This window comes from Styela clava, chromosome 10, assembly GCF_964204865.1.
Source record: "Styela clava chromosome 10, kaStyClav1.hap1.2, whole genome shotgun sequence".
NCBI classification, from domain to species: domain Eukaryota; kingdom Metazoa; phylum Chordata; class Ascidiacea; order Stolidobranchia; family Styelidae; genus Styela; species Styela clava.
Genome location: NC_135259.1, coordinates 18,052,608 through 18,307,653, shown reverse-complemented (window position 1 = coordinate 18,307,653; position 255,046 = coordinate 18,052,608). Strand labels below are relative to the sequence as shown.

The following is a 255,046-nucleotide window of genomic DNA, read 5'->3' as shown; positions in this document are numbered from 1 at the left end:
TATTCGCGTGCGAAGGAGTGTTGATTGATCTTTTATTTTAAACTCTAAAAATTAAGTTAAATTTTTGGGTGCGTTACCTCAGTTTTCGATTAAATCTTACGCATCATTTGTACCAGAGGTGGGCAAGATACGGCCGCGGGCCGGGTCCGACCCGCGACGAGATTTTGACCGGCCCGCTGACTGTATCCAACCACACTCTGTAATGTGGTCCGATGCATCATTCATGAAAGTTGCCGATCGCTCTACTCTCACCGCACTGTCAGTGCGAGCTGGTGAAATAAACAATTGCCTTAGTGAACAAACAATTGCGTTAGCACAGTTGTTAAACAAACTATATAAGGTAAGAGCAGAGAGCGTTGTAAACATTCCCCACTACTGGTGTCAGTTATATTTGAAATCTAAATATAAAAAGATTTTAGAAATTAGATTTTATAATAAGTTTTATTTACCATGAAATATCCCAAGAAACGTAAAGTTGACAGAGAGTGTCAAGCATTTAACAAAGATTGGATACCGAAGTATTTTTGGTAATAATCTGGCCCGCCGAGGGCTTTATTTTTTCACATCTGGCCCGCCGACTAGAGAAGTTGCCCACCCCTGATTTAGACAGATTCATGTTAGCCTGAGGAGTAAGATATATGTGATCTTCCCAATTTTCCAACACTATTTAGCTGATTCCTGTTGTAGATTGCTTATGGGAAATTGGGGATCACTATTTCGTATCTGTTCAATATGTATTAAAAGATACATTTGAAATAAATAAGCTTAAATTTAACCGAGATATATGGGCGCGGATTGCTCAACCAACGTTTAACTGAAATTCTTCCACTAAGTATGTATTGAAAACCGAGGCTGTATTTAAACAATGCATTGCTTACCAGTGATATGCTCAGAATAATTCCCAAGTAGTCACAGTATATTAAGCTAGGCCTGGGAGGTTCATTTTTTAACTTCAAAATATGCTTAAGAAAGATACGTTTCCTATGACGTATTTAATTTATCACCCTCCGCTTCGAACAAGGTTCTAATCTACACAGTCAGCCACTGTAACGAGATACTTTTTTTGGAGAAATCGGAATCTTTCCGGATCGGCATTGACTCTTCAATTTGCCCTGTGTGCTGTGGCGGGCATGGGAGTTTAACCAAGATTTTAACCGACGATGCCACCGTATAGTTAAGTCTAACGCTTTAACACTTCGCCACCGCGACTATCCTAAGATATGCAAACAATTATACACAGCGTGAGATCACGACCATAGCCTCACAGACCAGTACCCCCGAAGTATGTGAACCAATATGGCTGACACCGGATCGTAATATGTGTACCAGGTTAGGGTTAGGCCAGAATTTTATTCCAATTTTCGTTATCTTAGTTCTCTTATGAGTTCGAGGCCTAGCCAAGTGACTCCCGTAGTGTTTGTACCTGAAATTATGGCCTAACCCTAACCTAGTACACATACTTCGTTCCGGTGTCCGCCATCTTGGTTCACATACTTCGCGAGTGCCCACATGCCAGTACTGGACAATAACCTTTTCATAGAAAAGGCACCAAAAAATAAGATGGATCAGAAATGAGACAAGGTTTGTTTAAACGATTCTTATTTTTGATATGTACAGCATTGGGACTCGGTTTAAAATTGGGACAATTTAAATTATACAAAAACAAGAGAAGTAATCTGGGTGCATTCGGATAGTTCGCAATGGTTATCTGTGTCTGAGTTTTTAGTAAACTGAGTCTAAACGTTGCAGTCTATCTATATTGCAGCACTGTATCCCCAGCCCCCATTTGAACAGTTATTGGGGCCATATGTCCACTATAAGCCAACAAAGAGTGCTTCACATAATTCTTCTTTTTCAAATCGGTGTAAAGAGCCTTGGTTGTTGCGATGAAATTGAAAAAATGGTAGAATTTATTGAATGAAAGAATATGATAGACTTGTATTTGTGAAACTGCCTGCAGTGTGTTTTTTTATATAATCCATCGTGCTAAAATAATTCATTTCTACCTAATATTGATATCAAAGTTCATGATTTAAATAGATTCCATTTTGATTCTCCACAACCGACGAATCACAGCACGAAATATAAATAAGAGACCCTCATGATCAAAAATAATCTTCGTTCTAGGAACCTTTCCACTTGTAATAAAACTTGAATAAGAAAACAGCAGAATTTAACAGGCAAAAACGAGAATTTCGATCTATAATTAATAGCGTTTGGAAATCCCGCGACTGATATGATCTGAATCTAAACAATTTACATTAAAAAATTTGAAATTCACTCAATTGAAGTTTATCGCGATGTTCAATCATAAATAGTCAAGATAAATATACAATATATATTACTTGACTGAAAATTGATTTTTTTCTGGTGTTCCCGAAGTATTCGTACTTAAGATGGCGCACAACCTGAACATAGTATGTGTACCAGTTTAGGGTTATTCAGGTTGTGCGTCATCTTGATACGAATACTTCCGGGGCGCCCATTTTCTTAAAATCATTGTATGTGTGTTGGAACACAGAGAAGATCCCCCGCATGTGTGGTCTATTTTCTCCATATTCAGCCTACATTTATCATAGCTTTGATTTGTCGAATTGAGTGTAATGTTTTCAAGGATCGTAGAAGCAGTGAAGACATTGGGTAGCTAGCATAACAATCTTCTTAAGGCCAAATGAGCGCTCAATAGATCCCCTTAGAAAAGGGGAGGTCATTTACTAGACAACTGGATACCATATTTTTAACCGTGTTTTTAATATGTCGATATTGCTCAGCTTCAGAATTCGACTTAATTATCGTTTATTAAGAATGTACTAATAATATTATTCTGATATTATGTGTTTTGCTTTACTTTTCTTTCGGCTCCATGTTTTGCATATATGTGGTACTGCGTCTTTAAATCGCCGAGAACTGGTCCAACATGCTCGAATCCCGAACGCATTTTTGATAATGGGATCATACCAACCCCAAATCAAATTTGTCTTTGATAATTCATAATTTATTTTGATAGACTGTGTTGGAGTTTTAGAGATTTAATTCATCGAAAACCCCGAATAGGCGAAGAAACGTTATAGAATGAATTCAAGTGTTTATTAAAACGTTCACACTACATCAGCGGTTCCCAACCGGGTATCATTGGCCACCCAATGGGACACATGGCAGTTTGAAGAAGGTTGAAATTCTGCAAAACTGTTTTTAATTTCCACTACAAAAAACTCCCGTTCTTTCTACCATCATTGCTTGATAACGGTTATTTCACAGGGTGTTTTACTTCGTTGAGCATGGATTGTCTTAACATAATGGGATTTGTAATCAAATGGAATTACCAATCCAATTAACACTATAAATACCACTGGAATGGTATACAGGGGCCATGAGTGCTAAAATCCTCCGGAAAGGGGCCACGGACCATAATAGGTTGGTGAACACTGCACTATTTCTTGAAAATGAATATTATACATTTGAGTAGGAGATTTGTTATATGAAAGAAGGTATTTGAGATAACTGTCTTACATATCGTCTAACTCTAAGGCTATGCCGATAGACAAGCGATCCCACAGTGTTCTGAAGCAAATAATAAACAAAACATAATTGTTAAAAATGCATGGTTTATCAATGAGGAATTGCCAAATGTGCAGAATTGAAAAGATGCGAGCTAAAAATATATCACAGAATGATAGCAATTCCTCGACTGAATAAATCCTCAACAGATTTTTGCTCAATTTTTTTTTTCTTCCTTGAATTCATTTCCCAGTTGGAAGTGACGTCACCCTCACTCTGTAAATTATATTAGTGTACCATCAACCGTTTTTTTGAAAATATAGGTAATTTCAGCAAGATGATATTTCCACAGCTTTTTTATTGTGAAGATGTTTTCTGAAATTTTCGTGTGGAACCGTTATTCGCGCTGTAAAATATGCAAAAATTCAGTGTTGTTCAGTTCTATTTTTTCAAGAATATATGGTGGCTTAAAACAATTTGTTTTTAAAGAAGTAAGCCCTATCATGCATACAAAATATATATGCATGCTATGATTATAGGTTTTGTTTTTATTTGATAACCAGGTCACGCACTTTACTGATTTACGTCTGTAACTTATATTAAAAAATCACGTAATTCAATTTACAACCCGAGTATAGATACAAGCCGACCGATTTTATTATATTTTCTCCCTAGTGTACAACCAGGTCGATTATGGCGCCAGAATTGTTTAACGACAATCCAATTACTGCGTCATAACAATTTTTCTTCCATAAATTCATCTTCTTTTGTGACGTTTTGAAACGAAACAAAATCATTATGTGCCAATTTTACAACTTACAGCTTAATGGAGACAATCTTTCTTGTCTTTATCGCAGCCAAAAATATTAGTGTTAGCCAGTAAGACGTGTCAAAGGGTTAAGTGTCTCGATCGATAGTAATATTTTCTCAATTCCGTAGGTCATATATTGTCGTATGACGTAACTATCAATATTTTATGAAAATTGTGACGTTACACATTAAAATTCGCGCGTCAGTCGAGCGATTTTGCACCAAATCTCAACACAAACTCATTAGAGAGATTTCCTTCATTTGGGCAGTTACAGAAATATCGATTTTATATTCGTGCGAAATAATTTGTTCACGTTTGTAATATTTTATACGCCACTAGGCGGCGATAACGCACCGTTTACCAATTACGTGAAAGCGATTACAGTGATGACGGACCATTTGAGAGCTGAAACGGAAAAGTATCAAAATGGGGGACAGATATATTTAATCATCATAGCCCCGTTTATGCAAATAATTAAATTCTACTGTGTTTTTCAATAAGAAAAATTATTGTAATATTTGGCATTGATTCATTCACACAGGTGCGACCATTAGCCAATACACAAAATTTAATTTCTGTAAGTGGGCGAGACTAATGAGTTAGGCCATATCAGTTTTTGTGGGTTTTTTTCTTTTGCTAATAAGTATATTTCACTGAAATTATTTCAGATATATGCTATGTTTATGTATTCGCAAGAATTCGGCAATTGCTTGATATAAAATTTTGCGTTTGTTAATTTTTTCAACACGAAGAATGCAAGTTTGGTCATGTCAGCATTAGAACGTTTTACTTACTACTCTTACAATGTACTGATAATATTTTACCTAATAGTGACGATGTCTAGATGAATCTTTGCTGTAATAAATTGTGAGTTGAAGATCTGGATTGTAATTCTGAGATTTTGTCCTGAGATAGTTAGAAAACTTAGCGATATTAGCTCAAATAATAGTATACTGAATTCATTGATTGGCAATTTTTGTACAAAAATGTACTAGCAAAAAATGAAAACAAGTTTGCATTGTGTAGGCACTGGTGGCAATTTTCAAAAGCGCTTCTTCTAACATTTGCAAATAAAATAATGTGTGTAATGAATTATATTGAGCGCCGGTCACGTCATAAGTGTTGCTATTCTTACTTCCCGGCTCACAGCTTTAACAAGATTTTCCCGCCAAAGTATTAATTTTTTTGAATTAATTTAAATTATTTGCGTTTTTTTAATGAAGTATAATGTGAGAGTGTATGCTATATATATATAATTTTTTTATTCCCATGTGCAATCTTATTCAAGTTTTTATCACTGATTTTGGAAAGATTTTTAGCAGTCTTTTAAATAATGTAGTAAAAGTAATAATAATATCAATTGATGGATTTTTGCATCATTTGACGTTTCTGGCAATCCCAAATTACAGCGAACTTAAAACTGTGAAGCTGTAAAGTGATTTCAAAATATCTATTTGGTATAACGTATTTGTTTAAAATTACCAAACACTCATTGCACGAAATTCATTTTTAATTTACTTTTCGAGATCCTGACCTTTCGTTTTAAATCATCAACCACGCGCCATAATACTCTAAAATACCAAACCTCAGATTGTTTAGATAATACAGAGCATTTAAATGAAACTTGTAAGACAAGTAATTCGAAATATATTCTTATTAAAATAATGTACAGAGTGTCAATAAAGTCCCTTTACAATTTCAATTTCGTTATGAAGTCAGTTCTCAATATATCCTGAACAAGTTTCTTCTTTTTTAATCGATAATTGCGGTAATTGTTCAAGTATATTAACTTCATTTAATACATCTGCAAGTGCTAAAACTATATATGGTATCGATAAATTCCTTTTGCAATTTTGAAAAACTTTAACACTTTATGGACACCTTATATTTTGATGAACTCTAACACAAGGATTAATAAAATGCCGATGAATTATCGTGACTACATGAACCACACGGAAAATAATTTTTTTACACTTTTTATCAGCACCCAAGACCACCGCTACCTTTTCGAAAGATATTAGTGCAAGTGCGTGCATTGTACTACATTAGAATTAGTCTGGTGCCATCTAATTTGGTGAGTTAGGCAGTATTACTGGTATCGACACTTGACATTGTGAAGAGAAATATTTTGAAATCAAAATAGTGTTATAGTGTCAAAATATTCCAAATTAAAATAGTTTAATGGTATAAAAACTTTTGGAAATTACAACTGAATTATTTAGTGTAAAGAAAAAAAAATGTATATAAATATTCTAGAATTGAACCAGTTAAAATGGTCAAATATTCATGTACGTATTTGTGTGCAATTATCCCCTACGTGTCCGGGGTCTCGTTCTAGTAAAACAAATCAAAATGTAGAACCGAATAAAAAAACTGAGGATGCAATTTAAAATATTTTACGACCTATTTATTGTTTGTGTCATATTTAATATAAACTTAACGTTTTCTTGATAGAGTTAACGCCAGATTATATTAAATATAAAAATAAACTTGGGAAATCACCGAATTAACGCTGACTTTGCACTTAAATTTAATCTGTACCTTTTCGTACCTTTCTCCACTTATCTGAATTTTGAATAACTCCATTTATTCAATCAAAAGATTTAGGAGAAGATATTTCTTCATTCTATTTTTACTGTGTAGTATTACATGCTCACATGTATAGATTTCTTGTTTCTTGCAACGATTGAACTTGTACTGGCCAGAGGGTGGTCTGTGGCTAACCAATTACTGTTATTTTCAACTTATTATTGGATGTCATTGTCTGATTTAGATCTTATTCAACACATTATATCTATGCGAAGTACTTAATGCGATTAATATTAAAATATCAATACTTTTGCTTTAATAAAAAAACGCTTTAAATTAAATTTATTCCAAGGAAAGATTGCTATAAAATTGGGTTGAATATGGCAAAAGATAGGTGGATAAAATTGTATCTTGAAATCACCACATTTTTGCGCTTAATGCGAATATTAATATTATATCATCACTTTTTTTGCAAAGTTTGAACTCATTCACTAAGTTAGAATGTCTCAGTGAACTTATTGCGGTTACTATAATAAATCCCTGGCAGTTTCATTATCTTCATTTATTCCATCAAAAAAAATTTACAGCAAATTTTTTTTTCTTATTATTTTCTTACTATATAGTATTACATGCTTATAGGTATAGGTGTCTTGTTTCTTACAAGTACAGAACTTGTTCTGACCAGAGGGTGATCTATATCTAACCAATCACTGTTATTTTCAGCTCATTATTGAATGCTATTGTCTGATTTGTATATTATTTAACACTCGCATTATACTCATGTAAGGCGCTTAATGCGAATAATATTAAAATAACCGTACTTTTGCTTCATAACGAATCACTTTAAATTAAATCTATTCCAAGGAAAGATCGATATAAGAGGGGTGTAAAAAAGCCAAACGATTCGGTGGATATGATCGTATATTGGCCTGGAATTGTTTTCTTAAAATCACCATATTTTTTGTAAACTCAAATATTTAGTCAAAAAGTTCCAGTGAACTTGTTGCGGTTACTAATGAATCACTAATAGTTTCATTATCTCTATCTATTCAATCAAAGGATTTAACAGCAGATTATTCTCTCTTATTATCTTCTCACCGTATAGCTTTACATGCTTACATGTATAGGTTACGTGTTTTCTTGCAACGACTAACTTTGTTCTGACCAGAGGGTTGTCTGATTTATATCTTATTTGACACTCACATTATACTTATGCAAGGCGCTTATTGCGTATAATAATAAAATAAAGACACTTTTGCTTCAATATAACAAAACACTTTGAATCAAAAATATTCTAAGGAAAGATCGATATAAAAGGGAGGGGGGGGATAATCCAAAACGTTTCGATAGCTTGTCTTACGCCTAAAATTGTATCTTGAAATCACCACATTTTTTGCAAAGCGCGAACTCGTTTATTTAGTCAAAAAGCTTCAGTGAACTTATTGTGGTTACTAATGAATCACCAAAGGTTTCATTAATCAATGTTTATTTATTGTATTCAGCGTTAATATCATTGATTTGCCGTTTCAGAAGTGAATGAGCTTATTCATCACCCACGAGTGTTTACCTATACTTTCGTTTTGAAACAAGGCTGTAGATAATTCTTCCTCTAACCTAATGAATATGTCATTGTGCAAAGTCAAAATCAATTTGGACTTCACTCATTATAATGGGGGTGTGAAAATCTGCGGTCTGGAAAAAACCTCAAGCAAATACTGAAAAAAATAATAATATTCGATAATATTCAAACGTCTGCAGTACTGTAAGGTCATATTCATGACGCCAAACTGCTGATAGAATTTAAAATGTACATGCGCTAGTATTTTAGATTGAATAAACTACGTTGATTTATTTGACTGAGACAAATATAGGTTTTTTGAATTTTATAATAACTCCAAAATAGAAACTGCGCTCATAAAAAAGTGTGGCCTTCAGTTAACTTCTGTAGTCACAACGTGGCCCATGAGCCAAAACCATTGCCAGTTCCTGATGTATAAGATAAATTGCGGTATCGATCAAAAATGTCAATGATTAAACTAGCATTTTTGCGCTCATTTGTGAAAATGAAAAATATAAGGAAATCATAATGAGCAGGCGATCCCAGATTTTTGCTTTTCAGCATTTCCAATGACTAAGTTGATGGTTCGATTTTCGACTTATAAATTAATGTTATTGGTCAAACCCACGTTAACGCCTTGTTGTTGAAATCATGCGATGACTGAATTTCATGTTTTACAAAAGAAACAAGATCACAAATAAGTCTGCTGTCAATAACAAGCGATGGCAACAAATTTACAAGTAATTAGTTTGCGATTTTGCAGAATCATGTTCAAACGTCAACAATTACACATTACATATCGTTAAAATTACGACCAGGGGTTGACAAAGTATAATATTATGAAATCAATGGAACGGATGGTAAATTAGTCTTCATTCATCTAGATTTTTAAAATGATATCCAGGGGGTGCAACGTTCAAAACACTTGGGCCAGATATGCGTTACTGGGATAAACCTAACTTTGTTTTTCTGTTAGTTAGAGGCACAAAAAAGATATTAATCTAAATCAAAATTTCGTTTCGCTGCCCGCACGATATTTTGCTTGGGGACCGCATTTGGCCCGCGGGCCACAGGTTGCACACCCCTGATATATACCGCTCATTCTAAAACAGTCATTAGTTTGGTTTTATATCTCTGTGATTACTATGCAGTAAATCATTTACTAATAAACATTACAAAAAATACAAAATAATATTATAAAACAGAGTTGTATTCTAAACTCTGGCATTTATTTAAATATTGAAGTTTTATATAATAATTCGATTTCCTTTGGTATGGTTATATGCCACATTTCTTTCATAACCCTTTGATATTTAAATATTATTACATGGCATACCTTTGTCACACGACAGGTATTTTCTATGAATTTTATCGCTAGTATCATTATCAAAATATTGGTTTATGAATGTTTAACGCAATAAATAAATAAAAAGGCGAGATTCGAATAAAAATTTAGATTGATAGCTGAATACGTACACGCAATAGAATTTGTTATCAACCTAATTAATCGTGTCATAATCCCTGACTATATCTCGAAAACAGAAATTAATTATTGCAGCGAATAAATCATCCACAAAGTGAAGAATGTCAACCATTTTGTTTACGTATTCAATTAGATATCTCAAAAATGATGATTCATATTTGTGACACGGCGATTTTTAAACTTGTCTGGTGGTCTATTTATTTCCATATTTCTGGAGGCGATTTCGTGGTGTTCGTCGCAAATCTTACAATAACATTAAATAAAACCATGACGACAGTATGAGGTGAGGTCATCTCGGTTAAAGAGATAATCTTTAAATAAAATAAAAACTTAAGAAAAAATACTTCCAGACTTTTTAACGAGAAATTAATTAAATAGGTTTACTCAGGAGATTTCATAACTTAAGGAACGAATAAAATCGGAAAATAGGCTGCTAGTATCGTAGTTCCAATTGACGTAGTCGGATCCTTCATATAAGCACATTTATATTTATTTAATACATTTTCTGTTTCACGTACTCGTACTAATAATATTTATATACAGGATGTACAGAAAAAAATTAAAAAATTTGATTAAAAATTACTTTGTCCTTGTTTATTAATAGTTTTCATTGTGCTTATAGTTCTCAAGTATCACGCAATACAATTTATTTAAACTTGCAATTGTTATTATTATGAAATCGGGGGAAATTTTTTGGACAACCCGTATGTTATCGCTATATTAATAATATATCGAAATGGCCCATAATGAACAGAACAATTTGTATTTAAGTATTCTTTGAGAACGATTACTCAATTCGATTTTATAAACAATAATTTTATCATGAGATGACTAGGCCATGCGTGGTCTTTTCACGAAGTCGATCCAACTTATCCAAAAGGAGAAATAATTTTTCAACGGCAAATAAACGTGGCTGCGTCATTCACAGTTACAATAGGAATATAGTCATATATAAATTAAATTGGTCTTTCAATCAAACTTATAAATCAAATTTAGTGTCAACGGTAAAACAAAATAACGGGGCCATTAGATTTGGGTCCAGCTCATATATTGCTGTTTATATTTTTCATTTTTCCACGGTATATTTTAAATTTTTTGACGAAATCGTAAAATGTCAATAATAATAGGGCTAAGAATAAAGCCTGTAAGTCAAAACAAGGGTTTAATAGGAAACAATTTCAATTTTTACTCTCGAGTTTCAACTTTTTTTTTCTAGGTTCCAACTCTTGACTATGACGAGTTCCAAAAAACAACTACGAATTCAATATCAACTAACAAATTTGAAATTTATGTCCATCATATTCAAATATTCAAATCTAATCGTAAACTAATGGTATGCTAGCATCTTCTCATCAATAGCGATTCCTGCAACGTCAATTAACTCCCCCGATTGCCGATGTTCGCACTTTTAAATGTACATTTCAGACAGCCACGTCGGCTGGTGAGGTGTGAAGTAATTCGAGTTAGGCGGAACAATTTGCTGGGTCGTGCACGTTTCATTAATATACATTATACAGCAATAGTGTTATCAAGAAACCATACCGAATCAGCACATTTGCATTGTCTCAGATATAGACAGCAACTAACTAGTAAGGTACACAAAGGTTACATTTTTGCTTTGATTTGAGATGTAAAAATGCATTATCAGATTGGCTAGTTATCTTTGCTGAAATGTTAATACAAGGCAGAAAGTTAGATATTAGAACGAGTGTATGGGGTAACATTGCGAGAAGAGGTTACTTTGTATAGGTCATAAGAGTTGGAATCGAATTGAAATTAAGGTAAAATCGAAAACAAACTCTTGAATGTGTGTAATCTTGTATAATTAAATGTATTAATCTGTAGTGTTCTTATCAAATTAAACAGTATTAAATGTCACAAATTGCGTAGCAGTTGAAAACATAATTAGTGGATTCAACATAATAAACTCTTGAGATCCGATTGTTAAATTACCGGTCTATAGCGTTGTAATCTTTTATGCCATTTTGTTTGTCTGTGAATATTGTACCCACTTTGGCGACTTTTGAAAGGCAAGTGGCGTATGTAGCAGTTTTCAAAACAAATACAAAATCTTACGTATAAGTTGTGTATCGGCTTATCATCTCCTGAAATCGGTTTACCTTTACAGAATTAAAACATACGCGAAAGCGCCTTAGATAGTGAAATAAAACGAAGAATAAACATTCAACGTGTAATCGGATTTATGTTTCATGTGCCAAGAGTTACGCCTTTATCTTAATTTATCATAGCGATATCCACAACAATATTAGAAGTCAAACTCCTAATACTTCAACGTTTGATTGCAATGAATCATACATGAATGACTTTAAAATCATTTTTACATTCTAAGACATGCGTTATATTTGCAATATTTAATGATATCTTCTGAGATCTGTCAAGATTAGCAACATAATCTCGATATGAAGGAAACGCTTGTACTTCTGTATTTGACTGCGTAATACTTGGTTTGACCCAAACCTGGTACACATACTACGTTCCGGTGTCCGCCATATTGGTTCACATACTACGGGAGTACCGATTCGTATGCTACTAACTCATTCAAACATTTTTTGAAGTTTGAAATTTTGTATTAACGAACGATTTTTTATTTGTCATTAAAACCATTCATATTACGATCATAACAACAGGAAATGTATAATTTGTTTTCTAACATGACGGAAAATACCTGTTTCGATTTCGTGTTATTACCAGCTTTGCTTCTTATTAAAATAATATTTTATTTCTCAAATCTGCTTCAATAGCACTTTGGAATGTTCCTATTTACAAACCTAAAACAGATATCGGCAAATTGTGTATCAAACGCGAAACTAAATTTTTATTTGTGGTATTTATTTCAACAGTTTGCATTTCACAAATGTTGAAAACAATTTTTTCTGAAAATAGAAAGACATTTGAATTTCATTTTCAATGAAGGAATTTTAAATATCTGCATTTCACAAGATGTTGCATGTACATGTCTGCTTCGGTTGAAAACAACACTTATTTTCCCGAAAAGAAAAATACATTTGAATTTCATTTTCAATAAAGTTAAAGTAGTATAGTAAAATCGATATTTTCTATTTTTGCAATTTGTTGATGTGCGCATTCGCAAAGTCCATGCCATTTAGCATGTCCAATGTGAACGTGCGGAGCAACACGACACAATGTCGTTACAATGTTTTGACGATTCTTTGACGCGCAAAACTGCTAGAATAATTAAGAATGATTTATTGTACTATATTTGTAGCATTTTCTATACACACACATCAAAAGAATTGGTCATTGTAAATACCTCAGACGGAATTAGATAAAGTAAGGGAGTCTATAACAAATACTAGGGGAACTTGTATATTGTGTATTATAACTGTTATTAAGTTTTATCTTGTATTGTTTGAAAAGGTTGGACCATGATATGATCTAACGAAAGTTCACAAATATACCTAATATTTCGTTGAAAAAGATCATGTTATTTTTACCTACAACAAATAGTTTGTTCGTTTTCGTCTATTTTAAACCTAGCACATCTCAAGCCGTATTCCGATCGACTCTTTAAAATTGAGAGGATTATGCCCCCAATTTTAGTTTCAATTCAGCAATGATCTCAAGCATAATCTTACCTTGGAAACTATTTTTCAGTCACTATTAGATTCTAGTCTAAATGGAGAATTATCGCTATGAGTGTTTACGAATTTGTCGCCAATTTCATATTATTTGCTGACTGACGTAGAAATTTGCGCAAACGTGCTAAACTCACGAAGAGATACTTAAAATATTTGTGCCTCGAGTTGTTTATGGCCATTCACATTTATTTTAAGTGATAAAATGCGAAGATGTTGTTGAGGATGATTCCCGTGGTTTGCCAAACATTGGTGATTGGCGGACATACACCGTGTGGTGAAATAATGTAGTGTACTCAATATAGGGAATAAACTACTGTAGTTACCAAACGGTGGGGTGCGCCCAACAAGGGGGGCGTAAAAATTTATTTCAGGGGGCGTGAAGCTAATTAAAAACAAGAGAGTTATGCTCAAATATATGGACACGTAGCGTCACATAATTTTGATGACGTCATAGCGAGAAAAAAAAAAGTAATAGTCTTCTGGAGAAAATTGAAAATTTCAAAGAAATTGGTCCAGTATTCGAAGAGAAAAGCGATTTTTTTCAAAACGTGTTGACGGAGACAAATAATAACAATGAGGACAAAATTTTGAAACGATCGTTATGTCCACTACGTGTCCAATAAATATATTTGTTAGATTAAATCTTGCCCGCCTAATTTGGAATATTTACATGTCAAATTTTTCCTTTATTTTATTATTTCCTTTTCATTCACGTATTTTCAACGTGTTTTTTAAATAAAACATACTCTAGCCTTACTATCTGTTATATTTGGAACCTATTGTTAGCTAACTATTTTCTTAGGTGGGGCGCGAGACTTAACAAATTCTAAATAGTAGGCGCGGCCGAAAAAATTGAGAACCACTGGCAGAGGCGTAGCCAGAAATTTTCAAAGGGGGGGGGGCAGCTAGCGGGTCCGATCAAAAGCTGGATTACGCGTGTTTTTATTAGTCTTGAAGGTCTAAAAAGCATTTCAAGTTACGGAAAATTGCTATCTATGATGCAGAAAAAATATTTTATTTTTTTTACTTTTCAAAAAGGGGGGGGGGGGGGGTTCGACCCGCAAAACCGCCCCCCTGGCTACGCCACTGACCGCTGCTATAGAGCAGATATATATATATAGCATACTATATCACTGCACTATTGTAGTATTTAAAATATGTTATATGTAGGACTGAGTATTTCGATTCGAATAGTAAATTATTTTTCGAGTTTCCTATTGTGTGTGAACATTCAGCGAACTGCCTGAGTGATGGATTCTATGATTTCAAGTATTCGAGATTCGATTCGATCCGAAAAAAAAATTCGATTCGATTCTGAAATCATCAGGTATTTGAAATTACGAAACCCAAGTTATACTTCGTATTACGACTATTAGATATAGCGATTCTCCGTTAGTAACATTCATATTTTTTACATGTAATGTCTGAAAAGTTATATGCAAGATAAGTTCGATTCGAGAAAAGTTATCAGTTAGAATTTGTTTTGACTAATATTAACTGGAAATAAATTTTTAACCAAATTTGGGAATAAGTCTGAAAAAGATTTTGACGAAATTCAAAATTTAAAGGTTGCCAATTTCAGATAATACAGACATGGCTTGATTTTTTTAGCGCAATTCAAAAATATTCAATATCGAAGTGTTTTAATGTCAATTACATACTATGGGAGTATTTAATTAATTCCATGAAAACAACATCTGGAAAGCTTATCAAATATAATAATAATTGATAACTATCCAACAATTTATTAATTAAAATATTTAATAACTCGTCAATTTTAAAATTTCATAATTAATTCGAATTATCGATTTTATCAAAAATGTTTCATTGAGTTTCACAGTATTACTGTAATGTATTATCAGTAAAATTAATTGCTCTGTATGCTTTTTAGCCCCATGTAAAACAATATATCTGAATCGAAATTTCCGAATGATGGGAAAAGTCGGAAGAGAATTTTACGAGCTAATAGAGTGAAGGCTTAAGTTGTAAACTGAGTATCCCATTTCAAACATATCAAGTGCTGGTCCCAACTTTTTCAATAAATTTATACTTTCACAATCTTGTTCGTCATACGTAAAAATTTAACGCTTTGTCTCTATTAGCTTGATGGCTTAGTTATTTTTACATTAGAATATTAGCATCAAATTTACTTTCAGTTTATCGTTTTTCAATTTGGGCAATATGGGGATTCAAATAAATAAATCTCTTGTTTTTGAAAGATGTTTTGTGTTGTTGTTTAGCCTCTTCGGTTACACGAGACCCCAGATCAGAATGTATATTCTTTGAATTGTGTTTGAGAAAATTAGTAATGCGATAAAAAGTCCATCTAAGAGTCTCTTTTTTTAAATAAATCACGTATATCATATATATTATTATTTTTTTCGAATAATCCCGACTTTATCAAGCTTGTGTGTCATACGTAAAGATTTAAACGATTTATATTTTACATTATTATATATGATATTTATTTTTTACATTATTTACATTATTTACAAAAATTGAATTTATTTGTTGAATTTCGCATTGTATTTTTCGACACTTAATTTAATCGTCAAGTTTCAAATTGTTAGTTAATTGAAGTAGAACAAAGAAAATATTCAATTTAATTTTGAGTGATTACACCAATTAAATAATTTGCTTATTAAACACTATACACATTGTAATTTTATTTCTCCAAATTATTTTGACCTTTTTCATTGATATTGTTTTGCAAAAATATTCCGTGAAAATGTAGCTAAGTCTAAACACACTATTGACTGATTTGTTGCCAATACGTGTTTTATATCTGGTATTTCATTTTCAACTCTCCTATTGCTCCACCCGCAAAATGCTTGATTATATGTTTTTATATAATTTTGAGTTTCGAAAACTTAGAGTTCGAAAATGGCTTCATTTCGGTGTACCTAAAATATCTTGAGTGCTGAAACTTCTTCCTTGTAGATTTTTTCTAGTTTTCAATATACAACGTAACACTTTTTATATTTTGCTTCGAACGATCGCTCATAATAAGACTTTGTACACATAGACTCATAGACCTGAGATACTGCTGAGAAAGATCGGTGCAACTATAGCGTGATGTCTATCGCCATATGTACCTTACCCATATGCAGTCTCAGATTCCCTTTGTGTATGGACTAGTTCGATTAAAGGCAATTCAAAATGTTTTTTTATCCCAACCCTTACATCAAAAATCTCACGCTTTAGTACTATCTTGAGATAGATCTCGATCTCATATCTTATGTGTATAATTACAATTTTTACGATGGTCATTATACACTTGTGCTATCGATTGGGTTTCTACAAGACCAACTACTTTTCCGTTTTCTATGCTTTTGCGTCGGTGGATCCGTATGCATATAATGCAAGGATGCTGTAGCAAGAGTGAAGATAACTATCCTGAGTAATTCAATAAATAGTCTTGCTGCACACTAATGTTAGTGTGCAGCAAGACTATTTATTGAATTACTCAGGATAGTCATTATACACGTTTGACAATTTTTCGTGCTTTAATTTTTGTATTGATTCTTGCATGATAGAAATAAATTATCTGAATCTGAGATATCCCGCTATAGTGCGGTAGACCTCAACGCTACATCTGCGTCGGAAGATTTAAGGCCTCGCATTCTCCATCTCAACGAGGCCTAATTTAAACAGAATCATAAAATTACTGGTTGAACAATAACTGAATAGTACTCAGTGTTTAATATCAGTTGAACTGGATTGAAAAGTAAATCCCTCATTTAGTGTTATTTAATCATATAATTTTGTAGCAAGTCGTGTCGAATTATCGCATTTTCCAATTTATTGAATTTTTTATATTTTACACAGTATGAACCCGCGTTCTTATCAAGAAGATTTATCTGTAATCTAACAAGGCACACGACAGTATTTGGAACATCGCCACATTGAGCTGTAAATACGTTAACAAACAATGCGATAGAATTTGTCATGAGATTAAAAAAATGTTACACAGTAATGATGATTGTTAAAATTGAATCATTTTTGGTGTTATTGGGGAAAAAAAACTGTTCGATATGTGTGTGTGATATCGTTAGCATACTCTATTTATGTGTAATCCCGTAGTATGTGTACCAGGTTAGGGTTAGGCCATAACTTTATTCCGATTTTCCTTATTTTAGTTTTATTACGAGTTTGGATACTGTCTGTGTTAGTCAAGTGAATATACCCTCTGTCCATAGGTTTTAGTCCCTTTGTACAATTTGATGTAAAGTAGGTGAACAAAATTAGTTACCTTTATATTGATAAGCACACTCCTGGAGCGCCTATTTATGTGGATATTGGAAATTTGTCTGTAGGCCCTCACTTTTATTTTGATTTGCATTCGACATCAAACATGGTCTTCCACGCAGAAAAGCAAAACACTCGAGTAAGAAGAACCCTATAACTATTACCCACGCAAATTTACTAAGTTATGCTGAATTCGGTGATTCAATATTCAATATTTCAGTTCAAGATTCAATATTCAGTGACTGCTTACTCTAATAGTCTGTTGACTACTTGGGCCTTGCTTGAAATGAGGTGTGAAGCATCCCAATTGAATACTCGTTTACATGGTCGTTACTAAATGCATAGCAATACGTGGCTATGAAAATAGCAACTATTTTAGATATGATGTGTGGCTATTTTGAGAAATCTGCTATGCCCGCTCATAAGGTTTTAGATTTAATCAGTTTTGAGTGATCTGACCGGAGGCAAAATCGTGTATTCCATTTATATTTAACAATATATCGGATTTATATGTCATGTTGGATTTATAGAACTTTTTGTGTATCACTGCCATAAATGAAATTTATTGAAGGCCCATTGTGCCGCGGCATACAGTTTCCCGACCACTGCTATACACATTTCAAATCCAATTTATTTGTTTGATGAGATCTTGTGCAGGGGCGTAGCCAGAAATTTCAAGGGGGGGGGGGGGGGGATTCTGAAATTTTTATTTGCCAAGTTAGATCGAAACAGCTGGCGGGTCCGATCGAACGCTGGTATACGCGTGTTTTTATTAGTCTTGAAGGTCTAAAAAGCATTCCAAGCTACGGAAAAATGCTATCTATGATACAGAAAAATGATTTTAATTTTTTTACATTTCAAAAGGGGGGGGGGGGGGGCCGCAAAACCACCCGCCTGGCTAAGGAGGTTCTAGTTAACTATCTTGGACAAAATTTTGCAAACTTTTGAAGTTTCTGCAATCCAAGATGTCCAACTGTAGTAGTAAATCTAGCTTCGTGCATTAACGCCCTTGTACTGTCATGTATGTAAAATTAAAATATGCTGTGTAAAAGATTGCCCAAGCCCGATACCTTTGACATTTAAACTTTGTGTTAGCGCCAATTGTTTATGACACGTTGTAACACTCTCAGTCCAAATAAGGCACAGTAGGAGCAATCACTTTGACGTAAAATCAAACTATTTTTTTCTTGAGGGCGAAAACTTTACTTTTGATATATTGGCTACTCAATTTATTACACCCTGGTTCCAATGTTATGATTTGCTGATATGGCAATCGAAACACAGTTTGACCGCATCTTGTTATTTCAAATTTTCAGTCCAAATTATAATCTTTCGAAATGAGTTAATTAATAAAACTAACAGAGCGGTTAGACCGCAAATTATAAAATAATTATGACAATAAATACCATCTGCTCCAGGCAGTTTTGTTGAGATAGAGGTTATTTTGAGCATGTACCTGATCACGTATATTCAGTTGGTGTTGATTATTCCAAGTTTATTTATATAATTAATTTTATTGTGGTTTTGAGTGTAATTACGTAAATTATAATATCCTGTTCAAAAGCCAAATGATGGGAACAGAACCCATTTGAATGTTTGCAGACTTTCGTGTATAGTAGTAATAAGCACGTATGGTTGCAATGCCTATTTATTTATATATACCTATACTTACATAGATAATTTGATCGGGGTCAAGTGTATTAATCTGAATGGTAATATTCTGTCCGACAGCCAAGTGCTGGAAACAGGAACCATTTACATGTTTGCAGAGTATCATACAGTAATAGTTATGATTGAAATGCTTATGGCCATGTTTCCCAACCGGAATATTGCCTTGTATTTACTGTGGCATTACTAATATTCTTTAGTTCTTTCTTTACAAATTATAAACTACCTATACTGTATGGAATCGATAGTGCGACTTATACTACCTAAATAACTATTCGTGGTTCAATAAATAAAGGAATTTTGGGGCTCCCGAAGTATGCGAACCAAGATGGCGGACATCGGAATGTTATATGTGTACTAGGTTAGGGTTAGGCCATAATTTTAGGTATAAATACTACAGGAGGCTCTTGGCTAGTCTTCGAACTGATAATAGGACTAAAATAAGGAAAATTGGAAAAAAATTATGGCCTAACCCTAACCTGTTACCCATGTTACGTTCCGATGTCCGCCATCTTGGTTCGCATACTTCGGGAGCACCGGAATTTTTGTGCATAGTGAGGGGTAAATAAAAAAAAATCCAAAATAGGCGAAAGAAGGAATTTTACGATACAGGTTGGGAACCACTGGACCTATACAAGTCTAACGACCTGTTGCTCACTACGAGCGAAGGAATCAAGCTTTCTGTATTAGAGTGGCCAGTTGTACAGCTTGTCCGGGAGCGGCGCGCGGAATACTTTATAAATAAATCCATATCGAAGACTGAAATTCCGGTTTGAGGTCCGCTGACGTGGACAAAACGATCGAGTTAAATCGGGTCCAAGTCGAACTTCACTTCACCGAGACGATTTCATTTTACTGATATCGAGAAATAGCGCGAACTATTCAAAAAATGAATTGGGCCCATTCATTTTTAGGGTTATGATTATAAATACTCTAACTAACAAAATTATTTTGTTTATTTGTCCCATTCATCTTTATTAATGCTTTCACCCTTTAGTGTGGGGAGCGAGGCGATAACAGGAAAATGTCCCAAAATATAATTCTAGTACTACGTTATTTTTTAATAAAGCGAGACAATAAGGCAATCAATTAATTAAAATAATTCTATTTTGAAGCAATAAACAACATTAAAATTTGAGTAAACAGTATGTTACCATGAAGAAAAAACTTGAGATGAAAGAGTCATAAGCTGATTTATGGCGAGAGTTCTGGGTTACACAGCTGTGTTGTTGTCTGCGGGACAAATTGAATTAACTAAGTTTTTGAAAGTCTATTTTAATGAGTTTAATGAATCGGTAAAAAAGCTTGTTGCAGCATTTGAGTAGATAGTCCTTCACGCATTAAATATGATTTCTATTTTCAATAATTCCAGTCACGTGACTAGCTAGAATCACGGAACAAGCAGGTAATTTATTGAAAAAAATAAGTGACATTTAGAATATGGTATAATTTATATCGAGCATGGAGGCATATGTATATAGACCAAGATATAGTCCAAAGTATAAAATAATGTTACAATCTTACTGGCAACTTTGCTGTGGATAAACTGATATTTTTACTCGATTTTTTTGCACATGTTAATGATTACATTTTTAATTTGATATATTCGTAAAGTTTTCCAAAAGAATTTTGTTTCTGCTGTATATTGGTATATATATAATCCTATTCATAGACGAAACTATGTTGCGGCACTATATGTCTCATATCAGCAACACTAATGTACTAAAAGCGTTGCGATGTGTCATTACCATAAATAAATATACGGTAATTTAAAAAGTATATGACGTCACTCGCCTTCTTTGAGTCAATTTTAGATGACCGTGACTTCTGAAGAATTGAAGAAATAATGTTAGTATCTTATAGAAAAATGTATATTTAGGTTCTTATCGTTTTTTTGTTATTTATATTTGTTAATATTTAATAATTTAAAACACTTTCGCTTTTCTGAGAATATTCTTATTAAGAATCATTTTGCGCTCGCTCATCGAAACATACCAAACTATTTCAGCATGGCTGAAGTTATTCGACAGTTATTCGTTTGATTCTTTTGAAGTGTTTTGATAAATAACAAATATTTATTTCTGGATGATCAATTGTAAAATCGCCTATTTCTTATGAACAAACATTTTTGTAATGGAATTTTAGACCAGAGTTCCGAAAATTGGTCATAGCCCTCCCCACCGCAAGTGTCAAAAGTCTTCGGAAGAAAGTCCATTTTGATCATGAAAGTCTGAAATTAAACATAAATTCTTCGACCAACTATTTGTTCAAACGTACGTAAACGCATTTTCTGTTTGGAAGAGCAAAAATGTTCGTTGTTCGGCAGGCAACTCAACATTTTACAGGTGCTCCCGAAGTATGCGAACCAAGATGGCGGACATCGGAACGTAACATGGGTAACAGGTTAGGGTTAAGCGATAATTTTTTTCCAATTTTCCTTATTTTAGTCCTATTATCAGTTCGAAGACTAGTCAAGAGCCTCCCGTAATATTCATACCTAAAATTATGGCCTAACCCTAACCTAGTACACATGTTACATTCCGATGTCCGCCATCTTGGTTCGCATACTCCGGGAGCCCCATTTTACACTATATACGCGAGGTGGTGGAAACGCAAAGTCATGAACCAGCGGTTCCAGCATACGACTCATTAAGCTATTATGAGCTGATCGCTTCATACCAGTGGTCCTCAAACGGAGGGGCGCGCCCTACTAGGGGGCCATAGACAATATTTTGAGGGGGCGTGGAGCCAATTGAAAACAAAATTATTTGTTAGATTTGAGCTTGTCCGCCTCAAATTGATATTTACATTTCAAAACTTTTTCATTATTTATGTTTCAACGTGTTTTTTGATTAAAACATACTTTCGCTTTATTATCGGTTATCTGTAGCTTATTGTTGACTAGGTATCTTTGGGGTGGGGCGCGAGACTTGACAAATTCTAAAAACGGGCCGCGGCTTAAAACGTTTGGGAACTACTGCTTTATACAGTCAATACTTATACTTTAAAAAACTTTTTGCAGTCAAAATAACATTCTATTGATTATATGTATTATCAATAATGTCGATAGTGAAAACAAGCCGTATCATGAACTTTGATAAAATACAACGTAAGCAACAAGCGTTATTTATGTTCTGCACTAGGAGCTAGAATCAGGGCCATGACGTCACCTAACATTTTGAATTTTGTTTACTATAAGCATTGAACGCATTTGCAAATTGATATCTCAGGTCAGGGACCGTTGCCAGCTTTAGTGGGCTGCTCTTAGTCAGCTATTAAGCATATATGGAACGAGCTTCTATACTCTTAAAATTTAAATGAAATATTGTAGAACTGGTTGTGGTAATAACAGTAAATAACGCGAAGAAACCTAATTGCGCCAAGAATTGTCAGAGGTCGAGGAAATAGGTCTTTTAATCGATATCACATATATGTTTCGGCGTTCCAGAAGTATGTGTACCAATATGGAGGAGACTGATTTTGTTTAAGATTTGCGTAAAACCATCCATATGCATATTATAGCATTGTGTTTGTTGCCATACGTTAGTCTCATTCTTACATTTGAAATGCGATGCAAACTTGCGCAGCAGTAGTTGAAGTATTTGTGAACTTTATTCTTATTGACTGTGAGATTTGCTCCTGAATGTGTGAGATAAGCAGCCGTAAGGATGGACATAGTCATTGCAGCTAGCAAAGCGCACCTGGTACAGTCAACCCAAAAATTCTACCACAAGACGTGTATAACACCGCAAACTTGACGCAGTTGGTGAAGTAATTGCTTTAAAAATGTACAATATAAGCATTCGCAAGAATTAGCAGAGCCATTGCAGTTAGCAAAACGATACGAGTTTCGTCTACCCGCCAATTTCACAGCATGACTGCGCAAGTGCGATGTAGTTTCCATAATACAATAAATGGTAATAGAATAGGTCTTGTACTAAAATAGGTTTTGCAAATTTGCCATCGTGACTGGGCGAAAAGTTGTACATTAGATTTTCTTTTTATACTAACATGTACACGCGCTGTAGGTGTCGCTCTGGCATGATTATCTCGTTTTCTTTTTGAATTTTATACACGATTGTTTCTTTACTGGTTAAAAGAAATGAACTTGACTAGATCCTTCGCGACTCCGGTCGCACAAATAATATTATCAGTGTATTTATTTGATGCAAGAATTTCTGAACGCCTATTTTTTTTATTATTTATGATAAAAAATAAACGATTGGCTGACCGACGAAAAAGGCGTTCGCAGGCCAAATTGAAGAGTCATTATCTTTGCATTCCTCTCCGTTTATGCTCATTTAAACCCTACGTTTATTGTCTATCTATGTACTTTTGCAACATAATGCAATTTACAATACGAATTTTACAATCTAGGTCTCATGATGCCGAGTCTCGTGATTTTGTATTTACTTGCCTTGTTGTTGCTCTGATTATACGTGCGCTTTTAGTTAGTCATAGTTGCAAATATTATAATATTAGGTTTCTGCATTCAGGTGGGATATTTGCAAAGGTGGTCAGCCAAAGATATGTACAGGATCTTCGGTACTCCAGAGGTATGTGAACCAAGATCGCGGACACCGGTACGTAGTATGTGTACCAGGTTGGAGTTAGGCCACAATGTCAGGTACAAATACTACCGGAGTCACTCGGATAGTCCCCGAACTCGTAATAGAACTAAAATAAAAAAAACTGGAATAAAATTATGACCTAACCCTAACCTGGTACACATACTACGTTCCAGTGTCCGCCATCTTGGTTCACATACTTCGAGATTACCGGATATTCAAGGTGGGGAGGGGAAATTTTTTTAAATATGTTTGCCCGACACAATTAAAAGCAGTAAAGATGATTACAAGAAATATTAGAACACTTTTTATTCCCCTGTAAGATTGGCTCATAAGTTTCGTGGTTTCATGATTGCGAAGACTGGTCGGCGTCAAAAAGGAGAGAAGGGCAAATAACTGAAGTCTCTATAATTCAAGATAATTCAAATCACGATTGCATAGCCCAAGATTTATTCTTTTGAACCCCGTCTCTTCTACTTTTGAAGTTAGGTATTAAGTTTCGCCCCTGCTCTAATATGCAATATTATGCGTTTCAGAATGTTAGTAGGATAACAGTAATGCTTACATTATTTCAATGGTATGATCCATCTCACGTAACTTCAAAAAGTGGGAATGTGAAAAATGGCGAGTAAAGGTATGGAGGTATAGTGGTATCTCTTATTTTCTCAGATATATTCCGACCAAAACTCTGAGAACCGGGGTAAGCATCACGCTCAGGTCTTTTTCTAACTTTAGTTCTAAGCATTATGCTTACCTGAATTACCAGGAAAAGTTTTTCAAATTCCACGAAAATAGTCTGGTGAATAAAATCAGTACAGTCCAGGGGCTCTGCGAGTTTACATTTAGACCCAATAGGATAGACTATATTGTTAAGTATATTGTTTACGCATAATCAAATACCTATCAAGGTTATGACAATCCTTAAACTAACAAAACTCTAAGATCACTAAGTTCATATGCAGACAATAAACACAATTAGGCGCGCCCGTAGTATTCGTACCTAGATGGCGCACAACCTGAACGCAGTATGTGTATTAGGTTAGGGTTAGCAGGTTGTGCGTCATCTTGGTACGAATACTATGGGCGAATACTATTGTGTTTATTGTCTGCATACGAGCTTAATGATCTTAGAGTTCAACTAGTTTAAGGAATGTGACAACCTTTATAGGTATTTGATGATGAATAAACAATATACCTTGGTACGAATATTACGTGAGCACCCACAATTATACTATTGCACAAGGGTTCGTTGAACCTCTGGAATGTGTCATTGGCCACTGTACCACCACTGTATTACAGCATTCAAAACGAAAATAACGTGCCAAGGAATTTCTCATCTATATTCTATTTTTGTAATTCAAAATATTCAAAAATTTATGTTTTGAAAATATAATGTTTGTCGCTCGGGAGCAAACGACGTTAATCCGCGACCTATATTTAGTTGCAGTAATATAATTTAAAACCCCAATGTATTTACATTCACAAATATGCGGTCAATGTCGTCGTATTTTGCTGGTATTTATAGTTTTCAAATCAAAATTCCCACGCAAACGATTAATTATTCAATAGTGCTATATCAAGTGTGACTCACTCATATTCGTCAGAATTTTTATTTCGTGCCATCTGGACTCTTGTGGAAAATCAAGAGCTATTTATTACAAAAATCGGTCATTAGGTATACTGTTAAAAATAAGATTTGGTCCTCTAAGGATTTGCGAGTCAACCTTGTTAAATTTTTATTCCCCTTGTGTTGCCAAGGTATATGTCTATATGTCAATCTTAAAGTATGACTTGCTTCAAGAATTAGCGTAACTATAGAATATGGCACTACAACGTATGTCATTTTAAATCTTTTACAACTAATTTTTTAACAGTCCTCTATTTTCGACGTGATATCGATCGCTCCGGTTACGTCGGTGCGCGCCTAAATTTGCTGTGCGTCAAATCGTACGCATTGCGTCAAAATAGTACGCAAACAAGCGTAAGAAAATCTGTCTCTTTGCGTTCCTCAGGTGCTAAGTACCGGATGCGCCGTTTAGAATTTACCTATAGAATGGTATACGACCAAGCATGGCTAATGAGAATATAAGGGAAATAGTAATTTGGCCTAGCATGACATATATATGACTTTTCATTAGTTCATACATAATTTATTGCGCTATGCGTGAATCACGCTGTACCGCGAAATAACGTAATTTTATTCTCATTCAAACATAAACACATACTAAAATACATCGTTCCGTATTATTTGGTCCAATGTTATATTGGAATGGAGATAAAATTTGACCTGGTACAAGTCGCATTAAGACTTCTATTTCGGAATGTTTATTTAAACCTCATGACGTCACGTCTTTGACGTCATCAACCGTTGGAGAGAATGGTTTACAGTTGTTTATGCCAAGTTTCAAATATTGACTTAATTATTCCTCGAAGGGGTTATATTCCCTTGGCTAACACAGACAGTCCCCGAACTCGTAATAGAACTAAAATAATGAAAAAGTACCCTAAATTGAATCCCATGAAAAACTAGTTTCGAGAACTTAAAACGAGATTTTGAAAATTTATTCAGCGTTTTATATGACTTCAATATTCTCCGTTCAGGAACACTACTGCCGACTTTTATGCTGTGTTCATAATTTTGATTTTTGTTTCTGATATTTCGCTATCGTAAAGCATATCAACCAATCATAAAACAGAATAATCGAAATTAGAAATGGGATATATCCATGTATGTATTCTCCATTATGGAATGGTATTCGGTATAGAGATATGATGTCATGTCTAGGGTTGCGCACATTTCCGCAATAATAGTATCTCTGTTATAACGAGACAGGAATTTTTAAAACAGACAATTTTCCAAGAATTTGTTGAAAGGACCTGAAATGCAGTAGTGAGGTATAGAGATATGATGGATATACCGGTATATATTTATATCATATATTTCCTAATATATTCCTAATCATACACGGTGTCCATAAAGTCCCTTTACAATTTCAATTTTGTTATGAAGTCAGTTCTCAATACATCTTAACCATGTTTGTTGTTTTTTTAATCAGTAATTATTCAAGTATTTTAACTTCATTCAATACATCTGCGAGAGCAAAACAATATATGATATCGATAAATTCCCTTTTGCAATTTTAAAAAATGTTCAAGACTTTATGGACACCCTATACATCAAATCAGCAGATACAGATTCTTTAGCACAAATTTAGATATTGAGGACTAATCCTGATGTCATTATGAACATCTAAACGTCCAGTTAATTAGATACACCATATCATTAATTCTAAAATTAGGTTAAAACCAAAGTTTTTTAGGTGAGTCCCAAATAGTAAAGTGGAATCTTGTAATAAACTTGTTGAGGGACGTTTAATTGGTTTAGTTGAAATGGTATGATCGTTTAATATATAAAAAAAAAACATTTGGCAAAATAATTATATGTAATAATGGATTTATAGAATTTTTTGGGTACTCCCATAGTATGTGTATCAGGTCGGGGTTAGGTCATAATTTCATTCCGATTTTCTTTATTTTAGTTTAGCACGAGTTCGGGGACTGTCTGTGTTAACCAAATGAAACCCCCTGCCCATAGGCTTCAGTCCCCTTACACAACTTGATGTAAAATATGAGAACAAAATTAGTTACCTCCAGATTGCAAATGAGATTGCCCTGATATTGAAAGAGCGTCAGTAAACGTCATAATAGGGTAATTATAATGAGAAACATCCATTAGCTAATTGATTTAACAAGAAAAGTGGCTATTTCGGCCAGGTTTAGCCCTATTTTCTCAAAAAATGATATTTCCAAGAATTAAAATATATATACGCAAAATATACTCTCAAATTTTCTACGGTTTACCATTCATTCCTGGCTACTGCAAAGTTACCACGTTAGTGATGTTTTACCGATGCGGTTAGAGCAGTGGTCAGCAAACTTTATGTACATGCGGACCAAATATACACATTTCCGGTAGCATGCGGGCCAAATATGCACATTTCCGTTAGCGTGCGGTCCGCATCCATTTCCGACTGCAAACAATCGCCACATTTAACTTCAAATTTTGGCGCACTCGCACATTCTGTGTGGGCTGGCTGTGTTAAAAACTTGCCACAATGACCCGTGTATGTGGTCCTATTAATAATATAATATTATCAAAAACAACATTGTTTTTATTTTCTCATTATCAATGAGATCTGTGTCATATTAACTTCGTTCCCCCGCGATTCTTCTCCAAATGACGATCTGAAAAGCGAGTGCGAAGTTTATTCTTAGTGTAATTCTATAAAGCGGCTCACAGCAATATGTGCTTCCGTGCACATTACACGTATTTCTCTGTCGCAGAGACGAGCAAAGACGGGTCTTTCATCAAGTAAACGACATACAACTGACGCTACTTGCTATAAAAAAAAACGCCGTACAGCAGCACTTGTTACCACATAAATACATGCGGAGACAATATTAAATTTAGGATCAGATTTGATTTGTGCAATAAAAGTTGGGTTGTTTGAGAGCCGCAAAAAATTAGCTCGCGGGCCGCATTTGGCCCGCGGACCGCAGTCTGCCGACCCCTTGGTTAGAGCAATACAACAGAAATGATTATAAAAAAGATAATTAAAGACAAAAAGAGTGAGAAAAGCACTCATGCATGAAGAAAGTGGGCAGGAAGGATCTGAGCGCTTGATCAGAATCATGTTTCACAACACAAGATATCAATCAATCCAAGCACTCTAGCAGACAATTGTGTAGGGGAGGCTCTAATTTTTTTGCAAGTGAAATTTGCCGTATGGATATTGTAAGACAGGTGTAAGTAGAGTCAGGTAGGATTCTATGCACCCAGACAGTAGGGTATTTGGCGGGTCTCTCCCTTCGCTCTTTATAATCATAAAACTATGCTATTTTATTGAAGAGTCATAAATCAAATACAATAGTCATTTTTGGATCCATTACATTTGAACCCACGTACATTTGAACCCATGACAATTGCACCTGTATGCTATTGCACCTATGGAATTTTTTTGGTTTCACGGATAGTTAAACCTATACTAACTCTAACCCATGGGTTTTAGCACCCGCATATAGATTGAACCCGTGGATGTACGGTCACCGTCATTTTTATCCTTGTTACAGCATTCTTGCGTTGTACGCGTGCGGTATAGTAACTATAATACTATGTCGTATTTTTGTGTTAAGTTGTCACATTTTGCACGAAGACGACGTGCTTTACCCCAATGCCTCCGTCTTTCAAATTACATTAGCGTCAACAGCGGTTGTTATTGAAGCAGAGATATCGGGCAAAACGTCGTATCGCGGTAATAGAAAAAAAACTTCGGAATTTGCGTACATTACGACTATACGCTCGTGTACAGGGATGGGCAAGCTTTTCGAGCGAGAGCCAAAAAATATGCCCACCCATACTGGGGCCGTGTAAGTCTGACGTAAAAGTTACATTTACTGAACAATATTTACAGTGTTGCAAAAGTGGAAAACAATGAGCCTTGTGCCAAAACTAAATTTAATCGCAATCTCATCAAATTCCTTGAGCTATTTTTAGTTCAGTTTGGGTAGCATCAGGCGGGCCAGATTGAATTACCTAACAGACCGTATTTGGCCCGCGGGCCGTACTTCGCTCATGTCAGTTCGTATATTTAAGAGGCCTAAATGACGGTTGGCTATCACGTTCTACTCAAGAAAAGGTTTTTCTGCACAGTCACGCTTCAATGTTTCACGGGGTGAATTTTATGTCAAATATAATTGGTTCTCTAAGTCCAGGCTTGTGTTGCGCATATTTTCGCAATAGTAGTGTTCTCTCTGTTATAACGAGACAGGAATTATTAAAACAAAAAATTTTCTAAGAATTTGTTGAAAGGATAATAGCGACCTGACTGTAGTAATCTGGTCTTCGATTAGACGAGATAATTCAAGTAAGGGCCAAAACAGCGGTCAGTTTCTTCACTTCGTTAATAGATTATCGCTTGAGCAAACAACCTTTGTTGCGCGCAGACGTCACTACCTGGACTGGAGCTATTTTCACTGCCGGAATATTTGAATAAAAGCTCACGTAGACGAAACTATTCTTGTATGCGTAACAATGAGGACAGGCTGAAGCGTTGGGTTTATCCGTTTCGGAATTACTTCTTTATGACTGCTTCATGCATGACTTAGAAATTCGCCAACTTTGTTTTTTATGGTCAGTTGGCATGAATAGTGGAAAGAGCTCGATTGCATAATAATCAGATTAGGAAAATATTGTCTCCGTCGAGCAAACGCCTTGCTCTTGGACCTAAATTTGCATATAGAAAGAGTAGTTCGCTACATTTACAAGTCTCTACTGAGATCTATATGTGAACAAATATAGATTTTACATGCCTTTTATGTACATGATACTGGTGCATTGTTCGCTGTTGTATATGTAATTTTGCATATAGGTAACGCTCTATCATGGCTTTCTTTTGTATAACCAGATATTGTTTAAAACCGGGCATGTGTCAAACACAACAGGTAGGCGGTCTTCCATGTAGCGAAGGTTCATATGAGGATGTTTGAATTAAATGAGCAAGCATTCCTAGAGATTTGTTATCTTTTGAATTCAATGTGGAATTGATGTTGATTAATTAGAAATCAAATCTTTAGTTGTGGCTATAGCGTGAACGTTCTGTGAAAGTATTGCTATTTTAAAGTCCGATTACGATAAAATAATTTTAGTCTTGTCTACAATATTGGCATAATTTCGGCATCAATTTAACCTAGAAATTGCTTTGGCGTAACCCAAAATTTTAAACCTCCCTGATAAGAATATTGCAAACATTCATTTCTCTGAAGTAAATTCGTATTCTTTCCATACTTAACTGGGTAGGCCAAAGGTTTGTAGCGGGTGGTGTGTTATTGCGCGCGATCTTCTTTGCATAAAGTCTGCTGAAGATTCACGTTTTTGTGATAAAACATCTCTAACGCTCTTAATTCTTACAATTGCATGCCCGTTCTACACGGAAATTGCCACAATGTAGAAACTTAACTTACCATGCAAATCTGCATGCTGAAGATTTGAATATCTCAATTTATAACAACTGGCAGTTTATTATTTTCATTAATATTATTCAATGGTGCTTATAACTGGCGTAGTTTTGTGCACCAGAACTATTATATTACGCGTTTGGTGTTCAAATGCTTTTACCCGTTATGAGTACGTATTTAATAACAAAAGTCATAATTCGAGAATTTGTTAGCAAATTTATGTAATTTACGGGGATATTTTAAATTCTTTGCATTGATTAATTAAAAATGATCTTGGGACGTCATAGCGGGGACAATGTGTTATAAAATGTTCGACGGTTTCGTTCTCCAAGCGTTGCAAAATCCATTGGTAGTCAATTTAAGGGGCGGTAGTGGGCCTGGTAGTAAGTTCTCTGTGCCAATCTCTTTGTCATCGTAGGATGTATTCAAGGTGTCCATCTCTATGTACACCACCTCAATCAGAGTATGATCAGTCGCTTAATACTAATTGCTTAATTTGTTAGAAATAGAATATCGTTACGTAACAATGACTGCTTGTCGAGAGTATCTTTCGAAATATTGTAAATGCGCCGAATGAAAATAGTCCTCTGCGTATTCGCTTTAGTTTTTTTTTTTTTTTTGAACTTACACCGCCAATTACTATCAATGTGTTATCTCTTTTAGTTACAGTTTTTCGAATCGAACGCAGATTGTTTTAATATCGAATATATGACTGAGTGTATATTAAAAATTCGTTATTCGGGTCCTAACTGAACTTCCGCCGATTGAATGACCACTTATCTCATCTCAGTGACTATTTGAATAATAGTGTAAACCAGGGGTGGGCAAACTTTAATACAGAAGGGCCAGATACAAATAACTGGGTGAAACAGCAGGCCGCAAATTTATTCCACAAAAGCTTTCTAGTAGATGCAGGCACAAAAATTTTGGTTATCGATCCTATGACATGCGATGTTTGCTTCGCACATGCTCAGATATAGGCTTTGCAACGCAAAGGAATTGAAATTACTCACACGTGGTAGATTGAACTAAATTAAAAATTCGTTTCCGCGGGCCGCAAACCTTTTTAAAAATGACACTTTTCCACAAGCCGCACAAATTTTTCTTGGGGGCCGCGATTGGCCCGCGGGTCGCAGGCTGCACAACAGCTCATAAACCAAGAAAATAGTCGTCACGTTTCTCGTAAATTAGGATTACAAGTAAATTCTGTCATATCTAGGATCAAGTCAATTTTTTTCCAGGCAAACAATAGAAATAAAATTCTCATAAATATACTTCGACACAATGACGCTTTATTCAAGTATGACTACATTAAAACCTTTCCGGTCGTTAAATTGTTAAAAATTGCTCTGTCGGTAACTTTTTATGACGTAGTAAAATTTATTTTGAAATCGGCTGATAAACAATGGAATATGTATTGCTCAAGCTATCTGCGCGTACTCTGTGTTTTACCCCCTCTGCTATTTGTTTAATATATTTCAATGCACCTGCTTGAACTTATTTCAAATTCAAATTTTGCAAACGTCGAAATCTGGTCGTTTTTCGTATCGATATGCATTCAAACGTACACGCTATGAACGTCTCAGTATACTTGATATTCTCTTTTGGAGCATTGACTTCCAACAGCTTCATAATAGCATATTTTGGGTTGTTTACATCTGTTGCTAGGGAACATAATATTATATTTTTTAAATTGCCTGTCATTTTCATGCATCGGTTTTTAATGTTCTCAATCATTTATGCCATGTGAAAATGTCAAAAGATCATATTAGATTAAAATATTCTTACTAGTTGCCTTTTAAAATAGGTCATATGATTTTGCCATGCGGAGTACTCTAATAACTTGGCTCCATACTTTTTCATTGTCATATGACAAAAATTACAAACGCTATTTAGGCAAGGTTTTTAATACGTTAGGAAACTTTATAAAGGCTTCATTAAAATGCAATTTCTAGCTTGCATTCTCAACGGTAGTCTTTAAAAGGTAACTTTGCTTGCAAATATACCAGGCAAATTATAAAATTAAATTGTCAAAGTTTATTGGAGGTTGCTACCATGTACGACTTTGATTTATAAGCCATGCAATTTTCGAAAGATTTTATTAGAATTTTGAATTCTCGCTAGCAGTCTATATTGAATCATAAGCTGTACGAACAATGTTTCCATTATGCTTTGTATCATTATTAGTCTCGGCGACATTTCCCGACGTCAGCGGGTCAATCCTAAAATACCCATGCGCAGCAAACTGGGAATCCGTGAACGTTGAGTCTAATATATAACACATCAAAGTTACTTTCTTCATTTTAAATCTCACCGCGTTTCTGTGGATCTGAAATGCGCGTTATAGTTGTAATTCACCGATAAAACCCTGTATTTTGTGGCGTTAATTAACCCCGTTAAAACAGGATTAGAGACGAACTTGCCACGAGTTTGAAGATAACGTTACTTTGTTGGTATTGCTATTCTAACGCGACCATCAACCGCGATGTACTTTTGGATGCGCATGTGAGACTGCGGAAAAAAGGGGTCTTTGTTCCGACATAATATAAGATAAAAACGGCCGAAATATGTTGTCTGCGGTCGCTCGTTCGAAGATCATATTTCAAACGACATTAAAATTACCGATGTATATTGCTATCGTACATTTTACATCAAAAATAAAAACGGCAGAAAATGATAAAATTTTTATACATAGCGGTGATTCTTACTTTGGTCGCTCAAAGAAAAACCTGTTTTAGACGACATTTGATATTACGTTCCGATATCAATGCAATGCATTGTGGTGACCAATTTTCAGTTAAATTGCATGAATTTTAATATTATTCATTTTTTACCTCAGACCATTGGGTTCTATATCAAAATCACAAAATATAAGGGAAAAAATACAAATAAAAACTGGCGGCACAGTTGATATAAAAAAAAATTGTACACGCTGTCATGGAAATGTGTTCACGAGAATAGGATGAAAAACAGCAACATTTTCAATCAAATACTCAAGTACTGGAAGTGTTGAAAGCAATAGTTCTCTTAGATTACAATAATTATATCCACAACAACGACAATTCAGCACAGTGATCCACAGGTTCAGTTTGTGTCCGACAATTTATGATGCCATAGAAATTGAGATGGCACGGTCACAAAAAGTATCTGGGAATCTAGATATCTCAAGATGAAATTTGAATATCTATTTTTGACGGTTTCCTCAGCTCAATAAAAAAAAATACTTACTCCCGTAGTATATGTATTAGGTTAGGGTTAGGCCAGAATTTTGTTACGATTATCCTTCTTTTAGTTCTATTACGAGTTCTGGACTGTCTGTGCTAGCCAAGTGAATATACCCCCGACCATAGATTTCAGTCCCTTTACACAACTTGATGTAGAATAGGCGAACAAAATTAGTTACCTCCATATCGATACACACACTTTTGGATCGCCAAATACTTTGGTTATGAATTTGGCATATTAAACAATGATATTTACAAAATGTAGCGCACCAGTCAATTTCGACGTGATTTTGAGGAATGACTCATTTATTTTTCTCCAATATCGATTATCAAATAGCAAGTAATATGAATTATTATGTGTCCCCGATTCGCATTTTGATTAACCTTTTTTGTATTGGACTATATGGCTATCTTTTCTTTAAAAAGCGGGTTTGATAGTTGAGGCAAAAAAAAAAAGATGCCAACTGCCAGTCAAGTGCAATACAGGGTGTTCCCAAAGTCTCTTCACAATTTCAATTTTGTTATGAAGTCAGTTCTCAATATATCTTAACCTGGTTTATGGTTTATTAAGTTAGTAATTGTGCAAATATTTTTACTTCATTTAAAACATATGTGAAGACCAAAACAATATATCATATCGATAAATTCCCTTTGTTCTTTTGAAAAATTCTAAGACGTTATGGACATCCTATAATCACCTATATTATATATAAAAATATGTTCATTAAATTTTCTCAAGTGTCGTAACTGGAAAATGTTAATATTCGTACCTTGATCCCTTTCCACAACACCTTTCCCTTAAAAATTTCCCAACAAAAATGACCTAATTGGTATTTCCTGTTGCACACATCGGTATGTTTGTAAAATTTGACAAATTTGAATCGTTAAATCTTAAGTAATTAAGTAAATAGATTTGCTACCACGCTTGGCCGTATTTAATGTGATAATAATAAATATTTAATTGCTTTGTCCACATGGTTGTGTATTTGCCAAACAACTGACCGTATATGTGTACTATCGTAATATAATCGTTCATCGTTGGATTGAAGATAATTCAACCTTTTGCTGATCAAGATCTAAGTGCAGACCGCTGAGCTCGTAACATCTAATTTCACACAATATTTACTCTCATTAAATTGAGCTTACGTTTTTATCACCTCGTGACGGATTTAAATGTTTACTAGACGGGTAACTCCAATACAACGGGAAATAGTTATTTACATACGAATAAATATGGGACTGCGTTGACTAGAGCCTTTTAAGTGACGTTCGTGTGTGGCACGTATTTCAGGAAAGGTGATTTATGTCGCTTGTTGCAATATTATGTTGCAACTTGTCATTAAATTTACTCAACTTATGAATTCAAGATGAATTTTTATCGTCGTCGTTGATGGGCTTGTTGTACATCATGTAGGAACTAGTAAATAAGAAGTTGTAGTATGTTGGAAGGTATTTTTATAGTTGCCACTGCATGTCCAGTCGATCTATATTTCTGAAGTTCTTAATAAGAGATAATAGGTGAGCAAGCGCGTGTCATCAGTTTTTATTTTTCGTTGCGAAGATTTTGTCGTATGTGTTAATTTGCTGTAGTCTTCTTAATTTTATTAACCAATAAATCCGTATTTTGGGGAAACTAAACTAAAATTAACTCAATTGGAAGGGATCGCGTGTAACCGATCCTATAGTAATTTTAGGATGATATTACCACAGTTGCTTTACTTTTACAAATGGAGGTTCAGATGTAAAGTAAAGCCAATATATTACTATAAGAGGGCCACGGTGTGTACGTTTGTATGGTCTTATCAGATATTCTTTCCACAAAATTACAAAGTCTTATGAGGAGTCTTCTAGCTTATGTAGCTCACGTATGTATCCATAATAAAATATAATTCTGGGAATTATATATATATATATATTATGTATTACATACTGTGTACGTCTTATACAGCAACAACATACGCATGGGCTTGACGACCCGTCGGTTATACATAATTTATATCTTTGTTTAATGCGAGGTAAACAATGTCATTATAGATGTAATATCTTGATTATTATCGTTGTTGACACGACTCGTTTGGATATTGTATACTATATATCATATATGCAACCGTAGCAAAACCATTGGCTCAAAGACATGGAAAATATAATCAAAGCTAAGTTTGCTAAGCTAAGTTTGTTTTTGATTTAATTGACGCAACCAATATAATACAGGCTCGGACTCCGTAAGGATTTCGTAACAATATGTGTGGGTTAATCGATGCTCTGAAACAGGCTGTGAGACATAAAGGTATATTCGCACCAAGATGGCGCACAACCGAACCCTGATCTGGTCACATACTATGTTCAGGTTGTGTGCCACCTTGGTGCACATACTTCTGGAGCTCCAGTTTTCAAGCGATGATATGAGAACATATTTTGGAGTATAAAATTCCGACTAAGCTTAGTGTTTTATGATAATTTTACATATTTTATTTCAAAGTGTTTTGGCCGAGTACCAGACACATCTACAAATTAATGGGAAACCACCATCCAATGACCTACGGCGTTGGTATAGTTCGAATATACAAAAACATGGAATTTGCGCGAACTTGTTTCTAAGTCTACGAGTTGTATAAATATATAAGATAAGATATTGGTGTCGTGTGTTCAAAGGTAATCAGTAATTGTTCATAAAAAGCATTGTACGGCTCAAAAGGCGTTGAAATTCGTTGTGTACAAAAAAAAAATTATGGGGCGTAATTGAAATCTAAACGTGTAATCAGGTATAAGATATCAAAGTAAACGGGTACAATGGCTACTTGTGGAATACAGTATTTTCTTATCTTGGATTGCATTGAGAATGACTACTTGTGGAATGCAGTATTTTCTCCACTCTGATTACATTTAGAATATCGAATCAAATATTTGGTGAATTGGAGAATACAAAATCAAGCCAATGAGGAAATCGACCCAAAATTGAAATCCGTTTTTTGAAGTTTATTCTTTGATTTCTGATTCTGCAAGAAATAGATTTGTGTGAATTACCTCCACCAGCGCGTCAACTCGGAAAAATTTGAATACCGGCCACCACCCGCACAACAACGGCGTTTACATCGGAAGGCGGATGTGATCTATGAATAACGTTTCTCGACGATAAAACAAGTGTTTTCTGTGTATCTAGTAGAGGTGAGACAGTATTTTACAACCATGGAGGTAACGGAGAAATTAGAATTGCTGCAAATAAGAAATTATGTACAGCATGAGGACTGAAGTTGATTAGATAGATTGCACGCCGGAAAGTGACAGACTTGATTCGAAATTGAGTAAAAAATGAATTTAAAACTAGTAGACAATTAGTAGTTTTCAATCAAGAACGATTATCCCTAGTTATAGTTCGCTTATAGTAAGCTGTAATCTCGTTTGGAATATACACCAAACATGTAGCTCTATGTAGCTGCAAATGAGATTATGTGGGGAATGATGACTAAGTTGATTAGATAGTGTTAGTTGCACGCAGAAAAGTGTCAGACTTGATTCGAAATTGAGTAAATAAAACGATTCTGAAGCTTGTATACATGATCAATTAATTAAGAATGGCTATCCCTAGTTCTGTAGTTATATAGGGTGTCCATACAATCTTAATTATTTTTTAAATTGCAAAGGGAATTCATCGTTCCCATATATTGTTTTGGCAATAACAAATGTATGAAATGAAGTAAAAATACTTCACAATTACTGAATAAAAACCTGATTTAATTATTTTGAGAACTGACATCATAACAAAATTTAATTTGTGAAGGAACTTTATGGACACCTTGTACTTTCGTGCATAGTGAGCAATAAACTCGTTCGCAATATACGTATTACTTACAACGCCATGGGTAAAATGGTGGCGTTGTGGTTTGACATTCAAGCATTCTACTACACTTACGCTATTTTAACCTACAATGTCAATATTCTTAAACTGCGTGTGTTGGAAATGTTACTGTAAGCCTAGATTTAATATATTGAAAGTTTATATTTATTATTATTTATTATCGAAAGAACTATTTAGTGTATTGAATTATGAAGTGTACACATGGAAGCCAAAAATCATTCAAAAATGAAACCAATCTCGTGAATACATTTTTTTGGTGTCAGGACAGAGCGATTGATATTGCATTTGGCGGTAATCCGGTGGTGTGAGTACCAGGTTATTGTTAGGTCATAATTTTATTCCGATTTTTCTTATCTTAGTTCTATTACGAGTTCGGGGACTGTCTGTGTATGCCAAGTGAATATACCCCCTGTCCAAAGGTTTCGGTCCCTTTACACGAGTTGATGTAAAGTAGGCAAACAAAATTGGTTACCTCCATTTTGGTATACAAAATTCTGGAGCGTCTATTTGACATTAATTCCATAGCTATACAAGTACAATCAATGCCGTAAAGTGGACGCAAGAGACTAATTCAATCTAAATAGGTTGCAAATTTGTACATAATTCTCGAGTTTAATACTTTCAAATTTTTTTTCTTAATTTTGAGATTTGTATAAAATCAATTTCAAACTCAATATATTTCACAACCTTATTATAATTTTGCCGGAAAAAAAATTTTCAAACGTTAACCTGGTTTAAAGTATTTGGTTACGATGCTGACAAGCAGATTTCATGCTATCGGGGTTCGGCGGCTCAGATTTCAAACCGCCTGTCAAAGTGCTCGATTCAGAGCAATGGTAATTAGAATTGATGCCTCCTTACAGATCAGCCTAACTTGGCATTAGATCTTCTAGCTCCTACCCAAGCCAAGACAAGCATTTAAAGCCATACACAGGTATTTCACCCTCTGTGCTTCCCCGGCGAAGTCAATCCTCCGTACCTTTGCGGTAATCACCACAAAATGCCGGGTTCCGGCACAATTCGTGGTTCAAATATTTAGCAGTTTATTACATTTTGAGTGATGTAGCTGCAATGTAGTTGTAAAATATGGCGGCCGTTAGTTTTTCAAGCATGGGCCAGGTAGTAAGCTACTTATAAATAATAAAATGACGCCTTTAAAATTTCCTCCAAAATTTGAAGAATATCTAATGTCAATTTTGAATGAATGTAGAAAAAATTTGAGGGTACGATATCTTCTATGTGGTTTTTTGAAACTTTATATGAAATATTTTATATTTCTTTTAATCTCCCGGCGTCAGGTTTGCATACCCAAGTAACATTTTAGTCATTAGAGACCAGTGAAAAACAAGTTATGCGCAAAACTTGGTAAATATATCCTATATGCATTTTTAATAACAGTATGTCAGAGACCGATTGCTACAATTACAATTAATTGGTTTTAATTGAAGCAATTTACATTTTGATTTGACATTCTATCCCCTTTTGTATTATATTTAACGTACGTAAACATGTTGCGTCAATAAATCAAAGATTGTATGCCAACTAAGCTTAAATTTTAAATATTTCTGTTTCGATGGTTTTGCTATGGTGCAAATATAATATATAAATTTTCTGTCATGCAATACCTGTGTTACGGCAAATTTACAAATATGAGCCTCAATTAAACTCAAATCCGATAGTTTGCTGTTGAAAGCACAGCCCTAAGTTTTAATCGTCACCAAACAACATGCCATTTTCATACCTTATGTAACTTGTTTGCCCAAACAAATATTTTCAAAATGCCAAAATCTAAACATAAATTGTTGTTTCCGATCGCTATTTACTTAACTACTGGGAATCCCGCCCCGATGTTTTTCGATCGCGGTCATATTTGTTGAAGATAACCAGACCTGAGTATTTTAATTCCGTCTTATATTTACAAATACGTGTCGAAAGTTGTAAATTAGGGGCGAGTTTCGATTGTGTACAAGTTTGTAAATGTCAATTCTAGTTACTGTTGATTTTACTTTATCTAGTGATTCACTTTTGACATAGTTTTGGTTTTGATACTCCGTGAAAAATTTAGTCGTTTAGTCAAACCAAGTTTGAGATAAAGATGATAGATATGTTACGCAACCATTTACTGCAGCAAATATTGGTTGCCACTTTTGTATGCGATATAATTCTCCTAAAATAGCTTAGGTAGGTGACCCCACTTGCTCAACGTGATCTCAATCGCACAAAGGCACTCGCATGGCATTGAGTTCCGAATCCTGCCATGTCATCGTCGAGTTAGGGCAGGGGTGGGCAAATTACGGCCCGCGGGCTGTATCCGGCCCACCGAAGTGTTTCATCCGGCCCACTTGTGTCTGCTAGAATTACGACTATAGTTTTTATGGATATATAATTTCGTTGAAAATATCGATCAAAATAACGTCATAATGACCCGTTTGCTACACTGGCTTACTATTATTATAAAAACGTTAGCTTAGTTGTTGGACTATAGCTTTTGTGAATAATTTGTTTTTATTCATAGTTTTTCATATTGAGTTTTGAGTAATCATGTCTATTATCTGTGACTGACCCACTCAGAAAAATAATTGCCCCTGTGTTAGGTTAATACTAAAATCACTGAGATCACCCAATGAGATCGCATACCGAAGAGGCACCAAATATTGAATGTAGGTTTTCAAAAACTCGTCGTGTATGGTCGTTGCACTTCGCTCGAATATTTTCTTAACTCGAATCACCTGGTTCATTGCTTCAGTTATTGCATACGAGGAATTTGGTTGCGATCTGCAAAGAAATATATAATATACATCCTGCTTATGTGATGTGCACTTCAAAACGGACGATATTTCATTGCTTATATTTCTGTAATATCGAGTGAAATATTGGTACAATATGATTAACTATGTAGACAATAAAACATAATTTAAATTGTTCGGTCAGGTTGTCCATATCTCGAATAGAATATATTCCTTCATAAAACATGATAAACAGGAATCAGAATAGCAACGTAAATCAGAAAGTATATTTTGGGCCATGTTCCATTTTGAGTCTCAATCGCAAAAACTAACTTTATCGGCTGAGCATTTAAAATAAGATAGAAAACACCAAAGATCGTTAGCGCTTTGCAGTTCCATTAATCATAAATTGTTTGTCAAAATAGTTTTTATTACGCCATTACGCCTTGAATATAAAAAAAAAACGTTTCGGGCTTCAGTCGATAGGCGTAGCCAGGCCCACGGTTCAATAAGTATTACCTTATTCGTTTATCCTCTATTGCACTTAAGGCTATGACCATTCCGTGAGATATTAAAAATCCCTGCGCTGTGTGATTTTAAATTACTTAAACATAAATAAAAAGTTTTTTTGCATTTTTCGTACCAGAAAATAATTTTAAGTATCACTTGGCATATTATGTGTATCATATGTCATAATATGCTTATCATGATCCGGTAAATATGAATTCTCGAAATTTGAATTTGAAATTAATAAAATACTTATATATATGTACAACAATGGTACAGAACGACGGCCCGCGGGCCAAATGAGACCCGCGCAGAACTTTCTTGTGCCCTTCGAAATACTTCACTTTCAATGAATAAAAAACGAAAGTGCTAATGAATTTATTATCTGCGCACGGATGTATGTTCATGTACAATAGCTGTTGTATGACGTTTGTTTTGTAGTTTAGTAGAGTACGCGAGGGCACATGCCAGTTATAGGTCGTTTAGTTGCTAAGCGTGCAGAAATAGGAGTTCCAAATACGTCATAATTTGGAGTTCAATATGGTCATTGTTTATCAAAGGCAATAAATGTACTCCGCACGCTACCAGAAATGTTGATATTTGGGCCAGTATTACATAAAGTTTGTCGAATACTGATCTACGGAATACTAAAATAAATAAAATACCAACCAACATACAGTTATTTTTAGTTTTTGATATAGTGGTCATTCTTTTGCTTTTCGTTTATATTTATTATTATATGAGTTTATGAGGCCTGTTTATGTCCACAATCGTATAAAATGAAGTATGATTTCGTTGCTACCATAAATATTCAATTTGAATGGTTGTGAAGTGACGTTTTACTAATAGAATGTGAAAAGAAGAGCTTACGTTTTTAAAAAACCCTTCATGAATACAAGATGATTGTGTAACACGGTTAGAATTCAAACTCCTCGGCGTGCTAACAAGAGGTCCATTTAGGCGCAATATCTTGCAATATAAAATTTACAAATGAAAAAAAAAATTCAGACAAGGCGGGAAATTAGCGCCGATCTCCTGCTGACATTTTTGGTAATAGTACGTCGTATTGGTCTCGCTTATTACCGGAGTGGAACATTCCACAGCGCAAGCGTAAATCGTTGATCAATTTTACCCAGCATCATGTTATCGATCATGCTTGATCAAACAATTACAGGGTTTTAAATGAACATAATTTTAATCATGAGTAATTTATTCATTCGAAGTACAATGATTAAAATTTACCATGTTTGGTCCACAAATACACAGTCGTAAAAGATACGCCACATCAATTGGCCACACTCGATTATGCATAAATATAACAAAACATGCTCAAATTAAAGCAAATTGATTCTCCTCTACCTGAGAATTACCCCGAAAACATGATCAATAGCATTTATATTACTGATTTTGAAAATTGTGTACACTGTCAAAAAAGTAGCAAAATTAACTACGTAAAACTATGTTATTAGATTAATATGTTAACTATTACCAAACAGATAAAATTATGATTCCGTCAATTCTGACAGATTTTAAGTGTTTTTCGTGTATTTAAATTTGTTAATTAAATTGAATCAAATTATTCACTCGTTTCAGATTGTTATGTTACTTGCATTTTCCAGTCATTTTTCTTAATCTTTTCTACAGTACAGGTAAATAGAAGGTGAAATGAGCCGATTAGGATAATTACCATCATTTTCTTTAGTGTTTAGTTTTGCCCCATTCAATTATTGGCAATTTTCTTTGCATACGTATGGATACTATTTTCTCTCCGTCTTTGTTTACTCTATACGGATGTAAATATGTGTTCGGGGATCGTTTGCGTGATTTCGAGTGGACTCGAATGCCCCTGACGTCACTACCTGAAGAGCTGTGACGTCACCGGATATATCGACTTAAATTTACAATAATTCAGGATGACAGAAATATTCAAGATCATAATTTGTCAATAATCTTCGGTTCATTAGTCGTTAGGATGGCTAAGCTAATATATTATTTTTATATGACAGATCGATTTATTATTAAAGTATGCTCAAAGAAAGGACACAAGTCCTCAACTGAAATTAAAGAGAATCCTCATGGAACAGACGAAAAAAACGCAAGAGTGCTAAGAGTTATAAATTGGTTTATCTGTTCGACACAGTTGTTAGTAGATAGCGTATATTGCAAGAAACAATTCAAGTTACACAGTCAGAAAAATAGAAAAAATTGGAGAACGCCACAAAGACGAAATTTTTGGATTTACTCAAAATATATGTGTCTTGTAAGAGATAAAGTTATTGTATGTGAGTTTTTTTTCATACTCTTATATTAATCGGCTTAGATTATTCTGTCTTTTCAAGCCCCATTAATTCATGGTGGCTATTCAGATGCTGGATGGGATTTTTATTTCTGTATCCCACTAGAATTGAATAATTCTCCTGTTTTTTTTTCGTAAACTAGGTTCCGAATTCATTACTAATTACACATTTTTGCTCTTTATTCTTCTATTAGTTGCCAATGAGTACTTTCCTGTATTAAATCTAATTGTAAACGATTGCGTAGAAACAAAAACAAAAAATTTCATTCAGGATTTATCGTAAAATTACATATTGTATCATCATACATCGTTACCTCAGCTTGTGATGGTTTCGCTTTTGTAAGTATGAACTTGTGTATTGAATTTCTTTCATTGGAATTAACTTAGAAATTTACCGTATTCCTGAGTCGAAAGTAAGATTGATCTATGTGTGAGTAAAATTTGAAATTGTGTAGGCGTTTTTATTGCGTGGAGATACTTTCGTGAGCTTGACCGTCATCGATAAGAAATTGACTTGATTAATCGTGTATTGTAAAATTTATTGTATCTGTACTGGTATTTAAATATTTACAGAATAATACAAATAACTACATTTGGACAACTATATCGATAAAATTACCGAATCATTTTTCAATGAAATACCTGATCTTCGCATTTTCTGATACCAGTAAGGAAATTTGACAGTGTATTGTATCCAGGGTTTTACTTTGCGTGGGAGGCATTATTTACTAATTGGATTTGACCACTAACAATAGAAAAAAGCCAAAAGTCCCCCGAATTGAGAGAGTTTTGCATATAGAAAAAACCTTGAACTATGACGTAACAGTAGTTGCTAATGGCTTGGTTTCTCTTATCATTGTAAATGCCCCTACTACAATGAACGTAAAAATACCAATTAGGTTCAATTTGAGAGGGAAATCGTTAAAATTGTTTAAGATATTGCATTTTAAATTCTCGACGGTAATCGGAAATCGCTGTGTGTATTTGCGAAATTAATTTCCACTCACGTATTTCTTGCCCAGTAATATTTTATTTTTAGTTTTTGTAAACATATGAAATGAACATTAAAACAGAATTCTCTCAGAAATCTATTCAGTAGTGAATGCTATTATAAATGGTTTTATAAAAATATTCTACACAATGAGTTTGCTAATGCATTGGTAACATACACTGAAAAACCCATCGCAAACTCCTTTTATGCGTGCTGTGACAACAGGAAGTGATTGTTCCGTCCATTCCCTGGCCACTGTATAACACATACATCCTGATAATAGGTCGTCTGCTGTGCAAGTGAAACTTTTATTGCAAAGTAACAATAGAATTGCTTAGCCAATCATAAACATAAAAAAATTTGGTAGTATCTTCAGTACTCCCGAAGTATGAGAACCAATATGGCGGACACGGAACGTAGCATATGTACCAGGTTAGGGTTAGGCCATAATTTTATTCCAATTTTCCTCATTTTAGTTCTATTACGATTTCGGTGTCCGCCATCTTGGTACGCATACCACATGAGCGCCCAACCTTCAACAGCTGTTTTGTGCGACAAACCGAATCGAATCATTTTGCGGATAATAAATAAATGATTTCAAGGGGATTTTTATTGCCCGTTTTTTTTACTTATTTTACCATGGTTTTGCTATATATATTTTATATATGTCTCCACCACTAGGATATCTTGCCCAATTTCGTCTATGAAGACTTGTCCGTGGGACCTATTTTTCTGTCCCATTCCCATCCCATGGGATTCCCATTGGAATAAAATTCAATAAAAATTGTTTAATTTAGGTTCAGCGTCTACTAAATAGGACTACATGTACGAATAGACATGCAAAACAACAAAATTTAGGACTTTGTTAACTTTATATTCATAACTATTATACATGTGTCACATCAGCCCCTTCACGAAGTACATTTTTATTACTGAATATATTTTTCTTTTTATAACTAACAAGAGAGCTATGCTCAAATATATGGACACGAAATCCATAACGAAATGTTTTACCATGCATCATTTCCCCGAAAATCATACGGTTTTCGTGTCCCATGGGATTCCCATGGACAAGCCTTCGTATATGTGATACAGGGTATCTCAAAATAAATGAAACCGCCAAGATTTCTAATCGAATTAATGGGTTTCATTTATTTTAGGACACCCGGTATATAATCTTGTAAAGGATTGATAGAATGATGAAAACATGAAGCGGGAAAATCAGGTTCAAATATTGCGAGAAAAATTCAGTCTAATTTCGACGAAACTATAATATTTTAGGCATACACAGAATAAAGTATTTCGCAATAAATTGTTCACCATCAAGTTTGGTCCAAAGCTACAACGCCATAATCCAATATACTCTCAACAAATATTACATAATTTTAACATTCAAAAATCCCTCACCTGATAATGTTAATTTCCCATAACAGCCCACACAAAATAGCCGCCTACTTGTGTGTTCAAAACGATAAGATTTATAGTCTCGAGTTACTTTCGATCAAGCAAACACCATGGATACAATACGCCCATTTATGCTCGATTTACGCACGGCGCGAACCTGGTCGACGTATGTAATTTAACAACATTCTGCGCACAAAAACAGGAAGGAATTAAACAGTGCAAAAAGGAAAATGACTCTTGTGACATAACAACTGGGCAGTGTAGTGAGTAACTCAATCTGTATTCTGCTAAGTTGATAAGTGTTAATTCTTTTCGAAGCAAGGACATTTTAGCAGATTTGGTACTCCCGGAGTGTGTGTGTACAAGGTTAGGGCTAGGCCATACTTTTATTCCGATTTTCCTTATTTCAGTTCTATTACGAGTTCGAGGACTGCCTGTGTCAGCCAAGTGAATATACCCCCTACCCATAGGTTTCAGTCCCTTTACACAACTTGATATAAAGTACGGTACGTGGAAAAAATTAGTTACCTCCATATTAGCACACACACTTCTGGAGCCCCGCAGATTTATATATATATAAAGAAAATTGTGCTAGGAATGACAACGGTACGATTTTTAAGTCTTTTTAGAATTTAGATGCTGTAAATTTAGGGCATGAGTTTTTGAATTGAAACGAATATTATAAGCTTTGGCAAATAATGCTCATTCGGGCCATGTTCCTCGGCACTTAATTTCAATCTCTCTGTGGTGAAGTTCGCTTTGGTAAAGTAATATGAGAGAGATTTCCATTAAAATGTCATGGTATGTCTTTAGATTTTGTGTGTGTTATTATTTAAGAATATCCATTTCAAGTACTGCGTAATAAGTAATTTTCCGCTTTATTTGGGCTATTGTACTATGATGTAACAAACTAAGAAAGAACAATCGTGATAGATGAGGCCATTTGCGTTGACTACAAATTGCTTATTATGTCGTCACAATTTATTTGTCTTATGCAGACGACACCTGCCTGGAACCATCAAGTATTTGTATAGCCAGAGATATAGATTACCTACTTCAGGTTTTTACCCTGGTACTCCATCGAATTCGGGTCAGGGTATTTTAAATGTGACCAGGTTTTGCGAATGACATGTTCAAAAATAGCTTTGGCCAATCTTTCTCGACGTGTATACACTTTGCAACATTTTCTTTCATATTGCGCAATGCGTAAATTTGTAAAGATATCAATGGGGAAATGAGCTTTATAAACGTAAATTGACGCTCAGTGTTTTAATTTGGATGCTTTATTGTTTGCGTCAAACTAAAGTCAGAATAAATCTTTGTGACAAATTGTTCATGTGAGTTCAAATTAAAATTCGTTTCATATATCCCGAAACGGTATGCCAGAAAGCAAGCTGTTAGAAATGCGAGAATATAATTTATATGTCGAACACTTGGAAGTTTGAGAAAATAGTTATTTTTACAATCTTTGCCAAAATTTTCCATGAGTTCGTCCAAAAGTCAAGCAGGTCTCAGAAATGCTGTTATGGGCGTTGTGTATTCACATGCAGACAGCTGTGTGTGATTGATAAATAGATCGCGACATCAGACATAACTGATGTTTATTTTTATCATGGGTTTCACATATTTGTTCTGAGCAAGGCTTTATTCGGGCAGCTTTTTGTCCGTGCACAAAGCTATTGGAGTGTCTGTGATAAGAATTTTCTAGTTCTAAAGAAGTGTGACAATAATCTGATCATGTCTCGAATTCCGGGATTTAATACACAAAGTCAACATACTTTGATCAATTAACTCCCTAACCAGAAAGCAATTCTACCTCCGCATCGAGGAGGCAACTGTGAAAAGTTGAAACCAGTTATCCCGGGAATCTATGTGGTTACCTGTTAGGAATATTTTTTTTTACTGGAAAAAGAACTGTTTTGGCTATCGAACGGTAAAAACACATTTGCGCCTACGCATATTCATTGGAAAGTACTTTTTATAACGGGAGAAATTTTCGATAAATTTGTTATTTGTGTTATAATTTTTTTACAAGATAAATAAGCTCATCTTGATAATGTACACTACAGATGTACCGAAGTAATGGCATCGGTAGGATAGATCGATCACCTTGATGTGATTTTGGGAATAGCAGCGACACTTTAAATTCAGAGCTGTCTTAACGGGGAATTGTTAGTTCCTAACTTCATGATTTGTCGCATATTATGTTCTTTTCCTTGTGAATAAGCCCAACTCTCAAATAATATCAACGGAATATTGCGCTCGAAGTAAGACAGTATTAGGGGTCAGTACATATCTATATTTCCGTCGATACGATAGCATTGACACAGTCGCTGCATTTCTAGCGATTTTCATATAATATTTTCTGTATAATCCCACTTACGCTTATTGTTACGAAAAACCGTTTATTTCTTAATTTAACCACTGCAGAAAATTCCAAAAATAGTCACTTGTGCTTGTTTCTGAATTTGGATTTTGATGCTCATATATCTCATATTTCCAATTTACGGTTTCCCAGTTTGGGTATTTTTGTTTCGTCCAAAGTCATGGGTACGAAAAGAAAAGAAACTGCCACCGATTGTATTTCAATGTCGGAATCTGACTAATTTTTTTGTATCAGTTGCTACCGTGGTGTTTTCCTTCGACTTTTGGAATTTGAATTTGAACAATAAAAAGGTAGGTAGTGAGTAGTAATGCTTATGATAGTACAACTGATAAGAAGACAAAGAATATGTATCGCCATAGTTTCTCTCCCCTGTACAACTATATTAAAAGTATGGCGGTAATCACACGCTGGTTATGTTATCTACATTTATAATTTTCCAATTTGGAATCTTCATTTATCATTTGCTTTATTGATTGATATGCAAATGTTCATATTTGAAGTTTTGCAAATAAATCAAAATGGAGAATGATATTCTAAGCCCTAAGGTATGTAAGCTTTGGTCATAATTCGTTCAATCGGGTGCTTGTCGCCTTTGCTTTGGGTGAGGGTGTGCAAAAGCTACCACTTGAATAAAAGAAACAATTTGTTTGAAATGATACTATTGCTCGTTTTTTTTTTTGGCGAATTATTATTAATTTTATGCTGACGACTAGTTCAAAAATTGTATATCTGAAATCCATGGATATTAGCGGTATAGAGCGAACGCTATGAACATCACCTTTGTTATTACAGTCGAGGAACGACACCGTTTTATTTAGAATGGCCGATATTATTCCAGCTCACCATAGTCTACTATTTTACTATAGACCTGTATATTGACTGGCATATTTTAGAACCAGATAGCTCTAACCTATAAATGACATCGGAATAGTGTCATCGCTATAAATATTAGGCAACCATGTCTAGTCCGTTGAATTATTTTTGATTCATTATGCGTAATGTCAGTTTCTGAAGAATCTTATATGCATAAAGAATAATCAACCTCTTTTGTAATGTAAATATAAGATACCAAACGCAAAATTACCAATTCTGATTTAAATAAAAATGGCTCCAGATTCGTATGTAATAATATTGCGTAACATTTCATTTTCGAAAAACAAAGAAGTCTTTTCGTTGTCAGGTTAAAGGTCGTAGACGAGGCAACACCGTAACGCGTCCAATCACCACAGCTTACTCACATTTAAATTAAACTTTGAACCTATATGTTCACAGGCAGACAGTGTTATACTGTCGATAAATAGTGCGGTCCCAATTGTCTGCCAGTTCGAGACAAGTTTAATTTACTGTCTGCCTAAATAATGCCTCAACACAACAACGCTCTTTTGAGTTTTAATATAGTTCAACCAGAGACGGGCAGAACCGAATATTTCACTATTTCGAATACATTCTGAGATTATACTTTTGAATATGGAATATCGAATACAGTCTAAAATGGGAATGAGTTCATGTGAAATTAATAATCTATTTATACTTATGTTGTTTCAGATATGTACAACATGAAGATATAGTATTTACGTAATACATAAATATAAATAGATTATTAATTTTTCATCTGTGCTACCAGTTGCGATATTTCTTGTTTAGATTCGATTTTTTCAGGGCTCAAAATGCCTAAATTTTTTGTTAATAATGTTCTAAATTATTCTTAAATTCAAAGATTATCTTTATCGAATGTAATGAATTCGAATATTCAATTCGTCCTGGACTTCCCCAGTTCACTCCTCGGGTTGAATCGAGTTCTCAAGAATGTGTGCGGTTTTTCGAGTTGGGAAGTTTCGTTTTTTTATTATCGAATTTGTTTTTTTTTTTACGCGAAACAGGAACTAAGAAGTTAAATGTCAAAGTACAAACCAGTCGAAACGAGATTGTAGAAGGAATTTTTTGATGCTTGTTTAGCGTTTCGCTATATATCGGCATCTATACCGGGAGGTTCGCGTAGAAATTATCTATGTGATTAAGCCTATATATTTAAAAACCTTCAAAGGCATATTGTAGAAATTGACGATCGCAAAATTGAGTTTTAGTTAAAGGCAGCTCTTTTTCGTGTTAAGTGCGCCGTGAGTGTTTTCCCTGATAATTTCGCGCCGCCCGCAGAAAAGTTTAAGACCGCTGATCTCTTGAATTCAGATTGTATTATGATAGGAATAGATAGGCCGTGCTATCAATCTGACTTTGGTCGAAAAGGCGATCAAAATGCCTTGTCTATGGCACGATATCTCTATCGACCTTCTACCGAAGCACGTCCTTAAATACGAATACTGATATTTGTATTTCTCTAATTTTGTATTTTTACAATAATGATGAAAACGCCCATGTATAGATAACGCTTCGAACGGATATTTGGTTTCTAGGCGTAAAAAATCGAAAGGAAGATATTTTAACAAATTTGTTTATTCGCGCTTTTATTCTTAGATTGATTAAGTTACGCACGCTGTTGATTAAGCATGGAATATGAATCCCTACTCAATGCCAATTTACCACAAGAACCTTATCACGCAAAGCTTATATACGGAAGCGGATGGTTTTCTATGAATTGCTCAATATCGCAATGTAAAACAGATAATGGTAAACCGCCAAAATTAATTAATAATATTTGATTTATTTGGATGTTCAAGTGTTTTATCGTTAATCGGAGCAGTGCATGCGTAACTGTTGCCCATTTGTCTCTGTCTTTGTGTTAATGGACCGTTTGCATAGATTGTAAGAATACTGCAGCAAATATTAAAACGTCTATTTGAGAGCTTCAAAAATTACAGTGAAATGATGGATGGGTGTTGCTTGGTTTTATGCAATTTTCACAATTCACTTCAATAATTAAATCTGTGCCATGTCGGTTCGAATAATGAAAAGCGAGATCGCGATTTTGTGTTACAGAAGGTAGTTACTCGGCATTTGCCACTGAATTTAGATTATATTATCTTCTTATATTTAAAATATAAAGCTCAAGTTGGAACGGTGGCTACAGATTGGGGATGAAATAATATCTCTGTATTTGCCAAAACCTTTGAATTCGTGACGAGAAGAACCAAATACTGATATTTTTTGCTAAATGAATTCCAATGCCAAACGGAGAGACTTTAATGTCGAATCCGTATAAATTGCCCTATTTATTGTATTATGATTTAACCGTTTCTAAATTTCAAAACATTCAAGTTCAAATAGTAAAAGTAAAAATACAGTTATTGATATTCCGCTATTTCATGTCGAATTGATAAACTCGGGGATGAATTTTTTTTATTTGTACCAAATATTATTTTTAGATATATTTTAACAATATTATAGACATAACTTTGATTATGACTACAGCAAATTATATACAGGGTGTCCATAAAGTCCTTTCACGATTTCAATCTTGTTATGAAGTCAGTTTTCACCAGTTTTTTTGTTTTTAATCAGTAATTGTTCAAGTAGGTTCACCTCCTTTAATACATCTGTGATGGACAAAACAATATATGGTATCGATAAATTCACTTAGCAATTTTAAATTTGTTTAGACTTAATGAACACCATACAATCATACATATACCACTAGAATGTGAATACGAATAAAAATGTCATGAATGGACTGAAATTATTTTTTAACGCGGCCGACAATACCACTTGCGCCATATTTGAGTAATAGGTGATTTTTGCCGGCCGGTAGAAATCCACCAGTGGTGAGACGCGATAGCAGCTCAGCGTTTGCCTTTTTCTCGAAACTGTTTCGTTAATCAACCTAAAACGAGAGAGAAACGAGAAAATTCCACCAGTCGAGTAGAAAGCCTTGTGCGAGGTGGATCCTTGTCGCGTCCGTTTTCGTGTGTAGCATACGCTTAGCCGCCTTTCGTTGAAATATGAAATTAAGAAAAAGCGGTTCCGTGATGTACAGGCGAGGTAATTGAAATAGGCGTATCGCGTTAGGGATATTTACATAATGTGCAAGGGGAGTTATGTATCAGGGTGTAGATTACATTGTCGTGCGCGTTATGCATCAGATTTCGCCACAACACGGAGGGAAAATTCTCGAACGAAGCGAATATCTTAGCTAGTAAACAAGAAAAAATCTTGGTTAGTATTTTCCAAAATCGTGCGAATGTTTTATCTCGTTAGATATTACATATATAAGCAGCTTTTGCAAATGGATAACAGATGCAAAAACGCAGTTTCGTTAACGTGGCTGGCGTAAAAAAAGCTGCTAACAAGGAGCAAATTAGCAAACTGACGTTGCAGTGAGTTTGTTATCACTTACGGCAGCCGTTCAGACAATCTAATCCACTGAAAAAAATCTTCACATGGTCGGTATTTGTACCTGGTCGTCAATGGCGGTCATAGTATTCAATTCTACCCCAAGATACGAGGTTGTTTGCATCGGAGATAAATAATAATAATAATTCCTAAATGATGATGATTTGTTTTTACGCTGGCGAAACTAAATAAATAGTCTATTTACCAGCATTTAACACAAAATACAACATTGTGAACGGAAGGGGGTGATGTTAGGTAAATTGAAATTATGAGTTTCATTTTCAAGTTTTTATGAAAATTTCTGCGTGACCAATAGGGACTTCGCGCTTGGTTTAATCAAAGCAACCCAGCGAAAAAGCTAGCCGAGTGCGACAAAATTCCAGTTATGTGAATATTTTTATTTGTTTGAATTAATCTGTCACCAGTGTATTAGTACTTTGTTTGGTGCAAAAGTTAGTCGTAAGATGGTTGAAATGTGGAATATCCCATCGCGGAAAAACTTTGTAAAATTCACCGATTATGAGTCATTGTCATGGCTCAGTAGCATACGTTCCAGGGCAGATTGATTTGAAAACTTTGGGAGCATGAACAGAGCAGGCAAACGTCATGAAATGAAGTATTCGTAGAAACAACGACTGATGTACCTCGTATTAGCTCAACTTGAATTTAATATGTAGTTGTTAAGTATGGTTGTGGATGCATCACATCGACCTCGTGTAAATGGCGTTTCATATATATCTACGAGTAGATACATGCTGTTATATTGGCAATTTATCTCGGTAAGTACCACTGTTATCAGTCATGTAAACCATATGCGTTATGGTGCATTTATAATTGATATCGATACCGCGCAATTTCGCGGATTTCGGGATCGTGAAAATAAATTATCATCATTATACGATTACTAACTACAATATTCGAACAATGCGTGTTAATGTAAAATTAACGCGATGGATTACAGTTAACCACTGTTCGCAAAATCTTGTGTATTCTAACAGAATGCATTTTGACGCGAGGTATTGATCATTTGTTTAAAAAGGAATACTACTCTGTGGCGGAAATGGAACACAATTTCTCTAGCTTAGTCCCACTCTCGCACATCACAGCCACGCTAACTTTGATTTCCTCTTCTACGCAACGCAAACTATTGTAGATAGTTCAAGCCAGATAGCAGTAAGCCAGTGTTGTGTACCATGAGCGGAAAAAACAGTAGCTGGGTTTTTTAACCTTGGCGCAATGGAGAACAATTTTGATTGTGGATTAAAATCGAATTATGACACATGTAATGTCTATATCGGCGTATACGCTTCTATTTAATATCTTATTTGTAATTTTGAGCACTGCGCAATAATTTTTCGATGTATGTCGAATTCATAGAAAAACGATGTTACGGAAATATATTAGAATTCTAATCGATCACTTTCTATATCTAATTTCTGATTTAGATTCTCATATTCTCGTATTTATATTAATTGCCATACAAATATATCGTCTAATGAGTCGCTTGAAAGAGGTATTATGGTAATAAAGTAATGAATAATATTAGTAATACTTCAGCAAATACAAAGCCAAAGCATTCCTCCCAAGAACGATAAAATTCCTCTTTGGGAAGTGATTCCCCAGTTTCAAGTTTGTTTTTTAGAAAATGTATGCATATAGGCTTCCACACATGTGGACGTATGAATAACGAACGATTAGCACGGTATATCCCATATTCATAATCGTCTATAAAATGTAGGTGGCGGGGCTATTGCAACGATTCTGTATCTGCGTAGGCGGACTAAGTGATAACATCTATATAAGGAGGAACAAGCAGTATATCGGTACAAAGTATACTGTTCCTTTTAGTTCTCAATACATGACTGAAATGATTATTTTGGTCAGATCTTAAATAGATTCACGTCCGAATAATTAACTCACTAAGATTATGTGTTATATAACCCGAACATGTGAACCCAATAGAGTTCAAGTTTTTTTTGTATTGAGTTGGTGTAGCGAATTGTCTTGAACGAATCGAATAAGTATATGCTTCAAAATTACCTTCTTTATAGTAATTTCTGAAAGTTAAAAATATATAGAATAATTTTCATTCACAAAATGATTGTTTTATGAATCCAACAGCGTCGAATAAATATGCTAACATAACCTAGTATATTAGGGGCGACAAATTATTTAGTGTGGCCCATCTGAATCTGAACTTGCACTCAGGCGGTATGTGTGTAGTGCGTCGTGCCTCCGGGGCGCATCATGAAATAATGCAAAGGTATCTTTATTATTTTTTTTATAAATTTTAGAATTTAATATCTTATGAATTTTTAGGTATTTCATTAAATATACGATAAGGGGTGTATCATCTTTCATATTTCTTCTCTGGATATTGAAATCTTGTCACTCAATCATTAATTAAAGTTCCGAGATGGCAGGGATGTTGAAATTATATTGATATGCATTTAAGATTTCTGCTTCAAATTTCAAATTTCTGCTTCAAATTACCCAAAATATGTAGAAATAACGAGAAAAACCCGTTTGACCCGTTTATTGAAAGTCATTTCATTGTTTCGCCAGGCTAAAGCGGTTTTGGTTCAATGTTTATAATTTTAATTTTGTTTGAATATTAGTCCAAATCTTTAGCTGGTAATCATATCGGACCAAATACAGGATCGCCCGAGTATATCCATCTTTGGCGGTAATGACGTAAGGTCTTGCGTCACTCGCGTAACACTGTTGAAAGGATGATAAACATATATGAATATGGAGCTGAGACTTATCAAGCCCGTGTGCCAGGTAAGACCGACAGATTACCCACGGCTGAAAGGTAATTAATACTAATTTCTAACAGCCTTGATCGTACAGTTATTTTTGATTTTCGTCTCTTGCAACATACTATCAATACCCTTTCCCACGGTTTAGTTGGTGGTATGGTACATTGCCTCAAGGAACTCTGTATATTAATGGACCAGAGGCGCATCGAGTCTCGTTTGCCAGCAACACCAACGGTTCATGCACGACAGAACGGAAATTATCCGTTATTTTAACTGCCTAGTAGAACGATTGTTTTGTTTTCGTGATAGTTATTTGTTTACATTGTTTGTTTGTCTGTTATTGTTCTCTGGACATTTCATACTATCCGTACATGACCAGCCTACCTTTTTTTACAATTGAGCTAGCCATGTGTGCGGAGCGTTACATTATAACAGCGCGACGAATCTAAATTCGCACTCGATTTTGACACTCATTATTTTGACGGCCTACCTATTACCCCCATTAAGCCACTGACCAACAAATTGAGTAGTTTTTTTGTTATGATCTGGAAATATGTAGGTAATTACAAGTCTTGCCAAATTCATAAATCTGTGTCATAACTTGTGTAGTGCTCGATTCGAGGAATCATCACAAAAATTCTTCGAGGCGAGATTCGGAAAACACAAAAGGGTGGTCTTGATATAGTCGCGATTTTAACGGATAACAGGGCATTCTAGCATTTTATTGCGTCCCATGACCAAGTTTGTTTATTTTCGCCATTGATAACTTTTGTTGCGCATAGAAACTTGACGCGCATCCTTTCTATTTTAGTAAATGTGCTTTAGGTCAGTCTGAACTAAATAGTCAACTAAATTTAGCTATGGATACCGGATGCGATTCATAAATAAATTTCGGATGGAACTCGTTGAAATTGAACTCATAGTTTTTCTTAATTTAGACTGAATTTCGCCATGTTACGTTTAAACCGGTGGCCATCGAACTGATATCTAAATTAAACACAGTGAGGTAGTAGTCGATAGGTAGTAGTCGTAATAAAATTATGACTTCACCTCAACCTGGTACACACACTACGGGAGTACTGAAAACAGAAAAATTTTCAGAAATGAAATTGGAAAAATGTTAGTTGATAGCGTGTGAACATGGCCTAAACACCTCCGACTATCAAATCACATTCGCATATCTTTTGTGGTGAATGTAGAAGGTCAATCATGGCTAGATCATATTGGAAAGCTGTATATAGATTATTTTAGTATTTAGAAATTCAGTTTTGTGATTAATTTCAAAATTCCAATTCTTAATTATATATGGAGATGTAGTATTAGTGACGTTAGGATTGGTCATGGGTCAGGTCCTCCCATCCGGGCTTGATCATATGAATTGCCCCCTCCCCCAAGCAGGTTTAGGATGAGGACCTTCATATTACCCAATGTCGGAATCCTTTAATACTTCTTCATCCATAGTGGCAGACACACGCACCATTTGGAAATATTTTTTAGAAGTTGGAAAGTGTTTTAAATGTGCATTATTGCAGTTATAATCTTCCTTTGATTCAATTTTGCGACAGAACTACACTACGAATGAAATGATATCATTCGCGCAAGCTATAATATATCGTATCTAGCTTCATATAATGTGACTGGCAAATGTATTTATGTACATTTTATGAAAATCAGTACAGTTTAATGTATACACACTATTGTGTGCGCACCTTCTTACTATATCGAGTGGTGCCTTGCTGGTAGATATCAACAATGGCGTTCAGCTATTCAAATTTGTTTCTTAGATCATTTTTGCATGAGTACCACAATTTGATTTTACATTTATACCCGGATCCTTTTGTACTGCTCATTCATTCGGTGTTTTTGAAAGTCCCTAAAGGCGTTGGTCAATGGCGCATACAGGAAATGTGTGGTAATAACGGTAACGGCTATTAAATGTTTAAGATATCAATAGTTTTATGATCATTTCTTCTTACGTAATATATGGTAACTGGTTTAATTTGTAAAAAGCCAATAATAATCTGAAATTAAAAATGGGTAGTTTTTAAGCTGTGATTCCAGCCAACCCGAATTGTTTATAATTTATGAATCGGATAATTTACGATTAAATTCGTCTTCTATTATTCGAATCAGTATGCCAATATTATTCGGCAGAAAACAGTATTAATTTTTATTTCTCATCATGCATGGCAACTAGTAAGGGAAGAAGGAGTGGTAAACATACATACGTAAATATTTATGAATTTGCTTCAGAGTTCAACCAATTGTGGTGATGTTGCACCATAAACTTGTAAGCTATAATTGGGTGACGTTCTGAGACTCCTATTGTGTCCTTCAATCTCAATATTTAATTTACTATGATATGCATTTACTTGTCACATTGCTTCAGTGATGGAAATTATAATCAGTAAAACGCTAATAGGAAAAAACAGCTTAAAATTTTCATTGTATCAACCATTATTCGAGTATTTCCTTCACAACATATGGAATCTTCATAAAAGTTATGATTTCCGCATCTTTCCGATCAGACGCGATAGAAGCATTACATGAATCTATTCATAGCGAATAAATTGTAAAGCTCTCGCTCGATTAATTAATGACGGTATTGTTCTTTTGATAAAGGAAATTGCTATTTATGGCTGCTATTTATGGCTATCATTAAGTATATTAATTTACTATAAGCCGTTCAATTCACTTTCCTGACATTGAATAAGCCTCTTAATTCAATAGAGGAACTGCGAATAACAAGCCAAGCGTTTTCACGCATAGACGCGGCATGAAAGCGGTGACATGCAATAATTGTATCAAAAAATATTCAAACTATTGCAGAGAATTGAATATCAGATTCTTTCAGATAATATTTGATTTATTATCGTAGACAACATATGGTAGAATCAAGAAAATTGTTAGAAAAAATTGATTTTGAAATAAAATATGCCTTAATCATTAGAATATTCCAAATTTTGTTATGTTTCGTGGGAAAGTGTAAATTATTTTTTGTTTTTGAGTCGCATTATATTTTAGTTGGTCAAGATTCTGCTGAATAACCTTTCTTACAACTCCCGTGGTGAGTTATTTGAGAAAAATTTGAGCTTACGGCGCTCCAGAAGTATATGTAACAATATGGAGGTTTGTTCGCCTATTTTACATCAAGTTGTGTAAAGGGACTGAAACTTATGAGCGGGGGGTATATTCACTTGGCTAACTCAGTAGTCCCCGGACTCGTAATAGAACTAAAATGAGGAAAATCGGAATAAGATTATGGCCTAACCTGGTACATACACTACGGGTGTACCGAACTAGCGCCCCGTAGTCTAATACAGCTTATTGAAAAGCTTGTAATGGTCAGTTAAATCCTTTCAACAAAACTGACCAGCCGAGACCGCGTACACTCCCGCTTCTATGCAATACAAAACATGGCGGGTACTTAGGAAGTGATTTTTAAAAACAAATTGGAAAATAATCGAACCCTTAGAGCTCTAATAATGAGTGATTGTTTCGCACGACTTCGTTTGTGTGGTTATGCTAGACGTCTTGTTTTCGATTTTGTGAGACAACAGTGGTGCCCTGTGTTTGAGGAGTTATTTAACTAATAAATAAATAGTCGATTTACTTTTTTTATTTGGAAAAGGAGTTAAAATATTCTATAGCAAGGAAAGTTAATATAGCTGGCTGCAAGACGTTATTGTTTCTAGAAGGATGGTACAGTGATATGACATCGAATAAAGTCGTGACTATTTGTAACAAATAAATGAAATATATCATTGAAAGTGATTATGGCTGAATGCAATGCAAGACGGGAGGAAAGGTATATTGAAGTAACATTGTAGTATTGAAAGTTAGTGATTGGATACAACTGTGCTGTCCTTTTCTGCTCACAGGTTTAAAATTTTTGTATTTAAAGAATAATAAATTTAGTAGGTTATTGCAAGCAACCAAAATTCCGCCATTCCAGAAATAGTACTAGAAATTATTTTTTGGAAAATAAAGTAAATTTTATAAAAAAGGACGGGTAATATAGCTGAATGCAAGATTACTGCTTCGGGGAAGATCGCTGACTTGTGGTTACCCTCAGTAGAAATATGGAAACAACTGTGTTAGCTTTGCAGGTAAAAAATCGCTGAATTAGAGAGCAATAAATAGAATAGGTCATGCCTAATCAGGAAGGTTCCATCCTTTTAAAAACACTAGCTCCTTGGGTACCTGTGGAAGCATTACAGACCCATGTTTGAATTGAAAATGTGAGAGGCCCCACAAAGAATTTCGCTTGAAACTCGATTATAATCAGCCATCCCTAAATAGCCTATAGGAAATGATCCCAATCACGTGCTATTTTCATAAGTATGATGTAAATTGTAGCCAGAATCACAATTCCCATTGCGTAATACGTCATGATTAGCAGGTTCTAATTTGAGCGAAAGTAATCTTTGCAAAATTTTTGCGCATTGCGTAGTAGCCTCCTTGCAACCGTTTTCTATCATTTGCATATGCTGCAGAGTTCATTAAACTCGTTTAGTGCATCGTGTATTCCGTGTATAAGTCAAGCATAATCTGTCCGCATGAAAGGGTGATTTTTCTTCAAAACAAACTTTGCAAAATTTTGAGCATTGCGTAATAACCTATTTGCAACCGTTTTCTATCATTTTGCATATGTTGCAGAGTCAATTAAACTCGGTTAGTGCATCGCGTATTCCGTGTTTAATTTGGGAATTGCCAAAATTTTTGGGAATTGCGTAATGAACTTCTTCATCATTTTGCATATGCTGCAGAGACCATTAAACTCGTTTAATGCACCACATGGCCATCGTGTATTCCGTGTCTAACTCGTGCTTAATCTGTCCGTATGAAACGGTGATATATTTTTCTTCGAAACACGTCTCAGCTGTTATCTATAATTGCTTTCTGCAAACTGAGAAATTGCGCAAGAATTTTGCTCTGCTTTGCTAATTGCGCAACGTATATGTCAAATTAATTAATCAGTTTCAATTGGAAGGTTTGCAAAGATTGCTGGCTGCGAAATATATCTGACCTGAAATGCTTGTTTGAAATAATAAACTTACCATGTATCTGTTCGAATGATATTTTTTGTATTGGATGTAAGTGACAATAAACCTTGGGTATATACTATATTATTTTACTTATACTATCATTTTATTGTTTTTAGAATTTTTAATGAGAACTCATCGTTTTATGTAGGAATTATGGTAAAACTGACAAATTTTCTCATATTTTACCGTTTGCTACGCTATATTTGAGTCACTTAATTTAAAATAGATTGTATTCAGCAAATATTAATTGAACTAAACCATCCAATATTACCCTGAACTCCTCAAATCACTTCCGTTATCCTTTGACCCGAAGTTCCTCAGTTACCAGAACGTTGCAATTATTGTCACCTAATCCAATGAACCGAACAATCCCCGTTCTGCCAAAAACGTGCGGCATTACCGGCTACAAGTATTTGACCCGCAAAGTCTCGAGACTTTTTTGCACTTTATTTTAAACGTTTGTTTTATACGTTGCCTTGGTACAGCTTACCGCTTATTCTAAGTGGAATTGTACGGGTTTATTTTGCTCGCCGGTCTGGCATTTATTTCACGATCAGCTGATTTTTTGCAGACAAAATAATTGAATGTTGCAACATAATCGAATCCAGCAACATTTTGAAGTTAAACGTGATCTGACAATGAGTTTAGTTCAGATGAAAGAGCAATGTTGGATTGAATAAGGCGATTGGAAATCAAATATGGAGATGGAACGCTGTTGATGTGAAATTGTTTGCGCAGTATACTGCTATCTATTACAAGTTTGTAGCGCGTTTTATGAAAATTTGCGCGCGTTTCGCGTAGCAAACTCGCTTCATTTTGTAACCATTTGCCATATGTTTTATGTATATGTCCAGTCTATAAAATTATCTTATGATTGGTAATAGTTTTATTATAAGACACTTATTCGCGTCTTTTCGTCGCGAAAAGGGCTCTGTACTATTCTGAAAATATCGTAATTTTAACATCTGGGCAAAATTTTCCAGAAATATAAAGAACAAATGGTCGTCATATGTATGTATATTATAAAATTGCGTTTTCAAATTACTTTAACGACTCAACAAATCACCTCTACGTCAGCCTATGATGACGTAACAGATCGGGAAACTAGTCATTTCGTATTTATATTTCTAGCGCAACTGTCCGTATTCTTGTATTTTTAAAATAGCTCAATGACCGCTAACATGACTGTTGCGCGCTCTGCAACCAGACAACGGAAGAAGCAATGTTTTGCCTAAAACGGGCATTTCAAGGCACTTTCGTTTTATCATAACTCTAACATAAATTTACCTACGTATTATGATATTTGTCAGACCATCTACACAAACAGCTACGGCTATATTGTGGTCAAAGAGGTAATACCGCTTATTATATTTATGAATATCTATTTGATGTTTAAATTGATTTTTAAACTTCTAAAGCTATTGTAACTTCTGTTCTCAATAGAATTAAGATTTGCAAACATTTCCGGGTAGCACTTTTGATGGTAAGTTTATGATTTTATCTATTTTTTTCAAACTTTGATTGTTCTCGGTTACCATATACTATTAACCATACTGGAACATCGGTACTCCCGTAGTATGTGTACCAGGTTAGGATTAGGCCATAACTTTATTCCGCTTTTTCATATTTTAGGTTTCAGTCCCTTTACACAACTCGATGTAAAGTGGGCAAACAAAATTATTGCCATATTGGTACACAAAGTTCTGGAGCACCGTGACATCCGGGTATTACGAAACGTTTTCTGAAATTTTACGTTATTCGGAATTTAGATGCAATGACGCAAATGCTAGTTTTTGTACGTCGTCCCGAAGCTTTTATCTTACAAACTTAGACCACACCGGTATTTTATCTGTCTATTACTGTATTATATTTCACACAAAAGTACTTTGTATTGCCTTGCTCAACAGGATTTCCTGACTAATGTGCCTATCTTCGAGATGTTTCCTTTTGTAAAGGTTAAGCTATGAACCTCGGTCGGGCGTGAATGCGAAGTTAGTAAGCTAAGATAACTGGTTAGGTTATCCAAAAAGTGTTCTCGAAATGAATTTGCTTTTACGTTTGCATTCGCCAATTTCTAATTTTGGACTTCCAGTTTTTTATCATTGTAAAATAATAAATTAGGTCTAGTTAGCGTTCATTTTTTACGGGGGCTTGCAATTCTACCGATATAACTTATCAAAGAATTTGTTTTTCTTATCGTCCAAATGAATGTTGAATTCTTTAAATAGTTATGTAACGCAGAATTTTGCAAAAATAAAATTTACATAGTCTTATAATTCCCCATCTGGTATAATATTTCAGAACCAGAACTATCATTCGCTTGTTAGCCGGTCTGATTATGCGGCAGGGATTATCTTAGCGTTCAGTGCTCCCCGAAGAATTTATAGGCATTAAATACGTATCTGGTGCCTACCATAGCGTTATTAGGTGGTTAAAATTAGAGGAGTAATAGTTAAGATAGTCAATGAAATGTTAGTTTGTCTGCAATGAAAATATACATATAAGAACTTAGTTGTTAATATTCACAAAGTGAACACTGTTTTCTATATTTTGATACACGATGGGCTGCGTCGCCGTTTGTTTGGGCAACTTATTCATTTGAAAAGAGTCAAAAAATGTGTGAAAACAGATCAATTGTGGGTGCATTCCTGACATACGCGAGCTATATGGATCGCCTCTGAAACCAATTTCTATATAACGACTAAACGACAGGAAATGGCCATTGGGATAATTAATAAGTGTTGTTAGGATATTCTGATAATCTAACTCAAATGCCAATATTAGAAATTGTGGGCTGCAGAAGTATGTGTACCAATATGGACTAATTTTGTACTAATATTACCCTATTTTACATCGGGTTGTGTAAACGGACCGAAACCTATGGGCCGGGGGGTATATTTACTTGGCTAACACAGACAGTCCCCGAACGCTTAATAGAACTGAAATGAGGAAAATCGAAAAAAAATTGGGCCTAACCCTAACCTGGTAAACATACTACGGGAACACCGAAAATTGTAATATTAAATGTATTTCTCAGCTTTCACATTATCCATGTCTTTGATACACCATACTTCAAAAATCTATTCATTTGTTTTTTGAGGCAAAAATCAAAATTAATTGGCATTTTATTATAACATTTTCAAATGTCACAGTCATGGAAATTAAAAATTTTTTAACAGCTTTGGGTTTTCCATATCCATTATAATAGCCAGCTGACGAACCCAAATATTCTAATATTATTGAATGCCAGATTATTTATATATTTTCCAATAAATTCAAGTGTATGACGCCACGATTTTATTGTTCTGAATTCGTCTTATCAATTTTCCCAATATTTTTAACAACATTTTTATTATGTACAAATCCCTCTAATGCGGTAACATTTTATTCGCCTTTATAAAACCCGTACAACGCACGTCATACGCTTTTAATGTGAGAATATAATTGCGGGTTCGTAATGTCAATATCACAGTGAACGACTGTTTCTGGTCAGATTTTGTTTGAACAATGGCGAAATATAAGGTATCTGTGTGAGAGGGAATACAAAGACCACGCATTAGGTTTATCCAATAGAATGTGGTAGTTATGGGCCAGGTTATTCCGGAATGAATTCTGCCTTTGTCGCGCTTTTGGGGGTCGGGGTCGCGCTCTTCGGGGCTGGAGGTCGCGCTCTTAATTAAATCGTTAATACAAAAGCGTCGAGCACTTGATGTGTTACCGTCCCATTAGTCGACATTACTACAATTATAATAAATCAAACAATCATTCTTCTAATTAGTGTTGGTTTCGCTTACGAGACAGGAGGACATTTGTTGGTGTTTGTGTTTTATAACTCGATTTCTATCTATTTAGTAGACGTTCGGGGTTAGGGATCGCCCCATTAAATGTGAAAATAACAAACGTCGATACATTATTTGTTATCCTAGTAATTTTCCCATCTGTTCCTGTTTTTATTCTTCTATTCGTCTTAGTTAAGTTAGAATTTGAGTAAAACTCTTAAGACGAATGTGATACTAAAAACAGAAACATATAATAAAATTAGTAATAGTGAATAGTGGGGCGAAAACAAGACAGCAACAATTAATTTTCAGAACGCAATCACTAACCCCGAAGAGGTAGAATTCGTTACGGATTTACACCGTGCATAACACGGAATTCCTGTATTCGAAACCAACACCAATTGGAAGAATAATTATTTTATTTCGTTTTAATTAATCGCAAGGTTAAATATGGACGCCCATGCACATATATTAAGAATGTTCGAAACAAAACCCCTAACTTAACCCTTACTTGATTCTAGTTTATTCTGACCTTACTGAGATAAACGGAATAAAAAAAGAAACGATCAGAAATTATTCTCCATGTTTGTGTTATTTCCATCATTCACAATTCAAACAGAAGAAATGGGATATTTCAAATCGTTTCGAATATTATTAAAATATACAAGTGCGCCTCTAAATTTAAAGTTACAATTATAATAAAATCAAATTAATATTGCCCCGATCAGTGTTGGTTTCGGTTACAAGACTTTTGTATTAGAAGGTTTATATATTTCATCGATATCCGCTTCCTGTTACAGCAAATTCCTCGACCTGTTTGTTGTGTGTGATATTGATTGCACTTCCAAGAGGAACGTCATATGTAAATTTGGCTTGATAGACCTGGCAATAAATCACTTTCTTTTACTGACAAGTTGACAATTGTCTTTGATCCGATGGTATTTACATTGTATAATTTGATTCTGCGGTTTCGTGTCTTATTTTGAATTGAATGAAATTTCAACACATCACACAATACATTTGTATATCGATTAAAATGTGGGTTACGTCTTTGTCCTTCCGATTTTTTTCTGTCTGGATCTCTGTATGGATTATTTTATATCAAATATATATTTGGCGAGAAAAATGCTAGTTAGGAATTAGAATAAATAGAATATATGATAAAATTATTTTCTACGTTAAAATTCGTTTCGGAGTAAAAAAAAATTAAATTTTTATAATTCCTAAATTTATTTTAATTTTAAAATTCCCAGTTCGATGATAGTTTCCAGAGCGTAACGGTAGAAACAACTTTCGCTGCCCAAACCCCGTTGACTCGTAAATCGTACGCTTTTGCATATTGTTAACCAGGTACTCCCGTATTGTGTGTACCAGGTTAGGGTTAGGCCATAATTTTATTCTGATTTTCCTTATTTCAGTTCTATTGCGAGTTCGGGGACTGTCTGTGCGAGCAAAGTGAATATATTCCTCTGACCATAGGTTTCAGTCCCTTTATACAACTTGATGTAAAGTAGTAGAACAAAATTAGTTACCTCCATATTGGTACAAACACTTCTGGAGCGCCGTTAACCGTGCTCCAACTTTTGTGCACTGAGTGACACAATCAGTATCCATATGTCGGACATGTTTTAGCGTCATACGTTGTTTATAGTAATCTGACCTTTCTGTTACATCTGAGATTATTATTTATGTGAATGTGCTGCACGAATCTTGAATTAGTAATCAGTTTGCACCTAGATCAGGCTTATTACTCGTTGGACAGCAATTTATCAATATATCGATATTCGGTGTACCAGGTTACGGTTAGGCCATAATATTATTCCTTGGTTCTCTAGATCTTGCGCCTGTAAAGCCGGTAGCTTTAGTGAACATGAGTCTGTTTCTAAGCAAAATTGCAAACGACTCGTAATTTTGAACATTATCAATTCCGATATTATGATGTCACCATACAACTCCCCTTTTTTTGGAGGAATTTCGTATTTCATGTTTTATTACTTATATTCCTCATTTCTTTATTACTACTATAATACTTATTTTTGCGCTCATTAACTATTTAAACTTTACGAAAACAGGATTGCAATTTGCACATATCACTATAGCTATGAATTCATTTAAAGATTTAACAAATAAAGTACTATTTATGCATAATGGGGGAGAATTTAACGAAAAAGTGTTGCGAAAATTTGCTTTAATACTTTGTTATTTTGCAGGTAATTAATATTGGTTGAGCATAAATAAGTAGATAAATAGGTTGAAAGTTGACTCCACACGGAGCATTATATCAAAACTTGGACATTTGGATTGTACATATATTCAAAAACAAAACAAAAGAAAAAGCAATAAACAGAAAAAAAAACAATAAGAAAAAATTGTTTTTGGCTTCGGTGGGGTTCGAACCCAGGAAAATGACTCAGCTGGAAGAAATGTTAGACAATGTATTTGTGGAGCCAGAGGAGTACTCACCTCCTAGCAAAAAAGAAAAGCTCGTTGCAAACTATCGAAAAAGATATCAACTTCTTGATTTTGATGACGTTATCAATCTAAGTGAAGTGATGGAGAAAACTGTACCCGTGGATGGCAAAGGCAATTTCCCGTCGTTAGAAGTTACACCAAGCACCCTTGTACAAGTATGTTGTTTGATATGCTTTGTTTATTGCAGTGGTTCTGAAAATTTTTAAGCCGCGCCTCCTTTTTAAATTTTACAAGTCTTGCGCCCCATCAAAAATAAGCTACTAAAAACAGATACGAAGGGCAAAAATATGTTTTATTCAAAAAGTACGTTAAAAGCACGTGGATAGAACACAAATATCCAAAATAAAGAAATGTAAATATCCAAAATAAGGTGGGTAAGATGAAATATAACATATTTTTATTTTGAATTTGCTTCACGCCCCCCCCCCCCCCCCCCCCCCGGCCTCTTTTGTGGGGCGCACTCCATCGTTTGGGAACCACTGGTTTTTTGTTTTGCAGTTGTTCCATATGCTTTGTTCATTGTTTTGCAGTTGTTCGATATCCTTTGTTTATTGTTATGCAAGGGGTTGCAGGAGTGGATTCTTATTCCCCGTGACTCATCGCCACTCAAAACCTTGACCCTGGTGCCAGCTAATAAAAACACCAAAACAAAAGTGTATCGTTTGCAAAAGTGCACTCAGTGCATTATGGACCCTTCGTTCAGAGTGTAAAACGGTTCGATGAAAAATTTTGTATGCGTCTAATGATGCGCACAGAGCTAAGAGTTTATGATAATTTCGGTCATTAAAACAGCAATTAAAGAATTTCCAAATAGTTGTTCAAGGCAACTGTTTGAATTGAGGGATAAAAAGTCCACAAATCAGACGTTATTGCATTATATCGTTACATTAGCGCCTATGTAAATCGCAGTTTTCTTGTTTTTAAGCTCGTGTAGGATTCGCCTTTTCAAAATTCAGCCGCTTTCCAACTAACTTATATTTTTGTTTTGTATGATTTTTTATCGTGGTTTTGTGATTCATCTGATGCATTAATTTGCAAACATCTGCGGGGAAGATTCTACTTATCTATGACTCATTCACTTTGAAACTTTAACCCTGATCCCTGTTCTAAAATATTACGAAAAAAAAAATATTGCATTGCTTTGCAAGGGGTTTGCGGAGAGCAGATTGTACTTACCTACCTATGACTCATTCGCTCTTAACGCTGTTCTAAAACATTACAAGAAGAAATAATTGCATCGTTATCCAATCAATCAGTGTTTCTCATTTGTTTTCGATCTCCGATAAGAATCGCTTTTTCAAAATTGAAACGCGTTCAAATTATATTACTATGTCTAAAAAATGCGAAAAAAAAGGTTTTTAAATGTTGTTGAATATTTTGCACGAAATGCAGTCTTTCAGCACAATAGATATTGCAAAACAAGAAATTGAAACCCAAAACCAACTGAACGATTTGAAATAAATATGAAAGGCCTAAGATTAGAATATCACACAAGTAAAAATTGCATGAGAATTGGAATTCGTTAGAATTATTAACATTGAAATTTTGAGAAAAAAAATTGAATAGGGCAGTTTCTCTGTTTTATAATTTCATTAATTAGTATTCCAAAGGCGAATTTAAAAGTCATTAGACCATTCTCCTTAGCTGTTTGTTAAGAATTTTACCTAAGTGCCTACTCTCCATATCTGAAATACTATACTACGTTATCGATCAGTCAATATTAACTAAGGGTTGATACCGCAAGGATATCGCAGCAGTATCGAATGCAGAAATATTTTCCGTTTCGTGGCAAACAAATGACGTTTGTTGTTTTTAGCATTACTCGGGCTTCTACCTCAAATTCCATGATCAAATACAATTGGTTTGCTGTGTTTCTTCGACTTTTGTTTTGATTTGTCGCGATAGACGTGACACGTAAATTTAGGTAGACAAAGAAAACAAATACTATGATGAAGATGTATTGTACGCAACGTAGAACTATGTACTTTACATGCACCGGTTGTACAATATTTTTCGTGTTTCTTTTTTGTGTCAAATAAATTCTAATGCCTAACGGAATTTTTGTATTGAGATTTTAGAATCGAATTATTATATTTTGAATGCAAAATTTTTTGTTTACATGTTTCGGGTTTTTAATTTGAATCCCATTTCCCCCAATACATATGAATAATATAATGAAAATTCAAACAAATACAAATTCATACCATCACCATGATGTCATTAATTTAGTATATTCCAATATTTCTCGTGTTTCATTCAAACTGTTAATCGCATCGACTAAACTCAAATGCTTTTAACATTCTAAAGTAAACACTCAATAAAACCGAGTAGAAAATTTTCCAACAATTTTTGAACATTCAAAAGTGAGCACTGAATAAAACTGAGTAGAAAATTTAAAACTCCAGACCACCTGTTTTGCAGTAATTTTACAATATCTTGTAACTTAATCGCATAATGTTAAGAATCAGGTATCTTATCGTTATTCATAATCACAAATCGTAGACGTTGTGTTATTATTTATTAATATCGAATACTTATCAGGATACTCCCATTGTATGTATGTGTACCAGGTTAGGGTTAGGCCATCATTTTATTCCGATTTACCTTATTTTAGTTTTATTACGAGTTCGGGGACTGCCTGTGTTAGCCGTGTTAGCCGAGTGAATATATATCCTGCCCATAGGTTCCGTTCCTTTTACGCAACTTGATGTAAAATAAGCGAACAAAATTAGTTACCTCTATATTGGTACACATACTTTTGGAGCCCCATTATCAAAACAAAGCTCGCCCAAATTTGTTTAAATTGTACAATAATACAGTCAAATAAAATTTTAGCACATGGAAGGTGTCTGCTCAAAATTTGTGGTCTATTTTTGCGTTCGAATTTCGGTACCTCCATAGTATGTAAACCCAGATGGCGGACACCGAAACGTATTATGTGTACCAGGTTGGGATAAGGCCATAATTTCAGGTACAAGTACTACGGGAGTCAATTGGCCAGTCCCCGAACTTGTAATAGAACTAAAATAAAGAAAAAATTAGAATGAAATTATGACCTTAACCAAACCTGGTACACATACTACGTTCCGGTGTCCGCCATCTTGGTTTGCAAACTACAGGAGTACCCAAATTTCATGTGATTTTTAAGTCTACATCATGGGTGGGCGTCGCATACCGATTGTCGTGGACCAGATATTTTTTCTTAGCATCCTGCCTATTTTACTTAAGTTTGCATAAGTCCCATATAACAAACCGAATGCTGCCTATCATATCACCCGATTAACTTGGAATCGTGGTTAAATATAGCGGATAAGAATGCAAGGCAAACGTTAAATATTCGGCTATCACTTTAAATGATTAGAAGTAGCATTTGGGGACTTTCCATGTGATAATGTATATATAAAGCTAAACAAATTAAGTGAAAATTAGGAAAAATTAATTGACAGTAGTGTAGAACCATAACCAAACAAATGCCGCTCACCGCCACACAATTTGTGCAAGCATCATTGCTTATTCAGCGCATGTAATTCCATTGCTTCATGTAATTGTCGTGCGAGAGACTGTTCCTCATCTATTCGATTTGCCATAATGTTTGTATCCTAATTCACTAATGATAGGAACTTGAACGTCATCTAGTATTTTTAAGCTACCCATGTAGAGCATGGGTGTACAACCTGCGGCCCGCGGGCCAACGCATCTCGTAATATCAATAATTGAAATTTTTTTGTGCTTGCAACTACTTTAAAGCCTATGTTAAATAAAGTCGCGGGCCCGCGGTTTCCCCAGTTATTTGAATGTGGCCATCCTCTATTAAAAGTTACACATCCCTGATATAGAGTGTTTCCAATTGTTTCCAAATGAGTAATATATTACAGCACAAGGCGGGAAGTAATTCAGTAACAACACGCGGCTAATTATTCCATCTTCCGGCAACCGTCGATTACTATGCGTAGGCCGCATGCTTTCCAAAAAAAAAATATCTATTCTCCGACACATAATTAAGCTTATGTAACAATATCAATTCAATTATGTGATATCAATAAGAAATATCAATTCTCTTATGTGATATCAATAAGAAATATCAATTCCTCTTATGTGATATCAATAAGAAATATCAATTCTCTTATGTAACATAAACATTAATTATACCGAGATAATCATTCGAAGCTTACCACCATATTGGTACATACACTTTTGGAGCGCCGACTTGTTTTGATTTTCAGATGATGTGTTGAGCAAGGAGGTTAAAAAAATACTTTTCTTTGCAAATTTAATCAATATAATCTATTGTTGCAAGTTTAATCAAAATTTTGCTTTTTTCAGATGGTGCGCGATGGCCTGACGAAAGAAGGAATTCGGGTCCCTAATGTTCGCCTGAACGGCAGCGCAGCGACTCATGTTTTGAGCGCCGACGGTAAACACAGCTACAAGGATTTGGATCTCATATTCGCTGTAGATATGTCGCAATACAACGAATTTTGCACTTGTGTTTCGAGTCCAATCGACCTCAACAACAATGCAACCATTAACAACACGTATTGTCGCACCAAGGCGCATAAAACAAGCAGCAAAAGACATCCGGCATCTCAAAAATCAGATCTCAGAACCGCAGAGTCAAATTCAGTTTCAGAAAATGGCACAATCAATGAGATACAAGTCTCGAACGAAGATCTCCCTTTTGTCGCAACTGATGATACTCTGGATTCTGAACTTTCTGGCTCGAAAACACCCGACAGCAGTGACTCATCTCCCTGTTCCAACTCCCCAGCGACAGTTCAAGACAAAGCTGATTTTGAGGTCGATCTAGAAGATTGCGCAGACAAAGACAGCGGGTAAGATTTCAGTTTGGCAAAGTTTTATTTAAAAAATAGAATTTAACGATAACAACACAGATAACAAGGATTCAAACGTATATTGAGCGACCATACGAACGGTAGCTGTGCTCAATAATTTATATATTGTCTTTCAGTTCGCATACTTTGCTGTTATCGCCAAACAATTACGTCCCGAAATTTGATTTTCTTGATTCTGTTTGTCAACGTATCCTAGCCGGGGTAGATTCTCCCCAGTAGGAAACTTTGTCTCTCTTGACGAGGAATTTTGCTCAGTATAAAACTGTACAAAAGCGAGAACGCGACTTGCGCATAACACTATCCAAAGGACCCATTGAATATTGAACAAAAAAAGCTGTTTTTGTGTACAGTGAGGAAGAAATGAAGGGTTCCGAAATAGGCTAAGGGAGGGAAATATCAAAAAGCTTGGGAACCACTGTATCAGGCTTTCTGCCCCCCCTTCAAACTAATCCCAACCTAGTCCAAGATAAACATAGTAAAACTGGAAAACCGATCAAAATGTGTGATGGTGGAATAACAGGATATAGTACCATTCCTCGTTATTAGTATTCTTATTTTTTTGATTATAATAATGGTTTCTTTTACACATCAGTATTTATTTTATTTTCAAGTGTACCTCATTTATTATTTTCATCATTTGGATAGCTAAATGGTATGAGCCTGCTGCAATTCACTTTCAATGATAGGAAGTTCCTCTCTTGCTAAACACAATGAAGTATTCTGTTACAGTTGTTTCAAAAATTTAAATTCCAGCGTTCAATAACAGAGTCTTACGATCATTTCTGATTATTTTTAACATATTGAACTGTCTTTCGAAACGCTATCGGATCAAACATTAATCATCCGGGCCATATGGTTTGGTTGATCTGAATGAATCGAAGCAACTTCAAATTATTTAATGATTCATGTCTACTTTGAAATGAAACAAATTTTGGTGCTCCCGAAGTATTCGTACCAAGATGGCGCACAACCTGAACATAGTAAGTAGTGTACCAGGTTAGGGTTGTTCAGGTTGTGCGTCATGTTGGTACGAATACTTCCGGAGCGCCCAAATTTTAATTTATCCAAATGAATTTCTCGGTGCAAATACTGCACGAGAGAGAACCGTCGTTTCCATTCACAAATGTAATTAAATGTGATTTTTCTGCTTCATTTTGATACGTACTTGGTCATTTGTATGTATGCGCGCATTCTATCATGTATTTAGCATTGTAAAGCACACGTAATCGTATAAAATTACTAGAAGATTAGCAAGATAAAATTCACATATGATGGGGGGTCGTAAAACACTTAAGTGTGTCCAAATCGTCAATTTTCACTTCATTGGCAGTGAAGTGAATTTGATATGAAGAAATTCAAAACTCAAGAAAAGATTAAAAATTGAATACTTTGTTTATCTCAAGATATTTTTCACTTCCGGGTTAAAGGTTATTTCGTTTGTTTTCAGATACACGAGCAGTGGGTCATCAGTTGCAAGTCTTCCGGTATCCCCCGCAGGGTCATGGAGCTACCAAAACGCCATTCGATCCCGAACTCATTCGCTTGATTCGTCGTCTTCTATCACTTCGACCTCGTCGTCTGGACAACATGTGTTACGTAATAAAGAAAATGGTCATTATCTGGACGTACATGCATCAGCCCGCAATACCCCGGTTAGAAAGATGTTCTCTAAGGCACACGCGCATCAAGTAAGGAATTAATTGTTGAATTAATTTTGTCACCTAGTTCATGGAAACTTCATGAGCTTTCATCAGTTTATCGCTATTCTGTTTTTATTTTATTGTTTAGAGCAGTTTTTACAATTGATGTCGCATTTTTGCTCCAAGCGAGCTCTAATATATAGGCCGCTGCCATATGAAACGATCGGACTTCTTACTACAGGCATAGTGAAGTGGTGGGCATGGGGTTAAATACAAGAATTATGACAGGCGACTGCAAACTTAGATAGTAGGCCAAGGCCAAGATCTAAAAGCCCCATGGTCACACTCACACATGTATAAAAGAAATATCCAACTTCATTTTGCAAATGCATTTATTAGATATTTTAAAAATCCATATCTCTCTGCCTATAGCGTATATACATAATGGTATCCTTTTGTTTCATTTATTTTCTATGAAATACAGGAATGCTGCGCCCGGTCTAAAGAACTTTGCTGGCGGAAGATCAAAGACGTTGTCATAGGGATATTACGTGACCTTCTTCCGGCCCGGGTCTACAAGACACGCATGACTGACGCTGTATTAGCAGATGCATATGTACAGAAAATGGTCAAAATCACTAACGATGTCGATAGATGGAGCCTGTTCTCGCTGAATAATAATGATGGTAAATATCTGTTATGTTTATGTACTGTAACGAATTAATGTAGTTAATTTACTGGAGTTTGAACTGTGACCTACACTTGATCACTGACATTCGACTGTATTCCTGGATGTATGAGTAAAATATCTGATTCTTTTGAGTAGGGGGCGAGAAACAAATTTTTTTTAACATTTAGCGCGTTAATAAGTATCATATCTTGACACTAGCTTGTCAGAGTCTGTATTACATTAAAAGCATTTTGCAAAGTTTTAACAGGCTAGAGCCAAAATAAATTTCCGTAAATGTAGTCATCGGGTACTGGAAACGGGATCATACCGCGTCAATGTAGTAGAAACCCGGTACGATATACTTCGGCGCCGGGTATGAAAACTAAAAATCCGTTAAATGTGGTCGAGTTTTAGCCTATATTAAATATATTAGAGGCACTTTGCATAGTTTCAACATGCTATTACCGAAATAAATTCCCATAAAGTAAACCTACATCAGGTACTGGAATCACCGACGCATATACCTTGATGAGTCACGGTTATTATTTTAAGGCGCACATTCATGGCAGTTTTCGAATCTGTTTTATCCATATCTTTCACGTCATATTTGTCGCTATTTCTGGTCTTTATTTACATGATAGGTGTGACGTCACTATAATAATAATTATAAGTGTGATGTTAAATAGTTGCAAAACAAATCAATCAAATATTTTAATCATCGCATCCATTTACGAACGAAATAGCGTAGTAACAGGCGTTTTAATTCAGCATGCGTCTTCACTCATTGCCCGTACTCAGCAATCCATTGGCGACAGAACACGATCTAAGGGACCAAACATACGTTAACAATCCCAGCAGTTTTAAACGATATATATATAGTTACCTGCGATTGAATTCAGTGGGTGTTTTTTCGACTTGGTGCTTAGACAGTGTTTTTATTCACTGGCCACACCTTTAGAGTAGATAAATACGATGCGAAAATGAATTGGCTGATTTTAAAGTAATCTGCGCCAACGAACAATTCATTACACATTATGCTGCTCAAGGAAGAAAATGCTTCAGTGTACCCAAACGATTTTGCTAAATTTTCACCACTTGGTTGATAGTCGAAATAAATTCACCCCAGACATTTTACGTTTGGTCAAATAATTTTTAGTCTAGCCAGTTTCCATTCCCGAATTCAATAACCACACTTCGATGTTATAGATTTGTGGTCGCAACTGAAAAGTATTCCATGCGATACAATGATTTTAGAAAACCCGCGAAGGCTCATTATATACTGCCCAACTTTACCCCTCATTTGGCCCAAATAGTTGAGCTATACCAGTTTAATCAAAATAATTTAGTTAGAGAGAAAAATAAAATACCAATTTTTCATATTAAAATAATATTCGGAATGTTTTGAGAATTTACGATATTTAATTCAATGATTAATTCATTTAAACGGCTTCTCGATATTTCAACAAATACTAATAATATATATATTTTTCGTGAAGACATATTTAACCAGTCAATACCAATTAAGAACGTATCCGCATGTATATTACTGTTCCCCGTTATTAGATTAAAATGTCTTATTATACGTCTGTCTTCATTTGCTAGTTTAGGTTATTTGTGTTCGTTTATAATGAAAAATAGGAGAAATAAATTGTTTGCTGTATTTGTTTTTAATTTTACTCAAACGTGTTGGAAAATTACTATTTCTGGAGAGAATTTAGATCAACTAGTTGTTTCACTGCCCTTTGTCAGCGAATTTCTTCGTCTAAACATAAAATTCTTTGATTTGTTTAGATTTCTGTGGCTCTCACAGCAAAATTTGCATTAGTAGGCTTTCAAAAATAATATCTTTAAAACTAAAATCGTAAATAACAAAATTAACACCGGATTTCACTGTTCTTGACTCATCCTACCACGATTCTTTAAGAAATTCTCAAACAAGCCAAATTTTGCCAAAACCACAAAATATCAAATTTTATACTCTAGTGACCATAATGACGTAGAAAGTTATTTGTTCACGCCACATTTCAATAAATCAAATAATAATTATTCGGGTGCATAAGTGTAAACATAGACGAAACAGCAAAGCAGGACAGAGTTCCTGTACTTCCTATTTTAATCGGCTGGCTGTGACCATCAACTGTATCGTTTAATTTAGAACTCGTGTGTCCCAATTTTAGAAGCCAAATTTTTTTAATCGCTTCATGACGCAGTCATGTGATAAGCAATGACTTAATAATCATATTTACCTGACGTCATGTACCATCAGAAATGACGTCAATTTTGATCTTGTTTTTATCAAATTATATTTTTATATAGGTCACGCCACAAAAAAAACAAAATTTCAATTTTTAAATTAATTTAAAACGATTTTGTGACATGTGGTTTTCACTCTTACTTGCATACAAATTAGGGACGAACTAACGATAAATGCGAGAAATAGAGGATTCATATTTCGCAGACTGAGGCATTTTGCATAATTCATGTGCGTTTCTGTCGCTTTAACACGGGATTAAATCATGGCGATACGTGCCAAAATAGCGATTTTTATCGATTCCTATTGATGAGAGAGAATATTCTAAAAATAGGATTCATTTGACCTGATAAAAATACACTGGAATCGCTTGGTTTTTGGTTTTGAAGATGATATATTGTATTTTGTAAATATGTTAGAAAAACCTTTCGAAAATATGCAATATCGAAAAATTAAACAGTACTTTTCTATCGTTAGTGTCTTCAAATTGCCCATAAACAAATATGTGAATAATCGGCAATAGATATACTTGGATCTTTAAAAATACACTCTAAAATACTTTTGAAATTTGGTCTTCGAAATGAAAGAGGCATGCGGAAATGATTCGATATCACAAAAATAATGAGTTTTTCTAGTATTGATATCTTTAAAACACCCATAAAGATACATGAGAATCATCAGCGTTAAATTTATTGGTAATTGCTTGGCATTTATATTTCAAAATGAATTCTGAAAAAGTTTGAAATTCGGAAAAAATGCCCGTCTTCAAAATGAAATGAAAAAAGCATGTGAAAATTATTTGATACCATGGAAACAAATAATTTTTTTCTTGTATATTCGAAATTCCCATGAACATCTGTGCAAATATTCAGCGTTAAATATAATGGAATCGCTCGGTATTCATTTTTCAAATCATAAAAAATAAATTATAAAAAAGTTGGCAATTTTGGGGAAAATTCCGTCTTCAGAATGAAAAATTATGTTAAAACTATTCGATACCACAAAAATAAACAGTTTCCATTCTTTAGTAGTAGCATCTTCGAAATCGCCTATAAACGCATATGTGTAAAATCAACATTAAAGTAACACATTCTTGATCGAAGCATTATTGACTGAAGTTAAGTAGAAGCAATTTTTTATCATCGTATCCATTGTAGACTTTTTGTTGCCCTTACTGTACCAGACATGAGGCTAAGGACGAGTCTATTTGTCGAACTATATCGGTTATGTAAATGTCCTTCATTTCAAAAGCCCTTGTACAACCCGGATACGGCAGTCTTTTCAATTGTAGCCGGTGAAGCACCGAAAAGCAATACTTGAGTTTTGAAATTATGTTTATAAAATATTTCTCTTTAGTTGTATAAAAAAAATTGTAAATTTAAGTGGCATTTCCTTGTAGTTTGTAATTCCTTGCAAACTATTTCTCCCTAAAATGTGTAAAAATAATTGTAAATTTAATGATATTTTGTTGTAGTTTCTTGTAAAGCACGTAATATACAAGGTACTCTGTTGTATAGCACTGTAGAATTATCTGACAGAAATACCCGCAATCTGCTGTGATCAGACATCAATATTTCAATAGTCTTTGTGCCTTATCAACCTTAATAGATATGCGTGCAAGTTATCTGTATACAATATTACCATATCACCACCTGCTTTGTAGTTCGAGGGCCATCCAAATTCTCGGCTCTGATTTTCCAAAAAATCACAACAGTTATATATATGCCAAACTATGCTAAAAGCACTTCGGGTCAAAAGGGGACTGTGAAAATGTGTCCAAATAAGTATCTGTAATCTTGGACCCGGGTTGGATTTGGTCCAATGGTAGTTAACGTGGTTGTAACCATTGTTATAGTTTCATCCATAACAAGGAACACAAAATCGGTCAGAAAATTCGGTAATTTGAATTTTTGGCGCACGACCAAAAATATATTAAATAAAATTTAAATTAGTTAGCAGTAATCTTCTTTGTATTGTGTTATTTGTACATTAATAAGGGTTAATATTGAAGTGAAAAAAAACATAGGTCCTATTTAATGAGAATGAAATCTTTTACTTCGCGTTGGTTTCTGTTTCGTTCCGTCCCATTTTGAGGCGAATTTCAAATATGAGTTCGCTACCGCATCCTGTGTGCGTTTGTTACTATTAAACGTGCTTTTGTGGCCTTGGGGAAACACTTGAATAAAATTGAATCAACTTTTACGTTTTACAAGGTGTCGGGGTGGATTTATTATTGTTGAATGTTTACCTACAGAGTCTTACTTAGAAAAACTTGAAAGCTGTGAACTCGAACAGGATGGAAATCCAGTTCTAAAATGTAGAATCGTGACGGTTTTTTATCTCGTCAAACAAGACTTAAAAATCCTAAATTGTGACCTGAGAACATGAGAATTTAGTCATGTGGGTTAGCTGTGTGGCTACGTGTATGACAAAACGCGATTTCAGTGCAACTAAATTCTATATTAGATAAATCAAAACTTTTAATTAATTTAAAATACCACATACTTATGCATTTCATACACAACAAACAGCTTTAAAACGTGCTGAATAAACAGTGCAAAGACGGGCTCCGAACACGAGCTAAGCTGAGCCGAGCAACATTTCTCTTACGAATTAGCATAAGTCTAGTAATCCCACAGAAGCATTAAAAACCAACCGGCAAGATTAAATTGTACATTCGTGCTGAATAGCCGTTTTGTTTGAATAATAATCCTCAATATTTTTTCATAACAGTTTTCAAAACTTTGAAAGAATTTGCCAAAAAGACGAAATTGAAATATGATTGTAATTAACATGTGAATTTTCAAGTAATATCTACCAATTCAACTTGTCAGGGGATGTCCGACCTCCCAATACCATATATTTATTGTGCATGCTTTAAGCGCTATTTTCAGGGTCTCTCCGCTTTTATACCTCCTTACGCATATTCATGAAAATGAATTGGGACTGTATAATGTGTATGATACTCCTGCTAGCATTTGTTAGAACAGCAATTTTATTATCATATATAAAATCACAATACATTTATGAATGTTCACTCTAATGACATGTCGTGTTTACTCAAAGACACTTTGATTTTGGTCGCACTTTAATTTCGTCTTATATTAAAGTGAGCTCAACCATGTAATAATCCCTTACAACAACAATTCCCACCTCGGACGAATCGTAGTTGACAAGGTTAAATATCTACGCGGATATGATTTAGTCAGAGTATACGCGAATAAAATAGTTCTCTATTGAACGGGAAGTGTCTTTACAGACCTTTTTTGTATTATGTTGTCGTTATTAAAATCCTTGTTCTTGTTGTTTGTCGCAAGAAGATTATTATTTTATCAATTTCAAAATAAATTTTCTAATAATCACGAACCACTTGTCCGTAGAAAGTGATTAGTCTTATATTAATAATCTTGTACTTCAGAGCATGGTTAAGTTTGTCTCACCATACCTAGCAGATAACTGTTCTTGCAGCTTACTTTACCAACAACCCAGCTAAAATTTTAATATTCACTTCCAATAAAAAGCGACTTTCTTTGCCTGGGATCATTTGGCTTGTTTGAAGATAATTAAACTGCGGGACGTTGTTTTCCACTCTCGTCAATGATGATCCGTCCAAGTCGTTTGGTACGTGCTAAAGTGATTAATTAGTCTTATATTAACCTGGAATACCAGCATGGTTAAGTTCGTCTCACCATACCCAGATAATCGTTATTGCAGCTTACTTTACCAACAACCCAGCTAAAATTTTAATATTCACTTCTAATTAAAAACGACTTTCTTTGCCTGGGATCATTTGGCTTGTTTGAAAATAATTAAACTGCGGGACTTTGTTTTCCACTCTTGTCAATGATGATCCGTCCAAGTCGTTTGCGTAAAAACCATTTAATAAAGCACGTACCAGAGTGATTAATTAGCCCTATATTAACCTGGAATACCAGCATGGTTAAGTTCGTCGCACCATACCCAGCAGATAATCGTTTTCGAAGATTATTTTACCAACAATGCAGCTAAAATTTCAATAATCACTTCTAATTAAAAATGATTTTCTCCACATGTGATCTTTTTGGTCTGTTTGGAAAAATAAAATGCGGGATGCAGTACTCATTTGTCACTCTTTTAGCTAAAAAACGGCTCAAGAAATTTGTTAAGATTTCGATTAAATTTAGTTTTGGCACAGGCTTATTGTTTTCCAATTATTGTTGCTTATTGTTATTGATTTTGTAACACTGTAAAAATTGTTCTTAAAATGTAAATTATTACGTCACACTTACATGGCCCGCCAGTCCAGGTCCCTGATCCAATAACCTTGCGCACCCCTGCTCTAGCACAACGTTTTCAAACTGTGTACGAATTCCCTCCAGGGAGAAATTTTGCCGTTTTGAGGAAGGAAATCGGCTTTGTATTCGCTGTAGAATTACTACCAATCTTCATTTTTTTGTTATTGCTATATTACTTCATGAATACATAATAAACGGTATTCCCGTAGTATGTGCGACAAGATGGCGGAAACCGGGACGTAGTATGTGTATCAGGTTAGGATTAGGCCCTAATTTTAGGTACAAATACTACGTGGGTCACTTGGCTAGTCCCCGAACTCGTAAAAGAACAAAATAAGGAAAATTGGAATAAAACTATGGCCTAACCCTAACATGGTACATATACTACGTTACGGTGTAAGCCATCTTGGTGCACATACTTCTGGAGCGCACAATGAACTTGTTTCGACCAAGCACTGAGTTCAAAGCATATTTATTCACGCAAAAGAGATAACTTTTCCGCTCGAAATATTTTCGAGAAATTCTTGAAATACAGCCAAAGCAGATCACCATGCCCTAATGACTCAATCCACCTACTTGCTCATGAATTTGCTCATAGACTTCATAAATAATTGATTCCATATTAACGTTCCATACTCCTGATATCCTCACCATGTCTGCCAATAGCATTTATTTATTCCAAGCAAATGGATAGTCTCACGACTCCTACGGACCCAATGTGAATTGGATATACATCTACCAATAATAAATTGCAATAATGCCAAGCCATAAGGCAACGTTTCACGGCGCTCCAGAAGTATGTGTACCTTTATGGAGGTAACTAATTTTGTTCGCCTACTTTACATCAAGTTGTGTGAAGGGACGGAAGCCTACGGGGGTATATTCACTTTGGGCCTCCTGAAGTATGCGCACCAAGATGACGCCCAACCTGAACTCAGATTGTGTACCAGATTAGGGTTCAGGTTGTGCGACATCTTGGTGCGCTTACTTCAGTAGTACCAAGGCTCCAACAAACAGTCCCCGAACTTGTAATATAACTTAAGTAAGGAAAATCGGAATAAAATTATGGCCCAATCCTAACCTGGTACATATGTTACGGAAGTACCCGTTTCAAACCCGGGAAAAATTATGCGGTTTGGGAGCAAGAAATACAGCTATCTGTAATCGATGTGGCTGTTTTAATATTGTTTAGTTATTCACACACTATGAGCATAATACGCCAGTCGGACATATAACCAACTAGGAATCCTTGAACAAAAAACGAAGAAGTATTATTTTGTGTAAGTGGGGGAAAAATAAAGGTGTTCAAAATATGCAAAGATAGGAATATATTAAAAAAGGTTGGGAACCACTGCCACATGTATATTAGTCATATTTCAACTGGGACATGGTGCCCCTAAAAATGTTGCTGGGCCTAGCCAATCATAGCGTTAAAAGTGGCGGTGGAGAGATAATATTCTTAATTAGGTTCTCCCGCAGTATGTGTACCAGGGTGGTGTTAGGCAGTGATGGGATTTAAATTTTTTGCCAACCGGTTTCATCATAGAAGTCATATTTTTCGACCGGTATTGTTATATGTTTTTTAGTAATGCTAACCGGTTCGCTGATCTCATAAAATTCCGCGAGACCGTTCTTTAGAACCGGTGCGAACCGGCTGAACCCCACCACTGGTGTTAGGGCATAATGCCATTCAGATTTTTGTTATTTTGGTTCTATTGCGAGTTCGAGGACTGTCTGTATTAGCCAAGTGAATATCCCCTTTTTTCATAGGTTTCAGTTCCTATATACAACTTGATGTAAAGTAGGCGAACAGAATTAGTTACCTCCGTATTCGTACACACATTTCTGGAGCGCCCGTAATTGTAATCTATCGAAAAGGTCGAATGGGTTTGAATATAATGCTACACTTGATTCTTATAAACAAATGATCTTAACAACCGTTTACTGAGCCCACAATGCTTCATCATTTTTGGTGTTTTGGGCGGTAATTAGTAACTTCCTTCAATTATCTTGAGATTGACGACGGTAAACAGTAGCATGATTGCGTGAAATGACTACATATTTGCATACAAACAATAATGTTTACTGCACAACATCTTTGTTTGGCATTTATTCTGTTGACACCATTTCGTTGTGTTTATCTTTAGCCCTTGATGTTGCTCATAAATATGGAAATGACAATGACTGTTGGTAAAATATTTATATGTAAAATATATCGTTTGTTTAGTCCACGTCTATCAATATTACGATGTGGTGTTGACAATGACAGGTTGTAATTTTCCCATCTTCGTGTAGATGTGCGTAAGTGCCCAACAAACATTTTACTCTGTACACGCTGCTCAGAAGAGGCTGCTCTAAAACTCTCTCCCTATTTTTAGAAACCGAAATTGAAATGTGTTGCATCAATAGATATCACAATTATTGTTTGATTATTGTATATAAAGCGCGGAACATGTGCAACAATAGGAAAGTCATAAAATTAGTATAAGCTAACAAGCCGGGGAAATACATTGAAAAATGTAACCCACCATAAACCGGCGCGCTCCAGAAGTATGAAGTACATCAAGTTGTGTAAACGAACTGAAATCTATGGGCAGTGGTATATTTACTTGGCTAACACAGACAGTCCACGAACTCGTAATAGAACTAAAATAGAAAAAATCGGAATATGTTATGGCCTAACCCTAACCTGGCACTCAAGCAGCGAGGCCTGAATATAATGTTTAACTCTATATCGTCGGTTTATTTCATGTCAATCAATATTATTTTCGCGTTTATGGGTTTCCGTTGAATTTTTCATAAAACCACCGGTCACATTATTATCGCATAAAGGAAATAATTTCAATTTACGGAATTATATCGGAAAATAATATTTGAATAACACTCCGGTGACCTGACCTGGAAATTTTGAAATTATTTGTGCGAAATCCAATTTTAATTGAATTTTAATATTTTTCCTAATTACTTGACCCTAAAATTCAAATGAACAGTGAAATCATAAATGGTTGCTATTTTCATGACCTAATAGCGGTGATAAATATTTGTTTTTGGAATTACAAGTCAAATCGATAGCGGTGATGACATTTATTCAAATCGTTTTGGTTATTTTTGAATTACAAACCTCAATCAATGATCGAATTTATTAGCGATCGTAAAATGCTACTACATCTACTATACATAAATAAATTTAACTATGTGTTAGGCTTTATAGCAAGCGCTGTGAAAGATGGAGAATGTATGAGAAGAAATATAGCGTGTTCATAAAGTCTTGTTACAATTCCAATTTTGTTATAAAGTCAGTTCTCAATATTTCGTGAAAAGTTTGTTTTCATTTAATTATCATTTTAGGCCCAATTTAATATACAATAATATACACGGTACGGACCAACAAACTATATTATGTTAGTGTCAAATCTTCATTCAATTATAAAAAAAATTTAGACTTTAGGAACTGGACACCATATTTGTGTTTCATGACCCACAGCAATCTTGTCCATTCGGCTTATCGTATCGTATTTATGTCGTCTGAGTGGGTCGGCGACCATTGTGAGTGTATCCGGGACCTTCAAACCGCGACCATACGCTTTCAGTCATAAGTCCCTTGGTTTAAATATCGTATAATCGGTGACACTTTCACCCTAATCATAATCTAAGCTCTGTCATTTTGATTTGGGTAACATTTGCTTTAATATATAATCTGGCAACCATGATATCTGACAATGACGTAACCATCATCTTCATATTCTATTACCCATTGTATAAAGCAGTTAATGTACCCGCTTATGTAATGTAGAACAGTGTACCAGTATTAAATATTCATTATAATACTGTCGATTTTCATCCCCGTATTAACCGAGCGTTTCTCAATGGTCGGAGAACTCGGTGAATTTGTTCTTTTGCGCTGACCCGTAAGTCCGGATTATGACGGCGACCGGAACTCTTTTCTCGAAGATGTTGCTTCTTCTGATATTTGTCAGGCCAGCCGTGTAAAAATGTATCTGCCGCATGAGAGCTATAAACGCGCAAAATCAAAAAAATAATTGATTGGTGGCTGCCCCAGTACTTTGGCCCGGTTAGTAAATTAAGGTGAATGCTACAGACCAATACTTAAAAAGGTGAAAACTAAATATAGCAACGTAGGACTGAAAACAGCCTGTTACGCTGTGAGAAACAACGTTTCTATATCAATGGCAGTCTTCCCGGTTATCGGCAAAATTTGTTTCTTCTGCGAGAAAACACAAGTTCCGAGTCTCTCTCTCTCTCCCTCCCTCTCTCTCTCTCTCTCGGTGTATGTCTCACTGGGGTCAAAGGTAATGAAGATACATCGCAGCGAGACGGTGATGTAGTAAAGTAAACATATTATGTTCAAAAAACATTGAAATATTCATGCAATACGTCCTACCGCTATGTAACATATCTTTAATATTTAATATGCTATGAAAAGGAGTGAGAAGATCGTTTGGGCGTTTCAAAGTAATTCAAATTTGTAATTACGACGACCGGCAGTCTATAGGCCAAGTTAGTATGAATTGCCCATAATAAGCTTTGGTGGTATTTAATTATTGCTTGTTTTTGTATGGATTTTAACTAGTATTCAAATTGCAATCGTAGAGTAACATGTAAATTAACTTGTGAATTCCTTTATATATAACCCTGTATATTAGCGGGTATCTTTGTTTATAAATGATATCGATGCCTCGAATGATATTATAATACGATATATGGTTTCATCAAGAGCTGACCCTTGACGGTTTCCATTACGCACATCCCGAGAGGCGACAAACTTGATGTAACATTGGGCAAAGTAACGCAATATGGAACTAATTCAAATCGGATAACTTATATAAAAATGCAAACAGTCCTTGAGTGAACAATGTATTCTCAATATTGAGCGTCGAAAATGAAGAGCGGAACTTATGACCCAATGTCAGATAAAACGCAACAATCTTTTGTATATCTTACTGATTGCGCGGAAATAGTTTTATATGCCTTGCATGGTCACTGAAGTTATTGCATGGATTATCGCTTCACATCGCATCGTATTCACTTTTTTTCGGACACTCATATACCATTGATGAGGTGACTGGGTCCACGTAATGTCAGTTTATGTCTTAATTTTAGAGGAAGGAAGCTGTTTTTTAGAACCAGTGATGCAAAACACCTTTTACGCTATTAAAATTTAGTAAATTAACTGTTAAAAATACGGCAATCGATACAAGACTGAAAGTAGAAGTCCAAAGTTGACTTGTATTAACTGGACATGACAACAAGTCCTTATCGGTGTTTTGGCGAACACGCTTTGTATGTGCATCGCAGTTACCGACGTAGTCCCGACGATTGAAAAAGGAAACAGCTAGGTATAGAAATGACCCTGGAATTCCAGTTGTATTTCTGCTTTTATTACATTGTACATTATCATTTAATCCTCTAAAATTGTCGGTATATTCGTCACCGCTGACACCGGCCGGTTCCGGATATTCATGAAGTGAGCAGGCTTAATTTCCGTCCACAGAACAATAGGATATGTGATGCGTCATAATGATTAGTTTTGTTTATGACAACACACTCGAAAACGTATGTTCAATCGATTCACGTTAGACATACCGTAATTAGTTTAAAAATTTTGCGCGTTTTTAAGTCAAAATGTAATTGCAATATTCGCAAGGATACTCAATCTGAACCCGAGATCGTTTGATGCCTATAGAATGTCAGAAATGAAAATAACAAGATAGCATCAATTTGTCGGAGTTGGACTAATATCTTATCGAATATACCAGTTTGCAACAGGTAGCGGATATGGCAGTATTTTGGAAGAAAATATAATAAAAAAATGACGCGCCAAACATTTATTCACGGTCACAAAATTTACATCCTCTGAAACAGCACGTTCTCAGCGGTGTTAAGCTTAACATTCCCTGGAATTTTCCACGGCCCCACATACATTAGACTTAGGCTTGCCCGATGATTACGATTAACTGGTCGTCGTGATAAGGTCATCGCCGAGTGTTCTGGTAGAGTTGTTTAAAGATAAATAAAATTTGAATATTTATTTTAAAATAGTCGTGTTTTAATCATTTGTTTATGATGTTTCCCCATTGAATTATCGAGTTGTTCGTACATGAGAGATTTCGAGTTTTTATTATAACCCCTTGGGTGTGACGGATGTAAATGGTGTGTAATGCGTAGGGCAATTCATTGGTCCCGGTGATATGTGGGTTAATATGCGGTATACAGTGAATCGCCAGTAAGTCCGTTTTAACTCGTTCTTGCCTTTTAATATTACTTTAATATAAACTTATAATGAAAATTAGAGTTGTGAGAATAGGGTTAACAACGGATAAGTCGAATGGCTAACAAAAAATATGAGCCATTTGAATAGGAACGTGCTGTCACTCCGGTTTCATGACCATTTCCGATTTAAAGGTAACATGCTCTCTGGTCACATTAGGGGATATATAAAGTATTGAATACTTTCGAAATTGATGCTGTTTGAAACTGATCTCTTTTCAATATCTGAAAAATATTGACTGTTCCCTTCCGCAATTATATCCATTACTTTAGATATCCGAATTCTCAATTAATTGCCGATAAGTTGAATTACAGAATAGCGAATTATTGGTATACAAAATATCTATATCCAGATGCTTTTGGAAATAAAGATTTGTGTCTTTACAAATATGCAAAGATAAGTTCAGTACGTTAATTATCGATACAATCGGATCCTAAATTATATTTCCAGCCAACTATTTCAAACACGAATAAAATAAAATAAAACATTTGAAATTAGCTGTACTCAGTATAGTAGCTTTTTGATTTTCATACGTTGGGAATATATTACAAGTGATTCAAGAGTCTTGCTGCACAATAACACTATTATATTTCTGTAACGTTTCGTGTGGCCTAGGTCAGACTTCCTCAGACATACATGAGAGACAGGCAAGTCTGAGGAATGGCTATATTGCGTTGTTGAATCCGCATCGCCGAATTTCGCGCCTGGAAACCGTTTACGCTATTTGGCTCTTGACGAGTTTAAGAACGAAATAAACTATAACTTCCTCAGCCATACATTAATCAACTACATATTGACATCCTTGAATTGTATGTATACTGATTCACCACCTCAAAAATATAAAAGAAGGATATGTAGAAACCCAATCGATACCACAAATTAGGATTTTATTTGTTATTCCAACTTCGTAATTAATTTGTATCCCTAAAGGTAAAGTTATTTTGTTCTGGCCATACATATCGACTCAATCACCATTAATGTTGTTTACGAGACATTTCGTTAACATGAGCTGTTGTTCACAGTCTTGTATCCATAACAAATATAAAAGATCACTTATGCGGCCAGAAATAGCATAGATTTCAGGCCAAAGAACTCACGGAAGGCCGCTATATCCTGCTTCGTGTTATTACGGTGACGTTGTGTTGCCATACGGCGTTCTCTCTTGTAATAATACCTCATGGCATGGTTGTTGACAATTTATTATGTCGGGCTTGGTATGGCAATGCGCCAGGTGTAAAACATACATTTCGTCTTTGGCCCGTTGCCCGATACACCTTTGTATTTGCATATCGAGTCATTATGTAAGCCTATGTGTGCTTTTTGTCGAGTTATTCTAAGTGTTTATAACGAGTTCTCGGAAACTCGACACCAGAATTAATAACAATAATGTTGCAGCCCAATAACATAGTTTATTTGGTGCCACTTTGGTATGTGGTCTCACTTGCTTGACGTTATATCAGTTGCAATCAATTGCGGCGTTTAATCTCATAAAGACATTGTCATATAATTCAGTTCCTAACCCAACTCCAACTAAATTTATTGAGATCAAAACCGCTGAGATTTCACGCTAAATTGGCACCGTTAATATATCCAAACGCGGAGGCATTTTACTGGGTGGCTACTGTCGGCTTTAAATGTATTTTTCCGTGTCGATTAAGATGTAATTATCTTGCGTGATATTCGGCAAACCTGGCAGAGCACTTCATAAATCTAGTGAAGCCTGAATTTAACGGCCCTGTTCGAGATTTTCATTATACCTTGTTGGGCTTGTTCTTATATTTGAATATGTTTTTATAACTCCGCGTATAAAATTTCATATCCATTAGTTGAGTGACAGCTTGCAAGTTGCGACCACGGTTCAAGTACATGGTACGAGTTTAGCTTTCTTTAAGCAATCTCACTCGTGAAACGGCGTTACCAGGATTGCTAAACTTATTTGTTCTTAAGAGTTGTGTTGCTCTTCCCCATGAATTCCCAGGCGTCGGTGTTGTTCGTAAACACAACGGAACCTCTGTTTTGTCTATGTTCACAGATGCGTAAAACTATTTCAGTCTTGTTTCATAAATAAACAGACAAAAACAACGACCCTAAGTTTTAGCTGTGGTGATAGATAGCGCGGCCAATGGAACTTTTAACACAATCAAACAACGAAATCTATCAGCGATCAAATTAAAACCTAGTTGAAGTCATTTCCAAAATAAGACCTAACCTTTCATGACTAACTTTATCTGAGGAAATCAGTTCCTAAAAGCTTCCGCTTAGCAGTGTTATACGGATAACGAAGGTCAATAAACCTCAACCCCCAAAATCTCTTACAACATAAAGACGCGAAGCTGTTTCCCAGATTTCTGACCCCAGTGTATGAAGATGAGTAGCATAATACTAGGACCTAATCATTTGTAATTATCACTCAAAGGGTGTTTTTACTTTAATTAAGCGACCATGTATTGTTGATAGGCATATTTGATTAGAAAAAATGCTGCACATTAACCGAGAAAATCGAATGAATGCAATTAAATGGTTTACAACATGTTATGTTCTTGCGCTATGCAGGGCATTGACTATATATAGTGGAATTAAGAAACGATTTATTATGGCAAAATTGTCAACTTGAAAGTCGGTATTAACATAACACAGTGAAACTTCAAAATCATTTTCCATCCCAACTCCTATATTACGGAAAAAATTACGTCCTTTTTTATTTTCATTTTTTTTTTCACGGAAAAATTCCAAATCTTTTAAATCCTTCGATTGTGGCGGGTTGATACATCGCGGCCGTGTAATCGGATATTTATTCGACAACAGGTTTGTGTGCCGGTAACCTGGATTTAAATTCACGGCCAATTGCAGACGAACGAGCTTCCGGCGGGGCTGCTGCGTAAGCTATTGTTTGCAACGATGCAAAATTTTGCCAAATCTTCATTTTTTAAAGAATATCAAGCGTGTGTATTTTAATATAACGAATAATATTGAAAACGATGGCTAGGATAAATAATTAAACAATATTCAGGGATTTTAAAGAGACAGACATTAAATAAAAAAATGACGTCCTCGCGATTTAACGTTATAATACTGTTTTAAAGACAATAAAAAACTGTTAACCATCGTTCATTACGCTATCTTTCAAACTTCGTCGTACTGATTTGACTTTGCTGTTAACATTGGATTACATTTTCTGCATTATTAATATAATTATTAACTTTACATATGGAACTAAGACATTTTTGGCTGCTTGAAGACGCAATGAAATTTAATGTTTTTTGTCCATTTACTCAATGATATGATATAATGAACTCATAACTAACATTACGTTGTCGAAAAAATAAGTTTTTGAACATTCATCACAATATTGAAAAAAATACCCTTGTTTAAGTTTATCGTCGTTCTTAAGGGCTCTAACACGCAAACAAAATGGCTTTCCAGTCTTTTGACATTAGTTTTATTAAATCGTTTCTAAAACGCCCAAGCGACAAATTCACACGCAAATTGACTGTCCCTCTGTAATAGCGTATTCTTTACAGGTCACCGGAAGCGTATACTTTGTTAAAGCTGATTTTCAATTGTTGTGAAAGCCTAATTAGTGCCAAAGAAAACTTATACACTAACAAAGGCGTCGGAGCGTGCTACGTAGTCTTTTGTGTTTCGACGCAACCGCGCCTATATTGCACTAAAAGCCCACGCAATTCTCACGTTCACGGCGAGTTCGTTCATATTTTGTTAACGAATTAAGATACAATTCCGGGATTGAGTTGCGATGAATGTTTTATTGAACGAATATTAAGTCTACTTAGTGTTGGTGTCATTTAAGAGAAACATTATGGCAACTAATGAATTCTACGACATATCCGGAACTTCAACTCAATACCCGTGACTGTAAATTATGTTTTATTGATTCACAACCAAAAGCTTCTGCAAGCCCAATAAGTAAAATTCAAAAATGTTCATCACTTGGTCGCTATTGACATTTATTTTATCAAACTCTAGTGTTGGATAGTGTATCCATCTGATTTAGATTTAATGGGTGTGTTTACTGAGACCTAAGCGGTTTTGTAGATTCATAATTCTACCATATCGCCGCACCAAAACCAAATTAGCTCATGTCACATTTTATTGTTTTGTAAAATCGCATTTTTTGTAATAGTTTGGTTCTAACAGCCAAATCTAACACATAAGATACGGAAGAATACATAAGGCACAATTATAAATCAAAAGTATGCAGGTTCAGCATTGAAACCCAGACCAAAAGATGGCCCCTGATCCATAATGCACGAAGATAAAAAAAAGTGTATTTTCGAGAAACGTGGTATAAAATACTTTGGTCCTACTGCACGATAATTTTTCTCATGTCTAAAATTAAAACTAAAACAGGTCCAGCATTTAAACCCTGACCAAAAGATGACCCCTGGTTCATAAAAGATAATCAAAACCATTTCTGAACGGACAATTTGGCATTTCTACTTTGGTCCTACTGCAGCGATATTCATTTTTAATTTTTCTGTTTATAGGTCGCAACTTGGAGCTAAAGTTTGTTGAGAACATGCGGAGACAATACGAGTTCAGCGTCGATTCATTCCAGATCATACTAGATTCGTACCAAAGATTCAAAATCGTTTCCAAAAATCTAGAAGAATCCGAAGATATCAAAATTTCACCCAACTTCTACCCTTCCGTTCTGGCTGAAAGCGTTTATGGAGACTTCGAGGCTGCTTTGAGGCATTTACGTCACCGACGAATATGTACTAAAAGGTATGTTGCGTTTTGTACAATTGGTTAAATCAGTTTGCCTGTAGAATTTGCACAAAATCAAATTTAAAGCTTTTTAGATCAGTCTACATGTTGAATCAATTTCGTTTTTTAGTTCTCCGCTATTCAAGAGATATATTTTACCCTTAAATGATCGGGAACACGCTTAACAACAGTCCTGCTTCCGATTAAGATGCTTTTTCAATTTGCTCGATGTTTTTTCTTTTAATTTTAATTTAATGACTCATTTACAATGCGATGTACAATTTGAAAAAACATTGAGGTGAATTGGGTTTGAAATTTTGCGCTCCAGAAGTGTATGTACCAATATGGAGGTAACTAATTTTGTTCGTACCTTTTTTGTATGAAGGGACTGAATTATATAGATATATTCATTTGACTAACACAGACAGTCCCCGAACTCGTGTAATAGAACTAAAATAAGGAAAATCGGAATAAAATTATGATGTAACCCTAACCTCGTACATATATACGGGAACCCGAAATTCTACCCGTGGAACCAACCTCATGTTAAACCATATAAATGCATCTAGTTTTACAGCTTTTCTAATAACGAACTCTTATTTTATTCAGACCCGAAGAAATCCGTGGTGGCGGTCTTCTGCGATATTGCAATCTGCTAGTTCGCGATTTTACCGCAGGTGAGGTCGAAGGTTACGAGCGCGATACAGATGATGACACCTCACTGAATTCCACACTGTCGTCTGCATCTACTGATAAATCTAATGTGACGTCACATTCGTACTCAACGTCGTCTGCAGAAGACGTAAGCAGGCTGGAGCGATTGATGTGTTCCAGGTTTTTCATTGATTTTAGTGAGTTTCCAAGGCAGCAACAAAAACTTTTGAGTTATCTGGAAAGTCATTTTGCCTGCGAGGATGAACTAAAGTTCCAATATTTGCTGATTGTACGGAAAGTCGTAGATAACAGCACTGTGTGTCTCATGTCGAATGAGAGGGGCCAGATCATCGATTTTGTGACCAAGCTTGCAACAGAAGCTCTGGCAAAATCAGTCCAAAGTGGAAACCAATATAATTCGTGCCATTCCAACCAATCAAAATCTGGTTCTCGATCTGCATTGGTCCCACAACCGTACGTGCCATATCATGGACCCATCCAAGGACAGCAATACCAAGTAATGGACAATAACCAACTGTACCAAAATCAGCCACAATGCTACCAATCACAAACATGGAACCACAACAATAACAATTGCAATTCAAATAATTACTTCCCTGTTTACGCTCCATCCACTGTACCCCCACAAATCAACTATGCATCTCCAAATTTTTACCCACATTCGGAACCCCAATCTAAATTTTACCCACAATATGATTATAATCAAATCCCCCAGCAAGTTCCAGTTGCACTTTGCCCCTGTTGTCGTTCTACGTATCCCCAAGTTCCAATTGCAACTCCTCAAGTTTGTTGTGAGAGCTCGACAAACCAGAACAACCCACAAGTCGTCATCACGCCTCCACGGCACACGATGTCCGTTGACTCGCTCCCTTTCTACCCGGCATCAAAAGATCCGAGTAAAACTCAACCCAGCACCAGTACGACTACGTTCAGTGGTCCCCGTTCAGAATTGGTCTACCTTCCTAAAAATGCAAAGCTTTTCTACAGTGCTGGTCCAATAGCCACCACTCAAGCAAGTTCAAACGATACAGAGTCAACGTCACATTCCGCCGAAAACCAGATTAATCCAGTTGAATCCGGAAATTCTCTTCATTTCGAAACGACGGAGACATAGATTTGCACGAATCGTGCAGATTGCAATACCACTTGGTAATCCGGAGAAAAGTGCCTTTGAACGCCACCAGTCGACGTCTTGTGAATGATCTATGCTTCTGATCCTGCGATGTCTCGCTCACTGAAACAACCCGCCATAAAAATCGTATTTTTCTCAACAATCAGAATTTCTTTAATTGCATATTCATCAATGTGATGTCATTTTATGATGTCATAACTTATATTTACACGTAACGTGCATCTGTACATTTTGTTTCATGTAATTTAAGACAGGTGTTACTACCTTAACTCGCAATAAAATAAAAAATATTCGTCCGCTTAGCAAATATTCATCCGCTTAGCAATAACAAAAATCATAGAAAAAGCCAGATAATAGCTTATTAAACCATTGCATAAGTTTTCTCTCTTTATTAAGCGCAAATCCTTTTTCTCTTTACTAAAATTAACGACCATCAATCATTTTTAAGTTGTTTTGCTTGTCTTTTGGCACTTTATTTATATCAAACCAATCCATGAAAAGTACTTAACGCTACAAGTTAGCGCGTGAGGTACGCGGGATTCACGCGTGATACACGCCTGATTACATAAAGTTTTGCAAACAGCGTCAAGTACCAACCACTTTGGTAACAATTGGTTCAGTATCCGGGTTGAACTTGTCCGGTTGAAATCGATTATTGAATCATAATTGCCGTACTTGAATGTATTTGATATGGATCATATTCGACAGAATATTCTCCTTTTTGCGCAAATAGTGAAAGTTCTGCAATTATTTCCCGGTATTTCTAAAAGGTTTGAAATTAAACGATTATTATATGATTATTTTAATATGAAGTTATATAGTAAAAATGATGAGTTGAATTAACTAAGTGCGACTTAATCGTCCTCAATACGCCCCGAGTTAGTGGTATAGCCTATATAGTCTCGGCTTGTCGCTTTTTGTATTGTAAAATGAACCTCGCTATTAGTTGGTGCATTTGCTTAACGGGTAGTTGATTGAATGTGTACGCGCTTGACCAAAATCTTGACAAAACCAAAAAAAATATTTTTGTTTTAATCGCCATATATTTACGGCTATTTTTGCAAATAAGTGCAATTTGTGAGCTTTTTCGTGTATATATTTATAACAAAAAATCTAAAAATATGTAACGTTTTTATTTTTGCTTTGTTGTTTCATAAACAATCAGCTATTGGGGATGCTTAAATTCTAATGTTCTATTTTGTAAAGTCTAACGTCATAATGCTAGCCATTGTTATGCTTCAATGCCAATGCGTTATTGATATCCACCCCACGTCATATAGTACTGATTTTGTTCTGCTGCACTATAGATGGAATGAAATTGGTCTATTTTCTGAAAAAAAAATATTTTTAAATTTAATTACCAAAAGTCTATTTGTAAATATGGCTATTTATGTCTAAATTAAATTTTAGGATTTTTCGAAATTAATTTCTGATTACAAATTTTCTGAATCAAATATGTATTTGTGAATTTATTATCCTATTTTCAAATACTCGAAATTTTATTATCTAAAACCAAAATGAAATTTTAGCAAAATATTTAAACACAATATTACATGCAATTTTTTGAATATCAATATTTGGTATTTTTTTCAAAACCAAACCGCTTGGAAATCGCGCTGCAAATTTTGTAGATCCGCAACCGATCTTTTTTGAGCAATCCAACTTTTCCATCGGTATGGTTTTGCTATTTCAGAAAATCCCGCAATATAGCTTTTTTTGGTTTGAGTAACGTGCTATATTTTGGACGCATTCCCATTAGCTATATGTATCTGATTTTAGTCCAGACATTTTTTCTTTCTTTTCGAACTTTTTATTTTCTTTATTTCATTTCTGTTAATAACTAGCGCTTGTTTTCCTAATCGAAGTAGCTGTGATATGCCCCAAAGTTCTCAGTTAGTATGAGTTTCCCATAGAAGTTACTATGACATAAAATTTAAATATTCAATAAAAGCCGTCTTGTGAGGTGATCATACTGTTATGAACCATTTCAAAATTTACTTCTGTCTCATGGTTTTGATCCGCAAGTGCTCTGTTGTCTATCAATTTCAACATTTAATGTAACCCCAACCGCACTCCAGACCCAAATTTTTGTGAAAAAGTTTTGGCAACAGTAGAATGCAAGTTTTTGGCTCTCGTCTCTTACTTTGTCTATGTTCTTTCACACCACATTTGAAAAATTAGCCCGTTAATACCACCCAGGCTCCTATGACGTATTTTTGATTGAGTATATTTTTTAATTTGACATACTTTATGTTGCCGCCATTCCACACCTGCATAATGCAGAACTCGAAGTGGAAATTTTATCACGAAAAATTGTTCAATATTTAAACCGATCATCCACTGAGCTTGTGTATAGGTGTTAAAATTCATCGATTCACTTATGTAAAATTTTATCTAAATTCTAATATTGTCAGAAAAAATATACTATTTTTTATTTGTTTCTCGAACTTAGTCAGCTGTTATTGTTTAGAAGTTGGTTTTGGTGCTTAAAATTAGATAGATTGTACAAAAAATTGTAAAATATAGTGTCATTTTAACATCATTCTGGTGTCAAAATTTGACTGTTGATTGCTCATTCACTAGTCGCTGAAAAACCGAATACATCGACGTGCCACTAAATATCTGATCGTTTCTAATAGCTTAGATTAGTTTTATTTATTTCACATTTTATGATTGGGCGCTCAACCGGAAAAGTTCAAGAGTGTAGTTTGCTAATATTATATGCACGTAATGGAATAGTATTGTCGTTTTTACGTCACCATTAGATGACGTCACATGAGAGATTGGTTCTTGTTTGGTTTTTGGAGTGGAATTTGTAATATATTTTTTTGCTACCTTTTGGGAAAAATCAAGGTGATATCGTAGTATCGAACGATGAAGTCATGTTTCTATGACGTCACTGTTTGTCTATAATATTTGTAGCGATTGATTATTTTTTATGGTTTACACAGTTTTTGTGGTAAAGTTGAAAGAGTATTATATGAAAAATGAGTCAAGAATTTATCAACGCTATGTTTGGTTATATTTTTATCAATTAGCTCTCACTTATTCTTGATTCTGGTCCTAGCAATTCGAAATAAATCTTAAAAATACCGCGCCCGCAACAAAATTGTTGGGTTAACATATTCTAACCCAACTTGAAATATTCTAATCAACGCCTAATTGTGATCAAACGTAGCAAAATGATAAATTCTCGACTCGACTGATTATAGATATCATTGTTTGCCCATTCTATGCCAGATTTCAGATTATATTTATGTTAATTATTCTGTAATGGTGATTATTGCCATAAAAGTTTATTTAGGTGTAACTTTAATTTGGTACTTATTGAGATCTTCCAATTATGACGTACTTATAATGACGTCATCTATATATTTTCAAGAAAGAATGCGATGAGCATGTTTCTTTAAAGTTCATTTTTATGGACGTAATAGTAAAGTGTTAATATTGTTACGTCATATTGCCATAATGTTATAAATTGTGGTGCCATGATGACAACATAATACTATAAGATTGTTACGTCATAAGAACGATTGGCTCTATATAAAGTTTTTATTTTGAATCGGAAATGTATCTGATATGTATATATTTAAATATGCGGATATCGTGGATTAAGTTGTTATTAATAAGATGTGGACGAAAATTTATTCCATGTGTGTTTATGACAGTTTATGTTAGGTTCTTGATAAGTTGGAAAGTATTTGATGATTACAGCGAATTTCATAAGGTTGTGTGGCTATGTCGTGTTCCTAACGTCGTTGCGCTGATAATCAAAAAAAAATTGACAGAATAATGATTCCTAATTGAGCAAGTAAAACAAAGCACAAGCGCTGCAGAGGATAACGCCCGCAATCAACGTATTATCTGTCTAAAAGCTTCTTGTGTATTGAGTTATACAAAATAGGTAATTAAAGATTTTACCAGGTAACTCTGCTCAAGAAAACTTAAATAGTGTCGCCAGCTTGATGAATAGTGGTGTCAGCATGAGTACTACTGGATTGCGTATTGTGCAAATGGCCTCGTATAGTAGTTTAAATTATAGGTCGACTGACTATAGAGTTTTTGTGTTCAAATTAATTCCGACCCACCACCAGTCCTCACGTAGTGCTTGTTCTAAGCAAAGATTTTATGGAAATTCTCCATGAGGAACCTAATGAATTTGCTTCAGTTCAGCTATGTTCGTAACAGCGACTACATACCTATGTCCTATGTGCTTGCTATGAGTGAACATTTGTGACAATTCTGATAGAAATGCTCCAGCTATACGGGCCTGATCAATGTGGAGGCTACATTTTCTATATTCCCGAATAAGGGTATTTGGGGAAGTAATTTCAATGTTCAATATTGCAAAACGAGCAAATTCCGTGTATTCCCGTAGTATGTGTACCAGGTGTGTTATGGTTAGGCCATAATTCTATTCCGATTTTACTTATTTTAGTTTCATTTCGAATTTGGGGACTGTCTGTGTTAGCTAAGTGAATACCCCTTACCCATAGGCTTCCGTCTCTTTACACAACTTGATGTAATGTAGGCGAAAGAAATAATCACCTTCATATTGGTACACACACTTTTGGAGCGCCAAATTCCGTGTATGATAATTTTAAATTCTCTCCACATCACACTACTTATCGATACCGGCGTCTCACTTGATAAGTACGGAGAATGTCACCACAGACGGCGGTTCGCCAATTTAAGGGGTTTTGTAGGAGCCTAAAACGGATACCGGTTGGTATTTATGGTTACGGATTTGCGGATGTTTAATGGGGTTTACACGCATCGCCATTTGCGGGTAAACAGAAAATATGTACCGAAATTGAATTCCGTACAGCTGTACCGTGACTGCAAATGTAGCGCGCAACAAAATGGAATCTGTTAATTGCCGAAAAGGCAAAACAAGTTCATTTCGACTAAAAATGACTTGTTTGAGCTCACAGTATGCTGCCGATGTACTCTTTGCGGTCACCTTCTAGAAATCTAGCACATCTACGATCATTTCTTTTGCTCTAGTCCTATGACTTATCTTGTCTGTAGATACACCTCCTTTCTGAGTAAATTCAATATGGTTTTTAGGATTATATAAGAAAAAACACAAAAGTTTTACTCGCAATTTATATTGTATATTAATTTTAGTGACCCAAATGATAAAAATCTTATAAACATCTAATGCCTGAATTAAGACCCAAGTCTTTCTGTTTTTGTCATTATTGTTTGCGCCCGTGACATGGACACGGGTTGTGCCAAACGGTTTAATTGATATTAACAACTCTGTACTTGCTACCTGTAGCCTGTACAAAATGGAGAGTTCAGCCAAGGATACCTTTAGCTGCAATTGCACAATGCGTACATTTCAACGATTCCCAACCGAGGAACCCTGCCTTCCCAAAGTAGTTGAAGGGGGCCACAATGCTGGGCGCAAAACTGATTTTAATTTTCACTTTTCAAAAAAACTTCCCGTTCTTCCTAGTTCCCATTGCTTGATAAGGACATTTCACAGGGTGTTTCCAATTTGTTAAGCATGAAATGAACATAATGGTATTTGGAATCTACCAATTAAAATAATACTATAAATACCACTGGAATGATAAAACGCGGGCCATGAGTGCCCGAACCCCTCCGGAAGGGGGCCACCAGCCCTAAAAGATTGGGAACCACTGGCGTACATATTATTCGTAAAAATATGTTAATTACAAAAACGCCTGTGGCATGAATATGGTGTAATTATAGCATTATTGTCATTTGTTTGTTGGCAAACAATGAACTTTAATTACATATTATGTATGTACCATTTGATATGCTTTCGTTTATTTCGTGTAAAATGCAATAAATGAATTGTAATCAAAAGAGTTTGCGACTCAGATTCAGGGGTTCGTCTTTTTTCATGATAAAAAAACACTCCTACCCCCTAAAAAAAATAGTAATTATTTAGCTGGTGTTAGGATGAGGACTAAGAATACAGATTGAGCTAAAAATTCAAATCATACCTAACTCTGGATATTACTTATTTGTCATTTTTAAAAATTGTGGGGGGTTCTCAAATATCACATTTGTGGCGGAGACTTTTTACATAATAACATCCCGGGCATCTTTTGGACATCCAGGTCGTCTCGACGTGTTTTGTGTATACTTATTTCATTTATCTTTATTGTATCATCTATTACTGTTAGGCCTGATCACATGTGTCGCTGATCGATAACCAGTATTGGTTTCCTTTCACCAAGAAATGCCAATTTTACTTCTTTCAACAAAGTGTATTTCGTTGAAATATGGTGGGAAAACAAACCACTACTTATTGAACTGATTCTGGCACGCGACGTCATGTATTTGCTACCTGTAATCTGATGCACGGGGTTGCATCCAACCACTTACAAACAGATATGTGTTATTGCAACTAGATAAACACATGCGTGAAAATGATCTTAATTGGATCTGTGATTGAGGCCCGAACATATTTATTGCAATATTGACGTGTTCTAAAAACTTAATTTCCGACCTTACAAATTTAATTAGATACTGAACCCAGGGTGTCTCTGCTCGATAACCAGTTTCTCTTCTCCCAGCTCCTCTTCCCCAGTAAAAATGTGTGTTAAATTTTGTTTATTTTCTCAATTTCGTATGTTATTTTTTAAAAATGAAAAAAATAAACTTGACTATGACGTTATTGTCATTTTTTGTCTGTGCCAACATACAGCTATTGTGAGGTAACAGCAGACAAGTTCCTAATATTGCATTGATTTTATTTTATTATATGTGGGTTTGAAAACAAAGTTGGGGATCAGTCTGTTTTATCTCTTTGCCGCGCACCGATGAACGATACGCAAATATTATGTGTTGGTGTTTCTTGTAATACATTCTCGTTTCGATCACGAATGCAACCTCCTATTTATTTTTATTATTATATTAGGTTTATATATATATATTCTATCAAGTGGTGGGATTCAGCTGGTTCTATAGAACCGTCCCACGGAATTTTATGAGATCAGCGAACCGGTTAGCATTACTAGCTACTGCGAGTACTGTCAATGACTTTTTGTAACAGAACTGGGTGAAAAATATGACTTTTATGATGGAACCTGCTGACAAAAAAATTGAATCCCACTGATTCTATTCTAAATATCCGGTTCGGTTATAATCTACGGATTGCCCGAGAGTACGTTTTCAAAATTCCCGTATTGCAGAGCTCAAAAATGCATAAATCTAGATTGTTTAAATAGAATTTGTTGTTGCCCTGCCACAAATTAACGTAAACTTTGACAACACTTCAGAGAGGTAGCGTTTGAAGTTTAATCATAAACCACTTAATTACATGGCGTTTATAGTGTTGTTATCTTCAAGTTTACACAACACTGAAAGGATCTATTTGATTAAACAAATACTGCTTCCTAGTCCGAAAAAGCTCAAATTTGGCGGTTGTTCCAACCATTCTGTAGTCCACTTAGAGGTGAACTTCAATTTTCATAATAACACTTCAGAGGCGGTGTTTAGTTTAAACCATTAATTACTTAATAATATGGTGTTTATATTGTACTTACATGCCGGTTTGCAAAGAACTGTATTTTATTGCACAAATATTGTTGGCTTAAGGCTTGTGCAAGATCACCTGTGAAAATGCGTCTCATTGAAACTTGTACCTCTGTTGATTCCATTTTGTTTGCATTTATTTAAAAAACGAATCTGGTCAGAAACCGCCAGGACAGGGATGAACAACTTATAAAACTAAATATATCACACATTATATACTTGTCATGAAAAAAAAAATATTGATCATAGATAGGGTTACCATATTTTTGTAACCTCAAAGCGGGACGCCTCCAAAGACCATAGCTGTGATTTTGTCAACTTTAAATTTACCGATTTTACATTAGGGGCCTACATTTAAAACCATCCCGACTGTCTTCATTGACTATATTGTCATCGAGAGTTCAGGCGCTGTCTTACGTTAACGTTGAACACCCTTTTGTCGTACGCAGCTTACACGTAACAAATTGTAGCAATTAACCGTTATCAATATGAGCGGAAAAAAACGAAACAAACAAAACCACGCATCCGCCTTCATTAAGTAGGCTACCGGGGTCACACAGCAACAACAGTATCAAAAACATGCTAATTGGTTAAGTTCGTGTATTATGCTGACAGGCTAAACGCCAAAGCGGGACTTTTGGCTGACCGGTCGGGACGCCGGGACAAGACGTTGAAAAGTGGGACTGTCCCGCCTACAACGGGGCGTATGGTAAGCCTAATCATAGATTAAATCAGTGTTTCTCAACTTATGGGTCGTCTGTTTTTTTTTAAACAATTGCATACCTGTGTAAAACTTGGCAGCTCCTATTTTGTCCAAGTAAAGCCACGCCATAATTTCAAAACTTGCCGATGGCGAATAAGCGCTGGGCTCCCACTTTGGGAGTGATTTCTGATGAAATAAATGCTATTTAAAAATGATTATTTTGCAGTGGGGGCGCGTCAATAGGGCCAACCGGGGCAGTGCCCCGGTTGTTTTTTCGGTATAATAAAAAATATTCGAAAAATACCTCAATATCGGTTGCACAGACTGTCTACACTAGCCATATTCTCCCGACATGGTTCATTTTTCGCTCGCAAAGCCTTCGCCGAACGTCGACGGGGCGACGCCGATTTTGCCCCGGTTGCTCATTGTATATCGTATTCTCTCTTTTATCTTCCACTCGCCGCGTTTGTTTTCTGTTTCTTTTACTAAATCATCGGGGCCGATCGGGGCTAGCCTCGAGATTATGACGACACAATGCCTTCGTTTTTGTCGCTTGTTTCGCTATTTGAATCAGTTAGAGACCTTTAGTCCATTTGCTTTCGATTTTCCACATTCCTTTTGAGCTCCTCACTTCTTTCCGGCTTCGCATTTCTTAGCCTTAGACCTCATAATGAATAAGGTTGATGCACTACTTCGCACTCCGTTTTCGCAGCTGCCGCTGGAACAAAAATTAGAGGTACAACGTCTTGGGCCTTATCAACCAAAAAATTGTTCACTGGAACAATCACATGACGGAGGAAAGCGTCGGCGTACATTCTGCGCAGAAACTTGGTATAAAAAGCACGAATGGTTGTGTTACAGCGAGGACAAAAATGCACTTTTTTGTTTTTATTGCCTACTTTTTGCTATCGCCCGTGACTCACGTTGGTGTAAATTTGGTTTTAGAGATCTTAAACATCTTTCCGAGCGTGCCAGGGATCATCAATCTTCTATGGAGCATCTGGACAATGCAGTAAAATACCGAACATTCGGAAATGTTAATATTCCTTCATTCAAAATTTGCACGTCAATTTCCCATCCATTTGTTGGCTACTGTCTCCAAATTTTACCCCATGATAAATAAACGTGGGTAAATTGGAAAATGAATTGCGATGTATATACACCAATCAAACTTTTTTGAACATCACATCAACTTGCGCGCTCTATGGGTTCCTCATAGATAACACTCTAGTAACTACCTTTGCGGCGTCTGCAAAATTTCTGGACATCATTTTGACGACGCCTATTTCTTCCGCCGACGCAGAGCGAACATTCAGCACGCTGAAGCGTATTAAAACGTATCTCAGAAACACAATGAAGCAAGATAGATTAAATTCCTTGGCTGTTTCATCCATTCACAGAGACGTTATTTCTGGGATGCATGACTTTAATCAGCGCGTTATTGAGCATTTTGCTTCCAAGAAACCGCGGCGCGTTGCATATATGTTCAAGCAGTAGAAGTCTAGCAGCATATATATCTATGAGTGAGCGACGCATGTCCTTATCTTTGCATTAACTTTCCTTTCTTCATAGTAACGTTTAAAACCTTATTTTAGGTTTTGTCTGCTTTCCCGAAGTTTCTGTTAATATGTCATTGTATTTATCGGGTAAATATTGCCTTTCCTTTTGAAAGAGGTTTCAAAGTGAACTATGTCTATATTTATTAATCCCTTGACCGGTTTTAAAGACACTTTCTTATCGTTAAAAAATTGTCGCTTTTGCCGATTGGTTGTTACCGATGAAATGGTTTTTATACTCATAAAATGATGGGAGAACTTACAGCGCTCATCCTGTCCCCGTAAATGGGGGTGACTTGGTCCCGCAGTAGCTTGCCCCGGTTGTCAAAATGACCACGCGCCGCCACTGTTATTTTGTATTAGTAATTTTATTTTTCCGCCAAAAAAGAGAACTATAATGCGTTTGGTATTCGAGCATGTCCTTGGGTCGCGAGGATTTACAAAACTGGGACGCTTGGAAAAAGTTGGGAATCACTAGGTTAAATCAATGTCAATAAGAAACTTACTGTTGCATCCAGCGTTGGTGGTGTTAGTTTACAGCTTTATACGTGCAGAGCATCAGGACTGAGGCGATTTCTGGTACTCGATTATACCAAATATACCAGTGAAAACATAGATTAGCACGAATACGAAGAACTATCACTTGAACAAATCAATTTAAAAAAAAGTCGGCTGGGTTCGCCATCCCAGACTTAGACTACTAATCCTCGCGAGTGATGTTTGATGACAGTAATGTAATATTCTGCATTGGAGTTGCATTGGACAATTATTAAAATACTAAGTAAACGAATAGCTCTTGGAGCCCCTAGATGTATCTTCTGAAGAACTTTGAGAACCTATGGCGTAGGCTACCGATACTTCGATAAGCTGGTGATTGTACCTTAATGTTCAAACAATTTGGCAGTTAAGGATCACAGATAAATTTTGAAAACCACACGATTGACAGGATTAGACATGGAATATACGATTCCACCATTCATTTGTAAATTATTTTTGGTACTCCCGAAGTATGTGAACCAAGATGGCAGACACTGGAACGAAGTATGTGTACCAGGTTAGAATTAGGCCTTAAGTTTATTTCAATTTTTCTTAATTTAGTTCTATTACGAGTTCGAGGACTTGCCAAGTGACTGCCGTCGTATTGTATTTGTATCTGAAATTATGGCCTAACCCTAACCTGGTACACATACATCGTTCCGGTGTCCGCCATATTGGTTCATATACTACGGGAGTACCATATTTCAAATAAAAAAGATCATGACAAGCATAGCAGTCTCGTTTTAGGTGGCAAGTTCGATATTGTCATCACTTTCGATAAAAACTTTGCTGTTGTGTTCAGACTGTTGAATCTGCGCATGGCTTCGTGAATGTGTTCGGGCTTTAGCGCCAACTTGCGGTTGAAGCTAACAGACGCCTGGTTATTAGTTTTGCTCTTTTTCGCCTGCGTTTTTGCTTCGCTAGATGATTCCAAATCGGCAGACCCGCTTTCTGAAGTATCTAAAAAGAATTGAGGTAACAAATTTATGAATTAACATATAATACAAATCACCATCTAGCGAGAGCAAAAGTAATTGAGTTGAACCATCAGAAGGATATAATCCGAGTTACAAATAATCGAAAAGTACATTTTGTTATTTGCCCCGTGCAAGGCATATACGACTGACTAGACTTAGATAAAATATTTTGCTACAGAAAATGAAAAGCAACCGTTACTTTACAAATTAGGAATCTACGCATTATAAGAATATATCCATCTAGTTTTGGAATATTTTGGCACGTCAGCATAATAGAGTAAATTTTGCACAACAATTTGACCATAATCCTACATCAGCGGTCCCTAGCTGGGGGCCCGTTGCCAGTCAAGGGGACACATAGCAGTTAATGAGGGACTCAATGCTTGGCGCCAAATCATTTTACTTTTCACTTTCCAAGAAACCTCGCCATTCTTCCCAGTTTATTGCTTGATAAGAATATTTAACAGGATTTTTTCACTCGTTTGGAATTTGTAATCTATCAATCAAAGTAACACTATAAATACCAAAAAAGGGCGTTAAATGCTGGAAGGTTGGGAACGATTGCCCCACATGATTCGCCTTGCGTAGCTTTAGTAGTGTCTATTTGTGATGTGAATGAGGGAAAATATGTAAAATATTGTTTTCATTCCACAAAAATCTAAAACATTTGATGACAATTTCATATTCACAAGAGTTGTTCCCTAATGAGAATCCAACTTGCAAGATATATTTAGAATCGCAACTAAATGAATATTAATTAATACTCACTCAGGACTTCCGCTCTCTGAACCAACGACGAAGAAGCATACAAAGGTAAATGTCTCAAATCAGGCTCCGCCTCACAAGGTATAAGCGGTGGAATGTTTTCTGATCTTACTATCAGCGCCAGGTCAACAAGCTCTGCTACCTGTAATCAAATTCAGAATGGTTAAGTGTGTGTGCCAATATGGAGGCAACTAATTTTGTTCGCCTACTCCAGTTGTGTACTACATTAAGTTGTGTAAAGGGACTGAACCTATGAGCTTGTATATGTATATTCACTTGGCTAACACAGACAGCCCTGAACTTGTAATAGAACTGAAATAAGAAAAATCATAATAAAATTATGACCTAACCCTAAGCTGGTACGCACACTACGGGAGTACCCAAGAATGTATGTAACGCGTACATACGTCATGCTCACAGAGATCGGGATGTATTATGCCCATATGCGTTTCCAGAGATGGTTTGCATGAGCACCTGTGGCCGGGAAATTGGCTGAAATATTTGTTATGTTTTCGACCCAACTTCTGCTACCCGGAAACAAATACAGAAAGGTTAAAGAGCAAAAATGCATGTAAAGCGAACATACGTCTCACTTACAGAAACTGGGTTGAATAATGTTCATGTTCGCAACTAGCCATGACTTCCATGAGCATCCGTAATGAGAGGATTCGCTAATATGTTTTATATGTTCCCTAAATAACTACAAATATAGCGAAAATAGGATAATATCTTTGAATTGACGTTCCGATTTCCACCTTTTTCGTGTACCCCCCACTTTTGATTTTTTACTATTTACGAGGTTAGTTGTTCTCAACACCTTAGTAGTCGCAATTTAAACGGATGGATGTAAATAATCAAGCCTAAAGTTCCATAACATAATGAAGCACTACGGCCATGGCGGAGTTCACTCGCTTTGTATGTAAGAAATTGTTCAAGCCTATCTTGTACTAACACAAATCATAACGCATTGGAAAGAAAATTTGAATATGTCAAGGTAAATTAGAGCGTCAAAGAACCATCTTGATTTTTTTTCGTTTGCCAGCGGTGGAGATGGATTCGTCATTATTTTGTTGAAGTCATATTTTTAAAATGCAAACTTCCTGGTTAGTTATTGATGAAACATTTGAAACATTCGAACTGTCTGAGTGGTGGATTCTATGATTCTAGTAATGTGTAATTCTGGACGACCTATTACAATACAAAAGTCATATACAATTACCAATCTTCCAAGCATTCGAGAATCGATTCAAAATTATTTGATTCGGTTATAAAATTATCAGGTATCCCAAAATTTCAACAAACATAAATAGCGGTATGGGATGCGACGGCAAAATATGTCCTATGGACAACTGAATAAAATTAACACAACTCACCGTTTCCTGTGCTAGATATTCGATGGAGTCCCAGCCAAATGGTGAAGGTTGTATATCGATGTTTAGTTCGCCAAAATCAAACCAATCTCTGAATTTCTTTTTACCTAAAAATTAATATTTTGGACACATAATGAAACAGTTTTTGGAAGACGCGAATAATTGACTCGACTTGGACGTAGATTACCATGTCGATTAATGCTGTATTGAAGTTAAATCACATGTATATAACAAAATAGGAGATATCGAAGCTTCCTACTGTGAAAAAGTAGATATAAAAAGTAAAAAAAAACTGTAATTTTTTGGCCAAGTAATTCAATTATGTGGAATTCAGCAGCTTTCTTGATCATTTTGATTTCAACAGCTTTCTTCTTTACGCACCATCAGGATTTTATAAGGTTTTATAAGTGGGTACCCCCGTAGTATGTGTACCAGGTTAGGGTTAGGTCATAATTTTACACCGATTATCCCTATTTTAGTTCTATTACGAGTTCGAGAACTATCTGTGTTAGCCAAGTGAATATACCCCCTGCTCATATGTTTCAGTCCCTTTATACAACTTTATGTGTAAAGTAGGCGAACAAAATTAGTCACCTCCATATTGGTAAACATACTTCTGGAGCGCCTCGAAGTGAGTGTGAGTAGCTTCGATCTGAGGTTTTTGGGAAAAAAGCTTTTTGTTTCTAGCGTTTTACAACTCTAAATATTTAATATGAAAACCAATGTGCCAAAGCTAAAATGATGTCATGCGCTCATTCGGGCACTTTTGTTTCGCTTTTGATTAACTCTATCGATCGATAAACGTTGATTTGTTTTCAGCTAGAGACAAAGAGTGTGGCGGTAAACCAGGCTTCCCGAATTAGGAGGAGTCGTAAAGAGTAAACGGAACTCACACAAAATACTGTACTTACAAGGGTCGGCAACCCACGGTCCGCGGAGTAATGTAATCCGGCCCGCGACGCCTCATCGAATTATTATAATAAAACAGCTATATGACGATTATATTCTTTACGTAACAGAATCTATTGTGAGACACGTGTAGACTGAATTATATTATAATTCAACAAGTATAAAATTCACAATTACTCGTTTAATGAGCGTATAATTTAATTATGATTGGACAAATGGCAACAAAACGCAGAAAAGTTGAAGCTAAGTGCAAGGGGTTCAATGGCGCCGAAAATATTCAAATGGAAATTTTGAAGATGCAATGCCTCTATTCGAGATATGTATCACTGCTCGATTTTTATTATAAAAAGTATCATCCGTTGGGTTTTCAACTTTCTAAAATATGTGCGGCCTCCAATGACTTGCAACCCTTAATTTTGGCCCGCGAGCGACAAAAGGTTGCCGACCCCTGCTGTACTATATCTATCGTACTTTTTTAAATTTTTAATTCGAAACACAAGCATCAAGTTGGTACAAAACATAAACCTTACATTTTCAAGAGAATACATAGAATCAGAGAAGCGTCTCTCTTGCGTAACAATGCATACTTAACAGGGGTCGCGGAAAATTTTAATATAATAAAAGAACGTTTGGGAAGCCCAGACGTAGACAATCGCAACGAAAGTATGAGAACTGATCGACGAAACCGTCGTGGGGGGGCAAGAGGGAAGAACGATCAAACAAAAATTTTGAGTTGTAAAATCTATAAATTGAGCTATAAGTGAAACCTGTTATGTCAACGACAAAAGTTTTCTCAATAAAAATCTAATTTTGCATCAATGATTGAGCGTTGTTATTGGAATATTTTCAATTTTGTAAAAAAAAACATTCGCACGAGACAAAAGCAATGATTTGCACAGGTGAATGTTTAATAAATGTTTATGACATTAATTGAACTTCTTCGTACTCCAGGTGTTTCGACCGAAAAGCTAGAACTGTCATATTCTGAGTTCCCGAAATCGCCATTATAAAATTATTATTTCGTAAAAAGCTCTTTGTAACGTTCTAAGTAAACAATAACAAAGCTTACGACGTTGCAAAAATTTTCGATGGCAAACAACGTGGGTTTGCCTACAAATACATATTAAACATTATTATTTGGTTGAACACGAGTAGTTTGTGCTACTCTTTGTTAGGGTTTGAATATACTCCAGTCTAGGGGGGAAATGATCGTGAAAACAAATTAATTTGAGAAGTAATAACATTTACTTTTGCTTACGAGTGTTTTTAAAAGAGTTCAAATTTAGGTATAATGTTCAAGCGCAACAAGTCGACCAAGGGTATTAAAGTATATAAAGGTTGAAGCAAGCAGACAAGCGTCATCTAACAATATTGCTGTATTCAGCAAGTGCTGGTCAGATCGGAGTTTTTACCGCCTTCAGAAAGTCTGAATTAGTTTCCTGGCACTACATGTTAGAACAGTGGTTCTCAAACGGTAGGGCGGACTCACAGGGAGGGCGTAGATAATTTTTAAGCAAGCGTAAAGCTTCGTTAGATTCGATCTTACCTGCCTTGTTTTGGATATTTACATTTCTTTATTGTTTAGAGCAGGGGTGTGCAACCTTTTTTGCAGGAGGGCCAGATATCATTAACTGGGTAAAACCGCGGGCCGCACCTTCATTCAACATATGCTTTTCTATTATTTGAAGGCACAAAATAGTGTATTTTTGGAATTTATCTTACGGCATTATTAAGGGTCCTTGAATAAAGGATCAGTTAAATCGCATAAATTTCTGGAAACTGTTATTCAAATTTTTTGCCATATCGTATTTAAACAAATGTCAGTGAGAAATTTGCTGCTGGATTCTTTTCTCGACTACTTTTATCATATTTGCTTTAATGGACGTGCTAGCTTTATATACATTTCCAATGTCTTTTTCATTCAGGTGGTCTTACAACGCCAATTTTAGAAAGAAAATTGTTGACCCGAAAAATGCCATATTTGAAGTCATGACTTTTTTCAAATGTGAAAATTTATCTTGGTTGAGATGTTTTCGGTGAAAATCACCAAGATTCATTTCCAAAAAATTCGCTGTCAAATCTTATTCCAGATTAGATTTAGACAAAATCAACTGATAGACTGGTACCAAAACTCAGACTGGTACCAAAACTCATTTAGCTTTTTTAAACTCCCAATTGCCGAATCTTCAATTGTCCGTCTCTCAGTACTTATTAAATCATTAACGTCTGCTCCGCACTTTCCTCAATTGGTTCGCTGTTCAGCAAGTGACAGCTTCGTGTATCGCGTTGTTCGTGAGTGAGGTACTATTATTGATATTCTCTACCTGTTTGGTACATGTTTACCCACACAATTGATCAAACTTTACAAAAGTACGAATGGCACATATCACCAGGTAATGATCTATTGAATAATGAACAAGAAAGAAAAATAGAGAGGAGGGGAATGAATAGTTACAAAATAGAAAGAAAGAGAAATTTATTAAAAAGTATTAGTAGAGGTTACGCGAGACTAACTCCCAATTCTTCCTCTTTGCGCTTGTGGATCCGTATGCATATATTGCAAGGATGCTGTAGCAGGAATAAACATGACTGTAACTATGCAATTCAGGAGTCCTGCTGACATTTGTGTTAGTGTGCAACAGGACTCTTGAATTGCATAGTATGGTTATGTATTGGCAAGAATAGCTAACCTTTATAGATTTATAGATATAGCTTAATATACATTGAGCCAGTGATTCCAACCTTTTGCCAACCGTGTCGCGCGCCCCTGCTGTAGTAGGATTAAAAATACTACACTATGCATTTCGAGAGTCCTGCTGTACACTAACACAAATATATTTCTGTGACGTTTCGTTTGACCTAAGGCAGACTTTCCAAGACAAGAAATTTACTCTAAAATTGCAAAGTATAATAAGGTTGGAAAGCACTGGCTCATCCTATATTACCTATAGCCAGCTATTCGTGTTACACAGATTGAAATTTTTGGAATTCGCTCAGCCTGAAAGATGTATGTTTCATGCTGGTCTTCAACCCCAAACCATCAAAAATCGTAACATAGGCTTAGATTCAATCTCCAGATTCAGTAGATTGTGAGTATTTGTTACTTATCGATTTTAATCGGTAAGTATGTTGATAGATATTTGTCTGTCTGTATGTCTGTTTGTCTGTTAGATGCACGCGATATCTCACGAAAGCGAGATTGAATCCGCTCCAGATTTTGCATGTGCATTCATCTTATCTCGGACCAGAAGCCTATTGATCTTTGGCGAATTATGTCGTATAATTAGCGAATTATTATTTAATTAGTGATGAGACACTAGGTGTCACTGTGGAGTAAGAGCGCTGTTTTGGGGGATCCCCTAACTTTTGATCGATAAGTCTTCGGTCTCTGACCGATATTCTCGTTTTCAAATTATTAATTAAATTATAGATTTCACTGAAGCATTGCTTAATCTAATTTAATGGCGGAAGAAGGAAAATTTATTCAACTGCCAGTGATAAATGTTACTGTAGTAAACTGCCATGAAGGAACAAGGTAATAATACAATTAAGTCATTTGCGTTTGAAAATTGTTAATTGTTAAGGTGAATACAGAAAACTTCCTACAAATTTGGGCGCCCCAGAAGTGTGTGAACCAATAAGGAAGTAACTAATTTTGTTCGCCTACTTTACATCAAGTTGTTTGAAGGGACTGATCCCTGTGGGCAGGGGCTATATTCACTTGGCTGTTCCCTAATTCGTAATAAAACTAAAATAAGGAAAATTGGAATAAAATTATGACCTCATCCTAACCTGATACACACACTACGGGAGCCCTCAGTTTTTTTATTAGAGATAGAACAGCAGAAAGTAAAAGTGATGCTTACAAGCCAACTATGTTGCATATCAATTCTGTATATTGAAATGTACAAGTTATTAAAAAACATAACTTCTTGATGAGATCAAATCATTTTTCAGACAAATAGCAAATGTTCATGCAGCTAACATAGGACGGGTGGATATTAACACAGGAGAAGGTAAACTATTACTATTCATTTTGAATTTTTTTTATACATTGATGTTATCCCAATTAATGTCATGAATTCGGGGATATTTTCCAAAACATTTCCGACTCCCTTATATATTTCCGCAAGATTTCCGGCGCTTCAGATATGTGTGTACCAATATGGAAATAACTGATTTTGTTCGCTTATTTTACATCAAGTTGTGTGAAGAGACGGAAGCCTATGGGTAGGGGGTATATTCACTTGACTAACACAGACAGTCCCCGAACTCGTAATATGACTAGAATAAAGAAAATCGGAATAAAATTATGGCCTAACCTGGTACACACATTACGGGTGTACCACGTTGGCTAATCAACCTACAGGAAAGTTCTTTTTGTGATTTTTATGGTGTATGATATACACAGGTTTTATAAAAAGCGTACTCAAATCATTTTAGTATTGTAAGAGGAATTTTAATTGATCTTGGCAGCCCTGAAATCGCCCAACACGCTCGTCGGTCACCCTGAAGTTTGGGCTTTAGTTTATAACAGGTATTCCCATCCGTGGGCCCGCGGCCCACCAAGGGAGGCACAGAGCAGTTGCAGGGAGACGACAATGCTAGGCACATAATTGATTTTACTTTCTTGTACAAGAAAGCTCCCCGCATCTCCTAGTTCCATTTTTTGATAAGGCTAATTCACAGTTCTCACCTTGTAACACTATAAGTACCATTGGATTGATAAACACGGGTGCTAGAAGCCTTCGGCAGGGGGTCAGGAGCCAGAAAAGATTGGCAACCGGGTCATCAATGATAAGGTACAATAGACAAAGTAACATCCAACTAATATTTAGAGAACTCTGCAACACCCCCAGCCACGATTGAAGATGATTCAATACCAAGTACAGTTTTGAAAGATTCAGAAGAAAAGAAAACGAAGAATTCCAGCCAAGGTTTGCTCGTAAAATGTTTTCAATGGCTTATAGAAGTAAATTGCCGACGTTGGCAAGTCATAAAAATGATGGACCAATATTTGCATACTAGGACTTCGTTGTTGTGAACCAGAGGCGTGGCCAGAAATTTTTAAAGGGGGGGGGGGGGGGGGGGGGGGGGGGGTTCTGAAATTTTTATTTGCCAAGTTAGATCGAAACAGCTAGCGGGTTTGATCAAACGCTGGAATACGCATGTGGTTTTAATAGTCTAGGGGTCTAAAAAGCATTTTAAGCTACGGAAAATTGCTATCTATGATGCAGAAAAATGGTTTTATTTTTTTTACATTTAAAAAAGGGGGAGGGAGGTCGACCCGCAAAACCACCCCCCCTGGCTACGCCACTGTTGTGAACAAATAAAATCATTAAACATCCATTTTAGCCTGCCCCATATAAACTCTCGTGCACTACTATAGTGCGAGGTTATCTTGCCCGTTGGCGCTAAAAAGCGAACGAGAAAAGTGGAACGAGCTGCTTTTAGTTTAATCCGGCCGCGTCGTCAGACATCACATCATAAAAATTTGAATTGGTTCGACAAATTCTATCGCTGTGTTTATTAATTGGTTAGCCGTCCCACTTGTATGAACCTCAATTCACATGAATAGTCTACGAACTGCTATAAATTCCCTTAACCTTTACAATTTTGTTATCAAATCAGATCTCAATGTTTTTTAATCAATAATTGTTATTAATCTGTGAGGGCCAAAACAACATATCGTCACGCTAATAACCGAATTGCGTAAGTCATTTTGAGCAGTTTGGAGAAAAACGTAAAAAACTTCCTAATGATATTGTTAAACCATTGAGAGTCAATAATTTGCCATGTTTCAATTTTTTGATCGTAGCCGGATTTAAGTTGATTTGTATGACGCAGTTAAGTGACGTCATAATGGCGCACTGTGACTTAGGCAGAAATGTGTCTATGACTTGGGGACATACGCAATTTTGCAACTTTACTATATGCACCAGTCCTGAAAACTGAACATTCCAAAAACTAATTTAATTCTCAGTATCTGCAATGTCTAATCCCCAAAATAGCTAATCAGTTTCAATTACATTATTTTTTATGTTTAAAAATATATATTTCATCAATATAACACGTTCTGCACACCCACCGAAATAAGACTAAGATTAAATATAAAGAATAAAACAGCAATGCACCCAATATAAAAGCCAACCAAGATGAATTGGACTCGGACAGTGAATATCGCGAGTGCACGCCTTCCTATACTGTAGTATAAATTCAAATTAATACGTGCTAAGCTAGAATCCGAGATGCGAAAACTCGAAAATACTTCGCCGAGGTTATTTTGTTTCTGTGACGTCACAATAGTCCTGCGCTAACAATGACAATTCATTATGACGAAACAATTGCACAAATGTGCATGTCATACTATTTCTCCATTTTTATGAGTTTCGGAATTCTTAAAATAAAATCTGAGTTAACAGACAGGTGCGCAGCATTACATAAATACCTATTTTATAAAAAACTCAAAATCGCCAAAAATGACTTACGCAATTCGGTTATTAGCGTGACGATATGGTATCGATTAATTCCGTTTTAATTAAAAAAAATTTCAAATCTTCACCCTATAAATCTACCCAAGCTCAGAACATTGGGACAAGTGTGCAACGACGACCCTTCGTCCCGAAATGCTGTTTTCAACTTTATTTTAAGCATAGTTGTGTAAAAATAAACTGCGGATCACTGATTACATTGCATTCACTTTTTTCCAGAATCACTAAATCAGACGCCAAATCAGTCTTTTTTTCGTGACGTCATTGAAAATCTCGAAAGAGTGAATCCTACTAACGGAATTGATTTTGTTGTTTATGGTGAGTGAATTCAATTTGAAGGTCGCGTGGATCATTGAAAGAAGAATGTATTGAATGAACATTTCTAAATCGCAGTTTCGAACAAACAACCAGTCGATCTTGCATTTCTGGGGTTACGCAATTGCTATATTCTTTTTCACTCAAGTTCAGTTACCCATTTAGTGAATATTCAACTTCTCTCTCAGTCATTTTAATTAATATTTAAAACACTGCAGGGCTTCCCAACTTATCATATGTTGTTGGATAAACACTTTGGTCCAAAACCAAAGAGTGATCGGATCATAGAATATTTAAAATTTGAATCGAAATGAATATGCAAACTTAGTACTCAAACCAAACGACATGAAAAACTCAAACTTGACAAGCAAGGGTCACAGGCATATCTTCCTGGTAGTTCAAAATTTAATATGGTAATAATACCGAGTACACTGAAATTAAATAGTTCTATCAAGACAACAAGTGATTTTTCTTGGATATCCCAAATAAACAATTAGGGGCCCATATGACTTTGAATGAAATTTGAGAAGTCCACAGGGGAAAAATGTTGGGAAGCCATGATATAATGCGTTGTTCAAATTTTTGATGACACTTCGAACAATGACTCTTCGAAACACGCATAGAGCAAGTCCAACATAAACTGTGAAACAAATGTACCAAATAATTTAATTCTTTACAATCGGATCCTCGCATATTTTTCGCACACGAGATTTATTTCAGAAAGCTCTCAGTCCACATACAATCAAATTATTGCTAATCACGAGTCAGGTAAGAATTTTTGTTTTCTTAATCTCCAGAAAAAGTACGAAGATTAATACACCAATTCAAGTTCGCGGAAGCGCTGATTACATTGAAAGACATTTCGTCCTCACCAGAACAAAAATCGATGATGTCAGAATGCTACTGTCAAATGGGAAAACCTGAAAAAGCAATAAAGTGCATTAAAGCGTTACAAATAATGATGACGTCATCACCTAGACCGAAAGCGAGTGACGTCATCAAATTGGTTGCTGATTACACCGCTGAGTTGTCCCATATTCGTGCATTGATTTTGCTCTCTTGCTGTGCTAAGTTGTACATGTTAGAATCGAATCCGAACAATTCGGTCGTTGGGCTGAGAAATTGTTCGTTGAAATGTAACAACTTGATCATAACACTTGTTAACGAAGGGGGAAGAATGAAAATGATCGCATCCGATGTCGGTTTGTCAATTATCACTGATATTTTAAGTGATTTGAGATCGGTATCTGGAGCTGATACGACAAAAAAGGCGAAAGAGCTGGCGAAATGCTTGAATAACGTCGGTACAAGTTATAGGAAAAACGGCCAAAACGAGAAAGCGGTTGCGTTTCATTATGAAGGCACAGCCTTGATGGAACAAACTTTTAGCGCGAACGCAGTAAAATATCGGGTACTTTCAGATTTATTAAACAATAACGGACTTGTGCATCATAATCTCGGTGAATATTCCAAGGCCGAATCGCTTTATCTAAAATCTCTAAGCGCTAGAGAGAAAGCTGAGGATTGGTCTAGTGATGAAGTGAAGCACGAAGCTATAAAAGGGACTAAGAAAAATTTGGCAACCACTAGAGGGAAGTTGTTGTTTTTTGCATAAAAAAACTACTCTAATGTATCTCACCAAAGCTAAGATATTGGTTGAGAAATAACAGGCTTGTACCATAGTTGCCAAAGATTTCTGTTCTTCCAGAACGCTATAGAGCAGGCATGGGCAAAGTACGGCCCGCGGGCCAAATCCGGGGCGGTAATTCAGTCTGGCCCTCCAGATGCTGCTACAACCAAACTGAAACCAAATTTTGATGTGTTAGCTAAAAGGAATCTCGAAGAATTTGTTGAGAATGCGGTTAAATTTAGTTTTTGCTCGAGGGATATTGTTTGCCACCTTTGCTTTGTAACACTGTAAATTAGTGTTCTCAAAATGTAACTTTTTACGTCACATTTACATGACCCGCCAGACTGGTGGGCAAAATTTTGGCCCCTGGTTCAATTACCTTGCCCACTTCTGCTATGGAGAATGGTTTTTCAAATTCTCTCCAATTGGAGATCAATATTTAAAACGAGCTGACTTCTATTCAAGTTCAATTTTTCGGCACCCTCGAAATATGTGAACCAAGATGACGGACACCGGAATGTAGTATGTGTACCCGATTAGGGTTAGGCCATAATTTCGGGTACAAATACTACGGGAGTCACTTGGCTTGACCCCGAAATCGTAATAGAACTAAAATAAGGAAAATTGGAATAAAATTATGGCCTAAACCTAACCTGGTAAACATACTACGTTCTGGTGTCCGCCATCTTGGTTCACATACTTCGGGTGAACAAATTTTTCAATGTGAACCATTCCTTATCCAATCTCCTCTAAATCTCTAACATTAAGTTACCATGCACTGAAGTCAAATATAACTTCCGATTAAGTTACAGCCAGTTACATTAAATACGACCCACATCCACTTATTTGGTAAAAAAATATTTGATTTTTACAATAGCATAAGCATTCCTAGCCGAGGTAATTGTAACTTTTCAAAGTTTCCAATAATATTTATGAAGAGTTGTTGATTCCATGTATATTTTTTATCTGCTTTGTAAAAAACACCTGACGACGCCGCCATAAAAATATCACGTGACGTATTTGAATATAATTCTGACATGCGCAGCGCAAAATACGGCCCGCGGGCCAAATCCGCCCGTTGGGTAATTGAATCTGTCCCGCCTGATGCCGCCGCAACCAAACTAAAACCAAATTTTGATGTTTAACTAAAAATAGCTCACGTAATTCGTTAAAATTGCGATTAAATTTAGTTTTGGCACGAGCTTATTGTTTTCAACTTTTGCTTTTCTAACACTGTGAATATTGTTCATAAAATGTAACTTTTTACGTCACAATTACATAGCCCACCAGTCTAAGTAGGCAAAATTTTCGGCCCTGAAACATTGCCCACCCTTGGAATATATCAATATTTTGCGGATTCTTTATATCAATGGTCGACAGGGTATATTGCCCAACAAAGCGTTTTCCAATCGGGAGGAATTCCACGCAAGATGCAATTTTTGATGTTTTCGTGAAGGAAATTTCTCTTCGAATTTGCGTGTAAATGTTGATTTCATGTATATATTTTTGCTGATTTGTGAAAAATCGCCTGACAACACATTTATAAAATATCACTTGACATATTTGAATATATTCAGTATTTAATTGATTTTTCTAAAAATTATTTTCCGAGCGGGGGGAATTCCTCCCAAAGAGGGAAATTTTGATGTTTTCGAGAAAGAAATTTCTCTTTGTATTCGTGTGTAGTATTGTTAATACTTTGTACTTATTTAGTTTTGTTGTAATACAAACTGCTCACAATATAAAGTATTCAAACTGTGCAAAAGCTTGAGTGTGGGTTGCGCGTATCACCACGTAATAATCCATTTGAAGCAGCAATTTTTGTTTCAGGGGATGAGGGGGATATAGCCTTGTATTTTACTAATATTGTTTGATTAATTAGTTATACATATTAGGGGACGCATTATGGACTATTCAAACTACTTAATATTATTAGCTAATGATCCGAACGAATTGAATGAACGTTTTCCAACTGCGGAGGAATCAGGAAAGAATTTTTCCGTCCTTGAGGAGAAATTTAACTTTGCACTTGCTGTGGATTTACTAATATTCTTCAGTTCATTCTTATTACAATAATACTTATTTATGCGCACATTATAAACTACTTGAAATGTATAAAAGCCAGAGTGAAACTTGTGCATAATACGTGCTACTAAGTTGAGAATCCAAGATTATAGATTGAATAATCAAAATACTTTTTGTGGGGAAAGAATAAAGTGTTCCAAAATAGGCGAAGGAAAGCATTTAACGAAAAGGGTTGAGAACCTCGGATTTAACAGGGAGTATATCAAGCGGAATTCATTCTATGTTCTGGGGTAGGATAGATATAATTGCAGGAAATTGCAGCATTTATGTGGAGTGAGATTCATACAATTTGGACAAGCGGAACACATGGGCCGAATGAAAGACAAGTGAGACCCGACATTTTTAGCTACTTCCTGTGTACTAGTGTGTGTACCAGGTTAGAGACATGCCATAATTTTATTCCGATTTTCCTTATTTTAGTTCTATTACGAATTTGGGAACTGTCTGATTTTGCCAAGTGGTCCATAGATGTCAGTCCTTTTACACAATTTGATGTGAAGTAGGCGAACAAAATTAGTTACCATATTGGTACACACACTTCTGGAGCGCCCAATTTTAGACACAAGCATATTTGTCGACAAATATAAATTCTGCACATCAAATCTGCAAATCTTAAATCTGCTACAGTGTCCGGATCAGATTTAAGTTTTACTTTGGGCAAACAATATTGTCATGTGCAGTACAGGTGAGAACCGGTTTAAACCGGATTAGTCCTGAATAAGTCAAGCTATATCCGTCTATCTTATTATAATAATCGAACCTGTATTTGGTGCAAACGTTACTTGTCTGCACTTAACATATTCCATGTACTCGTGTGAATTCATGTCCCTGGTTTGGAGCTCTGCCCTCTAGGAAAAAAAATATTATCAGACTAAAATAACATCAAAAATAAAGTTAGTTAGCTATTTCAGCTGTTATATCCAATACTACCGTTCAATAGGAAATGCGATGCATTTGCAAGAGGCCCATTTATGTGGAACCATTACCATGCGTTCTGGTGGTGTTGGTCACGTGGCAAATAGACTAGCGCAGCGGTTTCCTAACGGGGAAAAAACCCAAGGTGCACTTACACGAAAAAATTGCTTCCTTCAAATAAAACTCAATTTTGTGATCTTTAAAATGTACTTCATGCCTTTTAAAGTTTGTAAACATGTAGGCCTAAGGAATGCAGCAAGTAATGTCTACCTCTACTGTTAGGTAACAGTCACGTTAAAATGGAGGAAGACGTACGTAACAGAAAGTAAACAACATATAATGGTAAAATGACTTTTTTGAGTCATATACACAGCATTTAAAATTGAATAAAACATTCAAAAAGAATCCAATAGGTAAATTATTCAATCATGTATTGGTTATGTTTAACACAATTCTGTTAATTTTCGGAGCGCACTCAACAAATCGCTATGCACCGCGGCGCATCGCTGGACCAGCGTGTTATTTAGTGGGCATGCATCGACATATTTATTTTAATAGTAGTAGTGTTTAAATTAATATAAGCCCCAAAATCAGTCTATATAAATGAGTTGTTTTGAAGTCGTCACTATAAAAGAAATCGTGTGTGTACCAGATTAGGGTTAGGCCATAATTTCATTCCGATTTTCCTAATTTTAGTTCTATTACGAGTTCGGGGACTGTCTGTGTTAGCCAATTGAATTTACCCCCTGCCCAAAGGTTTCAATCTCTTTACACAACTTGATGTAAAGTAGGCGAACTAAATTAGTTACCTACATATTGGTACACACACTTCTGGAGAGCCAAATATCCATTATGACCTTCGATAAAATAGGTTTCGTAGCTGAAATTACCTATGCCTGAAGAATGTCCATTTCCCAACAAAATACTGGAATTCAACAAGCTAAGTATTATTCATTTTTTTGGTACTCGAAGTATGTGGAACCAAGAGGTCAAACACCCCGGAAAGTAGTATGTGTACCAGGTTAGGCAATATTCCGGGTACATATACTACGGGAGGCACCTGGCTAGTCCCCGAATTTGTAATAGAACTATAAGAGGTATAATTGGGATGAAATTATGACCTAACCTTAACCTGGTATACATACTACGTTTCGGTGTCCGCCATCTGGGTTCACATACTTCGGGAGTACCAATTTTTTACCCTCATTTAGAACACTCTCGCGTCTCTCACCTCCAGTCTTCTAGTTTTGATTTCATCGTTCACATTACTTGATATGATTTTCACTGTTTCCCCGCTATCATCCAAGTACGACAAGAATTCCACACAAATCTGCCACCGCTTTCCCATGAAATTTCCAGAATCACCAACTAAAATAAAAAATGAAACAATTTTATAAATATGAAAAATGTACCAATTTGGGCGATATATGCGTTAATCTGCTTGCACAGAGCTTTATTCGGATCGGAAATATGAAACCGCCTCGTAAACAAACAAAAAATGAAATACAAAAGTACAAACAGCAACTCACCTATATTTGTGACGTCATCATCGTCTTCTCCTATTTCTATATTTTCTACTTTGACGTCATTACCGGCTTCGGTCGCTGGCATAATAATTTTATTCCTCGAGTCGAGAAATTTAAGTCGTTTGGCGAACCTTGATAATCTGCTTTCATCTCTACGAAGCAAATAAAGAAATTCCTCGATTCCGATTTCACGAGACGAACGCTTCTCTGCTACTTCTGCCGCAGCAACAAGCTAAAAATAGAAGATTTTCAGCTATTCTCTGAACTGAATTCTCTGAAAAGGGCGTGAAGTTAATTAAAAATAAAAATGTTTGGGGCCCCCGAAGTATGCGAACCAAGATGGCGGACATCGGAATGTAATATGTGTACTAGGTTAGGGTTAGGCCATAATTTTAGGTATAAATTCTACGGGAGGCTCTTGGCTAGTCTTCGAACTGATAATAAGACTAAAATAAGGAAAATTGGAAAAAAATTATCGCCTAACCCTAACCTGTTACCCATGTTACATTCCGATGTCCGCCATCTTGGTTCGCATACTTCGGGAGCACCGAATGTTTGTTAGATTTGATCTTGCCTGACTTATTTCGGTTATTTACATTTCCATATTTTGTGTGTTTACCTTCCATCCACGTATATTCAACGTGCTTTTTGAATAAATCATACTTTCGCTATACTATCTGTTATTTGTAGCTTGTTTTTAGCTAGTTATTTTTGAGGTGAGGTGTGAAACTTGGAAAATTTTAAAAAGATGGAGAACCATCGCTCTAAACAAAATTGAACCTATGAAGCGAGATGCTCTGGGCTTCAGTCACGTTTGGGTTATTGGTTGCTGCCGAATTCGAAAGATGGGAATGAATGTCATGAGTCCAATACTGGCTCCTGGTTGAAAAAATCTTTCTCATTAGCGAAGTGCTGGTCAGTAATTTTAACTTGAAAAACCAGTTAAAATCATGCAACTTATAATTGGTCGAGTGTAAAAATGTGAGCAAAATAATGCAAGCTACGATTTTTATTGGAAGTAAATAACTGAGGTTTGCTAGACATAGTACTTTACAACAGCTGCGTGCAACATGCGGTCCGCGAGCCAAATGCGGCCCACTAGCGAAAGTTGTGCAGCCCGCGGAGAAGTGCTAATTTCGAATGTGGTTCACTGTGCAGCCCGAGAAACACGTTTTTATTTTACTGGTAGGTGAATCTGGTACGCGGGAGTAATTCCAATCCCTTTGCGTTGCTAAGCGAGTCTTCAATTTTCTACATATGCCTATGACGTCTAGCTTGTACAAAGCGAACAGCTCGGTGCGGCCCGCGGTTTTACCGAGTTATTTGTATTTGGCCCTTCTGTATTAAAGGTGACAAACCCTTGCTTTACAACACAAAACAAGATAGCAACGCTCAAATATATGGACACGTAGACGAGAGCGAATCAGTCCTTACCGGTACCTTTGACGCTACCGGTACCATCAAGAAAATTCTAGATTTTTAGTAGCAGGAATTTTGCAGAATCAAAACGTACAGCCAGTCTTCACGCGGACTAACATCCGTGTTCCCATGAATAAAAAAATACAGAGAAATTTTGGAAGAAATATCAAATTTAATAAAATTCATACAAAATTTAGAAATAAATAAAAGTAATAGCCTTCTAGAAAAAAAATTCCATCTTCAACTACTGAAAATTTCAAAGCAATTGGTCCAGTAATCAAGGAGAAAAGCGACTTTTTAGATTTTCCACTAGGTCTCCAAAAAGTGTCAAAGAACAACAAGAACAACAACATAATATTGAAACGATCGCTATGTCCACTAGGTGTCCAATAATATGAAACATACCAGCTTGCAGAGTTGATCGAACGTGATTTTTTCAACCAATGTAGCTGTTTCCTTGAGAGGGTGTCGTACATCTCCGAATGCATATCTGGAAATAAATTGCAGTTAATTATGATAAACTAATGAATTGAATCTAAGAAATCGAGTTTTCATGCTTGCCAACTTTCGAGATAATGTATACGCCAGGCGACTAATCCGCAAGACGGTATCCGAGAGCTCAAATTATTGTGCATTCGGTATCACGAAAGCAGCCATCATAAAATCACTCTAATGAAGCGAGGTTGAAGACATAAAAAACAAACCAATAAATATGTATAATTTTTTAATTTTTTAGAGAACCATTAAAAAGTGTTACTTGTTGTTTTTAGATATGGAAGTTAGAAAATGGCGAAATGGTATCACGGCTCAATTACAAAGGCTTCTCATACAAAATCAATGCAAAAGGTGGTACTCCGGTAGTGTGTATACCAGGTTGGGGTTAGGCCGATAATTTTATTCCGATTTTCCTAATTTTAGTTCTATTACGAGTTCGGAGACTGTCTGTGTTAGCCAAGTGAATATGCCCCCTGCCCATAGGTTTCAGTCCCTTTACACAACTTGATGTAAAATAGGCGAACAAAATTAGTTACCGACAAATTGGTACACATGCTTCTGGAGCGCCTAAAAAGTTCCTACACTGAAATAAAACATCAAAACATTTTATTTGAGTAATGTTGCGTACACCAAATGTCATGCCTGAAATCATTTTACAGACATCCCCAATTGGCGGTCGATAAATCGTTCCATCATAATGCATACCGAATATCGAACGATACTTGTATAATTAATCGTCGGCGCTCCAGAAATTTGTGTACCAATATCAAAGTAATTTTGTTCGCCTACTTTACATAAAGTTGTGTAAAAGGACTGAAACCTATGGGCAGGGGGTATATTCACTTGGCTAACACAGACAGTCCCGAACTCGTAATAGAACTAAAATAAGGAAAATCGGAATAAAATTATGGCCTAACCCTAACCTGGTAGCTCTGCGAGTAAGTCCAATATTGTTTTTAAAAGATAAAAAAAAAAGCTACGACAGTAAAAGATATTGTCAATTTTATGTAGTTTATTTTAATATTTTTCGTAGTATTAAAATTTACTTTATATTTATTTTAGTTCCCGAGGGCCGCGAAAAATTTGGCCGTACCAAGTGAATCGTGATGAAAAAATGAAAAAAGTTTGACGAATAGTGGACTCTATATTAGCAATCAATCATTTCTGTTTCTTCAACATATAATGATCTATAAATAAGAATGACTTTCACCCAAGCAAGACCTCCTGTCTGGTAACTATGTATCGAATTACCAGACAAATCAGAGTATGTTGATGGTTCAGGATATTCTGACCTTATACTTGGCAATACACATAGCATAATACTTTTAATAATGAGTGTAAAATATACGAGAATTCGTAGTAATGAAATAAGGATTTTGTCAATAGTATGCGCTTATTCAGTGTTCGTGTAGGAAAGGGGTGACAAACCCAACGTTTCCCAAACTCGGAGGACTTCCACCCCAGAGGAATTTTGTCGTTTTCAGGGAGAAATTTTGCTTTGTATTTCTTGTAGTATTACTAATACTCTTTATTTCTTTTTATTACTATAATAGTTATTAATACACACATTATAAATTTCTTAATCGAGTTGTGAAAATGCGGGAGTGCGACTTGTACATAACACTTTAGCTAGGGATAGATCGAAGATTGAACAAATGAAGTATTTTTTAGGCCTAGTGAGGGGGGAATAATGGGTACTCCCGTAGTATATGTACCAGGTTAGGGTCAGACCATAATTTTATTCCAATATTCTATATTTTAGTTCTATTACGAGTTCGGGGACTGTTTGTGTTAGTCAAGTGAATATACCTCCTGCCCATAGACTTTCGTCCCTTTACACAACTTGATGTAAAGTAGGCGATTAGTTACCTTCCATATTGGTACATACAATTCTGGAGCGCCGAATAAAGAGTTCTAAAATGGGCAAAGGGAGGAGTTTAACGAAAAAGTTGGAACCACTATTCAGGGCGTCATAAAATAGGAATGTCGCAACAAAATCTAGAGTGAGAAAATCCATTGCAAGAACTTTGTAATGAACCTTTATGGTGAACGTAGCTACGAAGTTCAGCTACACATAAAACACGCGCCAAAGCCGTGTCAAATTTTTAATATTTAAAACTTAAATTTTACGCAATAACATTTAGGTTTTATTCATGTCACAGACCCAAATCACCTATACCTGCAACATCATCTTATCTGGTCAATATACTGTGAAAATGCCAACGATGCCTGACTAGAAAATAGCAGAGTACTTTACTATTTTTCCAATAGTGAAGGATTAACTGCATGACTGAATGTAAACAGAAATCCTACACCAAGTTTGTGATTTCAATAAATCGTTTTAAATTTGGCGAAGCATTATACACCGTTTCAAAACTCAGAAAATTAATGATCTTTTACAGTAATTATTGAAGTTGAAAAATTTGTGACTTGGTTGGATAGTGACTCCATTTTTACGGGGCCTTTGTGATTTCAATAAATCGTTTCAAATTTTGTGACGCAATATACACTGTTAAAAAGTTTATAAAATTTATGGTATTTTACAACAATTAAATTGGGAAATTTGGGGCTTGGCTTGGCGTGGCTTTATCACGGGGCCCCCATTTCTAAAAACTATCCACTTAACTGATGCAGAAAGTATAAAATTAATGTATTATTACAGTATCCATTTAGATCAGGGTCGGCAAAGTACGGCCCCCTAGCCAGATCCGGCCCGCGGAACAATATAATCCGGCCCGCGACGCATCACTGAATTATATTAACAAAACAATTGTATTGACGATTATATTCGTTAGGTAACAGAATTTGTTTTGAGACACTAAATTATATTATAACCTAACAAGAATATAATTCACCATTACTCGTTTAATGAGCCTATAAATTGATTATAATTAGACAAATGGCAACGGAACGTATAAAAATTGATGCTGAGTGCAAATGGTTTAATGGCGCAGAAAGTATTCATATGATCAGTCTTCGCGCGCTGCTTGAAATTTAACTGAAATCTGTGTGAAAAATTGTGATTCATTGATCATTTTCTCGGTGTTTACCTATCTAAAAATATGTGCGGTCCGCCAATGACTTGCAACCTTTAATTTTGGCCCGTCAACGACAAAAGTTTGCCGATCCCTGATTCAGATACTCGGAGGATATGTCTTTAAACTGTTCCTTCTTCTCTATGGCCCAGAAATGAATACCCCGCCAAAAATCTCCCCATCCGAGTTACTGTGTAAAAAATTAGGCTTGATTAGATAAGCCCTAGAGCAGGGGTCTCCAACTCAAAACATGTCGCGGGCCACTTTTTGAAATTTATTGACCACGCGGGCCGCAAACCAAGAAATTAGGTACAAAAATGGGTATCTGAGTGTATTTCGTAGAAATTACACTTGAATCTTACAGCAAACAAGACATGAAACATTTTCATTTGTTTGTGCTGGATATTTGGCTTTATTTTGCGTTGGTTTGATAGTCATAAGACAACATGCAAATGCTTGTACGTTAGTCGTGTGCGGAGGACTGACTTGCTAAATTTCATAGTTGAAAAAAAAACTGCTCGCAAATATAAGAACTGCCAAACATCCCAGGTATGCGACGTGACTGTGCAATTAGCTTTGCAAATCTTTTTTCGGGCACAATGGACTGACCGAAACTCGTTTATTTCGTAACAATGAACGTGCGAAATGGAATTATTGCATTTATAATAGGATTATAACAATAGAATAAAACATGAAGGTGGTAAATTGGAATAACAGAGGGAGATTTTTGCTTCACTTTTTACCGTTTTTTGGACCGGACTCTTGATGATAAATAACACGATAAAACTCACTAATAGTTGACCTCGTACTATTGGAAAAATCCCAACCATGTCGCGGACCGCAAAAAAATGACTGGCGGGCCGCGTGTTGGAGATCCCTGCCCTAGAGGCTCTTTCACAGCATCACAGTAAATCTAAACAGCAGTTTATTCTAAGACTTGTTTTTAAAATAGAAAATTAATGCATTCATTTTTTCATATAATGAGTTTTTTCCAATTTGATTTTGAGAAAAAGGAAGATGTATTACTTCTGGAATTTGATCCAAATTCACCTTCTGTTACAAGATTTCCTATTTCCCATCATTTTTTTTTATTCCGATGCTTCTTGATGATATGAACAAAAAACAAAAAAACTGAAACATTATCTGATATATTCAGAAAAAAACGAAAATATTCGAAAAAACTGCCTAATGACATCTGTTTAAAAGGTAGTAATATCTGCAAAAAATATTAAATTTTTGCCAATGTTGAACCTAAATAAATTATTTTCAGGCAAAATTAAAAAAACATTTTTTAGAATTGTTAAATTATGAACGAAATTCCAAACGAAACATTAGCACAGACCTTTATATTAATACAACAATGGGCGCTCCTGAAGTGTGTGTACCAATATGGAGGTAACTAATTTTGTTCGCCTACTTTACATCGGGTTGTGTAAAGAGACTGAAACCTGTGGGCAGGGATATATTCAATTAGCGAACACAAACAGTAAGAACTCGGAATAGAACTAAAATAAGGAAAATCGGATTAAATTATGTCCTAACCTTAACACACACTACGGAAGTAACCTAACAATATAGGCATTTACTTGTCTATGTAAGGAATTCAGACAAAAGCGGCAAAAGCGTAGGGCCATTTATTACAAATTTCACGATATACGCAAGAAACTCAATACAATGGGACAATGGCATACTGTGATAAATTGGCACCAAAACTTCGCACAGGTGTGAAAATATTCTACCATTTGTGGTAGCAATGTTTATGTCATAACCAAAACGAAATTTGATCACGAGAAATACACAAAGCTGCCATTTACACTAAACATAGCCCATGGCTCTTTATTATTATTAATTTTAGGTTATCTCTCAAGAACAGTATAAACCCGAATAGCAAAAAGATTCCTGTCCATGAATACGCGTCATTGTTGTATGAACTTACACTTCATTTGTCATTTATATCGCTATATTTAATTAAAAAATCACCTCGTAAACTGTTTCTTGGGATGGACTTGGAATGCAATAGGGTTCAGTGTTTCGAAATGTGCGAGGTGACCCAAACAGAACCCATATATTTGCTAATTACTTTTACAAAAATGATAAAAATTTGTCAGCTTTTGTTTGTGCTTCAACTTCTGTTTGTGCATGATTATATCTTAAAGTATCAGCAGTCTTGAACGCTTTGCCCAGAAGCTATATTCTCTCTGAAGCAGTCGTTCTCAAACGGTGGGTTGCGCTCCACAAAAACAATTTTTTCAGGGGACGTGAAAGTGATTTAAAAAAAAATTTGTGTAAAGGGACTAAAACCTATGGGCAGGGGTTTATTCCCTTGACTAACACAAGACAGTCCACGAATTCGTAATAGAACTAAAATGAGGAAAATAGGAATAAAATTATGGCCTAACCCTAACCTGATACACATACTACGGAAGTACCCAAAATTCTTGAAAAATCACACTATTTTACAAATCCTTGACAGATACTAACATGTTCAAGTGGATATTTTTGATATTTAATCCAACAATTCAAAGATTTCCATCATGTCCGTCACGTGCCAATGAGAGGGCGGAACATAAATGCGATTAATACGGAATTTTTTATTGAGTATAGTTATTGAGAAATATACTATGAATTTAGGGCTGGGAATGGTTAACCGGTTAACCGATTTCAGATGATTAACGGTTACGATTTATTTTAACCGTTAACTGACATCTTAGGTACAAATCATCTTCATACCGTACAATTTCTTCAAATATGATTACGTCATCGCAAATTTATATCTTGTGGCATTTAATTCAAAAGAATATTACTAACTGTGTGGTTAAGCACTCAATAAATGTGAAAAATAATGGAAGTACCAAGATTGCTGATTTTGGAAATTTGACAATGATGAATTCAGAATCAGTTTTCGGTCGATTTCGAAATATATTGTTCACGATTTCATCGCAAAATCGGATATTCAATGTCATACAACAAGTGCGCAGTTGATGCCGTTTTTCTTTTTATGATATAAATCTCGAAGTAAAATTTGCACATCGAACACTGATAATTTGTCACATAAATGACGTTTAACAACGGAATCAGGTTTTCTAAAATACTTCAACACGCCAGAACCACGCTGCCTATCTTTTGCAGCAGAGCAATCATGAAACTATCTCGATTCGTGAATAATTTTAATAAGCGATACTGGGATAAGAACACGCAAAATTGCTTTATGGGCATTGTGACATAACAAGCTGAAATTATAAATTATTACGTCAAACGTCACGCGGCGGTTAACCGGTTAATTTTACCCGGTTAACGGTTAAAGTGTTTTCCCTGAAATTCCCAGCCCTAAGATGATGCAAATTTCCAATTTCCATGCAATTCAAGCCACAACGGATTGGAAAGAACTTTCACAAATGATGTCAACTCAGGGCAAGTTGAAAGTATGCGCTTTTTGATCATTAATAGTAAGAATGATAATAAAGAGACTTTGTTCGCCCATCCACTCCATTTACGAGCACACACAAGCAATAACTGCGATGCCAAGATAGATATGTCAGACGTGACCATCACGCCCACAGGTCAAAAATCGAATTACTAAGATCTATTCCAAGGGTGTGCAAATTACGGCCCGCGGGCCGGATCCGGCCCACTGAAGTGTTTCATCTGGCCCACTTGTGCATGCTGAAATTACAGCTATAGTTTTTATGAATATAAATTTCCGTTAGAAATGAAATCAACGTCATAATGACCTCGATTGTCACATTGTGCTTCCTAAACGTTAGCCTAGCTGTTGTAAATAAACTATTTTTATTCATTGTTCCATACTGAGTTTTTAGCCCCCGGCACAGTAACCAAGTCTATCCATATGTAACTGGACCATTCAGAAAAGTAATTGCCCACCCCTGGTATACTTCACTCTTTTCATTCTAGTGAAGCACCTTATGCTTTATGTTATAGGACATTACCATATGTCTCAATGTCTCAAGTTATATGCTCTTATTGCATTATTTTGCCTAAATTTGAAGTGGAACTCCTGTTATAAGCTGTTACCTAAGCTGCATTTAATGTAGGTACATACAATCGGAGATATGATATGTTTGACTTTATATTCATGCGGAATACTTTGGCAGAACTAGTTTTCACATTCGATTGATAATTTCATTTTCCACATTTTTCATTTAACATTATTCCACACCAAATGATCATAAAACTTTCTGGGATGAAAAATTGTTGTTGAGAGATTATTCAACCCAAGCGACCTTGTTTCCGACCAACTTAATATTATCAGCTTATGGAAATGACGTAATATATCAAATTTCATCCAATCTCAGCGTGAAAAAACAATCTCACAATAATGTCTGAAAACTATCAGTGGGGGTTACGCGAGATTAATCCTACCTCAATGCCTCTGCACTGTTGGATTTGCGTTCGTATAATTCAAGGATGCTGTAGCACAGTGGTTCTCAAATGATGGGGCGCGCCTCACAAAGGGGGCGTAGACAATTTTTGAGGGGGCGTGAAGCTAATAAAAAATGAAAACATTTGTTAGAATTGATCTTGACCGCTTTATTTTGAATATTTACATTCCAAAACTTTTCATTTATTCCAGTATTTTAGTTCCATCCACGTATTTTCAACGTGTTTTTTGAATAAAACATACTTTTATCTTATTATCTGTTATTTTATAGCTTATTGTTAGCTAGTTATTTTTGAGGTGGGGCGAGAGACTTGACAAATACTAAAAAAGGAGCGCGGCTTGAAAAGTTCGAGAACCACTGCTGTAGAAGGAATAAACAGGGCCATACAACCATAATTCAAGAATCCTGCCGCACACTAAGACAAATGTATTTTATTGTGTGCCTGATAACGTTATACTTTTCAAGATACTAGGATGTAAGGACTTAAGACGTCATCTTGCCAAGTTTAGAGAATTAATATATACCTAATTTATCCTCTTCATGTATAAAATCACGCATTTAAAATGATTGCTAAACTGATGATAAATGAAGCAAAATTTCCCGCGTTCCGGTACCACGTTTCGGTGTCCGCCATCTTGGTTCACATACTTCGGAGGTACCGGAAGAATTAATGAAGTGTATAATATTTAAATTTTATCTTTCTCGATTACATGATTTCCTAAAATTAATATTTTTCGAGTGGTGTTGATTTTGAAATTGTATGTACTAATTTTAGTGGACAATTAATTGGACATTTTATTAGACAATTTATAGAGCCATATCAATATTACAACAACTCCTTATAAAACATTCCAGTCCTTGCAATACATTATGCATGGAAATCTCAAGCATTTGAATTCTTAGATAAAAGTTCAATCTTGTTTTGACCCTCATTTATTCAAGTTTATAAGTCCAGTTATAACCTGGTAATATTACGACACGACAAACTTGCCGACGCCCCCCCAGAATCAGAATCGAACGAGCGAGCAACCTCCAGTAGTGGTAGCTTCAAATTGAGTTCGTTTAATGCACATTCAATGACCACGGCCTGCGGACATTTCAGCCATGCTTTGTTAGACAGCACAATTAAATGAATACCTCCAAGTTGTTCTTGTACAGTACCTTGTGCGCAGCGAGTGTCCCATAAATCATAATTTACCGTGTTTCATTGACCATTTTACTCATTACAAGTTTGTCACGGAAAGCAAATAAACATTCAGCTGCAATAATCAATCAAAACGAGAGGTTTCGTGACAAAATCACTTTCGCAAGGTGTAAAAGAGTCATCGGTTCTGCCAACTCACGAATGTTTTTGTCAAAGTTGAAATGCGCGACAAATACACAACACATTAGTTGTTCGGAAATTAAAATTGAGTACCCCCGTACCAGGTTAGGATTAAGCCATAATTTTATTATGATTTTCCTTATTTTAGTTCTATTATGAGTTCGGGGACTGTCTGTGTTAGCCAAGTGAATATACCCCCTGCCCATAGGTTTCAATCCGTTTACACAACTTGATGTAAAGTAGGCGAACAAAATTACTTATCTCCATATCGATACACACATTTCTAGAGCACACAAAATTTGGGCCACCAACATGTGAATGAAAAAGATTTAAAATTAGTTTCACGCGCTTTCGTTGCGAACAAGGCAAAAAGGAAAATAGTACGGTAAAGCAAAGACTGTGAACCCAAATATGTCACAGTATTCAATTCATTACTTTTTGGGGTGAGAATTGAAAAATAAACTAGTGTAATCTTGTTATTTTCACGCGTTTTAGTTGCGAACGAGGCTTTTTACGAAACGAAAATAATACGTTTAAGCAAAGACCGTACACCCAAATACGGTACCGTCCTCAACCTATTACTTTTCATAATGAAAAAAATAAATTGACTGTTAGTAATATTTAATCAACGATGCCATCAATAATGAACGTTCCCGATGTGGTATCAATCAAAAGCGAGAAATCAAAGGTCAATGAGCTAGAACAGTGGTTCTCAAACGTGTTAAGCCACGGCCCCTTTGAATTTGTCAAATCTCGCGCCTCACTTAAAAAATAACTATCCAATAAGCGACAATAAATAACAGCGGAAGTATGTTTTATCCAAAAAACAAGTTGAAAACACGTGAATGGAGTCGCAATCTCCAAACAATAACAAAATGCAAATATTTGAAAGAAGGCAGGCAAGATCAAATCTAACAAATAGTTTTATTTTCATTAGCTTTACGCCCCTGGCCCCCTTGTGAGCGTGCCCAGCCGTTTGGGAACCAATGCATTGGAAAATGATATAACACTTCGACTAAAATGTTTTCATTACTCGGGGAAGAGAATTTCTAGCAGAATAAGCAATTGTATCCTCTTCATACGATCTACGATAACTTCAATAAAAGTCCCTTCATATGCTATGTCACGAGGTTACAATCATTTAGAAACTTTCTCAACACTGTATATTGTAGAAATGATTATTTATCTTCGAGCGCAATACTTGCATGGAATCAATCTATATCAATGTACCTTCAGTAAAATCATTTTTCCGGATTTTTCATTCAAAATTCTATATACAATAAAAAATCAATGGAAATCCGCCATTTTGACAAAAACAGATCCAAACAGCTTAAATTTTCAAAACCTACATAGGAAATGATGATGATTTGTTTTGACAGTTTTGCCACTTCGTAGTAAACAGGAAAATGGGTTATTACAAACGCGATGGAAATTTAAAAAAAAAATACGGAAATACACAGCATCAGGGGAGAAGCCAGTAAAATAAAAATAAAACGATGGCTTATTCGGTCTAACTTGGCAATTAGGAAAATCAGATCCCCCCTCTTGAATATTCCTGGCTACGCCCAGCGAAGCGTCGACTATTTGTATGAACATGGAATGTTTGGTTCATAGCAGTGTATCCCCTGTTCGTAAGGCTCCTCCTATGGGTAACCTCCTGCAAATGGCAAACCATTAATTCACGGATTGACATTCTTTGATTCTGTTATTCTTAGGTTAGGGCGTTGTAAGCAACTACGAACATGGTAAGAGTTATGCACCTTTTTCTAAGATGAACAGTTCCCGTTTATTTTAGCCTAATTAATCCAAGGTAATGGTGGGGCGAAAATAGCATAATTATTACTTGTACATGAAACATCCTACCATAAAAAACAACCGGAGATATGGTCGAATATTAGGCGGAAAACTCAAAACCAAATGTCCGTTTCAAGTTGAAATGTTTTGACACGATTCGCACTTTTAACCACTTCGTAAAATTGGGGACCTGGGTTCGTCTCAAGAGTGGAAAGTCCCGTCTGGATCTTCGCGTTATATCTACAATCATTTGGATTCGTTTAACCCTATAATAACAGGCGCTCCAGAAATGTGTTTACCAATATGGAGGTAACTGATTATGTTCGCCTACTTTACATCAAGCTGTGTAAGGGGACTGAAACCTATGGGCAGAGGGTATATTCACTTGGCTTACACAGACAGTCCCCGAACTCGTGATAAAACTAGGAAAAATCGGAATAAAATTATGGCCTAACCCTAACACACACTATCGGAGTACCTCATAAAATATACCATGTTGGGCGTATACAGGCAGTTGTTTTTTGACGATAAAATTAAAAACATCAACTTTGATCCATGTGGGCCAAACTGTGTCAGCATTGTAGCCTATTTATCTAGAATTAAAATCCCATTCCCAATCTTTTTCCAAGACAGGTCGTAATTAACTGAATATTATTTAGGCCGGAAAGAAAAATTTCGCTCACACCCAATCTTTCGTTACCACATTCGATTGGCCATTATACAACGAAAAATACGTGAAAGATAGATAGATTGAAAGATACAGATAATATAGAATCTTTCTAAACGCAATTTATCACATCTTGGATCGAAGAGAGCGTACGTTTATGACAAGAGCGGACAGAATCAAACTTGACGATTACAAAATCGTGATAAAAATCGGTTGTTACGATGGAAACGATAAAATTATTGAATTAATAAAAAAATCTTCGTAGTTTTAATCAAATCGCCGAAACATTTTTGCGAACCGCCACCCTGGTTATAAAGAGTTAAGAAATTATAAATTGCGTGATAAATACAAGACGTAGAAATAGATTCAAAATAAAACCGGGACGTGTGGTAATATATTATTAAACGGGGGTGTTCACGTGGACCCATGGGTCATTTCCTTTCAAAGCAAATCCTTAATTGGGTCACTTGGGTGAATATTGAAAGTCGCCAAGTAATTAGTTATAAAGTTAACAATAGAAATTTGACCGGATTGTAATAATACCGGCACTCAAAAATGATACCGGGTAACAAAGTGGAAGACTGATTGTCGCCCTCGAAGAACAGGTGACGGGGATTTGAGTCGTAAATTCAAAGCGTTTGCATATTGGTACAGACTAAATAAAGGATTAGCAGGATTAAAAATACTACACTATGCAACTCAAGAATCCTTCTGGACCATAACACAAATGTATTTCTGTAACGTTTGGCCTAATCAAAATCAGACTTCCTCAGACAAGCAGTTTAATGCAATACTTTACTGCACAAATAGCATTGGTTTGAAATTTTCATCTGCGTTGGCGAAAATAGAAAATGAGCATTTATTCGATAGATAATTACGTGTGATCAACTAAATAGTCCGCCATTGAATAATCGTCATTTGAAAAACCTACTTCGCGAGGGTTATCTTATGGACAGCGGGTTCAATATTTGGGGCTTGCAATGGCGTATGAATGGAAGTCCTAATTATTGAATTCTCAGAAACAATTCACTCTTAAACTATATTTTGTAAGTACAATTCTTATCAAAATCTCAGTAAAAATGGCAACAGTGCTGGAAACATGCCAAATTACGACAAACTTGCCGACGCCACATTGGAATCGAACAACTGAGCAATTTCCAATTGTATTTTTCAATTGGTTGAACGACGTCCGCGACAAGCGATAGCCACATCATTATCAGATCAAACCCGTACTTTAGATCTGAAATCTCTTCTGAGAATCGGATGCGTTGAACTAAAAATTGTAATTTTTTATGATTTTTCAAAAATGCGCATTGACGCCGACAATCGCGACATGAAATAGATTGTAAATGAAGCCTATACTTCGATGTAATAACGTCGTTGCAGACCAATTCAAGAACACTTTGGGAATGATCCAAATACCCGAATTTTTTCTAAATATTTCTTTATAAGCTATTCTTGAACGTTTGAAATAGATGTATAAGATAAGTTTAAAATAAAAAATCGGCAGCAAAAAAATGATTCAAATTACTGTTTCCAAAACGACGCGGCTTTTGGAATACACCTTTAACACCTAAAAACTTAACTGAAAAGGTAAAATCTGTATAACAAACACAATCACAGAATAAAATATTTGACGTCATAGTATGTATTTTTACAAATAATGACGTAAATAATTACGTCAGAAGAGCAATAACAATCAACATATACAAATTCTTTTTCCTTTCCAAATGTCAATTGAGTGCAAACTGCCCATCAAGGAACCGTTTACAAGAACATAGCTAGTGGACTTTGTACTGGACAAAATCTGATACCTTATGTCATGCTACAAAAAAAAAAACTTTACAATGTTGGAAACTGTTGTTAGGTTCTTTGTCACCAGCTACCTTTAAAAGCTTTGCTTATACAAAAGACGGAAAACATAACCTTAAACGAGCATCTAAATTAACGTACATAACGATATTTAAATACTACGGGGATGGATGGATGAAGCGATGGATTCGATTGAAGGACATAAAGGATGAACATTTTTTTTCATATTGCCAAGGATAGTTCAAAATACCAAATAGTTAGAATAACTGCTACAATGCGTATCACGAATTGGTACAAACATAACAAATACGTACTAATTAATGTGAGTTGGACGACCACATATACCCGAAAATTTCAGAAATAACAATTCCCTTCCATATTTGCTTCCGTGACAGTGTTGATTTAAATAATATCGAGCGGTGTGTCAGTCGCAATTTACAGACATCTTTATCACAAGAATGAATTGGCATATAGCTACTGAAAGTCAGTTGTAGCTTGCAGGTTGCATCTATTTAACCTGGAATCTTTACATTTTTATTTGAGAATTCAGGATTTTGCCTCTCCGAGTGGAATTTAAAAAAGTGTGTGAAAGAACAAAACTGCAAATTCGATCAAACAGTTTTCGTAATCATTGTGGTTCACCGCAGTTCACACAGGCGCCTTTTAACCAATACATTACCAACGAGTATGAGTTCAATTGAATAGAAATATTGGTTAATTGTAAATTGGATGTTTCTAATTGGGTTCAAATTGTTACGATTGGTATTTCAAAAAGAAAAACGCACAATTCAAATATTTTGAGAGATTTTCAGACAAAATGGTGATCATACAATGAATATTTCAAATGTTAGTTTGAGCAGGATCATAAATAACTGAGGATGTGTGTCGCTCCTCGATAACCAGTTTTGGTTCAACGCGGCTACCCTTCCCTTGTAAGACTGTAAATACAATTTTTTTTATTAATTTTTACACGAAGCCTGTTTTGAAAGATAGCACCATGTGGCAAACATCCAGCATTAAATATGACCATAATTATAAGACAGTAGTGTAAAGATAGCAAGACATGTGAGAAAAATATCATCTTGTTTTGACTTGACTTGGTAATGATATACGGTGGCCAGAATTGCCATTTTCATGACCTATTGTGTAGAGGGTTATTTGGCTGTTATATGGATAAGTTGCCATATAGACAAGGCTAAGAATTTGGATGAATAGAAAGTCCCACCGCCATCTGCATCGTCCTTTTTGAGGTGTCATGCGGACAGTAGATTCGGGTTTCAAAGCAACTGCAAGAGACGCACACACCGCCTATCAAGTGTAAAATACGGATAACCGGAATTACTATTTTTCAGGTAAATCGACGATTAAAGTTTTCGAAATAAAAACCGTCATATATATATATATATATATTGGAATAATGGAAAACGAAAGAAGATCTACAATGCATAACTGTTTGAAAACGTCCATTTCCAGTTACCATGAAAATAAAAATAAATATCCTATAGTTTGAAAATCCATTATATCGGTATATCCCTAACGTGTGCAATCTAAAACCTTATAGAATTTCTCAAGTTATATCAATGATACTGTTTGCAAATATACGTCAATAGAACATGTAATAAGTTTCCTGTATTGGGTTGTATTAAATAGCCTTCAAATTTCTATGACGCCCGATATTGCTGACAACAAATCCTAATCATTTTGAAGTTACCTGGAATCGTATATAATTTTCAATAGGTATAACACTACAATAAGAGCCAATTCTCTCTAAGAAGTTATATATATAAGCATGAAACGCTGTCAAGAAACTGTCAAATCGTCAAATTTACAAGTTGATACAATTAACATGTTTGCGTGTAATACCTGATTGTATAACTCACGTCAATAAATAGCAAAACAATGGAAATGCTTCACTGCATTCATGCACCTGTTTCAATACAATATTAACAAAGATTATTCAACGACTGCTGCTTGTAAACAAGCTCGAACATTGCAATGCAATTCTGCAGATGCAAATTGATGCGAGAGTTGCAATAGGACTGACTATTCAAGCTTATATACTCACAATAAAGATGAATCATATGGAGCGACAATTAATACATTCCACTGGAGTAAAGTTCATCAAATTTGATGTTTTGTTTATCTGGTATAAAAATGTTTATTCAAAAACTTGCAAACAAGCTCGAACATTGCAATGCAATTCTGCAATTGCAAATTGTGGAAATTGTTTCATTTCTTCATTTATTTATTTTATATAAATTCGCTTAAAGCAAATTCCCGGGCCCTCAATGAAAGGTGGATAGAACAAAAATAGAAGAAGCGTTGCAATTGGTCACTAACGTGTTTATACTGGTTTTTACTTAGGAAAATAGAGATGTCGTGACCACACATACAATTTGGACATTTCGAACGAAAAAACCAGGCCATTTGTTAAAATGGCGATTAAATTTAATTTTGGCACGAAGCTTATTGTTTTCCACTTCTGATTTTTTAACACTCTAAATATTGTTCATAAAATATGACTAACATGGCCGCCAATCTTGGTGCGCAAAATTTTTGGTCCAAAAACGCATTAGCGTGAACTGAATGGCAGTTATTTGCAAAGTTATTACATCCTCCGCTTAAATTATGTTGCTATGTCAGAATTAACAAATGATAACGTGACAAAGTTAAACTACTACTGTTCCCACACTTTATAAATTTCGCCCTAATCCAGACAATACATATCCTCAATACTGTCTGTCATGACTACATGACAATTTCCATTTTCTGGGGGCATGACCTCTCGTTTGACGTAAATTTCAAAACTTTACGTAACAATTTGTGACGTAACGGAATGATATTTTGGGTTACTGAGGGTGTCCTAGAGTTTTCTGAACCTCAATTTATGTTAAAAGTTAATATTGTCCAAGCCAGCTTTTTTTATGAAATTATTAACAGTCGTTGACATCATTAACGAGACAACAAAATTCTCAGATTCGTCCAAGTTTACAACAATTTCATTATATCAAATCCTAAAGCCTCGAAGTCTTAAATGGTGCTAACATCCTGGGTAACATCATTGGGTCAAAGTGGACACTGAAACGCTCAACTAAATTACGTCGACATTTCAGTATATTGCACATTTTTGTTAAAATACAGAAATCAAGAAGACTTCACAAAAGCTACAATTTTCATACAAATCATTCCAAGTTACAATTTTAGTATTTAGAGGTTTTAATTACATCTTTGACGTCGCGAGACCTTTCTTCCGTTGTCGCCAATCAAACAACAAGATCGAGACGTCTGGTCTAGACAAGGAAGCTTAAAGCATGAATAAAGAGCAGAAAAAAAAAATTAAATTTTGTAGTAATGGTAGAGAAAATTTCTGAAATTACGCTTCGTTCGAATGAACAGTGATATTATACAGATTATTCATAAAGCCCCGTTGCAATTACAATTTTGTTATGAAGCCAATTCTCTATATACCATAATCAGATTTGTTTTCATTTAATACACAATTAGTTGCACCCAGCACATCAAAGTCCTTTCGCCTAATTTAGGACAGAACTTCAAAAACTTTCATGTATATTATTTTAAATTATAGCGACCAATGATCAAATTGTAACGGTTTTAAAATGGGGTCCACGAGCCGATGCAGGAATAAAATTCGGAAAATTTTATTCCAAAAACGGTAAAAATTGACAAGTTATTTCATATAAAACGTCAGCGATCAGTACTTGCTTGGAACGTAAGGTCGAAGTCTCGTTTTATTGCACGAGTTTTTGTTGTATTGCATTGAGTAGATAATTATGAAAATGGCAAAACCAACTGCATTTCTTATAAAAAGTCTCAATTTTCACTTTTCAATCCGATAAATTGAATCCTCAAAGGTTAAGTAGAACGTGTCCAATGGTTCGGGGTTATATTTGAGACTGTCTTTCTATTGTAGGAGCAAATTGTATTCGGGAAATCAAATTCAATAAAAATTCTCATTTCTATCTTTTCAATAAGAGAACGTCTGTTCGAAAGGGTAAATTTCAAAAAGGTATTTCATTTCCTATACAACGTGGTCAATGGTAACCCAGGACTATATTTGGGACTTTGACGTTTCCTTCTATTTAATTATGAGTGCTTGCAAAATAGTAGTCAGAAAATTAAATACATTGCAAACTCTCATTTCTCTCGTTTTAATCGGAATATATCTATTGGAAGACCAAAATTTCAAAAAGTTATTAATCTTCCAAAACGTGGGTAATTAATTGACACTCGGGACTATACTTGGGACTTCAAAGTTTCTTTCTGTTTTAGGAGTAAGTTCTTGCGAATAAGTATTCAGAAAATCACATTCTATAAAAACTCACATTTCTTTCTTTCCAATAGGAATATATCTATTCGAAAGGGTAAATTCAATGTATTTCATCTCCTACAACGTGGTCAATGGTCACTCAGGACTATAATAGGGACTCTGACGTTTCTTCCTATTTTATTATGAGCGCTTGCAAAATAGAATTTAGAAAATCACATTCTATAAAAATTCACATTTCTTTATTTTTAATCGGAGTATTCGAGAAGGTAAATTTCAAGGAGTTTTTAATCTTCCAAAACGTCGGTGATTAGTTTACACCTAAGACTCATATAATGACTTTAAAGCCACTTCCTATTTTATGAGCTAATTCTTGAATCGAAACATTGAAGTGAAAAAAAAATCGCTTTGCCAGTAGGCTTTTATATGGTACTTACAAATCCTTTAATATATATATATATATATATCGTAAAAATAAACATGCAAAGTGAACTCAACTAAAGGGGTGATAGTCTCAAATACTTGCACTGCGTCGATGGGGATAAATAAGAGGAGTGCTAATCAGTTTGAATTTCAAAACCATTTCACCAACACACATTCAGTTTTAATAAAGTAACAAAGACAACCCTAAACATCGTTTATTCAAGTGTTGATTGATACAGCGAACGTTGAAGATTAACTTTTGACATTACGGTTAAGCAAAAGACGTTTTGTTTTCGTTTGTCGAAGCTGACAACAGTCCGGGTATGCGTTACGCCCTATTCGCAATCATATTTCTTTATAAAATCGTTCAATATTTTCGTCTGCATAATCTGGGTTAGACTTTGAGTGGCACAAGCTGGTATTAATGTTGGGTGGTAAAGCAATTTTGGGGCAGTATACAGTAAAAAAAAATATTACGTAGCACACATTTGTCAATTGTTCAATATTTATATACATGGACTAAGCGTTGTGCTAACTACACCATGGGGGACATTAAAACCTACGATGAACACATAGTCGTGTCCAAGAAAATCTGTGAACATGCCATTTGTTTATACCATCACTCGGCTACTCGGCTAATAATAATAGCCAAGCTAACGAAATTCCAAAAACTAACGTAGAAATTTGAGAATTTTGCAGAGAGTTGAAAGAAATGTGTTTCGAAAACAAGATGAAAACATATATTTTTGACATTTAAACATCTCGAACTTTTTATTGAAATACCTTGGTGAAAATGGATTCAAACTGTGATTAGAAAACAACTAAGAAAGCAGCTTTTCCTTTTTAATTTTTCCATTAAAATTTTTCCAAAATTCAACATTCGTCCGTTGGTCTTACATCCTTAGAACTATTTCAAACAGTATTTTATTAAAGGTTAGGTCAATGCTAAAATACATTTGATAAAATAAATCTGTTGCACTTTGTCTATCAAGTTCTCTGTGTAGAACCAACGAACCACACAGCTCAGCAAGACTATGGCGCTCCAAGGAAATCGGTCATTGACCTTTTGGAGATTAACGTGAGAGAAATCGTCGGCAAGTATATGTACCAATATGGAGGTAACTAATTTTGTTTGCCTATTTTACATCAAGTTGTGTAAAGAGACTGAAACCTATGGGCAGAAGGTATATTCACTTTGCTAACACAGACAGTCCCTGAACTCGTAATAGAACTAAAATAAAGAAAATCGGAATACAATTATTATAGTCTAACTCTAACCTGATACATTGGGAAATACCGAAACGTCGACCTAAAAGTTTTTTAAGCCCGATACTTGGGATGCCGTTTAACGTTTTTGTATCAGTGGTGGGGCCTCTGCATAAGATCCTTTACTTCTCCTTTTTTAATATGCCGTACTATTGCAAGTTGTGAAATGTGATCAGCATAAAATTAGGCCCTTCATAATTTCATTCATTTTATAATTTGCAATAAAAATAGGATGTCAAGCAGTACTTGTTTTCGGGTTAGGCCAGGCAAAATTTAAACGTAATAAACGAAATTTGTTTTGTTTAGATTATTATTCTAAGACGTCAATTTCAAAAAAAAAAAAATGCCACGCCTTTGAGGCGTTTTGATTGGTTGAGTTATATCTTATCTCCTCGACCGCTAGCTAATATTTGCGCCAGAAGAAGTGAGCTAATAATTTTTATTTTCCGATTTCAACCAAGTTTTTTAAACAATTAACAACACGTCAATTTATTTCGTTGGGTTGTCTAAGTTTTTGCATCATCTTCAGGTAGCTAATAGAAAATTCGGGAACGGACATGCATTTTACCACTGGATCATGTTTGCAACACAAATCGATATTTTTATTGTCAAACTTTAACCTAGTCGTCTGTAAGTTTGTTGGTCAATGAAACTCGCTATTTGCAAACTGCAAGTCGCCATTTAGACATTCTTTTCGGATACTCTTTTGCAGTGTCAAATACGTTAACGTACCATAGCCTTGACTCATTCCCCGCTCGGGTGGTAACGAGGCGTCGCTAGGCGTAGATGCTGTACGTGGGAACATGATATAAGTCAAAGGCCTCGTTTCAAAGGGGATGGGTTGCTTATTTTGGACCCTCAGGTCACAGAAATAGCGACAAATAAATTCTTACCAGTCTGGAGCCAATTTCTCACGCTAAGAGAATATTCCATTGGCTAATAATTTTTGTTAAGTCATTATATTGATAAATATTCATCTTTAGAAAACATATCAACTAAAATCGATTAAAGTCAGCGATTCCTGGTTTAACTAAGGGCTTCGTACAGTAACAAGAAATAAAAAAATAAAAAAAGTTGAGAGCCGAGTATATACTATATGGTGGTGAAAGGGAGCAGACAAGACATACAACTAACTGTTCATGATAAATTCGCAACTACTGATTATTTTTAAAATTATTCGATTTGAAAATGTTCTGACCCGGTTTTTAAAAAAATTGTCATACCAATAACTCCTGGCCTTTAGAAAACGCGAATTATATGAGCTAAATCAAAAATACCCTTGATTTCTAATCCCAGTAGAACTCAAAGTTAAAATGAGTGTTTGTAATATTGTTAATTTATATTAATTAACGAATGTTTCAACTTTGAAAAGTTGCAATTTCAGACATATCAATGCAAAACTATATTTAGTATACACATATACACAAGCGCTGACAAGGCTAATGAAGCTAGTTCACAAGAACAAATACTCCAAATTTTATTTTAAATTGCAATTCCAATTATCAATACCAAGTATTTAAAGTATTTACATATATGCAAACGCAAGAATGAAGTAATTTTAGCACTCTATTATATTCAGGCAGGCACTAACTCACTATAACGTAAAGTGAATTTTTTTACTCCACCTGAAAAATGTTCTATTTCGATTGGGCTGTTTTTATTGAATATTGTAGACATAACAAAACAACGCCCACAACACACCCGCCAAAAGGTGAACCATCAGGAATGTTTTTCTCAGAAACAGAAGATTATTAGTTTATAGAAATCACAACAGCCAGAACCCCAAACATCATAACCAAAAATTGTCACACATTATAGTGACATTTTTTATTTTTCAAATGAGAAAAGTTAGAGTGAACAAAGTAACCATTAGAAAATTTATTTTATCCGATTCTATATCTGACGCAATTTACACAAAAATTATGGGTACTCCTGTAGTATGTGTACCAGGTTAGGGTTAGGCCATAATTTTGTTCCAATTTTCCCTCATTTTAGTTTTATTACGCGAGTTCAGCGACTGTCTGTTTTAGCCAAGTAAATGAACCTTCTGCCCAAAGACTTCAGTCCCTTTACACAACTTGATGTAAAGTAGGCAAACGAAATTAGTCACCTCCATATTGGTACACATACTTCTGGAGCGCCAAAATGTGAACATCTCATGAAAAATGTTTGGAACCTGCCATGATTACATTAACTCTAATGTAATGAGAATAATTTGAATAAAATGGTAACCGTGTCTCCCAGAGCTGCCTAATTATTTATGTACACTATATAAATTACTTGAAAAACGGGAGCGCGACTTGCACATAACACCAGCTAAAGATCCATTGAAGATTGAATAAATAAAGTAGTTTCTATGCATAGTACGAGAGGAATGAAAAGTTCCAACAGAGGCAAAAGTAGGAATTAAAAAAGGTTCCGAACCACTGTTTTATTCGATTCTACTGTGCGCTATTTATGTAACATATAACATCGTGAATACACCTCGCGACAAGTGTCTGTCTGGTGCAAGCCATAAATGCATTTTTAAAGCATATCATAAAATTGTAAAATAAATCACAATCCTCTCAAAATGAATATTTTTTATAAACATACATATTTTTTCCAATGCATGTCACAAAAATCAAAAATAAGAAAGAAAACTAGGAGTATGTTTTGAGTTCTGAGTTTATTGCTAATAAAGTATATGCTTCTAGGAAATCTCAAAACCAAAGTTGAAACTTCGCAAACCCCATTTAGGAATTTCGAGAGAATCATAATATACAGTGACACCTTGTTTCTGAGTTCAAGTTTTTAGCAACAAATATTTAGGGTTTTGTTTTGGTTGTCGGTGAATTGAAGATGTGTGCGTCAACACGGGATTATTAACAACGTGAAATTTGAGCCCCCAAACACTGTTATAAATCATCAGAAAATACACTAACATTTAGATATCATGATCTAACCCTTATATAGTGCAGACAATTGATTAACAGACTGAAACCCAAAAAAGCAAATGTGTCTGAATGTCTACTTGTCTGGACTCTTGTCCGGAGACAAATTAGTTATTGAATATTAACATATTATCATTCAAATAAGCGCATAATGTGTATTAGCCCTGGCTGCTTGTTCAAATACCTGTTCAGAATAAAATATAGAAACATTAGATTGGTTCACTTCGCATAGCATATGTATGAAAGATATAGCCATGACGTCCTCCAAAATTTAGTGAGAATTCAAATCATTGAATTAATATGACGTAATTGAGGATATTGATTTTATTTAACAAAAGCAATGAAACAATATTCTACAGAATTCACATGTTGATGAAATTACCAGTGATAACTTTTTATCTGCCACGTTCCAAGATAAATTCGTTAATCGTTCAAATCGAGTCAGAACGATTCAGGTCACCAAGAACATACTAACTCGCTATGTATCAGTGACTGCTCTCGTAAGGCCATGTTCGGAGATGTGAAAACAACCTACACAAAATCTGTGACACGTGCCAGGTGAATTTGAAGATGGAGCAATAAAACGGCAAAATACGCTTTTCTAGACATCGGGAATTGCGCATTTGGAACTCAGCCAAAATGTACTGCGATCCTTCGTCGAATAAAAATAGCAGCGCGAGGAAGGGATTTAAACCTAAAACTAGGGGACAATGCTGTTGTATACACCGATCAGACAGGTGTCGTTGCAAGGGTAGAGATCGATTTGTAGATCGGGTGAAAAGTAGCATTGGGAAATAGCGAAAGGACACTTTGATCGAGTGGTAGTAGTAGTGGTATGCCTTCGAAGTAGTGCCGTTCAAGGATTCCATTCTAGAGAGAGTCTTTCGGTCAATTCGATATTGTAATTATCGATTTGCATATTATATTTTATTTTATTGGTGAATATAGTGTTGTACTCGGTAATATATTGAATTTTACAAAATATTTCGGCATGAATGATGGTTTTGCTGCAAAGGAAATAGTTTAAATCGAAAGTTATTGGAATTCATAATACAGTAGAAATAGGGCATTGCTCGTCTATATAAATTCCCACTGTGAATGAACAAGGCATCTCTAACCAGCGTTCATAACGTCAAGTATTCCTTGTTTTGCCTATTTAACCCTTCAAGTAAAATTATCGTCAACGATTTCTGTATCAACAAAAAAAGAGAATCACATAACCTTATGAAATAATGGAAATTTTAAAATTTTAACATGAGACACATTTTTCTGCTAATAAAAAAGTCGGATTCAAAAGTTATACCTCTAACTTAGCATTAGTAGGTACATCCATAACCGGCGTTCATAAAAATCATAACCAATCAACATGTAATATTCCAAGATTTGGCATTTTAACTATTTAAGTAAAATTATCGTTCACGATCCCTATCACACTGTATCAATACAAAAAAATGACACAAAGGCGAGTAATTACAAAGAAATCTCTCAATTCTCGCTTCCCAAATTTCGAGGATGTTTTGCCTTTTTACGCGCTGTGATTATTTCCTTGAAACGTCGACACTGTCGCGCCATTTTGGTTCAGTCATCGAGCGAGCAATGTCAGAATAATTTAACAGTCTTGTGAGAAATGAACGTGCAGATTATGTATACAGTATTATTATTATTAATTTTGATGGTGCTTATAACTGACGTAGTTTTGTTGGTACTTCCGTAGTATGTGAACCAAGATGGCGGACACCGGAACATAGTATGTGTACCAGGTCCGGACGAGGACATAATTTCAGATTCAAATACTACGGGAGACACTTCGCTAGTCCCCGAACTCGTAATAGAACTAAAATAGGGGAAAATGAAATAAAAATTAATGGGAAAATTATGTCCTAACCCTGACCTGGTAGACATGCTACGTCCCGATGTCCGCCATCTTGGTTCACATACTTCGGGAGTACCGTTCTGTGCATCGGGACTGTAATATTACGCGTTTGGTGTTCAAATGCTTCTACCCGTTATGAGGACGTATTTTATAACAAAAGATATAATTCCGGGATTTGTTAGCAAATTGATAATATTTACGGGAGATATATTCAGTTCTTCGCAATGATTAATTAAAAATGATCTTGGGAAGTCATAGCGGGGGCAATGTAATATTAAATGTTCGACGGTTGTATTTTCCAAGCAAGTGTCGCAAAGTCCATTGGTAGTTAATTTAGTGGGTGCATTGGTCCGGTAGTTAGTGCGCTGGGCCAATTTTTGTCATCGTAAGTTGTATTATAGGTGGCAATCTCTATGTACACCTCCTCAGTCAAGGTAAGAGTCCATTGTCGCGGAGACCAATTTCATGTAGATTATAGTTTAAACTTTAAATGACAGTGAACTGTTTGTAGTATGAACAACGTTATTGCTTATCTTCTAGATAATTTGCAGGAAATATGATCTTTAACAGATGGGAAAAATAATTTGAAATGTTGAGCCTTTTCTATTGCGATATAATAGTTATTTCATTCCAGTTGGATAATTTGGCAGCCGTGTGAGAAATGGACAAGTAGATTAGAAGTACAGTAGAAGTGAAGTCATAAAGTTGCTTATGAGTCTGATTCTCTGCCAAATAATTGTAAGCTGGCTAAATTGGTATTATTTGTAAATGACAGTGTCCTGGATGCCGCCAAAGAAAGTCGTTATTCTGGCGATGTTAGGATTAGGACGTGAATTTGAAAATAACAAACTACTTTTTTATTTCAAGTGGTACAACTATAGTTAGTTGAACTATGTATGTCTAGGAAAGTCTGACTTTGGTCAGGCGAAACGTTACAGAAATATATTTGTGTTAGTGTGCAGCAAGAATCACTTAGGATTGTTATCTTTACTCTTGCTACAGCATCCTTGCATTATATGCATACAGATCCGACGCACAAAAGCATAGGACAAGTATAAGTAGTTAGTCCCGCAGAAACCAAATCATTGGCGCGAATTAACTTTTCATTTACACCATTCAGCTTAGTAGAAAATATAGAGACATTATCAACGCAATTTAGTTCATTGTATTTCACCGTAGCGTTTTGACAGATGATATTAATAAACCCAATGCCGCATTCCCCGATATTCGTTCGTATTTTCGGGTGAGTGGTATAGGGATGGACAATATGAAAAACATCCTAGCTATACTCTATTATTCTTATCGTGTCTTTCAAAATTCTGAGGTAAAGTCTTTCCAGAAATTATATTTCGACACCTATATGAACGCGCACTTCCTCGGCCGACGAGTGATTATTCGCTAATCAAGATGTCGCTATTCGTATTGTTTATAATCGCATTTAATAAAATTAAACCTTCAAATATCCAAAGGGATTCTGACCGCGGTCCGCCAGTTGAGTAAAAGTATACAGAGATGATTAATGCTATTTAATTCTTTGGATTATTATCCGTAGTGTTCTGGCAGATGATGTCAATACTTACGCGCTGTATTCTCGATATATCCTGGCTCTTTTTGGGTGACTGTTTTGAATAAATGATTTAGGGGGGAACGTTGTAAGAAAATATGCCTCTAATATGATTTTTCTGTGAGAATCAAGTTTAATTAATCAACTAATTAAAGACAAATAAATTCAGAGACACATTTATTAAGCGCCGCATTTCCCGATACCAGCTCGAAGTCTAGGCGAATAGTTTGAGAATAAAATTTTATTTATTTTCTAATAGTTATTTGGTGTCACATTCAGTTTCACGCACTTATACGCAATCACAATAAATAGTCATTTTCTCCAGTGACTAAGCTTAAGTTAAGCGAATATCCCACTTGAAATCACGCGTCAGTTTCAACCAATATTAGAAATAGATGTAATTGGACTCTTAAGAAACTTGTCACTCTGTTAAAATATCGTTTTGCAACAATTTGACATTTTAGGACCGCATTCACTTTGTGAGACTTTTATACAGTGATTTTGTTATGGAGAGCATAAATGAATTATTTATGAAGTTAAAAATGAAAGTATATTTTACACATGGACACCGCTGGTAAAAATGTCCATATTAAAACAATCTACTGCTCTTATTTATTATTAACTTTATCATGTATGACTTTACCGAATCGTGATGTTATTGCAAGAATCCACTTTTACAAATGGCGCGTCGTTGGTCGTCGCTTGTGTTTCGCTAAAAGACGTTAAATATGCGTAGCTGAATTTAAACTTAAAAAAAGCAATATTTAGATTGGGTTTGTTGTTATTTCGTATGTATTAAAAATTCCAAATTCATACTTCTGCTCAATTTGTATTGATGCAGTTGTAAAAAATTACTACCGAGTTAAGAGTATAGGTATACATCACATAGGTAGCGGATTTGATTATTAACTTTTGCAAATATCACTGTTTCCGTTGAGAGTGAGTGAGTGAGCAAAAAAATAGCAAATAGAATGCAAACTTAATATCGTATGAGATGATCGTGTCAGCCTTGTTCCATGTTTGTTTCTTTAGCGAATTTCCTAATTAGTAATATCTTTAAATGAATATTAGCTACGGTTTTATAAAATCGATATTAGTATCCTTCATTGGTCGTCTTCAACACAGCCAAATTTTTGTGTTGGTATGTATTCTACGGCATAAGATACCTATAGCATAATCTGCAATGAAAGATAACTAATTTTAATTAAATAACTAGTTGAAGAAAAATTAAAATCGTGAACTCTGTAATATACACGTGTGTCACACGGGAGCTAGAGGCACAGTACAAATACCAATACCGGTTACGTAAATTTCGAGATTTTAAAAATAGTTGTTCAAACTGATCTTAAAGATTCCATGGATCGCCCGAGATGTTTAATATTCTCAGAATACATATTTATGTACACATAATGAACCTTCCATCTGTGAAAAGTTTTTTTTACAGTAATTGAGGAGGGAGGGGTGAAGAAAAATGAATATGTATATATATATCGAAAAAGATTCGAAAGCACTTTGTTATACCACGATTACCCACTATGAAACTTTCCATAAGAAATATAGCGGGGGGAAAATGAAGTAAAAGCATTGGCTTCGTAAAATTCGAGTTTTTTCCATACCAGGCAATTTTACTATGAATTATCATTATACCTATGCTATTAAAATGCTCATACAGGCGCCAAAAATCGTTGTACAACTGCTTAATTATACCTTAAGCTATCGGACCTTAAATATCATTTTACGTAGCCCACGCAAGGACGTTAGTAAAATTAATCTACGTAAAAAAAAATCGAGCCTGTCCCATACGTGAACGAACCAACGTAACTTTAACTGACCGGGAAACGCAAAACTTAAGAAGTGCTTCTACTCAGTCAGTCTGGAAGATGGAGTCGATCTACATGATAATTATTCGATATGTTATTATTGTGAACAACGAGTATTATAAGATTATTTAGGAATAGATCTCTGTGATCTTCTGATTCATAGAATGGATAGTTTTGTTCCAGGGTAAAATAATCCCATTTTGATGTCTTGGTTGTCATAGCGACTACTAACTATATGGGTGCCCCGATAACTTCCATTGACAACGCGAAAATTTTGGATTGAACGTTTTTTCAATCTGTCTTTAATGATAAAAAAGGGAGCTACGATATATGAGTGTTATTTGATTGAATGAATTACAGCATTTTTAGTTTACTGCAGCTCTAAAACAATTTGGATTCGTATTCGTAGAACGTGGTATTGACGTTACATCGGAAAAAAAATTTGAAAAGAAACTACAACTTTAAAAAAATTAGATCGAGATGGTTTAATTTAGGCAGTGAAATTGATAATGCATTGTACGATAAAAATATTGGTGTCGCAATTAATCTGGATTGATTACGTAAAAAGTTGTATATATGAAACGTTTTTATTTGAATCCGTCTTTAATTATAAAACCGATAGCCGCACACCATGAATGATTACCGCTATTCGATTGAGTGCGTCACGGCGATTACCTGTCTTACTACAACTCTAAAAACAGATTCGGATTCGGTTAGGACGCGTTATTGACATTACGTTGAAAACCTAAATATATTGTTTACGTCACTATCCCGGTTAATCTGAATTGACTACGTGCAAAACAACTTAGTATTGTTTTTTTTAATCTGTCTTCAATTATAAAGCCGATAGTCACGAATGAGAAATGTTATTTAAATTGAATGAATTATAATGTCGGTTTTTTTATCTACTACAACTACATTTCGGACTCGAGTTCGATTTGTGTATAACATTCAATTGAAAAAAAATGTTTCTCCAATTATTATACGTCACCGCATTTGTAAAACAGACAGCTATCTTTACGCCAATGGGTGGTTTTGACAAAGCAAATATTCCTTATAGAACTTTGTAAACAATAATCATAACAAATAAAAGTGTTTTATCTCGACAGCTTGACTTTCAATTTCATGAAACATTTTTGAAAGTTCCTTTTACCTTTTTGAAATATTAACGGTAATTTAATAGATAATGAACGTTTTTAATAGATTTAATTATTTTAATTTTCAATATTGTACTGCGCTTAACATAAAAAAATTGTGCTCGTGTTCTTAGTTCTGGGTTAGGGAAAGCTCGTATCTAAGAATGAGCCAGGTATATCTCTGGCGGTATCCATGATCCGACACTCAAAACATAGTTAGGAAACCATAATAACAAAAACAAACAAAGCCCCTCAACGCAAATTTAATATTTTGACATTTTAAGAACAGTTTGTGATGTAATAAAAAAATATTTGACGTAACAATAACGGCGAACAGAAATCATATTTCTAAGAACGGTATTGCACACGTCGTTCCTATTTTAACAAGTATTTCAAGAAGTCAAAAATACATGAATATTTGACGTTTCATTGGCAATACGTACATTTCATAACTACGGCTTTGGCGCATATCGGAAGCAACAGACGACTTGAAACATTGTTTCAAATTGCCGATTGATATACCTTGTAAAGCAGCGATACAAGTAAATTCAATTAAGTCGGATTTGTTTAATATTATTTTGGTAATAGGTTTTGAACAGGCGTCCAAGAGGCAAGCTTATAAGTGGGGACAGGTAGATAATCAGATGAAAGTCATGCATAGAAGCCAACAATATAAATCAGTTTTTACTTTTGAGAGTTTTCTCGCGACTTCGGCCCGAGTATGACCATTATAGTAGCGACCATTTAACCTTATTACGTAGTACGGCACTTTGGCATAATTTAAATTCTCCATAGTTGTCATAGAAAAAGTTCGCGATATAAAGCTTCTGATGTGTATTGGGAGTAAGACTAAGTTTCGTAGCTTCAGGCAGTTATGGCTATAAATTACCGGAGTATTTTTTTAAAAGTTCCAAACAAAGTTTGTCTATATTATAATAACACTATGTTTGTTATTTTTTCAAAATTCAAATTACCCTAAACTTCAATTCCGTTATAAAGCAAATAGTTCGCCAATTTCGATGATTTAATTTTAATAAAAACTTGAAAATTTTGAGCAATTAATGGCGATTACCTGTGATGAAAAGATAATTAGTTTTTTTCATGTAATAATGTCAAACGCGGGCAACTAAAGAGAAGTTTGTGAAAGCGATTAGTAAGGTTCGCCCACGTTTTGTGAAACTAACAGCTATGATTAGGAACATGTTTAGTCAGTGGCATAATTGATGTAAATTGGATTATTTGTTGAGAGCATAAGGTTATATCATTTTATTATTTCGAAAAATATGAATTTATTGTGAAATTGAGTTAGGTTCGTGCCTTACTGCTTTATATATATAACAAGAAATGACCTGAAATTATGGCCTAACCCTAACCTGGTACACATACTACATTCCGTTGTCCGCCATCTTGGTCCACATACTTCGGGGCTACCGTCTGTAGTACATATTCAATATTCAAAATATTGTCGAATGCATTTGAATAAAAAAAAATATTCGGTTTTTTCATCTCCTATTTTTGACGTCATATATATGCATAATTAGTGCTCGATTTCTTTTCACAATTTCTCGGATATAAAGTTGCTTTTTAATCGTTTGGCGCGTAAGTGTGAAATCAACTGAGCTTGGATAGTGCAATGATAATATATGGACATAATCGACCGTAAACATAAGATGAAGTTAGGAATGCAAATAAATATTTAGCAAGTACGTAATGCTAATGATTCAATCATGGCAGTTGTGGAAATAGAGGCAAGAGAAATCATTTTATGGTTCCAGGAAACACCATTGGGATTTTTGCAGAATTATGGCAAGAAATGTAAGGTAAAAGGCAGATTCATTCTAGCTATGTCCAGTTACAGAAACGTATAAGTCTCAATACTTGCTGTTGACATATAGGCATAACTGTTGTGGTTATTTAAGCTTTAGTAGAGTCGTAAAAAACGTCACGAGGAATTTTTTGGTAGGAAAATGTAGAATAGAAAAACAGATGTATTTATTCGAGTTCTATTTAGTTACCTGGACAAAATTTATATTTAATTCGTTATCTCACGCAAGTTCTCAAAACAAGGCGTTGGGCAAGCAACGACAGTGATATCGAGTAAGCTACTTTACACGAATATTCGGTACTTCTGAAGTATGTGAACCAAGATGACGGAGACCGGAATGTAGTATGTGTACCAGGTTAGGGTTAGGCCATAATTTTATTCTAATTTTTGCTTATTTTGGTTCTATGAGTTCGGGGATTGTCTGTGTTAGCCAAGTGAATATACCCCCTGCCTATAGGTTTCAGTCCTTTACACAACTTGATGTGAAAATGTAAAAGTAGGCGAACAAAATTAGATACCTCCATATTGGTACACATACTTCCGGAGCGCCATATTTACTATACACAGGCACAGCGTGAGGGAATGAAAATTCGGTGCGAAGTGAAAGCCTTAGCGAAGATAAGCTATCTTGCTGTGAATTGAATCGCGAAACAGATTCTTTATATACCTGTGAATCTGTGATTTTATACTTAATCCTTAGGCCGTAGTTGGCACAAACTTTGAAGAGCGCAAAGTTAATAAAACAAACAAATAAACATGCTGATACAAGGTCGACACTTTGTGTTATTTACAAGTTTATAATAGACTGTTATTGCAATTGTATCGTCATATACATTTCCATTTAAGCTTTAGACGTGAAGGTATTTTGAATGGGGAATATGTATATATGTAGTCTATTGTGAATATTTTGGGATACACTATAAGTAAAATTTTATTTAGTGCAAAAGCTACAAAAAATGTTATAACATGCAGAGAATAGAGCAAACAAGATGATATTAATTTAGACAGAATTTTTTTATTTCTAACAGGCTTAAGTTGTAGATTCATAGATGAACATTTTGGTTACGATTGCCGTTCGACAGATATTAGCAAGCGCAAAATATTTTGTGGTGTATATGTAGCAGTGGAATTCACCTTTTACGAATATTTCAAATTGTGTTCTGCTATGGGTAAATCCCGGCACATATAAAAAACACCTCAGAATTTTTTGAAATATCAATAGAATAAATGCAAATTTTATAGAAAATGAAAATTCAGAATATCTAAATGATTCGATTTTGATCGAGTTTTCCAAATGCAAAATATTTCTGTTATTTGAATAAAGGGGAAAATTTCAAACAAAAACACTGGGAATCACCTTTACGAATATTTAAAATTGTGTATAAATGTAATTTAAAAACTCTTATTAAACCATTCTATCCTTCGAATTAAGGTAAACTGCATGGAATACGGAAATGTAGAAAATCGATTTCGGACGCTATCAATTTGGATACTTCTTAAAAACTCGAGTTTTTCAAACGCGGAATATTTCTTCTGTTATTTGACGAAAAGGGAATTTTGAACACACAAATTCCTAAAATATATCGATTTCGCATGATATCAATTTCGATAATTCTTTAAACCTTGCTATTGAGAAGGCGAAAAAATTGTTGCAAGTTTACCTTGCATATTCGTTCTGCATATAATATGTCAATCGATGGACCTGACCCTGACATAGACAGGAAATTGAAGAAACATGAAACTTTCGATATTTAGTTGGTTGAAAATTCGAAATGTATAAATCACCTCATTGATAAAAATTCGAAACGAAACGAATATTCGGTTTTGATATAACATTGTGGGGCGCTTTGGAAGTATGTATACACATATGAAGGTAATTAATTTTGTTCGCCTACTTTACATCAAGTTGTGTAAAAGGACGGAAGCCTGTGGGCAGGGTGTATATTCACTTGGCTAACACATACAGTCCCCGAACTCGTAATAGAACTAAAATAGGAAAAATCGGAATAAAATTACGCCCTAACCCTAACCTGGTACACATACTACGGAAGTAGTCATTATAGTAAAGAGATAGATGTTCAGTAGTCTACAGTCATGGGTACGGTAGTCTTAGTAAACAGTCTCCTATTTCTTATAGGGGATATAGAATAAACAAAGAAGAAAAACAAAATTATCAACAAGTGTTACTAACATAATCAAACATAGTAAATTGTTTCTACATAAAAGAAAAGTGATAATGTTGGAAGGATATTTCATATACCTCCGAAAATCGGAAAAACCATTTTTCCGAAATTTTCAAATTTATGATATTCGAAGCCGTTACAAATCTTAAAGAATTCTGTAAAGGATTTTGAAAATTTTCATTAGTATCATACTGTATTTATAATGCTGTATCCAATTATGTCAAACACCTTGTGACCATACCGACACCACGAACTCAGTTGCACAAAAAGATGGAAAATGTGTTATACAGTCTGTCGATTTACCCCACAAAATGAGTACTGTACTTGATGTAATTCTAAATCCGCTCTATTACTGTTTAGACATGGTGTCCAAAAATTACCGATTCTATAGTAATATCAATTTAAATTTCTTTGTCTTTGTTGTTTAGTAATAGTTCTTATTGTCCTTGTAGTCCTCATTTATCATACAATAAAATTTATTCAAACATAAAATTGCTATTACTATGATAGCGAGCGAAATTTTTAATTGTTATCACTATAAAATCGAGCGAAAATTTTAGGACACCCTGTATATTGTTGAACAAAGTATGTTCTTTAACCGCTTTTAAAAGTCATTGACCATCAAAAAACACGACGCCATAAGTTGCGATTCTGATTCTTTTAATCCTAATTAGACGCCAATACTCAGGCATTTGAATAGCACGCGTCACGTCTCGACAAAATCAGAGGGATATCAGGTAACTGTAACTTTATAACAACGTACTTGGCCTTGGCCTCAAGACCACCCAAAGTTACATGTTTATACTGGTGACGTATGTCGTAGGAAAAGCTCTAAAAGAGTTTCAGTAACAAAGTATTTAGACCGAATTCACAAGGGTTTAACTTCAAAGGAGAATGAGATAAGATGCCACTTCAGCCATTTCAGAAGATAGCTCCCCAACGAAAAACTATCTGTGATAAGTGAATTAAAACATGGCGGCTTGGATCAGTGGCTAAAGTCAGAGGTCCTAAATGAGCAGCCGGGATATACAAAGGATTTACGGTAGACAAGGTTCGATCTATGAAGATTTTGGGAATCGAATATCAGAATTAGGCTTACTTGCATAGCAGTAATGAATGTTGGCATACATTATGATTCTGTATCTCAGTAGATTCATAGAGAATGATTTGAAATTGAAATGGAGAGAAGAGTTTCAGAACATCAATCTGACTATGGCACTATAGTATGCCGTGTGTTTTTTCAGCACCAATCGTAATTGTATTCCTATTTCAAACATTGCCAAATACCCTTCCCTTCGTTCAAATAATCTGTCGGAATAGACGTACTGGATAAGAAATTCAGTTCTACTGTTGACTCCCAGTCTAACTAATTTTGTTCGCCTACTTACATCCAGTTGTGTGAAGGGACTGCAACCTATGGGCAGGGGGTATATTTACTTGGCTAACACAGACAGTCCCCGAACTCGTAATAGAACTAAAATAAGGAAAATCGGAAAAAAGTTATGCCCTGACCCTAACCCGGTACACATACTACGCGAGTACCGAATTTTATAGTCAATCCTTATTTTTTCAGATTTATTCTCTAGAGATATAGTTCTAGTATGGAGAAATAATTCTAATAAGTAATATATCCGAGTGAATAGTAGAAAGAGAAACAAAGATTGGCAGAAATAACTTGAAACCGTTACAATGATGATGAATCTATCTAACCCAGGAACACATCAACATCATGGAAGATATGGATTTCACCCACATTTTGCAGGTTAGAGGTTAATTTATTATTTGACGCTAATAGTACATATAGATAGTTTGAAGTGTTCTTGTTCTAGTTAAGAAAAAATGGCGGTGCTCCTGAAGTATGTGAACCAAGATGGCGCACAACCTGAACCCTAACTAGGTACAACTACAATGTTCAGGTTGCGCCAAGATGACGTACATACTTCAGGAGCTCCAAAATCGCCCTTCGTCTTTCTCAGCAACTAGATAGATAAATTTCAAATTCCAGGTTTGAAGATGGCCGTTCAGTGGTCGTAGATACAGGTTCAAATATTAAATTAAACAGAGGTGTAGGCAAGGGGTGGGTTTCGAGGGTCGAATCCGCCAGCTGATACCGTCAAACTTGACAATTAGAGATTTCAGAGCCTCCCTCCCTTCGACAATTCCTAGCTACGATTCTGGTATCAAGTGCGATTACATGGAATTTCAGATTCAGACCAATAGGTTGTAATACATATAAATAATAACATAATATACATTTTGGGATAGGTTAGAGTTGGGCCATAATTTTATGTCAATTTTTCCTTGTTTTAGTTCTATTACGAGTTCGGTGACTAGCCAAGTGACTCCCGTAGTAATTGTAATTGAAATTATAGCCTAACTCTATTCGGTGTCCGCCATCTTGGTTCACATACTAAGGGAGTACCGCCTTTCCATGTTAAGAGTTTGAAATAGGTTTTGGATGTTTTTCATATTCACGTAGGTACAAGATAGAAAGCGACAAAATATTTGTATATCCTAGAGTAAACGCCTTCGTTCGACTTCTCCGCTAGGATTTCTTAGAAAACCGTTTTCGTAATCGGAAAATATTTGAATAATATCGTAATTACTATATTTACGAGATCGCATAACGAAAAATTGACAACTACTTGTATATACAGGATAATTTAACTGAATTTTTTTTATAGTCTTTGTCCTAGTTTCGGGATATTTTTCACCATTTTGAGTAGTCATAATTTTCCAGTCTATTTTTGAGTAGACTTTCTGACGCTTACTATGTAATTAAGGACGTTAATTATGAAAATCATACCATGGAAGCAATTAGTTATGAATTGATAAGTAGATTCAATGAACATGTCCATTTTTAACAAGTTATTATGTGATGTTATATGATGAAATAATTGTATGGATTTAGGGAAAAAGTCATGTTGCCGTTGCTTTATTGACAGGCGGGCACGTTTCTATATAATAGAGACGTGGAGGGAAGATATTTCAAGGGATGTTTAAGTTCTGAAACTCTTGTTTTTCATTTTCCTCCTTCCTATTCGATTTTATTTATACTATTCCAAATGGTTACTATTCCAAATGGTTGCAATGTAGTAAAACACGAACACTATATTTTATATTACCAAATAAAAGCTGTAACATTGTAATTGTAAGAAAGATAATAATCAATTTTATAATATGTATTCTAGAAATGATCTTTCATTAATCTTATTAATTTTATTGAGGTTTATTTCAATAATTGTACAAAATTGAATCACACGCAAGCATGGAATATTCTGAATCTTTTTCTAAAAAATAAAAAATTGCTTAAAAATTCTACCATTATGGAATTCTGTAAACCAAAAGCGTTCCAAATTATCACATTAAATCACCCAACTTTCCACCCTACGAATCCCGATTTTTAAATAAGTTCAAAAGATTTTTTTATGTTGGAAAGCGAAAACGATTCCAAAAAGTACGCGACACACAAAGGCCGCGACAAAGTGGCGTCTATGGAAAGACCTACAATTAAAAACAATTACTATGTATTAGTACCAGTCTACGTGCTCTGACTAGAAATCTAATAAAAATTGATATTTTATCGAAGAGTCATTGTAGTATACATCAAGAAAATTTGGGATTTGAAGTAGCCATTATATGTATAAATGTCATATATTATGGGGAACCCCATGTGCCAGTAATAAAGATTATGGATCCTGTAGAATTCAATTAAGTCTATTAACCCTTTTATATGCCACCGCATTCCGCAGATTTCACCACCTCCATTCGATCGCCTATATAGATAGCATTTATGACTTTGAGGTAAATATACCTATATGATCTCCATAAAGTCTCAAAACAATTTTAAATTGCAAGAGGAATTTTTCGATACCATATATTGTTTTGGTCCTCAAAGATGTATTAAAACTTGAACAATTATTGATTAAAAAACAACAAACCTGGTTAAGATATATTGAAAACTGAATTCATAACAAAATTGAAATTGTAAAGGGATTTTATGGACACCCTGTATGTATTTCGATGTGCGTGTTGTAACTAACGGTAGCTACGCTTGTCGGTCCCAAAAATGTTTTAGTGAAATCAAAGCTAAAATCAGAATGCAAGTCTTGCCCAATTTTTGGCACTTAGTGTGTGTACCAGGTCAGAGTTGGGCCATAATTTTATTCCGATTTTCCTTATTTAGTTCTATTATGAATTCGGAGACTGTCTGTGTTAGCCAAGTGAATACACCCCCTGCCCATAGGTTTCAGTCCCTTTATACAGTAAAGTAGGCGAACAAAATTAGTTACCTCCATATTGGTACACATACTTCTGGAGCGTCCTATTTTTATATGGAAAAGTATCAAGGTAATGTCTCAACTGCTAATTGACTTTGAGTCATGCATGAAATTAGAAAGAAGATCATCAGTGTCAAGACGACTTGACTACTCGTCCCAAATCATATAACGTTTTAGTTCATCACATGAGTTTGGAGATTTTTTTTAAATCATTGAGTCGAACTTTGAAAAATAAAATATGATCATATCATTCATATCCGAGTTTGGGCCATTTCATAATTTTAAAAAATTGAAAAAAAAAGGATCCATGGCAGAGTTTGCGTGACAGTACTGAATATTAATTGTTTGATTTGAATACAAAATTGTTCTTATTGAAAGTAAAATATTTAATTACCATAAGTGGTAGGTTATAATTATCCGACAAGTGAATTAACCCTTCATGAAATCGGCTAATTTTAGTTCCTGTTCGCGGTAATTACACCTTCGCAACTTTAATCTGAATAATAAGGGGCGGCGATCATCGCTCATTTTGTCTTTCTATCGAATGTTTGTGCCAAGAATTTTGCCAACAATTCTTAGATTCCTCCATTTAAAATAGATTGGTAATAAACTGTAAAGTTTATTCTCAGTTTATTTTCCCATTTAAGCACGCACGCATAATAATTCAGCAATTTCAATGTACCTATAAAAACTTAGCAACTTGCCCTTCAAGAGGAAAACGTTACTTTGTGGTTCGAAAACAGCATAAGAAACGTCTCATATTGGTTACGAAAGGAAATGATGAAATTGTGTTTGAATTCGAAATATTGCCGCAAAAAGCAAAGATTCTACCCCTAAATTAATTAATGAATTTACAACATATGCGTATAAAATTGTGAAGATAATTAAAAAATCTGTTATTTCCGTCCTCGCCATTTTAGAGCGCACGCATGGTCATTTAGCAATTTAAAAATAACTATGAATATTCAGCTAATCAAATTGAAATGTAGTAAATGGGATACACTCGTTCAACGAGGTCATCTTTTTTATTGGTATCTTAATTAGTTGATAATGACAAAACTGAAATTTTGTAAATGATAACCTTTGATGTTGATGTTGTAATTGAAATGAAAACGATAATTTGCATGAAATTTAAGAACTTTTCTATAAAATAGTAATTAGGAATTGAGGAGACATTTTTAAAAGTAATTTAAAATTCCCTTTCAAGTACATTTTTTGAACATTCTCATTGATAAACGGTTTTGTCAAGTGTGAAGTGTTTTAATTTCCATTCTTGGATTAAAATTTCTATTCCTATTATATTCGCGAATGTAGAACGGAAAGCGATGAGATTAAATATCTTGAAAGAGAAGTGAAAACTCAAGACAGTAAATGATTTTACTATAAAGATAGAATGCATCGTAAACGAAGTGCTTTTAAACGAAGTGTAGCATATAGGCCTACATGTAATCTCTTTTTATCAAGTGAGACCAAATACCTTAAGTCAGGGTTGGGCAATTAGCCAATTATTTTTTTGAATGGGCCGATTAAAAATAATGGACCTGGTTACTGGACCGGGACACAGAACTCAATATAAAAAACTATGAATAAAAAACAATTTATTTACAACAGCTAATCCAAGAGCTTGACTAACGTTTATATAATATTAAGAGCAATAATGTAATAATCGGAATAATTATGACGTGTTTTTCATTGATATTTTCAACAAAAGTCTATATCCATAAAAACGATCGGTTTCCTCGGTAAAATACAGTACTGGAAGGATTCTATGAGAGTAGTAATGCGGACACGCTGTACTGTAGGATTTTTCGATTTACTGCATGCTGGTATAAATGTTGCAAACCAGCAAATGCTAGTTAATTCACCTCATTTTTTAACAGTAATGTCTTTGATATTCCAATAATACCTTGCGGTTAGAAACGACAGAGATTTGCGGTTGTCCATAGAAACCGTTCACAAAGGTCGATCCATAGAAATGCGATATGTCGGCAACATTCAGAATATCAATTTTTCGGATTTATTTCCGGTATTTAGTAGATCACACATGCTAATTAGAATTTAATACAATTGAAAGCACAAGCATTCGAATGTTCTAACCACAAACGCCAATCAAAGGGTAAAATTACTCAGAATAGAGAGGCAATGAAAATGTAAGAATACGCTGACAAGGAAGGTCGAAGAGCAGGTCGCGGTCACAATCGTCATAGAAATACGTTGTCAGTAATTGTCAAACAAAACCGCAAGCAATTCATAATTTGACTATTTAGAAATGAATAAATCTGGCAACCTTCGATCCTTTAATATAAAATTTATAAATAAATTTTGAATAGGAATGAAATAATCTTTTTCCACGAATAGCAAGTACATCAGTGAGCTTACGTAAGAGCAACATTTTAAACCAGAAAAGTATTTGCTCAATATTTGCTGTAGTACAACTATTGATATTCTTGACCATTATTACTATAATGGTTATTTAAGTACTCCCGAAGTATGTGAACCAATATGGCGGACACCGAAACGTAGTATGTGTACCAGGTTAGGGTTAGGCCATAATTTTATTCAAATTTTCCTTATTTTGGTTCTATTACGAATTCGAGGACTAGCCAAGTGACTCCCGTAGTATTTGTACCTGAAATGATGGCCTAACCCTAACCTGATACACATACTACGTTCCGGTGTCCGCCATCTTGGTTCACATACTTCGGGAGTACTGTTTTTTATACACACAGAAACTACCCAAACTTCAGGAAAGCGCGAATGAGACTCGCGCTTAACGCTATCAAAAAATCCATTAAAAATTGAATAAAAAAGTAGATTTTATGCGTAAGGAAGGAGGAATGAAGAGTTCCAAAATAGGCGAAGGAGATAAAAGAGTGTGTATAAAGTCCTTATATTTTTTAAATTGCAAAGGAAATTTATCGATATCATATATTGTTTTGACCCTCACAGATGTATTCAATGAAGTAAGAATACTTGTCTTGAACAAGTAATGATCAAAAAAAAATCTGGTTAAGATGTATTTCCAAATTAACAAAATTTAAATTGTAAAGGGACTTTCTGGACATCCGTTATAACGAAAAAGTTTTGGAATCACTGGGTTAGACCATGGTCTAACGTCTCCAGACAAAACAAGATATAGCTACAAAGTTCAATTGCCGGGCCCAGTTATTTTAATAAGATTTTAGAAATATGGAAATAAAATAATTTCGTCTGCGGGTCTGCCCCATTTTGGCTGTCCAAGCTAATTAATATGGATAGAGAATAAATAAATTTATATTTGCAAAGTCGAACGTTAAAATGAAAGTGACTGTAAATAAACTACAATACGCAAGTGCTCTTGTCATAGCTTTTCATCAAAATGCAACTCTTTGCAAGATCGCAGATACGACTTCGATTTAATGGATATTTCGAGATGATTCGTATGATGGTTTTCTTATCTATAATTAACTTGGAATCATAACCGGACATAAGACTGTGGTGCGCTAAATAATTGAGCCGCCCTACCAACTTTCCTCACTTAGGGGATATATGAAAATCCTGTCCTAATCCGTGTTAATGTCCGACAAGGGTTGCAAGTCGAAATATTTTCTTAATTTTACAAAGCTCACGGGCGCCACCTTGCTACTTTATAATTATGATTTGTTGTGAACAAAAAACGAGGGTTAAATATGATTCCAATAAATCCAGGCGCATGGCGTTTCGCTTGTCTACTTGCTAGGGTCGCGAATAAAAATAACTACCGTATTATACAGGCCATACGGCGCTCTATCGATAAATTGCTTTGATTGGTCTATTCGCACATAAGGCGCACAGGCTATAATATGCAATCCGTGCTGGTACTGGTTTTAAGTGCAGGCAAGAAAGCATAAAGCATTACTAAATCCATACATAAGTCGCAACCGGCTTATAAGTCGTACCATCACTTTTTGAGAAAAAAAGGGTTTATAAGTGTACCTTATGCGTCTGTAAAATAGGACAAGCTTTTCAACGGCCAGCAATATTAGTAATAAATAACTGTAACTCTTTCTATGTGTCGTTTGCAGGTTTGAGTTATTTGTTAAATGAACGGCTATGTGGATCGCTCTAAACCAGGCCATTACTTAAAAACGTACGTTAAAATCTACTTTCGCCTAGATTAGGGTTACCATATTTGAAAAAGCAAAATTCCGGACAGTGCATGACTATTTTCATGACCTCGTAGTAAAAAATATGCGCATGGTACGAAATAACAATGTTCTGTATTAGCAGTGTGCACAGTACGATTGCAGATGCAGTAAAATTCCGGATTCCGGACATTTAAGCATTTTTTAAATTCTTCCCGGACGCAAAATTTAACTCTAAATTCCGGACATGTCCGCAATTATCTGGACGGTATGGCAACCCTGCCCTAGATAGATTTTGGTTCATCTTAAAAGTCGGTGCAAGGGTTTGCAGTACAATGCCTGAGGAAGCTTTTGTCAATACATCACTTAATGATTCCCTTACATGGGTTTGTCATTTTTTGGTTTATGGAAAATGATGGTGTGTGAGATCTTGTGGTATTTAAATGGTTCACAGTCCGCTAGTCTGTTTGCTCTGGGGTGTAGCTGGAGGAAGGAAGGTAATTACCAGAACACCCTCTTTTGAAATGTAAAAAAAAACATTTAACTGCATCGTATATAGGAATTTTTTGTAGCTTGAAACGCTTTTTAGACCTCAAGATACTTGAAAACCCACATTTCAATGCCGGACACCCTAGCTGTTACAGTCGGTTTAACTTGAAAATTAGACATTAAAAAAAACATTTGAAAATTCCTGGAACCTTGCGCTTGCTTCTTAATCCATGATCTTGAGTGATAATCTGGTTAGATATTTCCATTATTCCATACCAACCTAGACTGGACTATAAACCATTCTATGGGCATTATTTGGTTCCATGATTACGCAGTCTCATCAACTTTCCTCACCCCTAGGAAAACGGAGAAAACCGCTATAATATCTTAAATTAGAGTGAGAGTAAACTCACAACATTGCTGCAACTTCACGCATGAATGAGATGCCTCTTCCTGTTGGTTGACCAATCATCTGCGATGAAGATTCAATCTCACTTTCATTTTGCACCAAGGATATATTTGCTGAGGCATTTCCAGGCTGAAAAATAATGTAAATGACATTAGAGAGAGAGAGTTTATTTCCTTTTTCAAACCAAAAAAAAACAAAATATACATACATATATAAATATCAAATAAACAGATGCTTTCGGTACATGAATGCGAGGCAACGATACGACCTTTAGGGGTCATCGGAGTCAGTTGTCAGTTGGCATTAGATGTCATTGTTATTTAAAAAAAATAATTGAGGGTAGAATTTTCCAAATTCATAATGAAAGGGGGAAAAGTTTAAATATAATTATAACCAATACCTCTCTACCGGTTACTAGTCCTGATCAGCATCGAAAATAACAAACTTTAAAGGCCAGTTGTGGGTCAGAAAATCGAAATAAAATTAAGCCTGCAAATGCAAGCTATGTCATATTGATGTTTCTTTATGAATTGTTACTTGAAGAAATCCATACTCTACATAGAGTATGGAAATCAGTATTTTTTAAAGGTGTAAAATTGTAGCTCTTTAAAGATAAGTGACTTCTTGTATAGAGCCTTGTTCAAAGTGGATGTATAATAAATATAATAAACTAGCTAACTAACGCAATACCGTCTCTTGGTTAGCAATTTAATGGAAGGTTCTTTCTTTTTTACAAAACCACTCAATATTTGCCACTCAATATAAGTTTCATTGGACATGCTCAGCGATGAATATCAATTAACACATTCTCAATTCCCGTGGTTAATTGTATGGTACGTTGTGAATACCGGCATTACTGTGTCCAATGTTTTAATAGGAATTTGGTATAGTGCTTCAATTGTTTGCTGCTAGAATTTACCCAAAGACTTTAATTTCAATTTTTTGCAATATTCTTTAATCATGCATATGATGGCCAACAAAGGATGGAGTGCTGGCATAACAGTTAGAGATCTCAAGTCCTGGAAAAACCAACTCAATTTATCTAATACAGGCATGAACAAATTACCAGTATGATGATACACTATTCTGGCTTTTCAGAAGCAAGAGGTTCAATTATTATCTATAGCTGCTTTCCAGGGCTTTAAACAAATATTGACCCGACTGGCCAGCACTCAAAGATGAGATCTCTAACATGGCATGACAATATTTAAATGGATGAGTATATTAATGAGATTAATATGCATATTATATGCAGCAAAAATATCTCGAGTCATTTTCAAATAACAAAAGCATTTAGAAATGAAGCATACATTACAAATATTAATTACAAAACATACATTATACTTTTCTTCAAACTCGTCCCATCCACGAGATTTCTCCATCTTTGGCTTTTTCTTATGCTTTGACATCATTGACAAGCTTCAATATAAAATTGAAAGACCAACGATCAAATTGTTGATCAGTGCGCATCAAATTTATACCTGTGAAATTGAAAAAAAGGGAGTGGAATTAATCTAGCTGATTCAGCTCTATTAATATTATGTTTCGTCCAACACATGTTGGGAAATTTTGTCTCCACTAAGAATGGTAAAAACTTTTTCAATATAAGGATCGGGTATCAATGATGTGGTTCACAATTCTATGAGAAGCTGAAATTAAAGTCCTGCCAAGGTAGTATATACCCAACAAAGCACTGGTACATATGAGTCAGTAGATCTAGCCTATTGTGGGACATTTTAATTTCATTACAAACCAAAATTTAACTCTTTCGGTATTTACATTCTTATCAGCTTTATTAGATTCACGCAGCAGTCATTCTTATTCATTTCCAAAGCTGGGAGGAATGTTTTTACGTGTAGACAAAAGTGGTATTTAGTTTGGTATGATTTGGTCTAATCGTAACCCAGAAGATAATGGGGCATACAATATTGAGAAAACGACAGAAAACTTTGCAAATAATATTACCTTATTCTAATATTTTGGGCATCATAAACTTCCCACAAATTAGCTCAATGACATCAGACACATTGGCAGTCATTTATCTTTACAGCAATAGATTTAGACCAAGGTCTAGTGCAATTTGGAAATTTTAGGTATTTTAATAGTGATTAACTCCTGACGGTATGAATAAGTGCTGCAACGACGACCTAGCAGCGTTGCCAAACCTTCTTGAGCTGCGAACATTCTGACCAACCACGCTTCAATGACTCCCGAGGGCTAAATTATAGGCTAAAATTCTAATTACATAAAAATGAATTAACTCAGTTTATTTTCAATCAGCCATAAAATTCGAAATCTTACCTTTGAATGACAATGGTTCACAATTTTGTTCGACTCTTGTTCATTCAAAATATCATGGTTTCTTCATATCACGAAATTCAATTCGGACCTACAGCAATAAGTAGCAAAACAGCTAAGCCAACAACGTGCTCAAATGAGTTTCCAATTTCAGAGCGCGGAAGGGGATTTCCCTTCGATTCGGTAAAATTGTGACTCTCGGTTCCAACTGGTGGTAGCAGTGATGCCGCACGAGGCAGCAGCGGACCAAAATTAGAGTGTCTCTCTTTCGCGAAATGCTACTTTAAATGTTGCAATACTTAAAAAAAGCTTCAATGCCCGACACTTTTCCAATGGTAAAAAGCAAAGTATTAGAATACAATATTGGTTTATACATTAGTCTGCAAACGAACATGTGAATCCATGTAATCAAAATACGGCAATAGTCTCACGAACATGCACATATGTCAAACCATTCTCATATTTGTTTCCGATGGGTAGCTGGACTGCAAAATATTGTCTTTCAGATTCGTTTATCAGCTTTATTTTTACTGGATAAATGTGATAATAAATGATCTGTGCTATAAATCAGAATTTTGCTCATGCGGCGCGATGAGAGCAAAGTCTTGTCGGCAAACTATTCAAATTAGAGGTGCAATGTTGTTTGCTTGATATCACGTACCAAAACTATACGTTTAAATTTACTTATCTGAAAGTCTGAGACAGGGTATCCACGATGCGGTACTTGAAATCAGCACGTACGCACACTCACTGTACAAACACGCAATATATCATTTTATTATCTGTGTCGAAACTGATTCGAATGGCACGGACATTGTAACAAAGTGGATTGCAGATAGAAGAAAAGAATTATTTTTGTGGCCAGCGTTGGGTGGGGCATGACTGTGGCTAGATAATAAAACATGTTGACCGCATAGTGGCGGCAAAGGACAGTTTGAGGTAGACTTTACTGGACGCTGTTGGACATCAGTCTGTAGGCAAAGTTAAATATTTTGCGACATGTGCTGCATTACTTCCATAATACTGTTGCCATTCCGTAACTTTTTTGTAATTATTTTAAATTTCAGATATGATTTGTCTTTTTTCTCTTAGCAAATTTAAAAATCAAACCTGTTTTGTAAGAGTGTTCTGAAAACGATATATAATTCTAAAATCTAAATGGAAGAAAATGAGACAAAATATATGAAAATTTGCATATTAGTAATAAGCAGTAAACACTCTTTAATCTTCTGACACAGCTTTTCTTGATTTTAATCTATTTAATTATGAAATACTTTCAAATGGAAAGAGTGTATATTTACTCTTATTTATTTTATGTAGTCAGAAGTGCATCAGATATAAATTGTTATTAATATTTAATCCTATTCTTTATTGTTATTAACTCTGTGATTTGCGAATTCATTGCAATATTTGATAGCCTAAGGAGATAAGAAAAGATCCCCCATAAGTAATACAAATTCTTTGAAATATTAGAACTTTAGCTTGCCATCGAATTTGAATTGATTGACAAAACTTATTCATCAATTGATCATATGATAAGTAGTCAATCATCGAATAACCGCACGACATGTATATTCGTCATGAATAGCTGGAGGCAACGTTTTTCATGTGTTATCTCCAAATAATCGTGTAAACAGAAAAATAATTAAAGATGAAATACGTTTTTTAGATTGCAAAAGTTATGCTCAACGCGCAAATAGTCAGTAAACTTCAGCCTTTACGTTACATTTTTTCTGGAATGCTCCAACACTCTATATAATAGGAACAGAAATTCGTCTTTATTAGGCAAAGTGGTTTGGTATTGGATATATTAGATAACCAGTATTTCACGATGACCAACTAAAATATATAACGCTATTGTTACATCTGTTTTGACTAGGTCGCTATGTTCAATTTTACAACATGATGCCGTTGAAATGTTGGAATCGGCACAATATTGTTTTGCTTCGGCTTGATCACTCTAATGTTTATAAAACCCAGCAAATGTTTGTGCAATTTGAGTTTGCAAAATTAAAAAATCGATACCCCCTTTTGCAAGCCACCTATAATGTATATTCTATCCAGAGCAATTAGACTCAATTTTGGTTGCACCAAAAATTCTCTTCGAGTCAATACTGTAGTTGGTTTTCGTTCTGGGGCGTTACAAAAAGCTTTGTGCTTTGTGTGTTGTCGTCTGTTGAACAATAGATGCGTCTGTGATGTAATAAAGAGAGAAATAAGATAGAACGAGTGCAAACTTGAACTTGGACACGGTTGAATGATGTTGGGTGTGAAAATTCCAGTTCTTATTTGAGATTATTTTAGCCCGATCGAGCTTGTTATCTAGATGAGGAGTATTTTTTATGTAAATCATAGATGGCACGCAGATGATTAGAATAAATATATCTAAAGCAAGAAATTGAGTTGCTGGCTCGCTATAAGTCATTAAAATGTAAGATTAGCTGAGAGATCGTTCCAGTGCGATACAGAGGCCTTAGGTATTAGCTTTTTGCTGTTTAGTTTACTTAGTTCTTTTTAAGGAGTGGTTTGACAAGGTGGTTCGATTTGCCTTTTTCGTGGTTTCTCTCGCCGATATTACTGAAAACCGTCGCCATTTTGATTGGTCCGATAAATTGGGCACCCTTTGACCTACACTGTCGTTAACACCCATAAAATCAAAATGGCGTATTGCTGTGTTTCTTGCTTTTAAAGCATTATTAATTCAGAAGATGTACTTTGATCATAATCTTTAATATTACTGAATTTAATTAAAACCATAATCAGACACGTTTTCTAAAGTGCTACTGAAAATTTACGAAATTCACTACTAAGCTGGTACCTATAAAATGTCTCTGGTTTGTGCTCTCTGTTCCATTAGTGACTATTTTCGCCAATTAAGCGTACGATATGCTTACTGTTAGATGGGATACTATTCTGAGCGGTAAAGACACACAGAATATTCAAAACAACATTTTTCGTTAATTAATGCAGGGTTCCAAACCGGAGATTGTCTTTTGCTTTCATTGTAAAAATACAAAATGTATTTCAAAATCTATGTGAAAGTTATAAAATTACCTCGGCACAATCAACAGCATCCTTGTAATGTTTATACTCAGTAATTAGTTATTGGTTTGTATTCAGCATTATTTCTGGCGACAAGTTGCTTGATAACTTTATCGGAAGAAAACCCAATCAAAAATGTTCCGATGTTTGCATTTGGTAAAATATTTATTAGATGGATCACGTTGAAAATTCTTACATAATTATATTTAATTATAAATAATAATTTTATCATTCTAGTGAATAGTGATCTTTCTGCCTAGAGATATAATATCGCTGTGTAGTGTTGTGACTTTTAATTGAACAATACTGCAGACGCTTTTTGCCACACTCAATCAAAACAATATTTAATATCTTATGTGGTTAAATTGTTGATATAAATATTTTTTTGTGTGGTATTTCTACTTTTGAAAGTTTTAAATATATGCGTCATTTATAGCAAGGTATACTAGACCTCATTTCAGCTGCATGGAATTTTGTATAAAAATGATTTAAAAAGTAATCTCATCACTATTGTTGTTAGTTGAAGTATAGTTAAGCTGTTCCTCTCGGGCTTTCGGTGGTATATCGTCACATATCTTATAGCCCCAAGTCTAAAATAATTGTCCACATTATGTACTAATGATGTATTATTACATCATTCATCGGTGCAGAATATTTAATTTCTTCGTTTGGTTCCATCCATACGCAACACCCGTTATTCAAAGTGGGATATATTACTAAATTAAGTCGAACGAAAATCACAAGCCATTTAACTCAAATATGGAAATGATCACTGTACATGGGAAAACAGACATACGTAAGAAAATTTTGAGGTGGAAGCCTTTTTTAAGTAATTGCTGATGTAATCTTCGGCGTAATCTGGAAGCACCCAGTGGTCCAAAATTAATTTACCTACTCGCAAAATCGAAAAAAGCCCCTATAGCATTCAACTTCTAGATTGCAACAAACTTTTAGATCCCTTTAAGCTCAAGTACTATCCCGCGTTGGTAGTAATTCCTTGTATGTGTATGGTAACATTTGAAAACGTCAAAATACCTAATTCCTAAATTGGTGTCAGATCTCGGAATAAATTACGAAATTTCCTCAAAACGATTTTCTAAACAATAAAAATGTCGTGACTAATTTTGTTAAATATTTTCCTGCCATGGACTTCGTTTTAATTAAAATTAATTTTTAATTTGGAGAATTGATAAAAAAAATAGAAATTTCTCGTATTCGTGAGGTGGAAATTTAAATTAAAACCTAATTAACTTTAAAATAAGTCACAGTTCTCTTTGATCAATACAAATTACACGTTGATTTAAAATTATTGGAACATTACGGATTGCTGGAATGTTGAGAATGTCAGCTACTAATGAACGTTCTGTAATTCCTTAATTAAGTGTTAATATCGTGGAAATAAAAAATAAAAACTCAAGAATATTAATGTTTGTGAGAGATTGCACACTGTGAATTTTTAAATTGTTATTTAGTCTCTGAAAGAGCGTAGTTTTTTTTTATATTTTTGGTAGGTGAGCCGTTTGTTGAAATGGGCAACTATATTTGAGAACTTGCGCTCATGATTTGGTTTCTGCAAGACTAACTACTTATCCTTTTTCTATGCTTTTGTGCCGGTTGATCTGTATGCATATAATGCAAGGATGCTGTAGCAAGAGTTGAAGATAACTATCCTAGGTTACTCAAGAGTCCTGCTGCACACTGACACAAATATATTTCTGTAACGTTTGGTCTGCATGGCCAAGACACACATAGTTCAACTATTGATAGATGAATTGTGTTGGTGTGCAGCAAGACTCTTGACACACTTAGTATATTTGAGAATACTGCAAAACAATTCCCTTTTATATTTGTACATATTTTATCACTTACATTCTTGCTGACTTATTTTAAAAACTGTGCTTGTGTGCAAATTCCAACCTATCGACTAATTTCGTAGTACACATACTAATGTGCGACAAAACTGCATAGTCCTGCGCCAATCAGTATCTCTAAACGTGTTTTGCACCAACACAAATGTTAATCCTGGTAATGTTTATGCTAACATTTGTGGTTGTACAAATGGCAGTTAAAAGGTAATCTGATATTGATAACGCATTCTAGTGAAATGCAATACATCTATTACTTATTCAATTTGGTATAATTATGTCCTGAAATAATGGCGCTCCAGAAGTGTATGTACCAATATGGTGGTACTTAATTTTGTTCGTCTATCTTACATCAAGTTATGTAAAGGCACTGAAACCTATGGGCAGTGGGATATTCACTTGGTTAACACAGACTGTCCCTGAACTCGCAATAGAACTAAAATAAGAAAAATTGGAATAAAATTATGACCTAAGCCTAACTTGGTACAAATACTACGGGAGTACCGAAATAATTTGCTGACCATAATATTTTATAATGAAATCTTTGTAATGTATATAATTTGCAATTTCTTTTTGTATAGAATATTAACAAGAGTTATATTTAGTATGGATAACAAACCCTTCCGCTGTTTGATAATTGTTGATTAAGTTTACCAGAATAAGCTCCAACTTTAAATTGTTAAATCTTTAGCTTTATAATTTGTAAACTCGATTTTGGTAGCTAAGTCTAATAAATATAAAAAACATTCTCAACTTTGTCGGTGTTTCTGTTCCTTCATATTCGAAGTCACAAATAATCAACTGTCGAACCCGCTGATTTGATCTTTGCCCGCCTTATTTTGGATATTTTCATTTCAAAACTTTCCATTTATTTCATTATTTCATTCCATCCAAGTATTTTCAACGTGTTTTTTGAATGAAACATACTTTCGCTATACTATCTGTTATTTGTAGCTCATTGTTAGCTAGTTATTTTTGAGGTGGGGCGCGAGACTTGACAAATTCCAAAAAAAGGAGGCGGCTTAAAAAGTTCGAGAACCAATGGTCGAATATCGACCTGTAATATCGACCTGTTATATGATTAAAACAAGTGTAACATTTTCTTGTTTATTACAAAAAGTCTAACTAGTATTCTATCCTTATTCTGTCAACTACGAAATTATTATGCCGTGACTAGCTCAAAAAATGATGTTATGTAATAATGTTTTTTATCAGTTTGGTGCATTTTATATAAAAAACCCAAAGATCATAATATTTTTTGAGCAACATTATTTATTTAACTTTTATAATTATGAACGTATATACCTATGTAGCAAATTACTCTCCAAATTTTTTTTATTGGAATGGATATTTCCGAAAATTTAATTTTAATTATAATTAATATTTATTTACAGAACATTTTAAAACTAAATTAAAACAATTTTAACAATTTCAATTTTACCAAAAAAGTATTAAAAAATTTATAAAATGTAATATTTTTAATGAAACCTATAAAAAATAATAATTTTAGTATTTCAGCATCTCAAAAATGAGAATTATTGGAAAACAAGCCGATTGCTTGTAATTTGAGTCTACGACATGTTAATTATCTTTCAGCTCTAATATTATCGACCTGTTTTATCTCATAAAAACAAGTATATTGCGGCTTACCGACAGGAAATTAAATTTTTACATCACAACGGCTAATTGTTTAATTATTACATTATTCACTTTATTAGCTCATAATTAGAATCTTCTGAAAGTATCGTGAAGAAGAAATTGTCTACAAATAGATCATTTTCGACACTTCAAAGGATTTTGCGCAAATTTCTCTTATTGAAGAAGGCTTTACAAAAACGTCAAAATATTATTAAATTTCTATCTATATAATAACACAATTCAGATTTGAATGCCGGGTTGGGATTTGCGGACTTGATTTAAATCGGTAAAAATATTTTGCTTGGGACACAATTAGAATCCGCTGTTTATGTAAAACTCATTACATTCAAGGTTATAAACGCTATTTTGAGTAATAGAGGCTTGCGTACTTTTGACTTTCGCGAATTGATTTATTTTTTTTTGCAAATATCCAACTATGAAGCAGACCTTTTCACCCAAATTCACCTAACATAGACGTTTAGCATTTATCTACTTGAGATTTATTGCTAATGTAAAACGCAACCTAACACACAAACAACAATGAGTATAGATTTCTTTAATGGCTATTCCACTCAGTGGTGTATCTAAGGGAGCCCGTGGCACAGTTAATAAATATGTCCCCTTTATCGTTACCTGGCCATTTTTAACGACTGTTTTCGAATTTAAATACTTTCGCGTTATTATTTACGTAAAAAATACCAGTCTCAATTTCTTCAAAGGGGAAATCATTTTATTGAAACATTTACGATTACGACTTTTCGCTCTTTTTGCGCCACCACACAAACGGCGTGGCATATCTTAAGAAATAACTGATATACCCTAGATATGTCACTGATTCCACTACAAGGCGACAAAACACTCATTATGCTTCAGTGCTCAGCTTTATCTAAACCGCGCTTCTAAAACTCCTTTATAATTCAATCTCCCAAGTCCTAATTGAAATCCGATACAATTGCCCCCACATTGAAGTGGGTTTTGGGATCATCTCGAATTTCCAGGCTTATTCATTCAATGTGTGAAGAGGAAGCTTCCACTTAATTGTTGCCAACTTTAAACAAATAGAAAACAAAGCTAAACCCCAAAAAGTTCGAATCACGGTCAGAAAATTTTGGGAATGTTTAATAGTAATATTTAGAGACGAAATTATACTAACCAAAGTCCCTTCACAATTTAATTTTTATTATGAAGTAAGTTCTCAATATATCTTAACCGGACTTGTTATTTTATAATCAGTAATTGTTTGAGTATTTTTTACTTCATTTAATACATCTGTGAGGCACCAAACAATATATGGTATCGATAAATTCCATTTGTAATTTTAAAAATATTTAGGACTTTATAGACATCCCATACTTTTAATTTGTATTTTCTTTTTAATACACTTTATTCCTAATAAAATTCTGCATGAATAGCTTTTGTTAAATCTGAGCCTGGAATTTTATAATTTTATTTTAAATATCGTTTTATTTTATTAAATATAGCTAGAAATATTATCAAATTAATAAAATTATTAAATAGCTCTAAAGAGACAAGTTTGATAAAGGAAAACTATTTTTTGGACTTCGGAATGTTTTTAAGTTGAACAAAACAAAAGTTTAAGTTACACATGGGAATTTGAAGGAGCAAATTTAGCAAAATGAAACTGGTCAGTTCATGACGAAATTAAACTACTTTCAATTTGCGTTTTCTGGTACTGTTCAATTCGCACTAAAGCTTATATAATTCGCATAAAATCGTTCGTTGTAAAAACTTCGAAAAATGTTTTTCTATTTATTTGTTTTATTTGACATAATTCGAAATTATATTGAAAGATATGATTTATTCATGTAAATTATGTACACCACTTAACTCCATTCTTGAACAATTCACTAAAAACTGACTTTGCCTAACTTGCTATCAATAATCCTTTCACTAAATGAACCAACTAAATAGATAATAATGTGCACTTCGACAGCGAAGTAAAGTGAAAAAAAATTACCTCCCATCAAAAATAAAAATAAAATTGAAACTGACTTCGCTTCTGAAAACGAAGTGTTTCAATAAAAAACGTTTACCAGCCTGTATTTCTATTCGTAACTTGTGAATATTAATAATGAATAAAACAGAATGATTTGAAATAAAATATTAGCAATAAATATTTCAAACGGTTTCATATTTTCAATGGTTCCTAAGTAGATAAGTTTTCGAAATAATTGTTTTATGTTTATAATATAAGAAAATAAAAATGAAACATTATGAACAAACCACAAAACGTGTTTTACCATTTTTTGGTATTAAAACACTTTTTATGTTTGATTGTTCCGGCTTATTAGAGAATTCATTTTTAAAAAAAATATTCAAACCGGTTAACCGTTATACCGTTGAAATTATTCGCTGTGCAATTTTTCGTCGAGAAATATGTCCCAATAGTTTAGCGCATTCAAAAACCATAATTTGCACGGTAAAGTATAATAGTGTGTCCATAAAGTCCATAAATTAAATTTTTTTAAATTGCAAAGGGAATTTATCGATACCATATATTGTTTTTGTCCTCACATATATATTAAATGATGTAAAAACACTTGAATAAATACTTATTAAAAACAAAAAAAAATGGTTAAGATATATTAAGAACTGACTTCATAACAAAATTGGAACTCTAAAGGGACTTTATGGACACCCTGATATAGACGACAAATATTTGTCATTTTGTCAATATGGAATGACTGTAGTGTATATTTTGTTGATATGAAGTCATGATTTTGATTAGAATTAAGTTATAATGCAAGTCGGTGGCAATCTTGTTTTCTCCCAATGTAGTTTTGCATATTACTTCCAGACAGGCATCATAAAACTTTGTCAATATGGAATGCCTAAATATCTTTTTAATACGCAGCTGAACTAAGTAGTAAACAAAAATTTATTAAAAAAAGTCAATTGTAAAATGACAATCTTCTTACCGCCCAATGTCTTTATACAAAATGGAAGATGAGTGCAGTGCAGTGGTTTTACTTACTACTTCCGGACAGGCATCACCACACCTTAAACATTGTCTAAATCTGTGCGATCACGTTTTAAAAACATAAATAAACTCAAAACCTCCGAATTTGATTCTGTTTCGATATTATTAATCTGCATAAATTCTCAACAATTACAATTACAAAGGGTGTCGAGAAGAATTATGTCTTTTTTTTTTTGGGGGGGGGGGGGATTTTGTTTTGTTTTTGCTATAGTATTACCAATATTATTTAGTTATAATCCTGTTCATTATTGAAATGTTTCTTTTTGAACACATTATAAACTACTTAATTTAACTGTATAGAATCGGGAGTGCGACTTGCACATAACAGTAGCGAAAGATCCATCAAGATTAAATAATTAAATACCTTTTATGGATCGCGAGGAAGGTATACAGGGTTCTAACACAATGAGACAAAACAATATACATGTTGATCGGCCTTATTCTTTCAACACATTTAAATACGTATTAGATATAGATACTCGAAAAATTGATCGCAATTGCTCAATCCCCAATAGGCGTTTTTGGGCTATTTTTTTATCAATTTTAATCAAATAACTGTCAAATATTGTATGATTGCCTAATATTTTAATTGGTCGCATGTTTCGAATCGAATATATGTATATATATATATTTCGTAGTACGCACTGTGTCTTTGTACAGCATTTAGTGAAAGTACTACTCAGTCGTCAATATTGCTTAAATACACTCATACACACTCTGTGGCGTCACTGGCAACCGGGCAATACATCATTGTTTGTCATGTATTTGCTTTCTCGTCATCATTCTTACTCCTGACTTAAATATAACATTATGGACCAATTTTGTGATGTATATTTTTTTGACTTTCCTGTTCATTTAGAATCCATTGCATAACACAAGACTAAATGCTTTACTTTGATTTTTTCTCAACATTATATAACATTCTAAACCGGAATCAAAAACCGGTTCTATTTTTTATTTATTAGCATTGCCTCCTTGATACTTATCTCTGATACTTGGTCTTTTTAATCGGGCTCTAATTTCTCTGCAAGTGGAATTTTCCGTTCTGGATATTGTAAGATTTAGGGTTATACTTGTAGGCAGGATCAGGTCGGATTCTATGTACACGGTCTGTAGCGTATTTGAGGGTCTTTCCCCCTCGCTCTTTATAATCATAAAAACAATGTTATACATTTCAAGACTCTTGAATCCACTCACGCAAAGACATAGAGCAATGAAAAGGTAGTCGGTATCGCGTACTCCAACTAATAGTGAGCAAAATGTTGCATCAAATACCGTTATGATGTGCGAGGGAAATATGGCGTATGTACCTCTTGAATCGCTATTGGATAAGAGGTTTACGTCAACAATGCGCATCAATTTTAAAATATGAAATTCTTAAAACTTGAAACAAATTATCAACTTTTAAATGATTTATTATTCAAAATTTATCAAAAACAAACAAGTCTAGACTTATTTGCAAAAACTAATAGCCCATGTAATCCCCAAGTCTGGAAGAGAAAACATTTTTTTTCGCTACCGCGTCTTTTAAAACGCACAAAATTTGTCAAAGTATCTCCGCTATAAAGGAATTTTTTTTTTAATTTAATCTTTGCTGTAGTGATCAGAGTGCTTATATCATGTAAGTATTAGTTGTTGGTATTGTAGCATTTGGCTACAACAAGAGGGGGATGGTTTAACAACAACCGTTGCTCAAAAAAATTGAGATATTTTTGTATGAAAAATACAATATTTATATCTTTGATGAGAATTAGGCATGGAAGGCGTAAATAAGCTATGATAACCGTATGTCTAGTAATCACGTCTGCTTTCAAAAATAATACATAGGTGTAACATAAAGTGTCCAATTTCGATTTTGTTATGAAGTCAGTTCTCAATATATCTTAACCAGGTTTGTTATTTTTTAATCAGTAATAGTTTAAGTACTATCACCTTATTTAATACATCTGTGAAGGCCAAAACAATATATGGTCTCGATAAATTCCCTTTGCAATTTTCAAGACTCATGGACATCCTATATATCAGCAATGTTTCAAAATAACAACTTGATAGCTGTGCATAATTATACTCTGTAGACATAACTTACTTGCAATACCGCCCTTACGCTTTGGTTATATAATCTCATTATATAAGTGTGACTTCAAAATGCAATATACATCTACATTTTTTTATAGTAATAATGAAACGTTGAGCGGGTAAATTTTTCTAAAAAGGAGGCTTTTATAACAATGGCAAGACCACCGCGATTTTCCAAGAAAAGTTTTTCTGATTAAAATCACAGTTTAGTCTCGAGGAAGATAACAACCACAAATACCCATTGTTGCGCCACAAGTAGTCAGTAAAAACATAATTTGTCTGCCACAACAATCTATTGTTGCAGAACAATCAAAGATTAAATCCAGGGCTGTAATTGGCTGAGGAATGCCGTTGAATACATTTGCTCGTTCTTCTAGTTATTTAAAAATAGCCTGTTTGTCTGAATTCCCAATTGTTCATAATGATCGAATTTAAAAAATTCACTTGTCAGATAAATATATCATAATTGAATTAATAATATTTCGGTTAGATTTACAAGGTATGAGTATTCTGTTTAGTGTATCATTGAAAATTTCATTCAGTTTCTAAAGCAATAAATACTCTCGATTAAATTACATCATTTTGAACTATCATGAAGACAATGCAGCAGTGCTTTTGAAATATTCTCTTCGTGGCGCTCCAGAAGTGTGTGTACCACTATGGAGGTAACTAATTTTGTTCGCCTACTTCACATCAAGTTGTGTGAAGGGACTGAAACCTATGGCAATGGGTATATTCACTTGGCCCAAAATCAGTACCCGAACTCGTAATGGAACTAAAATAAATGAAACCGAAATAAAATTATGGATTGACCCTAACCTGGTACACTCACTACGGGAGTACCCTTTTCGTCACCTTCCTTGGAAGATCATTGGATTGATTCATTGGTTTTTTTGAATTTTGTAACGAAATTGCGGAATCCGCAATATATGGTAACTTGTTATTAAGCAGGGTGGCATTTGCTCAGAGAGTATGCTTGGGGACTTCGAACTAAAACCTAAGTACTCCCGTAGTGTGTGTACCAGGTTAGGGTTGTGCCCTAATGGTCTTCCGATCTTCCTTAAGCCTACTGGTTGAACTGAGAATATTATAGTTGAAGTGAAGTGAATATACCCCCTGCCCATAGATTTCAGTCCCTTTACACAACTTGGTAGGCAAGTAGGCAAACAAAATTAGTTACTTCCATATTGGTACACACACTGCTGGAGCGCCAAACTCTATGTCTTTGAATATTAGCAACGTTAGACTACTTACTTGTTGTATTTTTAACCTAATAACACTAACCTTTCCATATTTTCCGCCTTGTATTTGGTAGTTCGACCTTAAGCTATGAGTACAATACTGGAATAAAAACACCAAAAATTTCCATGTATATATGTAACTTAAACAATGTAACATTCAGAGGAGCTTTATAAGGGTACTCCCGTAGTATATGTACCATGTTGGGGTTAGGCCATAATTTTATTCCGATTTTTCTTAGTTTAGTTCTATTACGCGCTCTGGGACTGTCTGTGTTAGCCAAGTGAATATACTCATGCCCTAGGTTTCAGTCCGTTTACACAACGTGATGTAAAGTAGACGAACAAAATAATTTACCTTCATATTGGTACACACACTTCTGGAGCGCCCAACATATTGAAGCAAATTGTTATGCTTCGTACACCTCGGTCATTTCTACAATTTCGATGCTAAATTTATGAATTAACACTTCACAATTGCTGTCGACCCTATATGTAATAAATGATTTCAAATTAACTTTTCAGCCAAAAACGAGCTCGTGATGGATGTTGGTTTGGATTATGTGTATAATTGTTATTTATAGTTATGCATGGTTAGCTTATAGTGAGCCATTGACACTAGTTTATTGCAATTATCCTCCAAATGTGATCAATTGACTGAATTGTCAGTTATATACAATACAGTATCGAATGACAGTAATCGTCGAATCTTAGTAAGCCTCTCCTCAATCATAATATTACTATTCTATCACTACTACGTCTAGTAGCTACTACTAACTGATATAAAATGACACTTCATATGTTTTTTGTAAGACATTATGTTTTTCATGTTTCTCCAGTATCCATCGCAGAATCATTGCATGATTTTTATAAGGTATCGTGAATTTTATAAACAAAAGAAAACTAAATGTTTTCGTCACTTTATACGGGATTTGCAATAAAAAAAATTATAGAATATATAATGCCAGTAATATTTTCAAGCAATGGCCGAGTTTTGCTATTCATCTGTGACTCAGTTGTGCGATTTTTCTTGCTCCAAGTCATTTTTAATTTATAGCTAGTTTACATAAGTGTGTCTCGAAGCAAGAACAGCTTCCATTTTATTTCACACTTCTCATGCGTTTCACAACTTTATTGGCGCTCCAGAAGTGTGTGTATCAATATGATGGTAACTAATTTTGTTCACCTTTTTTACATCAAGTTGTGTAAAGGGACAGAAACTTATGGGCAGGGGGTATTTTCACTTGGCTAACACAGACAATTCCCGAACACGTAACAGAACCAAAATAAGTGAAATCGGAATAAAATTATGGCCTAACCTTAGCCTAGTACACACACTATACAGGAGTACCACTTTATTACTGGATGGTGATCCATTGTCACGATTATTTAACAATGGTTACTCCGGTTTCAACTTCAATTGAAGATTTTGTCTTTTAAAAAGCGTTTTGTTGAAAATTGATATGGTATTTTGCGCGCAAATGCTACGTGTCATACAACGCGAACTTGACATTATGTGTATTCAGCAAACAGCCTCGAGTTGCAACGATGCGTGTAGCCTCCATTTTGTTTTGTAGAATTTGCGAGAAAGAGTCAGAATTCGTTCAGTAGTTTTTGGATTTTATTATTCACTGATAGAGCACGTACAGAGGTAACGTTTAGTCTGGCTTTAAAAGTTTTATTTGTTTTGTGGGAGATCTTGATCTGATTATATGTGTATTGCAGCCTGCGGCTAGTAAGAAAATTTGCTGTTCTGATTCCTCAAGTGCTAACGAATCAACATATGAAAACTCGTTCGTTGCGTAAGACGCCTTAGACTTGAAAAAATCTTTATAAATATTTTTAACTAATGTTTGCAATCGTTATATAGTGAATGTTTCGTCTTATTTTGTCCGTAGCGTGAATGAGTCCATTGTATATATTATATGTGGTAAAGGAATTCACTACCATGGCGACAATTTGAAGTTTTCCGCCATATTCTGATAAGTATTTGTCCAAGGAATTAATTTCCAACATTCTCCGAGAATTTCCGGTTTAAACCGGTATGAACTCAGATTATAAATATGAACCTTAAGCTTAAGAAGGAGTAGGAATCGCTACAGGGCGTTTGCAGTTGTTTTTCACAAGAAATTTCCGCCATATTGATTTTGTAACTGTAAGTTTCACTATTCAATACCATTTGCATTATATCATAAAATATGCTAATTTATGAATTCTAAAATTCAACTCTCACCAAGGATTTCATTTTCCAAGTTGTATCAATTCATGATATCAAACGATCAGTTTGCAAAGTGCTCTGTGCTTGCTTGCGTGGCTTTGTGGTCGACGCGACATCGCCATATTGGTTTGTGAGGCAACTTGAATTCGCCGCTTGAATACCTAGTCGCAAATAATTTATTCAGATATTTTGCAAGCAGTACATACATACATATGAATTTAGACAATATACGAAGTGCGGCTTTGGTGAATTACAAATATTAATCAGGTTGAATTTTTATTGAATTTTCGTTCGTCTAAAATCTGTGTTGACAATCGTGATTTTGTAACTTCGACATTTCAACGAATGTTTGATTATCCCTTTGGGTCTTTTTGAATTGTTTTACTTTTCTAAGATGTATGGTATATTTGTGAGCGAGTGCGGGAAACATCTGAGCAAATTTTTATAAGATAATATAAAAATTAATCGACCCAATTTCGAATCTTTATTGACAAAATAAAGGACTCAAATCCTAAATCGCATTGAATATAGATATCCCATAGTAAATAGGAAAATTTCGATTTAAGTAGCAAAATAAGTTGGAGGTAAAATACGTTTATATATGTAAAATATTTCGCTGACCAAACTGAGTGAATATTTTATTTTGAATCTAACTTTTTATTTTTATTTCATAAAAAAAAGGAATATATTTAATGTACATCGAACTTATCAAGAACTTGTTCCAACCTGTTGAATCAACAAATTTTTCTGACAGTGAAACTCGTTGTGTATTAGTTTAGACTGTATTGTAGTAGCTGCTACATTTACGTTATCCAGGTTGTAGCATTTGGTTAGCAAGCGTGTGTTAAAATTTAAAAAAAAATTTGAAACTTTGTTGATGTTTTTCTATGTCGATATTCCGCGCTGTTTTCAAATCTTTAATTGATAAAGAGTTGCCTGGGCATTCAGTCAAAATGTTTTTGTAATTAATCTTGTGATATTTTCTATATTAATTTAAAAAATGATTATTTACAAAATATCGATCATGGCAGTATTATCTATAACAAAAAGAAGACTGCTTCGCTGTTTCGAATTGTATTTGCAACGTGTAGTGTATGATAATTTGTTTCAGACAAAATTTCAGATGTAAAAATAAAAAAATAAGTGAAAGAATACTTGAAATGTTAATTAGTATATATATATACATGGTAGTAGCTGATACGCGATGAATTTCAGTTCAAACAGTGTAAGTCAATATGACTAAAAATCGTTATTTAGTTTTGAGCGCTATTAGTCTTTTCTCCAAAATTCGTTAAGATAAAAATAGCAAAACAATTTTCAGGCACAAAATTAGGCGATGCGAGTTCAGCAACGCAAGATAACCCTTCTTCAGACATACACGTCTGTCCTGTATGTCTGGGGAAATCTGGCCTTGGCCAGACGAAACGTTACAGAAATATATTTGTGTTAGTGTGCAGCAAGAATCTTTAATCACTTAGTATAGTTATCTTTACTCTTGCTACAGCATCCTTGCATTATATGCATACGGAACCACTGACACAAAAGAATTGAAGAAGGATAGATAGTTAGTCCCGTGAAAACCCAATCGAAAGGCCAAATCAGATTTTAAAGTTAGCCTTTCAGACACTATTTCAAGTTTACGGCTTTCCGCACAATCCAAGTCAAGCATCTGGAATGGCGAACTATTCAGTAGTTTCTTTCTTTCAGTCCCGTAAAAACCAGTCGATAGAAATATATAAGAATCTGAAAATTGTTTTTTGAAGTTCGTCATTCGAAAAGCAATTGATATTTGATGCAAATTATACTCGCACAAAATATTTCACGATTGCTGTCTCAAATAGAATAAATAGTGAATTATTCCAATTATCACAATTTACGATTTCACACCGAGAAATTGATATAAAACCAGAAAAACTACGCGGAGTCTGGTTGCAAACTCAAAATATATCAATTTCAGTAAAAATTTAACCTCAATGCATTTTATTGTAGCCTAACTAGAATTTAGTTTGAAGGCAACATGTCAATTGAACAACGCTTCAATTGAGGACGTCAAAAAAAGAATTATTATCGAATAAAAATCAAATTTGAAAAATAGTTGTATAAAAAACTAAAAAATTAAGAATCAGATTCAGGATTTTAGAGAAATTATATACCAACTAAAAAAGATCTGAGCCAAATATTTTTTTTTTTTTAATTTTATATTTGAATTTTCTTTTTCAGAGCCAATCAGATCTTGCTGGTTTCATTGGAATTGAGATTTTGACAAATTCAAGTGTATATCCGTACCTAAATTATATGAACATTGTGAAGTATGCAATAGATAATATTGAAATCTGTATAAGTCTGTGAAGCGCAGTTTCAGTCACAAAAGTGACACGGTAAATAGGGTAACCTGTGTGTATACCAGGTTAGGGTTGGTACATAATTTTATTCCGATTTCCCTCATTTTAGTTCTATTACGAGTTCGGGGTCTGTCTGTGTTAGCCAAGTGAATATACCTCCTGCCCATAAGTATCAGCACCTTTACACGATTTGATGTACAGTGGGCGAACTAAATTAGTTACCTCCAAATTGGTACACACACTTCTTGAGCGACGTAAATAGTGATTGTCAATTCTACTAAAATGTGTCATACCTAAAATGACATCGTAATTAAGCGGTTGGCCATGTATTATTTCCTGTATTTTTATTGCTATCTGGCAAATTATTTTAACCAACTCATTGCAATGTAATTTATAATGCGATATTAATTGTATTGTACATAAATACAAAACCGCCATTTTCTCAATTCTTGCTCCTTGGCCTAAATAAATAATAAAAAATTACGTAAAAGGTTCGAATGGTAAATGAATTTTTTCTTTGATGTATTTTCGTGTGGAAAAATTTAATAATTTTAATGTGACTACTCGACATTAGACAAACACATGAAAAGTACTTCTGTAGCAACTCAATTTAGAAAAATAAAGGCAAGGCCGGATTAAACTGCAACATAAGTAAAATCGAGGAAAATGGAGAAGTATAGTAACTCAAACAAAAAACTATCTTGTTCCATTATTTCGTAAAAACTTTTCTGTAGACATTTATTATAAAATAAGACCAAATAAAACGGCATCAACCTTTGGCAAATATGGAAATAAAATATGTGTGGTGTTACCATGATAACCATAAGGCAACCATATAGCCTACACGTATTATTATGCATTATAGTGAGTGATGGCTCTATATTGAACACCATTACGTAATGTAACACGTTCTCCACCAAGCAGCGGTAGAAATCATATCTTTACAAGTTCTAACAATCATTTAATAGCAATTTTAAAAGCGCCAAAAAGGAATTTTGGTTGTTCGCCAATCGCTATATCATCAACTCACAGAGCATTAAGAATATCTGTATAATTGCGCGCACCTGTGCCCCTTACATGTTATCATACAATGTGAAAAGTTTGCAGTAAATTCAGTCATATTTTGGGGTTCTTTTGGTCGTTTTTTTTTTATATCAACTCCAATATAGCTCGACTTTCTGGCACTTTATATTTACCAAAAAGTGAAATATAAACTCTGTGAATTTATGTGAAAATGCGACTAAATTTAACTTACTATTTCTCACAGTGAGAATACGGAAAACAAGATATATTGCCTCAAAATGTATTCCGCTACAGTAATACGTCACGTTTGTAGCGAAAGAGATAAATCTTTCTTTACTGTTAATTACTTTGACATATTTTCTTCAATCAATCTCGCGAAAATTGTCTTTTCACAAAACTTAAGTGAAAACTAATCTCTGTAAATAAACAGAGAAGAGTGCCATGCGTTAAACTTGTCAATTTTTCAAGATGAATGACTAGAACGTTATCGCTACAACCTTGTTTCGGAAATATAAAGAAAATTGTACCAAGTTTTTGGTATCCCCGTAGTATGTGTACCAGGTTAGGGTTAGAGCATAATTTTATTCAGATTTTCTTTATTTTAGTTCTATTACTGGTTCGGGGACTGTCTGTGTTAGCCAAGTGAATATACTTCCTGTCCATAGGTTTCAGTCCCTTTACACAACTTGATGTAGATTAGGCGAACAGAATTAGTTACCTCCATATTGGTACACAAACTCTTGGAGCGCCGAATTGTTCAGTTTATTTGTCTCCGAGCTAGGACATAGCAAACGGAAATAGCAATCAGCCTTCTCTCACTAAAATTTAGATGTGAGATACACCACGGGCGTCGGCAGTTTTGTACTTTGGAGATACCGTGTCAATATAGAAAAACTCGCATACAGTATATATGTGTAACTTTTAAGTTGTAAGAAATGATTAGAAACTTAACTGCATTCAATAATTACCTTTTTTTGTTAAGCGCAGTGATTCTCAAACATTTTAAGCCGCGCCCCCTTTTTAGAATTTGTCAAATCTCGCGTCCCACCTCAAAAATAACTAGCTAACAATCAGCTAATAATAACAGATAGCTAGGCGTAAGTGTGTTTCATGAAAAAAACACGTTGAAAATATGCGGATGGAACGTAAATAAAGGAATAACTGAACATTTTTGAAATGTAATTATCCAAAATCAGGCGGGCAACATCATAACAAATATTTTTATTTGAATATTTTTGGTATTTTATTTTATTTTTACGCCCTCTCAAAAAATTGTCTCCCCCCCCCCCACCACTTTCTCAATTATGGACGCCTAGGTACCCATGTTATCAAGAATATTTACTCAAGTCCTATTCTCTTTAAACAAAGTTATAAAAAAGTAAAACATTCCGATTAGCTTATATACCATACCCCCAAAAAAATCTTTTCGTTTCAAGGAGCACTCAATTGACTAAAAAGGTATCTTATTCTGTTATACTTTTAGCGGCCATTGTGAATCAAATCGATTATTCACTTATATTTTATATCAAAAGAATTAAAATGAAAAAGATACGCGAAACGAATTAGGTATGAGAGCAAATGCCATCCATGCGTAATATACCGATATTTCACCGGTTAAATGGGTTTGCGGCATCGCGAGGAAAGTTATTTGATATTTTACACATCGTCGTGTGTATTAAAATGCACACATATTCAAAAAAATAATAATTAAAAATCGTCCAGTAGTCCAATGCTTGGCCTAATAGCCAAAATCAGGGTTTCCAAACTGGGTCGCGACCCGGAAGAGGGTCACGCAACGAAATAAAGAGGCCCAAAGTGCACCAATTTCATACAAGGTACTATACCTAATGTGATTTTTGATTTGAAACTCAATCACGATTTCAAGAGAATACATAAGATCAGAGAAGCGACGTGCTTGCATCACAATGCTGACTTGAAATGAGTAACAGAAAATTTTTATATATTGAAAGGGGTTGTGAGCTTAATTAACAATTTGAGAAGCTCTGGCCTAAATCGCCTCACTCACTCACATGCTTTTGGAAATCACATGTAAATGCGAATAGCGTACATGATAGATCAACTGAAAAATTAAATAATGCACTTCGATTCCAATCACTACAAAAATATAAAATTTTTTCGTCGTCTTTTTTGAGTTAATGATTTCTACACATTTTTGATCCTTACGTAAGTCATGCAGACAGCGCATGCGTCGATATTCTCACGCAAATACTTTTAATCGACGATATTTTTTTTAACTTCTTCCCGTGGCCTCGAGGTAAAATGTTTATTCTTCAGTTCGTTGTACCGATGAATGAAGTTGACGCGGCTCAAGTAACACGAGACCATCACGTCTTCCCACTTTCGGACAGAAAAATTCAACCTCTCGCTTTTTTCTACCTGTTGGGCAACCACTCAATGCCTAATTTTACACGATAAATTGGTGTCTTACATATGATGTTTGTCATTAAAATACTTTAAGGTTATTTGAGAAATGCATCAAATTAAATCTATTTAAATACTAATCTGAAAATATCAGAATCTCACCTAATATTTCATTTATGAACATGTTGGTATGATATCCGGCAATAAATTTAAACAATTTCCCCGAGTGTAGTGGAGTTCAGAGGCAATTGCGTTAACGCCTACGTAGAAAATTAGGCAGCCTACACCAAAGGCTTTGTTTACTCACATAACTTCACGAATTTTTTTACATGGAGACCAATTCGTGTCTGCTCTCGCGTAACCGCTGTTATTCAGCCTGGAAGCTTAACTCGTTTTTTATTATATAACAGCACGTACGGTTAAACTTATTCTCTTTTGTTATTTGAGGTTGGCGGAATATGCATCGTTATTTCTATGTGGTTTCAGGGTTTAGCGTCGAGTTATTCCTTCCTAACAGTATGGTAGTATTGTAAGCATGCGAGGCGTGAGTATCCAACTTAAACCCCATTTAATTAACTTATTGCGCGGAATCGCCAGACCACTCACTCCGACCTAAAACTCCTCTCGATATTAGATAAAATTTAATAAAAATATCGCCTTACTTTGGCAAGCTCTATTTCGCGATTGTGACGTCACCTGACGTAATTTTTAAATGACGTAGTCAGTAGGCCGTGGGCCCGATAATCGGTCGGTAATAATCATAGAACACACAGTTGAACAATCTATTAATATTTGAATAATTAGTTGGCTACTATAGCCGCTTTTGGATACTAGTAGACCTATTTGTATTACACTGAAAGCTACAATAAAAAAATGTTTTTTCTAGAATTGATGACTTACTTAATAAATTAGCTGAATGTGTTATAAATTTGGCTATAACAATTAAACGTGTTTGTACCGTATGTGATTTTAATAAGATACTATCTATACTGTATTCAACATTTGAAACCTTATTGAATTGCAATATTTTTTCTTGAGAATATAATAGTTAGTTCTGCCATTTTATGCAACTATTTGTGGCCTACTGTCTGTTCTGTTATACTGCTTGTTGGTTCCTGGTGTAAGCTCTGTTTTTACATAAGAAATTTCACAAAATTAATTATTTCGGATCACTCGATTGTTAAATTGGATTCATTGTATTTAACGTTATTTGGGTCTGCTTTTGGAACTTCTTTTGGTACTCCCGAAGTATGTGAACCAAGATGGCGGACACCGGAACATAGTATGTGTACCAGGTTAGGCCATAATTTTATTCCAATTTTCCTTATTTTAGTTTTATTACGAGTTCCGGGACTAGCCAAGTGACTCGCATAGTATTTGTACCTGAAATTGTGGCCTCGCCCTAAACTGGTACACATACTACGTTTCGGTGTCCGCCATCTTGGTTCACATACTTCGGGAGTACTCTTCTTTTTTACTATATCTTTATACAAGATGAATTTAAAAACAAAAAGACGTTGGTACTATTTCTCCGAATTTTGCGATTTTCCGAAGTTCGCTATTTTATTCAAATTCCTAATTGCATGTATTTAAACAAAATAAATTAAAATACGATTAATATGCAATTTTCAATTTATTTGTTGCTTTAGTGTATATATTGAAATAATTTGCATTTAGTGGATAATTTTATACCCGCCATTTGGGTAAAGTTACTAACCAATGCTAATTTAAAGCTTAGATATAATGATAGCCTACATGCAACCTCGCCACAGTGGCGACAAGATAATTTCACCGCCGTGTGGTAAAATGGCGAGGCTGTGTTTGTCTAGCGGACTGCCGCAATTTGGATTGGCGGCGTGCCAAAGTTACGCAAAAGGCCGATGAGAGACCGACTTTGCCGTTCAGGCCTCGCAGCGTTCATTGAGGCCAGACTCTCGCGTTGACGTGAAGTGGTCTATTTCGTCTGCGGTATTATGGGGCGGTTTGTATGAATGGAAATGGTTTTCTTTGTAACTAAGGGGAAGTCAGGACTTATGTTATTGTGTAGTTGTGGCTTTGACACTGAATAGAGGGATTAGATACAAGAAATTAAAGTTGTAAACTAAAGAGTATCGGTTTGTAATTGTCCGCGGTGAAATTGAACCGACTGTACATGTATTTCAATTCAATATGTGGTCTCACGCAAAACTTTAAATGCTATTCGACCGCTATATGTGAAGTTGGGAGAATTTCTGACTCGTTGACCACTTATAATCTAACATTTAAGTTTCTCGGCTGGGCTAAATCTGTTTCTTCCGGTGAGCAGATTGAATCGCCATTTTGTATTTCATCAAATTGTCCACTTGATTGACCATACGGGCGTGCACGTGCACACAAAATGGACGATGCAAGCGGCCGACGGCGTAATCGTATAGAATAGACCTAATGTGGCATCGGTTATACTTTTCTTTAAGTACGACTAAATACGGCTTTGTAATTAGTATAGTTAAGAGGGCCGGTGGTTTTAGTTTGAAAATTGAACTAATAACCAAAGGGGAAGACAGGTCTCGAAAACACACCATGTAGTGATATGGAGAATTTTTGCCTTTGATTATTTTACTTTGATATGTACAAACTAACAACACTAGAATGCTGCGCAATAGTGCTTTTCTATGATACCCACCCGTCGGTATCTTCTTCAGTATTCAATGATGCATGCTTCGTCAGAATATTATTATCTTAACTGGACGGTACCAATGCTGTCAGTTAACGCTTCTTTGATTCCGTCTTAGGAAAAATAAGATTCAAAATATTATTGTGTATATATATTAATGATTGAAACTACACGTTCTTGTTATTTAAACGTAATGAAATAGCCACGGATACTTAGAAGTCTTTCGAAGCTAATGTACCATTAAAAGACATATTCCTAACAGAGAATTATAACAAACGTTTGTTGGACAGCTTTCAATATGGAAAATTTTAATTTGAATATCTGTATCTGACATCGAGGAATTAGATAAAATGTCTTAGATCAGTTTACACCAACCTTTGGTGAACCCCTTCGTTAGTATTAAATCTCTGATTATTCTTAATTCAACTAGAGCAAAAAATGGCAAGATTTTCACGACCCCAGGCAATGGCAAAACATCCATTTTGATGCTATAATTGCATCTGTTTATCCCCATTTTTTGTGGAACGAATTATTCGAATGCGACAATATTTATTATTCTGCCATTTTGCTTTTATCATGGATTGCAAACGTCATGATGGGCCGTCATCCCCAGACAAAAATATTTTTCGAAAATTTCTCGTTTTTGAACCCCTGGATTTAAACTGGCTTAACCTTGTTTCTACTGTTTCATTGAATACAATACACTGTTGTAGGGGTTTTATATTTCACCAACTAGGTAATTGACGTCATAAGATACTATTTAGTAAATAACCTCAAATTGAATTGTTGTCAACTTGAAATGTATACTGAATTTTTTTGTGTGAAAAATTAAAAAGAAGATTTAAAGAGTATTGTACAGCTATGTGTTGATAACAATTGGACAATTTTTACAAAAAATTTTGTAATTTTTTACAAGCATGAAACGGAGGACAGTTTATTTTTGCAGTTATTTTTTATTGTTGTTGTTTTTTTTAAGTCAGGTATTAACGACACAAACTCAGAAGAAAAAAAATCGTACAATTCATGTTATAGTAACATAAATTAGCGTTCTTGAATGAAATTCAACCACAAACTTTTCCGCGGTGTTAAAGCGATAACCTGAAGAGGCTATGTCGGTCAGTAGGATTTAATATTGACTCACAGCGCCTACAAGATGATTGCTGTATAAAGCTATAGCTAACACTAAAAACAAGCAGAAAATCTAAGAAATTTCTGTAAGTCGTTGTTTCTAATTTTACCAAACGGTATTCAATGAATGTTAAATGAGCGATTTTAAACAAATCTGTTTAGTATTTTATTGGAAGGAATTCGAAAACTCTCTAAAAATAAAAAATAAAATGTGGAATCAGCTAACTAAATTTGACTATTAAACAGAAACAAACATTCTTAAACTATCAAAACATCGATATGATAATCAAACAACCAACTTAAATACTAATTAACGCATTTTGGAATTAAAAAATCCTAAACTACGTTAAAAAATTCCTCACAATTATAAGTACAATTAAAACACTCCTGACTATCACAAAATGTTGCCAAATGTAGTAAATGGCAATTTGTCTCATAAACGTGGATTGTTGTTTACAACTTCAAAAGCTGGCAATTATAAATTAATTTGTTAGTGACTAAACTTCGTGGAAAATTAAAATTATTCCGCCACAAATTTTATCTTCTGTATCACGAAATTATGTAACTATATTTCATAAAATAATATTCTTGTACAGCGTTTATTTCTTTCCAATTTTTAATCTTTTCCTATATTGCTGGGCATATTTTAGTCTTTTTTTTTTAAATCTAAGGTCATACTAGACTGCAGGGTTGTACAATCTGTGGCCCGCGGGCCATGTGTGGCCCGCGGACGTATTTCGAGTGGCCCGCGCTGATTTTCAGAATTGAATAAAAATTGAGTGAAACTATTTTTCGAGTGATGTAGTAGGCCTATACAAAAATGTGATACAAACGATTTGTTTATTTCCCTGAAGTGCGGTCTGTCAGCCCTTCCAAACGAGCCATGGGTGCCATTTTGAATCGAAACCAACTGGGAGGAGATATCGATACATAAATGTGCCATAGTCGCTTACACAACAGGTCTTTTACAACCCTATGTGATGTTATTGCAAAACAATCGAAGCCATTCTCAGATAGAGAATTCGTTAAGAAATGTATATTATGTATTGTTCGGATTGCCAATGTTTTACGTCCGAAACTGAAAGAAGCGTTTGCAAAAATAGCCTGTCTGTACTGGTGTTGTTAAAGATTCTAACTGCAAAAGCGGGAAAATTTTCATTGTATTCCTTGGCGCTTGACGAAAGCACTGACATCAAGTTTAGGCTCAGTTGGCGACTTGCGATCTATTTGCGGGGAGTTTGATGATATGAAATAACCGTGGAGCTCACAGGCATTGTCCCTGTTGAGGGTACGACTAGCACTAAAGACATTGGTTTGTTAAGAGCTATGATAAAAATGACCGAGCGTCTTGGCTTCTCCTTGGTGAAACTTTCGGGAATGACCCCTGATGGCGCCCCATCAATGGTTGAAAAACAACAGTTTTATTGTTCTGAATATTGTGAAAGTTTGATGTGAGGGTTTCGTTTGTTTTTTCATTAACCTGTAGTCAGTGTAGCAAAACTAGATCATAACTATCATGTCAAGTGGCCCGCGGAATTATTAGTGAACCACATGTGGCCCTTCGGTGAAAAAGGTTAGCCGACCCTGTACTAAAGCTTCTCACCTTAAATTGAGCTTTGTCGGTCAGAAAATGATCAAATTGCACATACTTGGCTGATTTTTCAACTTTTTGTTTTGAACTCGAGAGTGCAACCATTTTATAGACTAAATAAAATGATATTGATAATAAATAGCAGCCAAAAAAATGTTAGACATCATGTCTTTTTGTATAATCATAATCATCCACAATATTATGACACCCTCATGTTTTCAGTTGTGCAATCAAACAAAAAAAAATCATTTGCATACTTTAATTCTTTGGCAATCGTCCCATTAGGCGCCTGAGTATGCGAAGAATCTTTGCCACGAGCGATAATAAGTCGGCTAATTTTGAACGAAAACAGGACAGAGTGGTTGGAAATTTGCCAGTCAAAATATTTTAGCTCTAAAAGCCCAATCAAGCGTGTCCATCTATAACTCTAGTTTGATAATGATTGGTTGATAAAAGCAATATGTTTTTGCTGTACACATTGAGGTTTTAGGAATAGCTTGGTATCAACAGGAGAGTATATTAGAAAAATAAGTGAGTGTTTGGTCTTCTAGCGTGCCTTGTTTCGTGCTTAATGAGGCCCAAAACACAAACAACGATCGTATTGTATATGTGTAGAAGTACACCTTTCAAAATTTCAATTTTGTTATGAGGTCAGTTCTCAATATATCTTAAACATGTTTGTTTCTTAATCAGTAATTGTTTAGTATTTTTGCTTCATTTAATACATCTGTGATCCCCAAAATAATAAATGGTATCAATAAATTTCAGCTTCAAATAATAAAGTTCGAAAAAATTTTATGACTCTATGGACACCTTATATATATTCTGAATTCGGAACAAAATTCCAAGTTTCCTGACATGAAAATTCGTCTCATAGTTTTCTTGAAAATCAGTATCGAAATTTCCTATTTAATATTCGGGTAACACTAACTAGACTACACTAAAAATTGTGGCTATCTACTGGTGAGTAAAAGAGTGTGAGATAGGTATCCAGTATATCCCTTTATGGTATATTGATAATTGCCAATGTAGTGTCTGTAAAGCTGGTAATCAAAAACTGTTAGTATGAAATAAAATAAAATGCTTTCGGAATGTTTTTTCACAATTCATTCTACAAATTGGACTAATTTTAAACCACTTTTGTAGGATCAGAATATTTTGCGGCGCTCCGGAAATATGTGTGCCAATATGAAGGTAACTAATTTTGTTCGCCTATTTTACATCAAGTTGTGTAAAAGGACTAAAACCTATGGGCAGGGGGATATACACTTGGCTAACACAGACAGTCTCCGAACTCGTAATAGAACTAAAATAAGGAAAATCGGAATAAAATTACGGCCTAACCCTAACCTGGTACACATACTACAGGAATTTGTGCAACGTAAAAGTATTACTGGCTTTAAAATGGGAAACGTGGGAGCAGCAGCAAGTAAACAGACAACAATTTTTATTTTCGTAAAACAGGTGCATCACGCTCTGATACCACTTGAGATCCTTTGTCTTATTTACAAACCAGTAACCTCAGCTGAATAGGATTGAGTGAATCTTGGTTTTCAAATACAAAACCGAAGCAAACAATGTTGTTTTTGAATAGGCTGCTTCGTAATAACACTGTTTATTGGGTACTCCCGTAGTGTGTGTACCTGGTTGGGGTTAAGCCATGATTATATTCCGATTTTCCTTATTTTAGTTCTATTACGAGTTTGGGGACTGTCTGTATTAACCAAGTGAATATACCCAGGTGTAGGATTCAGCCGGTTCGCACCGGTTCTATAGAACCGTCTCACAGAATTTTATGAAAACAGCGAATCGGTTGGCATTACTGGTTTATTTGCTAAAAAAATATGACTTTTTGTAACAGAACCGGCTGAAAAATATGACTTTTGTGATGGAACCGGCTGACAAAAAAATTGAATCCCACCACTGAATATACCCCCTGCCCATAGGTTTCAATCATTTTACACAACTTGATGTAAAATAGGCAAACAAAATTTGTTACCTTCATATTGTTACACACACTTAATAATCACACTGGTTATTGGAGGTCCTACCGATGAAATTCGAGTGTAATGTAACTAGGGACGTAAAGACGTTCAAAAAGTAAACCGCATATTTAAACTCCTTTCAAAATGGTTTCGTTTCATTTGATATAGAATTCTATAGTTTAGGAACATGTTTGTGAGTGAGCTATTGACAGATCAAAATTAAAAATACAGGTTTCAAAATGTATTTGATTTATGCGGTTACTAATTGTAACTTTATGAGCGCTCTCCTTTTTTATTCAAATAAGAATTGCGATGTTTCATTTGGATTCTAAAATATCGAGACTATTTTGTGTTTGTCATGCTTATGAATAGATAATTAATGATAATAACCAACTAGCATCAGCACTAGATCCTGATTGGTCGAGCAAGTTTAGGCCTTAAAAATTCAAATCGCATATGTAAATCAATAACATATCTATTTGGAGCGTCAACAACATTAATTGTAAAACACTGAAATGAAAGGCCGACATTTCATCAATATGACACCAAATGGTCAACTTTGACCTTAGCTTTTATGATGTCACAGACAAACCGCGCAATCCATCAAAAGCCCAATCAACTGTTTATCGATTAAACGCTTCAACAAAGCCCTTGACTGTGACTTTTTGATGAGATTTTTGTAATTTCGGTCGACGATTTTACCCGAAGTACCCGAAAGTACTTACTTTTAAAATAACTGCAAATTTCATTAGATTTGTCAGTTAATCAGCGCAGTAATACGCCAACACTGAGGCTAACGTAACTATACTATATCTGTACGAATGGTAGCCCACAATTTAAAATCAATTATCCCAGAAAACGATTGAATTCTCCTACTTTTTCATAACCGTATACTCGAACGTGATTCTAGCTCCTATCCGGTTAAGAGAACGAAATACCGAACGCCGAGTGTTCTTATGCGGTTCAAGTGGACGCCGGCGTTTACCACCCCAGACAAGTAATGGCGATGCTTGTGAAATGACCTACGTTTTAGTTCGCTAACGTAATCTTAAATAGTCACATTATGGAAATTAGTTTTGTGGAATTTTTCTTTGGTCACCCTGTTTCATTTTCTGACGTGTGTATTGATATATGTAGGGTGAGGAGATGGTATCCCCGAATATACCGCCATGTATACCCCATCACGCAAAATATGTTTCTATTTTCAACGTTATGACTTGATAGCCTATAACTCTATGAGTGGATATCAGGTTTTTACTGTTACCATTATAATTCACAATGTGGTTACTGGTATGTATGCCTATGACTAACAATGATCCAGACACGTCGTCTGGGTTTATGAAATCGCTGCACCGGTGTTTCAAACAGAAAGTCTGGCGGTGGATTCAGAATACTTTCTCCCGCGCTAGTTTCGGTAATAAAATAAATATTTAGGAGTCAACCTGTACCTACTTTCTCGCCAAACAATGGCCGCAATGAAGGCTGAAATTTTAACAGTTGCAAAATATTCTTTACTTGAAAATTCTATTAGTATGACAAGATGATGATGTCTCATAGTATATTATCTTCTTTAGTGAGTCATGTGTATAACATGCTCAGAAATATCCTATAGGCAGATAAAGTAGTCTCTTGAGGGGGTGACATCGGCAATTTATAAATTTAAGCGACCAACATTAGACATGAGCAGCTATCTAATCAGTATTTAAAAAAATAGCAAAATTCTATGCTTGAATTGGTCTTGTGCATACGTCCGTATCAGTTCGATATTTTACAACTTGACTTTACTACCAGTTCCGTTGTTTGGCATTTTCCGTCCCTAGTACCGAGTATATGCTCAGCAATATGTAATTTCCAAGTATCACAGGGCGGCGCGATGATATTGTGTATAGCGGTTTAAGCATTCAATAACTGTGTCGGCATCGCAGATTGCACAACTCGGGTACTTGTTTATAGTAGGTATTAGCGGCTTCTTGTCAAGGGTCATGTTCGGAGAGAAAAGAGCGAATCAGCGTCGCGTTGACTAAGCGGCTGCCTGCCTGTTAATGGCTTTGTTTAACAATATTTGCATAGGTCATTCCTAACCCCCACCTGACTACGTCGTTCAAATATTACGTCACTACGATATCACAGTGACATAATAAGGACCATGTAAAGGTATTGAAAATATCCACCCAACAGCACCTGGGTACATTGATATATCCATACCAGTGATAGGTATAGGTTATCCAACAAAAAGTTTTCTATGTCTTTTTCAATCTCAATTAACATGTGTGTTCAAAAAAATATTCAAATTTTTGTACTACCGTAGTGTGTGTACTAGGTTAGGGTTAGGCATTGATTTTATTCCGATTTTCCTTATTTTAGTTCTATTACAAATTCGGGGACTGTCCGTGTCAGCCAAGTGAATATACCCCTTGCCCATAAGTTTCAGTATCTTTGGACAACTTGATTTAAAGTAGGCGAACAAAATTAGTTACCACCATATTGGTACATCCAATTCTGGAGCGCCCAAATTCCCCTTTTCTCGTGGCCTGGCAAAACCAATAAACGCAGGAAGGAGCGTTACCAGTTCACTTGTTAACTTCAAGCCTCTTCTCATTAAAATTGACAGGGTCGGCAGGTAGAATCAATATGTCTAACTTAAGGTGGTTTTAACCCGAACTCAAGGAATTAGGAATTAATTTGCACCGAAAGAAAACTATAAGTATCACGAATCTATACGCTTGGTTATTATTGAGTTTAGCGAAGCGTGATGAACTCAAAAATGTGTTGGTAGGCTAGTACGTATTATGCGCTGGTATTTGGTCGTGATAAAATTATAACATATATAAACAGTACTCGTTTGCTTGCGTGAGACATATTACAGCATAATACGTATTCATGCTCGAGTATTTGATGGCGATAAACTTATATATGGTATAGACATAGTCACCATCCATCGGCTTGTCTGAGACAGATTTCGAATATAAAAAAAGAATGTAATGGGAAAAAACTTTCAAAGTTGTTGGCTTATAATATAAATTTGAAACGCATTTTGAAACTAAACTTGGACTAATGTGTCAAATGTGGGTTACCTTTGCAATGTAAGGATTAATTTTAACGTTTACAATAATCAACAAAAAGCACGTATCGTCTATATATATAAACATGACCCAAAATAGAGATTGAAAGTTAAAAGCATTCAATTTGACACCTCCTGCGCTTGATTAGGTTAAGACTGTTGTGATAGGATCAGTATAAGCGGTATTTTTTGAAATGAGGGATTCTGTTTAGTGAGTTAGATACAAAACGGTGATCATTAACACCCCGCCATAGAAGCAAAATGTGAGATTTGAGAAAAACATCCGCGCTGCGTTTCAAAATAGGAAATTAATAATTATCCAGTGATTTATATATCAATCGCAATCTGTATTCCTAACCCTAACTGGATAATTACTAACATTCTTATTTTGAGAGTTGGTGGAGGTGTTTATTTGGTGACGCTCTGTACAAAATTTCCCGAATGATAACTTGCTCTCACAATTTTTATCCCACCACTGTTTATACCCAACTCAAAACGAATTCCAGCCTCTTTTCCAGGTAGAATCGTTTAGAAATTGTTTGAACATTATAAATTGATAAGATTTTCTAACTTGTCAATATAGATCCGGTTCCGGGTTATTTACTCGTCTAGGTATTGACCTTCCTACACCACGTAATTCAGTTTGCTTAGGGCAAGCACAAGCTTACAAACGTCATATTGTTTGTTTAAGCCTAACGTATTCCACACTTTAACCCTTTACGAGCATATCTCCCATTCTCGACTCTTACTGCTAATACCTGACATGGGTAGTACTTTTTGATTGAGTCAAAATAGTTCGAACTTCGTAACATTGAGAAATAATGTCAAAACCAGCCTGTTAATATTATGGCTTCCCTATGGCACTCTGTAGAGGACCGTATATCTAAAACCACTTCTATTATTGTACTACGTTCAATGTACATCTTTCGTCGGTTAGCTAGGCGATACGATTGTGTGTGTAAGAGTTGGGAACTCTGATCTACAAAACACTTGGAGATCTAGATATTTTCTATGCGTTTGGATTGCTAAAATCGCATCGGTGTTGACTATTTCAAGTGTATAGTCAATATTTTTCATCACGGGAATCAATTATTACATATACAGGGGTGGATTCTGCTTTACGCATGTGAAATTAATATAAAATAGGCGCAAACGTGTTCTTCTACGACTCGCTCTCGCAAAAGCACAGGTGTGACTTAACTAATAGTTGCGCTCCAGAAGTGATTAATTTTGTTCGCTTACTTTAAATTAAGTTGTGCAAAGGGAATGAAATCAATAGGCAGGGTGTATATTCACTTGGCTAACACAGACAGTCCCCGAACTCGTAATAGAACTAAAATAAGGAAACTCGGAATAAAATTATGGCCTAACCCTAACCTGGTAAACTCACTACGGGAGTACCTTAGTTTTAGTGCAATCAGCTTTGATGATTCACGAATGAAGGATATACATTGCCGTCTGTATATGATTATTCAATACAATATGAAAGAGCAGAGAAGGCTGAAGGGTTAACTCGGCCCAGAGATTACAAAGAGCTTATTTTGTCCGTTAACCATTTAGTGTCAATCTGTCTGTGTTGGTGGAAAATGACATATATAATGTTCACATTCGCTAACGAAGGGTTAATGCTCAATGTCTATGACATTCAGACGCCGAATCATAGTTAAAAATACAGTAAGTTTATCTAGAATTGCACAGTTTTTTGGTTAAAGTACTTCATTGATCAGGCAGGATTTTGTGTCGTGCAAATATATTTGACTTTGATTAGTTACTTGAATTTCCCCCTCTGACAGTGGTGTGTCCTTCAAAAAATCAGATTTGCTGGCTTTCTGGAAAACACCAAATAATGCCTTATTCACTAGGATTTTGTGCCGTGCAAATGTATTGGACTATAATTAGTTGCTTGCAGATTTTAGGCTCCTCCTGGCAATTGTACTTTATATTAAGCTAGATTTGGCAAATACTCTATGCACGTGTCATCAAAGCTTTTTAAATTAACGCCAGTGACCCTGCCTGGCATTAGTAAAGCAATTATCCGAGATCTTGATCTTTGTAAAGCCCACCAAGGCACCAACCAACTTGGACCAAGGCTTTTACATATTACTCGTTAAGCCAAGAGCTTCACGATATCAAAGCATCGATATCGTCAATATGAGTTGTCTGATTCAAATCGGTCTCTGCTGATGTTATGGTATAAGTTGAAATCCCCAGTGGGACTCGGTATCAAAAGTTGAATGTTTTTTGTTTAATATGACAAACGTGGTGTTAAGCGATAAAGGGCATTCCATTATTCAACTTGGGCTGATAAATCGATGGTTAGCGTTTCACCAACGGGTTATCACAGCGAGATGTAGATAGTATTGTGTCCTAATTCGTATTTTAAATAATCTTACTTCAACAACTGCTCAGAGCAAACCTCAAAGCGCAATGGAACGTTTAAAATGGAATTCCATTATGTTATTACAGGCGACAATAATTTAGATTTGCGTATCAACATTTTTTGGGACACACAGCAGGCATATAAATATATTTAGTGGCGCAAATTGACAAAGTAAACGTAATATGAAGGTGAATTCATGTTATGTTTCGGGACCGGGTTAGCATAGATATAGAACTTCAGACAAATGGTTATTGTAAGCATATTATAATAGTTTTGCAGAGCGGAAATAATTCATTGCGAGTACTCCAAGTGGATTATTTAAACATTTTATCTAAAATTAGACACAATCACGTTTTTCTAGGTAAAGAGGGTAATTATGCTTTATAAATGACTGTTTTAGTAGCATATGTTAGATCAAAAAACGTTTGAATTTTACTCCAAATTCATTTCAAACTCCTATAAAAACTTCTTGCATCGCTACCCTTTATATTATTGTATCTACTATAGAAATCTCTTTACGAAACTTTTATTTGATTATTGTGGAGCATTGTGAAATAAAGTTCGTATTGACATTGTGGTTCCGTCTGCCCTCGAACCGCTGAAATTATCAGAATTCGCATTTCATGACGCGCATTCCCAGACGTAATTTACTTTCTCCGATAAAATGTGGCAACAAGATAAACCGAACGATTATTGAATGATGTACTCCTGGCCCACGCCATAAATAACTTCACTACAAAGCAACCACGCATAGGATGTTAGTCAAATATTTAACCTATCGTGGTAATTTTAATAGATTTGAGGGATTGTATGTATAGTGTGGCTTTGGTTGTGTTAGATTTTGATATGCGAGGGTTTGGTCAAAACATTTCAGCTAGGATTTACATGTTTCTAACTGATTATGTTCACAGATTGCACCATGTAAAAATGCTGTTGAGGTTAATTCAATAAATGAAATTATTAACGTTTGTAAAAAGTCTGGAATTTAATTAAAATACTAATCCCAAAAAAAGTTCAATTTCAGCAAAATTTCAAATAAGTAGTAATGGAAAAAAACGTGAATTTATTAGAAATTTTGGAATTTTTTTTCAAATAAACCTAAAGTGTTATTAATTATAGCGATCGTTTTTCCCATAATCTGACAGCATACAGTCACTGTAACACAAGTGGAATATATTCTGTCAGTTTTCAAAGTCCATAAGCCTCCTTGTTGTACATAAATTATATAGCAGGTTTATTCAAGGTGCGATGAATTTGTTTATTTGCCGAACTGACAAATTCAAGTTACGTAAATTTTTCACAGCGTACGAAAAAATACCTCAAGCTGAATTTAATGCGCTCTGATATGGGTTTTGATGCGGTTTATTTTACCTAGCGCAAACTTCGTTTGTGACAATGTTTGTGTTTTCGAAAATAAATCCCCCCTCAATTCTTGAAGCAAATCCACTTTGAGCATCTGTCCTCTTCGGTTTCAATAATAGAAACGTTTATTGAACGCTAGGTACTTCTGGAAAACACCACGATCTCGATTGCTTTGCATTTAAAGCGTTCAAAACCTCAGACTGCTAACACAAACCACGACTTCTTAACGATATCGATCGTGATAATGATTTAAACCATTCCGTGTTGGAATAGTCGACGAGGTAAAGCCATAGATCACTTAGAATTTCTAAGAAAGTCGAACAGTCTCTTTGATATTACGATTTTGCATCAGATTTATGAAACTGTAAAATTGCAACCCGATTACGACGGTCTGAAACGCGGAATTGTTCGGATTATTACATTTTCATGGCAATTATGGTTGTGGTTAATGGTAGTAGCATGACCTATAACCCCCGCCATATTCTTTTAAATTGAGGATTCTTTTTGGTATCCTGAATTCTGATTGAAGTGACTCTTGGGAAATGTAGAAAAAAGGTACCATCATTTTTTATCGAAAAGCTTGGATATTCCGACCTTCTCAATTATGTCAAAACTTGTTTTGATTTCTTTGTAAGTCAAAGTTGAAACAAGTATTAATTAAAGGACATGATGCCATTCATTGGAACTTAGAATTAAAAATTCGATACTGAATTAGCAATGAGTCAGAGCACAGATGCATAGGTGCCGCAGGCACAATACTTGCCACCGTGTATACCTGACTAAGCAAGTAAATAAACAAATTTTCAGTTAATCTTTGTCCTCTCAGAATTCTCGAAATTTGTGCTGGAAAAGTTCAGCGAGATACGTGCAAGAAATTGCTATTCCCAGTACCGTGCTTACGCATAAAATATATATTCTCCTGCGCTCTAAAATCCAGATTTGAGCACAAATTTCATGATATCAAACGAAATATCATAGCACACTTCAACACCGAAACTACTGTTTAAGTTGGGTCACAATTCTGGTGTATACTTGACAAGACCAATACAAGTAAATAATTCTATTATAAGTTACTATGTATAATCATAGAGCGCCTAACTTTGTTGGAAATGTTTACGGACATCCATATAAGACGAATTGTTTCCCCAACGTTTTGAATGCGCACGAAATATACATTTTCTCTCGATAAAGATTCCAGATTTGATGCTTAGATTTACGCTCAAATTCCATGTTATCTATCTGAATTGTTAGCAGCACACTTCAACACCGAAACCGCCGTTGAAGTTTGGGTTTTCTTGTGGTTACAACTTGTCTGGACCACAGCGTTGTTACCTAACATAGGTTTATATTTGGACTGCTTTAGTATGGTTACATGAAAAAAGACGAAACTATTTCGTTGCCCGTCTGTCGGTCGAGCCTGGCAAAAAACAAACTTTAACTGAGAAAACCCTCAACACCGCTGGTTAACCATACCCTGTAATCTTGTCACGTGTGCATCTAACTAGTTTAGCTAAACAAGTCTGCACTTAGTACTTGTCTGTACTGTAGAACAAACTTGCGGTGGGTCTTGCAAAGCTTTTGTACTCTTGTTTCAGACGTTTATACAAACTGTACGTGTCGTTTAACCTAAAACAATTATGAAGTGTTTTCCATGAACGAATCACTTTAGACGCATATAAATCGCATTTCAATGCACCTGTATTACACTCGTCGCACTAGTAAAGTTACTCAAAGCTACTCAATCTGAGGAAAAGGCGATTCGAGCTTACACGTATATGTGGACCAATGAGTTGGGTACGCCATACTAAAATATTTCAGTTTTACAAATATAGAAGTTAGTATACATAGACAATGGCGACATTGAGTTTAAAATTGCGTCTGATAGAGTCCCGCGAGTCCAAACGCGGGCCCCGGTAGCGTAATTTGGAGAGAGGGCTGTTGATCAATGCGCCCGACCATTAGCCCTCTTATAACGTTCCGTTCCTTACTGTTTCTTGTACTTACTACACATACCCAATTCCAATGATTAGACTCGAACGCGTTTAGGTTTTTGGTTTGCAGAGAGACATGTTGAGCAAATAACTGAGAAGCATTGTCCAATAATGTCTACGTGCGGGATTACCACATGAAACACAAACCCGAAACCGCAGAGTTGTTCAATACGTCACCAACATTTATTATAAGCCCATATTACACTTTGAACATGACTGCAAATTGCCAATAAACATTTATATCTGACGGAAGAGTATATCGACTCGAATGACGTTACAACTTCCGTATATAAAAATAGGCACGATTTGAATGCATGTTTTGGAAATGATGCCATAAAATTTTAATTACGAATTTTCTTGAATGACGTAACGAGTGTGTTACGTCATGACGTAACAAGTGTGTTACGTCATTAAGCAAATTATGGCAATGTTGCGAACTTCGGGCTTTAGAAACAAGCGTATAAATGAATTGAGTCGACCACACTTAATCGATACACGGCGTCTATCTTGTAGCAATCACAAGACTATCGAAAAAGCGGCCAAAAAACTAAACCTTACACGTTATTTGAATTGTAAACTTTCAAGCATGACTTTACCGCGACAGCGATCGCCAAGAATGAAAGAGTAATTGACATTCTATTCAATCTATATACGGAAATCGAACTATAGTTGTCAATTACGGGTAAATTGTATTTCACTTTTCAATTTTTTTAAGAGTGTTCCTTGTAACGAACGGGTAGACTAACCAGGTTTTAAATGATCGCTTGTTAACCTGCGATAAAAAATTTGTAAATTCACCAGAAATTGTAGGTTGCTTCATTCTGATTTTAAACACAGGGTGTATCACCGCGAATAGGAAGTTCGTTGGGCCAATCATGCTATGCTCCGGAAACTATACGATTGAATTCGACTTATGTGCCGCCGATTTAAAAAAAATATATCTGTATTCGAATAGCTTGAAGCACTAAAAATATCAGCATGTGAATTACAGTAAATTTCTGTGATTTTTTATGTAGAAAATTGCCTTAGACTAGCGTCTGGGAACGAAAAGCTGGCTCAAAATATAAAACAAGTACATGGGGTATTATGAGAGACACGTTTGCTCGTTATCAGTTATGGGGTCGCATTAAGGTTGTTTGATATTTTTGAAAAACCGGGTCCGTTTGCCAGTGATAATAGTCCTCCTAAAGTTTGCGCCACAGATTAATGTTACGTTGGTATTGGAATATCACTTCAACGCCAGTTTACTCGTGTATAAACGTAGGCGCCAGTTAATATGTAAAGACCGATTATGAAGACCAGTCTAATAGCTGTCGGTGCGGTTCCATTACATTTGAACCCACGTACATTTGAACCCATGACAATTGCACCTGTATGCTATTGCACCTGGAATAGAATGGAATTTTTTTTGTTTCACGGATAGTTAAACCCATACTAACCCTAACCCATGGGTTTTAGCACCCGCATATAGATTGAACCCGTGGATATACGCATGGGTTCAAATGTACATGGGTTCAAATGTACGGTCACCGTCGGTGCGGACCCAGAACCCGACTTCCAAACCAGAAATCAAACTATTCGACCGGTATACTCAGATAATCGAAAATATGGATAGTAGACAAAGCTTGTTTTTCTCGTGAGGCCATTGTGACTTAAAAATACTTGTCCAATGACGTGAATGAAATCTGTAAGAGCAGATAAGGTCAAGTTCACTAAGACAACCCCTGAGGCATAGTATGTATACCTATGCAAATTCCGTGTTGAGAAAATGGCTTAAATAATAAAATTATAGACCATCAACAAGGCGCTAATTTAAGTCTTGTCTAGTCCTGGCGCCTCTGTTTGACCCTGTCAGTGCTGACTATCAGAAATTCCGGGATAATTATAACGTTCTATGTATGACATCATCCTACATTAAAAACTTTCAAAGGTGTGAGAAAATATATCAACCCATGCATTCCACTGTGTTGGCTGGTGTAGAAATGATAGAGATAGATTAAAAACTATAAATATCTGAGTGGCCAGTTTCTATTAACAGACATTTCATGTGAAATTTTGACTCTTTTTTCATGAACATTACCTTGATGTTTATAATTTTTACAGATCCACAATTCCATCACTCGCATACTCTAGCAAGTAGGCATAGCGCCACTTCACCATCGGAGGAATACACTTCCTCCCAGGTATCCAGTTACAGACAAAACGTTCTGAGTCAAGGTCAAGAGTTCACAACGCAGAGTCTTTCATGCTCAACAGGCGGAGAAGGCCAATACAGATATTATAACCCCAACGCCGAGGAAAGCACTGGCGGCCTAAGTCAAAGTGTTCCCTGCTCTCCAAGGCTGAGCACGGACTCTCAATTATCAAACGGGGAACACTCGTTTCGTCCAGGCAAGAGGCCGAATATAGAGGACAACGAAACGGGAGTTAACCCAGAAAATTGTTATAAAAGGCATAATTCTTGCGGGTCTGAATTACAGCCATATCCTTCCAACGGTTTCGAGTTTAAAGAAAGACCGACTTGCATCAAGAAGATTTCGAATTCAGGTTCGAAAGATTCGATATCGTCCGAAACCGAACTTAAATCTGGATATTCGTCGAATCACGCCGAATCTCAGAATTACGGAGAAAACTCAAATAGTTACCAGTACAATCATCACCTTTATGACAATTCGAGTGACGTCATAACCTATCGACGCCATAGTGACGTCATTCAAAGGCAATTTTCTCACGATAGCGTATTCGTAGACAATCCCTTCCAAACACACGACTTTCATCACCAAGCGTATAATCCGTATCGTGATCGAGGATCGAATTTCGGACCTCCACATCCAATACATATTGAACAAAGAGAACACGTTCAAGCACCAGGTTACAGCTTTATCAGAGAATCGCATCTCCGTGTCAAACTGGACCATCAGGTGAGCCTATCACTTAAACCAGCGGTGGGCACGGTTTAAAACCAGGGGGCAAAAATTTCGCCAACTTAGACTTGCGGGCCATATAAGTGTGACGTAAAAGTTACATTGTATGAATAATATTTACCGCGTTACAAAAGCAAAAGTGGAAAACAATAAGCCTCGTTGCCAAAACTAAATTCAATCCCAATCTCAACAAATTCCTTGAGCTATTTTTAGCTTATACATCAAAATATGTTTTCAGCTTGGTTGTGGCAGCATCAGGCGGGCCAGAGTGAATTACCCAACAGGCCAGATTTGGCCCGCGGGCGTAGTAGGGTATCCATGTCAGTCTTAGACTCTAGTTTTTCGTATAGGACATGGTACTAATGCTTGGTTTTCGGATATCAGTTAGTGAGGCTTTTGTATAAAGTAAAAAGACGACCATAGCTTCCAAGGGTAAATTTGAACCAAGCTAGAATTCACAATTTGACGAACTGGCTTTCTGGAATTGAAGTGTACTATACCTAATATAGCTATACCTAATAGTCGTGAATGGCAGACTGGAGTCGATTTGCGGGTCGTCTTATTTGCTGGATTTAAATTGGAATCAATAATATTCTGGCCATTTCACCATAAATTTTAATAAACAAATCCTAGTCGGTCACATAAATACTTCTGCTATCCGGAAAGGGGTTAGCACTTTTTTAATCTGCATATCTAACGAAATTTATGGCGGATATCCGTTTTCGTAATAATTCTAAATATGTTCCGGTATAAGGAAGGAGGAAACATATATTATTCATATTCAAAGTACATAGTTTACTTGAGTTTCATCGTTTATCTTGACCGTAAATCGAAAACAGAACGCGGTTGGTATCTCATCGAAATATTATAAATTTGAAGTTGGCCTCATACTTCAAACTTATCTTATTAGAATTCGTAGATAGTTTGTGCGATGTCGTGTTGCCAGACGCGTTAGCGCATGGGTGGGCAATTACTTTTTTGAGTGGGTCAGTTACAAATAATAGACTTGGTAACTGGGCCGGAAGCTCAAAACTAAATATAGAACTATGAATCAAAAACAGTTTATTCACAACAGCCAGGCTAACGTTTATATAATAATAAGAGGTACAATGTAACAATCGGTGTCATATTGACCTTTCATCGATAATTTCGACGGAAATTTTTATTCATAAAAGCTATAGTCGTAATTTCAGTAAACAAAAGTGGGCAGGATGAAACACTCCGTTGGGCCGAATCTGACCCGCGGGCCGTAATTTTCCCACCCTGCCTTGGCGCGTCCATTCTTGTCCATACCATGCAAGTCCATTAACTCGCATTTGATTGGGTTGGCTATGCTGATCCGGAAAGAATCCCGACATCTAAAATCCCTACCAAAGCTTGTTAGGAACGATATAGTGAAAAGGTCGCAAAACATGAACGTTACACGAAGCGGATGAAAACTTATCATAACTGTATCACTGTTTGACAATACTGTTCAAATCGAACAGAGCCATGGTGTTTTAAAAATTGAATCGATAAACTCAATATATATTTAGTCGAAGCCTACGGCATATTTCAGGAGTACGTAAATTCCAAAGTCGTGAGCACCAATGAGATCTTCTCCCTGACATAGACAGTTCGCATCTGTGCCATTAGCTATATTGTGTTGTTTCGACTTTTTTCTACCTTATACCGTGATGCTTTTTCACCTTTGTTCCATCGTAATCCAATAAATTACAACATTCTTGTTCGAATTTATTTGAACAAAAACAATCGTTTTAATAACAATAATAATTCTTGCGGATTTTCGTATCGATTGATTCGTTTCAGACAATGTATATGTGGTTAAGACATCCGATTCTTCGTGGTGTATAGTTGGAATATTGCAATGCTAATATTAATGACAATTCGATGTAATGTATTTAATAGGTCGAGCCACGAAATAGATACATATGCGGGACGACCAGTATGGCCCTCAGGGGGGGGGGGGGGGGGGGGGTATCTAGTTTTAGGGCGTGGCAGGTTTTTTGTAATTAGCGATAAAACTATTTTTAGCTTATGAAAATGTGTTGTGTATTTGGGGACTACTAAATAAATTATCAAATATTTAGACGAATAACACTTTGTTCTGTTTCCCATTTGTGGTTTGTTCATTGTGGCTTATTGTCCCGCTGCACGCATTGCTCATCGCCTCGGAGGTAGACGCGAAAATCCCAATTTATAACGCAATGGCAGTCAACACTTATGCATTATGCAGTTACACCGGCTCACCGCAAGTGAAACCGCACAATTCTCTATTCTGGTCAATTTAACGTTGCGGTGACGCAATTTCAAATACGACAACGTGAAAGCGTCAATGTAAATACGTAAAGGACGACGTAAAAGCGTCAAATCTCGCATTTACCTCACCTCATGTGATCGAATTTACCGAATCGTAGGCATTCATAACGTGAAAATGAAGAATTCCTACGCATTCCTCTACGCAATGCGTTTTAATTTAGATAGTTGGTTTATTTGAAAAATATTCCCAATTTTTTGCCCAGCGTATACACCCGGATGTTTTTGTTATCAATATAATTCAATCTTCTATCGGTCATTCAAGCCGCCCTATGATATATTTGTGAGATATGAGATATTTTATATAATAAAAGGCCATGTAAAAGCTATCTACAGTACTCCAAATCCATTTATTGAAAATCAACAATAACCGAAACATTAGGTCGAAATGTTGAATAATTTGACTTCATGATCAGTGGTGTTAAGAGTCTATTTTTTCATGCAATTGGGGGTGCTAAGAGTCAATATTCTCCTGAACTTGCGGCTTCAAATATATCGTCTGGCGCGAAACCAATCGATAGGAAGCGAAAGGTTGATTTATATTTTGGCGGGAACTTATCACCAAAGATGGAACAAAATCGATACAAGACGCAGATTAATGATATATGACTCGACCAGGTCGCTAGAAACGCAAAATTCCTTAGTTATTCTATAATGAAACTATATGAAATATTTAAACTGTGACGTAGTGGTTAGCCCGCATCGTGGAATAGTCAAACCGCATTAGAAATATAGGGTGTCCATAAAGTCTCGAAATTTTTCAAAATTACACAGGGAATTTATCGATACCATATATTGTTTTAGCCCTCACAGATGTATTAAATGAAGTAAAAATACTTAAACAAAGACTGATAAAAAGCAACAAACCTGGTTAGGATATATTGAGAACTGACTTCATAACAAAATCCAAATTGTAAAGGAATTTTATGGATACCCTGTTAAATGAGGTCCCTCATCAATTTTGAGAAAACATTTCGCCCAAATCATCATTTTTATAGTTCGTTACCATATTAATTAACAGTCAATAGGCAAATTTTTTGATCTTTTTGTGGGAAAACACTCTGATTTCCATATAACCTCCTCCTCAGTCTTGCGTAGACATTTAGAATCTCAATCTTCCGATTGTTATCTTTTGGCAATTTTTATGTTGACATTGCAAAGTCGAGATTTTGGATTTACATCCCATCTGACCTTTGGTGTGAATAGATTGTGCCAATTTGGACAGGGGGTTTATTTATTGTAGCGAGTACATTTAATTCATATGAATGCGATAAGGGAGCATAACGCATGTTCAAGTCATATTACTTCACCATACGTGTTGTAGTAAAGCAAAGTTTATATAATTTTTAGCATTAGAATTTACATATTAATCCTAGTAGAGAGGAAAGCCTATAAGACGGCGTAATCATATTGCGAACCGGTTACCAGTCTATGTCGGATATGGGATAAGTTAGCCAGTTATTTTAGTATTTGTTTCGGGTGCATGGACTTTATATGTGATTCGACCATGTCTAAGTTTGTATTTACTGATTTGAGCTTAAAATGGAGATCTTTAACAAGGTCTGCTTTATTCAAAAATTCCAGACGGAGAACCCAAGTTTCTCACGCATCTCTGCACCGCAAATGCATAAGTTCTAGGCGCCTAATTTGGCATTTTCACTTTTCAGACAAGCAGTCTATGACAGGCATAAATATTTGATGCTTTTGGTCAAGTGATACTGTCTGGTCCCGCAAATCGATTATAGGTTGCCAGAGTTGGATCTAAGATAAAACCTATTTTCATTTTGTTTTAAATTTAATATTCTATACCTCAAGAACTCCCATATACAAACTGCTCTAAACTGGCAACCACAAAATACACAAGCATAGACTTGGTTGACAATATTCCAAGATGATTTTAATACACAAACCTCGCACAGTATGTAAATAAGGGAATATATCTCACCGATTGAGAAACAGAAAATTATTTACCGATTAAAAGATAAATTTGTTCCGGTACGTCTATTTTTATAATATCAATAATGGCGAATTTGAAAACAACTATATATATATATTACAGCGGAGGCTGACGAACGTCCTACGTTGTTGTAGTGACTATAGCACTGTAAGACAGTCAATAGTCCTTCCTGGACCGGAACCGAGTACACAATTCCAAATATAACCGATGACTCACTCATATTTAAAACAAAACTTTCGTTTTCTAAATTCAAATGCCTTGACCCGACCCAGTCATTTGCTTCACTATAGTCAAGACTTGCAATTATCGTCGCAGGCGGCTATTCAACTGAAACCTTTCATGGATGCAAATCTTGACGCTATTTGATAATTGTGGCACATTTGATTTACCTATAGTTTTAATGTGTATACTCATGTCTAGGTACTCCTGAAGTATGCGCACCAAGATGTCGCATAACTGAACCCAAACCTGGTACACAACCGGAGTTCAGGTTGTGCGCCATCTTGTTGCGCATACTCCAGGAGGTCCGCATGTCTATTTAATCACCCGCATATATGTTACTGTATATAATACGTCCAAAAATCTTTGGAATCTTTTCGGCCAATTTAAATCAAAATTACGTTGAGATGTGCGATCATAAAATTGTTTTGGTTGATTAGCCTTCTACGATGATCAGTGCAAGTCTTGTAACTGGTGATTTGAAATTATAACAAAACTTAAGTTATGATTATATACTCTGATTCGGACTGTCTCGAGACTGTGCTAAAAAAGTCTCCCTTCCGCGGCCTTGGTACAGCGAGGTAGTACTATAAAAGTTGTCGTAAAACTGACATTGTGTTGGTTAAATATTCGCTGGAATCATCACGTAACGAATTGCAATCTATCATTAAAATTTTCCGTGATTCATTATCTGAAAATGACAAATTATTATCTGGCCATTTCTCCATTATACTAAGCTTTTAGTATGAACATATCTAATTCAGTTCACCCTTATTAATTTCCCTGTGGAATATCACAGTAAGAAGAAAACACGTGTATTTTGTGATTAGGGATTATTAAACTGAGAATAATCTGCTCGCCTGTCTGTTAAGATTTGCGTAAACTAGAATTGAACCGAGATAAAACCATATCATGATTTTTAGTCGCGTTATTTGAGATTCAATTAGAATTTCAGGAGAAGGCAAGGTTTTTGAACCAGGGGCTAAAAATTTTGCCCATTTACACTGGCGGGCCATGCGAGTGTGACGTAAAAAGTTGCATTTTATGAACAATATTTACAGTGTTACAAAAGAAAAAGCGAAAAACAATAAGCCTCGTGCAAAAATACATTCAATCGCAATCTCAACGAATTCCTTTGCCCATTTTTTAGCTGAAACATCAAAATTTGGCTTCAGTTTAGTTGTGGCAGAATCAGACGGGCCAGATTAAATCACCCAACTGGCCAGATTTGGCCCGCGGGCCGTAGTTTGCCCATTTACGATTTAGATGCACTCCTATTGTATCTTGGTAAAAACTTGGATGTCATGTAATTTACACATATATTGCCCGCCGGTAGCGTGAGATTTTCCCTTCGCAGTGTCGAAGGCATTACGCCTTGTATTCCCTTCTACGTCAGACACTGCGTAATGCGTGATATCTAAAACAAATCCTTTTGTTACAACATGTCTCATTCAACCTAAAGGTATTTTTATTTTCTAGGTTTAAATGGAAATTTCTGATAAAATTCAAGGCACAGCAAAGCCATAAAATCGTCCTTACCAATCAAAATGAATGTTCCCAATTATTAATCTATTGGTAACTATAATTCCCTATGACAGTAATACACTCACTCGGAATAGCTTTCAATTGGCATTCGTAAATGTTAACACGCCAAACCATTCGTAGTTACGCGAGCTCATGTTTTCAAATACTCGTCCATTTTGTCAATAAACATTTTACAGATCGTAGACAAATCGGGTGTCGCTACTCGATAACCAACTTTGGTTCCCCTCGACTTCCCTTCTCCAGTAAAACTGTGTACATTATCATTTTTTTGTAATTTGTGCTTGTGATATTTTTCTTTACTGATTGGAAAAAATAAACTTGACTTGACTGCAACAACATTTTTACCACACGATCCAATATTTCTTTTTATTTCACAGCAAAGAGAACCAGTGTCCCCTCCAGAAGCAAAAATGACCGGAGCAGGACCAACACTCGCCGTAGGATACGGAGCACACAACTCCCCCCACCAAACCGGACCAGGGCGCCACGTAGTGGATATTTTGACAGAACACCCTGGAGATCTTATAAAGACCGATAGTCCTAACTTCTTGTGCACACAACTACCACAGCACTGGAGAGTAAACAAATCACTGCCAACTCCTTTCAAAAGTAAGGAATACTTATGTCTATCTTCGAGTTCGTTTGTACTTTTCATAACTCGATAGCTTACTCACTGATTTCTTGTGGTAGTTTTTAATTGATAGTGCTGGAGTCATAAAAATGATTGAATTCAAGAGCATATTTTGTGGAGAGAAACGAATAAAATCACTGAGTTTATAAGTAGTTGTAATGTAGATACCGCTCTTTCAAAGCATCCGCAATCATATATAGCCCCAATCGCTTTCCGATTTCGCTCCTTATTAGATGCCTACAATTTATCGTCTTAGAGGTGGCTTGTTTAACTCATAACTTACTTTTCCCGAGGAGGAAATAATTTTATCTCGTTCCACACAATAACAATTTCTACAACACTGACTTGTTATTTAGATCTAGGCTTTTTTTATTCTTCTACAACCTCAAAAATGGCAAATGACTTTACGTGTAATTGAGGTTAAATTGTTATTCGATGACGTCACTATTGCGCGTGATGTCATTAAATATAAATACGCATGTGTACTCAATGATGCCTATACATTCTTTGTTTACGTCACAGTCGTTGCATTGTCCGATATTCCTGACGGAACAATGGTCACTGTGATGGCCGGAAATGATGAAAATTATTCGGCAGAACTTCGCAACGCTTCAGCAGTCATGAAAGGAAATGTTGCACGGTTCAATGACTTAAGATTTTTGGGTCGGAGTGGAAGAGGTGAGTTCGAAAAGTATTTTTACAAAAAGTTCATATTTCCGATCTATATTTGTTCTAGTAGAAACAAAATGATAATATAAATATTAAATATATATCACGCTCTCGGTTGTCCAGCTGTTGGAACATTTGACCATTGGTTCTCAAAGTGGGCCCGCGGTCTTTTAGAGGCACGCAAAGAAAGTTTAGGGCAACCGCAAAGCGACTTTGACCATGACACGAAAACACTACCAAGTAAACTTTTGGTGTCATGCTAGTACAGTGTTTCTCGAAAATACGGGACCTATTTGTAGATTATATGACGTCACAAACGTACTTATAAGCTGTACTATATTCAAAATGTGTACGAATCCTTAAGATTGAATAAATAACAGAAATATGCGAGGGAGGAATAAAGATTTGAAATAGTCGAAGGGGGGAATTTAACAAAAAAGGTTGGGAACCACTGTTCTAGAACATTAGACTGATATTTAGACACGTTTGTCGACAGAGTGGGAAAATACGTGTTTAACAAGCGTTAATAATCAGTCCGACCTCACCAAAAGTAAAAATAATTATCTCGATTATAGGGATGGACGAAAATAAACTACAATATTATTTGGCTCCCCCTGGTACGTTTTGTTATACGAAGCGTCTGATGCTATTTTTATCATCTATTAAATATAGATTATACCAATAGTGTATCGTTTTCTGACATGAAATTTGCAATTTGAAATCAATTTCGACAACCCGACAATAGTACGATTCAATGCTCGTTTCGTAATGCTAGTGACGATTGAGTTAGTGTGCAATTTTTCAGTCGTTTTCAAATAGAGTTCCACCAGTACAGTAGAGGGGTTCCGCAGGTTCCCACTCCAATCCGAGAGTCTATATTAATACATGTGTATTGTTTATACATCCAAACTTATAGCTATCAAGTTTGCCAGCTACTGCTCTGGCGGCTCGGCGGTCCTCATTTAAAAGAATCGTCAAATCCAACAGTTTGTACGATTACAAATTTGGGGTCGCGACGAGGGGTGATGTGATATCATAATGTTATACAAAATTTGACGTCATAATTCAGTTTAGGACGCACCATAGGGCCACGTCTCCATAAATCTTAGTGTGAAAATAAATAATAAAAAAGTGATATTTTTGCGTAATGTCGATTTTAATATTAAAAATGTATCGTCGTCAGGACTGTGGGTGGACAGTAAAGAATTTTGTTTCTCTTTTTTCAAAACTTGGACCAAAACCGAATTTTCTACATAAAGATGGCTTGGGACTTTGTTAACGCTAAATATTATATGAATATTAAATACACTCCCCAAGGAATATGAATCGAATAAACTGATGCACTTGAGTAACCATGTATACATCTTACAGTGTTTTAGCATCAATGAATTCTATTACCATGTAAACAATAATCTCTTAGACCATATGGTAGTTTCAGAATTATTTGTCTCTTGGGTTACGGTGGCAAACCACATAGTGGTCTTAACATTATACGTGTCTGCTATGTATTACGGCTGTCAATATCATTTGACAGATCCACACATTTGGGAACTTCCGACTGGGGCGCTGAAAAATCTACCGATAATTTGGGCTTTCCAAAGATAGTTTTATTTCCTTTTCTTCCATATGCATAAAAGTCAAAGGATTTGTATGTTTAAATCGGTATTGTGACACTTGAGCGGTTTCATTTTTGGGGTACGGCCCGCGAAATATTTTTTAGTTTAGTTCAATCTTTTACATGCGAGTACTTCCAATCCCTTTGCGTTGCAAAGCCTGTACCTGAGTCCAATTTTTATCTATGTTTAATACAGTACAATGGCCTAACAGATAACTTGTGCGGAGCAAAAATGCACTTCATAAGATCAATAACCAAAACTTTTATGCCTGCATCTACTAGAAAACCTATGTTAAGTAAAGGTGCGGCCTGCGGTTTAACCCAGTTATTTGTATCTGGCCCTTCTGTATCAAAGGTTGCACACTCCTGCATTAAATGCTTGGCATGGGCAACTAGATAACTAGCCAACCTTTGAGTCTAAGATTTCCAACACGCGATGCTTAGTTAAAGCGTCCGTCCGCATCTCAATATCACTTATTGCATTTTGTTAATTTTTAGGAAAAAGTTTTAATTTGACGATAACAGTGTTCACGAATCCACCACAAGTGGCGACGTATCAAAGAGCAATCAAAGTTACAGTTGATGGGCCGAGAGAACCAAGGCGTAAGATATGATAGTTTAAAAGATTTGAATGATTGAGTGCTGGATGACACAATTTGTGTCGTCATTTAAAAAAAACGATGTTCAAAGGCAATTTTGAATAAAGTCTGGCTGTAGAAATCTTATCCACCTGGCATTTTCCTGGCATGTTTATTCAGATTGGTCCATACCCCTGTTAACACCCGCATTCAGATATCTATAGCGTGACGGCAAACATTCATAACTAGCTCTGAGTGAGTAAGTGCTGGTTCGAACTCTCATTTATTTAGCATGTCCGATTTTAGTAGGAGACTTGAAAACGATCTTCGAGCAAACTTCAATTTTGAAATAGTTCTTAGTATTCAAATATCGTTTCAGCATCTCGCCTTGATCACATTTATACTCAGAGGCAATGTCGGGTTCACGACAAAATACACATCATCTACAAATCCATCTTGAGAAATAAATGAAGAAACTTATCAATTACTTTTGTACCCAACAGGTCAGCGTCAAAAGCAAATGGATGAACACACTAAAAGTGTTTTATCTTTTCCCGATTCCTTCACACATTTAGAATCTTTAAGAAGAAACCAAGGTTATCAAAGTCAAGGTATAAATTTCGGAGGTGTGTGCATGGTAGATATATAACTTATAAAAAAATATATTTACTAAATTTTTTATGAATAAAAATTGAGTCGGATCAAAAAATACCGAGATATTACCTTTATTTAAAAAATTCTTTTCAGACCGATATTCGGTTTCTTGGGAAATTCCATTTAGCCATGACATTAAGTCTACTATTATAGGATTTTCTTTACTTTATTTGGTTTACTTTTATTACTTCTTCGAGGTTAGAGACGCCTATGAAAGTTTTATCTGGTATTTTAGTTTATACGATCCAGTAATTAATTAATGTAACCCAGGATTTGGAACTATTCTGAATCCCACCTATTCATATGAATAAATAGGTTCCAAGCTTCGTTGTTCGCTCTCGTTTATACCAATGAAATGAGAGTTACACAATAACAGAGTGATCTAAAAAACAGAACTCATAAATTTCTTAATTCCTTCTACGAAAATGAGAAAGAAAGAAAATTTATTTAACACTTGAACTTCTGTTTGTGTGGCAAGTTAGCAAGTTGTGTAAAAGTAATCTAGGACTCTTTGCACAAAAGTTATGATCTCACTAGAAGATGTTGCAAATTACCTGAATTTTTTTTCTGTAAGGGGGGGGAGGGATGGCTCGGGGGGGTCACTCTGTATATGCGAATTATATTTTTAATAGTTTCTACAACGTTTACTGTGCCAAGAATACAAAGACGATTGGATGACTAGTTTTAAACCAATTAGTCTAATATTTTTAAATTAACATCTAATAAGACGAAAGTCTCCCAGCAATTTTACAATGTAATTTTGTACGTCTGATTCCAGCGATTCAAGTAAACGTCGAGGCTGTCGTGGTACTTTACTTGATACGGCCATAAAAGAGCTTTGCCCGAAGAATTGTACAACATCTCGACTGCGCGTTGTTCACATTCTGTACGCGTTTGTTAAAAACCATCCAACCGTAAAAAATGAACTTGACGTTCCGCTTATGGTTTTGCTTTGTGCGTTCACAAAGAGCTTTTTATCTGTAAAGATTATGAAGAAATGATAACCGATCAAACATGACCGGAATATATTATGTGCAAAATAGTATTTACCATCCTTGGTATCCTTAAATTCGAAATGAAAGATTAGAAGTATTCATAACTATATATGCGTGGGCAGACAGCGGTATAGGAGAATAGTCTAGTCCCTTTGACTGAATTTGACGCGAAAGCGAACTAACTAAATCTTTTCAGCCATGATGTTCAGTCAATGATCAATTTCACTTTTATTCGTAAATAGAAAAATGAACTTTAGTTGACAAGTTTTTATGTGGGTGCTTGACTTTTCTTGTATCACTTCCAATGAATACTTTATATAAATAAGAATACTTTTGTAAGATTTTTTTCAGATATTTATTGCGATGACAAAGTGTAATGAGAGTGTAAAAATAACACCATCACTATCTCTCACGTCATCTGGAACATAGATAATCTCTATATTAACAATATCAGCAATTCCTAAAAATAGAATATTGCTATCATAAATATAATAACGGTTAAAATTGCAGACTGAGGTTAAAAGATTGGGTGTCATTTTCCAAACCAATTATTCACTTGAATTAAAATCCTAATTGATTTTCACCTTTGACGAATAAGACGTTAAACAATCAGCCAGAGCTATAGAGCGCCAAGCAAAAAAAAATGATAAGATATTGGGTGCTCCCGAAGTATGCGAACCAAGATGGCGGACATCGGAACGTAACATGGGTAACAGGTTAGGGTTAGGCGATAATTTTTTTCCAATTTTCCTTATTTTAGTCCTATTATCAGTTCGAAAACTAGCCAAGAGCCTCCCGTAGTATTTATACCTAAAATTATGGCCTAACCCTAACCTAGTACACATATTACATTCCGATGTCCGCCATCTTGGTTCGCATACTTCGGGAGCCCCAGATATTGTCTACAGCCTTCTTGATAGTAATATCATAGTAATATCCAGACTTTGCATGGTTCAATGAATTAAAACCGTCATGTTTTTATTAACCCTGGGCCACTAGCTTCTTAGCATGTAGTTGGGAGGGTTAACATATATTTGTTTGTCTATTTGATTGTCTAAGACTACCCTTAACACCACCATGTTGGTATGTCAGATCACATTTCATCTTTCTAAACCTAGCTACCTGTCCAGAGACTCGTTTAGAGAGAGCATACAAATTGAACCATAAAAGATCGCACTGTACCGGTGATAAATGATATGCTCCGAGATATGATGGATTATTCTTCCTCACCCAATATCGGAAATATATTCGTGATATTAATGTTTAGACGTGAACGTGACCGATGCACTTCTCTATATGGCGAATCTATTCACACTCCCTGATATAATGAATGAACCCACTCCTATCTATGTAGGTCATGTCCTCCTTTTTAATTAAATATGAATTCTTATATTGTGTATGAATCAACAAAATACATTGAAGCCTTTCAATTCGTCAAGTATATAAAAGATATCATATTGCGGATACAATTGGATATGAGGGTTAACAAAAATGTAGGGCGCTTTGGAAGTGTGTGTACCAATATGGAGGTAACTAATTTTGTTCGCCTACTTTACATCAAGTTGTGTGAAGGAACTGAAACTCATGGAGAGGGCTTTATTCAATTGGATAACACAGGCAGTCCCTAACTCGCAATATCACTAAACTAAGGAAAGTCGGAATAAAATTATGGCCTAACCCTAACCTGGTACACACATTACAGGAGTACCAAATTTAGGGCTTTTTTATCCTACGCCTTGTTAGAGAAAGGGAGTAAAACTCCTAATCAAAATGTCGACTTGACAAGCTGCAATCATCGGACCTAAATATCCATTCGAGGTGTTTTGACCTTGTTAATTGCTTGATCTCTAATAATTCTGGTTCCTTCTGATAAATAACCTGTGAATGTCTAGATACAACCCGAATTTATAGCTCTACAAAACAACATTCGCGACATTCCAGGAACGGGTTTTCGAGATTCCCCCGAATGCCACCACTGTGTGTATGAACATTTAATCATTTTTTTAGATAATAATATCATTCACGTTGAAGATTTTTCCCGTGTGTAAATTTTACGATTTTTGTCGGATTTATTAGGAGAATATAATACAAACGCATTGTTATGACTGCGGTTTAGATTCAGGTTTTTCAAACACGTCCAACCAGGAATAATTGGCGAGGATTAAATTGTTAAAGATAAACTTGTACGCCTGTGCAGAGGTGTTAACAGACCATAGTATACTGAAGCGCACGCCTTGTCTGAGCGCCTAAATTTATCATTTTTGGTACTTGGAGCGATCCCAAAAGTTTGGGTGGTACCATCAACTGAAAACGTCAACAACTTTAGAAAACTCACCGCCTAAATCAAACGAAAAACACTTTTTAAACAGGTCAGTGACCTGAAATATCTAGTGAAATAATCTTGTTGAATTCTTTGAAGTAGTATCATTCGTGGTAGTATCAACTAAGAGACATTGAACATTTTAGAAAACTTGCTGTCTAAATCAAATGAAAAACATTTTTATACCGGTTAATGACCGAGTGAAATGATCTTCTTGAATTCTTTATTTGTTATTCGTTACTATTGTTTGCTAATAAAATTAACATTCAGAGGCAAACTATTGCGCTTAATTTACTTAGAATATACACAAAGCATTACTAATGATATGGTACATCATCTAATCAACTTCAACTTCTAATATTTAGATTTCATTTAAGTTTCGTCATACCAGCTCTAACCGAAACTGCGTCTGGCGTCGTGTTATGCGGTTCTGTCAGTATCTGCGCGCACTACTATAATTTTGTATGGTTATCATATTTCTTTATATTTCAGTAAGTTCATGTAACTTTTTGTTAACAGACATTTTTCTAGGTAATTTTATTGGCTTCAAAGACGGGAAAAACCGCTATAGAAATATCGAGCGCTTGCTATAATGGTGCTATGAGATTACGCATGTTTTCCACAACGCCGTGAATGTGGTTAAACGCCGGTTTTGAGAACACCGGCGGTCGATACCAATATAAAATAATATTTCCAGGAGTATTTTCAGTCATACCTAAACCACATAAGGGTGAAATAATACCGCACGATTGTCTCGCGTTTTTATTGTTTATATCTAGCCAAGGATAATATGAGATACTGTTGAAGTGCTATGAAAGAAATTTTATATGCAATTTCTCTCAAATCAAAGTTACATGGAAAATATCTTGAAGTAAAATAAAAGTTTATAAGTGTGACCACTGGCGCAGTAAAGGAAATATATGTTTATTCACTTAACAGAGATATTAGTAGATAATAACATCTAGACATAACATCACGTAGTAGATAATATTGGTTATCGTGGGACTTGAAACAAAACAATTTATACTGTCACGGAAAGAGCTTGTATATCGTTTGTTAAGCTTTCCATTACAACAGCACATGTTGATATGAGAGGGAAAATAAATTAAAATCTCGAACTTGATGATTTATGTTTAAAAATAGTCCCGAAAACAAAAATAGGGGAAAAGACTTTTTGAAATTTTCGATACCGTAAATCGTTCAAGATATATTTAAAAATATTTAGGAGAAAAAAATGCCTATATTTTTGAAAATAAGTTTTATTTTTTAGAATTTTAAACTTTGCATTACGAATGACGTTAATTACCTGTGACGTCATTAAAGTAATTACAAAATTACTTAGAAATACTAATGGACAAATAGAGTATTGTTGCCCACTTTTGGGAAAATTTAATTTAAAATATAAAAATGTTTTTTTTTTGACTTATTTCATCCTTTCAGAGAGTCTGTTGGGACTATTAGAAACCGCTTTTTGTCTCTTAGGTATAAAAATCAAAAAGCACGAAATGGCTAGTTTTTTTATTCGAAGAAACTTATTAAAAAGTTGTTTTCAAGAATAAAATTCGCATTTCTTATAAATTTAAAAACGAGACAAAACTTTTAATTTTTCTTTGCCACATGTTTCGTAATTCAATTGTTAATTATTTCAATAAATTTGTAAACTAGTTTACGTCCCTTCGGCGCAAATTTTAATTTTTCAATTAACGCGAGAAGCTTCAGCAAACGATTTATAAGCAATTTTGTTAATAAATTAGGACGTCACCAAATGCCAGTATTTTAATTCGATATATCTGCGTTTCTCTTCAAAATTTATTAAGATTTCAGAATTAATGTTTTAAAATTTTTTCGATGACCTTAATTTATTAAATCCAAAAGCCTTAACTGACAAATAATATGAACCCGTTGAAAAAAAATCTTTCAGAGATACTTAAATATTGATATTTAAGACTGTTAGAGCTTTGAAATATACAACCAAAAATATAGACTTTGATGTAAAATTCGTATTTTGTTAAATAACTTTCTACGAAGTTAATTTTAGTGCTATACATCATGTAAATTTTGGGAATATATCTTTAAAATCCAAATTATCCATTCCATCATTGTGACGTCTTTGAGGTAAACAATTCAATCTTAGCATCCAGATTATTCCATTTTTAAGTGCACATTTACGTTACGTAAGATACAAATTTGTTCAATACGTGAAAAAAACAATTTCTTTGACGCCTGGAGCAATATACGATGTTGTTATTTACGTCCATCGTGCGTCAATACTACGCTGATTCCTAAGTAGCCTGACGCGTCATTCCATGTTTTGTATTAAGTTAAAAAATAGCCTTTAGACATTGCCAAATAGAAATAATCCAGAACAGAGAAATATGTATGGGCGCTCCAGAAGTATGTGTACCAATATTGAGATAACTAATTTTGTTCGTTTATTTTACATCAAGTTCTGTAAAGGGACTGAAACCTATGGGGAGGGGGTGTATTCACTCAGCTAACACAGAAAGTCCCCGAACTTGTAATGAAACTAAAGTAAGGAAAATAGGTTTCAGTCCCATCACACAACTTGATGTGAAATAGGCGAACAAAATTGGTAACTTCCATATTTGTACACACACTTCTGGAGAGCCCTGATTTGTGCCTAGTCGAAAGACCACTATATTTTGGCAATTCTATATTCGTATGACCAAGTGTACGTTTATCTACGAGAGTGTAATTATCACGTCACACAGCCCGTGTAAATTGAAAGAGCTTTATATGGTCTACAATAAGCAAATGTGAAACTTCCTTGTTATTGCATGTCGATTATTTTTTATCAGCACGATGACTTGAGCGTTTCAAAGTAAATCATTGTGAGATCACACACCAGCTTACTAACAATACCTATCAGTTATGAAATAACAATGCCATATAGACTAGATATCTTTTTAAAAGATTTTTTAAAAACAGGCCTGAATCTGTACGGTATTTGTGCATTCCAGATTAAAATAAAGTTGTTCTTCTATCTTGTGGCGCCCTTTTTTCCTAGTTTAAGAGACTTGCCTATATAAGAGAGGGATATTCAGTTGTAGCATACAACGAATGTGATGGTATGTCAACGCTTCTACTTGTTTTTCAGCACCTGCACATACCCTGGATACAAACTCTCCGAGTTAAGTCAAATATTTAGAGTTGATTCAAGTCCAAAATCAAATTTGAATCAGAACTAAGTTTATTTGAATTTTGAACTAAAGCCAATATGTTTTAAGAAAAGAAATCATGGGCCCAGAATGCATAAAAAAATTAGGAAACAATGACTTTACAATTTTCCAGTGTGTATCATAAAGGGTAATGAATAAAACACTAACACCAGTTTTGGCGCTAAGACTCATGATTCCATACCGATCTTTCCAGTATGAGAAGCAAAACAGTACACACTTGTGATTCTTCCAGTCAAAGCGCAGATGGCAGCCATATTGTTCGTTGCACTTTAATATATTCAGATAGAACCCTCATGGGATTAGGGTCGCACAATGCGAGACATAAGTGGTATGCTTCCCATCTGTTATCGGACGTTTCGTGAGTGAAAAACAACCACTTGGCTAGGATGCTAGACTGTGAGATTGAACTTGATAAGCGTCACGCTTGACTGGTTTCGTTTTAGCGTAAGAATACTCGTGATATCTGGCATGTGGTACTATGCTACTCTCATTGGAAAATGAGCGTTTTTTCTGAAGAGGAAATTAGTGTATACCAAAAACGATTAATTATGTAAATTAGCATTTTGTGTAAACGTAAACAATTGTGAACCAAACACTCGTGAACCAAGCAAATGATACAACCAATGTCGAGTCTCGTTTTTAGTGAAATTGGAACAAATTCACACCTGGCTATAGAGATGTTAGTGCATCGTATCCTTTTATGTATATCCACTTGTCGCCAATGAAAATGATTCAAATAGAAATAATTTCAAATTTGGGGATTCATTGTGAGAGGTGCAGAATCTAAATGATAGCAAAATATAAACGCATTTCAGTTAATTTCCTTAGCACAATCCAGCTATTCTGAAAGTTTCACGTCGGATATTTGTTAAAATATATTTGTTACAAAAATCAAGATACCGTCATTTTGGGGATTGCTCTGAAGATTGCAAAAACTCTCACTATCAACGGATGTGCTGTATGATAAAGTTATAACTTTACTATATGAGAAATATCGATAAATAGACATAATTTAAATTGATAGACATAAAGTGTACGTGCCAGCCCAATGTTTTGCTCTTCAGTACTTTCCAAAAAATGCCATTCCAGGCATTTGGGTCTCTAGCTCTGGATGATAAACGATTAAGCCACGCCCCCTTCTCAGTCCGGAGTGCAAACTGTAGACTAAGTTGTCTTTGTCAAATTTGACAGATACTAGTCCGCACAAGTCTTTTGTATATAGACGTTTATGTATATGCCTGTATAGCAGACATGGGTGAAGCACGGCCCGCGGGCCAAACCCGGTCCGTTGGGCAATTCAATCTGGCCCGCCTGATGCTGCCACAATCAAACCGACATCGAATTTTGATGTTTTATCTAAAAATAACTCGTGAATTTGTTGAGATTGCGGTTAAATTTAGTTTTGGCACGAGACATATTGTTTGTAACATTTGCTTGCATCGCCAACATTTGCTTTTGTAACACTGTAATAAATATTGGGTGCTCCCGAAGTATGCGAACCAAGTTGGCGGACATCGGAACGTAACATGGGTAACAGGTTGGGGTTAGGCGATAATTTTTTTTCAATTTTCCCTCATTTTAGTCCTATTATCAGTTCGAAGACTAGCCAAGAGCCTCCCGTAGTATTTATACCTAAAATTATGGCCTAACCCTAACCTAGTACACATGTTACATTCCGATGTCCGCCATCTTGGTTCGCATACTTCGGGAGCCCCAAATATTGTTGATAAAATGTTACTTTTGACGTCACACTTACATGGCCCGCCAGTGCAGGTCGGAAAAATTTCTGGCCCCTGGTTCAAATACCTTCCCTACCCCTGCATAGAGTCATCTTCGGAGCAAAATAACTTAGAGAAAATTGCACATTAACGTTGTATTTATATTTAATACAAACAAATATAATTTTGCGGTGCGACGAACACCTCGTATGTTAACATAATAGTAGGGTAGCTCCATCAATCTTTTACGGAGTTGCCCACAAACGATTTTATCTCGACTTAAGGTTTATAATTTACCCCCATGAGTTCATCCAATGGCGAATACAAACCATATATATAAATACGCAAAAAGCACATGTCTTCATATGAATTCGGTGTATCTCAACATAGCATATTTGCCTTAGTCGATCATTAGTATTACAAAACGTAATGCTATACAAAATATAGTCAGTCTGGAGAAAGAGTTTACATTCAAGAATACTAAACTTTAAAAAACTATAGGGATATACGGCATCCGACTAAGGGTAGTACCTCGTATCTCTCCTATGGTATAAATCTGACAAAAACTTGGAGTTCGCGTCCAAAATAAACAACTTTAATATTGGTTTCTAACAACCCATAGAACTATACGACACATCTATTCAATTACTATACTGTATCTTACTCTCTGATGTGAGTTAAGAACAGGCTACCCGACCACACCTCCATGATATCCGTAAAATAACTCCCACATGATCGCCTGAATTTGCGGCGCTTTGGTTTTTGGAGTATTTCCATGAATCCAATACAATAGTTGGGTCACGCTCAGCATTGTATCGTTTTTTACTCTTCTTCGTCTTTTTATTGGCTTGCAGTGAGCCGTTGGAAATATTTACATACACAATAGTTGAAGTCGAGCTTTGGTCTTATAAAATTTTCCAATTATTCTGTGGTTTGCCATTACCTATTTGGAAATACATTGTAATTTCCATCGTTCATTTTTAATTTTATGAGCAATATAGTTGTCGCATTTTTTATTAAGTAAACAAACGCTAAGATAACGTAGATTGTCTGGTGGTCTAGACGCGTTCATATTAAGTATAACTTAAGCTATGAAGTTGAGGTCAAGTCTTGCTGATAGCAATCTTATATAAAATGTAATGAAAATTTTCACGCAGATATGCATCAGTGTCCGATACATTTATGGAAATTATATCAAACTAAGGTCACAAGAACTGGAGCTTATGACGAGACATTTACTCGGGCATAGTAGATTTTTGATAAGAGTCTCTATTTCTCTTGAGCAGACGCGATCGGTCGTGCTTTGAGCGAATTCTCAGTGCTTAAAATGTTCGTTTTGGTAACAAAGTGAATCGTTTTGTTATTTTGTATTTTCTTGTTGTTACCGTGTGGAAAAATCTGATTAATTACTGGATCAACTGCTTTGAAATTTTCAGTAAATAAACATCGTATTTTTCGCTACAAGGCTGTTACTGTAATTTTATTTATTCCAAAAAATTCTGTGGGATTCGATGTTTTTGTGTGCAATGACGTAATTAAAATTTAAAATTGCCCAACCTTGTGGCGGTTTTGCGTTAGTGGTCAGGCGGAATCGTTGATACTGCGGCACCGGTAGTCCACTGTGACAGATTACATGACCGTACTGATTCGTTTTGATCTTCGTGTCCAAATGTTTGAGCATCGCTCTCATGCTAATAAAGAGTATGTTAGTCATGCTTCAGGCCTTATTTTAAGTTTTGTAAGTTTCTTCAACACGTCGGGTTGAATATATATCGTCTGCAAACTCGCTTTGAATAGTGTGAGTAGCGGGCTTTTGAGCCTATGAAAGAGCTTCGAGGCGTTCTGTTCTGGCTTATCTTTAAGAAACAATTCCTTTGATTAGTAGCCAATAGAAATGTCGAATACTTTAAACTTCTTTCATTTGAAAATACACTAATTCGTCGACCAGTTTCATCTTCAACATTTTCCAAGTTCAGGTTATGGAATAACTAAATGAACGACCTGATTTGACCTCGAACATTGTTCGGTTTCTATTTATGTGCGTTCCGGAATCATGGAGACATATTCTTGGATGTCATACAAAGATCTTCGAACTGTTAAATATGATCAGTCAAAATACTACGATTATATAGTATGTTGTGGAGGTTTAATTTTTACTGGAGAATGCTTCCAAGGGGCGAATAGAACCTTGAATATACACCCTACATGCGGCCTACGTCTGCCTTCAATTGTTATGATTTTACACGATAATCAAAATTCCCTTACATTGTCTTTCAAAGTATTTTACTCGTCATTTTCAAGTTAATAAATTCGTTTTTTTTTTCTCATTTCAACACAAGTACATATTGATGACAGACGGAAGGCCTTCTTGAATATATTATTTTTATTTTCTTATGAATGAACTTCGTTTGAGAGAAACATTGTGATCGCCCACCGAGTCTGACGTTTCAATCAGCAAAGCAAGTAAGCAACTCAGAGTAAAGTCATTGTTTACCACTCACATGTAGAGTGGTAAAAAAGTGTGATTCAATTTGAGTGCAAATGTAGGGTTATTAGGAGATCCGTTTAAAGTCGTCATAGCGCGGAGTTACGAGTTGTGAATTTGACTTCTTCATTTGACTTTTTTGAAGTTTCATTTTGTATGGAATTAGTGATTATGGTGAAAGATTACATTTAGCGTTTGACTATCCTCGCACATTATTCTCGGCGCTCCAGAAATGTGTGTACGAAAATGGAGGTAACTAATTTTGTTCGCCTACTTTATATCAAGTTGTGTAAAGGGACTTCGTAATGGAACGAGAATAAGGAAAATCGGAATAAAATTATGGCCTAACTCTAACCTGGTACACACACAACGGGAGTACTATATTCTCTGATCAGGATATTAGAGTAATAGACAGACAGGTTGGCAGACTCTCCACTCATATTCTTCTCGTCCATCGTTTCGGAATACAAAGGGCAGGATGCTTTTATCACTACGATACTTCACGCTATTTTTTAGTTTACCATCCTGAATTTTCACGGTGTGGACTACTTAATCACAAATAGCGTTTATTTTTATAAATGTTTGCAATATTACCCCTTGCTGTACAAAATGGCGTCTACCGGCAAGCCTACATTACGACCCACTTTAACCGGAACTAATTTTGCGGGACCGGTACCGCAGTTTCATCCTCGTTTCACGTATGACAACGCTAAGAAAGACTCCCAATGCAATGAAAATATAGTATTATTAACAAGTGGTTGCACGTAGGTATTTGAAATTTTTGTTGCAACTAGTGGGGGGGCTTTATGAATTATGAAATATATAGTGGTTTTTTAGGTGTAAGTTCCTAAAGTTACAAATATACACACTGCAAGGCGATGATTTACTACAAGAACTCGTGAATCACGGCGGTATGGTCGACGATAAAGGAAACTGTGCATTCGCAAACCACAATCGTTAGCCATTTCAACGACTATGCGCTACAACTGAGGTGGGTTGAGGGTTAATATTAACCATAAAAGGGTTAATCTCTTCAACTTGAACGTGGCAGTAAAGGAAGAGCTGTTCTTCCGCGACGCATACCATCACGTGTATATCGGTCTTCGCGTCAGAAACTAGACAAATTGGGTGTGCCCTCGTGCGAACGGAGTCTACGGCAAAGACTCCTTTGTTTGTTTTTAACACATGCGCACGTATTGCTCTCCGTTTCTTTGTTTCTTAAATTTAAAGAAGATTTATTGCCGTCGGCGACAGACGAACTTCGCTATGACAATAAGAGCGTACAATTTGAGTATTATACGGTTTTCTTGGGTTAACAGATATTACCATAATTCACACTCTTGCATTTTAAAAAACAACATTTTTGATATTCTCCGTACTATCTACGTGCTTGGATATATTTAAATATTTAACAACTTTCACTTTTCGCAGATATCATACCATTTGAAGTGTAGGTGAATGTACTATTCCTTTATTGCAGTTTTAGCACCACCGGGACATGTTATAGTCTCGACATGGCGTGCGTTAGAGCTTTAATGGAACTATATGAAAAAATGAAACTCCATTTTTTTTTCAAATAATTACAAAACGAAACTGGAATTTCGATGGATCTAATAAATTAAGCACTATATACCCAAACAGATAAAGCATTAATTGAGAACTGGATGAAAGGTGCCACGCGTTCACTAAACATAAAAATGTCAAAATTTATGTGCACTCTTTAAAAAGGCGATCGCGTCAAGAAACTGCAATAAAACTAGATACGTTTGGGTGTATTACGGGCAACGAAGGCCAAATAATATACTATGACGCTACCCAAACCTTTTATCACTATTATAAACACAGCCCTATGACCTTTTACAAACTTTGGCGACCTGCAAACATTTTTCTTGCGTAAGGGTTACAACTGCCAAGTGATAAAACATTGGCTAACGAAATAGTCGTCGATCAAATATGTGGTGGATACGTATACATTATTAAAATTGCTTAAATTATCTTCAAACTTAGGATATTTTACTACTGAAAAAGTGTAGCAGTCCATTTGTGCGGATACTAGATTCGAACTATGGCTCACGAATCTACGATAACCTTTGGTTTAGGATAGATATGAAACTTTTAAGGTTTAAAAACTAAATGTTTCAAGAAAAAACAGCGAAACAACTTATAGTTTTACCAGCGGATGGAAGGTATTCTAGAGTGAAGGGTATTTTAGAGAAAACATATCTTTTGTGCAAAGCCTCTTAGATTACTGAAACTTCTGGATTCAATCATACACAAACAGAAGTTCGCAAAAGTAATAATAACTTTATTATTTTTATTTGTTTTTTGTTGAAGGTTTTTGTGGGGGGCACCTTATACACAAAACATCATGATCGACCCATTCAATATTATCGGTTATCCTCCGGACAAACACGCTGAACATGATTAAGTAGCCTTATCTAGATTTGCTTCCTATTTGACACCAACGAACGCTGATACGCTTGCGTTTCGTCGCCGCGAAGAACTATACATGCATTGTAAGAGTTATGCAAATATTTGATTCCATTTGTAACAATACCCTAGTATACTGAATATAAAAGCTAAAGGTTCATATCATAGAAATTGTATTTTGAGCAATATAGTCTTAATTGGATACGCCTGTAGTATGTGTACCAGGTTAGGGTTAGGCCATAATTTTCTCTGATTTTCCTTATTTTAGTTCTATTACGAGTTGGGGGACTGTATGTGTTAGACAAATGAATATACCTGACCGCAGGTTTTAGTCCATTTATACAACTTGATGTAAAGCAGGCGAACGAAATTAGTTACCTTCTTATTGGTACATGGATTTCTGAAACGCCCCTAATTGTAGTCTCACTTTATCAAAACAGATTGCCCAGAATCAGAGTAAAATTTAGAATCGTGTTTCGATGATCCATGGATTTTTTTATATTAAGATTAAATACGGACAGTCTTAAACAATGTAGCTGCCAGTTAGGTGAGGAGAATTCCATTATCAGAAGCAATGTTTAGCGATACATCGCATTCAATAAATCGCCCCAGTAAAACCAAAGTAATCACAGTTTTCAAAAATGTATCTTCTGCCATTGTGGACTCGGGATTTGTTCAAAAATAATTGTTTTAAAACAATTGTTTTAAGTCACGCTTCTTTTTTTGCCTGTTTTGTTTAAAATGGCTCTATTATTTGATTTTTTTGTTGTATTGAATTGGTTTAAACTGAAACGAAAAAATGGATGTAAAAACTTTTCTTATTTGCAATAAACCCTTCCTAACGCCACAAATATCGATGACTACACGTCGTCTCAATCTGTAACGCAAAGCTTCCGCAAACGTGGTCGGCGGAGAAAGACGCAACCGATAAGCCATTACGTGAACCACCCTGCAACGGCTAGGAGTTCAACAATCCTCTTGCACATTGTCAGCGGATATACCATTAGAAAGGTAGACTGAAGCCTCAAATCTCGAGGGCCTCAACTATCAACTTTGAACTATTATACATATTATATCGTTTTTAAAATGTAAAGTCGTGTTCCAGTATAATGCCAGTTTGAATTTTTATAGATCTCATATTTTTTATTCAGAATAACAATTCTTGTTCCAAATATTTACCATTTAGAAGATTGAAAAATGAAGTATGTCTGAATAAATGGAATTGTTTACATTAGGTTTGGTTGTGACGTCATTGTTACTGTGGGGCGTCACAATTAGCATAGCTTAGGCCCCTAGGGTGTCTCATCGTTTATATCCGACCCTGCGTAGGTTACTGTCGATCTAAGTAAATTCCCCAGTATTGTATTAACGCTTTCGTTTTGCCGAATTTATGCGCCAACTACTTTTGGATTGTAGTAGGCCCGTGTGCTATATTACATGATTTTTCTTGCCTTTTTTACTCAAGCGTACCCTGATATGCCACATAAACATTTCTGTTAAAATCTTACAACTTCGGTGTAGGTACTAACTTGGCGATAAAGTTACGCGACGAAAGTGAAAATCATTTCTTACATTTTTGAAATTATTATTCCGACAGCGCGTGCGGCTGCCAGAACGCAACATTTTGTAGTTTTACGGCGATGCAAGGGGTATTTCAATAAAAAATACAATAAAAATTGATTTAAAACGCGCGCCGCTGCTTGTTAGAATTGATAAAAAACAAAACCCTATGTGGACCAGGGGCCATTTTTGACTGGGTTCCAGAGCTGTACCTTTATGTACTGCCTTATTGCCGTTTTTAGGTTTGCTTGTGCATATCTATGATTCACAAATTTGCAATTTTTACAAAACCTTGATATGTGACATGAGCTAATTTGGTTGTATTGCGGCGATATGGCGCGAATATTATTTTACCACATACCGAATGATCAAAATAATCGTAATTGAGTTCGATTGAATAAAATATTATTAAACAGAGCACAGTTAGCAATTATGGGGGCTACTTTTATACGGAGTGAACCCCTCTAGGCTTGTGTAAGAAGCATGATACAATATAGTTAGTGTAAATGATAGCCGAATTCTTCCAGAAGGTCCTTCGACTCTTTGACTCAAAAGATCTTGCACTTGTCTCAGAATAGAGAGAGAGAGAGAGAGAGATTTATTGTTTTGTCAAGCAGAAAAACAAGCAATGGTAAAAAATACGGTGCTCCCGAAGTATTTGTACCAAAATGGCGCACAACCTGAACATAGTATGTGTACCAGGTTAGGGTTGTTCAGGTTGTGCGTCATCTTGGTCCGGAGCGCTCAGAATACAATATATACATAATATACAAGTTAATTCGGTATAGACTGGGGAAGAGATACGACCATGAGGTAATCGGAGTCAGCTGCCCCCTCAGAGTTTGCTGAGTCTTATCCACAAAAAATTATAAAGTTTTATATTTCTTTTCAGACCCATCAAGAATGGTCGGACATTCTCCAGGCGGATGGGCGGCATATCCAAATGCAACAAGGTTTTCACCGTATCTGGCATCACCACATGCTACGGCAGCGGCGATTCGGGCACAAGCCGCAAGTGTTACGTCTTCCGGAATGGGCGGAGCTACAAGCACCGGAGCCGGCACTACAACCCCACCTGGCGGATTAAACATGGTAAAGGTAATATGTATGGTTGTTCGTATGAGACGCATGTCACACACAAAAAACACAAAGAATCAACATAACTTGGGGTTACTTATAATCAGATATTGTTCTGGTGTATGATGGTAATAACGTTCTAAAATATTCAAACAGTAAAAATTGAAGACAGATATAAAACAAAAAACCTTACACGACCAAATATGACGTCATTTCTTGATTACGTAAATTTACGTGTAAATTTTGTATAATACAGAGACAAGACTCTGGTCGCGGCGTAACACATAGCCTATCATCCAATGGGTCACTAGGCGGTGCCCGTCATGGAAACGATTCATTGACTATAAGATTTTCGGAGGTTAGTCAAATATTTTGTTACGCCGTGTACCCGAGTCTTTTTTCTAAATCAATGTAATGTAAATTGTCTCGTAATCATCAGTATATTTAATATATACATCTCATTTCATAGAAATTATCCATCAAATATATTTTTCAGTAATACATTGACATTGCGTCAGTTGTGGGATTCGGGGGGTTTGCACGATCTTCGGAATGTTGTTAAAACATTATTCGGGCCATGTTTACAACACGACGTTGAGAACTTCTAGTTGGCGTGGCACAACCATGTTATTCCTAACTCCCACCTGACTACGTCATTGAAAAATTACGTCACTTGTCGTCACAGTAATGTCATAAGGCCCACCAAACTATGCTCTGAATCTGATACTAACTGTCATCCAAAACGCGCAGACAATCAACCGAAATGGAGTAATCTAATTTCTCCCGTTTTCTCTTCGTAACGATCCCGATATGATAGAGATCTTTGACGTTAGTGAGTTCGTTATCGTTGGCGAAGATGTCATTTCGGGCGATCGTACCTCTACTTTGGCAAGCTCTTTAACGTAATTGTGAGGTCGTAGTGACGTGATCTTTGGATGACGTAGCCAGGTGGGTTAGGTATAACATATGCAAAAATGGTTGTGCGACGCCAAATAGAAGTACTTACGTCGTTTAGTGAACATGCGCCTGTTATTCTATATTTCTTATTAATTTGCGAGACCGTGATGTAATAAACTGAATTCCGTTTTATTTTCTCAGGTGCATTTAGAGGGCAGGTTCGGAAACGCACCTTTTGGCGATCACAGGCTAGTTTATCCTGGTACTGGTGGATTTTCGGGGTACGATGGAATGTTGCAAACGGGGAATCCCCTAGCTTCGGCCCCCTACTTATCGGGAGTATCTGGATACATGAATCCACCGTCGTATAATACTGGAAATGCAGGTGTGAGCTTGATGTCGTTTGAAAATAATATATTTGATAGAAGAGATAGTGTATTTATCAAGGAAACGATGTTAATAGTTTTAAAGAAGTTTCATTTTTATTCTGTCTGTGGTTTGAGCACCAGACACGTTAAATGAAGATAGTGATTAGTTTTATAAAATTTAAGCAACTTTCAAATATAAAACAGTATTCTAGGAGCTGAGAGAGAGCTATGGAATGAATTCGATGCTAATCCTTTATAAACGATATTGTATTGACTTTATAACCAGCGCGGTGAAAATTGAAGAAATCGTAGCTGTCTAATTTAGAATTTCTGCTTCTGAACATTTTTAATCAAAACAAAGGCACCTCATTAAAATAAGCATACTAGAAGTTTTCAACTCGTTTTGTTTAATTCAGGCGCGGGGAACAGCAGTGGTGGATCAAGCGATACGCATTCACCCCCAAACAATATGGGAAGGACAAGAGCGGGGGCGTCGTCAGTAGGTAGTGAAACCGATATATCGGGAACGCTCTCTCCAGGAGGGCGCGACCTACAAAATCATAGAACAAGATCCCATGACAATTCGGTCGATTTGCTCGTGGCAGCCGGCATCCATGGGCGCAACTGGGATGTGAAGGAGGCTGCAGCAATGATAGCCGCTGCTGAAAACGCTGCTCGTCAAAGGGATGCTCATGGTGTACAACAACACGGCTCTCGTGGAGGTGTAAACCACAACGATGTTCTCGCGGATGAAGTCTGGCGTCCTTACTAGGGGAGAATACTACGAAGACATTAACGCTAGATGGCGCTCGAGTACCACCTGCTTCCAGCTGATGCCTACACAGCCATGTGACAACTCCTAGCTGCAAGCCCGGACTGACAATGGTCACTGAAATAATTGCAAAGAGTTGCTAAGCAACTATAAAACTAACTCCGGAAAATTTAAAACAAGTTAAAATACTTAAAAAATAATAAAAAGGATACTACTAATTTGCCAATATTAAAGTTCAAAAATTATCATAATGTGCAATCGCCAAAATGAATGCTGAAAGCCAACCCGCTGATAAAAATACAAAACCCATAAAATTTATATTTATGCTATCTTACCGTAAAACGAGTCCTAAAAAAGTTCCATATTCTCCGGAAAATTCTCACTTACCGTTTCCATTATCATACCGTCGCTACTTAGTATACTATAACACAGCATTTTTATTATTCGCACATATTACTGCAGGAGATAATTACAATATTGCCGCAATACCTAGATGCATTTGACTTTTTGTGATGTCATCAATATATGACGTCAAGTATATTCCACAATGATATACATGCGATTTCAAAGCCCATTGATGACGCCACAATAAAATCATTCTTCGAATGGATTCCAGTTTGTTACGTCAGAATGGAAGCTTCGAACGTTCATAATTCAAATTGTGTTTAGCATTATTAACGTCATAAGCAAAAATGCTGACGTCAAATGTGTGATATCTAGCAATGCATTTTAAAATTTTATGAAAAAGGTGCCATTTTTTGAAAAAAAAAAAAAAATTGCTCGTATTATTCTATTAGAATATTTCGCTTATGCTTTGGGCTTTTTACTTTTAATGTTAGCAGATTTTTATTTTATTTTTTTCAGTGCTTATTTCTTTTTTGAAAAGACGCTAGTAATTTTAAAAATGTGAAGAACGTTCGATCTATTCCATATTAACAAAAAAGTGTTTCACGGCGAATGCCAGAAAGCATTTTATGCTCTATATAACACTATAGATATTGAATTTGGATAACGAAGTATCTCGCTAGTGCCAGTGATGCAGTGAGTAGTAGTAGTTGCATGCGAATTCGGGTCATTCAAAAACCTACTCCGGTCTTGACTCCAGGTGCAACAAATCGTTTTCAGAAACCGGAATTATAGAATGGCCCTGAACAACTTCAGTTTGTAATGTTTAGTTTGAAAATTTTGATTTGAACACCAGAAAACATAAATTTGAAATGGCATCGCAGTTTCGAATCCTTGTTCAAAAATTCTAACTCCGACGATGGGATAACAAAATTTTGCCGTTTGCAATGTCTCAAGATTAGAACTGTGATTCTAACTACCTATTCCATGAAAGTTGAGAAAACATTTTTTGAATATGATGCCAAAGGAATCGTAATCCACATTTCTGATACCAGTGTATGCGCTCTCATTTATTCACAAATCTTTAACCATATTCACTTGAAATCTCAACTATTGAATTATTTTAATTCATTGAATAGTGGCATCATTTTCGGCATTAAAATAATATTGCATGCTATTTTCAGAAAATGTTTCAAATATTAAAAAATAAACTTCGGACCCAACACTATGGCAAATTCAATAGGCCCACAACAAACGCTAGGGGTCATAAGAGTGCCGCCTTATATATATTACAAATTGTATTACTAGGTCTATTTTCTTCTTTTTTGATGCAGCGATCTTTAAACGCATATTTTTTTTCATTCTAATTGTTTTATTCCATGTCATTGCATACAATCGGTGTTTTTTTTTTTATATGAAAAAAACATCATTTTTGACAATTTTTCATTAAACGTGTGTTCCAATATCGCGCGCAAAGAACTATTGTCATTACAATGATATATTTTTAGACCTGGCAAATCCTACGGTGCTATCTCTTTTTCCTAAAATCGCTTTTTGCTATACTTCTATGACATACACTAGGATGGAAAACATATGATGATATTCATCACTCCTCAGCTCTTGGAATGAACACTTAAATATGGAATGTCCATTAAAAATTGTTCAAATTGCAAAGGTTATTTATCTATACCATAAAAAAAAACGGATTAAAAAACAACAAACCTGGTTAAGATATATTGAGAACTGACTTCATAACAAAATTGAAATTGTGGATGATCTTTATTGCCATGTATAGCCCAACTTTAGTTGTGCTGTCTATTTCATAGCCAAAAAGCGCTCTTTTGTCAAAACTGTGTTATTTTAAGATATAAAGTATGAATGAAACTATGACTTCATCAGCTTCATTCTGTATCAGATTTAGCAAAAGTGTGTTTGACATATCTGATTGAGTATACTGGTTTAAACGAAAATCCATACCCCTGTCTTAATATGTGCAAGATCGTGCAAATGATCGTTTTAAAAATAACCAATCTTCTGATATATAGTGATCTGTTGGATTTGTTTCCCTCCGATCACTTATTTCTTAATTGATTCTGAAAATCCAGAACGGTACATATGTCAGTGTTGAATCATAATTTTATTTATATAACATTTGTGACATCATAGATTGACGCTGAAACATAATTTTCTGATCCAGACAATTTGCATTTTCAAAGGATTCACCGAGAAATAAAACCGTCACATATTCACATCTGCGATCATTAAAAAAAACAGTGCACGTTACTAAGATATAGTAGTATACGTATTTAAACAAATGATGTCACAATTTGGTGACGTCATTTCAGAATAGATCACATACGCGCAAAAACAAATATTTTCAGATTTCAGAATAAGTTTCCGTAGAATACTAGCTTTTGTCTTTGCTTAGTTTTGTTGGCTCGTTTCAATCAAACAATAGTAGTATAATTCGAGTACAATTTACACAATTTTTTTAGTGTATATGTTTGGCTTTTATTTTAATGATAAAGTGTTGTTCTGTCAGACTGTTATATTTATGCAGAATTCGCGATATTCATTTTCAAATTGTGTGTTGCTGTCAAATCTGGTCAGTGCGTCGCGCATGGCTTATCATAATGCAAATAAATATATTCTTTAGCAATATCTTTGCATCGTGTTAGCGTGCGTTACGATTGATCAATATTTCATTGAATCTTTTGTATAAATGTTATGTTTAAAAGCGAATAAAACGCGTTGCAATTTAATAAAATGTGTATTTGTCTACCTATAGGCCGATTGATTACAGTCCCACCTAAACTTCTACTAAGAATCTGTTTTGACTCACAAGTGCATTTGCCAAATTAATTGTATTTGCGCATGTAACCCTCTATAACAGGGGTGGGCAAGGTGTTTGGAACAGGGGCCAAAAATATTGCCCATTTAAACTGGCTCACTGGCGGGCCATGTGAGTGTGACGTAATAATTTAGCTATCAATCTATCAGGTAGGGTTCAAAAACTAGGTGCAGCAACAGATCATTAGACACCATCCGGGAACGATAGACTAATTTACATCACAAGAATGCGTAAACAATGAACAAAAAAGAACTTAAGAGAGCGTTATGGAGACGTTAAAAAACGGGCCAAAGTAAATCACCCAACGGGTCGGATTTGGCCCGCGGGCCGTACTTTGCCCATGTCATCTCTATAATCTATTTACTTGACAGTTTGGTTCTCAATGGCGTAAAGCCACATCTACAGCTTTTTATATGGAGAATGAGGTTTGCGAAATGCAGTATACATATCTTGTAAAAATTCACAACGTGAAAACAATATAATGTCGATTAATTACTTAGGCATATTCGACAAAAGATATAACCTACTTTAAAGAAAAACAAAATAAACTTACTTTATCGTAGGGTCGCGTCCTACCAATGCACAAGGTACGACGGTACATCATGGTGTCTTTCGTCGAGAGGTAATGGTACAGGCAGTTCCAGTTAGGATAACAAAAACATGGAATTACTAGAACAAAAATGTGCTGAATTGGTAACACGTTACGAACTATAAGATAAATCAAATTTCAATCAGTCAATTTCAAGAAATAATAAATTTCTTATTTTGAAACAAAACAAACTTTATCTTATCCTAATGGTAATGTAATGGATGTGCTCCCGATCTTGGACCCCAAAAGAATTCTTCTTATACTTAACCATTGAAAAATTGTTGATGCTTATTTTGAGGATGATTACAAACTGGTTTACATGGTTAATTAAAACCTTTCATTTTTATTAAAAATGTTTACCCAAGTGCCGCCAGAGGTGTTGATATCTAATTTAAGCCTAGTCTATCGCATCGTTTTCCGGACTAATGTCGTAGTATTGCAACTAAACCAAAGCTCCTCGAAAGCCATAATGACTACTGAGTTATTCGATATATAAAAAAAATTTTAAAACACAACGGAAAACTGGCAAATAACACGTAAAACCACGAAATCGAGGCCATGTTTACGACCCTGCTTAAATATCTGTCTGGGCGAAAGATGTCTTAGTTAGAGGCTCCATAAATTGCAATCGTTACGTGTTTGTTCTCTTATTGGTCTTCGTTATACGGCAATAAAAACAAGGAAATCGATGCTCGGGAAAACATCCATCGCTATCAAATTTGTACAGTATTCACAAATCAGAATCTCAAAACGCCCAAAGTCACCAGCAACTCGATTAAGATAAGCTAAATTTTTTATAATGAAAAAACAACAACAAATAAGTAACGCGTCCACTTTACCAACGGCGATTAGAGTTTCTTGAGCTGCTAAATTGAACGTCTAACTGGGGATAAATTCCTACTGATAAGTAAATTTTGTCTTTCTCAAGGCGGTACCTTTCTTAGTACTCACTGTCGTGCAACTAGTAATATTCTTTATTATTATTAGCGGTACTATAATGCTAATTTGAGCACAAATTAACTACTTAAACTCTACAATAACGTGAGTACTACCCGCGCATAATACTACCGTGTTTCCCCGCAAATAAAAGTGGGTCTTTTTTCAGTTTTCTTCCGAAAAATAACACTGGGGATAATTTTCGGGGGATGTCTTATATTTTGATTTATCAAAAACAAAATTACAAAGTAGAGAATTACGAGATTTTAAATATACAAAATATGAAAACCAATATCCATTTACATACAAATAACACGTTTTTATTCAAAATAACTGCAAAACATAGATTATTATTCATTCAAAACGTGTAGGAGAGATTTCTTGCTATCGACCAGGTCAAAAATTTCGCGTTCTTGGCTAGGTCTTATTTTAAGGGGAGGGCTTATATTAAAATCCCTTTTAAAAATCAGACTAGGTCTTATTTTTAGAGTAGGTTCTTATTTTCGGGGAAACACGGTAGCTAAGTAGAATCAAAATATTTAGTTTTTTTGCATATTGATGGAGGAATAAAGAGTTCCAATAGAGGCTTACCATATATGGGCTATTCCAAGAGACTCTACAGGACAATTCCAGACATTTTGCATGTTGGTAGATGCAATATATTTTTACATGTTTTTTGCCCCATGTTTCGTTTCATTGTCTAATCAGTTGCTTTATGGGGTTTGAACAAAATTGCACAAAAGTTACACACAAGAAATAATAAGTGGATATAAAATATGTCCTAATATATATAGCGTGACTCTACAGCACAGCAAATCCACCATGCAGTAACATTTCATTGTGTTGTAAATATTTGTGCTGGTACAACGGGAGACCTCAATTATTTTTGGTGAAGTAACTGAAGAAACCCCATGGCATATGTGCCACTCAAGTTACGCAATGTAACACTGTAGATCCATGACGATAATGTGGACATTGCACGTGACTCTACAGGACGTGACACTACTGGACATTTTTCCACTTCTGAACAGCGGCCTCTCTTAAAATCTAACAATATCTATCATCTCTTAAAAAATTCTAACAATAAATCGTTAAATAGGCACAGGCATGTCCTACAGTATTGCAACCACCCAATCTTCATTAACTTAAATTCAGCTCATCTTTTTTAAATGAATTAACTGTACCAAACAATTAAACACTTTTGGTTACGAATTTACGATTCATCACAAAAAATGTCAATTAATCAAAATTTCTACATTTTAGGCCATTTTGTGTAAACCATCAAAAACCTGGGTGAAATTTTAACTTTTTCATGAAATGAATGCAGTTCAATCAAATAGCGTCTTTTAATATAAAAAATACAAAAAATTACTTTTACTGCACTTTTTAAAAATTGATGAAATCCAACTTTTGCTTAGAATGGCCCATATATATATGACAAAAAAACGGGACATTGGGCAAGCCTTGGTTCGATTCCGAGGCTTAGTGATACTTTAGTTCATATGAATATTAGTAACATTCAACTCATTGGATAACGTGAATTTTTTTTGAGCGTTTAGAATAATTTAAAGTAACGTATATGTTAAAATAAAAATGACATATAATAAAGTAGTTCTCTTTCACTCTGGAATGAGTGACAAATCAACGATAAATGATTTGCCTACGTTGATTAATAAAACAATTTTGTATTAATATTAATTATAAAAATATCGCTATGACTGTCATACGGTACGATCGGGACATTTAAGACTACCGGGCGGGACAGCTTGTCAAAATCGGGACTTACCCGGCTAAACCGGGACGTATGGTAAGCCAAAAAATAGATAAAATGCGGAATTTAACGAAAAAGGTTGGAAACCATGCTAGACCAATTCACACCACCTCTATGGTTGGTTCAGCGTAGGCTGGTTTTCGCGAGATGTTGTACAGTATTTTCAAAAAGAGATCAGTTCAGAGTGCATGTTCTGCTACTACCATACCAACATGCAGTACCATAAGTCTCTCTCCACATCAAATTCAGTGCGGCACGTAGTCTACTAAGCCAATAATTTCGACGAGCTATTCATAATTTTATGTGCAGGACACTACCAATGCTGAGCCAGGTACACTGCTTATAAAAGAACGATGCCGCAATGATGAGAATACAGTTTAATATGATACAGTTTTTACCTTTACGGTAACGAAGTAACTGTATGTATACCGTACCTGCAATTCCGTAGTATCACCATAAACCAGTGCCCTGGGTTTGTATTCAGATGCCGGTAGCGCCGTTGATATGGTAATCGACCATTAACATCACTATACTATCAGGATCACATGCTCATATGCCACTTCCTTCACAGTGTTACACGTCCCAATTATGCACGATACTGTTGCTCCCAACCCCAGCATGAATAAACCTCGATACAGCGTTGCCAGATCCCAGTGATAAAAAAAAAAGTCAGATCATGACACAAAAAAGTCAACAATTTTACAAAGTACAAAAGCCCCATGATTTAACAGATTAGAAACTTTTGGCACAATAGTGGATTTGCACAGTTTGCAATGTGCTGACACAAATACCTTTTCCCATTGAAAGTTGTATTTTCGGTTGCTATCATATGATGATTTTCCACTTAGGCATGATGATAGGTTGAAACTTGAACGTTTTATATTTAAAATAACAGCTAAACATGGATTATTAATTATTTAAAACGTATAAGAGAAATTTCTTGCTATCAAATATGTCAAAAAAAGTCGCGCTATCGACTATGTCTCATTTTAAGGGAAGGGATTGTATTAAAATCATTTTTTAAATTTAGGCTAGGTCTGATTTTTGTGGAAGCACGGTAAGAAGTAATTATTGAATGGCTGAACCAGAATGTACACCCGACTTTATACAGTCAAGCTGTCGTCCATATAAAGTTGAAAAAAATCGAAAGACCAAATAAAAAAAAATATTAGGAGGACAGCGATATTTAACAATTCAATATACAGTATACCAGTGGTCGGCAACCTTTTTCAAGTGACGGGCCAGCAAAGCCTGACCAAAATTTTTGCGGACCACCTTTATACAAACGGACTAAGCCTATGCAATAAATTATACGCATTGGAAAATTTATGTTTACAATATACTAATAAACGAAAGTGATGCTGTTTAATGCAATATCTGTATTTGTTTGCTAGCCATTAACTGTTCCCATATTGGAGATATGGTCGACATTTCTTACATCCAGACTACTTTGATATTTCGTTTTTGTAGTTATCAATATTGAAAACGAGGTCTCACATTAATAGGATTTTGGGAAACGTAACAATGCCTGTAAATCTTCTGACTCTGATCTGGGTATTGCTTGATGTTTGTTTTGCCCAGACTATATTTTTAACCCGATGTGCTAACTTTATGATTATCCGGATTTTGAAGTATAGAATTAGCCATTTTTGTGTCACCTCTCTTCGGACCGGCAGTAACCTTTCCGCGATGGCGACGGGCCGCGGCCCGGTGGTTGCCGATCACTGCAGTATACGATATTTATAGAGTGTCGCTGCAGTATGTAATCTACCTATATGTTTCTACTTAAAATTGCGATATACCTTAAAAAATTATCTTTTTTCAAATAAACAGCAAATTTGCGCTGAATTAAAAAAAACAATTTTCCGTATGGTGGCAAAATAAATTACTGATTGATGTAGCTACAGTCGATTAGTCATTATAATGTGCTAATAATAACGGACGTTCGATAATATTTAGTAATTTACGTGTCAACAGAATTCGAAACTTTTGAGAGCAATCGCGTCCAGTTTCCAACAATTCTCCAACTTTCTTGCCCAACACTTTGCCAGTACGAAACTGCAAGGCACGCACAACGATGGAAAACTAGTCCATATTATTCAAATGCCCTTCTTCCATTTTTCATAACCCGTAGATTCTTCGATAACGGCTGAAGCACTGAAATGAATTTTGTAAACGCCATAAATATTAATTTATATATATATTCCACTCTGGGGAGAATATGAATGGCCTCCTTGCGCAGTGCAACCAAAAGCCTAAATGCAATCAGCGAACAGTCCAGATATGTCTCAATCCTAAATCTTTGCTTCCGTTAATATTTATTGCTCCATATCAGCGGGTTCGCAACTCCATTTCAGAAGGTTTCCGGGCAAATTTACTGTCACGTAGCCACCTTAATCATATGCCGTGCCACGACCTCTCGTCCCGTTACCGGCGCATGCCGGGTACCGGATTAGTTGGGCAGGTATTTATTTCAGATGCGTGGACTTGACGGCGGAGGAAGGCCGCTCAGGGGTTACGTAAACCACTTTACCGCGGTGAGGAGTACTGCTTTACATCTGGCACATAATTATCCCCACGAGGTTCGAACCTGCCGACACAAGGCAGGGTTATCAGAAGAGGTTCGATTTCTTGCTTTCTCACGCTCAGCACGATGCGCCGGCTGCCGCGACCAATAGCGGCCCACAGAGAAAAATTTTGCGGCCCGCGGGGAAGACAAATTTTGAATGGTGCTAGGCCCGAGATTCGAGTTTTTACTTTAGTTCTATCTTGTACGTGCGAGTAAGGTAGATCCCTTTGCGTTGCGAAGGGTATACCCAAGCTTTTGCAAAGTTATCAACGCACGTCACGAGATCAATAACCAAAACTGGTGTGCCTGCCACCGCAAGCAAGCCTATGCGGTTCGACCTTCGGTTTTACCCAGCTATTCTTATACGACCCTCCTTTATTAAAAGGTTACACACCCCTGTGATAGACGATGGAAAGTTGATTTAAAGAAAAATGCCCAATATACCTAAATCATTGGACCTTTCTGTATATTCATATCATAAGACAAAGAGTGTTTGAGTTTGGAATCAGGTAAAATTATGTTTTCCATTAGCCAAGAAAAAAATACAGAAATAAAATTACATAAGTGATATAATTTAATCTACAGTGGTGAGACTTTGAATTTCACTGTGATAATTGGACGAATAGACAAGATCACGGGGCTATTGATATAATGAGGATGAAAACCTGAATGAGGAATCAAGTCGAAAAAATCACCAGATGAGAATAATTAATTCACATTAAATTAGCATCACATTTACAATCACTATATCTTCATGTTGATCATATCAAAAACGATCCAAATATGAAGATCATTGTTTTTCAGTCTTGTTCAATACCAGTTGAGATATTGTATGCTTGTTTCCAGCTCACAATACTTAATTTCGAATAAAAAATATTCTATATTATTCCCGAATTCGAATACTTACTATTTCTAATATAATATATTTAGATTGGATTTTGGCAATCCCTGCTTTCTACCAAAAAAACCAAGCGACTCAACATGGCCTAATAAAATGATTGCTTTGCCAGCTGGGTTTCCGTCATATTATGCAGACAATTACAGGTCCCTCCCTGTGTACTTAGCTACATTAGATTTATAGCGTTCAAAAAATGATGAAGTGATTACAATGCTATTCTTGCTACAGTGATAACAAAGTTGAAAATTTTGAAAAACCAAATCTGTCCGATTTGATTTGAGGACTTCAACACAAAGAGGCGAATTCTGATAACGCTGTTCTGAGAAAATGGAAAAAATATAATTTCCAATTTTTAAACTAAATTTAAAACTTTATTCAAATATCAGCTCAAAGATCACCTATTCCATTATAATATTTTTGAACAATAATTTTTTCGAAATGTTCACATTCACCCCTTTGTCTTGAAGTCCTCTTATATAGAACACACTAATTCTTAAGAAGGTTAACAAAGACAAGATAGAGAAAATAATACATAGAAAGATTATGTAATCATCGGGAAAGTATATTTATATTTGAATCGAATGAAGTCAGATCTTTGTGCAAATAAACATTATCATGAAAAATCATTATAAAAACCATTATTATGAAATGAATTCCAACTCAATTTAACCCAAAAAAACTATGAAACAATTTTGATCAATTCACCCAAGTCTAGCTAATTTACAAGTTCATAAATGATATAAACAGTAAATGAAGTCACTAAAAAATCTGTATTGGGAACAAAAGCAGTTCAATCTTCACTTTTTTTTCACAACTCAATTTAACCCAAAAAAATTATGAGACAATTTTGATTGATTCCCCCAAGTCTAGCTAATTAACAAGTTTATGAATGATAAAAACAGTAAATGAAGTCACCAAAAAAATCTGTATTGGGAACAAAAGCAGTTCAATCTTTACTTTTTTTTCACCAACTCAATTTAACCCAAAAAAACTATGTGACAATTTTGATCAATTCACCCAAGTCTAGCTAATTAACAAGTTCATAAATGATAAAAACAGTAAATGAAGTCACTAAAAAATCTGTATTGGGAACAAAAAGGGTTCAATCTTCACTTTTTTCCTCATTTCACTATTTTTACACAATTCCGAACTGGCCGAGAGTTATGTAGCCAACCATGAAAAGCAGGAAGAGGACGGCAAGCTCTCCCCAGGTACCCCAGTTTCTCTTTGCAGGGTCACCAGTGTAGTAACCCCAAGCATACAGGAAACGGGAAGTGACAAAAAGCGCTCCAAGTATTGAAGCATAAACCTGAATAAATTAAAAACAATCTTTAATTTGGATTTGAAGCATGCAGTTCAATCTTGCTAGGACAGGGGTGGGCAACATACGGCCCACGGGCCGGGTCCGGTCCGTGACGAGATTTTGACCGGTCCGCTGACTGTACATCAGTACATTATGATATTACATTATTACACTTTTAGTACATTATGATAAATTCATTGTGTTTTTGGGTCTCTATTTTTTTGTAGATTAAACTTGACTTCAAACGCGATTTATAATTTTCTTTCTTGCATTTGCGAATAAATATGTGATTAAGATATTGAATACTATTCATGTTATAATCCGGCCCGCCGAGAACTTCATTTTCCCACATCTGGCCCGCCGACTAGAGAAGTTGCCCACCCCTGTGCTAGGATAATCTATCATGAGTCACTATACTGATTACCATCAATTAAGGCAGTGGATACTCAACATATCATTATTTTGGATTTTTATGTTCTATCCACGTATTTTTAATGTGTTTTTTGAATAAAACAAACTTTCGTCTTACTATCTGTTATTTGTAGCTTATTGTTAGCTAGTTATTTTTGGGGTGGGCATGAGACTTGACAAATTTTAAAAAAGGGGGAGCGATTTAAAAAGTTTGAGACTCACTGAATTAAGAAATGAGCTAATTTCAACCTTGTGTGGTCTATAATATGCAAAATTACTGCATTCTTTCTATATAGGAAACGAACATATACTATAATGCGTAGCACAGAATTCAAGCAATATTCAATTAACTATGATAATAAATATTAATTTAGAAACAAAACTTCCCATGGTTTCGACACTAAAAAGGTCAGATTCAGTTGATATCAAGATGAATTGAACAATAATATTTCATAATTTTGAACAATTCAGCTATAAACATTCCAGCTATACTTGGTATTTTGACGCTTAGAGAAAGAATAGCAAAGCACACTAATCCCCAAATTTGCAGTTACTTACTAACCGGGTAAACAATCGCTGACGGCACGAAAAGAGAGTAAAATATTGGCAACCATTCCAATGTATTGTGATGAGCTCGTTGGTAACAATTGAAGAGATGATCAGTCTTTGAAGTCATTGCTGGATACTGTAAAAAGAAATTGGAAATAGCAAACCATGAAAGTGATACATTGATTTTACTGTTCATATTGCTGAATCTTTTAAACACACGCTCAAAATAACCACTGCATATTCATTTAGTAATTTAGTATGTTACAAGGTTCCTCAACTGGTCAGCCACTCAAATTGAGGCATCACCAAATTGGCGAGAGCTATAATTAAATAGTCAAATTGGACTGCGACTGGTTGTAGTTTGCGATAATGATTGGATATGATAAGATTTTGATATTTAATTCACCAATATTCAGATTATTATTATTATTAAGAAATTCAGAAGAGACCTACCGTAATAACAGATGGACAAGAATAACTGAACTAACATGTCAGCCAGTGAAATTGGCTCAGCTCTTGTCCCATCATGCTAACGGGATACCCTGGTTATGTCTGCGGGTTATAAAGTTTGAATCTCGAAGCCAAAATGATGTGCGAGAAGAGTGCTTGGCTCCTTGATATCGTAGGGAGGTTCACATAACCGCTGGTCAATTATGGCTTCCTCAGCCATCAAGTCTATGCATCTGAAACAAATAACTGGTTGCCTAATGCTGTAAACCGCATGGAACAGTAACCGGACATGACTTGTCATATGACTATTAAGCCATCTCATCGACTTATTCCTGGGATAAATGTGAAAATCCTATATTTATGGTAAGTATAACACTAGATACAGTACGGCACACTTTACAGATCGAGAGACATTGTCTCGTTTCATCATTTTGCTGATGAACACACACCCCTCCTTTGGGGGACGTCTGGACAATATTGTTCCTCAATATCGATAAAAATACAGTATAATGAAGCTGCGCATAAAACTACGAAAAAGCGCAATCTAAAAACGCCATCATTGAATTCCTCTAGAAAAAATAATCCGATTTACCGAAGGAAAAGAGTTTTTAGCAAACAACAGCAATTTTGGTCACATGACGGCCGCGATCAATTCAGATTATTAACGAAACAAGCAGGGCGCGATATGATGCATCTGTCGTCGTGCCAGACGCCCCTCGTTTGTGAGACACATGGAGTGTTTGTTTTATTGAACCAAATGGAGGGAAATTCTTTAAACTTGGATAGTGTGCCGTACTAAGTACGACAAACTGACCTTTATATTTGCTTTCTTTCGGTATTTTCCAACTTGTAACATCAGATATACAAGCATGAGATTGGTGTAAATGATAACCAACATTGCATATCCATGTTCCGGCCTCAAGTAATCAGAAACTCCCATTTTGTGGTTAAGATTTTAACAGTCAGTCAGAAAATTGAAGAGTGAACATTTACTCTTATTATTCTTAGTACCGGTACCGGTAGCTGGCATATACAAAACACAACAAATTTATTTAGATTTTACAGCAGCACAGAGCAAAACCAAGCAGGCAAGTCTATTAGCAATTATAGAATAAGTTTATCATCATATGTTTATATTCACTATCAACATTAACAAGAATCAAAACAATTGATGAAAAATAATTGATTTGCACAGTAGGTATTGTAACCAAACACATTTAATTTAATATATTTATCCTTACTATTGAAGTTGTTAGTATAAACAGCCACCTTTCCATCTCCCATTACAAGAAGAGCCTCCACACAGTTGCAGGCTAACCCGTTAACCGCCGTCGCATGGCGAGTGGTCCATGGCGAGTTAGCCCTCATGGCGAGTTAGCCTCCACCCGCCCGACAGGCCGTCAACTCACCAGTCGAGCAAACGCTCTGCGACGTCATCGATGCTCGAGGTGAAGACAACTCGACTACCGAGCAACGAGAGGCAGACAACTCACCAGTCGAGCAATCGCTCTGCGATATCGATGCTCGAGGAGAAGACATTGCTTTGCAAAACTCAGACTCAAGAGTTGCATAGCATTTACTTAGTGCCGACTGATATTAGTTGTAAGCCAACTCACCACGGCAAGGTTTCAGTCATAGAGTTGGAATTTCTTTTTGCAGGAGAAAACCAGGAACAGATAGGCACTGTCGCTGCGCCTGGCAAAGAAACTGGGCCGAAGAATGAATAAAAGATGTTTACTTTTTGTTACGATTGATGAATTTAATGTGATATTTAAATACTAAACGTTATGGGGAAATTCAATGGATGGAAGGTTTTGTTTTCTTTTTCGTTACGTATAATGAATTTTATTTGAATACTAAACGTTATGGGAAATTTGCTGCGTTACATACTTACTCTTTGCAATACTGCGCCCGTAGATCCTTGAACACCTTCGAAGAAGAGAGTCCACAGATAACTCTCCTTTCTTAAATTGTTCCCAGACACGTTGCACCCTCTCGTTGGCTTCCGCATAACTGCTGTTGACACGCCCCACAACATTCTCTTCCAAAATCACAACGTCCGCCTCTATCCCTATACTTACCTCGTACATTGTTGAGATTAAACTGTAAAAAGGCATGTTTTTCCGAGTTATACTGTTAAAATGGCGGTGCCAACCTTCTAGATGATTGTTGGTTCTTATTTCTACGTCGAATACTGACCAATCATTGGGAGTCCAAACACTGTTGTATAGCCATGTGTTTTGAAAATATTCGGCGAAGTTCTTGAGATCTTGAGTTTGCATCTTTTCTTTCAGTGATTTGAATCTGGACGTAATAAACATAGCTGGTATATAGCACAGCACCATGACATGCTTGATCAGGTCTCTTGTTCCAGCGTCCCTAAAACAAAAACATGTTAATACAAAAGAAGTGAAAGATGTACAAAGACATATATAAATATGGTTAACCACTCACTTGTTGTATAGGCGAGGCAAATTATTGTGACGCACATTCTTTATGATGGCCTGAGTGAAGTGATATCCATGCACGGAGATTAGATAAGGTGTCAGTCAGATCGGTGATAATGAAGCCGCGCGCCGAGATTACTGCTCGGTTATCGCCGAGTTTGAAGCCTCATTATCGCCGGCCTGACACCTTACAAACGTAAATACTCATTAGCCGAGGTCGTTTTCATCACAATTTTCATACCGAAACGAGGACGACTAACGGTATATTAACTCCACAAAAACTACGCAAGAATTCAAGATGACTACTCCAAATATGTGTAAGAGATTTGACGACAACGTTTCCATGAAGTAGCAGGGACTCATCTGTGACGTCTGTCGAAATTGGTTTCATCGCAAATGTTTCAATGATTCAGATGTGGTAATGACAAGGGAACAGTACAGGCTAATAAAAAAACAGGACGTAACGTTTGAGTGGAAGTGCCTGGACTGCTACCAGGTCCATGACACCCATCATGACTCCAACCGATTGTTGTATCTCAGCAGATGGAACGTGGCTGTCGGCTGGTAGACTACTCAGGTGGTGAGTTGGCTTACAACTAATATCAGTCGGCACTAAGTAAATTCTATGCAACTCTTGAGTCTGCGTTTTGCAGAGCAATGTCTTCTCCTCGAGCATCGATATCGCAGAGCGATTGCTCGACTGGTGAGTTGTCTGCCTCTGCGTTTTGCAAAGCAATGTCTTCTCCTCGAGCATCGATATCGCAGAGCGATTGCTCGACTGGTGAGTTGTCTGCCTCTCGTTGCCCGGTAGTCGAGTTGTCTTCACCTTGAGCATCGAGCATGGATGGCGTCACGTCGCAGAGCGTTTGCTCGACTGGTGAGTTGACAGTCTGTCGGGCGACTGCCGTAGGCGAGTTTAGACTACTGCAACCATAGACTACTGAGCTCACATTTATAAATATTCAAGTGTTATTGTGAAGTATAAAGGTTTTAATATATTTAAAGGTGATCATTTGAAACATTTAATACCAATAAAGTTCAAAAAATTAAACGAACACAGTCCTATAAGTCAACAGTCTAACTTCGCTAACGTTACTCCAATTTAGTCTGTAGACTGTATTTGTATTCATACAACATAATTAAAATAAGCCACTTAAACAAATAAAAATGCTTTCTAGAGCATATTTATGTATTTTTCTCAACATTTGAACACTAAAAATATCAAAAACGCATTTCTATGGACCTAAAACACCACCGTAGAAAATGCCAAAAGACGGACAACTCACCAGGCCTCTAGGTAGTCGAGTTGTCTCTGGTGAGTTGTCCGTGTAGTCGAGTTGTCCGTCAGCCGGCACAGGTACCGGTATCAGAACGCAAAATGCCTATGCACATTTTCTAGAACTGCAGAAATCTCTTGTCGTGACTAGGCAAAATTGCAGAATGGGTGCACCGACCATCTTGCTGATTAACCAACGTTGCGGAAGTAAACAAGAAAGTCGAAAAGAAAAAAAAGTCGATGCTCGGGGGTAACGGTGATTAATAATCCGCATTTGTTGCAATATACCAGTGGCCAATTTTATTCAAAAACATGAGCCGTGCAACTTGCCATCGAACACGGATGGATACGAAGCGGCTAAATCGTTGTTGTTAGTCTTGTGGTCGCCGAGGCGCTTTTTGTGGGGCGGACACGTACCACTTCTTTTGACTTCACATTTTAATTTAAAATCTGGACATTTTAAATCTTAATTAGGGTTATATTCGTTCCACCGATCCTTCTCGGGGTATTCCTTATATAATGGACCAGTGAATTTCAAAATTTTGTTTTTCAAAGATGGAAGTAGCCGCCTATCACTTTTTTCAATTTTTTTCTACGAAATTTGATATTTCATTCAAACTCCCGCTGTTTTATTTCAAATCATTAGACAAAGTTTTCAATTTCAAAATTGGGTCGTATCGCTCCTCCCGGTCTATACCGAAAACTTTATTGTTGTATATTTTTATTACTGTTGCAATGCTTGTTTTTCTGGTTGACAAATAATAAATCTCTATCTCGACAACCGCGGTTCCTACGTCACATCTGTCTTTGACCTTGGCGTTTTGGAGAGGCAGGCCTTCTAGTATCTAAAAAACCCTCACCTCTTCTAACTGACTCCGGCGGTACAGTACCTATACCTTACAAAACTCATGGTCTTGACTCTTGAGGCATATTTGGGCACTCCAGAAGTATGCGCACCAAGATGGCGGACACCGGAACGTCGTATGTGTACCAGGTTAGAGTTAGGCTATGATTTTATTTCAATTTTTCTTTTTTTAGTTCTATTACGAGTTCGGTGACTAGCCAAGTGACTTCCGTAGTATTTCTACTTAAAATTATGGTCTAACCCTAACCTGATACATAAACAACGTTCCGGTGTCCGCCATCTTGGTGCACATACTTCTGGAGTACCCATCGTCCTAGAGATGGGCTACCGGTAATTCATTTTAAACCTATGTAGGTGTTTCCGCTTGAAGACCTCTCTAGGTCACTCGCGACTCCGGTTACACAAATTACATAATTAGTGTATTTTTTGTCGCATCTCATCACTGAGATAAGTGGCTAGTACGTCACTTCATTGCTTACGTCTTTTACACAAGTAATCATTTTACAATAATAAGATGCGTGAGGTTTAGTGACTCAAACATATGGACAGGAAGACCGAGACGAAGTAGTACGGGTATGAAATATGCCACAGTAGACTACCGGTACCGCAATCTTCATGACTAACGCGAACTCGGAACCGTCACAAGCAGCGCCGGATTAACCATTAAACAATATAAGCACGTGCTTAGGGCACCAAGCAAAGAGGGGCACCACAGTAATTTAAGAGCAGAATTTTATATATATAGTTTGTCGGTGTTTATTAAAATATTACGAGTTCACCAGACAATTCAAACTTCAATATTTTTCGTCTTCAAGTATCATATTAACCTTGCTGCATTTTTGTTTTAAAAAAAATCTTTTCCCATCAACAATTGGAGCAATAAACTATTTACACTATGTGGCGGTTCCACGATCGCATTTCAATGATCTAGTTGTCAGAGAAGTCGGGAGTTTTTTGATAAGGTAGACCAGGGTGGTCCAAACCCTGTCATTCTGATACATTCCGTGCGGTTCACAGAACAATTTTAACGTATATTTGTATTCAATGGAGGAACGTTTTGGAGTTTTTTTTAGCTATTCCAACTGGGGTTGGGATCCTAAGATTCAAACCCTATTTCTATTGCTTTTTGCCTTTATTTTAGTAAAGACACTCCTCTGTTTTCAAGCGTCGACCATTTGACATTAGTGACGAAACGCAGAGCCGACTCAACGCCGCGCAATCCAGTTTTTTTTAGCTAGGTCCCGAAATACCAACTTAGAAGGAGGACTTGGTTGGTATTTGACGATGGCACTAAACTTGCTCACGCTGCAAGTTTTCAAATTACTCAATATAACAATTTGTAATAAAATGAGTGTCGCAAGAAAGGTGACATAAGGAAAACACGGCGGAAACGTATTTCCTTGCCCATCACACAGTGTCTGGTTTGATTTCAAGTAATATCTGTCACGAAAGAATTCAATTTGAAGCGACATTAACCGCGAGATGCGCAAAATACAACGGTAATTCTCGGGAATTAACTTTAAGATGACTGAAGGCTTTATATATCTTCTTCAGATTCTGCTTCAGATTTGTGAAAAGATGAATACTGCAAAACACCTATATTGTCTTCATTTGTTTCTTTTTGCACTGTTTCCATAATATAAAAACAATGCTGCAATTCGAACGGCATTGTCAATATCACTATTCGTTGATGTATAATTTTGAATATCCTGAGCATTCGGTTATTTCTTTGCTGTAGCACTGCAACTCGGTACCGGTATATATAAATCTTATACCTAAAACAAAAGCATATTTGATGATTAATTTCCTCCATTATGTATTAATAATTATCAATTATTCTTTATTACTATAACTTCGAAATGGTTTTCTCTCTCGCCCGAATATTATTGATGTACCCAAAACTGCTAATATATTTTCCCCTTGGCAGTTGTTGGGAATTCCCCTTCTGTTATCTGAAATTTTCAGCGTCATGTTGTTTTCTCTGCGCTCATCTGAGCATTACGTTAATAAGCTAAACTGACTTTAACTATATAATCAGTAATTACTACAATTAGTTACTATAATCAGTAATCTCTTGACTCTCTCGATTTTATTTTGCCAAATTGTATTCCCATTTTTGTTAAAGAATAATTAGTTGATTTTATTTGACGTCATCTACTGTTGAACTCAGCAAACATGGTGTCGCTGACACGATGACTCTGGTAGACTTTCGCGGCCCCGCGTCAATTGCGGAAATATTGTATGCCTTTCTATTTCAATTGATCTTTTTGTTAGCATTTTTTTTTCTTATTACTTGTGTCGCTACAATATTTCATGCACGACGGAAATAAAATATCTGAATCTGAATCTTCTTTAAAAGAACGCCACCCATGCAACATAATAATAGTCTGATTAGAACGGTAAACTCTAGTTGTTTATCAAATTTAAAGTAGATAAACTCGCGATATTTCGATCACTTTTGGGTTTTCTCCGACTTGCGGCCCGCGAGACCTCGTTAAAAGGTTTTGCGGTCCTTCAACCTAGCAACCTTGAACCACCCTGAGGTAGACTACTAGGTACCGGTTAAATTTCAAACTACAGTTGTGACTTGTATCCTTTGGTATTTCGATTCACGTTGAGACTAGAGGCATGAATCTTCATTGTTACACTCCCTCAGGATTAGAGCTCAACCGATATATCGGCCCGATATTGCGTGTTTGCCGATATATCATATCGGCAATGAACGGCCGATATATATGTCGGCAATAAACGGCCGATAAATACTAAAAATGTTCGTAAAAGTTGTTTTATTTACTGTTGGTTGTGATTGTGTTGGTTGGTTGTGATAATACACTTATGTGGTTTATTGTTTTTATAATTAAATTACACATGAGGGGGCACCAAAGTCTTCAGTGCTTAGTGCACCAGAGGGGCTTAATCCGCCACTGGACACAAGGTCTACAAACATCTTGATTACATCATACATTACACACACAAAAAAAAAAACGAATCCCATAGATCTCACAGCAATTTTCGAAATAAATGAAAGAAATAGTCTTTTAGCGGAAAATACAATATTTAGTCACTGAAAATTTTAAAGCAATTGATTCAGTGGTTAATGAGTGAAGCAATTTTTTCATACTGTAACAACAACATGAAAAATTCTAACAACTACAAAACGAGAATATCAGTGTGAGACCGAAGACTTATCGATCGAAACTGCGGTTTCGATTCATGACTCTATAGTGAGACCGCGTGTTCCATCACTAATTAATTATTAACTCGCTAATTAGTAATTATACGACATAATTCATCCAAAATCAATTGGCTTCTGGTCTGAGATATGATGAATGCACATGCAAAATTTAGAGCAGATTCAACCTCGCCTTCTTGGGATATCGCGTTCATCTAACAGACAAACAAACAGACATACAGACAGGCAAATACTTATCAACATACTTACCGATCTTAGGATCGATAAGTAATAACAAACCGATTCAAATGTAGCCTATACTGCGTGTTCAAAA

General features: G+C 35.4%; 4 protein-coding genes across 8 annotated transcripts; 2 read left to right on the top strand and 2 right to left on the bottom strand.

Annotated features, from left to right (window-relative positions):
* The first annotated feature begins 66,454 nt into the window (after positions 1 to 66,454).
* Positions 66,455 to 96,891, top strand: LOC120337241 (uncharacterized). The gene is made up of 6 exons (XM_039404967.2): positions 66,455 to 66,887; positions 71,056 to 71,564; positions 73,033 to 73,273; positions 73,710 to 73,911; positions 91,215 to 91,455; positions 92,047 to 96,891. The coding sequence occupies exons 1-6, from the start codon at positions 66,666 to 66,668 to the stop codon at positions 93,224 to 93,226; spliced, it is 2,595 nt and encodes an 864-aa protein (XP_039260901.2). The 5' UTR covers positions 66,455 to 66,665; the 3' UTR covers positions 93,227 to 96,891.
* Positions 96,892 to 103,728: 6,837 nt separating this feature from the next.
* Positions 103,729 to 166,535, bottom strand: LOC120337761 (transcription initiation protein SPT3 homolog). Its single transcript, XM_039405643.2, has 10 exons — positions 166,378 to 166,535; positions 165,414 to 165,557; positions 164,081 to 164,205; positions 122,366 to 122,450; positions 120,545 to 120,773; positions 120,247 to 120,383; positions 118,861 to 118,948; positions 106,674 to 106,777; positions 105,304 to 105,442; positions 103,729 to 104,518 (listed from the first exon to the last, which is right to left on the bottom strand). Exons 2-10 carry the CDS (start codon positions 165,486 to 165,488, stop codon positions 104,277 to 104,279), a joined length of 1,224 nt encoding a protein of 407 aa, XP_039261577.2. The 5' UTR covers positions 165,489 to 165,557; positions 166,378 to 166,535; the 3' UTR covers positions 103,729 to 104,276.
* On the top strand, positions 156,406 to 234,491 carry LOC120337759 (uncharacterized). Of its 5 annotated transcripts, none has more exons than XM_039405640.2 (10): positions 156,406 to 156,557; positions 205,454 to 206,271; positions 212,689 to 212,920; positions 213,465 to 213,620; positions 215,725 to 215,829; positions 216,308 to 216,415; positions 232,059 to 232,264; positions 232,500 to 232,601; positions 233,342 to 233,525; positions 233,925 to 234,491. In XM_039405640.2, the coding sequence occupies exons 1-10, from the start codon at positions 156,485 to 156,487 to the stop codon at positions 234,278 to 234,280; spliced, it is 2,340 nt and encodes a 779-aa protein (XP_039261574.1). In that variant the 5' UTR covers positions 156,406 to 156,484; the 3' UTR covers positions 234,281 to 234,491. The 5 variants fall into 5 exon arrangements, with proteins under 5 accessions (XP_039261574.1, XP_039261573.1, XP_039261572.1 ...); XM_039405639.2 differs by having other exon boundaries at positions 156,408 to 156,557; positions 216,308 to 216,430; positions 232,059 to 232,258; XM_039405638.2 differs by having other exon boundaries at positions 156,408 to 156,557; positions 216,308 to 216,430.
* A 10,878-nt stretch (positions 234,492 to 245,369) lies between these two features.
* Positions 245,370 to 247,985, bottom strand: LOC120337489 (glutathione S-transferase 3, mitochondrial-like). Its single transcript, XM_078117298.1, has 3 exons — positions 247,767 to 247,985; positions 246,516 to 246,638; positions 245,370 to 245,548 (listed from the first exon to the last, which is right to left on the bottom strand). Exons 1-3 carry the CDS (start codon positions 247,890 to 247,892, stop codon positions 245,375 to 245,377), a joined length of 423 nt encoding a protein of 140 aa, XP_077973424.1. The 5' UTR covers positions 247,893 to 247,985; the 3' UTR covers positions 245,370 to 245,374.
* Positions 247,986 to 255,046: the final 7,061 nt, after the last annotated feature.

Bases quoted from the DNA above. Each gene is read 5' to 3' on its own strand.
- LOC120337241 (XM_039404967.2), top strand. From the start codon at position 66,666: ATGACTCAGCTGGAAGAAATGTTAGACAATGTATTTGTGGAGCCAGAG. The intron at 71,565-73,032 runs GTAAGATTTCAG...GTTTGTTTTCAG, and splicing joins TGCGCAGACAAAGACAGCGG to ATACACGAGCAGTGGGTCAT. The intron at 73,274-73,709 runs GTAAGGAATTAA...TATGAAATACAG, and splicing joins CTAAGGCACACGCGCATCAA to GAATGCTGCGCCCGGTCTAA.
- LOC120337759 (XM_039405638.2), top strand. From the start codon at position 156,485: ATGATGATGAATCTATCTAACCCAGGAACACATCAACATCATGGAAGA. The intron at 213,621-215,724 runs GTGAGTTCGAAA...GTTAATTTTTAG, and splicing joins TTTGGGTCGGAGTGGAAGAG to GAAAAAGTTTTAATTTGACG. The intron at 232,602-233,341 runs GTTAGTCAAATA...TTATTTTCTCAG, and splicing joins TGACTATAAGATTTTCGGAG to GTGCATTTAGAGGGCAGGTT.
- LOC120337761 (XM_039405643.2), bottom strand. From the start codon at position 165,488: ATGATGTCAAAGCATAAGAAAAAGCCAAAGATGGAGAAATCTCGTGGA. The intron at 122,451-164,080 runs GTGAGTTTACTC...ATTTATTTCCAG, and splicing joins CGTGAAGTTGCAGCAATGTT to ATATGCATTCGGAGATGTAC. The intron at 106,778-118,860 runs GTTCGATTATTA...ATTAATTTTTAG, and splicing joins AACGTTTGCACCAAATACAG to GTAAAAAGAAATTCAGAGAT.
- LOC120337489 (XM_078117298.1), bottom strand. From the start codon at position 247,892: ATGGGAGTTTCTGATTACTTGAGGCCGGAACATGGATATGCAATGTTG. The intron at 246,639-247,766 runs GTCAGTTTGTCG...TTCTTTTTACAG, and splicing joins GAAAGAAAGCAAATATAAAG to TATCCAGCAATGACTTCAAA. The intron at 245,549-246,515 runs GTTAGTAAGTAA...TAATTTATTCAG, and splicing joins CGTCAGCGATTGTTTACCCG to GTTTATGCTTCAATACTTGG.